Source organism: Rhineura floridana, chromosome 9, assembly GCF_030035675.1.
Source record: "Rhineura floridana isolate rRhiFlo1 chromosome 9, rRhiFlo1.hap2, whole genome shotgun sequence".
Classification (NCBI taxonomy): domain Eukaryota; kingdom Metazoa; phylum Chordata; class Lepidosauria; order Squamata; family Rhineuridae; genus Rhineura; species Rhineura floridana.
The window spans coordinates 92907370-93195727 of record NC_084488.1 but is presented as its reverse complement, the minus strand read 5'-3'; the positions used below and the strand labels follow the sequence as shown (position 1 = coordinate 93195727).

The 288358-nt window shown below is 42.9% G+C and overlaps 1 protein-coding gene across 1 annotated transcript; it reads right to left on the bottom strand.

The window, feature by feature from the left end:
- Positions 1 to 118532: 118532 nt before the first annotated feature.
- DKK2 (dickkopf WNT signaling pathway inhibitor 2) lies at positions 118533 to 212544 on the bottom strand. Its single transcript, XM_061584523.1, has 4 exons — positions 211633 to 212544; positions 127620 to 127770; positions 126326 to 126475; positions 118533 to 122067 (listed from the first exon to the last, which is right to left on the bottom strand). Exons 1-4 carry the CDS (start codon positions 211894 to 211896, stop codon positions 121817 to 121819), a joined length of 816 nt encoding a protein of 271 aa, XP_061440507.1. The 5' UTR covers positions 211897 to 212544; the 3' UTR covers positions 118533 to 121816.
- Positions 212545 to 288358: the final 75814 nt, after the last annotated feature.

Here is a 288358-nt window from a genome sequence, read left to right as displayed (position 1 = left end):
ACAAAGCCCTATATAGGAGAGCCTGAAAACTGGGCATGTTTAGCCTGGAGAAGAGAAAACTGAGGGGAGATATGATAGCACTTGAAAGGTTACCACACAGAGGAGGGCCAGGATCTCTTCTCGATCATCCCAGAGTACAGGACATGGAATAATGGGCTCAAGTTGTAGGAAGGCATGGTATTTGACTGAACGTCCTAACTGTTAGAGTGGTACAACAATGGAACCAATTACCCAGGGAGGTGGTGGGTTCACCAACACTGGAGGCATTCAAGAGGCTGCTGTTCAGCCACCTGTTCAGTATGCTTTGATTTGGATTCCTGCATCGAGGAGGGGGTTGGACTCAATGGCCTTAAAGGCCCCTTCCAACTGGATTCTATGATTCTATGGAGAGACAAAGTTGGAGGCACTGTTGGAGATATTTTGGTTGGTTTCAGATGGCTTGTGGGCTGCTGATGGGGCAAAAGAGTTTTAGGAAAATCTGGATTTTGAGAGAAACAAGATGGGAGTTATCAGAAGATCACTTTAGTTCATTATGGAATATCAGTCAAGTGCTGAGGAATTTAAATAAACAATAGAAAGCTGCAGTTTTGGGAAAGGATTGTAGCTCAGTGGTAGAGCATTTGCTTTGCATGCAGAAAGTCCTAGGTTCAGTCCCCAGCATCTCCAGATAGGGCAGGAGAGAACTCTGCCTGAAACCTTGGAGAGCCACTGTCAGTCAGTGTAGGCTTATTGAGCTAGATTGACCAATGGCTGGACTCAGTATAAGGCAGCTTCCTATGTTCCTATGTTTTTTACCTTTGGCCCTTCTAGCTCGGTACTGTCTATGCTGACTGACAGTGACTCTCCAGTGTTTTATTCATGTCCCACCCTCCCAGTAGGAGCCCAGGGTGGCAAACAAAAGCACTAAAAACACTCCAAAATTAAAGACAGATTTTAAAACATATTACAACAAAACATCTTTACAAACATATTAAAACAAAACATCTTTACAAACATCTTTTAAAAAAAGCTTTAGAAACATCTTTAACAACAATTCCAACACAGACACAGACTTGGATAAGGTCTCTACTTAAAAGGCTTGTTGAAAGAAGGTCTTCAGTAGGCACTGAAAAGACAACAGAGATGGAGCCTGTCTAATATTTAAGGGAAGGAAATTCCAAAAGGTAGGTGTCACTAAAGGTCCACTTCCTATGTTGTGCAGAACGGACCGCCTGATAAGGTGGTACCTGCAGGAGGCCCTTACCTACAGAGTGTACTCATCAAGTGTACTGAGGGTATATAAGGGGTAAGATGATCTTTCATGTTTCCTGGTCCCAAGCTGTATAGGCCTTTGTACACCAAAACTAGAACATTGAACTTAGCCCAGTAGCTAATAGGCAGCCAGTGAAATTATTTCAGCAGCGGGGTGACATGTTGGTGATACCCTGCCCCAGTGAGCAGTCGTGCTGCCGCATTTTGCAACAGTTGCAGCTTCCGGACCAGCCTCAAAGATAGCCCCACATAAAGCACATTACAGTAATCCAGCCTGGAGGTTACCTTTGCATGGACAACAGTGGTCAGGCTATCCTGGTCCAGAAACAGCTGCAGCTGCCTTACCAGCCAGCGCTGGTAAAAGACACTCCTAGTTATTGAGGTCACCTGGGCCTCTAGTGACAAAGATGGATCTAGGAGCACCCCCAGACTACAGACCTGCTCTTTTAGAGGGAGTAAGACCCCATCCAAAGCAGGCAACTGACCAGTTCTGAACTCGGGAACCACCAACCCACAGCATCTCCATCTTGCTAGGATTCTGACTCAGTTTATACTGGCCCTCATCCAGCCCACCACTGAGCCCAGGCACTGGTCCAGGGCTTGCATGGCCTCTCCGAGTTTAGATGTTACAGAGAAATAGAGCTGGGTATCTTCAGCGTACTGCTGACACCTTACCCCAAATCTGCTGATGATCGCTCCCAAGAGCTTCATATAGATGTTAAACAGCATTGGGGACAAGATGGTACCCTGTGGCACCCCACAGCACAACTGCCAGGAGGGCAAAAGACAATCACCCACTGCTATTCTCTGAAAATGACCCCGGAGATAGGATTGGAACCACTGTAAAACAATGCCTCTGATATGCATCTCACTAAGTCAGCCCAGAAGGATACCATGCTCAATAGTATCAAATGCTGTCGAGAGATCAAGTAAGAATGACAGGGTCCCACTCCCCCTATTCTTCTCCTAATAAAAGTCATTCATCAAGGAGACCAAAGCCAATGCAGTCCCAAAACCAGGCTTGAACCCAGATTGAAATAAGTCAAGATAATCTGTTTCATCCAAGAGTACTTGCAATTGCTGTGCCATAACCATCTCAATTACCTTTCCTAAAAAGGTGGTATTTGCAACCAGGCGGTAGGTGTCACAAACCAATGGCTCCAGGGTGGGCTTATTCAGGAGTGGTTGGATCACCATCTCTTTCAGGGTGGCTGGAACCACTCCCTTCTGCAATGACACCTGGACCACACCCTGGATCCACTCGGTGAAACCCCCTCGGCAAGCTTTAATAAGCCAAAAAGGGCAAGGGTCAGGGGGATACGTTGCTGGCAGGCAGTCTCTCCCAGGACTGGACCCGGCTCAGATCTTTTGCATGTAAAGCATGTTCTCTGACATTGAGCTTCCTATTGTTTCTTCCTGGAGTAGGTGGGAAAGGAATGATTATTGTATCTTGTTTGCATGCTTGGGGCCGGAGCATTAAAGGTGCGCATCTGGCTTACTATACCTCCCTCTATCCTCCCTACTTGTGACATACTATAAATCAAATTAATATGGGTTAACTCTTCTTCGGTATAGGAGTTTCAACCAGATTATCCTCAGGTTCTTTTTCAGGTCTAGAATGCTATGATTTAAATGGTTCTTTTCCCCATCCCACACCTTTTGATGGACACAGATATTAAGAGTTTGACAAAGCACTTTGAAATGAAATGAAAATCTCATGATCTCATGAGCACAATCCTCCTTCAGCAGACGTTCCTTGGCTGCAGCTGCAATCATATGCTTAACCTCAAAGGGTGAAAGGTTCGACAGAACTGGGGAAAGTTCACCTCTATCCACACAGGGGATTTCTAAGAAATTTCTTGGCAGCTGGCCACCGCCAGGTGACCAACACTGAAACGCAGCAGATCTGTGATGCTCATGCAAATATTCCCAGCTTTGCTATTGGTATATACTTCTGAACTGAACTGATTGCCTTTAAGTCTTTTCTGATTTCACATAACTCACAGAAAGTGTGATCTTTCTTCATTCAGATAAGAATACAGAAGATAGAAGAAAAAGCATTCCCTTTTGTTGTTACTAGAAACCGGACTGTTCCTACATACTCATTAGTTCTCTTGAGACATACTTCAAATTATATGACTTCCTGTGTGAAACAGTTTTGTTTGTTTATTTCTTTCTTACATTTATATCCCACCTTGCCTCCAAGGAGCTCAAGGTGGTGTACCTGGTTCTCCCTCTAGCTTCTAGCTGTCCCAAGGCCATCCAGTGAGCTCCACGTCTGAGTGGAGATTCCAGTCCTGATCTCCCAGTTCATCAATACCTTAAGCATTACATCACGCTGGCTTGTGCCACAAAGGGGGGGGGAAGCTTGCAACCCTCCAGATAATATTGGACTCCAACTCCCATCACCCATGACCATTGCCTATGTTTGCTGAGGCAGATGGGAGTTGGAATCCAACAACATCTGGAGGGCACCGCATTAGCTACCCTGGCTCTAGAACATAACCCCCCCCCAGAAGCTGCTTTAAGCTTCAGGACCACCACCACCAGAGTTCCCCCAACCTTGCTGCTGCCTCACCCCACCCCACTCCATCCCCTTTCCAGTGAGCCCTAATTGCGTGCCTTGCTGATTGTATTAAATAAGACTACATAGTTACTGCGAATGACTTGGAGGTATGTGCATGGGTACTAACATTGGAGGCTGCTCCATTAGGGCAAATGGGGCACTGCCCACCAACTTCAGCCAGCCCCCACCTGCCTTTCTACTCCCAACCAGTCTACAGGGTAGCCCTGGCTGTCAGCCTTCCTCCTCCTCAGTCTCGGTGTTGCTCTTGTCAGAACTTGGCAGGGAGGAAGCATAGAGGGACAAAACTAGAATTAGTCAACCCTGCCCATCGTTGACTCTGGCTCTGCCTGTTTTTGGACTCCCTGCCTTCTGCCCCTCCAGATCCAACAGCCACCAGCCACCACTGGATACAAACCTCTAACCTTTGGCTGGCTGGAATGTAGCCTACAGTACAAAGATAAGAGTTGCATCAGTTGTTCTGCCCGCTTTTGCCTCTGCCACCACACACCAGTGCCATGGCAGCTGGTGGCTCCATGTCAGTGGGGAAGTGAAATCCGCTCCAAGTTCTAGTCCAAGCTTTCAAGAAGCGTAAGCACCTTGGATAGCTCCTTGACAGTTTGGACTAAAACCTGGAGTGGATTCCACTGCCTCTGTGACATGGAGTCACCAGCCACCCCTGCACCAGTGACATGCAGCACCCAAAAGGTTGCCCATGAGGGAATGCAGCCCTCAGGCTGATGAAGGTTCTCCACTCCACTTCAGTCACTGTTCCCTGTAATGTCACTGACAGGGAAATGATCATGGGTGATAGAAAGCTAGTCTAAAATCTATCCTACAGAGCAGGTAGAAGGAACCTCAGGACCTGGGACCCAAATACAGGCATCCAATCCTCTCTATGAGGCCTTTGGGACTCTCCCTTGGCCACTCCCCCCTCTCCTGAGGCTACATCCCTTACCAGCCCTCCTTTGAAGCCTCCTTGGGTGTTTTTGCCTGCCAGGAATGTGCCCTTGAACTCTGATGATGCTTCTTGCTTGTTTGGACAGAGGAAAGCAAAGGGTGTGCCAGTGTGTGTAGAAATTAGCTTCCTGTGCAGCGACAAAATCCATGCTTGTTGCTCTGCTTGCTTTAACCTCTAGCCCCACCCCGCCACTGGCATGTCCCCTCCCCCTCCCCAGAAGATTGCTCAGAAGGAAATGCAGCCCTTGGGCTGAAAAGGTTCCCCTACCCCTGCTAAAGAGCCTACATCGGTTATGGAGGCCATTCACAATGACGGTTTCTATAGATTCAATCTGTCTTTGTCAGGCTAAGCAAAAGATTAGGATGACCTCAGAGAAACTGGAGTTAACCTTAAATGAAGGGCTAATGAACTGGGATCGTTTATTGTACTTCTTGATTGCTGACATGAGTGAGTTGCAGAGAGCGACAGCAGACTTTTTCCCCAGAGCAAACGCAATGCCCATCTTACTCACAACTTGGCAAGAAAAAAGGATTTTTAAATGGCGGAAAGGAGTGCAATACACTTCCTTCGGTTTCATTTACAGATGGCTGTGTGCGGTCTTAGGGCTGCATGCCGCAATTATGCGGTCAGTGATACTCTGTGTTTCCACCACAACAGACCCCATGAAACTATCCAGGTACTCTGGCTCTGAGGTCAAGGGTGAGTCTGCTCACCCTTGCTCTATTTGATTTCTGCAGCATTCCAAACGTGAAAGGCCCTTGCTGTCACTAAGAGATCAAGCTTGCTGCACACAATCCTTGCAGTTGTTTTCCCTCTTTGCGGCTGGGAAATTATTTACATGAAAATTATGTTTCGCATGGGTTATAGCTTTGGGACATTGGAAAAATCTTTTAGTATCACTCAGCGCAAGAAACCAAACCATCTGTTATGAAGCTTCAGATCATTCAGACTAATGAATTATCTATGGATTCCAACCATCCCCAGTTAATTAAAATTACCACTTTTAGCTTTAAAAAACCCATTCTCCCCCTCCTACCCATTTACATTATTTTACTTCCAATCATTTTCAGCCACAGTTGTCTGGGGGAAAACTACATTGGCTACATTAAACACACAGCACTGACTGAAACAAAATCACCAAGGAATCACTCTTCCAAGTGAATTTAAACAACCTATCAATACATCTTCAGCAGAATTTAAATTAACTTCTTGTTTCTTTGATGATTATCAGTTAGCACAATATGGTTTGTTGGGGAACTAAACACAGAGCGGATGATGTGTGGGCGTATATGTATACCTACTGCGGCATTCAACCCCTAGGTTAGGAGTAGCTACCCCAATATGGCACCCTCCAGACGTTGTTGGACCCCAACTCCCATTTTTTTGTACACCGCCCAGAGAGCTATTCGCTATGGGCGGTTTAAAAATGAAACAAATAAATAAATAAAATCAACCCCAGTTAACATGGCCAATGGTCAGGGATGATGGGAGTTGTACTTCAACAACTGGAGGGCACCACATTGACTATTGCTGCAGAGAGCGGGGCCATACTCTCTGCCCCTGCCCTCTCGGTCACATCCCCGATGGCCCAGTCATGTTGCCTTCTATGTGTTGCTCATTGCTTCCATGGCCCAGAAATTTGCCAAGTCTTCTGGTGTTTACATTTGTTAATTAATCTGTACTTGTCTGTTTGTACATGCAGGGTAAAATGGTACCATAGAAAGCAGAATTTGTCAAACAATCAATCATTCTTAAGCGTCGTTATGAATTCTCTTTTTTCATATATTTATGGAAACCATCATCTGTTTCTTTGAATGTGTTCATCATCCATGTTTATTAGCCAAATAGCCAGTGAAATTAAGTTTCAGAACATATTTGTGTGTGCAGAACGTTTATTCATTTTGTCCAGTGCTATTGTTTCTGGTCCTTTTGAGGGTGATTGGCATATTTTAAACAGAAGACTAATGAATAGGAAAGACTTCTTACGTTAATTCTTAGGCAAATAGTTTTAATAATATTTATAAAGCATAAGGATTAGATGTTTCATGCACAGCTAGCAGCTTTCCAAATACTTACCAAGGCCACAGCCCTGCATCCAATTATACATTATTAGTTCAATGGACTGAATAACGGACAACAGAGTTTCAGCCTACGAATAAAGATGCCACCGGATTTCAGAAATAATCAGAATTCAGAAACGTGTTTGGTGGTTCTCTCCATGTAGATCTGAGGGTCGGGGAGGGGGAATCGCTGTGGTCTATAGAAGTTCCATCCCTCTTGTTAGGCACCCTATCCAGGTGGCTAATGGTCTAGAGTGTCTGCACATAACATTGGGTCAGCGAGACAGACTGGGAATACTGTTGGTGTACCGTCCACCCTGCTGCCCAACAGCCTCCCTAACTGAGCTGACAGAGGTGGTCTCGGATTTATTGTTGCGTTCCCCCAAACTTTTGGTATTGGGGGATCTCAACATTCATGCTGAGGCCGCTTTATCTGGAGCAGCTCAGGACTTCATGACCTCCATGACAGCCATGGGGCTGTCTCAATTTGCTACTGGCCCTATGCATGTGTTGGGGCACACTCTGGACTTGATTTTCGCCACTGGATTAGGGGATGGTGATCTGAGAGTGAGGAATTTTACATCTATTCCTTTGTCATGGTCAGATCACCGCCTATTAAGGTTTAGACTCACATTGTTTTCTCCCCTCTGCAAGGGTGGAGGACCAATTAAGATGGTCCGTCCCCGGAGACTAATGAATCCTGAGGGTTTTCAGAAGGCTCTAGGGAATTTTCCAGCTGATAGAATTGACGGTCCTGTCGAAACCCTGGCTACGCTGTGGAATACGGAAATGACCCGGGCAGTTGACACGATCGCCCCGGTGCGCCCTCTCCGTTGCAGAGCTCAGTTGGCTCCCTGGTTTACCCCGGAGCTAAGAGTGATGAAGCAAGAAAGGAGACGGCTTGAGTGCAAATGGAGGCGAACTCCCGACGGCTTTAATCATGCACTTGTGAGGGTCTCTACCAAACTCTATGTGAAGGCGGTGAGAGCAGCAAAGAAGCAATACTTTGCTGTCTCTATTCAGTCATCCCTTAACCGCCCAGCGGAACTTTATAAAGTTGTTCGGGGACTTTTACACTCTGGTCCCCAGGACGCAATAACACCATCAATTGCCCGCTGTAATGAGTTTGCACGACACTTTTGTGATAAGATCATGAACATCCGCCGGGACCTTGACTCCACTATTGTAGCAGTTGATCCTAATGAAGTGTCCAGAGCACAGTCTTGTCCTGTTTTATTGGATGAGTTTCAGTTGGTACAGCTCGAGGATGTGGACAAGGTGCTTGGACAGGTGCGGGCGACCACTTCTGCTCTGGATCCTTGCCCCTCATGGCTAATAAAAGCTAGCAGGAATGGAACAGCCGGCTGGGCCAAGGAGGTGATTAATGCCTCTTTACGAGAGGGAGTGGTCCCACCCTGCCTGAAACAGGCGGTGGTGAGACCGCTCCTAAAAAAACCCTCCTTGGACCCTGATAATTTGGACAACTATAGGCCGGTAGCAAATGTTCCATTCCTGGGCAAGGTCCTAGAGCGTGTGGTCGCTCACCAACTCCAGGCTCTCTTGGATGAAACTGATTATCTGGACCCATTTCAATCGGGCTTTCGGCCGGGGTTTGGTACAGAAACGGCCTTGGTATGATGACCTCTGTCGGGAGAAAGACAGAGGGAGTGTAACTCTGTTGGTTCTCCTTGATCTCTCAGCGGCGTTTGATACCATCGACCATGGTATCCTTCTGGAGCGACTTACGGATTTAGGAGTGGGAGGCACTGCTTGGCGGTGGCTCTGCTCCTATCTCGGGAATCGTCTCCAGAAGGTGATGCTGGGGGAACATTACTCGAGTCCCTGGGTACTCCAATATGGGATCCCGCAGGGTTCAGTTCTGTCCCCCATGCTTTTTAATATCTATATGAAGCCGCTGGGTGAGGTCATCAGGAGTTTTGGAGTGCGTTTCCAGCAATATGCTGATGATACGCAGCTCTACTACTCCTTTTCATCTTCGTCAGGTGAGGCTGTTGATGTACTAGACCGCTGCCTGGCCGCGATAATGGGCTGGATGAGAGCTAATAAACTGAAACTCAATCCTAACAAGACTGAGATGCTGTTGTGGGAGGGCCCTCTGCCCAGATGGTTGACGTTCGACCTGCCCTAGATGGGGTTACACTCCCCCTAAAGGAGCAGGTACGTAGTTTGGGGGTCTTATTAGATCCGCTCCTGTCACTTGAGGCTCAGGTAGCCTCGGTGGCATGGAATGTGTTCTACCAGCTTCGGCTGGTAGCCCAACTACGACCCTATCTGGACAGGGAGAATCTCACCTCAGTTATCCATGCTATGGTAACCTCTAGATTGGACTACTGTAATGCACTCTACGTGGGGCTACCTGTGAAGACGGTTCGGAAACTTCAGCTAGTGCAAAATGCTGCGGCCAGAGTTCTCACTGGGACAAAGAAATTTGACCATATAACACCTGTCCTGGCGCAGCTGCACTGGCTACCGATATGTTTCCGGGCCAGATTCAAAGTGTTGGTTCTTACCTATAAAGCCCTAAACGGCATCGGACCGCAATACCTGGTGGAACGCCTCTCTCGCTATGTACCTACCCGTTCACTACGCTCGACGTCGAAGGCCCTTCTCCGGGTCCCAACTCATAAAGAGGCCCGGAGATCAACAACTAGATCTAGGGCCTTCTCAGTGGTGGCCCCCGAACTATGGAATGCCCTCCCAGACGAGATACGCCTGGCGCCTTCTCTGTTATCTTTTCGGCGCCAGGTAAAAACCTACCTTTTCGCCCAGTCATTTTAAACATTTTAAATTTAATATTTTAAACCTAATATGGATCTTAATTATAAACTCAGTGGCAACTCTATTTCAGATTTTTATCATGTTTAATGTTTTTATAATTGTACTATATTTTCACACTTGCTCATATTTTAATTGTGATTTTATTTGTTGTACACCGCCCTGAGAGCTTCCTGCTATAGGGCGGTCTAAAAATGTAATTAATTAATTAAATAAATAAATAAATGCAGAACTATTCCAGAAAAGACCTGTGGAATTGTCAGAATCTGGTGAGTTCTGTCATGGTTCTTGAAGCTTCACTATCACAGTAGGCCTCATCATGCATGAAGCAATAAAGCAGCCTGGTAACATTATTGTGGCATACTACATGGGCAAAGTCAAATTCTTATAAAGCCTACAATGGATCAAGAATCTGAACTGGATTCCAGCATGCATTCCAAAATTTCAGCAAAATGTGGGTGGGGAAATCTAGGCCAGCCTTTGCCAACCTGGTGCCCTCCAGATGTTTTGGACTACGACTGCCATCAGCCCCAGTCAGTGCAGGGCTTGTACTGATGCAGGTGGACACACCTTCAGTGCTTTCCTTTCCTTGAATTAGCTTTTTCAGAAGTGAACCAGTGTGGTATAGTGGGTAGTGCTAGACCTTTACTAGGAAGAGTGGGGTTCATAAAGACATGAAGTCCACTAGGGACTGGTGGAAAATCTCTAGCTCTTAGCCTAATCTATTTTACGAGTTTGCTTTGAGGCTAAAAACAAAATAACCACCATGTATGCTACCCTGAGCTCCTGCAAGCAAGGGCAGAATACAAATGGGATAAATAAATGGGAACCCTAAATTTCTCTTTAAGCTGTCCTAAGTTTGACAATTCTATACACTCCAAATACTGCAAGTTTTTCATCTCTCTCTCTCTCTCTCTCTCTCTCTCTCTCTCTCTCTCTCTGAGACTTTTTAGAATCTAGAATAATTACTGGTTTTAGTAAGTGGATGGCTTGATTAAGTGCATTTTAAGACATGTTTATTCCTTCTGCTCCTTTTCATGTTTTATACATTATATATTCTTGTGGTATTATTTTCCTGTGATGTTCTGCTGAAAGAATACCATGGAATCTAGCTGTGCGCCTTCAAATTCATTTTCTCCCCAGACAGGCATAGTGTCTGACAAACAATTCTGGGGGGTTTTTTTGAGGGGGGGATAAATCTCATAATGTCTTGGATTTCTCCTGCCACATGCACAGGTGGCCAACACATTTGATGAAAAGTGTCCAGCCACAAGGCTGGGTTCAATTAAGAATTTCAGAAAGCCAAGGGCTCTCATGCTGTAGATCAAGTCACCCACCAGACTGCTTGCCAAGCTGAGTGCTGATATGTGCACTAACCACACTACCAATGGTAATAATTGACAACTACAGTGGTTATTATACCTCATTCACATTTGTGGGTATGGTGCAGAGGTAGGCTGCCCTATCCAACCTGTCAAAATCAAGGCCCTTTGCAGAGTCCTTTGCATTGCCTATGGACTGTGTAAGAATTTACCACCCAACGAGATGAAGAAAGATATGCCTGGACTTTTCTGTTGGGAGAACAAAGCAGAGATGTGTGGGGCTATGCAAAACAAAACAAAAACCCATTGAAATTTTGGCTTAGGAAACTATGGCAGCAACCCTAAACACACATATCTGGGAGTAAGCCCCTTTGAACTTATTGGGACTTGCTTCTGAGCAGACATGTACAGGATTGCGTTGTCAATTGACTATTTAATTTTTTCCAGCAGGGCAAGCCAAACAAACAAAGCTTTAAAATGACCCCTATTTGCTTCAATGCAATTTCCAAAATCAGAGTCATTATATTTTCTAAGTCATTTGCCTGTATTGTTCTTTGGAAACTCCTCACCTCATCTGGCCTAGTACTGCTGATGCTCTGCTGCCTGGTGAAAAACAGGGAATTGAGTTACTTCTCTGGATTTGCAGCCATGTTGGAAGGCTTTTTCTTACAGATGGAACCTCTTGTCATTGTGTGGATTCATCACAGCTGCTTGTGGTACAGCACAAGCCTTCATTTAAATATCGTCCTCAGATGCTTGTCCCTTGCAGCATGATACGTAGCTTCATAGTCCCTAAGTTTTTATTCCATGTTTTATCAGACCATGAGCCTGCGGGAAGGCCCTGTCAACTTTATTCATCTACCTATATATATAGAAATGTAAGCCCGCACACCATCATGACATCACCCCGTGATGGAGAGAGTGGGGTGAGTTGCTGAGCACAGCCTAAACAGAAGGTCAGGCGACAGGCTGGGCAACCAGTGGCTGCTGCAAGTGTAGCCTGGGTGGGAGGCCATGGGAGGCCAGCAGTGGAGGCTGAAGCCCAGGTGAGAGGCCAGACAGAAGAGGGTGGCGGCAGCGGCGGTAGTGGCGGTAGCAGCAGCAGCAGCAGCAGCTTGACCACACCAGCTTACTGAGTGGCCAAGGCTGACTGGGCAAAGCCAGGTGGGAGATCAACTGAGGAGGTTGCAGCCTGGGCTAAAGGCAGGGTAGGAGAGGCCAGGGATTATGGGAGTTGGTTCAGCAACATCTACAGGGCCAATGGTTCCACAAACCTGGCTTAGTAGTTGCTTGGGTGTTATTAAATATATGATGGTGAGAAAGTAAACTGCTGGACATCCCTTTGTGAAGAGAGATTGTGGCAATGTACAGAATGTTTAGTATGATGGCCGGTGGGAACTCAGCGGGGGAGGCTACCTAGGAATGTGGGAGAAATTTGGTTCAGTACACATTTTAATGTGAATCTGCCTAATTCTCACTTCCCAAAACAATCTGTGGAGTGACATGCAGTGATCCTTTGAAATTCACACTTCTCCAGATTTTGTGATGCAGTTCTGCAGCAATATAATCTATACAAAAAGTGTGTGGAAATGCATATCGTGTTACTGAAAACAACATTAAAATGCATAGGGGAAAATGCTTGCAGGAGTATGCACAGTAGGCAAAATCCTGTACAAAAAATGTGTATATTAGGAGAAATGTGCATTAAAATGCTGATGAGTTCTCACAGAGAATTTTCTTTTTTAATCGCAAGCTGAGGTGGAAATGCAGAAAATGGAACTTCACATTGGCAAAAAGAGAAGCTGAGAAAAACCATGCCTGAGACACACTATTTACCAAGGAAACTGCCAATATAGTGATGTTTTCTAGCAGTGCCCAAACTGGATTGCTATGTCTTGCAGAAACCAAGTGTTTTGTGCTTTTGATTCCTCGCAGTTAATGCTTGATGGTGGGGCTCATAGATCTCGCTGTCAATTTCATTATGCTATGTTAGACTTTCAATTATGTACTGCTTTTTGGCCCAAAGACCCCCCCCAAGCAGTGAAAAACATCTTAATACAAAAGAAAGAAATGGTAAGAAGGCAATCAATCAATCAATCACAACAATATAAAATTCCACAATCACCAAACACCCACCAATCACATTTGTGAGCTGCATTCATGCTCTCGCTACAGACACAGCTCCCCAGCATTCCACCTCTCACTTGAAAGTGAGGTTAACTCACATTTCCACAACTGCTACACTCTCTCATCGTGAAGCAAGCCCATCCACACCAATCACTCTTGGGGGAGTGCCCTTATCTTTGCTACACAGAAAGACACCAGGTAAGAACTTTCTTTCCCCATTCATCTTGACAACTCTGGCGGCCGTGGAGCTGGAGTGGGTGCCTGAGACACTCTACAACACTGCTATCTCGGCCGTGGTCAACAGCTACGGCCGGGCGCGCAACAGGGACATCCACTCCTTGCCCAAGAATATCCAGTTCGATGTCTATTACAAGTTTGCAGGTTCAGGAATGAGCAACGGCTTTCAACTTGGTCTGGTGGACCTGTGCGAGCAGCCCCCCAGGCCCCTGCCTGTCCCCCAGCCAGCCTGGACCAGCTACTCCACCGTCTCTTTCTCCTCCACCCCATCCCCCTTTCCTTTCACTGTGTCTGGCTTCAAGGTCTCCTTGTCTGAGGAGAAGGAAAAGGAACCCTCATGCAGCACCCTGCTGTCACCCCTGCCGGTACCCCCATATCGAGAGGAGCCCCGCACCCCCACTGTCTCTCCCCGCAGCGCTCCGCTGCCAGCCAAGAGAGAGGAGCCCTCGCAGCTGCCAAGAAGGGAGCCGTCTCAGGCTCACCTGGGCAGTTGGCCATTCGATGCTACTTGACACTGCTGCCTAAGGGCTCATCCAGATGATGGCAAAATGTGTGACACGCCCGCTATGTGTGTTCATTATTTTTTGGTCGTCCAAATGACGCCTTGCACTGTTACGCATTTTCGCAGGTTAAATCCGCTCCTTGCAATACTGGCAAAAATGCGATTTGCTGTTTAAAATCGGGAATCATCTGCTGTGCCTTCAGGAGTTAGGATGCAATACCGTGCACTTTACAGATGATGGGTGGTTCTTGGGCGTTTCCCCTTGCCCCTTCTCCTCATTCCAGCCAATCACGTATCTGCACTTTTGCGCATGTGCGAGAATAAGCCCAGGAAAATTGAACCAATCATCGCAATGGTGGGGTGTTGGGGGGGGTCTGCAACTACTGCGCAGATGCATTTTATTTTTTGCCAGCCTGCAAACTGGGTGACCGCTCTGGGTGAGATCTGCAATGCACAGCAAGCAAGAAAGGGGGTGGTGGTCAGTTTCAGCTTGCCTCGGGAAAGCTTTGTCAATTTCATTCCACTTGCTGGGGTTTTTGCTTCAAATCAGAAAAGCATACATTTGTTTAAGTGTATATCCAAATACAAACAAGAAAAGGGCTGCTGGTCGGTTTCACACCTGCTCCGGAAAGCTTTGTCAATTTCATTCTCTGTGGGAAGGAAAGGGAGAAGGAGGGGGGGTGACATGTTTCTTGCTTTTTTGGAGAAATAAGTGCAATTGCCAGTGTGTGTATCTCCTTAAATATCCATAAAGGCAGAAAAGCATACATTCGTTTAAGTGTAATATCACAAATACAAACAAGAAAAGGGCTGCTGGTCGGTTTCACGCCTGCTCCAAAAGCTTTGTCAATTTCATTCTTTGTGGGAAGGAAAGGGAGAAGGAGGGTGTGTGTGTGACACATTTCTTGATTTTTTGGAGAAATAAGTGCAATTGCCAGTGTGTGTATCTCCTTAAATATCAATAAAGGCAGAAAAGCATACATTCATTTAAGCATAATATCGCAAATACAAACAAGGCAGGTGTGAAACCAACCAGCAGCCTTTCCTTCCGAGGCGAGAACTTCTTTACAGCCATATTGTGCTTTGTTGCAAAGGGGGAGAGGAGCATACATAATTTTTTTGCTGACCAATTGGTTGATAGGGGGAGGTTTTAGAGGCGGAGCTTGGAAAAAGCGAAAAGAATGTAGCGGTCTTACCGCTGCATGTGCGGGTGCAAAAAAGCATTTTTTTAAACTGGGAAAGAGCGAACTAAAAAGGCAAAGTGAGGACTATCAGATGACAAACTGAATATGGAAACCGTGGATTATCCCGCTCAGTTTGGATAAGCCCTGAGATTGGGCCGCTGGGAAGAACTAGGGTGGTGGCTGATGGAGACTGGTGGAGGCTAAGTTGAAGCTGCTTTAATTCTTTTTCTACTTTTGCAGTACTAATTGAATATGTAATGTGGCCTTCTATTATATGTTATATTATATTTATAGTATGGAATTAATTCATGTATTGTCATATCTGCTATTTGTTATTTTTTTTAAATTGTCTTGCAATTGGTTGCTCTTGTTATGTTATTTCAATTACTGTGTTTTTGCTTTCTTGTTGTAAGTAGCTTTGAGTTCTACTGTTGAAAAAAAGCGACTAACAAATGCCAGTAATAAATAAATAAATAAAATAAGAAGGCATTCTCTGTGGTAGCCCCTAAGATGTGGAATTCCCTTCCCACATCCGGCACCTTCACTATACAGTTTTCAGTGAATGCTGAAATCACACCTCTTTACTCCAGCCTTTGACACCTGAGATGTGTGCTTTCAGAACCTACCCTATTCCTGTGACTGTAATTTGTTTTAACTGTTTTTAATACTGAATTTTTAATTGTTATAACCTGCCCTGATATATGCTGGTGAAGGGCAAGTATTACATTTCATCTTCATCATCAATCATCATCATCATCATCAATCAAATCATCATCTAATATTGCCACGTGCACAGAGACTCCAGAAAATCGTTGAAAGTGGCTGAGTGCTATCATTTGTCAATCTTCTAAGAAGAAAAGCATTTGGGAAAGATGCAATCAAGCATATCTGCTTCTCTATTCATATAATTCTCCCCCTCGAGAGCCAGTGTGGTGTAGTTGTTAGAGTATTGGGCTACAACCTGGGAGACCAGGGTTCGAATCCCCACACAGCCATGAAGCTCACTGGGTGACCTTGGGCCAGTCACTGCCTCTCAGCCTCAGAGGAAAGCAATAGTAAACTACCTCTGAACACCATTTACCATGAAAACCCTATTCATAGGTCGCTATGTCAGGATCGACTTGAAAGCAGTCCATTTCCATTTTTTCAATTTTCCCCTATTCTGTCCCAGAGTAGTAGTAGCAGTATATCCCACCTTTCTTCTGTGATGGAATTCAAGATGGTGCACAGAACTGCTTTGCTGGGTGGGGCAGAGCTGCTGCACTAGCTTCCCAGCAGGTGGGTCACTGTTGCTTACCAGAAGGGAGACAGGGAGGGGGAAGGCAATGGGGCAGGCAGTACAGCGCATCACATACTGACAGTAGAGCAGGATTGGTTTCACTGGTGCGTTTGCACTTGCCTTGCCTCTCTCTCTCCCAGTAAGCAACAGTGACCCCAGTGGTGGCTGGTGACCATTAGGACTGGTGGGGCAGAAGGCAGGGAGCCCTATGGTAGGTGGAGCCAGAGCTAATGACAGACAGAGCCAACTATTTCCAGGTTTACCTCCATCCTCCTCCCTGCTGATTTCTGCAACACTGAGATGAAGGAGGAGGAAGCTGGTAGGCAGGGCCATCCCCTGCTCTGGCTGTAAGTAGGAAGGCAGACAGGTGTGGGCTGGGCTGGCTGAGAGGAGACTAAGGTTGGTGGAGCAGTGCTCCATCTGCCCTAATGAGCCACCTTGCACTAAGCAACCCACCTGCCAAGAAGATGGGCCTACGCAGCAAGCCGCTTTTGGCAGTGTACATGGCAAAGACCCAACATGGCTTTGTACAGCCTGTGTCTTCGGACCATAGCGCATGGACTGGTAATCAAGTTGGAAGTATCAGAAGATATTTTATGTACACTTTTAAAGCCTGTGCCATGTCATATTAGTGGTCCAGCCAACTCTATGATATGTCACTGGATATTTTTTGACATGTATTTGTTGAATGTAATCTGAGGACAATGCAACAGCACAAGTAACCCCCCCCCCCGAAACACTGATCATCATAGGGGGAAAATCATTTAAATATATTTTAGAACTTGGTTTAGGCAAACTTTATGTGTAAAAGCCCCAAACCGCATGTCCACTACATATCCAACTCTTTATTATGTTCTGTTGCTGTAACAGGGAAAACACAGCATAACATGTCAAAAGAATCTAAGCTTTTCTCCCTCCATGTAAACACTTTCACACTATCCTGTTACATTTCTACAAGAATGTTATTCCATGAATATCAATGATTTCCCTTTTGTTTCAGAAGGTAAACACACAGCTGCCTTAGCAATTTTAAGAGCTCTCGGGAGTTATTGTGATGAGTCCTCCTGGAAAAAAAAAAGCAGAAGACCAGGATCTCAGCTGTTGAAATTTGCATCCTTAATACTGATGTCAACAGAACAATTCTGATATACACCAGCTAAGGTTTTGGACTAAGTTTCTTAACATGTAATTAACTTGTTTAATTCACGGTATTCTTTTTAGAAAACTATCTCAGATTGCCTTATGACTTGCACACCTACAACCTTGGAATGAAACGAAATTGTAAGACACTTGCAAGGGAATTTTTCAAAATGTAGGTAGGCAGAAAACATCTGAAGATGTACACCTGAGGGTGTGCATTTTTGTAATGCTGGTTCGATATAAGACCTGGCTCACTAGGAGTTTGTGTGGAGCCTTCACATATCAAAAAGCTTCTAGTGATTGTAGTAGCTATCAACTAATATACACCCCCACCCTAAAAAAAAAAAAATCATGCATGCTTCCTTTTGTGTTACCACTGGTGCCAGAAGCCAGACATTTCTAAATAGTGTGGAGCATATGGGTCAGGTAGTAGTGAGAGAGAGCTGGAAGGGTGCTGTTTGCCTGTTTATAACCATTATCAGACCTAGTAACTATTACACTCGCCCAGAGGCTTCTCATCATATGGAGGCTGTAACTAGTTAGGGCTCCTGTATTAATCAATCTTAGAGCTGTGTATGAAACTCATCTCACAAAGCTTCTAAGGCCTTCTTTCTGAATTCACTTGTCTCATATTTATCTCTGATATTTATGGCTATATATATAGCTCAGGATGCATATATATATATATATATATGCATCCTGAGCTACTTTCCTACAAGTGTTTGTAAACATAGCCAGGGAAATATAATGTCAGATGCAGCCCTGAATATCTCCATTGATTCCAATGGGATTTCTCCAGAATGAGTGATTTGAAGATAGTAGTCCAAAACGCATTGTTTGTAATGCAACTTTGCTGCTACCAAACAGAGACAAAAATGTTAATGATTTGTGCAGAGAATGTCAAACTGATGTGATAGATAGCTGGGTCTCTTAGTGTTTTCTCCTAATGTTTTTTCTGCATCGCCTTCAACAATGGAAGAAAAGAAAGTTACTGTGTATAGTTTTCAGGTGTGAAATTCTGTTTGGCTGTTTTACAAAGTTTCCTGACACTTCCTGAGATTCAGAAGCTTGACATCTGTTTTGGTTCCTCAGTGGAGTGTTGATTTAGCAGACTAACAAAAGATTAAAAAGGGGAAGGCAAGCACATGCTGAAGAATAAGTTGGTTACTGGAATTGTAGACACACTTGCTTTTGGGAGCAGAAAATATGATGATATGATTTCCAGACAAATAGGGTCATCAACCACAGGTGAGGGTTGGGCTTTGGGAAACGAGGCTGGACTTTTGAGACTGTACAGAATCTTCTGCTTGTATGTGTGTTACAGGGGAAAAATTGCTCTTCTCTGGACAGGTTCCTTAACAGATGTGCCTTCAGTACATCATCTGCACTACTGAGAAACCGAAATACATCTGGCGATTAAAACATCTTTATATTGTTGCATGATTTATTCAGAAAGTATGGCTGAAGCTATAGAAAGCTGAAAAATTCCATGCAAATAACTCGGGTAGCATCTCAGTAGAGATAATAAGCCATGAAATTGAAAATTAGACAAAAGTGCTGTTGTTTGCTGCAGAAATATTTTTAAGGTCATTACCTATAGGTAACACAGCCTCCTATTTACTTTCTGCTATTTTGGTATTTTCTTTGCAGTCAGGGGATTTGAATAAACCTGCAGTCTCTGTGGGTCATAGTTATGTACTGTTTTATACATACTGGAGAACTGTAAGCCTGCAGGCTGAGATAACTGCACAATAAACATATATTTTATGAAATAATACCTTTAACATATGTTAGTTGAGAGAGAGAGAGAGATTAGAAATCTATTCTTTGTAGCTCCCAACTTAAGCCACTACCCAGATGAATGTTGAAGGTTACCATGAAGAGTAAGACTTCTTATGAGGGTGGGATAGAGGGCTCATGTTCTCCACACTTTCGCACCCACTGCATGTGGGCTGCCTATTTGGTTCTGAGTTCAAAGTGTTGCTTTTATTTCTTTCTGTCTTATATTTATTGATTGTTTTATGCCACCCTTCCTCCAAAAGAGTCTGGGGTGGCAAACATATCAGCACTACAACAGTTAAAAACAACTTCTTAAAAGCAGTTAAAAGCAACCTACTAAAAATATTTAAAAACTCCTAATAGCAGTCACCTATTCTCAAAACAAATCATTTCAGGGTGTCCAGGGACTGATCTTTCAGACCTCAAATACCTGAGTAAACAGTAACATTTTCAATTTTTTCACAAACGTTAATAATGAGGGAGACTGATGCATCTCACTAGGGATGGCATTCCTCAAATGGGGAACCATCACCAAGAAGTCCCTGTGCCATCTGGGCAACCCCAGTGGCAGCACCAGCACCAGCACCTGCACCAGCAGCAGGGCCTCCATTGCTGATCATAGGGCCAGAGATGGTTGATTCTGGGAAAGTTGCTCTTTTAGGTCCTGGGGTCCCAAGCTGTTTACAGCTTTAAATGCAAATGGCAAGTTCTGACCACTATGCTATGGCCCTTCCCCTAAACAAGATGTATCATGTGTAGGTGTAGTTACTCTTACAGAGGTAATTAACTGATTGCATGCAATCTTTATTTTTATTACTTATTGTTCCTTCTTTGTCCAGTGTTGGTGGCTGAGTGCCACTCCTTATGCAGCCTTATCCTGTTGGGTGCAGATACTGGTTTCCTTTCATCCTAACTCATCATTGATCACGTCCCCACAGTATCTGCTGATCATAACTCACTTTAGGCAGTTCATATTTTAAATTTTGTAATAACCTGCTCGTGCCCTTGACATTTTCAACTGTGGGGACATGATCAATGATGAGTTAGGATGAAAGGAAATACTTCACCTCAGCTGTGGAGGATCCAGCATCTGTTACATTTTAGCTGTTATCTTTGGCCAGAGACCTATAACTGATCTCACAATTGAGACAGGAACCATATACATTGGAAACATATTAACCCTTGCCATTCTGGTGAACATACTCTAATGCAGTGTTCTTCAACCTTGGATCAACAGATGTTGATGGACTACAACTCCCATCATCCTTTACCATTGACCATGCTTCCAGATAGTAGAACAGTGCTATAATGTATGAGTGAGTGAGTGAGTGAGTGAGAGAGAGAGAGAGAGAGAGAGAATAAATCAATTCATATCTAGAGTGAGAAACCCCATCCAGTGTGCTGGGATTTATTCCATGTACATACCTCAGCCTGACTCTCTCCACAGCCTCATCTACTTCCCACTGAGCAGCATGATGGTGTTTGGGGGGGGGGCGACAACAGTGGTCCAATGAGGAAATTTTAGACTCTGGATTTACACAGTGTTTTTTTGTTCCAAAATGAGTGTTGGTACTTATACCCAGGGGTGTAGATGTCTGGGGTCTCAGGGGGTCTTAGACCCCTTACCTTTTTGGGAGCAAGGTCCCAGCAGGGTCTGTATGTCTCCAGCATTCTACAAGCCCATCAGTATGAAAGGGGAGTGTTTTAGCCACTGAGAAGAATCCCCTAACATGCTTCCTTTTCCTTTCCTGCTGATTAGAGCCAATCAGAGTGAAAAGAGGTGAGTTAGCTACCGAGAAGGCTCTTCTCGGTAGCTAACACTCTCCCCTTTCATGCTGATTGATTCCTAGGGATGTCCATTGTTGTGGGAGAAGGTTACTACTTACTGCCCTGAGCTCCTACTGTGAGGAAGGGTGGGATATACATTTCATAATTAAATAAAATAAAATAACAAAGTTCTCATTCTCAGCCCAGCAGCAAAAAAAAGTGGGGGAGGGGACATGGCTGTGACTATCATGAAGGGACTCTCCACTTCTGAATTTGCCACTATGCCACTGCTTATACCTTCATAAAAGTACTGTGAGTGCCAACACAAAATGGAGGTGGGGGAAGAGGTACTGTTCCTCTGTAGTGGTGAGTTCCGTCATACACAAAAAGCACTGGTCTTACATGCCTCCCCCCTTTAGATGGCCATGTGAATAACACAATTAACATTTTCTAACCCTCCTGAACCATCATTCCATGCTTTGCAACTGCTTTTGTATTCCTGATATGTTAGAGAAAGAGAAACAAAAAGCAGCTTGTCAATCCTGATGTGTAGTTTTACATTATAAACTCATATAAATCCATGATAAACTCATACAAATCCATGATGGCAGCATATCAACATGGGGTCTGCTTCTGCTGCCCTGATGATAAACACATTTACAAGAGAATAAGCACTATTTTGTTGTGGAAAATGATAATATATATTTAAAGAAAAATAATAAAATGAGCATCTGTGACGATGTACATGCCTAACCCACCACTGACTTTAAAATGCTTTTTTAGGAAAAAAAATGAGGAAGAAAGGATGGTGCAGAATTATCAAATTCTTAGAGTCTTTGTGTGTAGCTTTTTAAAACACACCTTACCCTGTCCCAAGTCATTTTTATTTACTTTATTGTGAAACCAGACTCAGCCTTATTAAAGTTGTTATCTTCATAGTGGCGGTGTGTGTGTTTGGCCTTTACAGACATACCCTAATCTGTTCCAAGTGATTTTTATTTATTTTATTGACAACTCATAGCCTACCCTATTAAGTCAGTAATGTTGTCTGATCATGAGCCACATACATGTTACTGGCAGCAAGCCACATGGTGGCTCTAGGGTCAGAGTATCAGAGCTGGGGACAATATTGAGGTGGCAACAGCACTAGCCTCTTGAGTTCTCCCCACACCTAACTCAGACACCTTCACTGTTGCAAACAGGAACAGTGATAATATGCATTAGCCATAGGTTCTTCCCTGGATTTGCAGGACACATCCATTCAGAAGTGGAAAATGTACCTGAAAATTTAATCCAAATCTGACTTTAAAAAAAAAAAAAACTACAGATGTTTCCTTTAAAAAAAAAAAGAAAAAAGTAAAGGTGTGCATCAGAAAACCACCTGGAGCTATTTGCCTGTAATTTGGCAGACTTAATACACTCTGTAGGGGCTACTATGCCCACAAATTTCATCCACATGTCAAATGAAAATAGAGAATTGTGGGAGGGAAATGAAACTTTTTTTCTGAAATGGACTTGGCTGCCAAGCCAAATTGGGCAGAATCTGAACTGCTTGGACTTTGTGGCTGGATGAACCGAGGGGAATAAAATGGGGGGAATTAATGTGTTTTTTTCTGAAATGGACTTAGACTTGGATTCTGATCCAAACTGGGCAACCTCTGAATTGTTTCAGACCAAGGTGGGCTGTTTTCCAAAGCACCAAAACATGATCCAAACCAAAATTTGTGATTGGTGCACACCTTTCATCTGGAGATAACTTCATAAAAGCTGAATTTGGCTTGTCAGGGAAATATACAAACAAAAAATAAATATTGTACAAACTAAATATTAATTTAAAAATCGTGAACTGAAATCCAGTATGAAGTAACTTTGTTGACAAACGGAGCTATCCAAAACTGTCTTTGTTAACAGTAAATGGCGAGAGGGTGTGTGTGTTGGGTGTGTATTTTAATATACAGATGAGAAGCTGCAACCGAGAAAGTGCTAAGAAGTGTTTTATGTGCAGTGGAAATTGAAATTGAAACTTGCTATATTTTCTGTTATGTGATATTATATTGAATTATATGACACTTTCCCTTATCCCACTACATATATTGGCTTAATTCTATACTCTTTACTCACATGTCTTATAATTTGCAAGGTGGATGACATTGTTTTGGCAGTACAGAGTCCTTGGATAGGAGAGCTCAAGAGGAAAAGAACCAAAAACAACGAATAGTGAGGAATGATCTTGCCTGCCTTCAGACATCAGTACTTGCCATTCCAAATCTAGTTCTAGACCATTAACCACATTTTTGGCACTGAAATTCAAGGCTCTAAGACTTCTTTCGCCTTGACTCTTTGTGGTGTCTCATATGTTTTAATGATTGCTCTCAGAAAAGAAGTATACTGCCACTGAAACAGCTAAATTATTTGTGTTAGAAGAGTTAATTGCCAGAATGTTAATTTGTTAGATGGAGATGATGAAGCCCTTTGCCATTTTGGATGCTGGCTGCTATGCATGTCACATCTCTTACTACAGATCAGCACAAGCATGGAAGCCCCTCAGTTAATCATATGGAATTGCCTCTTTGGGGGGTTGATAAGGAGTTTGTTATGTGCAGGAAAACTGATATTTAAATATTTGCTTCCTCTAATCCGGTGGTTCCCAAACTTTTTCCCCCGTGGACCACTTGAAAATTGCTGAGGGTCTTGGGTGACCACTTAATGATTTCCCCCCCTGCCTTTTGTAGCAATTTTAATGCACTGTGATAGATGCATGATTTTTAATTGTTCATATTGCTTCTTTTATTTCTGTTATTTTATTGTATCACAATTAGAATTTCATAGAATTCTACAGAGCTAAAATGGTAAGCATTCATCACAGAAGCATTCAGACAGGCCACCTGCAATGATGCTCACGGGCCACAAGTTGGGATCCTCTGCTCTAATTCATCAGAGTCTAGTTTCCTTCTATTAAAATCTTGTGGTCCAAAAAACTAGGAGAAGAGACAGCTTTCATGTTTACGTTCTGATCAAAAGAGCTGCATGGGCCTAACTTCAGTGATGCCAATAATGATGCATTTGTAAAGAAATTAAATACCAGGTGGTGTGCGTGTGGGTGGGGGCTTGATAGTCACCAGCACTGCAGGTGTGGGGAGAGGTGGTTAAAGTCCTTCTTCCTCAGCTGTGATCTCAGTAAATATTGCCCTGGAAGCCCGATCTCGTCTGATCTCGGAAGCTAAGCAGGGTCAGGCCTTGGATGGGAGACTGCCTGGGAATACTGGGTGCCATAGGCTTAGAGGAAGGCCATAGTAAACCACCTCTGAATACATCATACCATAAAAACCCTTGTTGTTGTTGTCATGTGCCTTCAAGTCGATTACAAGTTATGGCGACCCTATGAATCAGCGACCTCCAAGAGCATCTGTCATGAACCACTCTGTTCAGATCTTGTAAGTTCAGGTCTGTGGCTTCCTTTATGGAATCAATCCATCTCTTGTTTGCTCTTGTTTGGAGGCACATGACAACAACAACAGTTCAAGACCTCTGAAATAGACCTCTGCAACTGTCTGCAGTCAGGGCTGGCCCAAGGTATTTTGCTACTTGAAGTAAAAAAAAAAAAATGTTACATCCACACTCCACATTTAAAGCAAAAGGGTGCTTCCCCCATTTTACATACAAAAATAAGCAGAGTGGCAGTTAACCCTTGCTTCAACAATGGTGATGAGAAAGCATATTATTATTATTATTATTATTATTATTGCATTGATCATCCCAAGAAAGGAGAAGTCCTCTATACTACTAATAGCAAACTCAATTCTCCAAGTGCTGATTCTTAGGTAACCAAAAAGGCACTATCTGTGCCGCCCTGGGCTCCTGCTGGGAGGAAGGGTGGGATATAAATCAAATAATTAATAAATAAATAAATAAGAGGGAGGTATCAGCGGGCTTGGGGAATCCTCAAGACTTGCAGAAATACCAGAAAAATGGGGGGGACCCTTAAGGGGGAAATTTCTCAAAAATAGATCAGTGAGGACTGAATATAGTCAGTAGGCACAGACTGCTGGCTGACGGTTGACAGCATAGCAGAAAACATGGGGGTGGAATTAGGGTTGGGATCCACTTGTTGTTTCCAGTTCAATTGCATTCCATTGAATTGGAAAGTGGTTCCATCCCGTGTTCGTTTGCTTTCTGCTATCTTCTCCTTTTGCTGTTTCAATTTTTTTCTCCTGAAAAATAACAATACTTACATCATTTTTTCTAACATTGTTTTCCCTTTCAAAAGGAAAGCAGCTTTCTCTCTACCTGCCCCATGCTCACCCACCCAATCCTCCCTTCACCTGTTCCTCCTCCTCTCCTTGAATTGTATTGGATCCTTCCTCCCCAACCCCCAGCATTGGGAGAAAGCAAGAGAAGTGAAGAGACCACCTGTTTGCCTGTCTGCCTACCTGTCGATTCTGGTTGCAATCCCAGGAGTATGGAAAGGGTTGCCGCTGCTTTGCCAGGAGAACCGCAGAACCCAGAGAGCCAGGACTGTGAGTTGAGGAAAACTGCCTGCTTGCCTCCCTGTCTAATGTTTGCTTCCCACTGGCTGTGGGCTTCAGGGTGAGTTTGCGTGTGTGTGTGTGCACGCACGCACTGTTGTTGCTGCCACTGCTGAGCATGCTATTCACTCAACAAACACTTTTACATTTCCTCCTCCAACATTATCGATATCATTATCATTATATTCAACAAGGAAAAATCTGGTAAAATCTGGAGTTGGTAAAGCTCGCAAAAACTCACATCACACTTGACTGATCTGCATGGTAACAAATGTACAGGCTATAACAGCCTTTCCCAACCAGTGTACCTCCAGATGTTGTTGGACCACAACTACCATCTTTCCTGACCATTGGCAATGCTGGCTGAGGCTGATGGGAGTCGTGGTCCAACAACATCTGGAGGCACACTGGTTGGGAAAGGCTGGGCTATAGGAAGAATCATGTGCCACATTCAAAATGAGCAAATCCTTGCCCATCCCTTGGTGGAATAGGATATCCTGGAAAAAAGCATGGGGTAACTCCAAAGAGCAGCACCCCCACTATGACATTTTGTTAGAGATCCTGTTTGTTGATTTCTTCTAACACTACATTCTCTATTATGGACATTCAACATGAAGAAGATAAATTGGAAAATGACATTCACACACACACAGTTATATACATGAATACAGGTGCCATAAAAGTAAACACAACCCAGTCCCATCTCCCCACATGGAAGTCACAACATGTCTGTTTTGCATGCAGAAGGATACAAACCAGTGAGAAATAGGTGCTGAGTAAATGGAAGAACAGCAATGAGTGGGGCAGGCTAGCCCAGCTAGCTTCCTCTATGATCCAACCTCTCTCCTCCTTATTGCTCATCAGCTGTGCCTCACTTGCTTCGCCCTCACATGCGAAGCCAACCTTCACCATCTCCACATAGGGGGAATCGTATGTTAGCCTTAAACTTTGACTGAATTGCACCAATTGTCCAGTGTCTTAGATTTCCAAAAGCAGGAAACGGATTGTAATGGATAGCTTGTAAATATTCATTTGGAACATTTCTATTCCTCCTTTCCACTGTTAGGTCTTCATATGCACAGAGGAAGCTTCTTTGCATTGTCAGAAATTGGCCCATTTAGCTCAGTATTATCTGCACTGACTGACAGCAGCTCTCCAGGAGTTCAGATGGGAGACTTGCAGCTCTAGATGGAGATGCCAAGAACTGAACCTGGGACCTTCTGTGTCCTTTCGTATTTTTAGCTTTTATGGAGCAAAGATGCAGTGGTGTGCACCTGTGTGTCCATTTGGGATGTTTTCAGTTCTAGTTGCTTAACTTTACTATTCCTAAATATTCATTGAGGTGGAGAGGAGGGAAATCACAGCTGCAATTCATGATGCAAGACAATAATATTACTTAACTTTGGCTCCAGAGCAATGAACATTTGACAGCATCAGTGATGTGAATGGGAGGGGTATGTGAGAGACAGAGCTTGGCATGAAAATGTCATCATTGAGCTTAAAAAACATCATGCAGAATGGGATTTTCTGCATGTGAATTAGACTGCGAAAATGTCTAAAACTGATCAAGGCATGTGTTAAAAACTGGAAAAACCACTCCTTCGGATTTGGCATACAGAAGACTTAACATCTAATCCTAACTCTGTAATTACAGATAGTTCTCCTTGCTTGCCAGTAGGTGGCAACATCCACAGACCTCAACTTTATTATCCACTTAACCCATTCTAAATGCTGCAGTCACTTGAATGACACAGAGGTAGCTGCCATTTGCCAGTTGGTGCAATGCAATGGCTAAGAGTGAGAGCTGGGAGCCAAGAGGTCCCTGGTTCAAGTCTCACAGTGGTCACAAACTTGCTATGTCACTTTATGCCAGGGCTGGTGAACCTTTTTCAGGCTGAGGGCCACATTCCCTTCTGAGCAACCTTCCAGGGACCATATGCCAGTGGTGGACAGGGCCACAGGCAAAAATGGTGGGACAATCAATGTAAATTTTACCTTGGTACAGTAGGATAGTTTCTACCCACTCCTCTTTGTCCTCAATCCAAAAGGCATTATGAGAGTTTAAAGACCCATCTCAGCAAGGCAAAAATGCTCAACCAGGGTATGGAGAACGGTGTGTAGCTGGAAAGGGGGTATGGTTTGGGGAGTCTCCTGAGAGCCAAACAGAAAGATATGGAGGGCCACATTTGGCCCCCCAGGCCTCAGGTTCCCCACGCCTGCTTAAGCGTACCAGGAGGACCTGCCTCCATCCTATACTCAACATGAAGATAAATTATACTGCCCTTTTCTTAGTTTTTCTTGCTTCTCTTCCTTGGTAATGTGCTTGTACTTGAAAGAAAATCAACAAAATTTATTTTTTAAAAATAATGTCTTACCTTCTTGTTACGATTACTGAATATGAAATGCTGAGAACGTTCTAAATCAGTACTTCCCATAACACTAAAACCTGATGGTCATCCAATGGGATAAATTGGCAGCAGGTTCTGGACAAAAAGGAAAAGGAAAAGGAGGAAATGAATTCTTCGGGCAGCGCATCATTCTTTTCTGGAATTCCCTGCCACAAGATGTGGTGATGGCCATGGGCTCTGATGGCTTTAAAAGGGGAAGAGACAAGGTGATGGAGGAGAGGTGTTTTCCCCATCATGCCAGAGGAGAGAAGAGAGTTTTTGCCACTTGCCACCTGGGCCAGGGAATGTTTCACGCTGTTCCTGCCATCCCCTGGGACTGAGGACTGGCTCCATCTCCCTTTCTGCTTCTACCATGTCTTAAGCCAGAGGGTAGCCATATTCTGACATTCTTTCCCTCTGTGTGATTACCTTCACAGGAGGGGGAGCCTGGGGGCATGTTCCCTGGCCCCACCCCCTCCCTGGAATTGCGGTTGCCACTCCTGCAGCCCTCCAGATGTTTAGGGCTGAACCTCTGCAGCGAGGAATCTTTTCTGTCTAGTGTAGTCTCCCTCACATCATTTAGAACCCCTTTTGTACATAAAAAGTACAGAACAAAATATGCAGAATGGGACAGAATGGGATGCAATGGCATGTGACGGGAAGGAACAGACATAAATAAAAGTATGTATGTACTGCCCTCTAGGGATGGGGGAGAAATGCAATCAGTTTACATTTCAAGACAGATCTGTCAAATTCGCAGTTTCCAAAACAATATGAGGACAGCAACACAGCTATCCTTCAAAGTTCACACTTTTCCAAATGTCGCGATGATGTCCTCTAATCAAAACGTGTTAACAAAAATGCATATATTAGAGGAAAGTGTGTGTGCAAATGAATATATTAGTGAAAATTTTAAAAATACATTTTTACTACAAATCATTTTAAACTTGCTAGATTATTTAGATCCTGGCTGTTCTCACATAGATCTTATCTCACAGTGTAGCCTTCTACTGGGAGGAGGAGTGGAATATAAATCTAATCAATCAATAAATGTAATAAATAAATATGTCTCTGACTATAAAACTTCTGCCTCTATCCTATGCGCCTGATGAAAAAGGCCTTAGTCTAGTCTGTGAAAAATTCAGGCTGCAATAGATTTGTGGTCTTTGAGGTGCTGTTTGATGCTTCATTGTTTTTGCCATTTTTAAAACAATGAAGCCTCAAACAGCACCTCAAAGACTACAAACAGCAGCCACTGGAGACAGGGTCTGATTTTGTCCCTTGACAAATATTGGTCCTTTGAAGCTGCTCTTTGTGATGCAGGATTATCTCACAATGCAAACAGTAACTCTGAAGCAATGGAAGACCAGATGAAACTCCTGCTCCCTGCCTGCCCTCATCTCAATAATTATCAATCTCCCATTGTCAGGACTCAGGAAGCATCCTAGCAGATTGGAGCAACAGTCTGATCTGCTCTTAGATCAGTGGGTACCATCACAGTGCTGAGCTGGGTGAAGCAGTTTTAATTCTCTCCACCCAGCCCAATGCCATGATAGGGAAGATCACCCTCTCCACTCTTCAGATGCATCATCCATAGAAAGTGTGATTTTCTTCCCATTTGTGCTGCAGGGCTGGGTGGAGAAGTTTAAACTGTGCCACTTAGTCCAGTGCTGCAGTAATTATGAAATGAGGATGAAAACACCCTCATCCTGCTCTTTTGCTGATCTGCACAGTTCCACTGAGGACCGGGGACTCTTTTGTATGTGTATCTCCACCTACACTCTGATGTATCTGTGCTCTGGCCTGTGTGAAACTGTGCAGAGTGATACACTCACTTTTAAGTCACACCATCCCTTGCATGTTGCCCCCAAAGGGGTTCCAGTGAGGCGATGTGGCTTTCAGGCCATAAAAGGTTATTCTTCTTTCTGTAGAGACTGAATGGAAACCCACCTTTGCCAGTGATTGGTCTCAAGTCTTTGGTCATATCTGCACCATACACTTAAGGCCCTCTTGTATCGCTTTAACAGTCATGGTTTCTCCCTAAGAATCCTGGGAACTGTAATTTGTATCAGTAGAGACTGGTCCACCTGATCTACTGGGGCCTTCAAATGTCCAGCAAAAAAGACAATTAGTTAGCTGGTGTTGATCTGACTGCAATGTTTAAACTGAAGGACAGGGAGAGAAGTAGAACAGGTTGAGGCCACAAAACTTTTCTCCCAGCAGAGAAGCAACAGTGACAACAAATCAAAGTAAGACACTTTCCAATTTCGGTAGGTGCTAACTATTTATGCACCTGTAATCATAGAATCATAGAATCATAGAGTTGGAAGGGGCCTTGTAGGCCATCGAGTCCAACCCCCTGCTCACAGCAGGAAATCCACAGCTAGAGCATCTCCCGCAGATAGCTGTCCAGCCTCTGCTTGAAGACATCCAGCGAAGGGGATCCCACCACCTCCCTAGGCAGTCGGTTCCATTGCCGAACTGCCCTTACTGTCAAGAAGTTCCTTCTAATGTCCAATCTGAATCTATGCTCCTGCAACTTAAAACCATTAGACTAGTCCTACCCTCTGGGGCAGTAGAGAACAAATTTGTACCCTCCTCTATGTGACAGCCCTTCAGGTACTTAAAGAGTGTAGTCATGTCACCCCTCAGCCTTCTCTTCACCAGACTGAACATGCCAAGTTCCTTCAACCTTTCCTCATAAGACTTGTTCTCCATACCGGCTATCATCCTCGTCGCCCTCTTCTGAACCCACTCTAACTTGTCTATATCTTTCTTAAAATGAGGCGCCCAGAACTGAACGCAGTATTCCAGATGAGGCCTGACTAATGCAGAATATAGTGGGACTATTACTTCCCTCAACCTGGAAACTATAGCTCTGTTTATGCATCCCAAAACTGTGTTTGCCTTTTTTGCCGCAGCATCACACTGCTGGGTCATGTTCAACTTGCGATCCACTATAATTCCAAGATCCTTCTCATACGCACTACTGCTAAGCCGGGTATTTCCCATCCTGTACCCATGCATTTTGTTTTTGTGGCCTAAATGCAGAATCCTGCATTTGTCTTTATTGAATGTCATTTTATTAATTTCAGCCCAATTTTCTAGTCTATCCAGGTCCCTTTGGATTTTATTCCTGTCTTCCATTGTGTTAGCTATCCCTCCCAGTTTTGTATCATCTGCAAACTTCATAAGGCTTCCCTCCACCCCATCATCTAAGTCATTGATAAAAATGTTGAAGAGTGTCGGCCCCAGGACAGAACCCTGTGGCACTCCACTCGAAACCTCCTTCCAGTCCGAAGCAGAGCCACCGACGACCACTCTTTGAGTACGGTTTTCCAACCAGTTGTGAATCCACCTGACAGTATTTCCATGTAGTCCGCATTTGACCAGTTTGCTAATCAAAAGGTCGTGGGGGACTTTGTCAAACGCTTTGCTGAAATCTAGATAGATGACATCTACAGCATTTCCACCATCTACTAAGCTAGTGACCTGATCAAAAAAAGAGATGAGATTAGTTTGACAGGATTTTTTCTTGACAAACCCATGCTGGCTCCTACTAATCACAGCATTGTCATCTAGATAGTTGCCAATGGACTCTTTTATTATCCGTTCTAATATCTTTCCCGGTATTGAAGTCAGACTGACCGGCCTGTAATTCCCCAGATCTTCTTTTTTACCCTTTTTAAAGAGCGGGACGACGTTTGCCCGTCTCCAATCCTCCAGCACCTCTCCCGTTCTCCAGGATTTCTCAAAGATGATGGCAAGAGGTTCCGAGAGTACATCCGCAAGTTCCTTCAATACTCTGGGATGCAGTTCATCAGGCCCTGGAGATTTGAACTCATTTAGGTTAACTAGGTATTTCCTGACAATCTCCTTATCAATCTCGAACTGCAATCCCGACCCCTTACTGAGATTGCTACTGATGCAAGGTTGCACACTGTTCCCTTTTTGGGAGAAAACGGAGGCAAAATAGGCGTTGAGCAGTTCTGCCTTTTCCTTGTTATCTGTCAACATTTTGCCATCCTCATGGAGCAGCAGTCCCACCATTTCCTTGGTCTTTCTCTTGCTTCGAACGTATCTGAAAAACCCCTTTTTGTTGTTCCTCGCTTCCCTCGCCAGCCTCAGCTCATTCTGGGTTTTAACTTTCCTTACGCTATTCCTGCAAGCCCGAGCCACTGTCGGTACTCTTCCTTGGTGATGCGTCCTTCCTTCCATTCTTTATACATGCTCTTTTTTACTTTTACCTCCTCCACCAGTCTTCCGTGTAGCCACATTGGCTTTTTCCGATGTCTTCCATTTTTCTTCTTCTTTGGAATTGTTTGCAATTGCGCTTTTTGCAATACGTTCTTCATGAACTCCCATGCTTCTTGGGCTCCTTTTTTCTTTAGTCTATCTAGACTGAAGCATCCACAGGATTTCTGCAAGGGAGGAGGATGCGGACAAAACTATAATAATTTGGTCACCCCTCCATGATATAATTAGCCATGCCTCTATGACCTTAGCAGTCCTGCCAGATCCAGTGACCACCAGTCACCACTGTTAAGGGTGTGGGGAATGGTAGGTCTGTGGCAAAAAAATCTACAGTTCCCAGGATTCTTTGGGGGAAGGCATGCCTGTTAAAATGGTATGAGACAGCTTTAAACTTATGGTGTGGATGTGACCTTTGACTCTCTCTCTCTTTCTCTCCCTCCCTCACCCCCAACCTCATGGGCAGCCTCGTGCTCAAATGCATTCACTTATATTTTTGAGTTTAACTGAAGATCATGAATGTGGGGAGGCATCTCTGGAACATTGCCATCTGGCATTAGCAGCTATTCTGGTCCTGATTCATAGAGCAATTGGAAATTTCAAGAGACTTGAGTGGCTGGATTTTCTGTGGCCAATGCAGAGGAAAAAAATAAGTTCCATCTTCATTGTAAGCCTCACGGGTGTCAGACTCTCCAGCCAGAATGTGTGAATGAAAGGTGGATGGAGGGGAAGAAAGGGGTCCATCCACACAGTTTTTACAATCAAGGCTTATTATTTAAAATAAGGGAGGCAGTTTTATAAGGCCTGCGAGTGCACATTTCCCAGCTTGCTTCTCCTAAAATTGCCAAGAATGCAAAGAAAGAAAAGAAAAACCCAATAGTTTGACCTCTTAAATCACAAATTGGATAGGTTTACTACTAAAGTGCGTTGTAAATATGTTTCCCATTATTTAGCTCATTTAACATGTTCAGCAGTGAGCATTCGGATATTTTGTGTATTATTATTATTATTAATTATTAATTATTATTGTTATTATTGTTATTATTGTTATTATTGTTATTATTGTTATTATTATTATTATTATTTCATAGCAGGCATTTGATGATTTTCCAAGCCATGAGGATATTCAAAAGACTTGAATGCAACTGGCACAATGTGAATAGGTCATCATAAGCCATCTGGATGTGGACTGAGGAAGATGAAAGATGTAATAGGCTCAGTTCGGGGTGTTTATATTGGAGCCCTGAATGCTAAGATATTTAATATATCTAACATTATATTTATATATAAATAATTAAAAAAGAAAACCCTTGCATAATTGTTCAGACCTTGTGAAAATATTCACTAATAGGCAACAACCCTTGCAGTTTAAGAACATACCTGTAGCCAACAGATATTTCCATCAAACTTTAAAAAGCAGAGAAATTGGGCAGCTATAGCGAATGCACCAGGGAAGCAGGAGACCTGACCTCCTCTCTGAGATATTGGACTGCCCTACAAATATGTAAAAATGCAAACTCAATTTGGGTTGGTCCAATCCACTTCCTGTGTAAGAATTTGGTAACATGTGCCTCTGAGCATATGATTAGTGGTAGTATATGGTGAGTGGTGGAGAGGGGGGGAGGATAGGGGAGGTGGAAGGAGGGGGCAAGGTGAGAGGCGGGGGGGAGAAGAAAGGCAACCTTATTGAGTTCAATGGGATTTACTTCCCTGCAATCATGCTTGGGATAGGTGAAATTGACCATGGCAGAGGAGGTGAAGGGGGAGGGAGAACTGGAGTGGAGAGGGGAGATGAGGAAGGGGAGGGGGAAGGGGAGGGAGAGGGAGAGGATAGGAGGGAGGAGGAGGGGAAGACAGGTTTGATCATTTGCATGCTTATTGAATTCAGTGGAATTTGCTCCTCTGCAACTGACCAGGTAGAGGGGCAGGCAGTTTCAGATAGGTGAACCTAACCTGGGAGAGGGGCAGGGAGTGGGAAGAGGGGAGAGTGGGAGAAGGAGAGGAGGAAGGGTAGGGTTAGGGAGGAAGAGGAAAGGGAGAGGGGAGAAGGAGGAGTAGAGAGAGGGGCAGGGAGGGGAGGAGATTGGATGGGTGGGCACCAGGCCGAGACAAATCCCCTTTGTTTTCCAAAAGGAAAACATTGTTAACAGTAACATTTTTCAGGGTTTAGGAATGTGGGGAGGGTTCACAGCGAGAAGCAAGGGAGGGAACTTCTGTTGTGCTGGAGAAATTACTTGCACTAGACAAACTACTTAGTTGGATGCCACCCTATAGAATTCTGTGGTACTGTGAGCAAGATTGCAGCCTTTGGCCCAGTTCCATAGAGAAGTCTTTGTGTGTGTGTGTGTGTGCGTGCATGTGCATAAAATACAGTGGTGCTATTCAACACTTCCATGTTATCATACATTCATATAAATATTTCTTCATTATTTGTATTTCTTGTCATACTATTAACATAATATAATACATTTTTGTATGTTTTCACTAATCTGTGCATGTTTATTAACACTTTCCCTTAATACATCAATTTTTGTACACATTAGTTGCTTGGGGGAACAGCACTGTAAAATTCAGAGAAGTGTCCATTTAGAAGGCCAGCTGTGGTTTGTGCATTGTTTCAGGAAGTGTAAATTAGGCAGGCTCATATTTTAACTGAATTTCTCCTCCAATCCCTAGCAGTAGTGTAGTGGCAGATTCAGAAGTGCAAGGTCTCTTCATGATAGTCCCATCATGCCCCCTGAGGGCCACATTCCCTCATACTCATACCCTTTTCCACTTTCCCTTGTATCCCTTGCTCTCTGTGTTGTCTACGAGTCCACAGTCTGCTATAACAGACATCCCTAGTAGTCAATCAGCATGAAAGGGGAGGCTTGTGTTACCTACTGAGGAGAGTTTTCTCAGTGGCTGACTCATCTCCTTTCACTCCGATTGGCTCCAATCAGCATAAAAGGACAATGACTCTTTTCAGTAGCTAATAGGCTTCCTTTTCATGCTGATTGTCTTGTACATAGGGACCTGGTTGGGACTGTGCTCCCAAAAAGTAAAAGGTCTGCGACCCCCTGCAACCCCGGATAACTACACCCTGATCCCTAGTGCAGCAGGCAGATGATGGGAGGAACCAATGGGAGAAACATTTGCTGTCCCCTCCATTTAGAATTTCACACACATTCTCTGGGTTGTAGTCTCAAAGTAGATCCACATCGGGACAGTATCTGAAAGATGGGAGTTCATTTGGGAACTCCTTACATGCCACTCTGCGATCTTCAGAGAATGGCAGGGATTCAACAAACATACAAATGAGCTTGGCTGAAATCTTTAACAAAAAGATGAATTATTGCATAATGGAAAAGAAAAAGAAAAAAACTACTATATACTTGGAAAGAGATTTTCAAAAGTGTTTCCCCTTGTTCAAAGGGTTAAAGTAGCACCTACTGGAAACCACATCTTAAAGGCTCAGGTGTGCAGATATTTTCAGACATTAACAGTCTGATGATGCCCTCTGCTTGCTTCATCACCAGTTACACATTTGCCTGTTCTGGCAGCATTTTAAAATCTTAGAAACAAAGGCAAACTACATGTGAATTCAGTAGATGCATAATCTGACTTCTTTTTAAATGTAGAAACACTCACAGTAGGGGAGAGGTTCATCTAAACAGTAGAAGAAAGGTGCACTTAGCCCTTTCCTTGCCCCCCCCCAACTTTCCTGATGAAATTGGTGAGGGTGGCAAAAAAGGACAGGGCTTGTGCACCTTTCCTAGTTGTGTCAAATATAGAATTTCAGCAGATGTACCTTGCATGACAAGTAGGGCTAGAAGAATCTGCCAATTTCAGTTTTCTCAGTTCCTCCTTTTTTGTAAACATTGTTTGGTTGGAGAACTGCATTGCAAAATTCAGATAAGTGCAAATTTCAAAGGATGGCTGTGTTTCAGTTCTCTTACTGTTTCGGAAAGTGTGATTTTGATAGATTCAGCTTTAAAAACAGACTGCATTGAATTTTTGCCTCATCCCTAACGACAAGCTACACTTGCTGAAATTCCCTCTTTTGCACAACTACTAAAGGCACAGGAGCCCTGTCCTCTTATTCAGTCAGGCCACCATCAAATTGCCCCCAAGGTGCTATGTGCCCGTCAACATACAGGTATCAGAAGCAGCTTGCTGGGCAGGGCAGAGTTGCTATACTAGCTACCTGGCAGGTGGATCACTGTCACATACCGGGAGTCAGAGGGGGAGCAGTGATTAGATTCCTCCTCTCTGCAGCTGTTAAAAAGAGTGAACGATCTGATCTGGTATCCCACTGTCACATTCCTTTGAACCGTTACAGCATTACAGTGCGATGCTATGTATGTCAACTCAAAAGTAAATGTCGCTGAGTTTGATAAGGCTTACTTCCAGGAAAGTGAGTATAAGATTGCAGCCCAGGGCTCTTGTTACATAAGATAACACAGGAAGCCACCTTATCCTGCATCAGACCATTGGTCCATATAGCTCCATATTGTCTGCACTGGCTGGCAACAGCTCTTGAAGATTTCAGACAGGGTTATCTCCCACGTCGACCTCGGGATGCCAGAGATTGAAGCTGGGACCTTCTGCATGCAAAACAGATGTTGTACTGCTAAGCGACGGCCCTTCCTTTTGTTTTAGCAACAGACTACAGGGATACTGTAACACTAGATTCTACTGCTTTGGTTAAATGAAAATTAAACTTCCCTTTGCTTTTACTCTTAATAACTATAGTGGACCTATTTCCAGATTTTCCAGTGCATTTATTCCTTTGCATTTTAATGTACATCAGGCTTACTTTCCACTGTACTTTTTACATAGTTTTAGCTGGGGAAAAAATGTACTGGAACAATAAGGATAATGGAGCAAGGAAAAAGAAGTCCCAGATGCGGCATTAAGGGAATATGTGTGTCTTTCAATGCAAAACCCAGAAACTGCAGTCCTGCCCCATTACCATCAATGGATGTCGCCATTGATTCCTGGAAGTGCAGGACTGCACCCAGAATAAACTAGCTTAACACAACATACATACTACATAATCCTTGCAATTAAATTGACTTAGTCCCCCTGGTTTAAATGCAATGGTACCGGCATTTGTCCTTTACAGATGCCAGTCCTGGATCTCAAATGGAATGAAAAGAGCTTGCATTAATGCTCCATGGAAGTTTCCGCAGCTTACAAACTAATAGAGCATCTATGGCCAGCTGTATCCATAGCTAAATAGCGCATATGGTGAACAAGTTCATGCACTTTCCCAGTTAGGCCCAGTGCCTTAAAATTATAGACCTGTTTAATGGTTAGGCTGGGAGAAAGCTCTGTGAATACAGTAAAATGACACTCATGCTGAAAGTGAACAATGACTTAGTATAAGGGTGCATTTGTTGATCCAGTCTTCTAACTGGGCATAGCCTGGAAGAATCCATTTAAAAACTCAGTAATCATATTAGTCTTCAGATGGTGCACATGGTATTCCCCTTACTTGACAGAAATTACTTCACACACACACATACATTGTTTACCCTCATATCCCAAGTTGCTGTCCAGTGTGCAGACTAGTACAAGATGCACAAGAATTGTATAACTCAGGATGCCAACACAGTGCCCTCCAGATGTTGTTCAATTCCAGCTCCCATCAGTCCCAGCCACCATGATCAGTGGCCAGGGCAACGAAGTTGTTGGCTACTCCCTGGTAGAAATGCTGCCACAGGTATACACATTGTTGATGTTATGTGCTTTCAAGTCAATCACGACTTATGTCAACCCTATGAATCAGTGACCTCCAATACCGTCTGTCATGAACCAGCCTGTTCAGATCTTGCAAGTTCAGGTTTGTGGCTTCCTTTATGGAATCAATCCATCTCTTGTTTGGCCTTCCTCTTTTTCTACTGTTTTCTGTTTTTCCCAGCATTATTGTCTTTTCTAGTGAATCATGTCTTCTCATGATGTGTCCAAAGTATGATAACCTCAGTTTCATCATTTTAGCTTCTAGTGATAGTTCTGGTTTAATTTGTTCTAACACCCAATTATTTGTCTTTTTCACAGTCCATGGTATGTGCAAAGCTCTCCTCCAGCACCACATTTCAAATGCTTTTTTCACTGTCCAACTTTCACATTAGTGGGCAACAAATAAGAAAACGCAAGATGTCAAGGTAGAGAGAAGCAAAGAGTCATCCTTTAAGCAAGACAAAACTATGCCAAAAGACTAGGGCTGTGCAGAATATTCGCTATTGTCAGTATGTATTATTGGCTTTGAAATTAGCATCTTGATTGCAGCCAAACTAATTGCTGATAGGAAATAACAGTCACATCACTGAACACTCATGTTGCTTCAGGGCTATATGGCACCCCTTTCTTTCCTAGTTACTGCTTTGCTGAGCTTCTTTCTCCTTTACTGTCTATGGCTTCATTTGTCCATAGCATTATTTAATCTGTAATGACTCAAGTGAATCCATTTTACTGGCAGCTGTGACATCATGATATCAGAGTGTTATGATATTGTCAAGAAAATCACATTGGCCACCAAAGGAAATTTAATGGCAGTGAGGGCAAATGAGGACAAATAAGAACAACAGTACTGAGAAGGAGCAACAGGCAGGAGAACAAAAAAGGGTCAAGTAGCACTGAAACAACACAGATATTTTTTCCCCTAACAAGTGTCAAAAACCACAGACAATGTGTCAATATGGTATTTTCCACCCATAAGATGGCAGAGGCCTCCACACGCAACTTAGCGTTTGGAGCTAAGGTGCAGTGAATATTTGCCAATGTCAGTGTTCAGAGTGAAATCAGTGCTTTGGAGACCAAAATATTGTCTAGAAACCATCTAATTATTGGAATGTTCACTTTTCTTTGAACATCTTCACTGCCATTATTTCCATAAGCTGCAACTTCAGGACCATTTCTTCCCTTTAGGATTCTTTTTGGAAATAGCCACATAGGAGCAGTGAAGAGGATAATGGCACAATGATATGTGACCAACGAGGTTAGCCTCTGTGCTAACTTCACTGTGGGCAAATAAAGCAGCATTCAGGAAGCAATGGATGAAATGTGCACCTCTTTTAGACACAATGCCCCAAAAGGTCACCAAAAGCCTGTGCACCGGCAACCACATTCACAAAAATGCTTTATTTTCAGGTCAGCCCTACTTGAAATCAAGATCTTTTTTTTTTTGCTGAATCATTCATAACATTGTTACACAATCTATGAGTCCCTCTAGACTGTGGATGTATTCTATAACTTGACCAGTATAAATCCACCATAATAGTGGTGGATTTATAGTCCGTCTGCACATCATTCCACTTTATTAGTTGTTCTGTGATGCTCCCACAACCTTACAGCATCATTGCTGCCTAGAGGAGCACTCTTGTGGTACAGTGCAACAAAAGGGGGACAAAAATAAACTGGAACATTAGAGGTACAAAAGATTACAGGATTTCAGCAGGAAGTTATGGGACATACACTGATTGGAAATGAAGCAGTATGGACACCCCAAAACCTTTTGCAGGAGAAACAGTACTGAAAGCAGCATTGTGTATAACTGCCCCAATACCATCATGAGCACAAATCATCATGAATGCCCAATAAAAAGGATGACTGGAGGGGTCCTATGTTTGGGTGTTGTGTGGAGATTCACAAAGTTGGAGGATGGCCAACAGAGATATGATGCCTGGATGTTAGTGTGGGATGAGGTGCTTTGGGGCCCCACAAATTCATGGAGGACAGGGCTATCAATGGCTACTAGCCATGATGGCTGTGCTCTGCCACCCTAGTCAGAGGCAGCATGCTTCTGAAAACCAGTTGCCGGAAGCCTCAGGAGGGGAGAGTGTTCTTGCACTCGGGTCCTGCTTGCGGGCTTCCCCCAGGCACCTGGTTGGCCACTGTGAGGATGCTGGACTAGATGGGCCACTGGCCTGATCCAGCAGGCTCTTCTTATGTTCTTATGTTCAGAGATCTTGGTGGTGAATATCTTTGCTTAGACTTGGGGCCAAGTATAGCCTCTGTGTCTTTTTCATAATGGGGGGAGGGGATTAGCTCTACTTGTTTGCCCTCTGAATGGTATCCAAAGGGAATCCTAAATGAAAATGGGGGGGGGGAGAAGTCTATAAGGACCACAAGAAAACTAAAGCTGTGAGTACTCCTGAGCTTTCTAATCTAGGTCCAGAATTATTTGGAAAGGGCTGGCTTCCCTCTAGTCAACCTCTTGGCCATTACCAGAGAATGGAAGTTAAAGTGAGTGGTTGCCTGGAGGCTGGCTGCAGGTCCTTGTCTGGCCACTGCCACTGCTCAGATATGCCGTCTCTTCCTCCCAGTAGGTTTCTGAATTAGGAAGGGATGGGGGGCTGATTGACAAAATGGTGGCACGCTCCTCTCCTCCTCCAAATTTCATTCGAAGTGTCACCCACAACTCCTGCAGCTACTTCTCTGCCAAGTTCTGTGCAACTGGGGAAAGCGCATATCTTGTGTTGTTGATGGCTGAACTACTGGACGGGTGAGATGTGAAGTACTATGCCTGCCGTTGGCCCTGGGGCATGTTCTGAAGCTGGGAGTTCAAAGTAGGGAGAACCCAACTGCAAGTCTATTAGGAGTCCAGCCTTGAGGTTCTACATGGAGAAAATCAGAATGCTAAGAACCTCACGGAACATCTGTCCCTATACAAGTCCTCTTTCTGCTTATTAAGGTCATCTGGGGATACTCTGTTCCTCCAGATGACAACTGTTCCTGAAGTGACATTTTCAGACAACGGCATAGAGAGCAAATTTTCACAAGGCACAGAGAGCTAAATGCTCCAAAAAGCCTTTGGAATTTCTTTCCTAGGAAAGTATGCAACTACTTTGCCCTGCTTGTTTTTAAGGTTGGAAACAAAACCTGGAATCCTATACACACACACATACACACACTTACCTGGGAGTAAGTCCCATGGAAGTCAATGGGACTTGCTTTTGACTGGATATGCATGGGATTGCTTTTTGTTTAACAAAGATTTTGGGTCGTCACAATGATTATGCTTAGTATTTGCATAGCATTTTAGAATGTCCACAGCATATTACTTATGTTACATGTATTATTTCAGTAATCATTCCCACAATTCAATAATGTGGTTCAGTATTATTACCCCTCTCCATACCGCAGATACTAAGAGCTGAAGGGAGAAACAGTGGCTTCCCTAAGACTACCCAGTCAATTGATGGCAAACATGAAGTTTGAATTGGCACTTGTTAGTTCATAGGTCAATTGCTTAGCTATACACACTTATACATAGTTTTAATTATTTCAGGGGATGAGGTTCAGTAGATGTTTCCTATCCATTTGAATTCTGACAGTCTGGCTTTCAGTACCAATCCGCCAATTTTTTTTGTTCCCAATTGCTTGTGCAATTGCCAATTTGCAGTTTTTTTCCAACAAAAAAACCAACATAATTGCCAACAAAATTCTAATGAAAATGCTTATGCTGTAGGCACTAAGCTAAGAAAGCATCAGCTTAGAGGAAAGCCGATTACAAAGACAGTAACGTAAACTTTGGAGAGGATTTTTAAAAAACAAACAAACATGCCGATGACAGCTTTGACCTGCCTCAAGAAATCAATGCCAGTATGAAAACAATGTGGATTGTTGGATTATGTCAAAATACAGTAATACATTTGATTTAGCTAATATTATCCCCCATCCCTAGTCAGTGCACAGCCTTACTTTTTCCTCGGCCCACCTTGTTACCATTCATCCTCCTGCCTAGATAACAGGAAATAGAATGAAATAGGATACTATGGAAACCATGTTGTGCTATCCTGAGAAAGGAAAAATGTTCCAGGGCATAACTATCCATGAAAGCCGTGAACAGGATTTGATGGCCATATCTCCACTCTAATTTTAACACTGGAGGTGCAGGAGGATTTTAGCAACAGTGAATTGTCTTTAAATTCCTTAAGCTTCACACAGTTCAACAGCTACCAATATTAGCTAAAAGAGCAATGGTGTGAAATTAGTTTTGGTCACTTACAATCTATCCAGACGCTAATGCTATGTTGAAAATTAAGCCCTGATTGCAAAGGATAAGAGTTATTTCCTTTAATTTCTCATCTAGTGAGATAGAAAGTAACTTACAGTTAGTCAGAGGAAATGAAAGAGATATGAGACCAACAATTAGAAGTCCAGGTAGTTTTACTGCTTTCTTACTTTTTAGATTCCCCCCCCCATCCCCTCACTCATGTGTGTGTGTGTGGTTAAAAAAACCTTGCGATATCATGAAGGGAAGAATGTAATTTTATGTCACTGCATATAATGGCGCAATCTGTTTCAACGTGTTTAATTAAAACGCGATTTCAAATGTGTTTCAAAAATGCTTCACTGATGACTAGCCCTTTGGTGGTAGATTAAGGGAATGTATGTAGTTCTCGACAAACAGATAAAATGTTATCTGCAGTGCTTTGCCTATATTGCATCAATATGCAGGATGGTTGTTCTTTTAAGTTCTCCTGGTAAAGCATATGGGCTAACATAGTCATTGGGTTATTGTTCTAAGGGGAATTTGCTTTGAAATGAAAGACATGAAAAGAGTAAAATAAATTGAAATTATGCAAGTCTGTTTTTCAGAAATATGTGGTGAAACACAGTCAATAGAACATTTCTAAAATGTAGGTGTATGGTATAAAATGCTGTGAGAGTTGCCTGAGCACTGCCGAGCTGATCTCTGGCCTGAATCATCAGCTAGGAGGCCAAGGGCCACTGGGAGGATACACCACCTGCCGCCCAGGAAGAACATAATGACAAGAAGTAACTGCAGGATACTTGGACCCTGATATCTGCAGGAACACTTCCATCAATACTACCCTAAGATTGGCAGAGTGTGTACACTCTGCTCATGATCTTCATTAGGATTCCTGATGAGGGGACAAATAGAAAATCAATTTCTGTAGTGGGGCCTTAACTTTGGAATGACCTCCCCCTGGAGTTATATCTTTTCCTTTCATTGGTGGGATTTAGGTGGCAATTGAAGCAGGTTGTTCACCCAGGCCTTCTTTTTTGTTTGTTTGATATTGTAACGTTACCCCTAATAGCATTTTTGTGCATCTATGTTTTAATGACTGTTACTTTAATAGTAACGTTTCTGCATTTTTGCAGGGGCGGGTTTGCCACCACCCTATTCCTGGGAAGACTTGGGAAGGTTCGAGAAAAAATTGTAATTGGTCAGGTGGGGCATCCTGACCAACTGGGAAAGGGATTGAGCAGCTATATATAGCCTGCTCCTCCCTAAAAACGCACCTTTTTTGCCTTGCGGCACCCACCCACCCCTCCCTTGTCAGTATGGGCTCTGCTAGTCGCCTGCGGGGGCTGAGTAGGAATTTTTTTTTGGAGATTCTGATTTCAGAATGTCTTTGGTTTTGCCTACTCCATACTGCTTGGGTTTGATTCAATTGGCCTGCCTGGGGTGGTTGTGGTGATTCCGGTTTGGCTGGTGTCGAATTCGGGCAGGTGAGGTAATTGGGGTTAAAATTGAGGTGGATGAGGCATTTTGGTAAAGGGCACACCCTGGTAAAACATCAAGGTGTAATGTCTGGTGTGGATCTGGGGAGTGTCCACGTTGGACCGGCTTGCGCATCATGGTGAATGCCTGTACGGCGGGGCCAGGATGCGGAGGTTGGAACCACATACCTGACTCCAATTGCAAGGAGGGAGAAGTTTTCCCACATCCTTGACTGGGGAGTTGCAGTACGATGTGACTGACTTGCCTCCTGGTTTGGAGGGTCTATACCCTCATAGATAGGTTGAGCCTCACCTGCCCGAAGTATTTGATATTCATTAATTGGCTGATTTGAATTTGATTGATTATGTGTTATATTTTAATAAATATAACATTTCTCCATATATGTGTCACGAGTCTTCTTTGGTGTGGTGGCAAATATTTTAGTTTTGTATTTGTCTTATTTACTGATGTATTTTCTACTGTATATTGCCCTTCGATCATAGGCGGAAAGGTGATTCATAAATATGATAAATAAATGAGAAGACCATCGTGGTCCCATCCATCAGGTAGACCATCCAATGAGCAGGGAGCTAGCTTCTTCTCCCCCACCACCCACTTTCCTGCCAGAAGGAACACTCTGCTCCAACTGTCAGTTGACTTGGGGCTATGGAGCAGAAGAGAAGCACACTCTGACCCCATTCAAGTAGCACACACAAACACACTTAGGCTGCATAGCTCAGTAGAGGAAAGGCTGTAGCTCAGTGGAAGAGCATCGGCTTTGCATGCAGAAATGTGCATGGTCAATCCCCACCATCTCCAGGTAGGCCTGGGAAAGACTCCTGTCTGAAACCCTGGAGAACCGCTGCCAGTCAGTGTTTACAACACTTCAGCGTTCTTGAACTTTGGGTTCTTGTATTTTGTTGATCTACAATCCTCACCATCCCCAGCCACTTAGCCAACAGTCAGGGATTATGGGAGTTGTAGTCCAACAATATCTGGGGACCCAATGTGGAAGAACATTGAGCTAGATGGGCTGTTGCTCTGACTTGGTATAAGGCAGCTTCCTAGGTTCCTGTGCTGAGAACAAAATGGCAAGGTGGGCATTCTTGCCAGAAAGCCCCAGTAAAATGCTCTTTTCACTGTTCAGGGAAAGGATGCCTCTAAGATTATAACGACATTCAAACCAGAACCAGATGTGTTCTCACAAGGAGAAGGAGAACAACTCATGGAGAAATGAGCAAAATGTGGCAGGAATCCCCCAGTTTTAGGATAGTACCAGTCTAGGGAAGAAGGAAATGAGAAGAAGCCAGGAAGAGGAGGAAAGAAAGAGCCAGGGAACTGTATGAGAAAGAGAAGAGTCAGAGAGAGATGAGAATGGACAGAAGAAAGAAATACATGTAAGAATATGGGGAAGGGGAGAGAGGAGATTTGGGGAGAGAGACCAAGACAGAAAAAAGCCAGGGTAGTATTGGCATGAAGAAAGGAGAGATAGGAAGTTTGCTTGCTTGCTTGCAGAAGGTGCCCAGGGTGGCACATTGGTGGGGGTAGAAAGAAGAAGTCAGAGAATATAGTGGTAGAAGGAAAGCTGGGGAGATGTTTTATTTATTTATCAATGTTTTATGCTACTTTTCAGACTTAACAAAAGCTGCCAAAGTGGTTGACAAGAAAATACCACAAAACAGTAACAGGATTAAAAGAAAACTTAAAAACCAACAAGTGCTGGATTTGATGTAATTGTATCTATACGCATGCATGGTTATTGAAAACAAACCGACTGCAACCTACTAGAAGAGTGGTATCACCAAATTTAGGCAATAGCCCTAATGGAGAAACCAACCAAGGAAGAAGATGTGGACCAACAAAAAAGATACATCCCTAATAAAGTGGGTCTGCTTTATAAAATACGTGGCACAAATTGAAGCCCACCTCTGACCCATGTCTCATTATAGACCAATATTCTGGCATAATTCATAACACCTTTACTATATCATAAATTTATAGAAGATTTCTGTTTGTAACCATGATTACTATTACCTTGAATCATGTGAATAACTCATAAGACTGTGAACATCTTTTTATCCTTAACCAAGACAATGTGTAACTTACAAAATTAACTTGTTTAAGACTAATCCTTCTAATATTCTTTCTTTTCTTTTTCTGAACTGCATTTGTACATGTGGTTTCTTTGTTGTAAAGGTTTTAATAATTTAAAACAAAAAAACAAAACAAAACAAGTGCAGCATTGGAATCTTCAATCTAAAATCAAATCAAATACCATTAAAAGCCCAAGTGAAATAAAACAGTTTTTGCTGCCCGCCTAAAAGTCATCAAGGTTCAGCCAGTCTAGTCTTCCTAAGAAGGGAATTTCTTGGGGGGGGGGGGAGAGAAAAGAAAGAACCAGAGGTGAAAGAATGAAAGAGTGATGGGAGAGAGCTGAATAGGGAGAGATAGGACAATTCAATTGCCTGCTTGGAAGTGTTGTGAACCTTTTACTACTATAATGTAAAAATAGAGAGTTTTTATGTATACTTCACTTACTTACTGTCCCGGGATAAGATACAAGGTCAATTAAAATGCACAATGGACAGGAAAGGACCTGGGCCATTATTATGCCGCTTCATCTTCAAGATTTTTTTGCAAGATTTTCTACCTTCCACAGAAATGACACTCACTCAATAAGCAAAATCTTCTCTTAATCCTCTTTCCAGTCAGTGCTTTGTGAGTGATGACAGCTGCCTGCCCTTTCCAGGTTACTAATGGCTTCAGAATATACAGCAGGCTTTCGGGTCCTAATGATACTTACGAGCATCCTTACCAAACAAGTCTACATCAGTGCCCAAGAATCTCAGAAGGGACATGGTAACGTGAAGGATAGTTCTGTGAACCTGTACCTTTTAGTAAACTCCCCAAATGCATGTGTTCACTTTGAAAAAGAAATCACCTGCAATTGCAAGCCTGCAATTGCAAGCTCACCACCATGGTGCTCCCCCAACCTCTGCAATTTGATGAATGTTGTAAGGAGTTCTTGTAAGAAGTTCTATGCTTACACTGATATATGGGCATATATTTCCTTTGTGCAAGGAGAAACTCTGGCCCAATCAAGGATCAGAGTCCACTCCTTCCTCATTAGGAGGCACTCTATGCATGTACATCAGTGTGTGGGTGTATTTTGTGTGTGTGTAACTCTGAGGTACACTATATGCACAGATGGACACAAGGATGGGAGGGAGATGTTCCTGTGATCTACAGAACTTCCATCTCTGTCACCAGGAAACCACTCTTGTCTTGGAGCTGGCTGTGAGGGTCTATACCTGGTGACATGCCAAGGAGACAATAAACTAGGGTTGCTGCTGGTATACCATCCACCCTGATGCCTGGCAGCTTCTTTGACCAAGCCGACAGAGGCCATCTTGGCTGTGGTATTGGAGAAGCCCAGAACGATAGTCTTGGGTGATTTCAATGTCCATGTTGAGGCTGCCTCTGAGGCTGATTAATGCTTCACTGGAAGAGGGGGCGGTACGATCTGCCTTGAAGGAGGCAGTGGTGTGTCCCCTCCTTAAGAAGACCTCCCTAGACCCAGAAGTGTTAAACAACTATTTCCCAGTGGCAAATATCACCTTCTTGGGCAAGGTGCTTGAGAAGGTGGTGGTGGTCCAGCTTCGAGCACGCTTGGAGGAAATTGATTACTTGGATCCATTCCAGTCTGACTTCAGGTCTGGCCATGGCCACTCTGCCTTGGTCACTCTGGCTGATGACATCTGTCAGGAGATAGGGAGAATGTGACTCTGCTTGTTTTCCTTGATCTCTCAGAGACTTTTGATACTGTTGACCATGGTATCCTTCTGGAACATCACGAGGAGGTGGGGTTTGGAGGCACTGTGCCTCAGTTCTGCTCATACCTCTAGAGTCACTTCCAGTAGTAGTTATGGGAGCCTACTATTCAGCACCATGGGAATTGTCATGTGGTGTTTTGCAGAGTTCCATCTTGTCCCTCATGCGATCTAACATCTATATGAAGCTAATGGCAGCTGTCATCAGATTTGGAGTGAGGTGCCATCAATATGCAGATAATGGCTAGCTCTACCCTCTATTCATCTGAATTAGGAGAAGCAGTTGAAGTGTTGAACCAGTGCTTGGAGGCAGTGATGGACTGGATGTGGGCCAAAACGTTGAGGCTGAATCCTGCAAAGACAGAGGTGTTATGTGTCTGGAATGGACTGGATGTGGGTGTGAGGCGTCCTTCCCTGGCTCTCCCTGTCAGGTTCCTACCTGCTCGTGGTTACTGCCTGTCTCTAGGCACCACCAGGGACTCCACCAGTCCGGACTGTCCTTTATTTTATTTTTTCTCTCCCCGCTCTAGCACAGATCTCAACAGATCCCCCTGCTAGGCAACCACCAGTCACGTCCTAATACTAGTATTCCCAGAGACTCTGAATACTGGTATTGTTATTCTCTTCACCGCTGCCACCATTTGTTACAGTTTCCCTTCAGCCTTGGTCATTACCTTACCCTCCCTTCTGACTATCCCAGTCAAGGATCAGGCCTTTGGTAAACCAAATTAAGTATTTATTAAAGATAACAAAGCTAACAAGATTAACGAGATTTCTTCTTAAAGCACATAAGCATATGGTTTTACTCAATACTAATCCGAACTCCACCTCCCTCCTTCTCCACTCTCTCCTGTCAAACAACTCTCTAAACCCCACCAAGCAAGCCACTCAGTTCTCTTCTCCCTTCCTTTTTCACTCTCACTCTTTCTTTTATACGTTCAGCCATTTTAAACACTCAGCCAATCATCAAGCATTCTACTGCCCATTCACTCCCCCTCCTCTTTCACTACTTACCATATATCTTCTAAACAACCAACACTTACCATATATACATTAATATAGGAACATCACATTTCCCCCCCCTTAAAACAACGGCAGAGTATTATTCCTGTTCCAGGATTTATACGTCACGTTAACAAATAAAAGTCTCTATGGGGAAAATGTCTTTCTTTGTTCCTCCGTCTGGTCACGTCACTGCAGTCCCAGCCACTTGCCTGGAAAGTCCATCGGCCAGTACATTGTCCTTGCCTTTGATGAACTGGAAGTCCACTTGATAGTCCTGTAGGGCCCAGGACCACCTCTGCAACATAGTGTTATGGTTTTTCATAGACTGCAACCATAACAAGGCCCGATGATCCGTAGTCACTGTGAATCTTCGTCCCCACACGTATGGGCGCAACTTGTTCAGTCCCCACACGACCGCTAGGCACTCCTTCTGGACCGACGAATAGTTTTTCTCCCTCAGCGTCAGCTTGCGACTCAGGTATGCCACTGGATGTCTGGTGCCTTCTCTCTCCTGTAGCAAGACGACTCCCAGCGCCAGGTCCGACGCATCTGTAGCCACGATGAATGGTTTCTCATAGTCTGGTGCTATTAATATGGGCCCTTGGCACAAGGCTTGCTTCAGTAGATCAAAAGCCTTCTGACATTCATCCGTCCATACCACACGCTCAGAACACTTCTTCTTTGTTAATTCATGCAAGGGGGTTGCTATTTCCCCAAAATTTCTCACAAACTTCCTATAAAATCCAGCCACACCCAGAAATGCCCTTACTTGTTTTTTGGTTAAGGGGATCGGCCACACTTGTATTGCCTCCACCTTGCTCCATAAGGGGGTGATTTTCCCACTCCCCACCTTATGTCCTAAATAGATTACTTCCTTTAGTCCAAACTGGCATTTCTTAGCTTTTATTGTGAGGCCTGCTTTTCTTAAGGCCTCCAATACTGTTGTCAGGTGTTGGACATGCTCAGGCACCGACTTGCTAAAAATGGCCACGTCATTGATATAGGCCACTGCAAAATCTGACATGCCTCGCAACACAGTATTGATTAGCCTCTGAAATGAACTTGGTGAGTTCCTTAGTCCCATGGGTAAGGTCACAAACTCATATAACCCATCTGGTGTACTGAAGGCAGTTTTGGCTCTGGATTGCTCGTCTAGTTCCATTTGCCAAAATCTTTTACAGAGATCTAGTGTAGAGATAATGGTTGCTGCCCCCAATAACTCTAACATTGCGTCTACCCTAGGCATAGGATACACATCTGGGACAGTAATTTTATTGATTAGCCAATAATCAATGCAAAACCTGGTCGTTACATCTTTTTTCGGAACCAGGACAATACTTGAGGCCCAGGGACTGATGGATTCCCTGATCACTCCTAATTCCAGCATATCTTCCACCTCCTTTTTGATCTCATTCAAAACTTTCCCATTCACACGGTACGGAACAGATCTGATTGGGGCATGATCTCCAGTATCAATGGAATGTATAACTATACTGGTTTGGCCAGGTTTGTTGCTAAAGAGATTCCTATAGGTTTTCAAAACTCTCAGAATCTCTTCTTTTACTTCCTCCTTCACCTCCTCTGACCATTCCACTTGATCTACCCCTCCTTTGTCTTTGCTTTCCTGTACCAAATCTGGAAGTTCAGGCCCACTTCCCTCAGGGAATAAGGTAACTTGCAACACCTGTACATCCCTGGTATGGTAAGGCTTCAACATATTTACATGAACCACTTTGCTTTTGTTTAATTGGTCTGTGGTGATTACATACGTCACTGTGTCAAGCCTTTCTCTGATGGTATATGGTCCTTCCCAGTTAGCCTGTAATTTGTCATGTTTCCTGGGTATGAATGCCATAACCCTATCTCCCACATCATACACACGTTCCCTGGCTGTTCTGTCATACCAGTAACGTTGCTTCTCCTGTGCTTGACTCAAATTCTTTTTCACCATCTCCATCATTGATGTTAATTTATTGCGGAATTCCAATACAAAATCTACTACAGATGTTTTGTACTCTCCCAGGGTTCCTTCCCATGAATTTTTTAATAGTTCCAAAGGTCCCCTCACTTTTCTAGTGAACATGAGTTCAAAGGGTGAGAAGCCTGTTGACTCCTGAGGGACTTCTCTGTATGCAAACAAGAAGCATCCCAACCATTCATCCCAGTCTTGTGGGTGATCTTGAACATAGCTTCTGATCATGCCCTTCAAAACCCCATTGAATCTCTCTGTTAACCCATTAGTGGCGGGATGGTAAGTAGTGGTCTTTAGATGTTTTAGACCACAACATTTCCACATACATTGCATCACTTCTCCCATGAATACACTGCCTTGATCTGTCAGCACTTCATGAGGGAAACCCAGCCTCATAAAGATTTTTAATAAAGCCTCTGCCACTACAGGGGCTTCCACGGATCTTAGTGCTTCTGCGTCTGGGTACCTGGTGGCAAAATCCACCACCACCACTAGATATTTCTTGCCATGCCTTGTGGGTTTGGAAAAAGGGCCCACCAAATATATCCCCACTCTATAAAAGGGTTGTCCAATTATAGGAAGGGGCTTTAAGGGTGCCTTAGTCTTTACTCCACTTTTTCCCACCTTTTGGCATATTCCACAAGATAGACAATGTTGTTTTACATCTTTGGAGATGTTTGGCCAATAATAGTGTGCTGCCAATCTCCTCTTGGTCTTTTTTATTCCCAGATGTCCTGCACATGGGACATCGTGGGCTACCTCTAGCAATCTGGTTCTGTATTTGCTAGGTACTATCAATTGCTTCACTGGTTCACATTCATCCTTTCTCTCAGCAGGCATCCACAGTCTATATAAAATCCCATTCTCACACACAACTTGATTCCTCAGTTTGTCAGTGAAAGGAATCTGTTGGGTCAGAGCTTGTTCCTTTATCTGCTTCAAACTTATATCTTTTTGCAGCTCTTCCCTGAATTGATCTGCCTCATCATTATCAGAGACCACTTGATACAGTTTGTCTCCTTCAGCAGGCCTGCTAGTGGTTGCTATGGTGACCTGAGGCTGGTTAACAGATTCCACCCTGTTTGTTTCAGCCCCCCTTAATATGGCTTCTTTTTCTCTGCCAATTTGCTGTCTGGTCACTACATAGATCTTTCCTTGGGCGCCCATTACATCTCTTCCCAGTATTACTGGTTCTTGTTGCTGGGCATTAATGCCTACTTTATATCGGCCCTCTTGGCCTCTCCAAGTCATTTCCACCAGGGCCACAGGCAAACTTTCTGGTTGACCCCTCACTCCTTGGATAGTCACAGTTTCCTGAGGTAATATTACCTCAGATTTTATTAAATCTGGCCTCAGTAATGTCTGAGCGGCACCAGTATCAAGCAATGCCCAATAAGTTGCCCCTTGTACACTCACTTCCTCTCTCAGACTTGAATCAAGGTCTGTTACTTCTGTCCAGTTTGTCTGGCAGAACTGAACCTTTTTCGCTGTTTCTAAAGCCTTGGGCTCTGTTTTCACTGCCCTTGTCTGAGCAGGATTACTAATGGGGTTGGCAACCTCACATTGAAAATTGAAGATGCACCTCTTTACCCTGGCCTTTGACACCAGAGATATATATTTTTAGGACCCTATTTTCTGTGATGTTGTTTAGCTTGTTTTTAACTCTGTTAATTATGAGTTTAAGAATTATTGTAACCAGCACTGGGACCTCAGGGTGAAGGGTGGGTAATAATAATAATAATAATAATAATAATAATAATAATAATAATAATAATAATATGTTCCGGCTTGGGACCACCATGGAGTTGTCTCAAGTTGTCACTGGTCCTACACATAGGGCACAGCACACTCTCGACTTGGTTTTTGCTTCAGGTAGAGGAAGGGGTGGTCTGGATATGGGGGGATGGATGTCACCCCATTGTCATGGTCAGACCACTTCCTGGTGAAGTTTAGAGTTACAACTCCAATCCTCCCCTGCAGGGGTGGTGGACAGATTAAGATGGTCCACCCCTGGAGACTAGTGGAATCCACTGGATTCCTGAATTCCCTAGGGGAGTTTCCAGTAGATAGAGCGGATGACCCTGTTGAAGTCTTTGTCACACTGTGGAACATCAAGAAGCATTGGGCTCTTAACACGGTTGGCCCTGAGTGCCCTCTCCAGCATTGTGGAGTGCTGTTTGCACCTTAGAACACCAGTAAACTAAGGGCAATGAAACAGGCTGGACGATGAGTAGAGCACAAGTGGTGAAAGACGTGCTATGAGGCTGATCAGGCACGAGCAAAACATCATAACCATGCCTACTGTGTGGCAGTGAGGGTGGTGAAGAGGGTCCACTTCTTTGCCTCCGTTGTGGAGCTTTTCCGTATTGTCAGGGATCTATTGACATCAACTCCAGGAAATGGAGCTTTAGATCCTTTGGAGGCCCACTGTGAATTGTTTGCAAGGCACTTTGAGGGTAAAGTTGCTTGCCTCTGTAGCAATCTTGATGCCCCGTCCACACCTACTGTAGTTCCCTGTAGGGATGGGTGAGAATTCTGATTCAGTTCGCATTTCAAGCAGAATTTATCAAATCCACAATTTCTAAAACAATATGAGAACCAAAACACAGCCATCCTTCGAAATTCGCATTTATTAGAATGTTGGGATGCAGTTCGCCAACTAAACAACATTTACAAAAATGCATGTATTAGGGGAAAGTGTGCATAAAAATAAATACATGAATGAAAATAACATGCAAAAAGGCATGAAATGATGAGAAATGGCTTGCAGAAATGTATACCTTTGTCAAAACTGCCTACAAAAATGTGTTTATTTGGAGAAATTCAGATTAAAATGGTGGAGAATTTTCATGAGTATTTTTTTTAAAAAAAATTCACAGATTGCTGCAGAAATGTAGAGAACTGAATTTAACATTGGAAAAATGAGAAACTGAGAGAACTGGGATCTGGGATCTGGATGAGTATCATGGTACAGATGCAAATCCAGATTTCCAACTGTGCCTGAATGGCCTATAGACACCGAAAGCTGTGTCCCACACCTTTTCTGTTAGAATTGAGACTTGATTATATTTATTCATTAAGGTTTCTTTCCCCCCCCTTCCTTTTTTGCAAGAAAGCCAATAAAATAACAAATTACACATTGCATGTGACCCCCAGAAATGTCCTCTGGCACAATTGCAGAAGGAAGCCCCTGGAACTACAGAGATGAAAACCCCACACCTGTTTCTGCTCACTGGGGAAGTAACATAAAGTATAAAGAGATCACAAGCAAAATCTGAAAAGAGTAAATGGTCAAAAAGTACCAAGCATGCTGAAAAGTGGAAATATTGAATTTCCACAGATGGCTTTTAAAACTGAATGTTTCTAGTTTTTTTTTAAAAAGGCCATGAATGAATAGATTGTATGCAACTCAACTGGACTTCCTTCAGTAAAACAGCCTTGCATTGGGGCAAAGCTGGCCTGTGGAAGTCATACCTCTGTCAACAAAACAGAATCTAGGTGAAGCTTTGTTGACATTAATATCAGTTGATTTGCTGATTCTTATGGGTAAGAGCTAATAATGGCTCTTCATATATTCAAGGAATGCATTTGGATTTTAAAGAGAAACTCTTCAGCAATTCCCTTTATAGCCCACTAGCACATTAATGCGTAGGGTAATAGTGTAATCAAATCTTGCTACGAGACAAAGGAAAATCATTTTTCTTTTCTTTCCTTTTTTAACCATAGGAATTTAGCAGCCTCCAGTAATCACAATGATATACTCTAGGTTCATGCTTACTCCCAGAGAGAGAAGTCAAGGGAATAATAACAGATGCGAGGCTGGGTATCCGTCTCATGTGAAATTAAAAACAACATTGACAATTTTGAGTGGGGAAGGTTTAAATTCAGAAAGTGTTGGAAGATCTAGTCGAAGATTAGTATTAAACCTCATGTGGGGGAAAGGGAGGTGAAGTCTTTTCCATAAATCATCCGGATACTTAATTTGATATCAGACATGAACCTTAACATGTGTCATATAATCTGGCTTAATACACCAGGGGCTTATTAAAATGGTGTGAGCCAAAGACTACAGTTATTTAGACAAGTCTGAACAACTCCAATGCAAGGTAGAAAATTTACCTTAATTTGAAATTGTCTTGGAATTGTCGTATGTATGAAAACAGAGAGAGAGAGAGAGAGAGAGAGAGAGAGAGAGGAAATGTTTACCAGTTCTGCTGCTATGAATTTTGATCCAAGCAGAAACAATTTTGAGACCAGCAAAGAATAGATAATGGAAGAAGTTTTCAGGTGTAGAAAACATGTTGAGGTTGTATTGAGTATTGATACTGGAGAAAACAGATGAGGACTGAGATCGAAGCCACCATTTGGTAAATCATTTTAGTGGTGTAGTGGTACATTTTGAAATATAGGAGCTCACCATGACACCCCCCATGCCAAACTCTACCTACCTACCTACCTACCTACCTATCTACCTACCATATACCTACAGCCAGTGCTTTTTTGTGATGGAATGGAGTACTGGCACCTAGTATGGAGTACTGAAACCCCCCTCTCTTTTTTTGCTGCCCATGGCAACAATTTTGGGTTGGCATTCATAGCACTTTTACCAAGGTATGACTACTAGAACATCTTTTTTACAAAAGAAAAAAAGACTGTATGTGCTGTATCTGACATAGAGCTAAATCATGGTCCTGTCTCCTCCCCTGCATGCCCATCCTCCCTTGCTCCCCTCTAAATTTGTTATAGGGGTTCCCCAACCCTCCAAAGCAAATTTCGGGAGGGCTACTCCCTGAGCTCCTGGGAGGGAAGGTGAAATATTAATGTAATAATAAATAAATAATAGTTTAGCAGACTTTCAAATTTTATAAAGTTAGAAGACAAGGAAGGAAAGAAAGAAAGAAAGAAAGAAAGAGCTCTGCCTATGAATTACATTCTGCCATTATTAAAAAAAATGGGTGGGGACATATTAATCACATGACTAAACTTTTGGAAGATTCAGTCTCACACAGGCTTTTCAAGAGGCAACATCTCAGCTGAGCCAAAAGTCAGGGCTGGTGCCAGGCATGGGGGCCCTTGGGCACCAATACTCCCCATGCAGCCAGTGTAGGCTTCAATAGGCCCGGCCACTCTAACTCCCACGTCATCATGTCAGTGCACTAGCGCACCACGTGCACACACCTTTGTACACACTGATGTGCCAATGTGGGAGGAAGGGCAGCCGGGCCTATTTAATCTCATGCTAGCTGGATCCGGGGGGGTATTGTCTGAGAGGATGGAGTTCTGTGATCCTCAGATTAGCAGCCTGGGGTAAGGGGTTCATGTGTGCTGCAAATCACACCCTGCGATCCAACACTGGCAGGGATTGCAGAGCCGGAGCTCTACCATTCCAGGGGCCCTTCTGAGTCCAGGGACCCTCAGGACTGTGCCCTTCCTGACCGTCCACTGGCACTGGGCCTGCACAAAAGACTTGAAGGATTTACAGGGTGAACTAGGTAGGCCAAGACAAATTGAAATACAGTCAGGTATTTTGATATTATTAAGTATGTGCCCAGGACCTTATTGTTGTAAAATAATGCATTATAGGGAACAACTATGCAATTTCTGAGTTGTCATTATAGTAATCTCTAATATACCATAACTGTAAATATAAACAGAACTCTGTTTGGGACTACCCTCACGCCTGGTATGGAAGCTCCAGCCCCAAAGATCTCAGTGATCAGGCCAGGATATAAGGGATCAGGATCAGATATCCTGGCTCCAAGTTGTTAAAAGCCTTGTAAATCAATACAACAACCTTGAACCTAGCCTGGTGACATATGGGCGGCCAGTGCAAGCTTTTAAGCACTGGAGTTATACGCTAGCAGTAGTCTGTCCCTATCCCTGCTGAGGTTTCTAACCACATTCAGCTGAACATAGTCAGAAGCCCTCGAGACCATTAGGCTGAATCTGTAAAGGGTGGAGAAGGAGGGTGCACAGCACAGCCACTGCACAGGAGATGATGGGGATGGGGCAATGAGTGTACACCTGACCCTCTACAAATGTTTAGTGCTCCTGTGAACAGACTGAATGCCTGAAAAGGACTTACAGCATACTTGTCCTAATGATCAGTAATAGCACATACGTCTTGCATGCAGGAGGTCCCAAGTCCAGTTAAAATTATGCAAGATAGCGGATGATATAAAATCTTCTGCCCATGATTCTTGAGAACCCTTGTGCATTTGAATTACTGTTGTGCTGGAGATTTCGTCTGCATTTTTAAACCATTCTCTATCAATTAATGGGAAAAGAAATGGCAACAGAAAAATTATGAAATGAGGGGGGGGGGGACCGGCAACATTTTCATAGGTGCAGGTGCAGAGTTTTTGTTGTGCTTGCATTATTTTTAAGGTGGCCAAGGGATGTACAGTAATACCTCAGTTAACAAAGTAGATGCGTTCCTGGACATTACTTCTTTAACAGAAGCTTTGGTACCAGAGGAAGGAGTGACATGAAAAGAATAGAGATAGATTCCTACATCCGCTCATAGATGGTAGGGCAGCTTCAACAGGGGCTCTAAAGGGTGCCAGCCCAGCACCCACCCAGCATCCACCCCCCTCCTTCTTCCCCCCATCCAATACACACTTACCTGGGAGTAAGTCCCATTGAATCCAATGGAGCTTACGTCTGAGTAAATATGTATTGGATTATAGCCTAAATGTCACAAAGTGTGTTTACTGCTATGGTTTTCAAATTGGGCTACCAGGAACCTTGAGGATTCCTTGAAAAATCCATTAAGGCATCCTTTGCCAACCTGGGGCCCTCCAGATGTTTTGGACCACTATGGCCAGGTATGATGGGAGTTGTAGCCCAGACCTAGCAGGTTACTGTACGTTTAAATTCTGTCCTTAGTTACCAGATACTATTTTCTTTTGTGGTTTTAATGTTTGATACATTTTTTTTTAAAAAAAATCTGTATACTGCCTTGAGACTGATGTGAGAAGCAGTACAGAAATGTTTTAAGAAATAAAGCAAAGCATTCTTACTATGTAGCCCTAAGCTGATCAAGACATGATTAAGAAGAGCATTGTGGTGAAATTATGTCTTATTTGAGTGGAACAAGTGGAATTTCAAATTGCATTCAGTATTCACTAAACAGAAAGAAGGCAATAAAGTTCAATCACATTTCCAGAGACTCACTTTTTAGAAGCCAAATTCAGTCACCATTGCATGTTCTCAGTATAATGAGTTTCAAAACTCTGTGAGGCTGCACATACCCTTACTTGTTTGTAGCCCCAAAAATAGTTATTCTCATATGGAATCTTTCATGCTCATCCTCAACATTCTGCTTTCAATCTAGGTTGATTGTAGACCCTGCTGTATAGAATGGTGAGTGTGGTTTGAAAACCCTCACTTGATTAGATTATGCATTTGAACACCCTCCCCTTGCAATCTTGGTATATGCCCACCACAGTGTCATTGAGCAGGTGTGGATACACCCCCTATTGCTGGGACTGCCTACATCTGTTTTCAAATGGACACACTGTGGGGTAGCACAGAATCAATCTGCAATGAGTTTTTATATTTGGAATGAAACTAGTTAATCAAGAAGCACTTTTCAGGGGCAAAAAACATGCGATAGGTCTAGATTGTAGGTGGACTAGGTATAACGAACAAGAACTCAGTTTCCATTGATTTTAGAATAAAATGTTTGTTCACAGCCTGAGACTGTTCTTAGGGTAGAGACACATTTACTGTTGTGCCGGTTTCAGTGCATCTCCACCCAGAGCTGCCCCTAGGCACTGGGAAGCGGGGCAGTTGCCCCAGGCCCCCTGCTTTGCCCCCCCCGCGCTTGGCGATCTGCTCACCAGCCAGCTCCTCCCTCCCTGCCTGCTCACCTTCACCATGCCAGGCAGGGTGCAGCACTTGTTCACTCACCTGCCCGCCCACCCACCCTCCCGCCATGCTGAAGCCACCACTGCCACTGCCGCTCCTGCTACAGTCAGCGACTGTAGCCACCCCGGAGACAGCGAGCTGGGCCGGCAGTTCCAGCACTGGTACCTGCGCACCTATGGCAACTAGGCCAAGACCAAGATGGTGACCCGGAGCAGATGTGGGGGGCCCCCAACTATGCTTTTGCCCTGGGCCACGCACATGCTAAGGGAGGGCCTGTCTCCACCCCTTTGTGAAAATGGGAGCACACTATGCTAGTCACACTCCACCCCTTTTTACTCTAATACCAGGTTGGATCAGCTCAAGTGTGTGTGTGTGTTTTAATTCATCTTCAGACAGATTTTGCAACTGCTTGGTAGATCAACACGTTGTCCTTCCAGGTGTGCCCAATGGAAATGCTTTGTTGTAGGTTTAGGTAGAGACTGTGGGTGGTCCTGAAAGATCTGAAGTCAGCAGTGGGGAAGGTAGGTGTGTCCAGCCAAGGGCAGAGTCGCTTCAAAATGCAGCCAGAAAAACCATACTCGCTGCTTTTGAAGCAACGAGTATGTCCACTGCCTTAGACACTAGGAGTTTTACAGTTTCAGCGTTGCATTTTCCAAAATGATAGCAGCAGACTTTCAACATAAACTTTGTAATGACAGAGGGGGATGCATCTTTAGTGCATGTGGAGAGGGCAAAGTGAAGAATGAACAACTATTGTAAAGTCTACTATGACTGGGCATAACAAAGAAACATAGAAATTGGAACCAAAGATGAATTTTATTTTCACCAAAAAAAATCCAACATCTCCATAAATGATTATGCAGTACACATTTTTAGAAGTGGTTGACGTTACATTTGTTCCAAGAGAAAGTGCACTAGATATGAACTGTGATTCTTAGTTTTGTCATGTCGTTCAAGCCATTTTAAAAAAAATTCATGCACAGTGAATATAGTTTGCATTATGACATAATACGTTTATGTTGCTATGGAAGCACATAGAAATGTTGTCCTAGTTGTCCTAGGAAACACAGAAACAGTTTCTGATAATGGCTATCACACTGTAGCTCAATCCAGACCTTTTATTTCTCTGTTCTTCTAAAAATTAGGTTGTTATGCTGAACATTTAGTTGCAGTAATAATTCTAGTACTGAAGCCTTCGTAATGGAGCACACCGCACACAGCATCTCCATATCACTCTTAATTAGAGAACTGGATGCATTGTTTCCATGAATGCAGTTCTTGCAGCCTACTTTTCTCCCATCTTCTCCATGCATTGAGGAGATTGTCAGAGGACCAATATGTACTGTGCCACTTTCATGGCTGGCTTCTTACTTTGAGCATGGAGGAAAGGTATACTAATGGTGTATTCATATTTTCAATTGCTTCCCACCCCATTAGTCTTGTTGATCTGCTTGGCTTGGCTTGGCTTGGCTATGTCCCAGTGTTGGGAAGGTTCAACATGTTCTAACATTGCTTTGTGCATGAGGTGGAACCGCAGCCTTGTCTAACTCTTGTGGCTCTTCTGGGTGAAGTACCTATTCCTGGCCAAAGTTTCCAATGGATTCAGCATTGGGAGTCAAGAGCGCAGAGCCCTGCACATCTGTGTTTTCTGGCATGGGATAGGACTTCATCAGTGGTAGTTTACTACATCTATTTGGGGAGAATAGGGAATCTGCTCATTAGAGGAGGAAATCCAATGAAGTGATTGTGCCAAACTGAATCATCCAATTAACTGTGCAAGTCTTAACAGTCTCAGTGGAACCAGTTCATTTTCATACTAGGCAGCAACTAAGGATGGAATACTATGCACTTACTTGGGAGTAGGAACTATCCCATTGAATTCAGTGGGGCTAAATTCTGCATATACATGAATTCATTCATACTGCATATTTATTTCTGTAACATAAATAACAAAAATGTATAACATAAAGTTATTTCTATAACATTTCTATAACACATTTTTGTCAACCTGGTTGGGCTGCAATTTTTTAAAAAACATAATAAAGAACATTAAAGAAATAGTTCAATAGAATGAGTAACAACTACAGTGACCTCTTGCACATAATCCAAAATGAGGAAATGCATGCCCCCAAAACAGGGCACAGATTGGCATAAAATTTGCACATATTAATTTATATGTATAGATGCAAATTTAGAAATAATTACTATTAATTTAAATAGAAATACAATACATCTCTCCATAATGGGGAAGACTGTGACCAAGTGACCTATGTGCCTGCTCAGGCAGCTATCCAAGTGCTAATTAAATTCAAATTCAAGGGCCCGGCCCTCCTTTCTTACAGTTGTTTCAGGGCTGAGGAGAGGGGGGACCTCTGGAGGGTCCTGGCCTCTGCGGGCCTGGACCATGAAAAAAATAATACATTACAAAACATATTTTGGTATCTCAATAGGCCAGAGAGTAGCTTTAATGTCTGCTGCAAAATCTCAATATATCTAAATCTTCTGTAAGCATCAACATTTATTAATATGATTCAAGAAAAAGCACAACATACACTTTGAGAGTCTCAAGTTCAGACCAGAACTACTAAGCCCCATTAGTAGGCCCTAGTTCACATATGAATATGATAAAACAAAAAAGGTCAGGCAAGTTTATTCAGCCTAGACTTTGTTTCAAAACGGAGATAGTGAAAGCCAGTCGTAGGATGCTCAAACATTATTATTAGAAGAAAAAGCTATTGAAGCACTAGCACTACTCAGGGTAAGGACAGATTGGTTTTCTATCTCATTAATTCATTGTTAATTAATTTGCCTGTAAACGTGTATGTATAGATGCAAATTTAGAAATAATTACTATTAATTTAAAAAGAAATACAATAGGGAAGAGCAGAAGAAATTTGCATGTTTTACCTTTTCTTTCATTTTTGTGAGTAAAACCAAATATGAAACACTTGTTCTTCAAACATCAAATCAATATTGGTGTACAGTACTAGCGTACAGTACTTGCAGAACATTTAAAACTACCATGAATTTTTCTGCAGTAATTAAAAAAAATTTGAAACATTTACACCATTGGAAACATTGAACTAATGTAAAGTATATGCCTCAAAATAACTTTGAATATATGCAGTGTAAAAAATAATGCATTTTCAAGGTTTTTATTTTTAAGGCATAGTAGCTTAATGACTCAGGCCAGGATCCAATAATAAATACAGCATCCACCCATTAAGAGCCCTGTCCTCAGTAGCCAGTCAGTTAAGTTGCTGAAAGTCCACATAAACAGAAAGGCTTTTGTTTGGCGGGGAAGAACAACACAGAGGTGGCCAGCCTAGCCTCCCTTGGAAGGAAGTTCCACAGCCTGGAAGCATCCATGAGAAGGCCCTCTCTTGCATTCCAGGGGCTGTTGTATTTCCAACTCATGTTTGCTTTTTGATCTGTTGTTAGCCATCATGCACCTTTGGGATTGTATGTTTATAGCCTGTTTTTCTCTTCAAAAACAATGTTTAATAGCATCCAAAGCATCTCCCAACAGATCAAAATGTAGCATAAAAACAATCACAATAAAAAATAATAAAAAAACACAACCAAATCAGCAGAAAGAGTAAAGGAAACAAAAGCTAGGCGAGAACAAAGCAAACCCCAAAAGCTCTCCAAAATGAAGTCTTAACATAACGTTGGGAGACCAGGAGTGAAGGGGTTGCAATGCCCGCACAATCCCAGAAGGCAAGAGTTGGCTGGAGTTGCAAGAAGGAAGGAAGGAATCTTGACAGGCTTTGAGCCCCAGAATGAAGCCAGGCAACAAGGGGTTAAGTACAGATGCAGGGCCTAGTATGGGAGGGGGGTTCAGATGAACAGAAGATAAAAGGAGAAACCATGCCAAGGGGCAGCTTTGAGGCACAGAGGAGGCACTTTTACTGGACCTGTTGGCCAGCCAGCAGTAGCATCTGCCAGCTTCCTTTTACAGGGGTTGCTGTTGCTGGGAGGCCAGAGGCATAGAAAGCAGAAAAGCTTAAACGGGCTCAGGTAAGCTTGCATTCCAAGGCAGGGTGCAGCTGAGAAGCTATTGGGGGGCACAGATAAATGCTTTAAACATCTTTACATGAAGCTTCTTGATAGAGTGTAGGGATTTCAGATGTTTTTGATTACTCACTCAATAAACGTCAACTTCGTTGTGAAGTCTTTCACAAAGAAAATTTGTTTCATGCCTGGCCACTGGCCATGCTTGCTGGGGCTGATGGGAGTTGTAGTTGAGCAACATCTGGAGAGCCAAAGGTTTCCCACACCTGGACTAATACAAAGCCAACGCACTATTGGCTACACTTTAGCACGCGTTTAAGCAATGGGCAAACTTCCCTACATTGATGACTTGGTTGTCTGTGTTCACTCATGGGGTGGGCAAACAAAACCTGGATTTATGATGGAGAAGAAGCAGCTAATTTCTTTTTTCTATAGTGATATATTTCTTGACCTCATTGTTGTTCAGAAAAGGCCCTCTGGCTACTGAGCCTTTAAGTTCCTTTTAAAAAATCAACAAGAGATTACAGAAATTAATTTTCTGAGTAGGAGCTGCAGAATAGATTTAAATTTGATAGCTTACTATATTTCTTTAGAATAATATAATGGCAATAGCTAAAATGAAACAAAACGTGTGCCCCCTAATGGCCTTATGCTATTAAATTCTCATAACATTTAATCAAAGATAAAAATTGGCCAGCGGTAGGGTTATGCTAGAATTCCACCCAATTTCAATTTGGTGTTGAATTTTCTGTTAATTCACTTATTCTCTGTTGTTGTGAATCAGATTTTTATGTAGTGATTTTCTGTGGCTATTTTCAAAAACAGATTTTTATAAAATAAAAATAAAATATTAAGAACAATAATTATATTGATATTTCATTTCATTTATCAATATTTCCTTTCAAAATATCAATGTTTCTTTTCAAATTATCGATATTAATATCCTTGTTTTGTAAGGGAAAAATGGATGGATAACAGCAGCAGCTAGTAGACAAGAAGATCAATCAGATCAATACTGGCCTGTTAGGTCAGTGCAATGTTTTCAAACTGCAACCGGCCAACAGATCCCATCCCTAGCTGGTGGAATATAAAAAAATTACTCAATAAATTGCCAAGTAACACTGTTTCACACAAAATAACGTTTCAAATGGATTTCATCCTTCTTGATCTTTTCCTTCCACACTGTCTGCTTTTAGCTTTGATTGTTCCTTCTTGATTATCTGACATGGTGCTCAATTGTTCTCATCCTTTCAATTGCTTATTTTCATCACTTCCACCCCATGCAAAGAAGAGAGGAGTGTATGTGTCTCTGGGGGGGGGGAGGGAGGGAGAGAGGTGTTGGTAACCTTCCCTGATGTGCTTAATTAAATGACCTTCCTACAACCAATTATCCGGTGGCATTTGTTTTCCTTTTACAGCACAGGTGGGGAACCTGTGGACCTCCAGATGCTGTTTAACGCCAGCCTCCTCCCCGCAGCCCCAGCAAGCACAGCCAATGAATGATGGGAGCTGGAGTCCAAACCACAGTTGCAAGGCTACATATTTTGCAGATTGTTACAGGGTGAAACAGGGCAAAATGGTTTGAGACACCAGATCTCCTTATACAATATGTTACACCAACAGGCACAGAAGAGCGTGAAAACTAGAATCAGACTCTCCTTGGCCATTTTCCTGTTGTAGATCATTTCCCTACACTGCTATTTGCCCTACTGGTCCTGATCCAATCCCCTCACCTTCTTTGAAAAGAAATCAAAAGAGATAGGAAATTCAATCACGTTGGAGGGCCCTCATTAAGGGCAGGTGGGGCACTGCCCACCCTAACCACCCTAAACCTCTAAACCAGTGATTCCCAATGTGGGCGGTAGCACCCCCCTGGGGGGCATTACAGCCTTTCAGGGGGGCGTTGGCGTGACTACAAACTTTAGGGGAGCGTTTGGGTTCATTAGGGGAGTGTTGGCATTTGGCGGTCTCATGCGACTGTTGAAGCATTTAATTTTAATTTTATTTAATACACAAATCATTATTTTTTAAACTGTTTTGTCCCCAGTTAGAATGTATTTAATAGTCTCAATTCATGGAAATAACACTATAAATAGTGTGTGCTCTTTAGTAAAGAAATTCTGAATAGCGGCCGGTGTCATATCAAGGAATGGGGATATTAGCCACGCCCCAGCACTAGGTAATGTTCCGATGCTGTCTTGAGGGATGTTGGAACCAATCACGAGAGAGTGTTTGATAAGCTTGGTGTATTGGTGGAGGGAGCATTCTTCCAACAGATGAGTGCCGTGTGCAAACGGGTGATGGAGACAGTCAGTTATTCGCTGGTTTTCTTCAGGAATGGGACACACTCGCTACCCGTTGTTTCTGTGATGTTTAAATGAACTTGTTTAACGAAACAATGTGGGTAAACTGAATGAGTTTGTTGTTAAGTATATTAAGTATAATAGGAAGCATTGGCGTATACTTAATCTGAGGGGGGCATTGGGCACAAAAAGATTTTGCAAAGGGGCGTTGGGTCGAAAAAGGTTGGGTAATGCTGCTCTAAACCTATAGCCCAGTCCTTTCTCTGTTCCTTACATTCATATTCAATACAGCACCTCACATTTAGAGACTCTCTGGACTTGTTTCTGTCCATCTTCAGTTGTGCCAATCATCTCTGGATAGCACAGCCAATCACAATCATTGCTGTGGTCCCTCCCGTCTCCAGGGGTAAAATTCTAGTAGAAGTAGCTTGGGGAGGGCAGGGGTCCCCTCAGGACCTCCATTTTGATTTTATTTCCCATAGAGTAAGCTCTAACCAGTCAGGAGTCCCTCAGAAATTCATTGGAAGTTCCATAGCATTAGGACAGGACTATAAAGAGCCTCCCCGATGCATTTCAATCTGAGCCAATCAGATGCATGCATTTGCAATCTGGACTGGCTCCTCTCTGAGTTTGCATTACTATTCCCTTGCTTCTGCAAGCAGCAGGCTAAAGCAGTAGGAAGTATGATTCTTTCTCTACAGCCAGCCTTTGAAAGCAGCAGCAAAATTTCTGTGTGAGTTCAGTTCAGTATTTGATTGTGCAGAGTAGGTGGGTGGATGTATGCTGCTGCATGGGGAGCAAGGGAAAAACCCAGAGTGGCATGGAGGGGTATGCTTTGGTCCTGATGGGCCTTTTGCTGACTGGGGGAGGGAGAGGTGGCAGTTGGGGGGTAGGCCTTGGGCCTTTTGCTGATTGTTGGAGAGGGAAGGAGAGGAGAAGGAGGAAAAAGCAGGACCCAAATGGATCGCTGTGTGTGTGTGGGGGGGTGATTCAGGTTTTGCATTCTTTTTTCTGACTCCTAAGAGAGCAGAGCAGAGGGAGCTGTGTCAGCTGGCCCAGAGAATATACAAGCAAGCCAGCTTTCAGAGAGTGAGCAAACAGAGCGAGAGAGGAGTTCGGCAGGGGAGGTCCCTAAAATTTTTATTTTTCTTGTACGGTGCACCACATGCCAGTGGGACTCTCCTATTTACCCTGAAGGAGGGCAGGACAAAGCACAGGCCATTCCAATACAAGTAGAAAGAAAGAAACAAAAGGCAGTAGAGACTATGGATGGGAAGAACACTCCAGCGGTGGTGACTTGCAAGGTGTGTGCAATGTTTGTTTTCTTGCCTGAGAACAACATGGTGTACATGTGCAACAAGTGAAGCCAGTGGCGCTGTTGGGAAAAAAAACGAGAGGCCTAGGATGGCAAGTGGCCACACTGAAGAGTATAAGAAAAGATGAAGAGTTCTTAGATAGAACTAGAGGCACCAATCGTGTGGAGCAGAGGGTAGCCTGGGAGAGGGAACGTTTCAAGAATGTGAAAATTTGCACTATGAAAATATTGTAAAACTGGTTTGTGGTAATCCTTTGAACTTCCAAGAGTAAGGTCTATATTGTTTGGTCTGGGTAAGGGTTAATGACCTGATGATCCAAAAGGGTGAGGGTATATAGCCTGAGGCTTTGACTAGGAATCTGGGTTTTGCTTTGAAGTTACGGGTATGCCCTATGTTAATTTATTTGGCCTTAATCTAATAAAAACTACTTTCATCTTGGGTTATATAAGTTTCAATACAAATTTAAAGGTCAACAGTTTCACCAATGCTTATGAAAGTGCTTTGCTTTTTGGTTTCTTCTTTACTGTATCTAAATATGCTGCTTAAAGGGAATATGAGTAAGTTGCATGATAAGCAGGAAGAAGGTTGTAACACTGGAAGTAATAAGACCTGCTAATGTTCAGAAATAATAAACAAAGATGGGTTACACCTTTATGTGGGAAAGTTCAGTATTTAAAGTTCAGTTTAGTGAGACTGTCCGGCTCCTTGAGATGGAAGTCTCAAAGGGGGGATAATGTGGAAGGGAATGCTGAACTTTAACCTTTACTGATAAGAGGGGTTCTATAATCAATATGCCTACATCTGCTTATAAAAGCAAAGAGGCTTCTGATCACATCCTAAGGTATAATTATTTCTTGTCAATTGTATGCTGAGGTGCTCTCCTGGCTTCAGCCTTGAAGCCCAGACAACCAGAGAGAGTAAATATGTAAAATTAGAGGGTGTGGCCACAAGGAAACAGCAACACTCATCCTTCCCAGAAGATCCTACTTGCATCCTACTTGTGTGAATGGAAAACAGTGGATTGGAAGCTACCATTGAGCAAGAAGTGTGGACCTTGAAAATCTATTACTAAAATCTATTACTAAAAAGCGCCTCCCAAGCTTCCAGTTGGGCGGGCCCAAGAAGAAGGGCTCCCTCTTGGGAGGCCCCTGCTTTGAAGAGAGGACTTTTTGCTGCTAAAAGGAGTGAGACTGCGAGTAACATCATGGGTGGGGTGTTTCTGGGAGCCAAGCTGAAGCTGTCTTAATTTTCTTTTCTTTTTGCCATATTGCCAAGTGGTGTAATGTGACCTGTTTAAGATTGTAATGTTATATTTAAAGTATTGAAATGGTTTTTGTGTTGCTGTGACATTTGTTGTTTTATTACTGCTGTTGTATTATTTTATTATGAAATTGTTTTTGTAATTGTTGTTTGCTTTTGTTGTAAGCCACTTCGAGTACAGTTTTTTTTTTCCTTTGGTAAGTCGCTTTGAGTTCCTTTTTGGGGAAAAAGCGAGTAATAAATATTATTAATAAATAATAAATAAATAATATATTTTGCGGTCACAAGGGAAATGGGGTGCTGTGCTCTGCCCGCTAGCTGGTGGAAAGGGAAGTTGTGGGCAGCAAAGGTATGTAAAATCGTTCTGCTTTAGAGGTTTTGGTCCAGTTCTGGCTGGGTACAAAGAATGAGTACATATAGTCGGCACGAGGGATACATGCACTCAGCATATGCTCTGAAAACCCCTCCTTGCTCCTGTGTCAATTTCCACACATGACAATCTTGCTGTTGCTTGCCATGCCTATATAACTGTGTGTGTCCATGTCACAGGCAGGGAGACTCTCTGACTCTCTCTCCTGATGTACATCAGTGTATGTTTTTCTTGCCTTGAAATAAACTGTCTTCTGGCAGTCTGAAGACAATCAGCTTTTCTTTTCCTTCAGCAACAGCCTGCAGGGGAAGAATTATAGGAGACCCCATGCAACCATGAGCAAGAGGCTGAAGCTCAGTCAAGCAGAGGCAATGACACCATGCCCCACGACAAGAAGAAGAGAAGAGTAGTAATAGTGGGAGACTCCCTACTGTGTGGAATTGAAACCCAAGTATGCCGAGAAGATCCATGGACTCACTAGGTATGCTGCCTCCCTGGAGGAGAGATTAGAGATGTGATGGAAGAGTTGCCTTCGTTCATAAAGCCCACTGACAGATATCCCTTTCTTCTCATCCATGTGGGAATGAATGATACTGCCAAGCAGAGCTACGAAAAAATCATGTCACACTTTGAAGCTCTGGGAAGGAAACTCAAGGACTTTTGAGGCCCAGATAGTTTTCTCATTCATCCTTCCAGTACTTAGAAGAGGAGTGGAAAGGGAAAGAAAAATACTCTGGGTGAATGACTGGCTATGAAGGTGGTGCTGACATGAGAGATTTGGATTCTGGGACCATGGGCTACGGACTGCTGGCAAGTGTTGCGTTGCACCTCACAAGGACTGGGAAGAATGTGCTTGGCCACAGCATGAAGAACTTCATCAAGAGAGCTTTAAACTTAATCCTAAGGGGGAGGGAGATGTAAACCTGGCGGTAATGACTAACAAAGGCTTACGCACAGTAAGACGAACTGAGGGAACGGCTCTAATGGGGCCCAGCAATAGTCTTCATAAAAATGTAGGAAGGAAGCCAGGCCATAAATCACATGGTCTTCAGTGTCGGTAATGCCCAGAGTATGGGAAACAAACAGGATGAACTGGAACTCTGAATTCAAGAGAGTAAATACAACTTGATAGTTGTAACTGAAACTTGGTGAGATGACTCCCATGACTGGAATACAGTGATTGAAGGATATAACTTGTTCAAAAAGAACAGAAGGAAAAGAAAGGGAGGCAGAGTCACGCTATATGTTAAAAGTATATATCCCTGCACAGAAATACAGGAGGATTGGTAGCTCCACCGAGAATATCTGGATTAAAATAAATGGGACAAGGAATAAAAGGAACATGGTAGTTGGAGTCTACTACCAACAATCCAATCAAGGAGAAGACGAGGATGAAACTTTTGCAAAGCAAATTGCCAGTGTTTCAAGGAGCATGATGTAGTAGTAATGGGGGGGGGTTCAATTACCCTGATATCTGTTGCTAGACAAATTCTGCTAAATATGGCCCCTCCAAGAAATTCCTGACTTGTGTTGGAGAAAACTTTTCTCCTACAGAAAGTGGAGGAAGCAACTAGAGGATCAGCTATCCTTGACTTGATTCTAACCAACAGAGATGACTTGGTGGATGAAATAGCAGTTACGGGAACTCCAGGGAAAAGTGATCACGCTATACTACAGCTCTTGATTTTAAAGGAAGCAAAAGCTGACAGTAGCCATGCATGTGCCATGGAGTTCAGGAAAGCTGATTTTAATAAACTCAGAACAATGGTAAGTAAGGTTCCATGGCAAGCGATCCTGATGAGAAAAGGAGTCCAAAATGTGTGGGAGTTTCTAAAAAAGGAAATTCTCAAGGCAAAATGGCAAACAATCCCATCAAGGAAAAAAAGGGGGAAGACAGCAGAAGAAGCCAATGTGTCTTCACAAAAAGCTTAGAAATGACCTGAAAACAAAAAAGGACACATACGAGAAGTGGAAGGAAGGTCAGGTCACAAAGGAAGAGTACAGACAAGTAGCATGGAATTGCAGGGATGGTGTCAGGAAGGCTAAAGCTGAGAATGAGCTGAGGTTAGCGAGAGATACCAAAAGCAACAAAAAAGGTTTCTTCAGGTACATCCACAGTAAAAAACAGAGAGAAGAAATAGTGGTACAGCTACTCAATGAGGATGTCAAAATGATAACAGATGACAAAGAAAAGGCAGAAGTGCTCAATTGCTACTCTGGCTCAATCTTCTCCCAATAGACCCTCCTGGGAACATGGAGTTGAAGGGGCAGGATTGCAGCTTGAGTTTGATAGACAGATGGTCAGGGAATACCTAATCACTTTGAACGAGTTCAAATCTGCAGGGCCCGATGAGCTGCATCCTAGAGTATTCAAGGAACTCTTGGAACCACTGTCCATAATCTTTGCAAAAGCAGGAGGGGTGAAGTGTCAGATGACTAATGTTGTCCCTATCTTCAAAAGGGGAAAAAGGAGGAACCGGGGAACTACAGACCAGTCAGCCTGACACCAATCCCTGGGAAAATTCTGGAGCATATTATAAAGTGGTCAGTCTGTAAGCAGTGCCATGATTATTAGAAGCCAACATGGATTTATCAAGAACAAATCCTGCCAGACTAATCTTATCTCATTTTTCTATCAGGTAACCTCCCTGTTAGACTGTGGGAATGCTGTAGACATAATATATCTCAACTTCAGCAAAGCTTTTGACAAAGTGTCCCATGATTAGCAAGCTAGGTAAATGTGGGCTGGATGGAACAACTATCAGGTGGATCCACAGCTAGCTAGAGAATTGTACTCAAAGAGTGCTTATAAATCATTCTTTCTCAAACCGGGGGGAGGTAATGAGCGGGGTACCGCAGAGCTCGTTCCTGTGCTCAGTGTTCTTCAACATTTTTATTAATGACTTGGATGAGGAGATGCAGGGAATGCTTATCAAATTAGCAGATGATACAAAATTGGGAGGAATAGCTAATACCTTGGAAGATGAAACAAAATTTAAAGTGATGTTGATAGGCTGTAGCATTGGATTGAAAACAACGGGATTAAATTTTACAGAGATAAGTGCAAAGTTCTACACCTAGGAAAAAGAAACCAAATGCACAGTTATAAGATGGGGATACTTGGTTCAGCAATATACATGTGAGAAGGATCTTGGGATTGCTGTTGATCACAAGCTGAATATGAGCCAACAGTGCAATGTGGCGGCGAGTGCTATTTTAGGCTTCATTAACAGAAGTATAGTTTCCAAATCGCATGAAGTATTGGTTGCCCTCTATTTGGCACTGGTTAGGCCTCATCTTGACAGTTCTGGACACCGCACTTTAGGAAAGATGCAGACAAACTGGAATGGGTTCAGAGGAGGGCAACAAGGATGATCAGGGAACTGGAAACAAAGACCTATACAGTAGAGACTGAAAGAACTGGGCATGTTTAGCCTGGAGAAGACTGAGGGGAGATATGATAGTATTCTTCAAGTATGTGAAAGGTTGCCACACAGAGGAGGGCCAGGATCTCTTCTTTATCGTCCCAGAGTGCAGGACATGGAATAATGGGCTCAAGTTGCAGGAAGCCAGGGTATTTGACTGAACCTCCTAACTGTTAGAGTGGTACAACAATGGAACCAATTACCTAGGGAGGTGGTGGGCTCTCCATCACTGGAGGCCTTCAAGAGGCAGCTCGACAGCCACCTGTTGGGTATGCTTTAATGTAACCAGATGTAGCTTGAAAGAAAAGTGTGGCCACTGTGTTGTGTGTGTGTCTGTGTAGGCAGGCAGAAGGAGAGAGTTGTTTAAAAGAATTTCTTCTGTTGTTCATGGCTGAGTGGGGATCTTCCAGATCCTAGTCCAATGCTCTAACCATTACATTTATACATATATAAATGCTCATTTCCCCCCAATAATTTTACTGTCTTTTGTGAGCCTCTTCTAAACCAAAATAAGGCACTTTTATGTTTATTTAGGTTCTATTTGTAAAGGTTTAAGCATTCACAAAATCTTTCAATGCAGGATGATGGGAAGAAAACCAGACCTTGGGCAAGCCCCTGTGACCTCGTTTGCCATGCCCCTGTGACCTCATAGCAGCCCCAGTAGTTTTAGAGGGTACCAGCCGCCACTGTCAAATCTTGAATGTTCCTCATGTTATTTGACATTAGTTGAAAGGGACTAAAGACTGGCACATTTTTCTTTCATCTCAGGGTAAGTTATTACATAAAAGATGGCTGTGTTGTTTGCTATGATTGGTGAAGAGCTCAGTTCTGTAGAGAAACATAGGGGAGTTTCAGGCGTTTACCTGCACCAAAATTCCTGTGTTGGAACATTTGGTAGTTATTTCTGCCTCCACTTTGCTCTTAATGTCACCTGTAGTAAGGGTGCTTCATGTCGAAATCATATGTTCTTCTCCCCTTTCTTTATGGAAAGAGATTTGTGTGATTCAGGCCTTCATACATTTGAGTGTGTGCATGGAGTGCCCATGTCACACATTGTTAAAAGAGGCATCCTTTCCACCAACAACATGGGAACAGTTTCTTCAGCTCAGGTTACAGTCATCTGAACAAAAATCTCAAAATTCCAACTTCATGTAGACAACGACTTGTTTTTTCCTGATAACAAGGTCCTATTGTATTGGACTAGCCCTGAACAATCCCATTGATTTCAATGGGTGACTTTGATTTAAATGGGAATACTCAGATTTAGGGTTTTTTTTGGGGGGGAATCAATTCAGCTTGCATGTAAAGCTGACTCTATCCAGAATAATATGAGTACCAAAACATAGCTATCCTTCAAAATTCACACTCATCTGAATTTTGTGATGCAGTTCTCCAACAAACAATATTTACAAACATGCATGTATTGGGGGAAGTGTGCATAAAAAGGAATATACTGGTTAAAATAAAATAACATACAAAAATGTTAGGAGAAATTCACACTTTTGCGGCTATAACCATGAAATAAAGAGGCAAGGCTCAGGTGAGGTTTGGGTGAAACATGGGGCCATGTTTATTTAGACTTTTAAGCCAATTATCTGCAGTGTGATTATGCAGGAAACTGTTTGCTAACTCAGGCAATGCCAACCCTGCCCAGTGAAAGTGGGCAGATTTAATCCTGCCCCATCCCTCAGCCTCATCCCCAAGGGGAGGTTTAGGAAGCCATCCTGATCACCCCCTCTGAGTGGGTGTTACAGGTTAGCCCCAAAGGTGGGCCGTACCCAGGCAACAGACCTCACAAACCTGGAAGGCAAGTCTCAGGTCTCACCATTCACCTTAAAGGTGCCAAAAAATGCTCACCAAAACTCTAACCTATCCAATTCCCACATATACATCCCACAGAAGAGGAGAAGCCTCTGCTTGCTCCCTCCCCCCACCTGTGGTGAATGATGTCCTGCAGGGCACACTGCAGATCAGATAAGAACAAATTATTGCCCACATCAGATAAGTGGACACCATTAGGCCTATAAAGATCCACCAAGGAACACCTCACCTCTGGATGGTGAGTGACATCACCGTGAAGCCCAGCCAGGGTGAGATGGGCTTCCTTATTTATTTTTACTTGTTAAGTCACCTGGGGTCACCATCACCCCTCCACACCTGCCAAGGATGTATATCAGACCATACAATGCGACTGCTGGGCCACCTCTGGTGAATGACCCCAAACGGATGATAAAATGTGAGAAGGGTGCCGCATCAGCACTGGGTCAAACAATGTTGGCAACAGGCAGTCCCATAGCATACCACACCTACCCAGCCACTGGACTGATCCACACTGGCTGAGCCCCAACTGGGTTCTGTGAGTAGCTTTCAGTGCACCGTGACTGGCCCAGAACACCATGCTGAGGCTGCCATGAATACTCTGACACACACTGACACCCTCCAACCTGGGGGGTACTCTGCCCAGGTGGTTGATGTCAGACCTGCTCTGGATGGGGTTACACTCCCCCTAAAGGAGCAGGTCCGTAGTTTAGGGGTCTTATTAGATCCGCTCCTGTCACTTGAGGCTCAGGTAGCCTCGGTGGCACGGATTGCGTTCTACCAGCTTCGGCTGGTAGCCCAACTACGACCCTATCTGGACAGGGAGAACCTCGCCTCAGTTATTCACGCTCTGGTAACCTCTAGCTTGGATTACTGTAATGCACTCTATGTAGGGTTACCTTTGAAGACGATTCGGAAACTTCAGCTAGTGCAGAATGCTGCGGCCAGAGTTCTTACTGGGACAAAGAAATTCGACCATATAACACCTATTCTGGCTCAACTGCACTGGCTACCTATATGTTTCCAGGTCAGATTCAAAGTGTTGGTTCTTACCTATAAAGCCCTTAACGGCATCGGACCGCAATATCTGATGGAACGCCTCTCTCGCTATGTACCTACCCGTTCACTGCGCTCGACATCTAAGGCCCTTCTCCGGGTCCCAACTCATAGGGAGGCCCGGAGAACAACAATTAGATCTAGGGCCTTTTCAGTGGCGGCCCCCGAATTATGGAATGCCCTCCCAGATGAGATACGTCTGGCGCCTTCTTTGTTATCTTTTCGGCGCCAGGTAAAAACCTACCTCTTCGCCCAGGCATTTTAAGTTTAAATTTAATTTTATTTTAAATTTAACTGTAATTGTATTTTTATTTTAATTTGTATTCTAATTTTGTTTTTAAATATGTTTTATATTGTATGCTGTACTCCACACTTGTTCGTTTTTAAATGTGGTTTTATCTTGCTGTACACCGCCCTGAGAGCTCGTTGCTATAGGGCGGTTTAAAAGCGTAATTAAATAAATAAATAAAATAAATAAACAAATGCCTCCAGAGCAGCAACCATCAGTGAGGACCCTCAAATGGCCATATATAATACCTGAATGCCCTAGATTTCCACCAACCCAGAGCCTGAATGCCATTGTCCCCCAAAATCTAAAATAGCTGCAGCAAAGGTGGCGCCAGTTTGAAAGGCATGCATGCCAAACTTAGAGGCATTAACCCCCATCCTGCCCAGGGCCTTCTTGGTAAGAACAAGAAAAATAAGAGGGTAGGTTTGGGTGGAGGAAAGCATGTCTATAAGAGGACACAAAGGATGTGCAGTCAGAAATGAGCATCTCTTAAACAAGATTTCAGTTTCTTACGCAACTTGTGGCCTGAAAGTGGAGTTGCTTTACATCTCATCACAAGACAAATTTCACTGATGGAAAGACAAACATCTTTGAGCAAGTCCTTTAAAATGAAAGAACACATGTTATGATTTGTACATATATGGCAATCCTGCATGATAGACTGCCTGAGAATGTGAAAGAAGCTTTCGGAAAGGTCTGCTGCTGAGAGAATGTTAAACAAACACTTAGACCAAGACAACAATATCTCAAGTCTGCTACTGACAGGATGAGAAGCCTGAAGTTTTCACTAGCTGTCTTCATTCCTTTTACAAGCTCTGGTCTTCTACGGTCCTCCCTAGAAACAGGGAGTTAGAGATGTAAGTGTTATGTCTCTCTTGGGGAAAGAAACTTGAGATAATCTGAAATGAAGAAGAGATGGACTCCGGTGAATGAACAGTGATGAGTTGAAGGCACAGTGCACCTACAGATGAGTTTAACAGTTGAGCTCCTCAGGAGTGCAAGCAACTTATTTATGGCAATGCAGCTGGAGGCTAAAAAACCTAGGGATTTAATAGGCTTTAGTAATGGAAGTTTGCACTGACAAAAAGTTGGCTAGCAATTATTGTACAGGTAATTCAGACTGTCACAACACTGACTTATTAGACTGGAAATGGCCAAAGCTATTAATTGTAAAGGAAAGCCAAGGTATGGTTAAGGGCTTGACAACACAACTCTACTATTTGACCAGTCTCAGGATATGCCACCCAGAAGCCATTTTGTGGTCACTTAACATGTCTCAAGGCTCTCTGTGGTTAAGTGCCCCACAATGAGTCAATGAATCCCATTCAGCTTTCCTCAAGTCACTAGCCAGCAATACGCTATTAGCTTAACATCATAACTGAAATTAATATAGAATAAGGGGAATCAAGACTCTGGAGGAGTTATTATCTGTCTTCCAGATGCGAAGGGTGAGGAAAATATGGGAGGAATTGTACATTTTGGGGGGGGGGGAAATCATATTCCAATGGCCACGATCCAGGACCTGACTAATGACTTTGAAATGTTGCAGACAGAAGTTAAACAGGCATCTAGATCCACAAGGGAGCTCTTGATCAAGGACTGGAGAAGGCCACAAGCAAGGGAACCTCTGCAATTTGAAGCCAGGCCAAAAATATAAAAACCCACTAGATCTGTGGCTGTTGCAGGTACTAACGAAGGGAATGCATCCCTATGAGAGTAGGAGATACAGTTCGATAACAGAGAAATCGAGAAACTAGAGGAATGGGAAAGGACCAAATGGTCTTATATTGATGAAAGATCAACAGTATGCTTTACTTGTGGTGTCAAACACTTTCATACATCAAAGCTTCGTTGTTGGTCAAAATACTCTAAGGAGACTAACCATATATGTTTCCTTCTAACACAAGTACACTATTCTCAGTGGGAGTGGTTTAGGTTGTCTGATCTGAGAGGAATGTAGATCAGCAACTGCAGATGGAAGTAGTGTGGTAATGTCTTGAGAGAGGTCCAGTGTCTTCCCAGCATTTACTGAGGGATACTACAAAATTCATGATGCAGTGTGACTATGATGCAGTGTGAGTGCAAGCAGAACACTAAATTGTGAATACATCTGGGGCCTTTGCATGAACAGCTGTCAAAATTAGAACTGGCTGAACTATTGCTGCTTATTATATATATCCGGCCTTGTTGCCAAAAGTGTGTTACTCAAGATAGCTTATAGAACTCATAAAAACAACATATAAAATGATTACAAAATTGAAGAAATATTAAACATTGGGGAGGAGGGTCACACTCCCACAGACATCATCATGGATTTAACATGGTCCAGCTTGGCCTTACTTAACAGATATTTCATTGTTATTATTATTATTAGTTAGCAAAATTCCAAGCCTGACTGGAGAAGTTCATTTTATGAGAGTCACATTCATCAATATAAATGAATTTTCAAGGATGTACCTTAACATTTTCAACCTAAATTGCTTAATGTGCATTATAAAAATACTTCTACATTCATATATCTAGTACAAAATTATTTAGACGTGTTAATAGCCAATATGACAAAAAAGTTGTTAGTTTTAGCAAATTAGCATTACCAGGTCATTTTTTTACATTTTGATCACTCCATTTCTTAGTCAAAACACTGAATTGGGGAACAACTAGAAATGACATTAGGAGATTGGTATGGCACCTGTTGATTTTCACCATAGCAACTGGGGGGGATCTTTAATTGGGAAAATGACATAATGGGAAAGCATTAAGCTGTACTCACAGTACCAAAGTTCATTTAGATGACCCTCAGACTCAGATAACAATTGTTGTTGTTGTTGTTATGTGCCTTCAGGTTGATTACGATTTATGGTGACCCTATGAATCAGTGACCTCCAAGAGCATCTGTCATGAACCACCCTGTTCAGATCTTGTAAGTTCAGGTCTGTGGCTTCCTTTACGGAATCAATGCATCTCTTGTTTGGCCTTCCTCTTTTTCTACTCCCTGCTGTTTTTCCCACCGTTATTTTTCTTTTCTAGTGAATCATGTCTTCTCATGATGTCTCAAAAGTATGATAACCTCAGTTTCATCATTTCAGCTTCTAGTGACAATTCTGGTTTAATTTGTTCTAACACCCAATTATTTGTCTTTTTCACAGTCCATGGTATGTGCAAAACTCTCCTCAACACCACAATTCAAATGAGTTGATTTTTCTCTTACCTGCTTTTTTTACTGTCCAACTTTCACATCCGTACATAGAGATCGGGAATACCATGGTCTGAATGATCCTGACTTTAGTGTTCAGTGATACCTCTTTGCATTTGAGGACCTTTTCTAGTTCTCTCATAGCTGCCCTCCCCAGTCCTAGCCTTCTTCTGATTTCTTGACTATTGTCTCCATTTTGGTTAATGACTGTACGATAATCCTTGACAAGTTCAATGTCCTCATTGTCAACTTTAAAGTTACATAAATCTTCTGTTGTCATTACTTTAGTCTTTTTGATGTTCAGCTGTAGTCCTGCTTTTGTTCATCAGCATTCGTTTCAAATCATTATTGGTTTCTGCTAGTAGTATGGTATCGTCTGCACATCTTAAATTATTGATATTTCTCCCTCCAGTTTTCATACCTCCTTCATCTTGGTCCAATCCCGCTTTCCATATGAATGGTTTGCTGTAATCTATAAAGCACAGGGTGATTTTCTTCTGAAATTCCTTGCTCCGTTCCATTATCCAAAGTATGTTTGCGATATGATCTCTGGTGCCTCTTCCCTTTCTAAATCCAGCTTGGACATCTGGCATTTCTCGCTCCATATATGGTAAGAGCTTGTGTTGTAAAATCTTGAGCATTACTTTACTTGCATGGGATATTAAGGCAATAGTTCGATAATTACTGCATTCCCTCGGATCCCCTTTCTTTGGAACTGGGATGTATATTGAACATTTCCAGTCTGTGGGTTGTTGTTTAGTTTTCCATATTTCTTGAAAATTTTTTGTCAAAATTTGGACAGATTCAGCCTCAGTAGCTTGCAGCAAATCTATGGGTATGCCATCTGTTCCTGGTGATTTGTTTCTTCCAAGTATTTTATGAGCTGCTTTTACCTCACATTCTAAAATTTCTGGTTCTTCATCATACGGTTCCTCCGTGAATGAATCTGTCATCCTGGCATCTCTTTTATAGAGTTCTTCAGTGTATTGCTTCCATCTTCCTTTTATTTCATCTTGGTCATTCAGTGTGTTCCCCTGTTGATTATTCAACATCCCTACTCTTGGTTTGAATTTCCCTTTCATTTCTCTAATCTTTTGGAATAGGGCTCTTGTTCTTCCCATTTTGTTGTCCTCTTCTATTTCTATACGATAATGATTGTAATAGTTCTCTTTGTCCCTATGTACTAGTTGCTGTATTGTTACATTTAGGGTTCTGACCGTGTTTCTATCTCTTCTTGCTGTTGCTTTCCTTTTCTCTTTAACCATTTTAAGAATTTCTCCGGTCATCCATTGAGGTATTTCTCTCTTTTTAACTAGAGGTATACCAATAAGCTTTTAGAAAGGCAGAAAATCTGGTTGTGGATCTCCTTATTTACTATTTTGTTTTGTCCTTGGATGATGCAATAAAAGATGAATTTTAAATTAACCATTAATTAAAAGATGTTTTAAAAAGAAAAGAAATGGCATTCTGTGGAATCTTATATTGCAAAGAAATGTTATCATGCAAAGAAAATACATGTTCGCTGGTAAATCATGGGTATCATGACAATTACAAACCAAACCAACATTCTCAGAAAATGGCGTAACCGAAGAGTTAAAAGTCACAGAATTTCCCTGTCTGACTAAGAATGTGCAGGTGTGCAATTTCTAATAGGCATTGCAACTAGCTCAATGTTCCTCACAATGTAAAGTCAACAGGTCTGTGAAACAGAATGTCTCAGCTTATTCATCACATTTCCTTGCGGACTGTGTTGTAGGGGCCATAAATGAAATCATTCTGTTCTACCGAGTGATAAATGTTCTGTTTGTGAGAGCCTGTTTTTCAACTTTGATAAGCCTAGGAAGTTAGGAGTTGCATTTTTCTCCATTTGCAGGTCAACCTACAAACAGTGCCTTGAATGCTGCTTCATATTGGGGCACCAGTTTCCCCATGTCAGTACCTTCAAGTTTCCATGGGGCTTATCCTATGGAAGGATTACTGTCTGTCTGTCTGTATATATGTATACATCTTTCTCTATACCTACATCTGTATCTATATTAGGGTTGCCAGGTTCCTGGCCTGAGACTGATCCTGTATCTTTAGGAGAAGAGAAAGTCAGTCAAGTGCAGGTGTTCTTGCAACCCTGTAATGGGAAAAACCACAAGGTGGAATTCTCCCTTCCCCCTACACTACTTTTAAAGATACAGAAAATTTGATCCTTTCAACCAAAATATAGTGACCCAAATCCAAAGAAAGTTAGGAGTTCTTAAATCTTTCTGGAATCTGAAGGACAAGTTGCAACTACTTTGTGCCCCCTACATTTTGATAGGACCTTTATAACTAATTGTGTTTGAATTTAAGCCACTATATTCCAGAGTCTAGGTCCTAGGAAATCATGTCCATAAAGTGGGAGAGGGGGGGATGTGTGTTCTTCTGGTGCTTGTTTCTATTTTTGACCTCCTCAACCCTCTCCAATAAAACAAAAGTCTGCCATTTGGACCAAAGCTAACTTGTGCTGGAAACTTTATTTTGTCTGGCAATAGAGCGCTGGCCACTGAGCATTGTAAATGCTGAATATTTTACCATCACATCATCAGATTAAGTTCTAGTCCCTTTGACTGAGGCTGGATTCAAACCAGAATGATTTGAGTGAAAAGCCACCCATCCTCTTTATAAAGCACTCCATTACTTTTCCATTTCTTAATGGAAGATAATATGGTCTGGGCTGCTTCTTCACAACTGTTGCTCTTAGTTCTTCTGCAGCTGGCAAGTCAAGATTGCACCTGTCTTCACCCTTTCACAACTGACAGTATTTTAATTCACAACCTCTTGGTCTTCATTCAACAAGGGTTGCAGTGGATTGCTTACATTTTCCAGACAATGGCTTTAAAAGTGATATTCCCAACCATCTTCACCATATGACTGTCATGCATCATTTCTTTTGAAATATGTGGACTGGAAGTCCCATCTACAGCATATCCACCTTTCCTGGTCCAGCGAATGTAATTTAAATTACGGCAGCACTTTGGGAGTGTTTTGGAATCCCAGCTATATTAAACGCATGAATTAAATTCATGTGGTGAGAATGGATGGTGTTAAGGACTGGGCACAAATTCATCTTGATTCTCAAAGTTCTCCATTGGTGCCAGGCCTTTTCAACTGAGCACGGCCAGTATATAGAAAAATGACCACAAATAGCACCTTTGGGACAGTGTAATCTGTAGCTGTGGCCAACAACAACTTGTGGGTTTTGCTGAAAGCTCAATAGACTGACTAAAGCTGTGAGAAGGTGGAGATCCACAATGGATAACTTAGTAGATTAACCTTCTAATGACACAGTCATATTTACACTGGAGGCATTCAAGAGGCAGCTGGACAACCTCCTGTCGGGTATGGCTTAAGCTGGATTTCTGTATTGAGTAGAGGGTTGGACTCAATGGTCTTATAAGCCCCTTCCAACTCTACCATTCTATGATTTTAAGATTCTATGAACAGCCATTCAGCCCCGTTTGTCATGCTTCTTTTCCAGTGTGTTGCACTATCTTGTCCTTTAGAGGGCAGGCATTCAGCCCAGTTTGACCAAGAAACAGAGACCATTGCCTTCTTCCTACTATGTGATAAATGTAGAGAGGTGGGGGGCACACCACACCCACTGTCTTTGTCCCTGCCTCCTAGTGCATTCAACATAACTTTTGAATGCAGTTTATTTTATCTGGGTGCAACCTGTATACTCACAGGATCAGTCCATGCAATGGGTAAACCCTGAAAAAGGTATGTTCTTAGGGTTGCCAGGCTCAGGGCCTAAGACTGTATCTTTCGGAGAAAAGACAGTCAGCCAAGTGTAGATGTTTTTGCAACCCTGTAATGGGAAAAACCACCAGGTGGAATTCTCCCTCCCCCCTGCGCAACTTTTAAAGATACAGAAGACCTCTTGGTTGCCAGGCCCAGCCTCCAATTTGAAAAAGAACCAGCTTGAAAGGATTAACAGGATATCTTTTTCAAGTTTTTTAACAAACTAGGAAAGACATGTCCCGCCAGAGCCCAGACACACACACATACAATATTCCAGCTCCCCATTGCCTGAGCTAAGTTAGTAAGGTCATTAGGCTTCCTGGGCCTTGGAGAGCCAAGTCACTCACCTCTTTGCTTCTTCTCAGGTCCTGCCCTGGACTAGGCTAGGCTGCTGCACAGTCTAGCCCCCAAGGTCTAGGCACACGCATCAGATGCACTAATAGCACCCACCACCTACAGAGGCTGTGTGAGCACTACAAGGGAGGGGGGATATCAATGTTGCCAACAAGAAAAAAAATTCCCACCAGACCCATGCCCCAAATCCACCAAAATCTGGCCTAAACTCACTACACATGGTGTTTGATAACATTTTTGTGTTATTGTGAAACACTGTAATGAGGAATTGCTTACCAAGGTGGATAATAGAATTCAAACATACTAGCAACCGTTGGTGTGTTGTATTTCAGTCTGGAACTGCAGATCTAAATATGTGTATGTGTGTCTTTTAGATCTGAGAGAAGTATGCAGGTTTTGCATTCCTGGTTTTCTTAGGTTTAAAAAATGCTCTATGTATGTTTGGTTGGCTACTCTGAGAACAGGATACTGGACTAGATGGGCATTTGCCTGATCCAGCAGGCTGTTCCTGTAATGATTATAAAATGTACTCTTTGTAGAAAGAATACCTGCTGTGGAATTGCCTTATTAAATACAAACAGAGATTCCTCATTGGTGCTCAGGCCATTTATTTCTAAGGCTTAAAGTTCCTAATCATCATGTCTTCTTTGGTGGTGCTTAGGCTGCATCACACTTTGATTAGATAGAACATTGCCTACAAATTTTCCTTCTCAGTAAGCCAATTGGCAAGTGTCGTGGAAATTCCCTTTTCTGTTCCACAACTAAATGGTTCGGACCCAGGAATAAGTGCACACGAGACCTTGAGTCAGAAAGCTAGCTTTTATTACTTATGTAAGGAGACAGCGGTCACACAAGCATGTCTGCTGAACACAGGCTGATGCTGCTTTATATACCCTGGCAGCACTCTAAGGCACATGATCCTACATAGCGAGTAGATGAATTTGTAACTGCGATGTGCGCCAGAAAGGCTGCGCAGTAACTCCGTTAGCTGTTAAACACGGCGGGAGATTTGAAAACTCACATAAACATTTCAAACGCTCCACCCTCCTTTATACATGCAAATGCCCTCGCCTATCATGGCTGTGGAAGTTTTCCACATCAGCAAGGACCTCCTTGTCTTTATACCTTTAAAAAACAAACACACCCAAGGATCTGGGCACTCATCTTAAAAATCCTCCTCTCTGTCACTGGTTCGTTTTGTTGGGTAAATTACTCTGGTATCTTTCAATCAAAGGGGTAGCCAACTAGCCATGGCTTACAGCAGAAATGAAACAACAGTCAAGTAGCACTTTAGAGACTGTACACAGGAACAGAAATGCAAACTGAACAATACGAGAAAATATATGAAAGTAGATTTTTTTTGAAAAAGGCTAGATTTGGGCTGGATAGTTTCATGAAATACATAATGGGGGGGGGAGAATGAAATTGAAATATTTGTAAAAACCACCAGATTCTGACCATAAAATGGTTGACATCCACTAAATTTCCCACTACCCAGGAAAATTCACCACCAGACATGCACCTAAAAACGCTAGATTTTAGTGGGAAAATCATTACATTGGCAACAATGGCGGAGATGCTCTGCAGTGCATCACAATACTCCTTCCTGCCTTGCTTTCCTCCAACTGCAAGCTTAGGTTTGCCAACTCCCTCTCCCATCCATCAAGATTTGTGTTTACTTCATTCACACTTCCAACTCTTTTATTTGCTGTGTTTGGTATCTACCCCCTTTTATCCATGAGACAAAATTACTGTGGATTCTTGAGGGGAACTTTATTGATCACATCCACAGTCACATTCATGGCCTAATCCCTCCTGCCCCTTTTCCCTCTCCTCCCAGCTCCTCCCCTCAACTACTGAGCCCTGCTCAAGACTAACTTCTTAAACTCAAACTTATTATTAACAGAATACAACACTGCTGTTTGCATTCCCTTGGTAACTTTGCCCTGCTCCTCTCTTTGGAGTCCAAAAGCTCAAGTGAAGTTTTAAGTTACTGCGGTGCTAGAAATTTAGGGACTGAATGAAAATTTCATTTGGGGGGGCAGAATTATCATTTTGGGGTCAATGCCCTCATTCCTCCCGCCCATCCTTGCACCCCTGGGTATACTCCCTCTTCATCCCTGTCCTCTCCCTCCCAACTGTAGAAGGTGAAGAGGCTGGCAATGCTCAGCTAGGGGGCATCAAACTTTTTGGGGGGCCATGGATTTTTGAATGAGTGCCACTTCCAGGAGAATAAACTTGAGACTTGAAAAGTACATAGAGGAAGGGGGACAGTGTGCCTCTTCTATCTTCCTCCTTCACCTCTATGTAACATTCAAGTGAAAAAATGGTAACCACCCTCACCATCTTAGGGCCAAGGTAGCCATGTGGGGGAGAAACCAAAACCTTTGTGGGCACCAGGGGAAGATCTCAAGGGCACCATTGCACCCAAGGGTGCCACCCTGGCAGTCCCTGTGCTAAGCTGTCAGGAACAACAGCCCTGCCCTGAACCCACAGTCACCAAGGTAGTTGCAAGGCAGATTCTTGCCTATGCGGAACACAGAGAGTAGAGAAGTTGCTGCTGAAAGAACCACCTCTCTATGGATGGACCAGGAATACAGAAGGAACAAGCCTGTAGTCTAGCTGACTGCCGCTTGCTAACATTAACAGCACATCACACATTACTACCAGCAGTGATGCCAGATTCAAAGAGGGCGGGGGTAGAGAGAAATGTTCAACACAGATCATTTGAACACTCTGAAGTGCAATATAAATGATAAGCATTATTATGATAGATGTAGTCAATTTATTTTCATTCCTGCAGTAGTCTCTTGCATGTGTTCTAAGAGAGATCCATGCACAGAAGCCTATTTCCAGGCACTGATCTCTTCTCTTTGGACCAGGGCCATGTGTTTAGGCCTGGGAATGTTAGAAATTTAGCCCAAGCTGTCTGTATTTAGTAATCCAAGAATGCATCTAACAAACAGTGCTCTGTTGGCCCGTTTTTTGTTTCAATGTCTTCAATACAGCTCTCACAGGTTTTTGGTCAGAGAGATTGTGTTGCTGTTGTGCCATGGCTAGGAGTGTCTCATGAAACAATAAACCAGAAAAAGAAACCTGAATTGGGACTGAGAAAATGTGGATTAGATTTGAAGCACTGGATGGAAGCCTCTTCCTTGTGTTGCTTCTCTGCCATTTAATATTATGATAATGATATTTAAATTGTCCAGCCCAGGAGGTCAGAAAACCTAAATTAGCTGTATGCGAACCAAGATTTCAAGCCACTGCAAAGAAGAATGAAAGAGCTTCCTGAATGCCAGATTTTTTTTAAAAAAAAAATGACTCCAAGACAACTTCCATTTTGTACAGAGGAGACACAGAAGATCATGTTACACACTGTTGCCTTTGCTCAGAATGAGCAAAGTTCTTCCCACTCTGGCCTTCCCCTAATTTTGCCCAATGTAAATTGCTAGGTCACGCCCTTAGGAAAAATGATAGGGAGTTTAGATGTAGTAGTGGACTTGAGTCATGATGGAATCAGATAAACTAATGGGGAGAAATAGCACTTGCTGACGACGTCTACACTAACAAGTCAGCGAACTTGTCTATTTCCACCACATGCTCTGCGGATACAGTCTAGCCACAGTTTTCTGGTTCAGCTAACTTTCCTACTCTAGTGACTTCCCCAAAGCCAGATAAAATGGTATCCAATGTATCTAATACTTCCCAATTAGATACTCCCAGGGAGGATACGACTGAGACTACAATCCCGTCGCACCCCATAGGGGGAGCTAATATCCTCACTAATGAAGAGTCAAATGGGGACACAAAAAGCCAGTCACTGACTGATATTCATTACACAGACCCACCCAGGAATGATCCAGTATTACTGAGATGGCTCTATACGTTGACCTTGGACACTGAACGTGTGAAAGTCTTTTTAACAGAGTGCAACCATCTATTAACGGTCCTAGTGGAACTGCACCGCAAGTACACCCAATTTCATACGGTTAAGGAGCCACCTAGAACTCAAAAGGACAAAGAGTCATCTACATTTATATTGTATTTTATCAATTTCAATGTGTACGTCGCCTAGAGTGGCTTCGGCCAGATAGGCGACACAAAAATTAAATTTTACTTACTTACTTACTTACTTACCCCAAAAGAGATAGCAATCAGATCGCGGGCATCCAAGAAAAGTAAAAGGATACCTAATAATCCAAAGAAGAAAAGTAAAAACCTGAAAAATCAAAAACAATTTAAAATCTTGTGTCTCCAAGAAACCTGGATTGTCCCTGCAAAGTCCCCGTATCTGCATGGTTTTAGTGCCTTCTCCTCACCTGCGATGAAACTCAGCTTAAAAGGAAGGGGCAGTGGTGGCCTTACAACCTTTATCACGGCAGATCTAGCAGCAGATGTCCAGCAAATAGACAATAAGTGTCCACAGCACGTGCCGATTCTGATGATTAAGAGCAGCATTATAGGTCTCCTTATATGTGTCAATATCTACTTTCCACCATTGCTGGCTAAGAACTTGGGTCCTAACAGTGTTTGGGACAACCTGTCAGGTCTTGTCTCAATTAGAGCTTCAATTTCCAGGATCCAGATTGTTGCTATGTGGTGATTTTAACGCCAGGTTGGGGGTTCTATGGTCCAGCACCGAGGTCTCTACAAACCATGGACCCTCCTTTCAATCACCTTTACTAGGCAGAGTCTCTCAAGACATGACATCTAATAAACAAGGTGCGAGACTGGCGGAGTTACTATACCTTCATCAACTGGATTGCCTTCATGGCTCTAACATCGACATATCTAACGACCCTTTCACCTATCTGACCAATCGAGGTGCCAGCACAATTGGTTACATATTAACATCTACTGCATTGCGCTCTGAAACACTTAAGTTCGAGGTTGGCAGCAGAGTGGAAAGTGACCATTTCCCTCTTCTGTTATACCTACGACTCCAACAGCCTCTCTCCCCTCAACCAATATTAATTCTCGAAGGGACACAAGCTGGAGAACGGAGAAAGTGTTGGTCAAGCGAGTTACAAACAACTATCTCACATTTTTCAACTAATAACACCTTGCAAATACTCCGGCAAGGAATGATCGAATCAGCACTGGATCCTATACACGCATTTCAGTCAATTCTAAGTCATCTAAGGCCATTGCTAGTCCAGAAAACCCAACACCTGGCCAACAGACAGCTGGGCAAAATATGGTTTGACCTCGAGTGCAGATCGGCTAGGAGACTGACGATGAACTATTCAAGACAGGCCATTAGGAATCCAGTGAAGTTTTCCCATGATCACTTAAAATATCTTAGATTTGCATACAAGTGCCTCTTGAGGTTAAAGAAAGAGGCATATGCTAAATCCTTATGGCAGCAATTGGGCTTAGCAGTAACAACGAAAAGGGAGAACCAGTTTTGGGAACTTGTCACTAGAGGTATGGGACAGGTTAGACCTTTTGTCACTGACCAAATAGCACCATCTACCTGGCACTCCCACTTCAGTAACCTATATATGTCCCCCCTGCTGCATGATGAGATTTTGCCCCAGATAGAGCTAACAAGCTTACCCCAATGGCTGTTAGTCACGGCCTCACAAATAAAATCGCTTATTGCAGCTCTTAGAGTGGGCAAAGCTCCAGGGGAAGACATGCTGCCCTCAGAAATCTATAAAAATTTTCCCAACTGGTGGGCACCTATGTTGGCCAAGGTATTCAACCATATAAACAACACTAGCATCTTTCCGGAGGGCTGGAAGTTGAGCATAGTGGCCCCCATTTACAAAAAAGGGGACAAACAGGACCCAAATAATTACAGACCAATTAGTCTTTTAGACATTGGCTCTAAACTGTATGGCAAATATCTCCTCCACAAACTTGAGGATTGGGAAGCCACCAATTGTATTATTTACCCAGAACAGGCGGGCTTTATGAAAGGCCTAAGTACTATTGACCATTGCCTGACACTTTATGCTCTTGCCAAACTGAGTATTGCCGGCCCTACTAAAAATCTTTATGTGGCCTATGTAGACCTGGCCGCAGCCTTTGATTCAATAGACAGACATCGCCTGTGGACTAAATTGGCCAACACGAACATTGATAGACAGCTGTTATTTCTAATCAAAGAGTTATATACTAACACCCTGGCATGTGTAAGGGTCGGGACTTCAGGCTCCCTAACTGACCCTTAGGTCAGGGTGTCAAACAAGGGTGCCTTCTGGCCCCGAAACTCTTTAATCTCTGCTTAAATGATATAGTCCCAGAATTATCTGGTCCAGCCTTTTTCCCACCTTCATGCAGTAATAAGAAAATATCAATCCTGCTTTACGCGGATGATATGGTATTACTATCTATTACCCGTATTGGCCTAAGGAGGCTTCTTTCAAAGCTTAATGACTACTGTCTAAAAGAAGGGCTACAAATTAACTACGCTAAAACAAAGGTGATGACGTTTGGCAAAAAGCATGTAAAGTCTAATTGGTCAATCCACAGACATCGCATCGAGCAATGCCGAGAATTTAAATATCTGGGAGAATAAATGTCAAGACACTGATTTTACAGAGTTTTTAAATAGCTTTACAATCATTTGCTTACAAGAAACGTGGGCTACTTCCCCGGATAGGATGACTCTTTCAGGCTACCTTTCCTTTTCTAGCCCTGCAGTCAAGCACTCTGTGAAGGGTCGCCCTAGTGGGGGGTCTTACCACGTTTATTTCAAACACATGGGCTGTATCAATTGAACATCTCTCCTCAACTCTTTCTAATCTCAGTCTGGTACTTAGGATAAGAGGCCTTTGGGTCGAACCCATGATATGCTTTAATGTTTATTTTCCTCCTTTTTATGATACACCCTCTGGTTATACTATTTTATGGGACAAGTTGGAAGAGGCCCTCTCTCAACTTGAGGCCCAGTTCCCGAATGACAGAATTCTCCTGTGCGGAGACTTCAACGCAAGAATAGGCAACTCTTGGCCCTATAACACCAACTCCTCTAATCAGGATCCCCTCTCTCAAAATGTTTCTCATCATAAGTGCCTGCAAGACCTAAAGTCAAATAAACAGGGCCCTTTGTTGATCGAACTTGCCCTATTACATTCACTGGAAATTTTGAATGGCTCCTCATTTGACCTTTCTTTTGGCTCTTATACCTATTGGTCAACTCACGGAGTAAGCCTAATCGACTACATGTTAGTGTCCCAAACACTGTTATTGGATATCACTGATTTTAAGGTCGAACTCAGGACAGAGAGTGATCATCTTCCTCTCCTTCTAAGACTTAAGATCTCCAAGAGTAATATTCCCCTCTTGCCCCTAGCGGGGCCTTTTGTGGTAGAGAGAAGAGTTTATTGGTCAGAGAAGTTAAGTCCTTCTCTTGCATCTTTATTCGGGAGCAACACCCTTCAATCAATCTGCCAGGAAGTCCTCGACGAATCCTTGGACCCCTTATTAGCCTTCCAAACAGTTCTTTCTATACTTAGGCCTTATCTTACCTATAAAAACAACGGTCCCCCTAGAAAAAACTACGTACGCGCTTGGTTTGACCAAGAGTGCAGAAGAGCAAAAAGAAAGTTTAAGGCCTCTCTCTCCCTGTGCCTTAAATTTCCGACTCAACAATCTCTCTCTTTCTTTAAATTAAAGAAGGCCTCTTATAGAAGCCTTCTAAGACAAAAAAAAAATAGATTTCGCAGAATCCCGCTGGCAGCGATTAATCAACGCTATTTCCGAAAACCAAGAGCGCCAATTTTGGCAATTGGTAAAGGCTGGGTCTCACTTTATTACTTCCTCTAAGGTGGAGCACATTCCGTCCTCAACTTGGTATGCCCATTATCTTGGACTTTACTCTCCACCCACGACCCCGCATAACATCCCATTTGACCTGGACATTACGAACACGCCGCCGTGGCCCCCTGTTACAGCTCAAGAAATCAGACTCCTCATTGATTCATTGAAAAACGGAAAATCTCCGGGAGAAGATTTTCTTCCCCCTGAAGTTTTCAAACAATTTCCTGAATGGTGGGCCCCCTTTTTGGCAAGTTTATTTACAAGAATAAATGACTCTGGTATAATACCTGAAGGGTGGAGATGCAATATTATTATCCCTATTTATAAAAAAGGTGATCCCTCCATACCTTCAAATTTCCGTCCGATCAGTTTGTTGAATGTTGCCTCCAAACTTTACAGTAAATTTCTCCTCAATAAGCTAGGAGACTGGGTGGAATTCCATCAGATTATCCACCCTGAACAAGTCGGCTTTCAAAAAGGTTCTTCCCCAATTGACCACTGCCTAACTCTCCATTTCTTGGCAAAACAAAGCATCGCCGGTCCCACAAAACATCTATATGCTGCTTTCGTTGACTTGGCCGCAGCTTTTGACTCGGTAGACAGGAACGCCCTATGGCTCAAATTGTTCAACTTGAATATTGACTCTCGTCTTTTATTCCTTATTAGAGCTTTATATAATAACACCTATGCCTTAGTTAGAACAAACCAATCTGGAGCTCTGTCTGAACCGATAGCGGTAGAGAGGGGTGTTAAGCAAGGTTGTCTTTTAGCTCCTTTGCTTTTCAATCTGTTCTTAAATAACATCATCCACTCTCTATCTGGCCCTCAATATTTTCCACCTTCCATTGGGCAAAGGAAAGTGTCGGTGTTGTTGTACGCCGACAATATGGTCCTTCTTTCCTTAGTTCCCATTGGACTAAGAAAGCTGCTGAGAAGCCTACAGTCCTTTTGTATTGGGGAAAAGCTGAAAATAAATTACGATAAAACAAAAGTCTTAGTCTTTGGGAAGAGATTCGAAGGCCACCATTGGCATATGGCAGATCATCAGATAGAGCAGTCTCGAGAGTATAAATATCTGGGAGTATACTTCTCGGATACTCGTGGAAATGCCATCTCCAATATATTAAATCATTAGCGGCAAAAACAGTGGGTGCTATTCTAAAATTTTATCGGTCTACAGGCGGTAATCAGATCCACCCAGCCTTAAAAATCTTTAAAGCTAAGGTGGTCCCACAGATAATGTACGGAGTCTCCGTTTGGGGATGGGACAATAGGAATATAACCTTCCTAGAGTCTATCCAAAACAACTTTCTTAGGCACTTATTGTCCCTTCCTCTGGGTACATCAGCAGCAATGCTACGTGCAGAGACAGGCCTCCCTCCGCTGTGTGCACATTTACATCTTACTCTCATGAAATTCTTGAGATCTACCTATGCATTCCAAGGTAGGGAAATCCTAAAACTCTGTCTCAATCACCCCTTCGCCTTCAATTTATGGGGTTGTAAATTAGATGATCTGATACATAGATATCATCTCTCACCACAGGAATTTACTTTAATTCCAAATAACAATTGGCTCCGTGAGGTTGTCTTTCTCCACTCTATGAATTTAGACAGACTAGCTTTAATCAATTCTAAGGTAGCCCTTTGGTTTTGGAGGTTTAAGTTTGACTACCAATGTTCCTTATACCTCACACATCCCCTCCCTCTCGCACTTAGACAGGCTTTCACAGCTCTACGTTTTTTCTCTGTCCCTAACGCCGATAGAGAGGGCCGGATCTCTGGAATCCCCAAGGATCAAAGGTTCTGTATTTGTGGTTCTAATATGGCGGAGGACCTCCCTCACGTAATGCTTTACTGTCCAATCTATAAAAACCCTAGATCCAGATTCCTTTGGAAATGGATAGATACCTACCTGCTTAATTCAGTAGAGGACAAAATAATCTTCCTATTGTCTGACTCCAATTTGGAGGTGACCTACAATGTATCCTTGTTCGCAATTGCTGCGCGAAAACTTCGAGCTAATTATAATATGTCATATGAAGTAGATGGGTTGTATTCCTGTAACAGTTAGGGAAATGTCGTTGTCTGTTTTAACATTTTGTTTTAAATTTAGATAAATTTTACAGTACCTGATTTATGCACTTGTGTTGGCCAATGGCCCTGCAATTTTTAATAAAGCAAAGTAAAGCAAACAAATATCTGGGTGTTTACTTTTCTTAGAACCTCTCCTGGAAAAGGCACATTCATATGACCAAAATTATTGCCTTGAGAACTAGCAGAGCTATACTTAAATTTTGTCGCTCGGTGGGCGGTAATTTAATTGACCCCGCCTTAAAAATTTATCGGAGCAAAGTCCTTCCCCAGATCTTATATGGGGCGACAGTCTGGGGTTGGGAGGACACCCATTTGGCAAGCTTAGAAGTAATCCAAAACAACTTTATGAAAAGACTCTTGTCCCTGCCCTCTGGTACTCCTGCCGCCTTGCTCCGCGCAGAAACTGGCTTGCCTTCAATCAAAGCACAAGTACACGTTGCCATAATAAGCTTTTGGAAAATTCTGAGAGACTCTCCATCTAAGACAATACTTAGGGCATGTTTGGAACCGGTCTCAGGTGATAACTACTGGACCTCCAGAATAAATAGTGTCTACCACCTGTACCATATTGTTCCACATGTGCCTCAGCCTTCAATTACAAGAGTGAAGCTACACAACGCCTTTTTCCAGCATAGTGCCAACTTAGATAGGCTAACTATTAACAACTCCAGATTTTCTGTATGGTATAGGTTATATAAGGTTGACAACTACAAAGCGCCCTATTTGGCCCGCCCTCTTCCATGAAAACGTAGGCGGGCCTTTACGGCGCTCCGATTCCAAACCATGCCAAATGCAGTGTTAGATGGTCGCCATTCTCAGATCTCCTGGTCAGACCGTTTTTGCATATGTGGTTCTATGGAAGTTGAAGACTTGCCCCATTACCTCCTGGCCTGCTCTTTGTGTTCCCATTCCCGGGATAAGTTCCTGAAGAGCCTGTTGGCAAATCTGTACTTGGTCACTGTTGATCAAAAAATTTTCCATCTCATGTCCGACATAGATTCCTCGATAACATACAAGGTTTCCCTTTTTGCACTGGCAGCACAAAAAATCCGGGCTAAAATTGTTTCAGATCAGGGGATCGACTGCCGAGGAGACAATCTCTGCTAATAACCAACCTATAGTTAATCTTGGTTATGCAATTTACTGGGTTTATGTAGGACTATATAGGGTCCATATAGGAGTATCCCCTTCCTGGTTTCTAGATTTATTTGAAATATATAGTACATGTATATGTACACGCATTACAGTTTTATGTAATTTTATTGTGCTTTTTAATCTTTTTAATCTTATTTGTTATGCGATGGCCTATGGCCAAGCAATAAAGCGATGATGATGATGATGAGATAAACTAATGGGGAGAGAGGTTTTGGAGACTGCCAGAAAACCAATAACACTGGATTTTGGCTTTCAGTTTTGGCCACAAACTCCACAGTATCATTTTAGATCTTTGTCTGTTTGACAGATATGCTGTGATTTTGCCTCCAGCTGTCCACTAAGCACTAGAGGCAATCTGAGGTTACCTCTTAGCATGCTTTATTCATCTTTTATGAATTTTATCTACCTGTTGCTTAAAAGCAGCTATCCAGAAGCACACGTATCAGTATCTTGGTACTGTGATAAAGGAGTTAAATTCAAGCTAGATGTGATGTTAATTGTATAAATGCAATTAACATGGTTCTAGGGAAATCCCCCTTGGTGCCAGTGAAAGCTTCCCTTGAAATGCTGCTTCAGAGAGGAGATTGTTGTCAGGCCTGTAAGAGAGAGAGAAGTGTCAATGAAAGCTTCCCTTGAAATGCTGATTTAGACAAGAGATTGTTGTCAGGACTGTAAGAGAGAGAAAGAGTGAAATTCCCCCTCTCCATTTCCCATGGTAACTTACCCATGGCTGCTATTTACAGAACAAAAAAAATAATCCAATAACATTGGGCCTGTTTACATGGGACCCCAGATCCACATTAAACATGCTGCTTTCTCCATCGCAATTGATTTTGACAGTTCAGATACTTCCGCCCTCGCTATGAATAAAGTGGCTGTTTTTCTTTGTAGCATTCACACGCATGTGCGTTTATTGCTACCAGCGTTTCCTTGTTGCCGTGGCCGCACATTTGCATGTTAACTGTGGAGGCAGGGAAGGGGCGGTGTTTCCTTAAACGAAGAAATAGGTACTTGAAAGAAAGGGAATCGCTCCCACCCGTGGCTGTTAGGCTGTCCCTGCGTGAGATCAGTGTCCCTTTGGCACCCCGGGACAAGCCTCAGCCTGTGTTCTGGGAAACATAAAAAAACCCCAAACAATTATCTTTAGAGAGACATTAAAAGCAGCTACTAAAGGAAGCATTGACCATTATTGCTCTCTGTGAGTGGAGCAGATGCTGGGATGAGACGCCAAGGCAGCTCCTCTTACCCCTTATCCCAGCGGCGCCTTCTCCAGCCTCCTCTCGCCGTGGCTGCGAGAAGGGCGCATGCATCAGCCCGAGGGGGGGAGAGGTCCAGCTTTGGGGGGGGAGTGAAGGCAGAAGAGGTACTCCACACACACATTTTCTTGCACTCTCTCTCGCACACACACATGCTAGACGTAAACAACAGCGCCAAAACCACAGCTCCAAGGAAGGAATTTTATGAGCTCCAGCCCTGCTACCCTCGATGAAGGGGTGGGGGATGTGATTTTGTTTAAAGGAGCGGGAGAGGAAATGTATTGGGGGGGAAGTGGGAGTAAATGGGAGAAAGGAAGGCGAGAGCAACCGGAAGTTGCTTCGTCAACCGCAGGAAACAAAATGATGCCCCGCAACAGTGAAAGGGGCAGAGAAAAGGGAGGATCTAATCGCAAAGAAACTGTGCAGCCAGAAAAGGTGCTTAAAAGGTAATACACGGTAGAAGCAGGTGCGGATTTTAAAAGCAAATCCTGGTTTTTATAGCATCCATTTAATCCAGAGTTAAAGGCAAAAGCAGTAGCATGCATGCGGGTTGGGTAAAACGTCAAGTAAATGGTCCAAATTAAAAGGATTTGCAAAAAGCAGCGGATGCACATTTTTTGGGCATGTAAACAAGCCCATCATGTCTAGTTTGGCCTTCAAACATAATGAATGCAAAAGCCCTGGGGTTCATCTGTGTGTCAATCTATTTGTAGAATCAGTGACATTGACAGGTGAGTTCCCAGAAGGTGATAAGCTCCACTGTTTAATCAAAGCACTTGAACATAAGCATAAGAACATAGGAAGAGCCTGCTGGACCATTGGCCTTCAAGTCCAGCATCCTGTTCTCACAGTGACCTAACAGTTGTCTGTGGGAAGCCTGCAAGCAGGACCTGAGTGCAAGAGCACTCTCCCCGCCTGTGGTTTCTAGCAACTGATATTCGGAAGCATACTGCCTCGGACTATAGAGGCAGAGCACAACCACCATGGTTAATAGGCACTGATAGCCTTATCCTCCATTAATTTGTCTAATCCTCTTTTAAAGCCGTCTAAGTTGGTGGCCATCTGTGCCTCTTGTGGGAGTGAATTCCAAAGTTTAATTATGCACTGTGTGAAGATGTACTTTCTTTTATCTATCCTGAATCTTCCAACATTCAGTTTCATTGGATGTCCACAGGTTCTAGTGCAGCGTTTCCCAACTAGTGGGCCACCAGATGTTGTTGGACCACAATTCCCATCTTTCCTGACCATTGGCAATGCTGGCTGAGGCTGATGGGAGGTGTGGTCCCAACATCTGGTGGCCCACTAGTTGGGAAAGGCTGTTCTGGTGTTATGAAAGAGGGAGAAAAACTATTCTCTATCCACTTTCTCCATGCCATGGATACTTTTATACACTTCTGTCATGTCTCCTCTTACATGTTTTTCTCTAAAGAGGCCCAAACGCTGTAACCTTTCCTCATAGGAGAGTTGCTCCATCCCCTTGATCATTTTGGTTGCCCTTTTTTGAACTTTTCCAACTCTACAATATATTTTTTGAGGTGAAGTGACCAGAACTGTTCACAGTATTCCAAATGCAATTAGTTTGTATAATGACATTATGATACTGGCAGTTTTAGTTTCAATTCCTTTCCAAATGATCCCCAGCATGGAGTCTGCATTTTTCACAGCTGCCACACATTAAGTTGACACCTTCCATGACCTATCCACAATGACCCCAAGGTCTCATTCCTGGTCAGGCACCACCAGTTCAGACCCCATGATCATACATATGAAATTATGACTTATTGTACAAATATTTGCACAAGAGATGTGATACTTAGAGCTGATCCCTAGTTTTCATGGCACCATTGATACCTTGGTCTTTGCCAAGGAGGATGCATAAAGGGTGAAGAATAAATGTATGTTTCCAAACCTGCAGTGGGTATGCCGCAGGCATCTGTAGCCAATCACAGCTTTCCACAGACACATGGCCACTGTGCAGTGATGGCTAGTGGCTCCATGTCAGTTGGACAGTGGAATCCTTTCTGGTATTTAGTCTGGAGTGCACCTTGGACAACTCCTTGAAAGTTTGGACTAAAACCTGGAGCAGATTCCACTGCCCAACTGGCATGGATCCACCAGCCGCCACTGCCACTGTGTACCCACAACAAAGGACAGAAGGGGGAACATAGCCCTCTCCACACTTTGCTATGATAAGTACCATCAAACACTACTGTGGCTGTACTTGAGGTGCTAAAAGCCCTATGAAATTGTTTCACCTGCATATTGTTCCAGTACATGAGTGGGGATCAGGGCCATGCTAAGTATTCACACCTTCACTGCCATGTACATAACACAAACATCTGCAGGGAGGGAGACCTCATATGGGCTGCTGCATGTGTGAAGGCTTCTACGTGATCATAGAATCATACAATAGTAGGGGCCTATAAGGCCATCAAGTCCAACCCCGTGCTCAATGCAGGAATCCAAATCAAAACATTCCCAACAGATGGCTGTCCAGCTGCCTCTTGAATGCCTCCAGTGCCGGGGAGCCCACTACCTCTCTAGGTAATTGATTCCATTGTCTTATGGCTCTAACAGTTAGGAGGTTTTTCCTGATGTTCAGTCAAAATCTGGCTTCCTGCAACTTGAGCCCATATTCCGTGTCCTGAACTCTGGGACGATCGAGAAGAGATCCTGGCCCTCCTGTGCGTGGCAACCTTTCATGTACTTGAAGAGTACTATAATATCACCCCTCAGTCTTCTCTTCTCCAGGCTAAACATGCCCAGTTCTTTCAGTCTCTCCTCAGAGGACTTTGTTTCACGTCCCCTGATCATCCTTGTTGCCCTCCTCTGAACCTGTTCCAGTTTGTCTGCATCCTTCTTGAAGTGCGGTGACCAGAACTGGATGCAGTATTTAAGAGGCCTAACCAGTGCTGAATAGAGGGGAACTAATACTTCATGCACTTTGGAAACTATACTTCTGTTAATGCAGCCTAATATAGCATTTGCCTTTTTTGCAGCCACATCGCACTGTTGGCTCATATTCAGCTTGTGTTCAATGACAACTCCAAGATCCTTCTCACATGTCATATTGCTGAGCCAAGTATCCCCCATCTTATAACTGTGCATTTGGCTTCTTTTTCCTAAGTGTAGAACTTTGCATTTATCCCTGTTGAATTTCATTCTGTTGTTTTCAGTCTAGTGCTCCAGCCTGTCAAGGTCCCTTTGAATTTTGTTTCTGTCTTCCATGGTATTAGCTGTGCCCCCCAATTTTGTATCATCTTCAAATTTAATAAGCATGCTCTGTACCTCCTCATCAAAGTCATTAATAAAAATGTTGAAGAGCACTGGGCCCAGGACTGAGCCCTGTGGTATCCCACCCATTACTTTTGCCCAGTGTGAGAAGGAACCATTAATAAGCACTACGATTCTGAAGCCAACTATGGATCCACTGGATCGTTGTTCCATCCAGCCCACATTTAGCTAGCTTGCTAATCAGAATATCATGGGGCACTTTGTCTAAAGCTTTGCTGAAGTTGAGATATATTATGTCCACAGCATTCCCACAGTCTACAAGGGAGGTTACCTGATCAAAAAATGAGATAAGATTAGTTTGGCAGGATTTGTTTTTCATAAATCCAGGTTGGCTCCTAGTAATCACTGCATTGTTTTCAAGGTGCTTACAGACTGACTGCTTTATAATCTGCTCCAGAGTTTTTCCAGGGGTTGACGTTTGGCTGACTGGTCTGCAGTTCCCTAGTTTCTCCTTTTTGCCCTTTTTGAAAATAGGAACAACATTAGCTCTCCTCCAGTCATCCGGCACTTCATCAGTCCTCCACGATTTTATAAAGATAATAGACAGCGGTTCTGAGAGTTCTTCAGCCAGTTCCTTCTATACTCTAGGATGCAGTTCATCGGGCCCTGCCGATTTGAACTCGTTCAAAGTGATTAGCTATTCTTTGACCATTTGTCTCAAGCTCCAATCCTGTCCCTTCTACTTCATGTTTCCTGGGAGGGTCATAGACCCTTTTTTGGGAGAAGACTGAGCCAAAGTAGGAATTGAGCACTTCTGCCTTTTCTTTGTCATCTGTTATCATTTTGCCATCCTCACTGAGTAGCTGTGCCACCATTTCCTTTCTCTGTGATCTCTGTGATCTGTAACCCCAGTTCCTCAGTGCTTCCGGTCATGTGGAAGCCTTGTGATGTACAGTTGTACACGTGAAGGCTCTCTCTGTGCACATATGGCAACCGTATGTATGTGTAGACAGACACCAGGGGATGTGTCTAGTCAGTGCAATGACATTGGAGGTGTGACTATCCAGCTCAAGGTGTGAATAAATCATCTGCATAGGAATAAAGCAGGGAAAGGAAAAATTTCCTTCCTGCAGTTGGACTCCCTGCAGTTGGACTCCCAGCTCCCACCAGCCCAAGCCAGCACAGCCAGTGGTTAGGGATGATGGTAGCTGTTATCCAGCAACATCTGGAGGGCCACAGGTTCTCCGTCCCTGGGCTAAGTCATCTCATATGAAACCTTCTAAGATTCATCTTCAGGTTGGAATATTTTTATCTTTCTATCTGACTGGAAATACTATGAAGAGACAACATTCCCCGAGCTGTCTTGGCACGCCTACAGCCTTGGCTTGAACTGGAAAGTCCAGAGGTGCAGTGAAATGAAAACAATGTGGTAAAGAATATATCATAACTGTCAGTGTTATGCACACAATATCCCATCAATACTTCATGGTAGCAGCAGGACCGAATGAAGACTTCCCTGTTATGTTTGTAAAAAGACAGGTCTGTTTTTTAACCACTGATCATTAATACATGCATGCATACTGACTGAGAAATACATATGTTTGAGCAATTTCTAAAAAATGCAGCTTCAGGGGTTGGGGAGACAATGTTCATTGGGACTATGATGCAGGGAACAGGGCTCCCCATGGCTATTTAAGAAATTAAAACACAGAGACACACACACAAGACACATGGATATAATAATCACACAGTTCACATGTCATCTAGTTCATTGTTCCTCAACTTTGGGTCCCCAGATGTTGCTGGATTGCAACTCCCATCATCTCTGAGCACTGGCTAAACTCGCAGTGGACAATGGAAACTATAATCCAACAGCACCTGGGAACCCAAGGTTGAAGAACACTGATCTAGTTAATATATCCTAGAGCAGAGATGAGGAACCTGTGGCCCTCCAGATGATGTTCATCTCCCATCAACATGTCCAGCCAACATGACCAATGGTCAGGAATGATGGGAGTTGTAGTCCAGCAATATCTGGAGGGCCACAGGTTCCCCATTACTACTCTACTGAATTCTTCCTCTGGTCTTTTCTGCAGAGGTATGGAGCTGTTATCAGACCCTCCCTTTTTATCCAAAAGGACAATTTAGTAAGCTGGATTTTGTTCTAGGAGTCTTAGCCAATCAAGGATGAGGCATGAAGCTTAATGACACTTCCAAATTTGAGTTCAGTCAATGAAGAAATTAGCTTTGAAGTTGGTTATACCAGGTATGAGTGTTAATTGCCAAAGTCAGCTAGGCAGGACAAAATATTACAACCCATTAGGGGTGAAGATGTTCTTTAACAACCCCCACTTAACCAATGAGAGCTAGAATGCATTTTGGAAAGATTATGGACATGAGATAGCCCATCTGTTGCAATGATAACATCCATTTTAATTTCCAGATAGTGGATGCATAGACCTTAGGGGTGCCGATCAGATACAGATGAATCCCAAATCACAGGCCAAAGAGGGCCTCTTTGGAAAGATTCAGGGCTTGTCTGAGCCAAGTGGGGTCTTTTCAAGGTGTCCTGAACTGAAGCAGAGAACTCAGAGATTGGAATGTCGGGGGGGGGGTTTCAGAAAGTTCTGAAATTTTGCAAGTTTCTGATATAAGCTCTTTTCACACTAATTGCTCACAAAACAATAAGAGAGATTAAACTAAAATCCTTTTTTATCACCTCAAAACTGTAAAGGCTACCCTTGCAGGAGAACCACTGTGGCCATCCTTCTGAAATTTGGCAGTATTCATTCCCATATTGTTGTTGTTGTTGTTATGTGCCTTCAAGTCAATTACAACTTATGGCGACCCTATGAATCAGTGACCTCCAAGAGCATCTGTCATGAACGACCCTGTTCAGATCTTGTAAGTTCAGGTCTGTGGCTTCCTTTACGGAATCAATGCATCTCTTGTTTGGCCTTCCTCTTTTTCTACTCCCTGCTGTTTTTCCCACCATTATTGTCTTTTCTAGTGAATTATGTCTTCTCATGATGTGTCTAAAGTAGGATCACCTCAGTTTCATCATTTTAGCTTCTAGTGATAGTTCTGGTTTAATTTGTTCTAACACCCAATCATTTGTCTTTTCTGCAGTCCATGGTATCCGCAAAGCTCTTCTCCAACACCACATTTCAAATGCGTTGATTTTTCTCTTATCAGCTTTTTTTACTGTCCAACTTTCACATCCATACATAGAGATCGGAAATACCATGGTCTGAATGATCCTGACTTTAGCGTTCAGTGATACATCTTTACATTTGAGGACATTTTCTGGTTCTCTCACAGCTGCCCTCCCCAGTCCTAGCCTTCTTCTGATTTCTTGACTATTCTCTCCATTTTGGTTAATGATTGTGCCAAGATATTGATAATCCTTGACAAGTTCAGTGTCCTCATTGTCAACTGTAAAGTTACATAAATCTTCTGTTGTCATTACTTTAGTCTTTTTGACATTCAGCTGTAGTCCTGCTTTTGTGCTTTCCTCTTTAACTTTCATCAGCATTCGTTTCAAATCATTACTGGTTTCTGCTAGTAGTATGGTATCATCTGCATATCTTAAATTATTGATATTTCTCCCTCCAATATTCACACCTCCTTCTTGGTCCAATCCTGCTTTCCGTATGATATGTACTGTGTATAGTTTAAATAAATAGGGGATAAAATACACCCCTGTCTCGCACCCTTTCCGATGGGGAACCAATCGGTTTCTCCATATTCTGTCCTTACAGCAGCCTCTTGTGCAGAGTATAGGTTGCGCATCAGGACAATCACATGCTGTGGCACCCCCATTTCTTTTAAAGCATTCCATAGTTTTTCATGATTTACAGAATCAAAGGCTTGGCTATAATCTATAAAGCACAGGGTGATTTTCTTCTGAAATTCCTTGCTCCGTTCCATTATCCAATGTATGTTTGCGATATGATTTCTGTTGCCTCTTCCCTTTCTAAATCCAGCTTGGACGTCTGGAATTTCTCGCTCCATATATGGCAAGAACCTTTGTTGTAGAAACTTGAGCATTACTTTACTTGCATGGGATATTAAGGCAATAGTTCAATAATTCCTGCATTCCCTCGGATCCCCTTTCTTTGGAATTGGGATGTATATGGAACGCTTCTAGTCTGTGGGCCATTGTTTAGTTTTCCATATTTCTTGACAGATTTTAGTCAAAATTTGGACAGATTCAGTCTCAGTAGCTTGTAGCAACTCTATTGGTATGCCATCTGTTCCTGGTGATTTGTTTCTTCCAAGTATTTTAAGAGCAGCTTCCACCTCACATTCTAAAATTTCTGGTTCTTCATCATACGGTTCCTCTGTGAATGAATCTCTCATCCTGGCATCTCTTTTATAGAGTTCTTCAGTGTATTGCTTCCATCTTCCTTTTATTTCATCTTGGTCATTCAGTGTGTTCCCCTGTTGATTATTCAACATCCCTACTCTTGGTTTAAATTTCCCTTTCATTTCTCTAATTTTTTGGAATAGGGCTCTTGTTCTACCCTTTTTGTTGTCCTCTTCTATTTCTATACAGTAACTATTGTAATTTGTCCCTACGTACTAGTCGCTGTATTATTGCATTTAGGGTTCTGACTGTGTTTCTATCTCCCATATATTTTATCTCCCATATATTCCCATATATTGGATGCAAATGTCATCCCATTCTGTCCAAAAATAAAAAAGTTGGTTACTTTTAAAACAATATTCCAAGACCTATTTGCCTGGACTTTTAGCAGGCTTTATCTACCCTGAAGGGGCTAAAATACCTGTAAATTTCATCCAATACTGTCAGACTAAGAGAAAGTTGTAGTTATTTTTAAATTCCCTCAAAATAGTAACTTGGGAGACACACAGCTTTGAATTTTCTGAATTGGGATTCGATTTTGGATCCAAGCCTCCAAATTAGCCTGAACCAAATCAAACTGTTTTTCAAAGTGCCAAATTGGGTTGCAAACCAAATATTGTGGTTTGTGCACATCCCTAATAGAAATGGTTTCAAAAAGGGAGTTATCCATCAAAACAACTCATGTCCTCCTCCCCTTGACTACAAAATTTTGAAGCTCAGTTGTGGTGTTTTATATTACTCTGCTAGCCAGTTTGAGTTCCCATGTTGTTACTAAGATCTGCAAAAACTTAGTAATAAAGTTGTTGCCTTCTCTAGCTGTTCCAGCAACTATCCCGTTTTTGGACAACATCTTTCTTTGTTCCATAACACTTTTAAAGTTAATGGGAAATGTGTAGAGCTACACATTAAAACCATTACTGTTCCTGCCATTTGTTTATCCATTGTGGCTTAAAAATATGATCCCTTTGTACTGAGATTGCTTTCTCTTTCTGGAGAATCTGCATGCAGCCCGCAGTTCTATACAATGGAACAGTGAGCTTGTATTTGGTAACAGAAATGTTTGTTTCCAGATGGCCTTTGTAAATAAGTAATTGAGAGTCATGCAGTGGAGTTAAACTCTCCGAACAACAGTGAAACGTCAGAACAGGATGAATAAGCTGTAATGAATCTGTAATGAGAAAGTGTACTCTCCACATGCTCAGAGGAGCTTTTTCTCACATATTCCAGGACTCAGCCTTAGTACTGGAAGCTGATTCCACAGTTTATCCCTGGGGAGCCCCAACACAAATAAAGCCATGGAAAGGGCATTGTTTCCACCCTCCCCCACCCTGCTATTTGGTGTGTTTTTCTTTCTTTTTGTTCATGGGAGATATGTGTGTGCCTATGAATCCCATAGTTTGTAGCTGAAAGGAAACAACGCATGGGCACCTTTCTCCTGAGCGGGGCCCAAACCGCATATAACATGGAAGATGTTGCTCTGTGTTTTTTAAAGATTGAAAGCAGCTATGCAGCACGGAGGGGAAGATAAATGAGTCAAGGGCAGTGGTGCTGGAAAAGGTCTATTTACTCTTTTCCACTCTGACATTTTCCCAGCCACCCCTGCCAAGCTGCTTAAGAAAAATAACTCAAATAATACAAGTAACTGTCTTTTTTTTATGTTGAGGGCCACTTCTCCTTTGGAGTAATCTGTTAGGGGGGCACATGCCAGTGGTGGGAGGGGCCAGAGAGACCCCAAACTCTTTCTTAAGATCATCACCACCCCATCCTCTTCCTCAGGCAGTAGAAGGGTTGGCCACTAGCCAGGTATGTGAAAGACTGCAACCATAGGTCATACACCTGTGACTTCTGCTCCCCCCCTTTCTTCAAGGGTGCCCGGAGCCCCCAACCAGAAATCACCCATAAAATTCAAAAGTGTTTTCGTCACCCAGCAGGGGAAGGACCAGCTGCAGAAGCGAAATGAACCAACGGTGTGCATGCAGCTAACAGCCATTGTGCACTCTGAGCAACTTGCCCCTCCTCTGGCAGACCTTTTCTCCCTGGCCAGCATGGACATTATTTTATTTTAAAACATTTTTATGCTGTCTTTCATGAGTAATACCAGGGTGGTTCACAACAACACAAAACAATCCCAATACAACCAGTGTGTTAAAATACAATGAAATACATCACGGCCGATGCTACCAAGACTCAGTGCCGGCAACCTATGAATGCAGTGAACAGCCAATGAAGGGGCAGAATGACCAGTCCCCCCTCCAACAGCTGGCTCAGTTTCTGTGCTGTCTTGTGGAGGGAGGTTCTTCCCTTCCTTCCCAGCCAGCACAGAAACACAATGAGCCGGCAGAGGAGAAAGAGAGAGAATGATCCACTCCTCATAATACAGCTAATACCATGGAAGACAGAAAAAAAATTCAAAGGGACCTTGATAGGCTGGAGCACTGGACTGAAAACAACAGAATGAAATTGAACAGGGATAAATGCAAAGTTCTACTCCAAGGATAAAGAAACCAAATGCACAGTTATAAGATGGGAGATACTTGGCTCAGCAATACGACATGTGAGAAGGATCTTGGAATTGTCGTTGATCACAAGCTGAATGTGAGCCAACAGTGCGATGTGGCTGCAAAAAAGGCAAATGCTATATTAGGCTGCATTAACAGAAGTATAGTTTCCAAATCACATGAAGTATTAGTTCCCCTCTATTCGGCACTGGGGCCTCATCTTGAGTACTGTGTCCAGTTCTGGTCTCCGCACTTCAAGAAGAATGCAGACAAACTGGAACAGGTTCAGAGGAGGGCGACAAGGATGATCAGGGGACTGGAAACAAAGTCCTCTGAGGAGAGACTGAAAGAACTGGGCATGTTTAGCCTGGAGAAGAGAAGACTGAGGGGAGATATGATAGCACTCTTCAAGTACATGAAAGGTTGCTACACAGAGGAGGGCCAGGATCTCTTCGTGATCATCCCAGAGTGTAGGACACGGAATAATGGGCTCAAGTTGCAGGAAGCCAGATTTTGACTGAACATCAGGAAAATCTTCCTCTGTTAGAGCCATGTGACAATGGAATCAATTACCTAGAGAGGTAGAGGGCTCTCCGCCACTGGAGGCATTCAAGAGGCAGCTGGACAGCCATCTGTTGGGAATGCTTTGATTTGGATTCCTGCATTGAGCAGGGGGTTGGACCAACTCTACTATTCTATGATTCTATGGTTCCTCTGTCAGCCTGCTGAATTTCTATGCTGCTTGCACAGGAGGCAAATCTGTGCAACCAGCATTAGAAAACAGAGGGCTGGTGGCAAAAGATACTGTGGGCTGCATAAAATGAGGTCATGGGTCCTAACTTCCTTATCCTTGCACTAGACTTAGAAAGTACTGTGCTGGCTGGCGAGAAAATTAATCTTGTCAGGAAAAGTCATTTGTGCATTAAACCTGGGGGGTGGCCAACCTTTTTGGCCCTTCATTAACCCTCTAGGGCAGCCTTTCCCAACTAGTGGGCCACCAGATATTGTTGGACCACAACTCCCATCAGCCTCAGCCAGCATTGCCAATGGTCAGGAAAGATGGGAATTGTGGTCCAACAACATCTGGTGGCCCACTAGTTGGGAAAGGCTGCTCTAGGGGCTGCATGCCAGTGATGGGTGTCCCCAAAAGTGGCCATGGACACCCCACATTCTCACATTCACATACACAGGATGCAAAACATGCAGATCAGCTAAGGAGGAAGGTTATTGCCTCTTCCTTCTCATGAAATGGTTGATCTGATGACCAGTGATTTGCACCCTCCATTAGGAAACAGAGCTAGGTAGAGATGTTTAAATTGCTCTGTCCATCTCAGTGCTTTGTCCACTAACAAATGCATATTTTTACTTGTTGTTGTTATGTTACTTGTTGGGTGTACCGCCCACCTTGCTGCCCAACGGCTTCCCTAGCTGAGCTGGCTGAGATAGTCTCGGAGGTATTGTTGAGGTCCCCCAGACTTGTAGTACTGGGGGATTTCAACATCCATGCCGAGGCTGTCTTGCTCGGGGCGGCTCAGGACTTCATGGCCTCCATGACAACCATGGGGCTGTCTCAAATTGTTACTGGCCCGACACATGTATCAGGACATACTCTTGATTTGATCTTCGCCACTGGTCATGGAGATGGTGATCTGAGGGTGGGGTATTTTTCATCTACTCCATTGTCATGGACAGATCACCGCTTGCTGAGTTTTAGACTCACAACAGCCCTTTCCCTCTGCAGAGGTGGGGGACCTATTAAGTTGGTCCGCTCCCGGAGGCTTATGGATCCTGTAGCTTTCCAGAGGGCTCTGGGAGTTTTTCTGGCTGATAGCACTGGTGCTCTGTCGAGGCCATGGTTGACCTGTGGAATACGGAGATGACCTGGGCCATCGACATGATCGCTCCCGCGCGCCCCCTTCGGTGCAGAACTCATACAGCACTGTGGTATACCCCGGAGCTGAGAGTGATGAAGCAAGAGAGAAGGAGGCTAGAGTGCAGATGGAGGTGAACTCCTGATGGATGTAATCATTCCTTGGTAAGTGCTTCCACTAAGTTGTACATAAAAGCGGTTAGGGCGGCGAAAAAGTCTTATTTTGCTACCACCATTAGATCATCTCTTTGCCGCCCAGCGGAGCTTTTTAGGGTGGTACGAGGGCTTCTACATTCTGGCCCTCATGATACTAAGGAAACATCGGAAGCCCGCTGCAACGAATTTGCAGAGCACTTCCAGGACAAGATTGTATGCATCCATTGGGACTTAGACTCTGATGTTATGACAGATGAATCCATTGAAGTGTCCAGAGCGCGGCCTTGTCCTTTATTATTGGATGAATTTCAGTTGGTGCAGCTCGAGGAAGTGGACAAGGTGCTTGGAATGGTGCGGGCGACCACGTCTGCTCTGGACCCCTGCCCATCTTGGCTGGTGAAGACTGGCAGGGCTGTAACCACCGGCTGGGCCAAGGAGGTAATAAATGCCTCCTTGAGAGAGGGCGTAGTCCCTGGTAGTCTCAAGGAGGCAGTAGTAAGACCTCTTTTAAAGAAACCTTCTTTGGACCCAGATGTGTTGAACAACTATAGACCGGTGGCGAATGTCCCTTTTTTGGGCAAGGTTTTGGAGCGGGTGGTCGCTGGCCAGCTCCAGGCGCTCTTGGATGAAACCGATTATCTGGATCCATTTCAATCCGGTTTTAGGTCCGGTTTTGGCACTGAAACAGCCTTGGTCGCCCTGTATGATGACCTTTGTCGGGAGAGGGACAGGGGGAGTGTGACTCTGTTGATTCTCCTTGATCTCTCAGCGGCGTTTGATACCATCCACCATGGTATCCTTCTGGGGAGGCTCGCGGAGTTGGGAGTTGGGGGCACTGCTTGGCAGTGGCTCCGCTCCTACTTAGCGGATCGTCGCCAGAAGGTAGTGCTTGGGGAACATTGCTCGACACCCTGGACTCTCCATTGTGGAGTCCCTCAGGGGTCGGTTTTGTCCCCTATGCTCTTTAACATCTACATGCAGCCTCTGGGTGCGGTCATGAGGAGTTTTGGAGTGCGTTGCCATCAGTACGCTGATGACACGCAGCTCTACTTCTCCTTTTCACCTTCTTCAGGTGAGGCTGTTGATGTGCTGAACCGTTGCCTGACCGCGATAATGGACTGGATGAGAGCTAATAAACTGAAACTCAATCCAGACAAGACTGAGAGACACTGTTTGTGAGCTCTTTCCCTGCCCAGATGGTGGATGTTTCTCCTGTTCTCGATGGGGTTACACTCCCCTTGAAGGAACAGGTTCGTAGTTTGGGGGTCCTTTTTGACCCTTCCTTGTCGCTTGAGGCTCAAGTGGCCTCGGTGGCACGGAATGCGTTCTACCATCTTCGCTTAGTAGCCCAACTACGCCCCTATCTGGACAGTGATGATCTCGCCTCAGTTGTTCACGCTCTGGTAACTTCTAGACTGGATTACTGTAATGCGCTCTACGTTGGGCTGCCCTTGAAGACTGTTCGGAAACTTCAGCTAGTGCAAAATGCGGCAGCCAGGTTGTTGACGAGGACCAATTGGTCCGCGCATATAACACCTGTCCTGGCTCGCTTGCACTGGCTACCTATTTGTTTCCAAGCCAGATTCAAGGTGCTGGTTTTGACCTATAAAGCCTTACACGGTGTGGGACCGCAATACCTTGTGGAACGCCTCTCCCGCTATGAACCTACCCGTTCACTTCGTTCAGTATCTAAGGCCCTCCTCCGGGTACCAACTCACCAGGATGCCCGGAGGATTGTTACTAGATCTAGGGCCTTTTCTGTGGTGGCCCCCGAACTGTGGAACAGCTTACCGGAGGAGATACACCTGGCGCCTACGGTTCTTTCTTTTAGGTGCCAGGTTAAGACCTGGCTATACTCCCAGGCATTTTAATGTTCAATGTTTTTATGTTTAATGTTTTAGTTTAATTTTGTTGCTTTTGTTACTGATTTTATTCTAATATTGTATTTTAATTGTGTTTTGTACACCGCCCAGAGAGCTATTAGCTATGGGCGGTTTAGAAATGAAATAAATAAATAAATAAATAAATGTGCCTTCTAGTTGATCACAACTTATGGCGACCCTATGAATCAGCAACCTCCAAGAGCATCTGTCATGAACCACCCTGTTCAGATCTTGTAAGTTCAGATCTGTGGCTTCCTTTCTGGAATCAATCCATCTCTTGTATGGCCTTCCTCTTTTTCTACTCCCCTTCTGTTTTCCCCAGCATTATTATCTTTTCTAATGAATCATGTCTTCTCATTATGTGTCCAAAGTATGATAACCTCAGTTTCATCATTTTAGTTTCTTGTGACAGTTCTGGTTTAATTTGTTCTAAAGGTAAAGGTGTCCCCGCACTTATAGTGTGAGTTGTTTTTTATTTATTTATTTATTTTATTTTTATTAATTATATTTCTATACCGCCCAATAGCCGTAGCTCTCTGGGCGGTGCACAACATAAAAACATCCAATATACAAGTAAAAACATATATCAACAACTTAAAAACAATATACCAAAAGTAGTAGAACATAAATTAAACATATAAACAACTACAACACAAGCCTAAAAATATTAAAAACGTATTAAATCAGTTAAAAGTATTAAGATGTTAAGATGTTAAGTAATTAAGATTACTAAAATATTAAGAGCGTAAGTGCAAATGTAGGTGTTACAATAGATGTTAAAAATGTTGTTAAAATGTTGTTAAAAAGCCTGGGAGAACAAAAAGGTTTTTACCTGGCGCCGGAAGGACAGCAATGTTGGCGCCAGGCGTACCTCATCAGGGAGAGAATTCCATAGTTCGGGGGCCACCACAGAGAAAGCCCGTTTTCTTGTTGTCACCTTCCGGGCTTCTCTCTGGGTGGGCCCCCGAAGGAGGCCCTTCGATGTTGAACGCAGAGTACGAGTAGGTTCATATCGGGAGAGGCGTTCCACCAGGTATTGTGGTCCCAAGCCGTGTAAGGCTTTATAAGTCAAAACCAGCACTTTGGATTGAGCCCGGAAGCATATAGGCAGCCAGTGCAAGCGAGCCAGAATCGGAGTTTCCGACTCTTAGGGTTACGTCTTGCGACATTTACAAGGCAAATCGTATATATGGGGTGGGTTTGCCAGTTCCTTCCCCGGCCTTTCTTTACCCTCCAGCGTATGCCGGGTACTCATTTTACCGACCACGGACAGATGGAAGGCTGAGTGGACCTCGACCCCTTTTACTGGAGATTCGACTTCCTCCTTCCGTTGGAATCGAACTCTGGCCGTGAGCAGAGCTTCAGCTGCATTACTGCCACTTAGTCAATTATTCGTCTTTTTCGCAGTCCATGGTATGCGCAAAGCTCTCCTCCAACACCACATTTCAAATGAGTTGATTTTTCTCTTATCCACTTTTTTCTCTGTCCAACTTTCACATCCATACATAGAAATCGGGAATGCTGTCGTCTGAATGATCCTAACTTTAGTGTTCACTGATAATCTTTGGATTAGAGGTCCTTTTCTAGTTCTCTCATAGCTGCCCTCCCCAGTCCTAGCCTTCTTCTGATTTCTTGACTATTGTCTCCAGTTTGGTTAATGACTGTGCCAAGGTATGTCCTCGTTGTCAACTGTAAAGTTACATAAATCTTCTGTTGTCATTACTTTATTTATTTATTATTTTTACTACCACGGCCAAATTTAGCGGGTTCTTGGGAGGGGGGCAGAAAAAATTAATTGGAGGGCTGCAACAGGCTCCCAAAGAAGAAGTTAACGCTCCCCCCCCACTTGAAATCAATGTCTGCTGGATACAAGGAAACAAATTGAGGGTGGGGTAGGAGAGATCACCCTGGAGAGTTGGGACACAGAGGCATGAAGAATGAAGGGCAGGGGTCATAGAATGAGGGAGAAGAAAAGAACTTGAGAGCAGAAACTGTCAGGGGTCTTTGATATTCAAAGTGCCTCTCCTGTGAAATACAATTCATTACAATTTTGCTTTAGCAGCAGCAGACTTTGATCAGCAAGCTCTTCTTCCTTTGAAGAGTGAGAAGGAACAACAGTGAGAATTAAAAATGGAAGTTGTGTGTAGTGTGTTGGGTGTTTTCAAAAAAAACCAAAGTTTCTTTGGTTCTCTGTATGTTTCTGATGATCTTCTGGGCATATTACTTACATGGTGCAACAAGGGCATTTGTAAAGCCTCAATAGCTCTCTGTTTGTCAATGAACAAAACGAACTCATAATGGGTCTTCCATGTGAGTAGCCTTTAAGTAGCTTAGAAAGTTGAATTCCTTCATATGCATAATAAAGTTGTGAAGGAGGAAAATGGGCTTAAAGCCTGGGAGCTGAGACGTTACAATAAATATACTAAGGTATGCACCAACCATAAGATTCAGTTTGGACCCCAATTTGGTCCATTGGCTGCTTTTGTCTGTTGTTTCTGAGGTTCCCTAATTTGGTTCGGGTTCCAAGTCTACTATGGAAAAAAGGAGGTTTCATTTCCACCTGTCACTTCACAGTTGAAAAATAAAATACTGTCCACTGCCCGGGTCACCTCCGTATTCCAGAGATTGACCAGGGCTTCGGCAGTATTGCCAGCCATGCTGGGAATATCCCCCAGAGCATTCAGGAAGCCTTCTGGATCCATGAGTCTCCGAGGGCAGACCATCTTAATTGGCCCTTCACCCCTGCGAAGGTTACTGGGGGCACAAAGTCTAAACCTTGTCAGGTGGTGATCTGTTCATGACAATGGAGACACTAAGAACCCCTCCACCCTCAGATCACCTTCTTCCTGTCCCGAACAGAACACAAGGTCAAGTGTGTGTCCTGCCACATGCATTGGTCCAGATGATATTAGAGACAGCCCCATGGTTGTCATGGCAGTCATGAAGTCCTGAGCTGGACCTGTGAGTCTAACCTTGGCATGTATGTTGAAATCACCCAGGACCATCAACCTGGGGAACTGCAACACCAACGCGGAGACCAGCTCCACCAGTTCAGGGAGGGAGACTGTCGGGCAGCAGGGTGGATGGTAGACCAACAGATACCAACTCTGTCTCCCTGACCCAATGCCAGGCACACACACTCACAGCTGGAGGTATTAGGGACAGGGTACCTGACCAAATTTCAGAAGCACAGCTGCAGTGGTTTTCAAGCAGTTTTCAGGTGGATAAAACAGGAACCACTTAAATTCTTCTGGTGGTTTGTGGCAATTGGCCTGAAAACAGCAGACATGAGAGTGGTGCCCTTAAGAAACATGCAAAAGAGACAAATAGGTCTAGGGGTTTTTGTGCTGCTCACCTTCGAAGAGGTCACAAGAGGCACAAGAGGTCACAAGAGGCAGTGATGGCTACTGACTTGGATAGCTTTAAAAATTAGACAAATCCTAATCTTCTTCAAATTCTAAGGCTATCAGTGGCTACTGGCCATGATGGCTGTGCTTTGCCACGAAAGTCTGATACAATATGCTTCTGAAAACCAGTTGCCAGTAGCCACATGAAGGGAGAGTGCTCTTGCACTCAGATACTTCTTGAGGGCTTCCCATGGGCATCTGGTTGGCTACTGTGAGAACAGGATGCTGGACTAGATGGACCATTGGCCAGATCCAGCAGGCTCTTCTTATGTCTTATGGGGGCAGGGGCAGAACTAAAAGGTGTAGTTTTGTTTCTAAGCACCAATTCAATGCCATTAGGCAGGTGCCCCTAGAACCGGTGTGGGGAACCTTTGGCCTATGTTGCTGAAATAAAATTCCCATCTGCCCCAGTAAGCATGGCCAATGCCAGGGAAAATGGGGATTGTAGTTCAGCAAAATCTGTAAGGCCATGCCTGCCCTAGATGTTACAGTACACAAAGCACAGTGTATTGATTTGAGAAGTAGGCTGGTGTGGGCATTGGAAACTTCCATCTCATGGGCCCATACTTTCCTCATTCCAAATCCTCCATATTCACCTGTTTGAGCTGCTTCTTGGAGTGGGGAGCCTACTTGCATATTTATTTATTTATTTGAGGTATTTTTAATCTGCCCTTAAAAGCTGAGAGTGCGGGGACTCCTTATTCCCACTCCGCCCTGCATGTGGCTTGCTCTTCCTGACTGACTTTTCTGACTGTGACTCTTCCCCAAGCAGAAAGGGCACAACGAGGATGTTGACCCTTCCCCATCAGCTGCTTCCTGCAATGCAGGCAGATGGCATAGCTGGTGTCTGCTGCCAACTTAAAGTGATCCCAGACATATAATCAATCAGCTTTGTGGGTTCTTGAGTATGGGGTCCCACAGGGATTGGTTCTGACTCCCATGTTTAACATCCACATGAAACCACTGGGGAGTTTGGAGTGTATTGTCATCAGTATGCTGATGACATGCAGCTCTAGTTTTCCTTTTCGTCTTTTGCAGGTGAGGTAGTGGATGTGCTGGATCAGAGCTTGATTGCAATCATGGACTGATGAGGCCAATAAACCAAAGCATATCCACACAAGACTGAGATGCTCTTAGTGGGTGGTTCCTCTGACCGGCTGAGTGATGTGCAGCCTTCTCTAGGTGGGGTCAAACCCTCTTTGAAAGAGTGGGTTCATAATTTGGGAGTTCTTCTGCATCTATTGCTGTCACTTGAGGCACGGGTGACAGTGACATGAGTGCCTTCCATCAGCTTAGGCTGGTGGCCCAAGTACGACACTATCTGGACAGGGATAACTTGGCTACAGTAACCTATGCTCTGGTAACCTATGCTCTGGTTGGGCCATTGCAGTGAGCTTTACTTAGGGCTGCTTTTGATAATGACACTAATAGGCAAAAAGCTTTGCGGTTTAAGAATGTACCTATAGCCCACAGATATTTCTATCAAGCTTTAAAAAGCAGGGAATTGGGCAGCTATAGTGAATGCATCAGGGGAGCAGGAGACCTGACCTCCTGTCTGAGATATTGTACTGCCCTACCAATTGATCAAAATGCAAACACAATTTGGGTTGGTCTTTCACAGTCTAATCCACTTGCTGTGTAGCTTGGAAGAATTTGGTAACATGTGCCTCTCAGCATATGGTGAGAACACCTGCACTTGGCTGACTTGCTCTTCTCCTAAAGATACAGGATCAGTCTCAGGCCCTGAACCTGGCAACCCTACCTCCCACCCAAATTTAAAACAAAGCTGTCCCTGGCCACATCCACACTAGGCCTCTATTACACTTTGGACAATCATTTATGTATGTATGTATGTATGTATGTATTGTATTGTATTGTATTTATATACCGCCCCATAGCCGAAGCTCTCTGGGCAGTTTACAATAACTAAAAACATTAAAAACAAATATACAAATTTAAAAACACATATTTTAAAAACAATTTAAAACACAATTTAAAACAATTTATCATGGCTTCTCTCAAAGCCATGGCTCAAAGCCAATCATGGCTTCTCTCAAAGAATGCTGGGAAATGTAGTTAGTGGAGGGTGCTGAGAGTTGCTAGGAGACGCCCTGTCCCTCTCACAGACCTTCAATCAGAGTGGCTGACTGTGAAACCATTCTCTCAGGGGAATAGGAATCTCCTCTCAGCACCCTTCACAAACTACACTTCCCAGGATTCTTTGAGGGAAGCCATGGCATTTTTTTAACTTTTAAACTGCAGAAGATGAAGGTCAGAGTATGGGGCAAGGTCAGTATTAGGATTACAGGTACTCTGGGAATATGGCTGATTTTTAATGAATTTCAACAGATTATGAGAACTCTCAGGAAAAAAAGTCCAAAAGGGCTCTGGAGGTTTTTTTTCTCTCTTTTTAGATTGTGAACTTTCGATTCTCTCTGACTGTTTTGTGTATCGCCATTAAAATTGAGAGGGTTGTTAAGCAAGCGTTTCTGAGTTAAGGACTATAAGTTTGGTAAGGTTTTATTTTGAAATGGGCTATGGGAAGGATCAGAATGGCATAGGGGTATTTTCAATTTAACATTGCGGAATGTGAAAAATCCCCGCTGGCTATAGTACACTGCCTGCTTATAGACTTCCAGGTCCAGTTCAAAGTGCTGGATTTTATAGAACTTTATAGGTCATAACCCAATATCTTCTGGAATACCTCTCCCAATATGAACATACCAGGGCCCTTCAATCTTCTTCTGAGGCCCTTTTCCAGGTCCCTCCTCTGAGGGAGCCTTGGAGGGTGATGACTAAGGGAGAGGGCCTATTCAGTTGTAGCTCTCTGTCTGTGGAATGTTCTCCCCAGCAAGTTCTGCCTGGCGCCTTCATTGACATCTTTTCAGTATCAGGTAAAGACTTTCCTCCCAGGCTTTTGATAGACTATGATGACGTTGTTTTGTTACTAGTGTACTGCCAAAGCTTCCTACTTCTGTTTTTACATAAAAGAGTGTTGTAAATATGCTGTAAATCACTTGGAGACCTTTGGGTAACAAGCGACTAATACATCTAATAAATCATCGTTATCATCATTATCTTTTATAGCAGGCATGGCGGCCCATTGTACTCTAACTCCTTTCATCACTAACTATTCACCATGCTGGCTGGGGCTGATGGCAGTTAACAATAGCCTGTAGGACACAGATTCTCTATCTTGCTTTATAGATCATGCACTGGATCCTCACTCCTGGAAATGGAAGAAAACTGCAAGTTCGTGGCTGTTTCAGAAGTCAATTTGTATTAACTTTTAATTATTTCTTGTCAGTTTGATGCCATTTTCTCAGCCTTCTCCAGAGGACAAGCCACAGGAAATTGACACAGAGCATTCAGAGGGAGTGAAAGCAACAGAACGGGGCTGTGCAACCCAGCCCCATTCATGCTTACTTAAAATAAAACCCAGTTATACTAAGTTACATTATTTGCTACTTACACCAAATATATGTGCATAGAATTGAAGCCTTTCTGTGCAATCTTATACATGCTTATACATCAAAAGGAAGCCCTAGCAGTTCAATGGGACTTATGTCCAACTAAGTGTATATAGGATTTCAAGTTCAGTCACGGTTGTATTAGTATTGGTTCTGCAATCCTGTTATAACTGTAGTCCCACTGACCATAGAAGGACTTACTTCAGAGTAAATATGCATATAATCTGCCTGTAAATTTTAGATTTACAGAGAGAACAAGACTGGCTGCCTGAAGTAATTTAAACAAGCCCTGGGCTCCTACTAGGAGAAAGGGAGGGATATATATCTAATAAATAAATAAAATAAATAAAGGATACTTTTCAGACAGTGGTTTAGGATCAGTTCTCACATTACAAAAATAATCTAGGAAGGTGTACAAATCCCCATATATACATCACCAGGTTTTACATGTTTATAAAGAGCTGTGCACACATGTAGTAATTAACGTGTGTATGATTGTCACATGTGATAATCTACATATGGGATTTGTGCAATTTCCTGCACAGAAATAACTTTTCACATAACATTTTCATAATGTTTGGGAGAGTTATTATTCACAACATACTTTGTGTTTGGATAGAAAATATATTAACCACTTGAGGGCTAATAGTCTGTTGTAATGATTACAGGAACCCAAGACTTCTGTTTTCTCTGCAAAAGGGTATAAGTTCAAATGTTTAAGTTAAATATTTTCATTTAAAATTGTGTTTTATGGACTATATTTCAGGGCAAGAGCCAAAATATCAAAGTGGAGGGGGGGACTTGATATCTCTTCTAAATGTTCTGTGCAGTTAATCTGATTCCAACTGAAACAAAATACATCAGGTCTGTGACAAAATTTGAACTGTGGCCCTCCTAATCTGAAAATGAGTGGAGGCTGGAGACATATTGCTGAAAACATATTTATTTATGAAAATATTTCTATACGGCCTTTCAGCCTTTCCCCAAGATGGCTCACAAAAGTCAGTTTAAAAAGTATATGAGTAAAGCAACTGGAACAAAGAACCCAGATAAAAATCAACAACCAGAAAAATCAACAAAAAGGGAGAAAGAAATGAAGAACACTGATTTTGTCACCACACCCAAATGCCAATAAAGAGTGGGTTAACGGGGACTCTCCTAGAACACAGTTTCACAGTCTGGGTGCCACAACTGAAAAGGTCCTGTCCCACATCCCAGCCAGCTAACCTCCCAGTCTCAATAGGATACAGAGTACTGCCTCTAATAATGTTGTGTTGGGTGATCATAGTCATGTTGGAGAAGACAATTCTTCAAACAGCCTGGTCCCAAACAGTTTCGGGCATTATACAGGTAAGGACTCACACGTTCAGTTGTGGCTGGAAATGAACTGGTAGCCAAGCAGATTGAACAGTATCAGGGTAACATACTCTGAAAAACAGGCCCCAGACAAACCCTATCCTGACTTCTATATTTGATATACATTGGTTGCACTGCAGAGTTCATTGCTCAACATGCAGCTGCCTTGTAATAACTTATACCTCATCTCCATCATGTAGTTGCTGGAAAATAAAAATCAGTTTTTATTGGGTGGGGGGACAACCTTTTCTGTGTCAAATTATATTTGTTTTTAATGTTTTGGAGTGTTTTTATGAATACACAGGTTTTAACAAACGTGGGGTTCAGTATGAGGGAGGTTGGATGGTTACTGACATAAACCAAAGGTAAGGTTTAATGATCTGATTGTGAGTTGTTGGAAGAGTGCAGTCTGTGGTCTAAATCCTGAACTCCTCCCACTGGGTCTTCCCCTTGTGGCATCAAGCTGGAAACAAACAAGGCCTCTTGTCCCAGAATCAGATGCATTCTATATGGCAATACTGGGAGGTGTAGAGATAAGAATGATTGTTTGTACACATATTTTGCACATATATTTTGCACATACCGCTTAGAGTTTTATTACACTGCTTAGAGTTTCATTTAAATATGAGCGGTATATAAATGGTCTAAATAAAATAAATAAATAAATAATATTTCCCTGACCTTGATGTTAAAACATGCTTAAAATCCATAAATGGAGCCCAAGGGCACACTAAGAAAGAAATGGTAAACAATATGTGATGCTTGCTTTTTTGCAATGGAAGTGGTTTTATCTGAAAAGAAGGCAATGTTGGGGAATTAACAACAGCAATAGGAAGGGTATTTGTCCAATCTACTGACAGGAATAATATACAAGCAGTGCAAGCGTCACATTTTTAACAGCTTTTGGCCTACATGGAAAAAGCTCAGCTTGTTCACCATCTGGGTCTTCAGGTGCCTTTAGATGTATATATAATTCGAATAGTGAGCCTGCTATGGGAATGTGCTCACCCTATTTTGATCACCCTTTTGATCAAAAGGACTATTTGGTCCTCAAATGCAAAGATTTATCACTGAACACTAATGTCAGGATCATTCAGACCATGGTATTCCCGATCTCTGTGTATGGATGTGAAAGTTGGACAGTGAAAAAAGCGGATAAGAGAAAAATCAACTCATTTGAAATGTGGTGCTGGAGGAGAGCTTTGCGGATACCATGGACTGCGAAAAAGACAAATAATTGTGTGTTAGAACAAACTAAACCAGAACTATCACTAGAAGCTAAAATGATGAAACTGAGGTGATCATACTTTGGACACATGAGAAGACATCATTCATTAGAAAAGATAATAATACTAGGAAAAACAGAAGGGAGTAGAAAAAGAGGAAGGCCAAACAAGAGATGGATTGATTCCAAAAAGGAAGCCACAGACCTGAATGTACAAGATCTGAACAGGGTGGTTCATGACAGATGCTCTTGGAGGTCACTGATTCATAGGGTCGCCATAAGTCGTAGTCGACTTGGAGGCACATAACAACAACATTTTGATCAGACATCCAGATTTCTTCCATGGATCAAGCTCATTGTTGTTTCTGTTTGCATATGAGTAGGGATGAAAGGATCTGTCCATTGTGGTTCTCTCTGTTTCTCATTTTCCCAATCTTTAATTCAGTTCTCCACACTGCTGCAGCAATTTGTGATTTTTTTTAAAAAAAATTCTCATGAAAATTCTTCAGCATTTTAGTATGCATTTCTCCTAATAAACTTATTTTTGTATGCAGTTTTGACTAACGTTCACACTTTTGCAAGCAATTTCACCAAATAATGCATTTTATGTCATTTTCACTATATATGTATTTTTATGCGCACTTTCCCCTAATAGATGCATTTTTGTAAACATTGGTTTGCAAATTGCTAAGGATGGCTGTATTTCTCACATTGTTTCAGAAAGTGTGAATTTAATAGATTTGGCTCTAAATGCGAACTGAATCAAATTTATCCCCAATCCCAACATATAAGAGGGACTCACATTGTGTGATGATTTACCTATATACTCACAAAGCAGTTTCAGCTAACAGAGTGGGGGATGTCAGAGACAGAGCTTTTAAAAATAAGTGTATATGATTGACTTGGGGCATTTCCAAGTCTCCCCCCACCTCCTTTAAGTTCCCGATTGTGGAAAATTAAAAGGGAAATGTGAAAAAACTTGGAAAATGCTTTTGCAAGTCTCCCCCTCCTTTAAGTCCCCAATCATGGAGACTTCAGCATAGTGCAAGGGATTTTGACAGGTGCAGTGCAACATATCCGAATGAATGCAACAGAATGCTTCTTTCAAGCCTAATTTCAACATGGGAAGAAGACCCTGTGGGCACCAGGGAGGCCTCAGGTGCTACACTGGTGACCCCTGCTAGAAGGAAATGGGCAAAGAATACAAAGACAAAAAGTGGAAAAGGAACATTTTAATATATTTCATCTTATAATACATTTCTTTCTAAATTACAAAGTCAACAAGTTGCAAGTATAGTTTGCTACAAAGCTTTCTGTACGAAATATCTTCTATAAGAAAATACATCTCATTAAACGTTTCCTGTAAATAAATTACTTCAAATGCTAGATCTTGCAGGAAAATAATGGGAAGGGCATGCAGAAGCCATCAGATAACGCTTAAATGAGTGGGAGATTTACTTTGTATGTCTTAGCTGTGCTGTGGGACATGGAGTCCTTCCTGTAGTCTCACAGAGGCAAAAGGATTTCAGATATGTACTTTCATCCCTAAAGGGTGGTCAGAAATGAAAATGTCCTATTGAAACGATGCACTTTTCCAGCTTTAGTCCTGTTTTCATTGCACTAGAGCAGTGGTTCCCAAACCTTTTCTTCCTAATGGACCACTTAAATATTTCTGAGGGGCTTGGTAGACCAGTTGATAATATTTCTGTCTGTTGTAGCAATTGCAATGTGCTGTGCGAAGTGCTGTGATTTTTATTTTAATTTTTTTACAGAGATGCCGTGGACAACCTGATTGAAGCTCACAGACCACTGGTGGTCCATGAACCACAGTTTGGGAACCCCTGCATTAGGTCAGTGGTAGGGAAACTGTGGTCATAGCATAGAATAGTAGAGTTGGAAGGGGCCTATAAGGCCATCAAGTCCAACCCCCTGCTCAATGCAGTTCCAGATGTTGTAGTTGGAAGGAGTGGGGAGGAAACTGGGGCCCTCCAGCCCAAGCCATCATGGCCAATGGTCAGAACTAATCCATGCTATAGTCCAACAACATCTGGAGGATCACAGGTTTTCCACTCCTGCACTAAAGTAAACTAATTACAGCTTCCTGTACTTAATCTCTTAAGATCCAGTGAGATCCAGAATCAAGCCTTTGCTTTTTAAAGTTTAAACAGGTCCTCTGTATAATACTGTTATTTAGAAAAATGTGATTATCATAGACAATGCATCAGACCTAATATTGAAATCAGTTTGCTTTTGCTCTCAGGTTCTGATATGTTGTTATCAATGGGCAAACTACATTTTGCATACTAATGCTAGATATGAAGACTTGTTTTTCATTGAAAAACACAACTAGGAAGCTGAAATTTTGAATGAAGTTATGTCTGTGTGTGTATAGAGAGAAGTCAGTTAATCATTTCCTCACTACTGTTTTCTCACTCAAAAGTTGCCCCGAGTTGCTGGCCCTCTAAACATTGTTGGATTTAACTTCCATCAGTCCCAGCCAGCATGACCAATGGTCAGGGATGAGGAGAGTTATAGTCCAACAGCATCAAGAGGGTCATAGATTCCCCAACCCTGCGCAAGATCATGTATATTGTCCTAAAGTTGTTGAACATTGTGTATTGGTGTTGATACTGAGGCCTGAGATCAAAGGGCTGGAATGAGAAAATATATGCACTATGCTCTTAAACTATTTCATTGTCATAGCTTTCTCTGAATTCCATCAAAGACTACTGAAGTGGAGACTAAATAATTCTCAGCATCCTCACTAAATTACACTTAGTGAAGAGGCCATGACAATTGGATTGGATCAAAGCCAGTTTCCATTTGTAGTGCAGGCAAATGCCCCTAGATAGATTTTAGGCACCTTCCAACCCTGTGGTTTGATAATAACATGATAAACCATTCTCCTTATTTTCAGATATATGTGAATTACTTTTTTTAAAAAATAGAGATAGAGAAAATGTAGCACAAGGCTTGTGTTTACTGAGAGATTTTGATTTACAGATATTAGTTACAAATAGACCATAATTTTCATGACACACTGTCATAAGGCGGCTTCAGAAAGCCAGGAAAATATGGCTTGTGGAAAGCATGTTAGCCACAGAACCCATTTTTGTTAGACCGCTTCAGATGCTTCATGTCCACATGGATATGATCACACTGTGGTTGCAAATGGCACATTGTAGCAGGAAAAACGCAGTCTGAATTCGCCCATAGAGTAGCATTTTGTTAAAGGAACTCTATTCTCTCCTCCAGTCAACCACATTGCCCGTAGAGTGTTCCTACCCCTTTATTTCTTCAAGGCTTAGACTTACACAAATACCACATTTGAAAAATAAGTGAGTATAGTAAGAGAAAATGCAAGAGTGCTAGGAGGGGGATGGGAAACGATCGAACAGAAGTCATCATTCATTTCTTGTCAGTCCATTAATACTGCTGTGGTGATAGCGAACACTGTTATCCACTACAGTTGATAGGAATCCAGTAGCAGGTGATACTATCCACATTCCAAACATTTGCCAGTCAGAGTTGTTATATTTTATTGTGTGATATCATTTCTTAATCACAGATCATGTCTCCATGTCCACCTTGTTTTCTTTTCATTTTTTTCCTCTTGCTGCTGGCATATGACACTTCCGTTTTAGTGTCTCCAAACCGCAGAACATCTGCATTGAATATCCTGTTGATGCTGTTATCTAGTAGTCAATGGATACTGGAGACCTCCTCTAGAGGCAAGGCTGAAAAAGAGTTCACAATACAACCCTCAATTCCCCAATATTTATAACTAGCAGCTCAGCATACCATTCTATTCAGGATGCATTCATGGACAGTTTGCTTTTATCTGTTAGCCTCATGTGTGCTAGCCGTAAACGGAGACAAACAGAAGCCAGTGGGTATGGTAAATTAAGATGAAATCACTAGAGTATTGTAGTCCAAAAGCTTATCGATACAGGAAACGAGACCATCATCCCTGCTTCATTGCCTCTGTTCAAGGCAACTTCTGGTGTGGGTGTGTGAAATCACTATACAAGTGAGATTTTCTCATTTGCTCTGCAGCCCACCAGATATAAAACGTGTTTGGCAGGAGAACATTTCTTATTCCAGTGAAAGCCTTGAATTGTTAAAGGGTAATGTTAAAAGGCAAAGACATACACAGTAACTTTTCCCTTGGCCTCTCATAGCTTCAATTTAGTAAGATTTGTTGTTGTTGTTGTTCAGTATCCAAGAAGATGTTGATAGAAATGTCTTTTGGCAAAGCACTGCTTTGTGTTGTAAATATGTCATATAGCACTACTGTACAATCATGTTTGTGTGGGGATCCTAACCACAACTAATGTGGAGAAGTCACAAGGCCATACACAGAGCATGGGTTAAATGTCAAATGTCATTGGTAGTGTGCTTTTCCACACGTTTGGCAGCATTGGCAGAATGACACCAAGACACAAATGAAAAGGCCAGCTGCCATCATATTCACCTCCAGGGCAGAAATATAATTTTAAGATGAGATGATGCCTCTTCCCACCACAATGGACACGTGGACCATTTGGTTCTTATTTACAGTCCTTGCAACCATGTTGCAATGTGTACAGTATGCTGGATCTTCACCCCCTGTTAACGACAGTCTCCCAGTCCATCAGATTTTCTGGCACACATGAAGCCTTGCTTTTGAAGAGTAGGTGGCATCTTTCCAGATTTTGCAGGACAGCCCTTTGGCACAGTCGCACCTCTGGAAAATCTCCAAGCCATGGGATCCTTTCTTGCGCTGTTTGGTGCACACTTCCCCCTGGTGCAAGACCGGCTTACAAATTTTGGTCCAGAAATGGCGAGCACAACAAAAGCCCTCGGTGCAGTCAGAGGACCTTAAGCAGGAGTCTCCTTCGTGGCCTATAGGAAACAACTACAATAGTTAATACACAGAGAAGAGCACAGAGAGGAATTAAGCATCAGCTTTCTAAATAAATTGCAATAAATATAATCTGGTGGCATAATACCGTTGAGAGAGGGAAGGAATCTGCGGCACAAATGGGACGTGCTGCAAAATGTTGCATTGTATCCTCACCCACTAATAGGAATATATTATCAACATGCATGTTTGTTTGCATCTTTCAGCCACATTCTTTCCCTGTAGACCAGCAGTGCATATTTTTAGCAATTTCATATTGTTGGGTGCTAAGTGATTTTTTGCCCATATTCCACAGCCATCTGTCTCTCTTCATTTTGTATTTTTGTACACCTATGAGCAGCGGCGTCACTAGCGGGAGTGCGGGGGGGTGCGGACCTCCGGTGCGTGCCCTCCCAGGGGCATGGACGAGGTGGCTGGGCTTGAGGCCAGCCACCCCATCCATGCCCCTGGGAGGGCGTGCGCTGGAGGGGCACCCAGCCAGAGAAGGCCTGGGAACGCCAGCGTGCCCCGCCGACACTGCTCCCGGTCTCGCCTGCCACTCTCCTGCCTCCGAGGAGTTGGAGCAGCCTTGCCGGGCAATGGCATGGGGTGGGGCGGCTCTGGCTGTCACCCCACTCATGGTGACACCCGGGTGCGGGCCGCACCCTCCGCACCCCAGTAGTGACGCCTCTGCCTATGAGACAGTTATATGGCATTTGCACCATTTTTGCTGAATCTTTTTTCATTTGTTGGTGCATTTGCAGTAGAGATAGCCATGTACAAAAAATCTTTTTGGCTGCTGGTCTATTTTAAAGAATTTTTCATCAATTTATTTCCCCATTTTTATAAATTTTTCTTTCTCTAAGCTAGTGTTATTTTATATATTAAGCTTTTGATATGGTTTTGACATTAATGTGTATAGTGGAATAGATATTTTACCTTCACTTTAATTTTTCCTTCTTACGTATTTTAGATTCTGGAAAAGATGTGCCAGTATCTTGTATATTCATTTCTATTCATTTTCATTTTTGTTGTATGCATCTCTATGTGCAGTTTTAGTTTCACTTTGTAGTGTATTCTGTCCCAGTTGTCCCTCTCCCTTCCCCCCCATTTATTAGAATTTTGAGCCAGTGTCTAGTACAGTGTCTAGCACAGAGCATGGCTGGTGAGGGGGTCTGGACTGGTGAGAGTCCTGAAGGCAAGATAAGCAGCAGAGACTGGTGGCTTCAGGGCAGTGAATCTGCTTTTGATTTTAGTCTAGAATTTCAAGGAGCTGTCTAAGGTGCTGAAAGCTGAAACCAGCTTGGATAGCTCCTTGAAAGTTCAGACTAAAACCCGGAATGGATTCACTGCCTCACTGACATCAGGGCCACCAATCTCCACTACAGACAGAAATGCCTAGAGGGCTGCATGTGTTCCCTGTTCCTGAGGCCCTGGGCTAGACTAATCCATTAAAACATTTAATTTACTAAAAAAAAAGTGGGCAGAAAAAAAGTATTTATTCAAGCTGCCCTCTTACAGGAGGCAGTTCACCCATCCGCTCACATAGGATGGAAACCCACTTCTAAAATAATCCTTGCTACGATGCATGTGTGTATTCTCTAAAAACAAAATACACATGCATCTTGCTATGCTTATTAGCCATATTGAGGTTTAAATTGATGGAGTTATAGACACACATGATTAATTAACTAAAATGTTGAAGCCCTAGTGCCTTGTAAATCTTGTGTATATGATATCTTGGAAATGCAGGTGCGCCTTATAGAAGTAGAAGGGACAAGATTTTACACTCTATCAGATCTTATGCGTGATACCAAGATTTGATCGCATGTAGATGTGTGCAGGACTTAGAGCAGAAACCCAGACAGGTATACTCAAAATCACAGTCTTCAGTGGGCCTTACTCTCTAGGCAGTGTTTTTAAGATTGCAACCGAGTAGCATAATCTTATTTATCTTTACTAATAAGTAGGTCACACTATCTTCAGTCGGGCCTATCCAGGTAAGAGTGCCTAGGATTGCAGCTTTTGACCATTGAAAAAAGACCTATCAGCTACTGCTTTAATTCTTTCCACTCATTCTTTGAAACTCATGTATGAATGTATTTAGTACTTTCACTATATATGGCCCTCTGGTTAATTTGGTATGTTAGATGCTACTGCTGTTTATTTTTATTTATTTATTTATTATTACATTTATATCCCACTTTTCCTCCAAGTTGGTCAAGGCTGTGTACATGGTTCTCTTCCCTCTCCAACAACCCTGTGAGGTAGGTTAGGCTGAGAGACTGTGACTGGCCCAAGGTCACCCAGCGAGCTTCATGGCTGAGTCGGGATTTGAACCCTGGTCTCCCAGGTCCTAGCCCCAACACTCTAATCACTGCATCACACTGGCTCTCCATAAACATGAATCCAAGAGACATTGAATGTACACCACAACACCCAGATGTCTTTTCAGTTAATTTTAATATGTTATAACCCACCCTGAGCATTGTTTTTACAATGGAAAGGTGGAATATGAAGAGTCTAACTGGGGTCTGCTAATATCAATAGGTTTACTGTGAACGGACTACCTCTGAAAACAACCAAAATACTCTTAAATAAAAACCCATTGCCTTGAAAAGAGACTCCCTAAATGTGGGGAGAGTCCTTCTTTCAAATCTGGTGACCACACACAGTTAGGATATATGTCTGCAGCAACACTACTTGGGCTGTTCCCAAGTTGTCACTATGTTGCTTGGTGTGGGTTTCTCTTTATGCACCCAAGAGGCACATGACAACTGTGTCATTTGATCCTTTCAAGCAATGTGCTGCATGACTTTTCCATAATAAATACATTTACTGAAAAGGAGGAGTGGGAGCATGCTGTTTTAACTCTACAAAGGACACAGAGAAACAGAATGAAAACGGGGAAATGGGAAGAGGAGGAACAATTTCTGAATACAGTGATTAGTAATCCTGGTAATCTCAGTACAAAGATGACCATTCCCTAAATCTCAATCTAACAATTTAAAACCATCCTAGAATAAAAAGACCTTTGTGGTTTCAATCCAGAGAAAGTTACTTGTGCATAGGTTCATTGAAATCAGTGTGAAAAGTTGAGTCATTACTAACCTGAGTCCCATTAATTTCAGTGGGGCCTAAACTTGACAAATTTGTTTGGGATCCAACCCAAATAGGTATTACTTATTAGTGTTCATTATTAAGGCATTGCGTATATATAACATGCACCCCAACCCTATGCATGTTTCCTAGGAAATAAGTCTTACTGAACTAAATGGGAATTATTCCTAATGAAGTGTACATACAGTTGCAGCCTTAGGCTCAATGCTAAGCACATGTATTAGGGACTACAACTTCTCAGTAAACATTTTATTTTTTAAAGTATTTGTACACCACCTTTCAGGCATGAACAGCTGGTGGGGAGGGGTGGCATTGCAAACATGGCCTCCCAGCACCAGCGTAGCTGCTACTTATTGGGACAGTGCAGGGTAATGCAGGGCACACTGACAGAGCCAATCTGGTGCCCCAGTCTTGTTGCTGCCCTGCCCCCACACCATCCTGATATAAAACTCTGCTGCTGGGAGGCAAGGTCAGTGAGACCAACTCTCCCTACTAGCCATTCCAGCTTTCAGGGCTATACAGCCCTCTTGTTCTTAATGACTCAGAGGATATTGTTAATTAGATGGCATACAAAAGATAGAACTATCTAAATAATATTGTTGACAGCATAACATTGCACCTTGTTACTGGAAGTTCACATGACTTCAGTGGCACAGAGTGTCTTTTTCCAGCCTCAGTTGATTTGCCAGCTATGGCCATTCCTGGACAGGAGCTGCCCAGCCACAGTGATCCATGTTCTAGTAAATGTCTGTTTAGACTACAAGTGGGCCGCGCTTATATGGCAGGTTCCATTCCAGACCCCCGCCATAAAGCGGAAATCGCCGTAAAGCGGAATCCCATTGAGTATAATGGGGCGCGTCGTGCAAAAATGATGCCAAAATGCTGCAAAAGCACAAAAGCGGCTTTAAAATGGGGAATGAAAGCCCCCGCATTAGCAGAACGCCGGGAAGTGAAGCGCTGGTAAACGGGGCCCTACAGTACTGCAATGTGCTCTGTGTGGGGCTACCCTTGAAGACAGTCCAGAGGCTGCAGCCTCTAGGATTTGTTGGGTTTGACATCAAATGACTGCATAGATCATCATCCTTATGCCTTTCCAGAAGGCTATCTCATCCAGACAGTATATGGACAGTATGATCCTACCTTTTATGTGTGTCAGCTTGGACTGTCCTTTCCCTAGATTCTGCCAGCCCAAGTCCTTGGTAGGATAGTGATTATTTTTCTTGTTGCGAGGAACCTCTAGGGCTGGGATGTGGGGTGTGAGAATGCTCTCAGTCACTGGTATACAAATACCTAGATCGATGAATAGAATGAGTTAGAATGGAGACCAATATGACAGAGGATAGTTGTCATAGGATGACACCAGAGAGTCTATTTGTTGAAAGACAGCAAGTATTTTGTATTAGTGGTAGCCATCATGGTGCCTTCCAGAAGTCGTGAACTACATATCCTATCAGTCCTGACCATTGGCCATGCTGGCTAGAGCTGTTGGGAGTTGTAGTCTGAAACATCTGGAGGGCACCATGTTGGCAACCCCTGGTTTAGTAGTTCATTTTGTATTGATATCCCAGCAGTGCTTCACCCAACCTTGTAAAGTTGGCCCAGTCTTATTTTTATTTATTTATTTAACAAAATGTATATACTGCTTGAATGTAAAGATCTCTATGCAGTTTACAAAAAACACTGAAATTATCAACAAAACAGTTAAAAACAAATAATTAAAACATATCTGAAACAAAACAGCTACTAACTAAAGAGAGTAATTAATTAATTAATATCCTCATATTGCAGTTGGGGGTGTTGAGAGGCTTGCCTAAGGCAACCTCATGAGTTGAGGTTAGGCTGAGATGAGATTTTAATTGTTTGTACTTGGTATTTCAAATTTAATGAGCTCCTCGTTCTTTCTCCCCCCTTTTTTAAAATATCAGTTCTACTATGTTTGCCTATTGGTGAATCAACTGGGCCCTTGCCAGATCACTGGATAGCTCCTATCTGAGAGAATGTGTTGACAATCCTCATTGCAAATGGGAACCCTGCCTTATCAGGGTTTCCAACAAGGAGGTCATTTATAAGTCCACTGCATGCATACAAACGCACTTACAAGCCCTTTGAGACCTTCATGTTAAGCAAGTGAAGGTCGGGGTAAAGGGGACCCACCTGGCAATGTTGGGGGCAGGCTGATGCATGTGCCCCATCCCATACCCTCTGTAACCCAGGATACCTGAAGGGGACTTACTTCTATTATACTGATCATTTGACCAATATATCAATAGACAGATCCTATGGATGTCCTCAAACCTTTTTGGTCTGGAGTCCCCTTCTTATTGATTGTGTGATTCCAGAATAACCCATTTGAGAAGTAACAGGAATATAACTGGAATAATTTAGCCATTCATTTTTTTAAAAAAAAATTCAAAGCAGTGCTGATGGTAGATACCATTGTTGCAGCGGTTCCCAGGACAGCACATGCCATCTCTGTGGCAACGTCTCTTTTTCCTCCTACAAATCATGCAGGCAGATGTTGCTTGATGGGGACTATGGCAGTATTTGCCAACTTCACACTCCTTGTCATTGGTGCAAGGGTAAGCCTGGGTGGGAGGGCAGAAAAGAATGCAGTCATTGGTTAATACCTTGCCAAAGATAAAATGGGAACAAAAGGCGAAACAAGTTAAAGCACAGCCAAGGGTAATTCCAGATGTTAAACTTGAATGGCATTCAGCTTGTGAAAGTTTAATGACACTCAGAGTCCTGGATTTATTGCCCTGTAATCTTTATTGGTCCTAAGTGATGGCGCCAAACCTTCCAGCCCCAAACTACTCCATGTATTAGAAGAATATCAGAGAAACAGAAGTTGTATTAGATGAGGAAGCAATGCAGAGCCAGACAAATCATTGTGTTGCTGATTATATGTACCCACTAGGGATGGGTGAGAATTTCGATTCAGTTCACATTTCAAGCAGAATTTATCAAATTTGCACTCTCCGAAACAATATGAGAACCGAAACACAGCCATCCTTTGAAATTCGCATTTATTAGAATTTTGGGATGCAGTTTGCCAACTAAACAATATTTACAAAAATGCATATATTAGGGGAAAGTGTGCATAAAAATGAATATATGAGCGAAAATAACATGCAGAAAGGCATGATATGATGAGAAATGGCTTGCAAAAATGTGTACCTTTGTCAAAACTGCCTACAAAATGTGTTTATTTGGAGAAATATGCACTAATATGGTGGAGAATTTTCATGACTCTTTTTTAAAAAAAGCAAATGCTGCAGAAATGTAGAGGACTGAATTTAACATTAGAAAAGTAAGAAACTGAAAGAACCGAAACTGAGAGATATTTCCATCCCTAGTACCCACAAAGGTTTTTTGTGTTTCTCAATGCTCCACCAATTAATGGAAGATAGACAGCTTGGTAGCTGCTGGGCTGAAAGCATCTTGTCAAGTGACAAGTCTCATTTGCTTTCAAAATGATTCATCAATTAATAAATCCATACAAACTAAAATGTTACAGCAGGGAATCTAGAATTCTGTCCTTTAAAAGCCTACCCTATGCTCTTCAAAGGAAATAAATTGTGCAAATTTCACACATTGGTAACTATTTGCTTCACACTCAAATTTCATTCCTTGTTCTGATCATTTGTACAGAGGGTAACACAGAGAGTGCCAAGTGGATCCCAGAGAATGAGATATATTAATAAGATCATTCATCATTATATACATGGATAGGTGTTGCAAATGTGAATTGTTTTTGTCATTACATATAGGTTATGATCCAAAGATAAAACACTGCAGGGTCAGATGTTGTGTATATTTGACCCAGTTCTTTGTGTGCATGATGGCATCGGATGCATACAAAGCACAGCAAAATCATGGTGATTCTCAAAACTCTGGCCCTAAAAGCATTGGCCCAAGTCCAGAAAAAGTTAGTTGCACAGGTCCCACTGAAATTAAATTGTGACATGAGATGTAAGCATGATATTCAGCACTGTCCTAGAAATTATGAAGCATGATATGTAGTCCTCAGGAGCAAGTCCTAATGTATTCAAGGAAAGAATTGCTGCCTTTCTTTCAATTCTGGAGCATCTGGCTGACAACAATAATTTTATCCCAGGCACTCCCGGCCACTTTTGCTACCTAGTTTTTGAGGAGCACAGTACGATCAAGGAGAACCCCAGGGTTTGAACCTACTATGTGAGAGGGAGCACCCCCACCCAAAGCAAGCACAACGACAATATATTCAAGGACACTGGCATTTCCCATCAGCCTCACTTGGGTCTTTTCTTGATTCAGCTTCAGTTTGTTCACCTTCAACTACTCATCATTGCTTCCAGACACAGGGCTGAGCATCATCGGCGTATGGTTCTAGATCAGCCTTTCCCAACCGGTGTGCCTCCAGATGTTGTTGGACCACAACTCCCATCAGCCTCAGCCATTGGCAATGCTGGCTGAGGCTGATGGGAGTTGTGGTCCAACAACATCTGGAGGCACACTGGTTGGGAAAGGCTGGTCTAGACCAACCCAGAAGTAACCAATGAGGCAGTGTGGGTGGGACACCATTGCTCTCCCAGCTTCTGAACACAGCAGGTTGCTACCACTGATCGAGAAGAGGAGGGGTGAGGCGCGGGGAACTCGGCATGCAGCAGCGCATGGCAGTACAGCTAGTCTGACTCTCCTGCTGCTGTGCACCACACCGCTGGTAGAGCCTCACTGGCCGCTACTGGACCACCCTCCTTCAGTCCAAGGACCACGTTCCCTTCTGGGCAACCTTCTGGGAGCCACATGCCAGTGGTGGGTGGGGTCAGAGGTCAAACTGGCAGCAATGCATGCAAATTTTACTTTTGTACAGTAGGCGAGTTCCGCACACCCTCTTACACATCCCTCTCTATCCTCCCCTCAGGCAAGCATTACAGAGTTCACAGACACAGTCCAGCCAGGCAAAAGCACTTAAGAAGGGCGCAAAGCAAGGCCAGTGAGAGGATTAAGGTGAGATACGGGTCTGGCTGGGGAGGGGGTGTAGCTAGGGAAGAGTCTCAAGGGCCAGACAGAACGTCCGGGAGGGTCATGTTTGGCATCCCAGCCTACGGTTCTCTACCTCTGCACCAGACCGTCTCACCCCACAGCCTCATATAAACTGCCCTTTTAATAGAATTGACCTCTGAGGGGCTGGGGCTGTGGTCTGAAGGCACATAAGGCCAGCTCCCTGCTGAAGCTAAGCAGGGTCAGGTCTGGTCAGTGCCTATATGGGAGACCGCCTGGGAACCATATGTAAGCCGCCTTGGGTTTCAATCATGGAAAGAAAGGCAGGGTATAAATGTAATAAATAAAGAAATAAATTTGAGGCCAGCCTTACAATCAGACAAAGTGAGGCAACTACCTCAATCAGCAGATGCCAGGGGCAGCAGTGACATTGCCCGGGCTGTTCCTAAGCCCCCAGGCTACTCACCTCTGTTTGAGGACAGAGCTGTGTATGCTCTATGACCTGTCTTGACCCCTGGAATTAGCCTGCTGCCTCAGATGAAGTACAGAATGCTGTCCCACCTTGTCCCTCACCTCAGGCAGCAAAATATCTTGGACCGGCCCTGAGGACATCACAAGTCTGTTACCATTGTGCTGAACTTGTATCCCCAGTGATCACATTCTGAACACAATCAGGAAGAAATGTCTTCATCTGTTACAGTGAAAGGCCAGACACCCCGACCTGACACTCAAGCTGATCTGAAAGTCTGATGGGACTGACTGTGTCTAAGACCACTAAGAGATCAAGCATAATTAGCACGGATTTGTTTCCCCTGTCTAAACATGCAGGAATGTGTTTAGATTGTGTCCCAAAGCCACTAATGATTGTGTCCCAAATCCACTAATGATTGTGTCCCAAAGCCACTAATGTCTTCTCAGGCCCTTGCCCAGGTTGAAACCCAGACTGAAATGCACCAAGTAACGATACTTCATTCAGAAACTATTGAAGCTGGTCTGTGTGACATCCCCTGCCTTCCTGCAGCAGATGAGGGAGATGTCTGTCTCTACACACTGTATAATATATCCTTTGCACATGCACAGAAGCTATTCAACACTTCCTAACCTTATGTACAATATGTCCACTCACAGCCTGGGCACTCTACCGTATCAGACCCTCATCTCTGGGTGATCCTGGATACCCCAGTCCACTGTGCTAATATTTATTGCTAGGTTGTACATGTAGCAAACCTTTCCTTCAAGGGATACCCATCTGGAAAAATGTTGCCACCAGTTTCAGAATGAAACACCTATTTAGCATTTGCCAAGAGACACTGTAGATTGTACTAGATTCAGTACCATTTGTTTATTCAACACCCCCCTGACTAATATTTATTTATGGTAAACAGTAACCAAGCATGAGTATGCAATGATAAAAAACACAATGATACCTTCATAGGAGTATTTTTAAACCTTACAGACAGAAATTTATTTATTATTTATTTATTTTATTAGATTTATATACCGCCCGACTAGCATTAGCTCTCTGGGCGGTGAACAACAGAATATAAAAATACAAAACATCTCAGATCTCATAATAAATACAGCATAAACATATATAAAACAAGAAATCAAAAACAATTACAACAAAATTTAAAACTAAAACAAGTTACATATTAAAACACCATAGCAAAGAGGCAAGTCTTAACCTGGCGCCGAAAGGAGAGCAATGTCGGCGCCATACGCACCTCTTCGGGGAGACTGTTCCACAGTTCGGGGGCCACCACTGAGAAGGCCCTAGATCTTGTCACTGTCCTCCGAGCCTCCCTATGAGATGGAACTCGGAGGAGGGCCTTCGATGTGGAGCGTAGTGTACGAGCAGGTTCGTATCGGGAGAGGCGTTCCGATAGGTATTGTGGTCCCGTGCCGTATAGGGCTTTATAGGTCAAAACCAACACTTTGAATCTAGCCCGGAAGCATATTGGCAGCCAGTGCAAGCGAGCCAGAACAGGTGTTATGTGTTCCGACCGCCTGGTCCCCGTTATTAATCTGGCCGCCGCATTTTGGACAAGCTGTAGTTTCCGAACTGTCTTCAAAGGCAGCCCTACGTAGAGCGCATTGCAGTAGTCCAGTCGTGAGATTACCAGAGCATGTACGACTGATGTTAGGTCCTCCCTGCTCAGATAGGGACGTAGCTGGGCTACCAGCCGAAGCTGGTAGAAAGCATTCCGTGCCACCGATGCCACTTGGGCCTCAAGTGACAGGGAAGGATCTAAAAGAACCCCCAGACTACAAACCCGGTCCTTTAGGGGGAGTGTAACCCCATCCAGGACAGGGTGTATATCCACCATCCAATCCGGGAAACCGTTCACCAGCAGCATCTCAGTCTTGTCTGGATTGAGCCTCAGTTTGTTAGCTCTCATCCAGTCCATTATCGCAGTCAGGCAACGGTTCAGCACATCGACAGCCTCACCTGAGGAGGATGAAAAGGAGAAATAGAGCTGTGTGTCATCAGCGTACTGGTGGCAATGCACTCCATAGCTCCTGATGACCGCACTCAACGGCTTCATATAGATGTTGAAAAGCATGGGAGACAGAACCGAACCCTGCGGGACTCCACATTGCAGAGCCCACGGTGTCGAGCAATGTTCCCCAAGCACAACCCTCTGGAGACGACCCGCTAAGTAGGAGCGGAACCACTGCCAAACAGTACCCCCGACTCCCAACTCCGCAAGCCTCTCCAGAAGGATACCATGGTCGATGGTATCAAAAGCCGCCGAGAGATCAAGGAGGATCAACAGAGTTACACTCCCTCCATCCCTCTCCCGACATAGGTCATCATACAGGGTGACCAAGGCTGTCTCAGTGCCGAAACCGGGCCTAAACCCCGATTGAAACAGATCTAGATAATCAGTTTCATCCAATAGCGCCTGGAGCTGGCCAGCAACCACTCGTTCCAAGATCTTGTCCAGGAATGGACATTTGCTACTGGTCTGTAGCTGTTGAAATTTTCCGGGTCCAAGGAAGGTTTTTTCAGGAGTGGTCTTACTGCTGCCTCCTTCAGACAGCCCGGGACCACTCCCTCTCATAAAGAGGCATTTATCACTTCCCTGGCCCAACCAGATGTTCCATCCCTGCTAGCTTTTATTAGCCAAGAGGGGCAAGGATCTAGTACTGATGTGGGTGCACGTACCTGTCCAAGCACCTTGTCCACGTCCTCGAGCTGAACCAACTGAAACTCATTTCAGTTTATGTATGTATGTATATATGTATATATTTATTTATTTATTGAATTTGTATACTGCCCCATAGCCGAAGCTCTCTGGGCAGCTTACAACAATTACAAACATTAAAAATAAATATATAAATTTAAAAACATATTTTTTAAAAGCAATTTAAAAACACATGCTAAAATGCCTGGGACAAGAGGAAAGTCTTGACCTGGCACCGAAAAGATAACAGTGTTGGCGCCAGGCGCACCTCGTCTACCATATCTCATATATATAGCTCTGATATATCACTAAGCAACACTATCTAACTAAATCTCTTCCTTTCCCAGACCAACCAGCACCGTCTAACACAATTCCTAATCTAACTATCTATCCAAACCCCAGAATAAAACCAGCTGACAACTTAACTGAAAAAACCTCCCAGTATATTTTAAGCAAAACCTCACTCATTCCCTCTTCCCAACCAGAGAATCCAGCATCTAATCAAAAACATTCACACCAAACACTCACACCCTAGCATTCCATTTTACCTCTCCCCTCTCTACTTACCAAATAACGACATAAGTTAGCAAATAAAAATCAATAAAACCAGGATTACATATAGTCTTATGATGTCACAGTCTGCTACTACATGGTCATCTTCCCTTAAAAGGAGAGGTTAAATGGCACCCTAAATTTGACTGGGCCATCTTGCATAAGCATGATTTTCTGAGGAATGGGTGGATAGCTGTTTTCATTATCTCTGGTGGCAGCCAGCCCTTCTCCAAATAGTTATACCACAGCCAATGGCCAAAATAACTCTGCTGTCCCTGATCAGCCTTAATAGGCATGTATCTAATACTTGTGCGGCAACTCCCACAATCCCAAGCCCTCTATCATTATGTTTGAGGGAAACAAAACTGAGCCAGTTCAGAAATTGCAACAAGTGGCCATTTCCCTGGCATCGGCCCAGTTTGTATAATCTAATCTGGATCAGATCTGAGCAGCTTCTTCAAGAACAAATCATGCAGACATATCACAGCAAGCAGAGGGTTGCTCCCTCTTAGGTTCCAGAAGTAGACCATGTACCATTCACAACAGCTCCATTGATGGTGGAGAGAGAAAAAATGTCTTTGCTGCTGCAACCACCACCACCACTTCATACACCTGCAAATGAGCTTTGTGGTGTGTTTGGTAAGCTATCTCTCAACCCACTTCGGCTATGCGAGTGTTTCAGTAAACCAAGGAGCTGGAATTCCATGAGACTAAGAGAGAAATGGTGGGGAGTGACCGTCAACAGCCCCAGTCTACCACCTATTCTAGGAGCAGAGCTATCTCCAACATCTTCTTGTTAATCTCCCAGAGCATTCCAGAATCCCCACAAGCATCACAAATCTCTGGAAGCAAAATATTTTCCCTCTTCCCTTGCGGAGATATACAGCAGACGTGGGAAACCAGCTGTTGCTGAACTACAACTCCCATCATCCCTGGCCATTGGCCATGCTTGCTGAGGCTGATGGGAGTTGTAGTTCAGCAACATCTGGAGGGCCAACAACTCCCCACACGTGGTATACAGTCATATGCATGTGTCTCTTAATCAGGTTAGGGTCTTACCGTTCCAAAGGCCTTCATTCAATGCAACTCTACTCCTTCTGTTACAACGTACTGTATGTTCGTGCATACACATACACACACTCTCACAGCACACCTGTTAAAGACAAAAGTTCCTGGACACACATTATGTGGGGCTGTTTTTTAGAGACACTTCAGAAACTTCGGTTACTACAGAATGTGGCAGCAAAAATATTTGTGGGGTGCAGGTGGTTGGAACATATTGCACCAATTCTGTACTGGTTGCATTGGTTGCCTGTTTCCAGGCCCAATTTAAAGAGCTGGGTTTGGCCTTTAAAGCTGTAAATGGATTAGGAACAACAGGAGGGGTAGGGAGCCTTTTTCAGTCAGAGGACTGCATTCCCTTTTGGGCAATCTTCCGGGGGCCACATCCCAGTGGTAGAATTTCCCATCAGCTCCACTTGTGTCTTTTCTTGATTCACATTCCGTTTGTTCAACCTCAATGGCAAACCATCACTTCCAGATTCAGGGCTGAAAGAGCCATTCCTAGGTACTTAAACAGTGTAACTCAGAGCTGAGCATCATCAGCATATGGTGCTGGACCATGGGTAGGGAACCTTCTTGTTCATTTATTGAAATATTTATAATCCACACTTTCCTCAGCTTGAGGGCCATGTTCTCCTGTGGACAACCTTCTGGGGGCCACATGCCAGTGGTGGGCGGGGCTAGAGGCAAAGGTGGGAGGAGCAATGAATGTAAATGTCACCTTTGTTCACCAGCCTAGTTCCCACGTGCATTCACACAACACACACACACCTCTCTGCCCTCCATCCAGGCAAGCAAGAGGCATCATCAGACCTCAACCACACATTCCAGCCAGGCCAAAATGCTGGGGGTGTGAAGCAGAGCCAGTGAGGGGTGTGGCCTTTGAAGAGGGTGTGTGGCTAGAGAGGGAGGGAAATCTGGAGGCCCGCATTCAGCCCCTGTGCCTACGTGTCTCCACCCCTGGACTCCAGGATCTGAAGAACTGCAAACACCGTTATGAGCCTTCCAGAGCTTTTAGGTCATTTTTTAAAAAAATATTTCAGTACACATGTGGATAATTTCTGTGCTTTAATCAATTGTTGCTACTTATTTTGAGGGGATGTACTGTGGTTTTAGCTTGCTGCTTCATATAATATTCTGCTTTGCCACAGAATTTTCCTCATACAAGCTTGTGAGGGCAATGTGCTGTGAAAGGCAGTCTTAAAACTCTTTTAATAAATAAATTAAAATTCCCTTCTACAAACCCTACTACTGGTTGCCAGGCAGTTGCAATCTGCGATATAGCGCTTATTAAATTATCCTTCCAGTTGCATAATTCAGGACTGTTACCGTACGTGTTTCTAAGGTGTTAGTTAATCTTTGCAATTTAAACCCAAGATGTTAGCAGAGAAGATGTTGGATAAAAAAAAAGGGGGAAATCTTGAGATTGCGTCAAGCTATTTTCCCCAAAAGACCATGCTTCTTTGCTATTTAATGTTTGCTTTTCAGCAGATTGGATTCAAAATCATTACACAAGTGCTGGTGTTCTGTTTATCAATAACTGGAGTTTCAATAAATACAAAAAGACAGCACTGGCAACAATCCTGAGAATTGTTCCATGTTTTTTGCAAGTTACCTTCATGAGATCTTCAGGTTATATACAGCTTATGCAAGAATTTGGTGTGAAAAAAAATCACACTTTTCCAAAGAATTTGTTCTTTAAATGCAAGCTAGTTTGTATAGCTAAGTGTTTCTGCTTGTACTTCAAGCTGCGCAATCACTTTCTGAATCATGGTCAAGCAGTGGCTTTCATAATGGACATTCTCAACAATATTTTTAGACAATGTAAATACAACTTTAAGCAAAAGCTTTTTTACTACTACTACTATATAATGATAATGATAATAATGATAATAATAATAATAATAGTAATAGTAATAATAGTAATAATTCTCAAACTCTGGAGACATGTTCTCTTGAAAAACCATTATTTAAAGCATCTATGTTTGCCTGTTTAGGGCAGGGGTGGAGAAACTTTTTTGAACCGATGGCCACTTTATTCCAGTGGAAAGCTGTTAAGGGCCCCATTCTAGTAGTGAATGTGGTCAGAGTGACCCACACAGAATCACACATCCATAACTAGGGATGGAATCCATTGGCCAGTGCTGGTTCGAAAGCTTTCCATCAACCTAACAGGCTGGTATAGATTCAAGATTATTCTTTGTCTGCTAGCTGCTGTTTTTAACAATCCGTTTTTTTCCCCTCACAAAACATATTGATATTAAGATTGATATTTTGAAAGGTAGTATCAACAAATGAAAGGAATTGTGGATAAAAATATCCTTCTTAATATCAATATTTTAGAGATGGATTTTTTTTTAAAAAAAGTCTGTTATTGAAAATAGCCACAAAAAATTGCTATATAAAAATCCAATGCAAAATGATAGAGAATAAGCAACTTAATGGAAAATTGGGAACCAAATCTGAATTGGGCATAATTCTAACACATACCTATCCATAACACATGCCCAGACACATACTTTAACATACATAGTCACAATGATTTCCCATGGAAACTGGTATATAATTAATTCCAAGGAACTCTCCTCAAGCATCACCTTCCATTTTCTCCATAAGCATTTAACAGATTTGTTTGTGAGTGTGTTTCTTAGAAAAGGAGCTCTCCACCATCATTTATCTGTCCTGATAGTGCAAAAAGAATTGAGTAATCCCAGCTGAAGCATACAAATAATGTAAATACACACTGAACTGCAAGCACGGACTTAACAGCTATTCAATGCCTTGCATATTCAAATCTGCTCTAGAGGGTTGGGGGAAAGCCCAAAAATAATTTAGGGGGTGCACAGGGGGAGAGGAAGGGAGAGTTCAATTACGCAAGTGGAAGTGCTTGCTCAAACTGGCCAATTTCATTGGATACAACCCGGAAACTGCAACCCTAGATACATTTTCCTCAAAGCAACCTTCATTGAGTATACTGGGACTTACATCTGAGAAATCATGCATAAGATCAGGATGCACTGCTATTAGTGAACTTACCACACAGTGCTACAGAGATCTAGTTGCAATGGCTGATGCTGCTTTGAGTGGGTAAGGTTGCAGTCTTAAGCTCACTAGGGAGGAAACCCCACTGAATGCACTGAGATTTCCTGAGTAAAGATGCATTGGATTGTGTTGTCAATGTGGGATGAGATGTCACTAATTTCAACCTACTCACCAAAATAGCATTTCTCTCTCAAAAAATATTTTACTCTATGATTTGCGTTTGACACTATTCATAGTCAAGAACATGATTTCTTTTTTAAAAAAGCAACAACTCAGACTCTATGCATTCTCAACTCACAGGAGTGGCTGGCATGGGCAGGGGGCAGTGCTACAGATCTGGCCTCCAGGCAGCAGTGTAGACACTATACATTCCAGAGCTGTGAGGGGCTGCGGCAGAGCGGCAGTGAGGCTGGGGTGGTTTGGTCACACTGGTGAATGTGCTAGATTGGCTTTGCCGGTGCAGACAAACTGCACTGTCCTCACCACTGACCTGACCCACTCCATTGTCCACTCCTGGCCTCTCAGGATTGTCAGTGTCCAATTAACTGTGTCTAATCACTATTGCATTACATGACATCACGGAGGGGGAGGATACACCAATCACAGCTAAAGGAAAGGAGGATAACTCAGTGGTAAAGTCTGTGCTGTGCATTTGGAAGGTCCCAGGTTCAGTCCTCAGCATTTATTTTATTTATTTATTTGTTTCATTTATAGACCGCCCATAGCGAGTGGCTCTCTGGGCGGTGTACAAAAAGGTTAAAATACAAAATATCAACAATAAAATCAGACAACAAACAATAAACACAAGCAGCAACTAAAGAAAAAATAAAAAATAAAAAATTAAATTATAACATAAACGCTTAAAATGCCTGGGAGCATAGCCAGGTCTTAACCTGGCGCCGAAAAGATAGAAGCGTAGGCGCCAGGCGTACTTCTTCGGGGAGGCTGTTCCACAGTTCGGGGGCCACTACAGAAAAGGCCCTAGATCGAGTAACTGTCCTCCGGGCTTCTCGATGGGTTGGTACCCGGAGGAGGGCCTTAGATGCTGAGCGAAGTGACCGGGTAGGTTCATAGCGGGAGAGGCATTCCACAAGATATTGCGGTCCCACGCCGTGTAAGGCTTTATAGGTCAAAACCAGCACCTTGAATCTGGCTCGGAAACAAATAGGTAGCCAGTGCAAACGGGCCAGAACAGGTGTTATATGTGCTGACCGGCTGGTCCTCGTCAGCAGTCTGGCTGCTGCGTTTTGCACTAGCTGAAGCTTCCGAACTGTCTTCAAGGGCAGCCCTATGTAGAGCGCATTACAGTAATCCAGCCTAGAAGTTACCAGAGCATGAACAACTGAGGCGAGGTCATCCCTGTCCAGATAGGGGCGTAGCTGGGCTACCAACCGAAGGTGGTAGAACGCATTCCTTGCCACCGAGGCCACTTGCGCCTCAAGAGACAAGGAAGGATCGAAAAGAACTCCCAAACTACGAACCTGTTCCTTCAAGGGGAGTGTGACCCCATCTAGAACAGGGTGAACATCCACCATCTGGGCAGGGGAGGCACTCACCAACAGTGTCTCAGTCTTGTCTGGATTGAGTCTCAGTTTATTAGCTCTCATCCAGTCCATTATCGCGGTCAGGCAATGATTCAGCACATCCACAGACTCACCTGTAGAAGATGAAAAGGAGAAATAGAGCTGCGTGTCATCAGCGTACTGGTGGCAACGTACTCCAAAACTCCTGATGACGGCACCCAGACGCTGCATGTAGATGTTAAAAAGCATGGGGGACAAAATCGACCCCTGAGGGACTCCACAATGGAGAGTCCAAGGTGTCGAGCAATGTTCCCCAAGTACTACCTTCTGGCGACGATCCGCCAAGTAGGAGCGGAACCACTGCCAAGCAGTGCCTCCAACTCCCAACTCCGCGAGTCTCCCCAGAAGGATACCATGGTCGATGGTATCAAATGCCGCTGAGAGATCAAGGAGAATCAACAGAGTCGCATCTCCAGGTGTGGACTGGAAAAAGACTGTCTTAGAGAGCTGCTGCCAGTTAGTATAGACAATGCTAAGTTAGATGGACCTGTGGTCTGGCTCAGTATAAGGTAGCTTCCTATGGTCTTAAACTAGACAAGAACTTCTTTTGTCTCTTTCAGACAAGAACAAAACACAGGAAACTCATGACTCCACCAGATACAATTAAGTCCAGTGACCGCTAGTGACTAAACTATGTAATGACACTATCCACACTCATGGAATTGTATTTATTTATCAGTAGGAAGTCATCAAAAACCAGTTACTGTATTTCCCCCCACAAATCTTTAATCTCTGGACAAATTAATGGAACTCCCATTACATGGCATGACTATCATTTAAAAGACCATAATTCATCAATTTCCTCTCTGAAAATTGTATTTTACATGGTTAGTCCTAATTGGCCTCAATCTACTTTGAGGAATGTCCTAGTCCTTGGGCCTGATTCTTGCTCAGTCCAGATCGCTTCCCACATTAGAACTTTTAACCTCTCATATCAGAATTCTACTACAGAAAGTACCCAGGCATAAACATCAGATGCAACAGAGATATATCTCAGCTTTCTGGGTGTATATATACTTTAAGATATGTTTATCTTGTATACATGTTACAGTTTTGTAGTGAGTGGGGGATAAGCATGATGTAGAGTAGACTTCATAAATGCTTGTGGGAGACTTCCTGTGGGGGGGGGAATCATAAAAGGGGAACAAACTTTTCCCATGACAAAGTGAAAGAGCTTTGTATTCATAGCTGAGTACTTAAAAGCTATTAACATTGCATAGAACTGAGCTTCTTTGTCAATAATCAATTAAGTGCCAGCACTTTTCCCTCTTCCGTATCTGTACATGGAAATGCCTCTTAATATTTTCACATAAATCTTTTCCTCTACCAAGGAGCCCCATTTTGGCACAACATTACAAACTTGAAACACTTTTCTGAATTTATTGCAGCAACTTTGATCTAGAAAACTTGGCAATGAGAATGATCATGCTTGTAAGAATCCCAGTGGGGCACTTCTTAATTTGAGACAAGCAGGAAGCACTACGATGCTCAAAATAATCCTTTTTAAATAAACAAAATGGAGTGTTTTAAAAACAATCTAATTATTGCAGCTTCTTGAGTTGTTGGCAAAGCATTATATACTATATATGTTCAGTTGCAGTGTCTCTTAAAAATATCTCTGTGTGAGAGACAGAAAAAAATGGGGCAGGGCTGTCAGGCTTAACTTTCCAGTTCAGGATTTCATTGGTTTGTGTCACTTTATGGCCCTTATCCTTTTTCTTTTTCATTTCTTTTTAACAGGGTGGAGTTTGGTCCAGCAATCTGCCTGTAGATGCTGAAATTTGAGAGAACCAGCTGTTCTTTGGTGGTGCCTCAAACTACTGGGAATATATTAATTTCTTTGAAACAGTTTTTCTGTATCTTATGAAGTGTCTTGATATTAGCTTGCAGCGGAAGAAATTGGTTCATAAATAAGAGTTCAGCCATCAAAAGCTATAAATCATGAACAAGTGTTCCCGTCCCCGCCCTCCATAACCATAAATTAGCAAGTACTGCCCTGTTATCTTCTGCTGAGTTCACATAACTAACTTAATGGCTGTAAACCTACCCAGGAGAAAGTCCCACTGAATTCAGTAGTGTTTACTTCTGAGTAGACATGGATAGGATTGCACTGTAAATTGTGTTGGAATACTGGGAAGGGACTCTTATCTTTGCGATTTCATAAACGTAATTCTTGGACTCTCAAATATTTAACATCGCCCCTTGTTGTTGTTCTTGTGATCTTTAAGCCCTGTTCATGCATTACTGACATGCAGGGCATCTCCGTGGTGGCTATGGAGCAGATGGCTATCTTCTTTTAACCCTGCCCCCAACACAGCAAGTTCTTTATGCCCATTAAATGTGGTTGTCTGCTGAGAAATCTACACATGAGCTGCTCAGAACTTTCCTGGTACCACTCCCCACTGCTGCCCTCTGTGCTTCCCAAAAAACTTCCTGAGGGCTGAGGGACCCTCTGGAATGGCATGGGATTAGGCATGGTGACAGCAGTGAAAGGGGAGTCATTGAAATTTGGGGGTGCTGCCTTGTATGAGCAGAAGTGCTTTTCAGCTCATGCAAGATACCTTTGGATCCATGCCACTGTGTTTATGCTGTCTGAAGTCTAGAAACCCGTAATTGCTTTATAAATGAAAAATATATGCATGAAAATAGTTGGGGCAACAAATTAACATGAGCCATTGAAGACTAATGAAGCAATGGAAGTGCACTTGAAACTGGTCAAAAACCTCTCAGTGTTAGAAAACTGTATTTGAAACTGGCAGTGTGGGTGATATTTCTTCACCCACTTCATACTGACCCAACTGCAATTTTCTTCTGTCTCCTCCTCTCGCCATACATTTCTGATGACACACAGCCCAATCACTGTTATACAGCACATCAGCACAGAAGATGTCATCACAGGAAATTACGAAGTCCAAAGTTACAGCATTGGGTACTGTCTTGAGAATATGGGCACATTGCTTGAATATTAGGCAGAGGCCATCTCTGCTATTTTTTCAGCACCTTTTGAAGATTTTCCTCTTTCAACAAGCCTTTTAAGTTGAGACCTATCCCAGTCTGCGTCTGTATTAGAATTGCTTGTTAATATGTTTTTTTAATAATGTTTTTAACCATTTTTAAATGATGTTTTCAAACCTTTTTTTTAAAAAATGTTTTTAACGTTGTTTTGTTTTAATGTATTTTAAGGTCTGCTTTTATGAGGTTTTAAAGTGTTTTTGGCACTTCTGTTTGCCGCCCTGGGCTCCTGCTGGGAGGAAGGATGGGATATAAATAAATAAATAAATAAATACATTGCTTGAAGCTGTGAGGCCTACCGTGTGCTTGCTTGATCCTTGCCCTTCTTGGCAAGTGAGTGCATTGATATCAGGACCAGGTATGTGAACATTAGAAGCAGTAAATGCTTTCCAAAGGGAGGTGCTGGTCCCTGGCTGCCTCAAGGAGATGGTAGTGAGGTTGCTTCTTAAAAAAAAGTCCAATTTAGACCCTATTCTGGACAGTTACCACCCAATCTCAACTCTGCCTTTTTTGGGCAAGGTTGACTTACAGGGTCCTGCAGGGTTATTCAACATCCTCATGAAATTACTGGGAAAAGTCATCCAAGGGTTTCAGCTGCAGTGTCACCAATATGCGAACGACACTCAGTGCTTTCTTTTATTTCCATCTTCTGATGGAAATGCCTACTCTGGCAAAGAGTGAAGAGTGGTTGCAACAGAGTGGACCTTTGCAATGGTGGCTCCCTGAGTATGGATTGCTGTCCCCAGGGAGACCTGCAAGGCATCAACATTACATATTTTTTTGGCACACAACCAAGACTTTCCTCTACTCCTAGGCAATTGATTGCTACTTTTCACTCCTGCTGTTTGATGGCTTTTATTAGTTCATTATTTTAAGGGTGATCATAGTGATGTGTTTGGGGAATTCATTGTTTGGAATTAGTGTATGATAACTTATTACATTCTAATGTAGCCTTCTTCAACTGATGCCCTCCAGGTGCTTTGGACTTCAATTCCAATCAACTCAGGACAGCTTGGCCAATGGTGAGAGTTGATGGGGGATGTGGTCCAAAACATCTGGATGCACTTCTGAATTTGCCACTACACTACTGTACAGGACAGAAAAGAAATTGCCGTGGTTCCTGCCCTACAGCTCGTATTGGGTCCCTGATAAAGTGATACCTTGTCAGAAGTGGAAATTGACAGCTGCAGCAGAAGGGTAATAAGTGAAGTTGTAAAACAGGGACAGGAAGCCAAACTGAGCAGGGGGTTAGACTTGATGACCTTATCTCTTCCAACTCTACTATTCTGTGATTCTAATGCCCTCCATGCCCCTCTGTCTGGTACTTGGAACACTCCCCAAGCCACATTTAAATATTTATTTAAAATATTTCTATCCCGCCCTTCTACCCTATAACAGGGCACTCAGGGCGGCTTACAAAAATAAAATCAAACACGTACATAATAAAATTATAAACAGTAAAATCACAAAAACATTAAAATAAATTAAAATACATAAAATACAATTAAAATACATAAAATACTATACACACACACACACACACACACATATACATATATATAGGGGGTGGTACTAAAGGGACCACAAAGGTAAAATTTAATGTAGAAGGCATAAAATCAGTGTCAGGCTCTACCTTCAGTCCCTCCCAAAGGCTCTCTGGAACAAGATCGTTTTCAGAAGTCTCCGGAAAACCAACAAAAAGGGAGCAGAGCAGACTTCTTGGGGTAGGGTATTCCAGAGCTTGGGGGCCACAGCTGAAAAAGCTCTCTTCCATGTGCCTGTTGGTCTAACATCTTTTATTCCAGGCATCCAGAGGAGACCAGAAGCAGATGATCTTAAATCCCGGGCAGGTATATATGGGCATAAGCGGTCCCTCAGGTATATTGGTCAAAGGCCGTTAAGGGCTTTAAAGGTCAAAACCAGCACTTTGAATTGGTCCTGGAAACAAATTGGGAGCCAGTGGAGTCAATAAAGCACAGGGGTGATATGCTCCCTGCGCCGTGCTCCAGTTAACATTCTGGCTGCTGCATTTTGAACCAACTGCAATTTCCAAACCGTTTTCAAAGGCAGCCCCACATAGAGTGTGTTACAGTAATCAAGCCTCAATGTCACCAATGCATGTGTCACTGTGGCCAAGTCAACTGCCTCCAGGAACAGACACAGCTGGTAGACCAGTTTGAGTTGGCCAAAAGCACTCCTGGCTACCACAGCCACCTGATATTCAAGCAGCAGGGCAGGATCCAGGAGGACTCCCAGACTGCGGACCTGCTCCTTCAAGGGGAGTGCAACCCCATCCAAAATAGGTTCCAACCCTGTCCCTGGTGCAGTTTTTCCCTTGACCAGCAGTACTTCCATCTTGTCTGGATTAAGTTTCAGTTTGTTAGCCCACATCCAGCCCTTCACAGCCTCCAGGCACCAGTTTAGGATGTGCACTCCCTCCCTGCAGTCAGGTGCAATCATCCCTTACTGGTCCTGCTTTGCACATACCTTGAATGTTTTTGCCTGGCTGAAAAGCATCCCTGAGCTCTGACAATAGCTCTTGATTCCCTGAATGGAGCATAGAGATGGTGTATGTGAGTGTGTGTAGAAACTAGCCTTTTACAGAAGGGTAAAATTCACATTTATTGCTCCACCCACTTTTGCCCCTGCCCCCCACTATCATGTGGCCCCCAGAAGACTGCCCTGAAGGGAATGTGGCCCTTTGGCTAGAAGATGTTTTTCACTCCAGCTGTACAATCAGAGTTAGAAAGTTGTCAGACCTGTTCTCACCATTGCAAGGATATTCATGGAGGCAAACCTCATGTAGCGTTTGGGGGTAAACCTTTGGGGGTGCTCCAGTATTCATATTTAGCTTGCACATCAAAGCCATCCTTTATTCTGTCTCCCTCTCTTTAGGATAATCTGAATACTATTTTGATGGATACAGCTTAATAAGGAATAAAGGAATAAAATGTAATAATGAAATAGTGTTTTATTAAAAGAAAGAGATGACAAGGTGCTCTGGAGACTGGAGGTAAAATGTTGATGAAGTAACAAATGAAAATTACTCTGATGATCTCATTTTTGCCTGTAGTTGACATTCATTCCTCACAAGACTACATTGCTTCTGATAAAGTGCAGTTATTTCCTGGTTTCCATGCAGAGAAATAATATAGTTACTGACCCCCAAAACACTGAATGGAAACTATTGTGGTTTTTCTAACTCTTATTAGTACAATGTGATAATTACTTGAATGGCTATTATGGTAACCTAATTCCAAAGGACAATCAAGACAGAAACAAGAGAAAAAAGCAAACTTGAGGTGAATTTATGCAATGGGTTGCAGGAAATTAATAAGTTAGAACACAAAAAGCTTGCATTATGCACACAATGACACAGTGTGCACACCACAGTAAACCATATATTTATATTGCTGCAGTTGTTAAATATGTACTATGTTTTATAGTTGCACCTGAGATCAGCAGATAATTACATATTAGGGGTTGTGTTGTGGAATGCATTGCTGAGTTGACATTGTGATTAATTTGACCCTGCTGCTTATTGTGTGTTGCTTATTATGTATAATGGACTATTACAAATTGTTACATATTGCATTTATATAAATGTTTTAAAGGTTTATGGCAATTATACATGTACATTATGTTGTTTATTATGTTACTCCCACTTCACTCATTCCTTAGCATAGGCAGGAACAGCAAACCCTGATCTCTGGTTTAACATTACACAACTGAACCAGGGATTGTGGTTTGTTTGAAGCAAACCCTGTGATGCCCCTGTATTTATAATACTGTAAATATGGTAAGTGCGGGTTTATTAGAGTATATATGGTAAATAGACTGAGTGAGAGGGGGGAGTACATGGGCTGGAAGGCTGGAGAATGTTGTATTATGATTGGCTGAGCGTTTGAGGGTTTGTAGGTATAAATGAGAGGATGACAGCTGAGAGAGGGAGAGTTCGGTTGGTGGGAGTTCTGAGGGAGGTTGGAGTTGGTTTTGTGGGTTGGATTGGATTAGGTGGGTAGTGAGGCAGGTTATTGACGGCTAGAAACATAAAGAGTAATGCATCTTATGAAACCACACGCTTGTTGACAATAACTTAAAGTAATCTTGTTATTCCCTGTATATATAAATAAATATTTCTTGGTTTACCTAACGCCTGATCCTTGGCTGGGTTTACACAGACCAGAAGGGTGGGGAGGGCATATACCAAGGTTGGGAAACAGTATCAATGGTGGCAGCAGTGAAGAGATAGTGTAACATCATCAGGTATCCAGAGCAATCCAGGGCTGTATTCTTTATAGGCACAAAGATACAGGGGGGTTGTGGCCTCCAAGTGCACCCAGACACAAAGTAGCAATAAGCCAGGAGGAGAGTAAGGCACAGTCTCAAGGCAATATTGTTTTACAGGGAGTGACTGGTGGTGCTGCCTAGCAGTGGGATCTTGAGAGATCTTTGCTAGAGCCGGTGAGAGAACTGTTTAAAGACCAGGACCCTGAGGTGGGACAGTGACAAGGCGGTGACCACAGGTGGGATCCTAGCAGGTGGCACCTGAGGTGGAATCCTGACAGGAAGGGTCCTGACAACCCCCCCCACAATCCCCCCTTCAGATGCAGTGCTAAGACAGGGGCTGTCATTTGTTGTTGCCGTTGCTTGCACTAGGAAATGAGCAAAGTGGGATCTGTCTGTGCATTCAAAGTAAACCATTCACTATGGTTTACCATGACATGTGGATACAGATTAACACTCAGTTTTACTTTTCAGTCTTCAAGGAGAGAATAAAATTTTAGTTATAAACATGGAGAATCTCAACAGTCTTATGCACGATGCAGTTCAGTTGAGATATGTGCTTTGAGTCATTCTATTCTCACTGAAACCATGCATGAGCAATACCCCTATATCCAGTTGCTATTGGCCACTAACTTATATTATAAGAAAGACTAGAGCTAAAGGTATAGAGCTAAAGTCCGTACTTGCGCAACACATGTTGTTAGAAGCATTACTACCACCAACTTTGTCACTGACAGCCACTTTAAACCATGTTCTAGAAGTCATAAAAAACCCCACTGTGACAAGAAGACTTCATCACTTGATTTTATGTCATCTTTGAGTGCTTCTCCAAAGACTCCGTGAAAGATGACACTTGTTCATACACTTTGTTCCCCATCCAGCTTTTTTTTTAATTATAATTAAAGAATCTTGCTGGTCTTTCATCTCTGCTTTCTCCTTCCCACCCCTGTCTGCTAGTTAGCTTTTTAGTTTAATCTCTGACTGGTTATTTATCATCTGGCCTAGAGTTAGATCTGGCTTTTTGAACAGTCACTTTGCTGCTGTGGGATAACATAAGAATGTAAGAAGACTCCTGCTGGATCAGGCCAAATGCCAATCTAGTTCAGTAATCTTATTTTATTTCCCACAGTGGCCAACCAGATGCCTCTGGGAAGCCCACAAGCAGCGCTCAAAGTCAATAGCCCCACCCCACTGCTATTTCATAGAATCATAGAGTTGGAAGGGGCCTTGTAGGCCATCGAGTCCAACCCCCTGCTCACAGCAGGAAATCCACAGCTAGAGCATCTCCCGCAGATAGCTGTCCAGCCTCTGCTTGAAGACATCCAGCGAAGGGGATCCCACCACCTCCCTAGGCAGTCGGTTCCATTGCCGAACTGCCCTTACTGTCAAGAAGTTCCTTCTAATGTCCAATCTGAATCTACGCTCCTGCAACTTAAAACCATTAGACCTAGTCCTACCCTCTGGGGCAGCAGTGAACAAATTTCCCAAGAACTGACATACTGCCTCTGATCCAAGAGGAAGTATACAGAATCAGGACTAAGGCTGCGTGCAGACCATGCATTTCTTCAAAAGAATCCTGTGAACTGAAATTTACTCCTCACAGAGCTGATATTCCCAGCACCCTTAACAAACTACCGTTTCCAGGATTCTTCAGGGGCAAGGATGTGCTTTATATGTATGGCCGGTACACAGCCTAACAGTCATTCAACAGTAGATCTTCCCACAAAATATCAGATCAAACTAGATCAGATCAGTGTCAGGCCCCACATGCAGTATCATACCACTTTAAGCAGTCATTGCTTTCCTCAAAGATTCCTGGGAACAGCAGTTTGTTAAGGGCACCGAGAGTCATTTGGAGGCAGAGCCACAATTCTCAGAGTTCCCTAGGAACAGGAATTGATTAAACACCTCTGAGAACTGTAGCTCTGTGGGGAGAACATGTGTTTCCAGCAGTTCTCCACATCTTCATTATAGGGTTGTGAGGTCAGAAGCATCCTAAACCTTCATTTCAGGAGTGGGCCCTAGTGATATCATGGGGTGGGTCCTAGTGAGGTCACAGGGGTGGGCCCAAGTGATGTCATTAAGCATAATACATTAAGCACCAACCACAGTTGCTTGGAGCATACAATTCAAACAAAACCACTTCTCTGATTGGAAATTCAGAAATCTTAGCTATAAAATGGAGTCTGGGTAGGGAACATTTAATCTAGCCTACTTGCTTCTGGCAAGAAGGAGGGTTTAAGTGTCCTCAGGCCAGGCCAGTCACCAGAAGGCCATTGTAGGAAGAAAGGAGCCTAGTGTTGTGGAGGTGCTAGATGGGAGCACTCAAGAGTAAAGATGGATGCTCCTGAAGGCTGCAATTCTAAACATACTTACTAACTCCCATAGAACTCAATAGGACTTACTTCTGAGTAGATATGGTTTGGATTGTGCTGTTGGTAAAGCTTGACTAGGGATCCTCTGCAAAGACATCCCTATCCAAGCAGGGTTGGCACCCCCCTGCCTGGAATGCCATGCCTGTACCTTTCAACATGGCTGCTCCAAACTTCTTTACAGATTTGATCCTTCACTTCAGAAAGAGGTCTGAGAAATGAGTAAGAGTAAGAAGATTTTCTTCCCTTTTCTGTCTACTCTGTGGGCTGCTATAAACTCACTTTGACAGCCAACCCAATTCTAGTAATAACTGACAGAGAGAAAACACACATGGTTTGGTCTACCTTCACAGGCAGCAGCTTGGAAACAACAACAATTGCACTTGAATTATATGTGCCTTCTCTTTTACCACTATTGGTCAAGAAACAAACCATTATGAAACCAACAAGATACATCAGCAGTGGGTTTAAAGGAGTTGAGCTGAGCACATGGAACCACTGTTGTTCCTTCTGTGAATGTAAGGGAGTGAGGTTAAAGGTAAATGAAATGCAAATAGAAAAACAAAAGACTGTGATGATTTCCTAAATGCAATACCATACCAACCACAACAAGATTCCTATGAGTTAGGCAGAACACTCAGCATCCCACAACCAGTCAGGATTCCTTCCAAAAACCAAAACTAAAAAAATCCTGGCAGCCAAGGTCACAGAAATCCCCATGCAGCACAACCTGACTTGGGGGCTGCAGTTAGTACAGAATGCTGTGGTACAATTGCTGACATGAGTGAGACCATGTCAGCACATAATATCTCTGCCCTGAAATCTGCATTGATTGCCAATTTGCAACCAGGCCAAATTCAAGGTGTGCTTTCCATGTTATGGGCACCACGCAGAACTTGTTCTGCTCTTCTACGAAATCAGTCCTTTAGTGTGGCAACACCTACGCTTTGGAACTCCCTGCCTATTGACATCAGGCAGACACCTTCATTGTACTCTTTTCAGCACCTACTCAAAACATTTTTGTTTAGGCAAATCTACCCAGGCATGTAGAAGCTATTGTGTTTTTTATCTGTTTTTAACTCATTGTTGGTTTTATTATTTTGAATGTTTTTAAATACCTGTCTTTAACTGTTTTTGCCAATAACTTTATTGTTTTAATTCCTTCTGTAAACTGCTTTGAGATTTTTTACAACAAAGCGGTATATAAATGTTGTAAATAAAATACATATTCACTGTGGCCCTTGGGTCTCTTTCCACTTTTAGGAACAAGGGAATCTGCCTTATACTGACTCAGGCCATTTGGTATCATCTAGCTCAGTACTGATGACATGGACTAGCATTGGTTCTCCATGATTCCAGGCAATGGTCTTATCTAGAAATTGAATTTTGGACCTTTGCATGCAAAGCATATGCCCTACCACTGAGCTACAGCCCTTCCTCTGTTTTAAAAAAGTATCTTTTAAAATCGTTCTTTTCAATTCAGTAATGAATGCACACCATACCTAGGACACATACACATCATTCATTTAAAGCACATTCAACACACATTTGAAGCACATGGAACACACCACAGAATCATGGGAACTGTAGTTTGTTAAAGGTGGTGGGAACTTTAACTGTGAGGGGGAAACTACACTTCCTAGGATTCTTTAGGGGAAGGCATGTGCTTTAAATGAAGAAATATTTATATAAGCATGACTGTCAAAGATGTTTATTATTTATACAACCTGTAAAGATATTTGTAGTGCAATCTTATGTTTGTTTACTTAGAAGCAAGTCCCAATGTATTCAATGGGGCTTACTCAAGCAGGAAAGCATGCACTGAACTGCAATCTCAGGTAATAAGAAACTTCACACACCCAACCCAGAATTCAGAATCATGCCACCTTACGCTGTTTTGCAACTGTTTATATTTGTTTTTACGGTTATTGGATTTTAAAGGGATTTATTTCTTGTTGTGAGCTGCCTTGGTTTCCAATCACCAACCCTACCTCACAGGGTTTTTAGGAAGACTCCATACACACACACTGGAGATGTAAAAATACATACACCCATATAATAGTTTATTAACAAAACCAGTTGGTCATTGCAGAACATTTAAAAAATAAAATAAAATCAGTATTAGTTTCCTACATAATAAAAGCAGTGATATCTATGTAAACCCTGGCTAATTGCTTTAAAAATAGGATTGGAGCGGGAGAGACAGATTTACAACACATAGACAATTCTTTGCTGTGTTCACTCAAAAGTCCCATTAATTTACAGCACAACCCTAACCATGTCTACTCAAAAGTAATTCCTAGTGAATTCATTGGGGTTTACTCCACGTATGTGGGATTAGCATTGCTCCTGAAAAATGAATATTGGATTAAAGCTTCATATTGGGAAGGTTTTCAAAACCCTGCCCTCTTCAACAGCCCAGGAAAATTTAACTTGTTTGACTCCTGCACGCAAAATAGACTGAAAGCTGTATACTTACTCAATTTATGAAACAACAGTTTTTAAGCTTTGCAATGTGGGCTTGGTACTGCCTGGAGATCAACACATTGGCTACAAACCTGAAAGGGTGGGGTTAGAGCAGCCAGCTACGAGTTCATTTTACAGAAGTTGCAGGGGAGGCTGTCGTTTTGGTATATATCTCAAGAAGACAACCTAGAAACTTATTTATTTATTTTTAAATTAAAGCGGCTGTCATCTTCATTAAGGGCAATGGTAAAGACTAGACAGGTAGGGGGGCCATGGGGGTGTGGGGGGCTGTGCACACGTGCACATATGCACATGCGCACACACACACACACCGACTGGGGGCCCAGGGCAAGCTGATGCCCAAGGGCCCCCGCATGCCTGGAGCCAGACCTGTGTAGGATGCTGCCTTGCACCAAGTTAGACCATTGGTCTATCTATGGTCTGCAGTAACAGTGGCTCTCCAGGGTTTCAGACAGGAGTCTTTCCCAGACCTACTTGGGATGCTGGGGATTGAACCTAGGACCTTTTGCATTCAAAGCATGTGCTCTACCATTGAGTTAACAGCTCTCCCACTTCTCAGCCTAAGGGTCACCCACATGGGATATGAATGCAATAATTAAGAGCAGATATGGGATCATTTTAATTTTTTGTAATATTTTATTATTACATTTTAACTGCCATTTTCATGACTTTATTGGATGTTGTTTTGTTTTATTAGTGACTATTGCAAAATTTTATTGTATTGTTTCATGACTTCCTGCTCATCCTTAAGTCTCAAGTTGTTTTGTTGTAGGCATTTCAAATACATACAATAAATTAGCAGTGCACAAATGCAGGAATATTTGAATATTTGAAATGAATGTCCCATTCTGACCTGTACTGCAAGGGCTTGCTTTCCATATACTTCAGTTTCTGCCCTGCTGTTTTGCAATAGGCTTTTGATCTTTTTCAGCATCCTGGATTTCTTGAAACAATATTCTTTGAAAGTTTCATTTAGGAACGTAGTCTTTCTTCATGGATGTCTTGGAAACTAGTCAACTTTAAGTCATTTCTTTTTTAAAAAAGCACCAAATATTCTAGGGTTGGCACAACATCAGACCAAGAGTTGTTTCTTTGTAGAATAAATATCCTTTAAAGTTTGATTCTTTTTTTCACACTGGTCACTCTTATTGTCAAGTGGGTGGCCCAATTGTCCATTCAACCTTTTGTGCACGTTTACCAGCCCCCTAAACAAAGCTGCCTGCAAAGATTCAACTGCTGCATTATTTTTTTAGCCAAGGAAAGGTTATTGTGATGTAATTCAGTAAGCATCACACTTCGTTCAAATGTGATGCTTGCTAAGTCCCCAGGGAAACAACAACTAAAGATGGACAGCTTAGCCTCTTTTCATTCCATGTCAGTTTTGCATGCAGTTAATCATGTCTGTTCTGTTCTCGTTTTTGCAGATTGTTAAAAAAAAACCCTTAAAACTCTGCATTTAAATTATACGTACTTTCCCCTAAATTCTGCATTTTGTATGCAATCTTTCCCTAAATGCAATCAGGGCATTTCCCCATAAAATGCATTTTTCTTTGTATGCATTTTTCTGTAAAATATACATTTTTGTGTACATTTCTTTAAATTGCAAATGCATTGCAAAGTTTGGAGATTTGTATAAGCTATTTGACAGCTGCATTCTTATCCACATAACAATCCAGGACCTGTGAATTTGGTCACTTACTTTCAAATACTGACAAGACAAATTTCTCCTCCATTCCTTCCAGTTCCATTCCTGCCCTCACACCAAACCATCTTCTTGACAACCTTTTTTGTAACAAGCAACATTTCGAGGAGAACACAAACCATACCTGGCATTATAGCCAGCCATCTGCAATGCTAAAAAGTAGCCAAATGCTTTGGGGGTTTTATACCCTAACACCTAAATCTATTATAAATTTAGCAATATATTCCCGTAATGGACTTGCTTTTTTAAGCTAAAATTTGTTTATATTGTAGGATACTATACCCAAAATATACAAATGCATGATCCACACTGGGAGTTTTGCCAACAGAGATGAGCTATGAAATGACTGCCTCGTCACATTATGTTCTCCCATCATCCTTTGCTGATTCTGAATGGTTGAAGCATATGCACCAATATGATTTTCCAAAGAGAAAGTTCCTTCAACCTTTTTCTGCAGCAAAATTGTTCTTTGATAGGAATGGGAAGAGTTGGGAAAGCAGCCTTCACCACAGCAAAATGGGAAGAATTTCCTTGTTCCCACTGACAACAAAAAGCAAGGTCCTGCTGAGTGGGAGAGTGGGCATTGGAGACAATGACTTAGTGTCATTCCGTGAACAAAAGGAGTCCTTAAATTCATGAAAGGAGCTTGAATCCAGCAGCGGCTTTGGTACAGAGAAACAATTTCAGCTGTTTTCCCTTGCTCCTGAGCCTACACACACACACACACACACACACACACAACCTGTTTTAGAGAATTCCTCAACACCCCAGAGCAGATTTTCAGAGGGTGCAGGGAACTGCAGGGGCATTGGGAGAACAAGACCCAGAGCTCTGGATCCCACCTAATATCCTTTCATTTGAACCCCCAGGTCCCACAAATTGTACTTTTTCATACTGTAGACAGCATATTCTATAAAGGATCACATAGTTGTGTTGCAGTGTCTGCACCAACAATAGATATTTAATAAAGGTAAGTGTTGAAAGGGAAGGTTAAGTTACTGTACATCTGTGATAGCATATATAAAATGTACATCTATATTCTTTCTTTTTTTTTACAATAATTTTTATTCAAATTTTCATAAAACATAGAAAACAAAATCATAAAACATTCAAAGACAAAAAACAAACAAAACAAAAATGATTAAACAAAAAAAAATAAAATGTTGACTTCCCATTTGTCACATATCAAATCAGTTATAGGTCTACAATATATAACAATCCTGTCTCTTAAATCATATTATAAAATCACTTTCCTCCAGTAGTTATCTTAATTAATCATCAAATCTCATAAACATTACTTTATTCTTTCCACAAAAAGTCAAAGAGAGGTTTCAATTCTTTAAGAAATATATCTATCAATTTTTCTCCAAATAAACATGTCAATTAATCCATCTCGTTAATAATTATAATAATCTTATTGTCATAATCATAGTCCAAATAAACATTTCGATTAATCCATCTCATCAGAATCTGTTAGGTCCAATAATTTCAATAGCCATTATTCCATTATCCCTATTAGTTCCATCTTCCATCTTCAATAGTCCTGTTAAGTCCAGTAATTTCAGTGTCCAATCTTCCATTATCAGTATTCCATAATAATCTTGCTGTTGTAGCCATAGTCATATAATAAGAGTCTGATGGGAATTTCCTCTATCCCAAATATTTTCTTGCCATCCATTCTGAATAAGTTGCTGAAACATTGTTGTAAATTCATATCTGTGTTCTTCTTTTTTAGAAAATGCACTGGCTCATCTCTTAAGAGTTTTTCCATTGTCACATGACTGCAGTTAATTCCATAGATTTTCTCTATATCAAGCTCCATCACATCATTCCAGTCCAGAAGATTATCCAAGCCATTGATAACTTTATCTCTAATATCTTCATTAATTTCTTCAGAGATAACGTTAAATTCCAAACAGTAGATTTTATTTCTAAAATCCATAAACTCCAGATCTTTTTCCAATTCCACATTTGTTCCAATCTCCAGGGCTTGTATCTTCCCTTTATTTTTTCTTTTCTCATCTCTGATCTCATTCTCCTCTCTCACAGGATCCCCTATTTCTTTAAACTCCTGCGTCATTTTGCTCAGTTCAATTTTCAGCTCCTTACTACCCTGTCGCAGGGTTTGTTTCGTTATCTCAATCTCATCCATTATTTTCTGAAACATAATTACTTCCAGATTCTCAGCCACTTTCTTGATTGCCATTTTTAAAACCATGAAAACAAAGCAAAACAAAAATAAAGAAGAACCACTTCTTATTTCAGCAACAATTGGGTTAATATTCCAGGCTTGATGACATCACAGTATAAACAGAGCAACCTGCCTTATCTCTCTATGTTCAAGAATGCAAAATAAATTTAGTTCCCAGCATCAAAACAGTTAGTGGCGTCGTGAAGAAGCAGATTCGTCAAAATAAAATAGAAAATGTACATCTATATTCTTCATGCAAATATCATGGTCTGAAAATCGATTGAAGACAAAAATGATAATTATCATATAGTAAATGAATGGGAACAACAGAACTGCTGAGCTGAAACCCACAAGGTTTATTTAAAATTGCAGTAAGAAGAGAATGTAAGATATTCAGTTATTTTTATTATTTTATTTTTGTAATCCTGACCCATATTGAGGGAGAAGTCAGAGACCAAATTCCAGTCTCCTTCAAACCCTTCCTTCACAGACAATTAAATCTGCATTACAAAAAAGGGCAAAAGGTCATAAAAGTTGATGCAACTGATTATGAACTCTCTTGCCAGTTCTGAAAATTGTCAAGGACCTTAAACCCCAGAGAAACATTGACTTCTCACTTTCAGTGCCCAAGGCATAAGTGCAACCGATAGCTTCCTTCCAAACTCTGCTAATTCCACATTTAACACCCTTGGGATAGTTGAATGGACAGGAATGACTGCTACAAAGTCAGACTTCCTAATACAGGAAACGGCTGCTGATGAGAGGCACGTCTGTAAATCCTTCTTCGGCACTGAGTGTCAGATATCCCGATTCATTAGTAATGATTTGTTATATTGTAAGACATCTGTCTCACTTTGTATGTGTAACACACTGAGTGAAACATAGATTGCTTTGGAGGCAGGGACAGAACTCACATTTGCTTCATTGATAAACTGCCTGAAGGTCCTCGCGTCTTTGATATTCAGGAAAGGTCCTCAAACCTCAATGGGCAACAAACAGTAGAAAGGCTTGTGTCACTTTCCTATCCTATATGGATACAGTGGAGAAAGTTTGAACGTCTTGCAGGGGAGGTGGTGGGATTCATTTAAACCCTGCCATGTGTCTCCTGATGATACTAAGAAAACAACCAAGTCCAAATGTCATAACTTGTTTCAAGGAAACATGGAATATTTTCTGATTTTGCAGGGAAGTTGTTCCATTTTTGTTGATCTTGGTTCTGCATTAAAGTGAGGGAAATTTCCTCACCGCATCGCTAAATCCAAACCCTATATTGTGGATCTGGGTGGTGGGATAATTCTCTCTCACAGGAGCAGAGGAAGCTGCCAAATATTGAATCAGATCATGGGTCAATCTACCTCAGTACTGTGTGGCATCAGCTTGTCCAGAACGGGCGGGAAAGTCATTTTAGGAGATTTCCACCTCCTCTCTGCAGCGCACCATGCAGGGACTCCCTGGAACAGATTAGGGGCGTGCAGGGGGTTCCAGGGAGAGATGGAAAAACTGAAAATGGCTTCTCCCCCAATTCCACTGATGGAAGCCTTCCTGTCAGAGTGACACTATTGGAATACAGCTCATTGACAACAACTTAAATAGAAATACAATACAGATCTCACCATAGCAGGGAATTCTGACTGTGACTAGGTGACTTGTGTACTTGCTCAGTCTGCTCTCCAGATGCTAACTAGTGATGGGTAACTTCAAAACCCCTCCTGCTCTCCCTGCTAATGGTCTCTTATCTTTAAACCAGATCTAAGACCATAAGAACACAAGAAAACTCTGCTGGATAAGGCCAATGGCACCCTGTTCTCACAGTGGCCAACCAGATGCCTCTGGAAAGCTCGCAATCAGGACCTGAGCCAACTGCAATCTCCTCTCCTAAGCAACTTTTATTTGGACCAGACAGCCCTCCAGACAGAAGGCACCTTCAGAACGAGGACTGTAAAGCAGAACATATGGTGCTGTGAAGGCACACCCCACATATCATTCCCTGATGCAGGACTGGAGCCCGGTGTTTAGATCTAGATCCATTACAACAAGCTAGCTGGTGTAAAGAACATTCCTTTTTGATATTTCCACTTTGGCCTCGTATTTTATGCACATGCAGACACTGAAATGCTTGTTGGTTACACATTCATTGAGGAATGCACAGTAGTATCCTTATCTGTAATATCACATATACTTTAAGAACAGCTTTGGAAAAGCTCAAAAGAAAAACAACAAACAATTGCTTTAATGAGAATCCATTAGACTCCAATGGCTTTCCAAATAATGGTGAAGCCATTCACAGCTGTTGGGTACTTGCAGAAACTCTGGGAAATGATTTGTTCTGCATAGTCAGGCCAGCACTTACATTGTGTATTCTGGTGGGAGGAAAATGATGCAAATGAATGGAAATGTTGTAGTGGACCAACAAAAGGACCTCCCCTTGCCAACATCCAAACTATGTTATTAACTTACATAGGACTGGAAAAAGCTATGGAGTCACAGTTCATACCTAATGAATGCATTGGCTTACATAGGGGCAATTATATGATGTATGCCAGTGTCACACAAAATGTGTTTTAGTGTGGAAGAAAGTAAATTCCTTTTAGTTCTCCTATATGTGTGTGTGTGTATATATACACACACACAAATGTAAAGGCACCTATCCTGAAATTTGGCTGGTTTCTGACCTCTCTAATATAAGCTAGTTTCATACAAACTGCTCACAAAAGCAATAGGGGAGATTAAATGAATCCTTCTTTAACCACCACAAAAGTGTAAAGGGGGAAAACTCCCACTGTGCTAGTGCTAATCCTTGCACTAGTGCAATCATTTAGTCAAATACCGTCCTATTCATCCAATTCTGTCAAACAGAAACAATAATATTGCCATATTTTGATTTCCCCATAAAAGTTAATGGGGAGACGCAAAGCTTAGAACTGGGATTCAAACCCAGATCAGACTATTTTTCAAAGAGCCAAACCAGGATCTGAACTAAATCTTGTGGGCTGTGCATCCCCCTGTTGCTCAACACATATCCCAAAAGAGCTTGTGAGAAATGGAGGTGGGGAAGTTGAGGGGAGCAGGCTCTCATCCTTATGTATACAATAGAAAATGGGCAATGCATTCTTCCATTAGTGCCTTGCATATTCAGTACAAATTTGATTTGATTTCATCATTGCTCCAAACACATGTGCTTGGAAGTAATTCATATTGACTTCCATGGGATTTATTTCCAAGTCAGTGGGATGAGGATCACAGCCATAGGATTTTTTTCTTTTCATTTCCTTTCCTCTGTTCGAAGCCATTTTCTATGTCTTTTTTTCTTTCATGAGCTACCAAATTGCATATGACCAAATGTACCTATTTAGTGAAAATGGGTTCCATTAGTTTGTAACTTTAGCCAAACATTGTTTTCTTTTGAAGGAAGATAATGGAGAACAGGTGGGGATGTTTAGCATCAGGCTGCTGTTTCTAGTATTTCATATCTTCTGGGAGTCACCGGCAATCTCTGAAAGCTGTCAGAACTGCTCGAGAAGAAGTATGATCTAGAGCACATTCCATACATAAAAAGCCTTTTTGAAAATTTAAGTAGGTGAGACAGGAGGAAACTAGCTGGTTGGCAAAAGGATTGTAAAGTGTCCTTGGTCAGGGTCAGGGCTTCCTTCTGTGCTGCACATTAACTGGCCTCCAGTTCTGTAGAAAAAGCATGCCATTCTCAACGCCCTTTCAGACACATAAATGCAGCTTTTACAGCTTTGAATTTAGAAATGTTAGCAAAGTTCACACACCCAATGTGAATGCAGCTAGACTGATGGTCTCCAAGAGGAATGTCATTCAGTAAATGTAGCTGCATACAAAAACATCTTCCTGTGTACTTTAAAAAGACTAATATGTCAAATGCAAGAACAGTGCATGTGCCAGTTCAGCAGCCAATGGCATCTTCTTGTTCACTATCATGCTAGCAGCCCTTGGCGTCAGCACTTGGCAGTTTGGGGTAACTGCTGGACCCCAGTGCCCAACATCACCCACCAGTGCTGACACCTGCCCTAGCACCCCCCCCACTCATCGTGTGGCTGGGTCTTTGAGCCATACTTTTAAATTTTCCACAAGGCCTCCAATATAGCACAACTCAAAGGCATTGTGGGGAATTTAAGATGGTGACTTGTAGCCATATTCTGCCAACTCCAGGTGCATCCACAGTTGGGGGTCTACCAATATAGGAATGAATGCCAAGCCCCCCCCCTCAAAAAGGTTGGAGGTGGCCCTCTGTGCAAGCAAGAATTTTTGACAAGGGCCACATTCACACTGTACGTTTGTTCCACTATTATTCCACTTTAAACAGTGATGGTTTTCCCCAAAGAATCCTGGGAAGGGTAGTTTGTGAAGGATGCTGAGAGTTGTTAAGAGACCCCTGTTGCCCTCAGATACCTGCAATTCCCAGAGTTCTCTAGGAAGAGGGAATGATTGTTAAACCACTCAGAGGATTGTAGATTTGTGAGAATAGGGATCTCCTAAAAACTCTCAGAACCCTTCATGAACTACACTTCCAAGAATTCCTTGAAGGAAGCCATGACTGTTTAAAGTGGAATAAGAGTGGAATAAATGTATGGTGTGAATGTGGTCAAGATCTAACCAATCATGTCATCACAATCAAATATTTTACCTGGTTGTTATAGCGAAATGCATGCAAATAGTACTGTGATAAGTGGTTAATATGTGGATGAGGACTATATGCCTTCCAAAGGCGGTGTAGGAAGAAAAAAACATTGTTGTTGCTGCTCCTTCCGTTGTGGCTGTTAAGATGCTATGAATGCCATTAAGATGTGATAAATCCAGAGCTTGGAAGTAACTAGTTACAAGTAACGAATTACTTGTAATTCATTATTTTTTTGAGTAACGAGTGGGTAATTCCTTTACATTTTGATTGTAATAGAACTAGGAGTAATTTTACTACTTTTGTGGAGTAATTGTAACGTTTCCAGCATTACTTTTGGGCATTACTTGGGGGGGAGCAGGGGAAGTTTTCTGCTCCTCTGATTTGTGGATGAAAATCATGTGCCTCAAACTGGGCTTCTGTGCAGTGTCGCCCTTTCCTCATGCTCTGTGGATGGGTAGGAGGTGACAAGTGAGGAGGCGGAGAGTGAGACGGGGTGGAGTGGAGAAAACAATTATTTTAAAAAATGGATAGTGGTGGTGAAGAATGGAGTGGAGGGAAAAAGGATCCGGAGGTCAAGAACATGGATAAAGGAGGAGAAGGAGGCAGCAGCAGAATGGAGATAAAGAACTGTGGAGGTAAAAGATGACAACGTGTGTGTGTGCGTGTGCATGTGTGTGTGCGTGTGCATGTGCGTGTGCGTGTGCGTGTGCGTGTGCATGTGCATGTGCATGTGCGTGTGCATGTGCGTGTGCGTGTGCGTGTGTGAGTGAGTGAGTGAGTGAGAGAGAGAGAGAGAGAGAGAGAGAGAGAATACTGTGCTTTCACTTGGCACACAAAATGGCCTCCACCATCCTCTCTGGCTACTGTGCTTGTTTGCATCTCTGGGGAAAATATTTGCTTGAGTGAATGTCCCTTAGTTGGTGGAAGGGCAGGGTCTGGGAGGTGGTTAAGTGAGAGAGATTATGCTGGCTGGCTGAGTGGGGGGGTTGCACTTGGTTTGACGTGCAAAGATCTGAGTAGTGGCCTCAGCCTCCCTCCCCACCACTCTTACCAGCAGAGAGACCACTATTGCTATCTCATGAATAAAAATAATTATTCTACTACCTCTGTGTGTGTTTGCTTATTTTTAATGTTGTTTTAGGCTACTTGGATGTGCAGCAGCCAAGGCCAGCACCTTGTAGGCTTTTTTTAAAAAAAGTAACTGAAATGTAACTGTAGTGATTACTTTTGAGAAAAAGTAAAGTAATCAGTTACTTTCAGAGCAATTGTAATTGTAACGGTAATTACTACTTCTGGGGGGCCATGTAACTGTAACTGTAATTTATTACTTTTTAAAAGTAATCTTCCAAACTATGGATAAATCAAGCTACAGTTTTTATTGGTTTAAGAGCCAGAAAATACCTCTGAATCTCTGTTACAACAGTTATAAAACCATTACTACTTCAGTTTAGCATGCAGCTTAGCCAACAAAGAGAAAGCATGTTGCCTAAAAAGAGGACAAAAGAAAACACAGATCTGTATAAAAAATCATTTGCTGATTTATATGTATAGATACACATTTAGAAATTGTTATAATTTAATAGAAATACAATACAGATCTCACCATCGTGAAGAAGACTGGCCAGTGTGTCTGCCCAGATTATTCTCCAGATGCTGTTGATGGGCAGCTTCAAGGCCTCTGCTCTACTTTCTGAGGGTTCTTTATTTTTCAGTAAGACTTGGACTGGACAGCCCTTCAAACAGAGGTTGTTTTTAAATATAGGAGTGCCCCTGTAAAGCAGGATGCATGACCACCCTACTTCAGTTGCTGGCCCTGTGTACTTTTTCTGCCCGTTGTCTCTCCTGGTTGTCGTTCCTCCCTCTGGCTCCCTCTTCTCATTGTTTCTGTGTGGACCATCCCATTCTTCTTATCATATTCTTAGCCTTTTTCAGGTCCTTTAACTATGTTGCTTTTGTTTGATTTTAACCGATAAATCCTCCTGCATTTTCTGCTCATTCAGAAGATCTGAGCAACTCAGCACATAAGATCCAACAACCCTTCTGCTTGTCCAGTTCCTCAATGACATTAGGACATATCAGCACTATTTTATGTTTAATCACCACCACTCCAGCAACTTCTTGAGGGCCCCATGTTGGGGAAGGCTAATACACATTTTCGTATATAGGATTGTGCTAATATAGTGGGGCTTGAGCTCTTTGGAATGTTTTGAGGGTGCCATATTGATCAATTGTTCTCAGTTTTATTTCCCAGTCTTGCACAATCACAACCATATCATGCTCAGTTCTGTGTCATAATGATCACATCTGGCAATGGCTGCTGTTGCAAATATATTAGTCAGTGTGCAGAACCAGCACAATTCCATATATTAAAATGTGCTGGTGCTTCAATTGTTGCATCCAATCCGAAATGCTTACATACTGGGTCAGCACTGGGTAGTGTTTAAGCTGTTTGCCTAAAAATGCATAGGTTAAGAACATCAGAAACCGCCTTATACCAGAGCAGCCTATTTGTTCATGAAGCCCAGTATTGCTTACACTGACTGGCAGTGGCTGTACAGAGTCTCAGGCAGAAGTCTTCTGCATCAACTGCTACTTGATCTTTTTCACTGAAGATGCCAAGGATTGAACCTAGGATTATATCCAGGCAACACACATTTTTTTACCACTGTCCCTCCCCAAAGCAGTCCTGAATCTAATCAGGCTACGGCAAAAAGACTTAAAAGTCCCAGTGACTTTCTTAGTTTCTAGGAGATAGTTCTGGAAAACAATAACAACTTTAGGACCCTTATTTTTCATTTTATAGTACCATATCTTTTTAAAAGGACATGTTTCTATGTCAGTGTTGTAAACTGCAAAACCACAGTTCCAACAAATACTTTGAATGTTGGTAGAACAAGAGGTTATGGTAAATTACAACCCTGATGTTTAATCTACAGACCATCCATCACAAAAAGTGGTTCATCAATATATACAATGTATGGCTTGATTACAGCTCTTTGGCCTCAATACTTTGTAAAGATTTGGTTCAGCTGGTTTTGTTCAACATGTCATATGATTAATCATAAAAAATAAGACTTGCACAGATATGACTTTCCTTTGCTTATGGTGTTTAGCACGTAAGAATCCTACCAAGAGCTGGAAAAATATTTCAAGTTCTTGAGTGCTAGCATTAATTGCTTTAAAATCAGCATGAAAATGTAGCTACTAGTTAAATATTAGGTAACACATTTTGCAAAAACTATAAATCAGTGATTCCTAGGGCACTCTATTATGCCACAAGAGTGACTGCACTGTGTTTGGGGCACATTTCATCATCATGTTAGATGCACCCATCACTTTATCCTCTGTTTCCAAAAATGCTTTTTCTTGTGATCAAGCCTGAAAATCATGAAAATTAAGGTGCTGATGATGCAGCCCTGATCCTCTGGTGCTATAACTGACAAGTTCTTGTTAGCACAGCTCAAGAAGGATATTGTAGAGCTGAAAAGAGTCAGAAAAGGTCAACCAAAATTATCAAGAGATTGTCCCAGGGGTTTTTTAGTTTAGAAAAAAGGTGAATAGAAGCGGACCATAATAGAAGTGTATATAACATTATGTATGGTGTTGCGATAAAGAGAGATGTTTAGTTCCCTCTCTCATAATACTAGAGCCCAAGGCCTTCAATGAAGCTGAATGGTGGGAAATTCAAGAGGAACATGGGGAAGTTCCTTTTTTCCTCATAATGCATAGTTAACCTGTAGAATTTGCTACCCTGAGATATGATGATGGCCATCAGCTTGGACGGCATTTGAAGAGGATTAGGCATAGTCATGGAGGATAAGGCTATAAATGGCTACTTGTCACTTTGGCTACATACTACCTCAAGGATCAGGGGCAGCACATCTCTGAATACCAGTTGCTGGAAAGCAAGAACAGGACATTGCTGTTGTCCTCGCATTTTGTTCATGGGCTTCCTAGAGGCATCTTGTTAGCTTATACCACCCAAACCTCAATACTCCCTGGCTTTAATTCAAAGATTCCTCCACAAACAAGCATGCTGTGTGCGTTAGTACACATGAAGATCTATGAAATGTTTGGTGCTATCAGCTTTGCTTGAGCCTATATCACTTCCTAGATGGAGAAGAAAGGGGCTGGGTTCAGTCTTCCTGCTCCTCAAACATGCTATTGATGTTATCAAAGCTGACAGCACTGACCATCAGTTCTACAGGATGCTGCCCGTGTTGTAAGATTCCACTACCCACCTGGTTGGCTTCTTATGTGGAAGGACACCATCTTCAGGGAGTAAAATGTCTTGTGCCAGCCCTGAGAATCAAGGGACTACATAAACAATATCCAGATGTTGGAGGCAAGCAACTGAATCACGTGAAACATATGCAGAACACCGTTCTGTTTGAACAGTTACCAACCCAGTATGGAAGTCGCATGCAAAAGCTTGCTTAACTTATTCAGGGTGATCAACTATTGCAGTTGCTTCCACCAGTGTTTTCACAGAGGCAATGTCAGAATAATGCTAGTCTAGCCTAATCAAGCATAATGGCAAATCGCAAAAAATGTCAGTAGTTATTAGGCAGGCCCCTGATATTAAAAGCTAAGATCTCAATCCAGTCAATATGAATCTCTTACACTGCAACTCTGTACATATCTACTCAGGAGTAAGTCCCACTGAGTTCAATGGGGCTTACACCCAGGTAATGGATATAGGATTGTGCTGTTGATTACCTTCGGGGTATTTTCCCCCTTTGCTTGAAAACTGCCAGAGACTCAGCATCCATCTGTTGGAGGAAGCTCTAGCTCTAGGTTTCCTGCAGTGAGCAGGATAGATGGTCTACAAGGCCCCTTCCAACTCCAGCAATGATTGTAAGTCCCATGAACTTCAATGTGCATGCTTTACTCTCCCATTAATATCACTGGTACTTGAAATTGCCTAGTTCTGGTGCGATCACACCCATTATCATCAGTGGCCTGTACTTTTACAGCTGAAAGCAGATAGACTGCATTCTCTCTCCTAGCAGTAGCAGGAAAATGAATAGGAGGAAAATGGAGAACGACATATGCAATTTTAAGAAGATTGCATTGTGTGCTTAGTTTTATTGTTTATATATTTATTTTGCAATCAGAGCATGAGTGCTGGGGTGATGTATTTACCCCAGTCTGTTTTCTGCATTTCATGGGAGTGGGGTGAATGCATCCCTTGAAGATCAAATCAATCTTTGGGAGCAACGTTCAGTTACATTTTGTGTGGTGGCAATGTGTGGGGTTCTTCTTACTTTAATACAATGTGGCTGGGGTTTTTCAATAATAAATATAAATATAAATATAAATATAAATATAAATATAAATATAAATATAAATATAAATATAAATAATAATAATAATAATAATCCTCACTGCCACTTGAAGCAGTGACTCAGCTGCCTGCAGCAGCTCAGCAGCATTCCTGTAACAGAATGCCCCATGGTGATATTACTACATCAATGAGTAATGTCATTTTTGCCAAGGCAAAATAGAGTTCTTGTGTTAACTTAGTCACAAATCATGGGATAAAGCCATGGCCAGAAAAGGGTAGATGCCACAAAGCTGACAGTAGCAGCTACCGCTACAAAACTGTTTCTGGGAATAGTGAACTATTTACGTTAGGGATGGTGAACCTCAAGCCCAGGGGCCAAATGTGGCCCTCCAGGCCTCTATGACTAGCCCTTGGGGTTCTTTCCAGGCCATGCACCCTTCCCAGCCACACTCTTTCTCCCCAGGCCATGCAGCTCACCCGATTTGCTTCACACTCTCCTTGAGAGTTTTTGCCTGGCTGGAATGTGACTTTGAACCCTGATTGTAGCTTGGCTAGGTGGAAGCTAGAGGGACGTGTGTGAGTATGTATAGAAATTAGCTTACTGTACAAAGGAAAAATACATTAATTGTTCTGCTCACCTTTGCCTCTGCCCCCACCTATCACTGGTATGTGGCACCTGGAAGGTTGTCCAGAAGAGAATGTGGCCCTTGGGCTGAAAGGGGTCCCCCATTCCTGATCTGTGTCAATATTTGCAAGACATCTCCACAGAGCTGTACCTATTCTAGGTATATTAAGATATTGGCATTACCTTTCCCTGGCATTGCCTGCTGCAGTGTGGTTGCACAACTGAGGAATATAACTTTGGCATTCTCGATGAATTCATGACCGACAATGCAAACAAATTTACGGCAGCAGAATTCCACTAATTCCAAACATCTTACAACTTTTCCCATATTACTCCATTCACCACCCTGCAGTGGGAACAGCACTGCAAATAAAATCCTGAGTCAGAATGAGCCATATTGTGCTCTTTTACCACTCTTTTACACCACTGATTAATGGCTGAATGTAGCCCAGCAGAATTGCCAGAAGGAAGACAAATCAGAACCTTATTCCAAAGTGACTTGATCTGGAAGAAATTGCTACTTCAACTTACCAAGTTAAGAGAGATAATGAACATTTCTATAAACCGTTGCAATTCATTGTGAGAGCTAACACGTTTAGAGCCAGGAGACAGTTTATATGGAGGTGATGGAGAAAGGACATGGCCAAAAAGACATGGAACACCCAGATCATATTCTTTTGAGTCTCAGCATGGAATACCTAACAGAAACTGATGATGTCTTCTTGTTTTCAAGAAGGTACAATCACCAAATTTAGAAACAGTACCTGAAAACCCAAGTTCATCACCTGAGACTCTACCTCCACCATCTTTAAGGACTGACAGCAATGATACTACTCAGTTTGATACTCCCTTCAGCTGAGTGATTTGCAAGTCTTTGAGATGAGTAACTGCCTCATTTCAAGCATTGCTGATTAACTTAAGTGCTGTTTTTAAGGTACTGGTGGGGGGGGGAGAGATGTGTGTCTAATATCATGATATAATTTAGTCCCTGGACTTAATTGTGTCTTGGAGGAGTCAGGAGCTGTCCCAGAGAGAAAATAAAGCTCTTACCCAACTTCCTGTCTGTTGTTTCCTCTAAGGCATGGGTAAAGAAATTGTGGTTCTCCGGATGCTGTTGGATTACAATTCCCATGATCTCTGACCATTTGCCATGGTGGCTGGACTGATGGAAGTCAGAGACCATCGACATTTGAAGAGCCACAGCTTCCTCGCCTCTGATCTTTCATGACACCAAATAAATCTATGTTGAATCAGATAATTCTGAATTGGCTGGAAGAGATTCAAGTCCCCACTCCCCTTTGCCTCACACCATAATCTTGTTGAGGTTGCAATAGACACTCGCAAACTGTTTTATTTTTTTAATTATTTTCAGGGCCATATTTTTGCCTGTGCATCACACTAATTATTATTTTATTATTATTAGACTGATTCATTGCCTTCTATGAGTCATCTCAAGGCAACGTACAATATAAAAATAACACACCTCAAAACATAGGAGTTAAAATTTAAAACACAGTAAGCAGTACCACCTTGAAGTTATTGATCTTTGCAAAGGCCGTCCCTGAATTTGACATGGCACTTCTAATCTTCTCAGCAAGCAAAAATTTGGATCCAATTTTCAAATGAAAGATCACTTCATTAAGATTCATTTTTTTAAACAACAACAACTATGCAATGGCTTTACTGATGATAGTGATAGCTTTTTTTTCAGCGTTGGCAATTATTTATTTTGATGTTTTAGTTCAAAACTGTTGGTGGAAAATGTTTGGGGCAGTTCTGGCCCCATAGGCTCACTTATTTCTAAGGCAAAGAAAGCAGCTGAGTCAGAAGTATGAACCTTCCATTAACACAGTTCCACTGCAACATTAGTTCCTTGTGATACTGATAAAATCTTAAATAGAGAAGATACCAAATGATGGGGAATGCTATCTTTTGCAGTATCTTTTGCCCATAACACCCGGGCATAACTAGTAAGCATTATCTAGAGAGTGGAATTTGCTGTAGTTATGTATGTCTGACATCTAAACTACTTTAACACACTCTAGACTACTGTAAGGCTACGTGCACGCTAGTTCCTTACAAAGCAGCGAGACCATTTTGTTTGGATGCAATTTGAAACAAATCTGCCCCCAGCTGTACACATCTTTGATTGGAATACACCCAACTCCACTGCTGATGTCAAACCTTTGAGGACCACCCACAGCAAAGCGTTTCCATTGGATACATCTCCGAGTCACAACGGGTTGATTGACCAAATAGTTTTGAAATCAATGTGAAGCTGGCTTGAAGGGGAAATGCATCCAATCTCAAAATCCCAGATTTTGGGTTAAAAGAGGAAGAATTTGACTGACATCGTATGCCCTCGGATTCACAACACAGAGGCTGAGATTCACTAAAACCTGTATAAATGCACTTATGTCCATAGCCTAAGCAATGTGCTCGATGTGGGGCTATCTTACAGATGGTTTGGAGATTTCAACTTGTAAAAAGTGTAGGTGGTAATACAACCACTTCTTCAAAAACCCACTCTGGATCCAGAGTTGTGTGATAACTACTGCCCAGTTGCCACTATTCCCTTTTTGCAGAACGTTTGCAAGAGGGTGGTGGCTGTTCAGCTGCAGGTGCTCTTGGATGAAACTGATTATCAGGATGCATTCCTGTCTGTTGTGGGTTCAGGCCTGGTTTTGGGACCAAATCAATGTTGGTCACTGTGGTGGGTGGCCTTGATTGGGAGAGGGAGAAAGGGAGGGTGACCCGGTTGCTTTTTCTTGATCTCTCTGTGGCTTTTGATATCATCATCCATGGTGTCCTGCTGGATTGGTTCCATTGGTTGTTACATGATTCAGCTTCTATCTATGAGGCACGTTCCAGAAAGTGGCATTGGGAGATGGAACCTTGGTCCCCTGGCAGTTTTGCAATAGGGTGCTACATGGGTCTTGCTCCCAGTGTTAACAGCTGTATGAAGCCATTGAGAGCAGTTGTTAGGGGACTTCAAGTGAGGTGTCACCAATATATGGATGACATCCGACTCTATTTTGCTGTAATATCTGAGTCAGGTGTGGCTTGTGCAGGTCTGGACTGGTGCTTGGATGCATTGGTGAGCTGGATGAGGGCTAATAAACTGAAACTGAATCCAAACAAGACAGGGGTCTTGTGGTAGGTGGTTCCTGAATCTGGGAGTTAAGGCAAGGTGTCTGCTCTGGATGGTGTTACACATCCTCTGAAGGAGCAGGTACAAACTCTGCAGGTGCTCCTGGATTCATAATTGTTGCTGGACGCACAAGTGTCCACAACAGCTAGAAGAACTTTTTGCCACAAGTGTGGGGAATCTTTGGCCCTCCAGATGGCACTGAACAACAATTCTCATCATTCCTGGCCATTGGCCATGCTTGCTGAGGCTGATGGGAGCTGTAGTTCAGCACCATCTGGAGGGCCAAAGGTTCCCCTCGCCTGTTTAACCAGCTACAGCTAGTATGCCAGAAATAGCCATTCCTGAACAGGGATAGTCTGGCTACAGTCACCCATCTGTTGGTAGCCTCAAAACTGGATTACTGTAATGGATTCTGTGTGGGGCTGCCCTTAAAGCTGGTTTGGAAACTGCAGCTGGTGGCTAGACTGCTGAGTGGGGCAGCCTACCCACAACCATATTTCACCAGTTCTGAAGGAGCAGCAAGTGGTGCCAATTTGCTACCAAGTAGTTTTGTTTATTGTAAAGCCCTCTACAGTTCATGACCTAGGGGACACCCGCTCCCACATAGACCTGCCTATTTGCTAAGATCGTCAGAGGAGGTTGTCTTTACAGTTGTATTGGCCCGTGGGCAAACTTAGCACGTATGGCATACAACAGTGCTGCTGTTAGCCAATACACGGTATGCGGCAATCTGAGGGAGGGTCTTTTCTGTGGCCTGCTCCCTCCCCTCTGAAATAAGGCATTCACTGACTGACTGTGACAAGCTTTCAATGCCTGTATATTTCAGCTTGGAATAAGACATATTGATAGCTACCAGTGTGTGGAATTTTGCAGTGGTTTAATGTTTCAATATGCAATTTATCTTGTTTTGTTTGTCTTTTGTGAACCATTGTGGTATTATTCAGATGCAGAGTGCTATATAAATATTTTAAAATAATTAAAAAACAAAGCAGGTTAGATTCACCAGCATTGTTAGATTGTGGGGTTATATTGGTTTAGGATCAAACTATATATACACTGCATCCACTTGTAAAAGCTGTATATACACAAGACATTTAAAGCACATTATCCCCCTACCCAAGAATCCCAGGAACTGTAGTTTGTTAAGAGTGCTAGGAATGGTAGGTCTTTGAGAAGTAATCTACAGTTCCCAGGATACTGTGGAAAAACAATGGACTTTAAATCTATGGTGTGTATGCAGGCATAGTCCAAAAGCCTTTTCTTTCTTCTGAATCTGGGCCCTGAAGCCCACAAATGGAAAACTGAGCCCTCATTCTTCCATCCCTTCTACACTACAAAGCATCTCTCCCCAAGGGCGCATTCCAAAGGAGAAAGAGCGGTCAGGCTAATGTTTATTTATTTACTTATTGAAATGTTTACAATAAGCACTTTCATACAATATATCAAGGCCATATACAACCTACAAGATATAATAAAATCAGTCAAAGTATCCGCAATTAAAAACAGAATTTAAAACATCAGTTATCTGTGCATCCTTCCATGCAGCAGTTTGTTAGCAGATGTGATTTAAATTTGGAAAGATAGGACTACTGTGCTTGCTTTGAATAGGACACTATCAAAACCCCAAAAAAGCATTTAATGTTTTTACGTTTAATTTTGTTAGTTAACTTGCTTCTATGTGTTATTGATTTTATTATATTATTGTATTTTAATCCAGTTTTGTACACCGCCCAGAGAGCTACTAGCTATGGGCGGTCTAGAAATGAAACGAAATAAATAAATAAAATAATTGTTAACACATTTTTAGCAGCTACAATGTAATGTGTAGCTTGACCCACAAAGTTCCTTCCTAAGGCATAATAGCCAGCAACTATGTGTGTTCATCGTGTACATAGATTCAGATGTTCCAATCAAAGAAATTGCCAGAAACTCCAATACACAGTCTGTTCTGGTCACAGAGAAAAGGCCATGTCTCAGGAAATATTTTGGATAGGTATCAGTAATATAAAATAAAATAAAACTGTGCTGTCTGAATGCTGCAGTTCTACAGAATTCTTAGGGACAGAAGCCTTAACTCTTTTGCTTACTGTGTTTCTTCTAGCTGGTGTTTCCTCCGCTAGTTTCAGCATGTGTGCCCCCTAGTGACACACTGAAAATGTGCAAGTGCTAGAAAAGAATTTTAAATCTCACAAGGATTCCCAGAACCAAGGTGGTCACTGTGACTTAAAAACAAGACGAAGAAGAAGAAGAAGAAGAAGAAGAAGAAGAAGAAGAAGAAGAAGAAGAAGAAAGGGGATATTTGAAAGCTTTTCCCTTCCTTGTAGCAATTTGTTAGTAAGATAGGGCTGATCTGCTTGCTTTTTAATAGGGCACTGTTAAAATCCACAAAAAGCATTGCTAGCATTTTCACTGACCCACCTGTTTAATGGAGCACATTTGCCACCAGGGGTGTCACTACTGGGGTGCGGAGGGTGCGGCCCGCACCCGGGTGTCACCATGAGGGGGGTGACACCCAGAGCCACCCCGCCCTGCTCCACGCTGTTTCCCTGCAAGGCTGCTCCAACTCCTCCTCGGAGGCGGGCGGGCGAGACCGGGAGCAGCGTTGGTGGGGCGAGGGAGGCGCACCGGTGTTCCCAGGCCTTCTCTGGCTGGGTGCCCCTCCGGCGTGCACCCTCCCAGGGGCATGGATGGGGTGGCTGGCCTCGAGTGCGCACGCACGCATGCCCAGCCACCTCGTCCATGCCCCTGGGAGGGCGCACACCAGAGGTCCGCACCCCCCGCACTCCTGCTAGTGATGCCGCTGTTTGCCACTACTGGTTTCCCTTGGTTTTAAATAAGCCAAGTGACACGAGTGCATTCTTTGATGTTCTCAGTCCTGAAATGAGCTCATCTTCTTTCCAGTGCTCTGCTAATATTTTCCTAACACTAGGTCTAGGTTAGGGGTAGACAGCCTGTGGCCTTAGGGCTGTTTGCTTGTGGCCCTTGACCTAATTTGAATAGCCCATTGCAAGTGATTGGTTCAGACCTGTAGCATGAGTAATCTGTCCCTTCCTAGCAGCCTGCTGGATGGGAAGGGAGGGGGAGAAAGAAGGAGGTGGCAGAAAGAAAGCAAAAAGGGGAGGAATTGTCCACTTATGGCCCTGACCCACTGCTGGATCTGGCCCTCAGGAGTCTCTCCCCAGCTATGACCATCAACAGGGGGAAAAAAGAGTTGTCTGCCCATGATCTACATCAAGGATAGGTAATGGGAAAGAAATTCAATTCAGTTTGCATTTAAAGCCAAATCTATCAAATCTGCACTTTTACTTAATATGAGAACACAGCCATCCTTTGAAATTCACACTTACCCAAATTTTGTGATGCAGTTCTCCAACCAAAGGTTTTAAAAAATGATTTAAAACCTTGACTCCATTATTGTAGCAGTTGATCCTAATGAGGTGTCCAGAGCACAGTCTTGTCCTGTTTTACTGGATGAGTTTCAGTTGGTACAGCTCGAGGATGTGGACAAGGTGCTTGGACAGGTGCGGGCGACCACTTCTGCTCTGGATCCTTGCCCCTCATGGCTAATAAAAGCTAGCAGGAATGGAACAGCCGGCTGGGCCAAGGAGGTGATTAATGCCTCTTTACGAGAGGGAGTGGTCCCACCCTGCCTGAAACAGGCGGTGGTGAGACCGCTCCTAAAAAAACCCTCCTTGGACCCTAATAACTTGGACAACTATAGGCTGGTAGCAAATGTTCCATTCCTGGGCAAGGTCCTAGAGCGTGTGGTCGCTCGCCAACTCCAGGCTCTCTTGGATGAAACTGATTATCTGGACCCATTTCAATCGGGCTTTCGGCCGGGGTTTGGTACAGAAACGGCCTTGGTCGCCCTGTATGATGACCTCTGTCGGGAGAAAGACAGAGGGAGTGTAACACTGTTGGTTCTCCTTGATCTCTCAGCGGCGTTTGATACCATCGACCATGGTATCCTTCTGGAGCGACTTACGGATTTAGGAGTGGGAGGCACTGCTTGGCGGTGGCTCTGCTCCTATCTCGGGAATCGTCTCCAGAAGGTGATGCTGGGGGAACATTACTCGAGTCCCTGGGTACTCCAATATGGGGTCCCGCAGGGTTCAGTTCTGTCATCAGGAGTTTTGGAGTGCGTTTCCAGCAATATGCTGATGATACGCAGCTCTACTACTCCTTTTCATCTTCGTCAGGTGAGGCTGTTGATGTACTAGACCGCTGCCTGGCCGCGATAATGGGCTGGATGAGAGCTAATAAACTGAAACTCAATCCTAACAAGACTGAGATGCTGTTGGTGGGAGGGCCCTCTGCCCAGATGGTTGACGTTCGACCTGCCCTAGATGAGGTTACACTCCCCCTAAAGGAGCAGGTACGTAGTTTGGGGGTCTTATTAGATCCGCTCCTGTCACTTGAGGCTCAGGTAGCCTCGGTGGCACGGAATGCATTCTACCAGCTTCGGCTGGTAGCCCAACTACGACCCTATCTGAACAGGGAGAATCTCGCCTCAGTTATCCATGCTATGGTAACCTCTAGATTGGACTACTGTAATGCACTCTACGTGGGGCTACCTGTGAAGACGGTTCGGAAACTTCAGCTAGTGCAAAATGCTGCGGCCAGAGTTCTCACTAGGACAAAGAAATTTGACCATATAACACCTGTCCTGGCGCAGCTGCACTGGCTACCGATATGTTTCCGGGCCAGATTCAAAGTGTTGGTTCTTACCTATAAAGCCCTAAACGGCATCGGACCGCAATACCTGGTGGAACGCCTCTCTCGCTATGTACCTACCCGTTCATTACGCTCGACGTCGAAGGCCCTTCTCCGGGTCCCAACTCATAAAGAGGCCCGGAGATCAACAACTAGATCTACGGCCTTCTCGGTGGTGGCCCCCAAACTATGGAATGCCCTCCCAGACGAGATACGCCTGGCGCCTTCTCTGTTATCTTTTCGGCGCCAGGTAAAAACCTACCTTTTCGCCCAGGCATTTTAAACATTTTAAATTTAATATTTTAAACCTAATATGGATCTTAATTTATAAACTCAATGACGATTCTATTTCAGATTTTTATCATGTTTAATGTTTTATAATTGTACTATATTTTTCACACTTGCTCATATTTTAATTGTGATTTTATTTGTTGTACACCGCCCTGAGAGCTTTCTGCTATAGGGCGGTCTAGAAATGTAATTAAATAAATAAATTATATTAGGCCAAAATATGCATAAAAATGAATAGATTAGTGAAAATGACATGCAAAATTGCATTATATTAGGAGAAAATGGTTGCCAACATGTGTACATTAGTCAAAACTGCATACAGAAAAATGTATTTATTAGGAGAAATTCACAGTAAAATGCTGGAGAATTTTCATGAGGATTAAAAACAACAACACCAAACCAAACAAAGTATTGAAGAAATGTGGAGAACTGAATTTAAATTGGAAAAATGAGAAACAGAGAGTACCAAAATTGGCAGATCCCTCCATCCCTAATTGAGGAAGGGCAGATAGTTGATTTTGCACACCTTTGCAATCATCCATGAATATGAACTGGGTTGTAGGATGCCTGGAGGGTATTTATAACGTGTACCAAAGTGCAACATTGTACCCACAAAACTTAAGTCAGCTGCCCGTCACTTTCACTCTCTTGTTCCTGTCTGGGTCTTCTCATCCATGACAGCAGTGGCAAGGAGGAGCCAGCTTCCCACTGTGGAATGGTGAGGCTTGTGGTGATGGAAAACAGAGGAAAGCACCTCGGTGGGTGGCACATTGAGCCTTGGGACAGCTGGGGTTGTGACAGTGGGTATGACGGTAGCAAAAGGGTACAAAATCCAATGTGCATAGGCCCAGATCATGAGGTCAGTTCACAGATAAGCATGTCCGGTTTTATATCCATAGGTCCCATCAGGACCGGCCCCAGACATGCCGGGGCCCTTGGGCACAAGCCTGCCCCAGGCCCCAACACTCCCCTTCCACAATTCGTGGCAAGATCGCTGCCACAGATTGCATGGCAAGAGCTTCAGAGCCCCCGCCATTCCCTTGCTTCAACCTACCTTTCTCGGCTATTGTGCGATTGCACATGCAGCGTTGTCCTTAACCAAGATGGTGGCCGAGGTTTCCATAAGGGGCTGAAGCCTCTGCCGCCATCTTGGCTCATGGTAGGGATGTGCGCACATAGCATAGGGGAGCAACTCCCCTATGGGTAAAGGTTGTAGCATATGAGGCTTTTTAATTTAGCGAAAAGGCGAGTACGAGGCAACATGATACAAGCTTATAAAATTAAGACAGAAGAATCATAGAATAGTAGGGTTGGAAGGGTCCTATAAGGCCATCAAGTCCAACCCCCTGCTCCATGCAGGAATCCAAACCAGCTTATAAAATTAAGGTTTTTCTCCCTCTCTCATAACATTAGAACTAGTGAACATCCAATGAATCTAAATGATTCAGGACAGGCAAAAGAAAGTACATCTCCACACGGTGCATAGTTAAACTATGGAATTCCCTCTCACAGGAAGCAGTGATGGCCACCAATTTGGAGGGCTTTAAAAGAGAATTAGCAAAATCCATGAAGGATTAGGCTATCAATGGCTATGCTCTCCCTCCATGGTCAGAGCCAATATGCTTCTGAATGTCAGTGGCTGGGAAGCACAAGTGGGAAGAGTGCTGTTGTGATCAGGTCCTGCTTGTGGGCTTCCCATGGGCATCTTGTTGGCCACTGTGAGAACAGGATGCTGGATTAGATGGGCCACTGGCCTGATCCAGCAGGTTCTTCTTATCTTCTTAGTAGTGGTCACCCTAATGGAACTGCTCCTTTGTGGAAGAAGCCTTATCACATACATTTTTATTTGGGTGTCTATGGGTAGAACCAGTCCAGGTTATTGAGGAAACTAGACATCCCAATGGAGTCTGTCCCTGGTGGTTAGAACAAAATAATAATTTTAAATAATTATCAACGGTGCCACCATGTAACGGTGTCTTGGCCTGTCTTTGGGAAGTTAGTAAAGCCAGTAGATGATGGATTTTAACATTTGCTATGGTTTAAGGTATTTAACTAAGAGCCAGTGTGGCGTAATGGTTAGAGTGTTGGGCTATGACCTGGGAGACCAGGGTTGGAGATGATCTGAAAACAAAAAAGGACCCATACAGGAAGTAGAAGATAGGTCAGACCAAAAAGGAAGAGTACAGACAGGTAGCAAGGAATTGCAGGAATGGTGTCAGGAAGGCTAAAGCTGAGAATGAGCTAAGGTTAGTGAGAGATGCCAAAAGCAACAAAAAAGCTTTCTTCAGGTACATCCACAGTAAAAGACAGAGAAAATATATAGTGGTACAGCTACTCAATGAGGATGGCAAAATGATAACAGATGACAAATGAACTGGCCCGATGAACTGCATCCTAGTATTGAAGGAAGTGGCTGAAGAACTCTCGGAACCACTGTCTATTATCTTTGTGAAATTGTGAAGGATGGGTGAAGTGCCCGATGACAGGAGGACAACTAATGTTGTCCCTATCTTCAAAAAAGGCAAAAAGGAGGAATATGGGAACTACAGACCAGTCAGATTGACATCAATCCCTAGGAAAATTCTGGAGCAGATTATAAAGTGGTCAATATGTGGAAATGGATTATAAAGCAGTCAATCTGTAAGCACCTTGAAAACAATGCAGTGATTACTAGAAGCCAACAATCAAGAACAAATCCTGCCAGCCTAATCTTATCTCATTTTTTGATCGGGTAACCTAGCTGGTAGACTGTGGGAATTCTGTGGACATAATATATCTCGACTTCAGCAAAGCTTTTGACAAAGTGCCCCATGATATTCTGATTAGCAAACCAGCTAAATGTGGGCTGGATGGAACAACGATCAGGTGGATCCACAGTTGGCTACAGAATCATACTCAAAAAGTGCTTATTAATGGTTCCTTCACTGAGGGGAGGTAACAAGCGGGATACCACAGGGCTCGGTCCTGGGCCCACTGCTCTTCAACATTTTTATTAATGACTTGGATGAGGTGCAGGAACTGCTTATCAAATTTGCCAGTGATACAAAATTGGGAGGGACAGCTAATACCTTGGAAGACAGAAACAAAATTCAAACTGATCTTGATAGGCTGGAGCATTGGGCTGAAAACAACAGAATGAAATTTAACAGGGATACGTGCAAAGTTCTACACCTAGGAAAAAGAAACCAAATGCACAGTTATAAGATGTAGGATACTTGGCTCAGCAATACTACATGCAAGAAGGATCTTGGAATTGTTGTTGATCACAAGGTGAATATGAGCCAACAGTGTGAGGTGGCTTCAAATGCTTTTTTAGGCTTCATTAACAGAAATTGTTTCCCAATTGCATGAAGTATTGGTTCCCCTCTAGGCATTGGTTAGGCCTCATCTTGAGTACTGCATCCAGTTCTGGACACCACACTTTAGGAAAGATGCAGACAAACTGGAATGGGTTCTGAGGAGGGCAACAAAGATGATTAGGGGACAGGAAACAAAGCCCTATGAAGAGAGACTGAAAGAACTGGGCATGTTTAGACTTGAGAAGAGAAGACTGAGGGGAGATATGATAGCACTCTTCAAGTACTTGAAAGGTTGTCACATAGAGGAGGGCCAGGATCTCTTCTCAATCGTCCCAGAGTGCAGGACATGGAATAATGGGCTCAAGTTGCAGGAAGCCAGATTTCAACTGGACATCAGGAAAAACTTCCCAACTAGTAGACTGGTACGACAGTGGAACCAATGACCTTGGGAGGTGGTGGGCTCTCCAGCACTGGAGACCTTCAAGAGACCTTCAAGAGGCTACCTGCTGGGTTTGCTTTAATTTGGATTCCTGCATTAAGCAGGGGGTGGACTCAATGGCCTTATAGGCCCCTTCCAACTCTACAATTCTGTGATTCTGTGGTTTGAATCTCCACTCAACCATGACTTTGGGCCAGTCATTGCCTCTCAGCCTAACCTACCTCACAGGGTCATTGTGAGGATAACATGAGGAGGGGAAAACTATATACACCGCCTTGAGTTCCTTGGAGAAAAAAGATGGTATATAAATGGAATAAATGGAATAAATAAAATAACTGAATAGCAATGGTATTTTATATTTGTTTGTTACCATAAACCCTTGGGTTATGAATTCAAAAATTTTCCATAATACAATTCCTTTGGATCAGAAAAAAGTAGTTATGAAACAGCCTTCAGAGATTAGCCTTTGAACACATTTTAATAGGCAGAACACTAGCCATCAGATCCTTGGATATACCCGAGGAAGTGTAGCAGAACGCCCTGCTCCTACAAGACACACACAGAGGTCAACCAATGCCCTGAGATGAGATGTACTTCTTTGTACTCTGGGAAAGAGGAACCCAAAGCCCAATGTCTTCAAAGCAACGTAGGAGGCATGTGTATATATGCGTGTGTGAGATAGAAACCACGAGTTATGATCATCAGAAGCAGTCAGAGATGTGGGTTTTGCCACATTTGTTACAATTTGCAACCCTATTATTGTCTCTCTCACCAGGGGATTGCTTCTAAAACTCCTACCCATTCGAGAAGACTCCCTCGGGGGATTCTTTTTCAAGAGAGCGTGACTCCCCAACTGTTTAGAGTCCACCCCTTTTGGAAGCAGTTACAAGCAGAGTAAAGAGGCAACGGCAGTTGCCTTGGAAGAGATGCTTGGAGAGTTTGGTTTTTTTCAATGAAGTATTTCTGTAAATAAAAGCTGGAAGGAAAAATGCCATGGGGCTGGAAATCTGCAGCTGGGTTTTGGAGGGGGAGGGATTCTAGGTGGAATGGTGATTATTAGTTTTGGGGGGAGGGAGAAGAAGAAGAAGAAGAAGAAGAAGAAGAAGAAATTAACATGCATTTACTGTGGATCCAGCTGGAAGGGAAGGGCATTGGAGAAAATTGTTTTCTATTATTATTATTAAATATATTTATTAAATCACAACTTGTAACAGGAAACTGCAGCTGTGGGAGGGAATGAAGAGAATGGTTTTTTCTTGAGGCCATATGCAAGCATTTGCTTTCACCCAGCATAGGATGCCAGACCTTTCTGATTCAACATCAAAGTGGACAAAAGGTCTACTTCAAATCCATAGTAACCTTTTATTAGCATTCTTAAACTTCCTGCATGCTTGCTCTAGCAGCCTTAAGTAGAAAAACCTGGAATAATAGGCCTGAAAGAGAACTCAGAACACTTAGACCTGGCTCAAGGCAGGAACACCCCCTCCTCAAAAAAATCCCCCATCTCAACCCATGTATGCCAGACCATAACGAACCTAAAGCAGAAAACAGGGATAAATGTGGCGCACATAACAAAGAGGACCACGGCTGAATCGGACCAAACATCCATCAGTTCCACCATCCTTCTTCCCACAGATGCATGTGGGAAGCCTACAAGTAGGACTTATATAAGAACGTAGAAAGCTGCCTTATACAAAGGCAGACCATTAATCCATCAAGCTCAGTACTGTCTACATTGACTGGCAGTGTCTCTTCAGAGGACATTCCCAGAGGACATTGTATTTTTATACTATTTTATGTTCACCGCCCAGAGAGCTATCGCTAGTCGGGCGGTATATAAATTTAATAAATAATAAAAATAATAATAATAATTCCGGAGGACATACCCAGCCCTACCTGGAGATGCCGGGGACTGAACTGGGGCCATTCTGCATGCTACGCATGTGCTCTCCCCACTGAACTACAGCTTTCAGGATATCTCCAAAGCCACCTCTCCCCCTAGATGCCACCCCAGTCAGTTAATTCTGTGGCTGGAGATCTGTTGATAGTGCCACACTTTGAGCATTGAGCAGGGGGTTGGACTCAATGGCCTTATAGGCCCCTTCCAACTCTACTATTCTATGATTCTATGACTTCCTTGTGGTAAAGCATGCTGTGACTCAAGCATGTGCTTCTAGCGCTGTGGCACAGCTCTCTGGAATTTCTTCCTTTAGCAGTGAAGCAAGCCCCAGCCCTGTGAGGTTTTCAAGGATTGTTGAAAACAGTCCAAATCTCCCAAGCATTCCTAAATTATTTATTTTGTTTGATTTTATTTAGACCATTTCAGTACTGCTTCATATATAAAAAATCACTAAGTGGTTTACAGAAAACTAAAAAAAGACAACTGAAACAACAAATGTTGCAAAATAAACAATGTTACATATATATATATATGTATGTTACATTAATACAAATTAATAATAAACAGTGGAGGCTGGTGGTTCCAACACTGGTGGGACAGTGAATCTACTCTGAGTTTTAGTATGAACTTTGAAGGAGTTGTCCAAGGTCAGCACCTTGGCCAGCTCCTTGAAATTTCAGACTAAAATCCAGAGTGGATTCACTGCCCCACTGACATTGGAGCCAGTCTCCACGGTTAACAAATATGAACTGATATCAATTCCTTTTTCTTCTGACACACCTCCCCTCTCTGCCTCCTGGCAGGCACCCAGGCGGACTCAGCGCATTCACCCTGGCTCTCATCCAGGGTCCAAACACAGCTGCCCTTCCCTCCCAAATTTCACAGCAAAGAGAGATCCTGGAAACTGCTGACATCATCCTAGTCTCTCACTCTAGAGGGGTGTTTTTTATGAGCAGGCACCAAGGTAGATGGTGCTGCCAGATGCTGCCCACAGCTGTGGTCCCATGCAGGAGTCAATCAAATGCACTGCACACACCCAGTTCCAGGCTACAGCAGGTTTCTTGAATTTCCCAAGGGGTCCCAAGCATGGCAAATAGGGCACCCCTGAACTTACAGTTCTTTCTCTGGCCTCTGCACACCTCTCCTCCTCCAGCTGCTATTAGCCTATTTTCTCATTGCAGTTTTTAATTCTTGCTGGTGTTTATGTGTTCAAGTTTTGTTTTTGTTTTTTAATCAGTTTTATATTTTACTAGCAGCCACGTACCCAGCATTGCTTGGGAATTAGAAGAAACCAAAACATCAGTGCAGTTTTGAAATCTGTGGTTAAAATCAGAGCAGTTTTGAAAGGTTTGGTCCACCATCTTGATTCAAAATAGTGCCCAATTCTATCTAAACACAGACGGAAACTTTCTCCTTGATCTCAGCAACCAGCATGCAAAATTTGGTTGCAGTATCGTAAAGAAGTGTTCAAATGTAGGTTGGAGATCACTCGTGACCGAGTAAGATTGTCTTCCAAGATAATTTGGTTGGAAGACGCCTGTGCGTGAATTTGTTTTATGTGGGGAGATCGGTGCACGACAATCAACACACAATCTTGACAGAGAAAGGTGTTGATCCAATGGCATGGGTACCCCGACGACTGGACGTCTTTTATCTGCTGCAGCCTTCATCCACCTTCACAGACATTGTAACATACACATTGTTATCCTCTGCCTGTTCTGCCATCGAGGACATTCTTGGATCGTTCTTTGTCTGGTTCCTCTCCCTCGACCTTACCACCATGGGTGACCCTGCTGGGAGTACATGTCTCCCGACGGCATCGTTCACAGGGCTCATTGGAACAAGCAAGCCCACTCACCACTACAAGGTGACGATCCTAACTGGCCTTGGGCCCTTTAAACAGAGGAGTTAGCCTATATAAAGAAGGGCATGGCCTACAATGTTCTGGGATAGGACGCACCATAGCCATTTGAATGTGCAGCCAGATGAGTGATGCTAGCTCATGAACACAGGAACATAAGAGACTTGCTGGATCTAGGGCTGTCTAGTCCAGCATCCTATTTCCTGCAGTGGGCAACAGGACATCTGTGAGAAGTCCACAAGCAGTAGCCCTCTCGTACTGCTGCTTCCAAATGACTCGTATTCAGAAGCATGCTATCTTGGAGGTGGCATGTAGCCATTGATAGCCTTATCCTCTATGAATGTGTTTAATCCCCCTTTTAAAGCCATCCAAGTTGGTCCCATCACCTCATCTTGTGGTACCAGTTTCAACAGTTTAACTAGGCACGGTGTGAAGAAATACTTCTTTTTGTGTGCCCTGAATCTCTCATCATTGGATAACCTCAGATTGTAGTATTGGGAGTGGTGGTATTAGAATGCAGGGTCATTCAATGAAGCTGAGTCCAGAGACTACTCTCGAGGTAGCAGCGATGATGTCAACTATGCCTTTCTGTTTTGGAGTGTGTGACATTGGTGTGGGTGAAATCACTGCATCCCCATCAAGAGTCTCTTTAAACAAAGAACTTGGCCCCAGCACAAGAATAAATGTTTTAATCAGGTTCTAATCCTTTTGTGTGAAGCAGTGCATATCTTCAAGTCTCCCCAAGAATATATCAAAATATAGCAGAGGACCATCCCCCTTAATTTTCTGGCTCTGGGGATCTGTTTGGACAATATTCCCCATGAAACAGACACAACTCATGTAGACTTGAGATCAGAAACAGTCCAGAAGCTTGCATGCTTCTTTCAGATCCCTCCCCTCCTACGTTTCCCTCATAACTACCAAAATGTGAATTGTCCTAATGCATTGAAACCACAATAGTCCCATTTACATAGAGGGCCAGTGCTACCGAGAGGCAAACTGCTGAAATTGCTTCAGGCAATGGAGGAAGAAGGCAGTAGATTAGCAACCTGCAAGCCCCTACTCACTTGCCTCATCTGCTGCTGCCTTTGCCAGCCATTTGCCATCCCCACCCCACAAGGCCTTGGTAGGACTCTCCAACTCCCCTTCTCCCTGCCCCTTTCTGAGGAAGAGAGCCTTGAGTAACTTTAAACTTTTTAATAAATGTAAAACAGAATTTCTGGCTACAGGCCCTCTCCCTGCCACCTCACTCAGAATGCCTTGCTCTGATTAAGGACCCTCTTCCTCAGAGTGAGGCAGAGAGGAGGCAAAGGCAGAGAGTCTGCCAGCACTTTCCATTGCTAGCACAGTGAATCAAAAAGTAAGCAGGATGAGGAGGCAGAAAGCGAGGGGTGCAGGGGGCAGAGAGAGAAGGGGCAGCTTCAGGCAATGCAATATTTTGCACTTGCCTTTGTATACAGGAGCAGTTTGCCCAGTGGAGCAGAGCCACAGCAATAGCCTTCCAGCAGCAGCGTCACTGCAAAGGGTATGGCCGCGGCGAGTTTAGGGCTATGCAGGCACACCACTGGAAGTGCTGGATTGGCTACACCAGTGCATTCGCACAGCTCTGATCTCACTATCTCAACCCTCCCAGTAAGTGGTAGTGACCTGTTCCCAGAAGGCTATTGCTGCGGTTCCATCCCAGCAGGTGAGCCACTCCTGTTGGTCTATGCAATCATGTATGGCAGGATTGTACCTGCTGGCCACACACACCAATTTGAATATGTTCTTCAAAAGCTCTGGAGAGAGCCTAGATCAGGGGTGGGCAACCTACACCTTAATTTCATGTGGATGGGGATGACGAGGGGGAGACAAGGAGGGAAAGGGGTGGGGAAATGGGGGAAAGCTAAATTGGATGGAGTAGGAATGGAAAGATCTTTCTGTTTTTGTTCTCTCCATTTCCCGTTTTTTCAATCTGAAATTCAGTTTTTCAATCTGAAATTCAGTTCTCCACATTTCCACAGCAATCTGCAAACTTTTTTTAAAATCCTCATGCAAATTCTTCTGCATTTCAGTGCGAGTTTCTCTTAATAAACAAATTCTAACTCATGTACACATATTTGCTAGCGATTTATCTTAACATAATGCATTTTTTTATGTCGTTGTCATTAATATATGCATTTTTATGCACCCTTTCCCCTAATATATGCATTTTTGAAAACATTGGTTGGTTGGAGAAGTGCATCGCAAAATTTGGATAGGTGCAGATTTTGAAGGATGCTGTGTTTTGGTTCCTGTGTTGCTTTGGAAAGTGCACGTTTGATAGATTTAGCTTTAAACGCTAACTGAATCAAATATATCCTGCAACTCTAGGATGAAGTGATGGAAGCTGGAAATGAGTACAGACTTTTGCTAGTGGGCAGTTCAGGCCTAAGAGAAGAGTAGTCTGTCCCATCCTCCAATGATCCACATGGTGGGGAAGAAAAGAGAGGAAGACGGGACTGGCACAAAGAGAGACAGAAAAGGGGTTGGCCCTGCCTGCTTTTGATTCTGGTGCTGCCCACAGCTGGCTTTGGCCAACCCGCTACTGACCCCCAGGAAATTATCCCTGGGTGGGGGCGATGCAGCCTTTGACAGAGAAAAGGTTCCCCACCCCTGGTCTGATGCACATAAGTTGTATATGTTTGAACATAACATTTTGCAGGAACAAAGAGGGGGGGAAAGCACTGAGTGGTGATCCAAAAAAGAAGAGGTGGGATCTGGTGTTATGTTGTGGTATGGTTTATTTCTATGCTGCCTTTTGGCCAAAAAGGCCCACAAGGCGGCTCACAAAAAATAAACACAAATACAAAATACATATCAGAAAAGAACAATACAGTTTACAAAAATGTAAATAACAGAACATTAACATTGTTTAAAAAGCAACAGCAACATCTTTCAATAACAATACAATAACAATTCCTAATGTGAGATGGATTGATTCCATAAAGGAAGCCACAGACCTCAGCTTACAAAATCTGAACAGGGTGGTTCATGACAGATGCTCTTGGAGGTTGCTGATTCATAGGGTCGCCATCGACTTGAAGGCACAAGACAGCAAAACTACTAGTTCTTACATCAGTGCATTGATATCCAAGCATGGTGCCACTGGGGTGTCCTGCTGGTACTGCACCTGCCAGTCCTGGTGTAGGAAAGGAAACAGGAGCAACCCCAGCTTTTTGCCAACATAGATGATGTCCACAGCAAAATAGTACTTCAGCTTGGTCACGGGGATGAAGCGATTGATGTTCCGGCCCACAATCTCCTTGCCCTGGCTGGCCAGGCTGCTCCTGTAGGCCACTGCAAAGGTGGAGACGATGGGCTCAGAAAGGAAGAAGGCGGAGGTCCACTCAGCGGCGGTGGGTCTGCCCACAGGGAAGGCCCCGATGCTGGAGCTCATGTCGTCACAGCTGGTCTGGACAATGAGAGGCCCAGTGGGGAGAGCAGCAACGCAAAAGATGTGGAAGATGTGATGGCGGAGGCAGGCGGGTGGCGCTTGGGGTCTTTGGGGCTTTCAAAAGTAAGGGTGGCACAGCTGCCCCTCTGCTGGTAGCTCTGCACAGGTCCGCCGCCCAAGCGGTGATGGTTCTCGACATAAAGCACCAGCAGCACATCCGCTGCCTTCTGGCTCCCTTGCAGGAACCCACTCAAGCTGCCATGATTTTAGCCACCATGTACTGGCTAGCATTCTTCAGAATAGATTAATATTCCACCATATGGTGCTGTGTATATGATTTATTTGAATGCTTTATGCATTCCAGAGAATATATATCTCCTTCTTCATTTGTTATTAATGTTATTTAACGTCATGGGATTATGGGTGCAACCACTTATAATCAAAGTAAAAGTGTTTTTTTTTAAGTTCAGTTTTAACATTGAATGTAGTCTGTAAAATGTTACATTTAAATTATTGTTGTTGTTGTTGTTGTTATTATTTGATTTATATCCTGCCCTTCCTCCCAGCAGGGGCCCAGGACAAGAGATATTTTGTCTATTTGAATGTTTGTGTTTTTAGCTCCTGGGAAAGGAAATTTATTCCCCCAAATGCATAGAGTACTCAAATAAATCAAATACACAGCACCAGAGCCCATCTCTTCTCTTTTGAACATAACATTTGCCCAGCTGGAGACCATACCAAAGACGTCTACAACATGTACACACATAGACTCTGTTCTGCAGTTCCAATCAATCTGTGGAGGGTGGGGATAAAGCCAGTGGATAAACTCTGCTGAGAGATTCAGCAGGTGCCTTCTGTTTAAATTTTTAAGCACCTGTGCAAATCTTTCTGTTCCCTCAGGCTTATGCGGGCAATTAAGAAGATTTTTTTCACAACAGTTGACCTTTGTTTTTATTGTATTTTTGTATTGTATTTTTAATGTTTTTATTCTATGGTTGTCTTTTAATGTAAACCGCTTTGGTATTTTTAACGAAATAGCGGTATACAAATATTTTTTATAAATAAATAAAATAAATAAAGATAGATCCCTCTTTCCCTAATCCAAGCATTCATATCCATGTAGATGTTAAATGAACAGGTTTTTCTCTAGGTAGGTGCTGTGTATGGATAATATGGGTCTCCTGGATCAAGTGTTATCATGAGCACACACAGTGAATGACAACTTTGAAAAGGAGTATGTACAGACTGCCTTCAAGTTGATCCTGACTTATGGTGACCCTATGAACAGGGTTTTCATGAGGCTGAGAGGTAGTGACTGGCCCAAGGTCACCCAGTGAGCGTCATGGCTGTGTGGGGATTCGAACCCTGGTCTCCCAGGTCATAGTCCAACACCTTAACCACTACATCACACTGGCTCTCGAAAAGGAGACAAAGAGAGAAATCATAGGTCTCAAGACTAGCGGAGATAATTGGAAATATCTGATCAGATCTTAGGGTGTGTAAATTTCCCTGAAAAATCCTGCTCATCTTACCAAGTTACTTATTTATTTACTTACTTACTCAGTCAGCTTCCTGTCCTCAGGAGGAGCCTCAGAGTTCACCCTAGGTGAAATCTTTGTGATGAACTCCAACCAGATCTTGTTTGTGGAAAGTGACTTAAATATTTATTCTGATGTCCATTCCACTCAACAGTCAGGTCTGCTTTAGAGCCTGATTATTCAGCTATTATGCATTCAAAACAAAGAGCAACTTCAAAGAGACTTGTGCATACACACACACACACACAAAGAGCAGAAAAAAGGAATGCGTATTGATTTGGTTTGCATTTAAAGCTGAATTTATCAAATCCACACTTTCTGGAAAAATAGGAGAACCGAAACATAGTCATCCTTCAAAATTAGCACTTCTTTGAATTGTGTGATGCAGTTCTCCAACCAGTGTTTATAAAAATGCATATATTTGGGGGAAATGTGTATAAAATGAATATATTACTGAGAATAACATACAAAAATGCACTCTTGGGAGAAATTGCTTGCAAAAATTTGTACCTTAGTCAAAACTTCATACAAAAAAGTTATGTAGCAAAAGTAAGTGTCTTTATGTTTAATGGGGCTTACTTTCAGGTAAGTGGGTACATGATTGCAGTCTAGGCTTTAGTTTAGGGTTGACATTGGGGGAAAGCATGGTTCTTGTGCCTTTTAACAACTGTGTGGCAGGCAGAAATTTAACATGTTAAGTTTTTTCTAGTATGGAAATACTATTATGGGGAAAGCTTCACCAGTTTTGTCTGTCAGACTTTTTATTATGTGTGTGGTCACTGATTTGTTTTTGGGTGCTCTAGTCCACCTGCAAAATAGGACAAAATGTGCATATAACACAAAGCACATGCAAATTTTATGCAAATCTGTGCCCCCTTTGTGAGTGGTCTGAGGGCCCAACCCACATACAGTGTTCTGGGCCCAGAAAAATCTGTGTGTCCCGTCCAGTGCTGGGTAAAGTCTATCCTGTTTAATCAGACTTGGAATAGTTAATTGTTGGTGTTTTTGATTGATTTTTCCAAGGTATTTACTGTGCAGTCTAAACACACCAACAGTATGAGTCTTCCATTTGATTGTGGGTTGGTGGGGGAATCCCAAGTAAATTCATGCCAATTCATGAGGATCCATTTTTTATTCACTTGACTCAACCTTTACCCTATACCTTTTCCATGCAGTGGGTTCCCCTAGTTTGCCATGACCAGCCATGCCCCACAAAAACAGCAGCCATTTGTCATGATGTCCATGACACTCAGAATTCAAAATGTGCCCAGAGGCACGAAAAGGTTGGGAAGCCTTGATGTATTGTATCGTGTGTCTGGTTTGGCATATCATTTTGGTTCACTGCTTGGTGAATTGCTTAAGTCCTGCTTTCTGTCTTGTATGTTTTGTTTCTGGGTGCCATTCACCACGAAAGCTGGAATCTATACATTTAAAATGACAGAATGAATGAAATGTATTGAAATTGATGGTTTTCTGCAGCATAAAGCAAGATTTTGATTTCACCCACCCCTCAATATTAATGATGTCATGCGTCAGGCAGGAACAAGGGGGAGCCTTGAAGTACACTCCTGATTGTTCCTCCGTAAGTGGGGCTTACATTTGGCACCAAATGCAAACACACTGCACTTGGTTCCATTTGGGAGCTTCTGAACGGAGCCCCTGAGTATAGTCAATCCCTGCCAAAAGTGGAGTTGCAGTTAAATTCATTGCTGACTGCAGACCCCACTTGGGGCAGGGATCTTTGCATCTGTGGCATGAATTCAATCTGCAGCTGCAAAGATTCTTCCTTAAAAGCCCTGGCTTAAATTAAAGCTGAGGCTGTAAAGAAAGAAAGAAAGAAAGAAAGAAAGAAAGAAAGAAAGAAAGAAAGAAAGAAAGAAAGAAAGAAAGAAAGAAAGAAAGAAAGAAAGAAAGAAAGAAAGAAAGAAAGAAAGAAAGAATCGGGAATGCATTTAGAATTTTGCCCATTATTATGTAGGAAACCTCCTGTTACATGTTTTACATGTTCCATTTTTACACTTTTGCAACAAAGCACAGTATCTTGGAACCCATACACACCAAATTTCTGTCTGCTGGGGAAGTATTCTAACAATCGCGATACCCTCTGAGTAGAGTTACCAGGTCTCTGGTTTTCGGCTGGAGTCACTGGTTTTGGGGGGACCCCTCCGGCTCTCCGGCTAGCACCCCTTAATCTCCGGACTCTGAGCTTCAATTTTTAAAAAAAGTAAGTTTCTAAGTGGTCTGGTTCCCGAGATATACACCAAAACGTCAGCCGCCGCCCCCACGACTGTTTAATCTATTTAACTGATACGACGCTGAAGTTGGTTCCTAGTTCCCAGTTCCCAGTTCCTTATTTGCTTGAAACTTCAAAACAATAAAAAAGAAGAGTTGACAACTACAGCAACTTCAAACCAAACTTAACATGTCTCTGAACCCCAAAATATATGTTGGGATACCCTGTATGATATATCACTGTGATCGGGGGACTATCCCCGTCAAGAATAACAATACATATATGCAATCAAGATCATCAGGCTTCAGTTATTTTCATAAATACATAATGATGTCATAAAATCATAAAAAATAAGTAACTGGGGGTGCCCACCCCAAACTCTGCTCTGGGACAGGACAAATCATATACCCCAGGAAAGGGGAGGGTGTCCTCTATGAGATGCCACTGCGTCCCTCCTGGCCCAGAGCTTCTGCTGGGTGCAGGGCACGGAGGAGGGCATCTAAGCAAAATCAAAGCAGACCAAAACATACAGGAAAAAATAAGTAACTGGGGGTGCCCACCCCAAAATCTGCTCTGGCCAGGACAAATCATATACCCCATGAAAGGGGAGGGTGTCCTCTATGAGATGCCAGTGCATCCCATCCAGCCCAGAGCTTCTGCTGGGCTCCGGGCACACACGGGTGCATCAATGCAATATCAAAATGGACAAAAACACATAGAAAAAAATAAGTAACTGGGGGTACCCACCCCAAAATCTGCTCTGGAACAGCACAAATCATATACCCCAGGAAAGGAGAGAGTGTCCTCTACGAGATGCCACTGTGTCCCTCCTGGCCCAGAGCTTCTGCTGGGAACAGGGCAGAGAAGAGGGCATCTATACAAAATCAAAGCAGAAAAAGACATACAGGAAAAACAAGTAATTGGGGGTGCCCACCCCAAAATCTGCTCTGGGCCAGGACAAATCATACACCCCATGAAAGGGGAGGGTGTCCTCTATGAGATGCCACTGCGTCCCGCCTGGCCCAGAGCTTCTGCTGGGCGCAGGGGAAGGATGAGGGCATCCATGCAGACAGAAAGGGTAGAGAATCTTCTTACTCTTACTCATTTCTCAGACCTCTTTCTGAAGTGAAGGGTCAAAACTGTAAAGCAGTTTGGAGCAGCCACATTAAAATATAAGGGCAGGGGATTCCAGGCAGGGGGTTGCCAACCCTGCTTGGATATGGATGTCTTTGCAGAGGATCCCTAGTCAAGCTTTACCAACAGAACAATCCAAACTATATCTACTCAGAAGTAAGTCCTGTTGAGTTCTATGGGGGCTTAGTCCCTTAGTATGTGTGTTTAGAATTGCAGCCTTCAGGGGCATCCATCTTTACTCCCGAATGCTCCCATCTAACATCTCCAAAACACTAGGCTCCTTTCTTCCTACAGTGACCTTCTGGTGACTGGCCTGGCCTGAAGGCACTTAAACCCTTCTTGCCGAAAGCAAGTAGGCTAGATTAAATGTTCCCTACCCAGGCTCCATCTTTTAGCTAAGATGTCTAGCTTAATTTCCAGTCAGATATTTTTTCTAATTGAATGCTCCAAGCAACTGTGATTGATGCTTAATGTATCATGCTTAATGACATCACTTGGGCCCGCCCTGTGACATCACTCAGGCCCACCCCGTGACAGCACTCGGGCCTGCCCCGTGACATCACTTGGGCCCGCCCCTAAAATCTCAGGTTTTGGGATGCTTCTGACCTGGCAACCCTACCTCTGAGTCAGTAAATGAGGCTCAAATGTCTTTATAATATATGATATACCAGGTTCATCTGACAGTAGTTGTTTTCTATAGAAATGATACCTCTGCATTTTATTGCTGACTTTCTGCCCTTCCTATTGTGCAGCCAAAATACTGATTGCTGAAAGGTGAGCAACATAAATATTACCCAACAAAAGAGAAAAAATCAAAACCAGAAACTTGTAAGTCTGCATTTTATACTCAAAAGGGCTTTCCTTGTCCTGAATTAGGGAGTTCCACCTCACACATGGCTTCCACGACTAGCACCATATTCCTGGTCAACGGGAAACCACTCAGATGCTTTTCTGGAGAACAACACGGTGCCAGAGCTTCTGGAAGGCTAAAATCAAACCAGACACACAGAACTGCTGGTCTGAACTGGCACTGCTCTTCCAGCTGCAGAACACATGGGGCACCAGTTGTCTTTTTAACATCAGCAAGGCCAGGAAGGGATTCATTAAAGGGAAGAAAAAGCCACAATTCTGCTTGTAACATCCTTGCATCCCTGTCCAGTTTTATATAGAAAGCATTAGATCAGTGTAGGAATAAAGGATCATGGGTTGCTGGTGAAAGGGTTGTTTCATGCAGATGAAATGCATCCTACACAGCAGTTGTCTTTCACATCATCAGTGCAGTGCTGATCTCATTGCTACCGAACTGTGGCTATAGGCCTCAGACTGGCAATTGTCTGGAAAACGTAGATAGAAGCAGTGCAGTTTCTATATAAAGCTTTCTGGGACTATTTGAATAATTCTGCAAGGAGTTACACAAAGGGGAGAGAGAGATGCCACACACATTCTCCTTCCATTGAATAGTTTAAACCACAAGGAAAACACTACACACACACGCTATGGCTGTAAGTAGCACCCAGTTCTCATAGCGCTGCAGTGAAACAGCACGTAACATCAAATCACAATGGGGTCAAAAGATTTTGTGAAAGCACCCCAAGTCGCAAGGTTGTGAGTCAGAAGGCAGCATTTATTTGTGATTTTATTCCTTGAATTAGGTTGCCTTGAGCTTTCTTATGAGAAGGGCAAGGGTGAGGAAAGAGAGTGAGAGAGAGAATGCATTGGGTTACTCTTGAATGCTACATAATACGCACCAAAAGGGTGGGCAAGAATTCTTTTTATTTTATAATACCATTTGTTTTCATGTTTAAAGATCACATTTCTTTTGCAATCTGTTCACTACATCCATTGCATGGTTCATTCATTAAGCCTGCATTCATTTCACTACTCATGCTGATACTCAGGGAGGGGATTTCAGAAAGGCCTCTTCTCCTTCAGGGACAGGATATTTGTCACCACTGGGAATCAGGGGTTGAATTACAAGCCTCATGATTCCCAGCAAAGAATGCTGTCAACATTAGGAGGACCGCTGGATCACTGTCTTTATATACGGTAGCGGATGACATTGTAGGGCATTGCTGCTCATATGACCTCATGTTGGTTGTGTTGCTGCTGCTTACTGGGAGGTAGAGGGGGAGAGGTGGCATGGTGAGGCGGCTGCTGTCACTACTCTCCAAGTACTCTGACACTTTGCAACTTTTTTGTTTTACAAAACCCCTGACCAGCAACAGATGGCATGTGGCTTCATGGTGCCCTCCCCACACTGACTTTGCTGCCACTTACTAGGATGATCCAGGAGTATGGCAAAGGAGTGGCGAGGTTGGGAGTGCTGTGTTGTCTCCACTGATGCATGCACAATGCCCTGCCTCGTCCTCACTTCTGCCCTGACCTGTGCTTGCACTGTCCCAATAAGTGGCAGAGAGGGAGGTTCTGCACCACCACACCAACCACTCCTGCGGCTGCCTCTGATGAAAACCTTCATCTAAATGTGCATGGCTTAATCAATTATAGCTTGATCAAGTGTAGTCTTGTTTGCAGGGGCATCATTTAGGGAAGGCAGTCCATGTGCCACCTTCCCACTTCCTTTCAGATCACATATGATTGTCTCTTAGGGTGGCCATGTATCCTGCTTTACGGAGGACTGTCCTCTATTTGAAGGACTGTCAGAAGTCAGTCCTCTATTTAAAGGCATCCCCTGTTTGAACAGATGTCCTGTCCAAGTCTGATTAAAAATTAAAGAATCCTTAGAGAACAGTAGCCTTGAAGCTGCCCATTCACAGTGAACACCTGAACAGTGGAATGAGCTGGCACACAGGTCACCTGGTCATAGTCTTCCCTGCTATGGTGAGGTGTAGCTATACATATGAATTAGCATATTTATTTATTTATTATTTGATTTATATCCCACCCTTCCTCCCGTCAGGAGCCCAAGGTGGCAAACAAGCACTAAAAACACTTTAAAACATCATAAAAACGAACTTTAAAACACATTAAAACAAAACATCTTTAAAAATGTTTCTTTAAAAAAGCTTTCAAAACATCTTCTAAGATTAAAAACATTTTAAGAACATATTAAAAAGCAATTCCAACACAGATGCAGACTGGGATAGCTCTCAACTTAAAAGGCTTGTTGAAAGTGGAAGGTCTGCAATAGGCACCAAAAAGATAACAGAGATGGTGCCTGTCTAATATTTCATAGAATCATAGAATAGTAGAGTTGGAAGGGGCCTATACGGCCATCCAGTCCATTTAAGGGTAGGGAATTCCACAGGGTAGGTGCTGCCACACGAAAGGTCCACTTCCTATGTTGTGCAGAATGGACCTTCTGATAAGATGGTATCTGCAGGAGGCCCTCACCTGCAGAGTGTAGTGATCTGCTGGGTATATAAGGGATAAGACAGTCTTTCAGGTATCCTGGTCCCAAGCTATATAGGTATCCTGTATATGTAAATGCTATATAGATCTGTATCCTCTTTTGTCCCCTTTTTGGGGAATACATTTCCTCTCAGGTTCTGCACAATGCGTGATTATTACCATAAACATTTAAATGGGCTTGTGTAGGCAAGGTATGTATGCCAATGGCACAAATCCTTTTATTTCAAAAAAGCAAGTTAAATGATTCTGAAGTATAAAAAAGTAACTCCCAAAACTTATTTTTTATGTTTTTTTTAAAAAAAAACTGCCATGGTGTAATGTATTAGTATTCTTTTATTTCTATTCAATAAAACAAAATTTTATTGTCTTTCTGTACAAGACCAGAGAAATTATTCAACATCACGCAAAATACTTAAAAAAAAAAATTAAAACTACATCTCTAAAAATAATTAAATAAATAAAAATAAATATGTTGATGTGTTTGTTTTGATTTGACTACTGTCATATAACTTTATGTATTACTTGTGATGTGAAAAACAATAAATACACTTATTAAAATAAAAAATAAATCTTAAAAAGCAAGACGTTGAGTGGAAACTTGGAATAGAGGAAGCAGCTAATTCCCTCCCTCCCCCTTTTCAGTCTCACTGGCACTCGATCATAGATCCATTCCATCTTGTTTTGTGCAGATTTTTAAAAGAATGCATGAAAAGCTTGTGTTTAAATGATATGCATATTGTACACACTTTTTACATAAAATTGCATTCATCTGTAAAATTCACATTTTATATGCTCCCCTTATGCAAATTATGTATTGCTGTGGGCACTTTTTGCACACTGAAATTGCATCACAAAATCTGGATAAGTCCAGTTCTGTTCTAACCCACAAGGAAGTTTGAGAGTGTCGCATCAGGTCAGTCCATTGTAAAAAGTGGACCAAGCAAATTCCTCCACCACCCCTGGTTTAAATCGTGCTGAAAATCTCCCCTTGCACACACATACTCACACTACACACGCTGCTGTTGAAATCTGAAATGGCAGCATTGCTTTCTTGTTCTTCACATTTTGTTCTAGATCAGAAAGGGAGAACCTGTGGTCCCCCGGACTCCAACTGCCATCAGCCCCAGCAGGCATGGCCAATAGTCAGGGATGATGGTAGTCCAGCAACATCTGGAGGTCCCCAGGCTCCCCAGGCCTGTTCTAGAAGGACTGAGAGCATTTGAAAAGAAAGCAAAACGTTATTTGAAATTTAACTGCATGAACATCTCACAGAAGGTGAGGTTCAAAACAGGGGTAAATAACCCTGAATTCAAACTGAGAGTCATTTCCCCACCAAGGATTGTTGTTCTGTTTTGCTGTTCCATTTTGATGGTAAGGCCTGTTGTTCTGTTTTGATGGTAAATTCCATAGCAAAAGATCCAGTTCCCAATAAATTGTCTTGTAAGTTATAATAACCATATTTATTTGGTCACCCATCCTTTTAAATCTAAAACTCCAATTGAGACTAAAGTTCATTTTCAATTTGTTACAGCTGCTGTGGCGAGGACCACCTTTGAAAAAAAATATTATAATTTCAAGTGGAATCTTCTGGTTAAAAAGCCATTTCCTTACAAGGGAAGTTCTGGAAGATAGGAAAGGTGAGGGGGGGAAAGCCCAGAATTTTACAAGCGGTCCTAAAAAGCGTTTTGGAAGCACTGTATTAATTCAAACAATTGCAAAAACATTTTTACTGAGTCAAGAAGCATTGTCCTTGCAATGAATTTTTTAACTTAACGTTTGACAGACAGCTGTTCTGCTTTAGTGAACACATTACCCTTAACAAAACACACACGAGGTAAAATGTATCACTAGGATTTGCTCTGGGAACTGTAGAAAGGAAAGCTGTTGGCCAGTTTTGCTTTGTTGCTCTTTTTCTGGAAGCCACTTCAGGAAAAAACAAAGTTTTCCTACAAACACACACCCTAAATATAGCTCAGCACAAGCTCTCAGAACAGCACTAGGCTAATTCAGCTATTTCTCTGTAAATATTTGTTACAAATGGAGTCCCTAGATCCTTCATGACCGGATCCTGATCTCTACTGTTTTATTTGTTATTGGCACACATCCCGCAAAAGCCTTGGATGAAAAGTGTTCAGCCTACGACTGAATAGTAAACTGTTGTATGTCATTTATTTGTGACTCAACAACTGGGGGTTTCCTACTGGTCACCACAGTCATGTGAAGTAGCCTCTGCTTCTTGACTGGCTGAAGAATTTCCAGCACACTAAATAAATACAGTATTTGTGCCAAAAAGGGGGGGAGGTCTTCTTCTTTTTGCAAGACATCTGGGATTTCTGTACACCTGAAGGCCTCCTTCCATATGTTCACACATAACTAATAATATTATCCTACAACAGCAGTACAGTGAAATCAGCTAGTTTACTAGTGCATATATTTATGAATAAATTTTTCAGTTCTTGCAGGGTTGCTTTGTTTCCTAGGAGAGTCATCTGCCTGCCATGTCTGCTTAATGTCCCATACCAAATCCTCATCTCGGTTACACATTTCCCCCCCCCCCAAGACATACGTTTTCCCTCTTTTTGCAAGATCTCTTTATTCAATATGATTTTCTTCCTCTCCATGAACTCTTTCCCCCTCAGCGGAATACATTGGTAGATCTCTTTATTCTCAAAAAAAAAAAAAAAAAATTATGGGAGGTGAAGAATTTCTCAAACATACTGCATCCTTCTCAGGTGTGGCTTCTCTTCTCAAAGTGGTCATACCAATTTCCTAGAGAACCTTTAGCAAAAACCGAGTCTTTTCTGGTTTAAGAGATCTAGAGACAGGACAATGGAGCCATTATTGCCTGTGGTGCATGCACTATTGTCTCTATGGCTGCTTTCACACATGGGGCTGATTGCGCTAGTTTAATGGTTTATATTTTTATAAACCTGATTTCTAAAATCCCTTCCACACTGCAGTACCTGTTGCATTAAGGAAGAGCAGCTTTTTCAGCTTATATACTGGCATTTTGCACAACTGCCTTTCACATGGCTTGTTTTCTTCCCTCACCCATTATACACTTGTGCACTGTTCCCCACTGTGTAGGAGGTCTAAGATCTTGTCCCATCACCATGCAAACCCTCTCCCTTTAGGATCTGATTATTTTAAAATTATTTTAGTTGTATCGACACAGGGGTAGGTGTGAGAAATGCTGCTGCTATCTATGCCAATGCCAGAATACCAGTACAATTTTCATCTGGCAAAAAAAAGCCATGCGACTAAAGGGAAAGCCCTGCATGCTGGGATGCCTGTTATGTGAGTGGCTGCAGCTAGCGAAAAACTCCCATGATTTTCTGGGTTTTCAGCCATGCTAACAGGTTATTTCTGGTATCATTTATCACAGAAATTTGCACTAAACTTGCACTACATTCCACTAGAATTCCAGAGCTAGCTTGTACATTGTGTGAAAGACCACCTATAATGCGCAAATTACCAGGTAAGAAATCATCAGTATAACAGAATAAAGTGCAGTGTGAAAGCAGCCTATGTCTCTGTTCGAACAGGTATTGCACGTTTTAAGACACTATGGACAATGCAAAGGAGTGTTTACCCCAGGAATTATGAACCTTTTTCAAACCAAGGGCCACATTCTCTTCTGAGCAACTTTCCATGGGCCACATGCCAGTGGTGGGTGGGGTCAGAAGCAAAAGTGGGTGGAGCACCATATATTAATTTACTCACACGGGTCTCCCTATCCGCCATCCAGACAAGCAAGAGGCATTATCAGAATTCAAGGGCACATTCCAGCCAGGTTAAATCACTTGAGCAGAATGCAAAGCAGGGTCAGGGAGGGGCATGGCGGGGAGGGAGTGTGGCCTGGCCAGAGTCCCAAAGGCATGTGAGAGAGGCCTGGAGGGCCACATTATGCCCAGGATCCTGAGGTTCCTCACTGTGGAAAAAACAGTGGGTTGTATTCAAGTAAGTCCTGCTCAGAGTAGACCCATTGGAATTAATGAGCCCCTCTAACTGCAGGCCATAGTCCTGATCTCCCAATGCATGACTGTTATTTAGAGGGAGGTAAAACCAGATACATTAAATGCATTCATACAATTAACATTGCTTCTAGTTTGCTCCTTAAGTATCCCTTCATGGCTGATTTGAATGGAAATCCAAAATATGAAAAGTAATATGTTTTTGGGAACTGTTGCAAAACTTATCACCCTCTATCTGTGCAATCCAAGCTGGAAGGCTGTTGTGTGTGTCTGTCCCGTCCTCCCACCCACCCCCACCTCCATTGTGGGATTGCATTCTAAATCTGGAGTGCCATTTTAAAGGGAAGATCATTATCATACCACTCCTTCCATTGTTTGACTGCATTACTGGTTTGAATTACAAGATCATCCAATCAAGGATTATTTTATCCTAGTGGGTTTTTGTACGTGGCTTAGCCAAGCAGGACTCTGATCTTTACTACAGGCTGGGGGTTATTATAGCAGAGATAATAAAATACCTTATGGTATTTTCCCCCTTTCAAGTTAATGTATTAAGAATGCATTAAATCAAAGGAGTCTCCATATGACAAGATGAAATCATTGGGGAGAAAGAGCCAATAAGAACACCAACAGTAAGCAAGAAAGTTTCATGATAAACAACTAAGGCTTTATAAAGCATAATAGCATGGCAAACAGTACTTACTACCCATCTAAAACTGCAGTTCCTTCTGGTTTACATAGTTAAATTTTGCTGAGGTCCCATGGTTGAGGATTTGGGATTCTCTGGGTTGCTAATGATTTAAAATTATGTGGTTACATATTTGGTGTTCAAGAAGGCCTATTATAGCTGTGCCCTCAGTACACTGTGGTCAATTATTCAGTGTTGTACAATTTTATTTGCCTGCTGGTATGAAACCCCATCTAGCGATTCCACTGGAGATGTGACAAGCTCTGTTTTAATGGTATCCTCCAGCTCAGGAAAAATTTGTACACAAAGGACCCAAAGGACCTTTCAAAATGGAAATATTCTGGTTTGGATTTAAATTCTCCACCCACAGAGCTTTCTTAGAACTCTTAAGTTTTAGTGAATAAATAATAACAGCAAAGACAATAAGTGATTGATAAACATAAAAGATCTCGGATTACATCTCATCAAAAATGTGCATCACATTTTTTCTTGTTTTCCCCTAAACATGTTCATTTTTCCATAGTTATCTTCTGTTTTCCTGCAATTAATCATTTTTTGGCTATTCCACTGCTTATGCATCCTCATTAACCTGTTTCAATATGCATCTTACTTTGAGCCAGTTCAGCCATGGCGTTCTATATACTGAGGATAGGGCCTGAAGTATTTCTCGTGTGTTAAAATATCTGCCCACAAGAAAATTAAAAAGGCAGGTTCTTTATGCATTGCAGCTGATTTGGAAGAGACAGAATCTGGTACTTCCCATGACATTTTGAGAATGTCAGAAGCAGGATGCACCACCCATTGGAACAACCTAGAGAGCCAGTGTGGTGCAGTGGTTAGAGGAGATGTTGCACTCTGTCTCCCATCATCTCAAGCTAATATGGCCAATGGTCAGGAACCAGTCCAAGTCCAGTTTAAAGATAACGCACCCTAAGAGCAGAAGGGGCCTTGAAGTTGCCCATCTACAGTTAGCACCTGGACAGCAGACTGAGCTGGTAACACAGGTCACCTGATCACAGAATTCCCCACTGTGATGAGATGTATTTACATTTCTTTTTAAATTACAGTATTTATTTCTAAATTCTACATATAAATCATATATGCAAGTTTTATGCAAACATCCTCCCCTTTTGGGAGGCATTACATTTCCTCTTTTCTTGGCCACCCTACAGAGAGGGGATATGAAACCACATTTCCTACCCTTTGTCACTATTTCTCACTTGCAAGGAGGCTTCTAATGCCTAAACTACCACCTAAACTACACACCACAGAGGCAAATTTAGAAGCAATTATTATAATTTAAATAGAAATCCATATAATCCTAGTGGAGAATAATCGGTGGTATTAAATGCTAGTCCTACTCAGAGTAAACCCATTTATGTTAATGGTCATGACCAACTTAGGTTCATTAATTTCAGTGGGTGTACTATGAGTAGGACTTAACTGAATTCACTAATAGGCAAAAAACCTTGCAGTTTAAGAATGTACCTATAGCCCACAGATATTTCTATCAAACTTTAAAAAGCAGGGAAATTGGGTAGCTATAGTGAATGCACCAGGGGAGCAGGAGACCTGAACTCCTCTCTGAGATATTGGACTGCCCTACAAATTGGTCAAAATGCAAACACCATTTGGGTTGGTCTTTCACAATCCACTTTCTTTGTAGCTTGGAAGAATTTGGTAACCCTCACCATATGCTCAGAGGCACATGTTACCCAATTCTTCCAAGCTACACAGCAAGTGGATTGGACTGCGAAAGACCAACCCAAATTGTGTTTGCATTTTGACAAATTTGTAGGGCAGTACAATATTTCAGAGAGGAGGTCAGGTCTCCTGCTCCCCTGGTGCATTCATTATAGCTGCCCAATTTCCCTACTTTTTAAAGTTTGATAGAAATATCTGTGGGCTATAGGTACGTGCTTAAAATGTAAGTTTTTTTGCCTATTAGTGAATTTCCCTGCTTTTTAATCCGGGAGGTAAGAAATGGGATTCTGTCCAAGTTTGCTGAGAATGGATTGATCATTTGCATGCTTATTGAGTTCAATGGGATTTACTCCTCTGCAATCATGCTTAGGATAGGTAAAACTGGCCACAGAGGATGGGGAGGGGAGGAGGAGGGAGGGGAGAAAACATAGAGGGGAGGACTGGAATGCGAGCAGGCAGGAGGGAGAGGGGAGGAAAAGGACAGGTTTGATCATTTGCATGTTTATTGAGTTCAGTGGGATTTACTCCCATGCAATCATGCTTAGGATAGGAAAAACTGACCATGGGAGAGGAGGAGTGGGAGTGGGAAGGGGAAGGAGTGTATTGGAGGGGGGCAAAGGAAGGGGGAGGGGAGGGCAGGTTTGATCATTTGCTTGCTTATAGAGTTCAATCATATTTACTTCCATGCAGTCATGCTTAAGACAGGTAAAACTGACCATGGGGAGGAGGAAGGGGAGGGGGAGGAGAGGGAAGGGGAAGGAGGGGATTGGAAGGGGATGGGGATGGGGAGGGAGGGGCAAAGGAAGGGGGAGGGAAGGGCCAAGAGGGAGGGGATAGGAGGGAGGAGAAGAGAGGGTGCGTTTGATCATTTGCATACTTTTTGAGTTCAATGGGATTTATTTCTGTGCGATCATGTTTGAAAATGAAAATGGACTGCCTTCAAGTCGATCCCGACTTATGTTGACCCTATGAATAGGGTTTTCATGGTAAATGGTTTTCAGAGGTGGTTTTACAATTGCTTTCCTCTGAGGCTGAGAGGCAGTGACTGGCCCAAGGCCACCCAGTGAGCTTCATGGCTGTGTGGGGATTTGAAACCCTGGTTTCCCAGGTTGTAGTCCAAAACTGACCCGGGGGAGGGGCAGGGAGGGGAGGGGGAGGAGATTGGGTGGGTGGGCACTGGGCAGAAGGGAAGCTCCTTTCCTTTCCAAAAGGAAAACATTGTGAACAGTATAATTGATTTTAGCATTTCTCCCACCTTTTTATTATACAGCAGGCACATGTAGCCTCCCACCCAAATTTAAACCAAAGTTGTCCCTGGCCACATCCACACCAGGCCTTTATTTCACTTTGGAGAGTCATGGCTTCTCTCAAAGAATCCTGGGAAATGTAGTTAGTGAATGATGCTGAGAGTTGCTAGGAGATGCCCTGTTCCCCTCACAGACCTTCAATCAGAGTGGCCGACTGTTAAATCATTCTCTCAGGGGAATAGGAGTCTCCTCTCAGCACCCTTCACAAACTACACTTCCCAGGATGCTCTGGGGGAAGCCATGACTGTCTCAAGTGAAATCAAAGTCTGGTGTGGGTGTGGCCCCCTGATTAGGCAAGCCCAGCAGCTGTGAGTCTGGCTTTTAGAACTCTGACAGTTGGTTCTTATTGAGCATGCCCGCGTTATCAAAGGCTTCCAGCCAAAAGTTATTAAATTAATTAAAAATCAGCCAGACATTTTTTTAACTTTTAAACTGCAGAAGATGAAGGTCAAAGTATGGGGCAAGGTCAGTATTAGGATTACAGGTACTCTGTGAACATGGCTGATTTTAAATGAATTTCAACAGATTATGAGAACTCTGAGAGAAAAAAGTCCGCAAGGGCTCTGGGGTTTTTTTTCTCTCTTTTTAGACTTTGAACTCTCAATTCTCTCTGACTGTTTTGTGTATCACCATGAAAATTGAGAGTGTTGTTAAGCAAGCGTTTCTGAGTTCAGGACTCTAAGTTTTGTAAGGTTTTGTTTTGAAATGAGCTTATGGGAAGCATCAGAATGGCATGGGGCTATTTTCAATTAACATGAAGGAATGTGAAAAATCCACGCTGGCTGTGGTATACAGCCACTCTCATGGCTGTATAATACAACCTACTGTGACCAGGTGACCTGTGTGCTTGCTCAGTCTGCTGTCCAGGTGCTGATTTCAAGACCTCTGCTCTGCCCACAAGCAGGACCCGAGTGCAAGAACACTCTCCCCTCCTGAGGCTTCCGGCAACTGGTTTTCAGAAGCATGCTGCCTCTGACTAGGGTGGCAGAGCACAGCCATCATGGCTAGTAGCCATTGATAGCCCTGTCCTCCATGAATTTGTCTAATCTTCTTTTAAAGCCATCCAAGCTGGTGGCCATTACTGCATCTTGTGGGAGCAAATTCCATAGTTTAACTATGCGCTGAGTAAAGAATTACTTCCATTTGTCTGTCCTGAATCTTCCAACATTCAGCTTTTTTGAATGTCCACAAGTTCTAGTATTATAAGAGAGGGAGAAAAACTTTTCTCTATCCACTTAATGCCATGCATAATTTTATACACTTCTATCATGTCTCCTCTGACCCGCCTTTTCTCTAAACTAAAAAGCCCCAAATGCTGCAACCTTTCCTCGTAAGGGAGTCGCTCCATCCCCTTGATCATTCTGGTTGCCCTCTTCTGAACCTTTTCCAACTCTATAATATCCTTTTTGAGATGAGGCGACCAGAACTGTACACAGTATTCCAAATGCGGCTGCACCATAGATTTATACAACAGCATTATGATATCGGCTGTTTTATTTTCAATACCTTTCCTAATTATCCCTAGCATGGAATTTGCCTTTTTCACAGCTGCTGCACACTGGGTCGACATTTTCATCGTGCTGTCCACTACAACCCCGAGGTCTCTCTCCTGGTCGGTCACCGCCAGTTCAGACCCCATGAGCGTATATGTGAAATTAAGATTTTTTGCTCCAATATTTATTTAAGAAGCATTTTGAAGGCAGACTGATTAATCATCCTAAGCCAAGGCACATTGAACACTATTCCTAGATTCATTTTTAATGTGGACAGTGGAATCATTTCAGTTGTACTCCATTAATCTACAATGGGATCACTTTTTGTAACTTTCTAATAGCTACAAGTAGCAAAACAAAGCCATTTATTCCATTTGTTTTGTGCATTTGGGCTCTAACATTTTCCAAAGTCATTATCTCACTATAAACAGAGGCAACTATCTTACAACTGTGATTCTGGCCCACATGCATTGGCTGCCTGTATGTTTCTGAGCTCAATTCAAGGTGCTGGTTTTGACCTATAAAGCCTTACATGGCTTGGGACCACAATACCTGATGGAACGCCTCTCCCGATATGAACCCACCTGTACACTACGTTCAAGATCAAAGGCCCTCCTCTGGGTGCCTACTCCAAGGGAAGCTTGGAGGGTGGCAACAAGGGAGAGGGCCTTTTCAGTGGTGGCCCCCAAATTATGGAATGATTTTCCTGATGAGGTGTGCCTGGCACCAACACTGTTATCTTTTCGGTGCCAGGTCAAGACTTCCCTCTTCTCCCAGGCATTTTAGCTTGTGTTTTAAATTGTTTTTATATTGTTTTAAATTTTAAAATTGTGTTTTAAATTGTTTTTAAAATATGTGTTTTAAATTGTATATTTGTTTTAATGTTTTTGATTGCTGTAAACTGCCCAGAGAGCTTCGGCTATGGGGAAGTATACAAGTGCAATAAATAAATAAATAAATTGTATCAAAGAAATAAAGCAGTGGTTCCCAGCCTCGGGACTGTGATCCCCAGGTGGCCCGTGAACTAATCTGGAGGGAGCTGCAAACAGTAAAGAAGTGAATTATTTATTAATTTTTTTTTAAAAAAAAGTCTTCTCTCCCTGGATGCTCCCCACTGCAAAGCAGATGACACCTCTCTCTTGCTCCATTTTTCAGGCACGCCGAGGGCAGGCATCTACCTATAACACATATGGCAGATGCCCAAGGAGGCTGAGGGTGGAGCTACCAGGAAGAAGAAGAGATTACTATCCCGACTGCCGACTCCTCGCACTTCTGCTGCTGATGATGCCCTTACTCAGAATGAGAGGAGAGGGCTTTTTGTGAAGCAAAAAGAAGCAAGGCTGCAAGGAAAAGCTGCTTTCCCCCTTCCTTCCTGGCAGCCAGATTGCCTGCTTTTCTTGACTCCTGCTTCGTTGCCACCTCCTTTCAAAAATTATTCCTATTTGCAAAGCTGCCCAGATCTCGTCTTCGGCCCAGATGGAGCCAAGGAGCAGTGAGGAAACTCAGGACTTGCTCACCCCCCATTTCTGAGGCTAGGTGTGTGTGCCAGTGTCCCTCATTTCTTCCACCTACATTCTGCACCCTCAATCTCTTTCTCCAAGATGCTGCAGCAGTTGAGGGTTTTCCCCCTCCCACGTGCCCAAATGCATGCAGGCCTGCAGATGCTTGCAGGAGGGGCAGGTGTGTTTGGGTGTGTGCATGCGCTGATCTGCCTTCTGCTCCACTCTCATTCCTCAAGTGCATGCTAACCAAGTCATCAGTTCTGATGATCATCCCAAGGCCTAAAAGCACTAAACACCCCCTCCTCAATCTATCCACCCTTTTGCCTTCACAATCTAACATCCCCATCACTACCACATTGCTGCTTCTTGATGATGATTTTTAAAAAGCTCAGCAGGTTGGCTGAGGCTGGTGTCCACATACCGCAGCTGAAATATATTTATTTATTTATTTATTATTGCATTTATATCCCACCTTTCCTCCAAGTTGCTCAAGGTGGTGTACATGTCCCCCCCCCTTTCCATTTTATCCTTATACCAATTCTGTGAGATAGGTCAAGCTGAGAGACTGTGTCTGGCCCAAGGTCACCCAGTGGACTTCATGGCCGGGTGGGGATTTGAACCTGGATCTTAGTCCAACACTGTAATCCATTGGTGTTGAGAGACAGGACTGTTCATCTTCAGACAGTGGGGGCAGGGATACCAATTAGATTGGAACTTTGCTTTAAGAAAAGAAAGCAACTGCAAGGAGCTTTTTATGGAAAGGGATGTTTGGAGATGTGAGTTTTGCCATGCACCATTTTTTCAATTAACAGAGACTAAAATTACAATTAGAGTGGGGGGGGGTCACAAAACTTTTTGAGCTTACAAAGGGGATCCTGTACTCATACAGGTTGAGAACCACTGAAATAAAGTGCCATAAGGGCAAAGGAAAACAAAGGAAAAATACAAAGCCTTGTTCTTTCAACACATAAGTTCTTGTGTTCCTCAAAATAATATTTTATTAATATCTAAACAAATCAGGTAGAACTACTAATCTATATTAAAATATTAAAATGTGTGCTAATTGTTCTGCATATATGAAACCATTCTTCTTAGAGGCAGCAGACTTCTAGCTTTGAAACCATGAATGTCATCAAAGTAAATTATTGGCAGAAGAGTGCTTTCTGTAGAATCACAGTCAAAATCATTTTCATTTTTAAAAGGTTAATGACTGACGATACTTGTAGAGTTAAACATATTGGCCACAATTACCAGGAATGTCAGCCATATAGGGACGGCCCCCAGGAATTATTTAGGGTAACATACTACCCCAAAACCCATTCACTCCCCACCCCAGTTTTCCATCAAAGTATACAGTATTATGGCCTGGCCTACATACCATGGATTAAATTGTTGCTAATTTATGGCTTTTGCCACCTCTCTGTTCTTTCAAACTAGTTTTTTCTGGAGATGCAATTATAGAACGTACTTCTCATTATTCTATAGGTGACAATGAGTTTCCTGTGCTCCACCACAGGATCTCCCCCTTGACATGAGCAACTCTGGGAACATCCTTTGCTTCCAAGTCCTTAGAAGGATAGCTTCCTGGAAATAAGTCCTACTGATGTTAATAGAACTTATTTTCCAGTTAAGTGGTCTATGTGCAGCTCATGATAACAAGATGTAATAAAACTGATGTATTGTCTAACTACTTTTCCCACACTGCTATAAGTTGCCTCAGACCAGTGATAAGGGATAGTTTATACACTTAGCATAAAACAAATGATGGTGTTCTTTCTGGACTTTATGGCTTCAGGCTGCAGATTAATGTTTAAATGCCTGCCCCGCACATAGAAAAACAGGAAATCAAGGGGAAGGTGAAACAACATTTTCTACTGACATGCTAGGTTTTGTTGTACAAGGATGGTCTGTGGAGAAGCCTTTGAGCTTTGCCTTTGTGTCTTCTCTCTGTGAAATGCCTTGCCAAGTGAGGCTCATCAGTCCCCATGACTATACAGTAGTTCAGGTGCTGGTGACTTCAAGACTAGATTACTGAAATGAATTCTATGTTGAGCTTCCCTTGCACTTGACCCAGAAACTGTAATTAGTGCCCGATTATTGATGGGAGTGAGACCCTGTCAGCATATAACACCCCCGATCAGAGATCTACACTGGTTGTGAATTTGTTACCAGGACAAGTTCAAAGTGTCGCTACTGGTATATAAAGCCTTATCTGATATGTGCCCACTTGAACACTTTGTTCTGCAGAACAGGAAATTACGGGCACCACATAATACTTGTTCTGCACTTGCAAGAAGTAATTCTTTTAGTGTGGCTGCACCTATTCTTTGGAAACCGCTGCCTATTAACATTAGGCAGGCACCTTTGTTGTTTTCCTTTCGGTGCCTGCTTAAAACTTTTTTGTTTAGGCAAGATTATCATAGATGTTGATGTATTTTTAAAAATGTAGTTAGTTGCTGTTTTAATTGTTTTAGAAATATTTTAATTACTTGTTCTATTGATAATTTAAAATGTTCTTTGTAAACTGCTTAGAGGGGTTTTTTTACATTCAAGCAGTATATCCATTTTGTTCAATCAAATAAGTAAAAATATATTGCCTCTAGCAGCTGGTAAAGAGCTGGCTTTTTAGAAAATGCTTTTGGTTAGAATCAGAATCATAGAATCATAGAGTTGGAAGGGACCTTGTAGGCCATCGAGTCCAACCCCCTGCTTACAGCAGGAAATCCACAGCTAGAGCATCTCCCGCAGATAGCTGTCCAGCCTCTGCTTGAAGACATCCAGCGAAGGGGATCCCACCACCTCCCTAGGCAGTTGGTTCCATTGCCGAACTGCCCTTACTGTCAAGAAGTTCCTTCTAATGTCCAATCTGAATCTACGCTCCTGCAACTTAAAACCATTAGACCTAGTCCTACCCTCTGGGGCAGCAGAGAACAAATCTGTACCCTCCTCTATGTGACAGCCCTTCAGGTACTTAAAGAGTGCAATCATGTCACCCCTCAGCCTTCTCTTCACCAGACTGAACATGCCAAGTTCCTTCGACCTTTCCTCATAAGACTTGTTCTCCATACCGGCTATCATCCTTGTCGCCCTCTTCTGAACCCACTCTAACTTGTCTATATCTTTATCTAATTCGGCTGGGTCACTTCTGTTACTTTTGTGCTGTGCTGGAATTTGTTTAACATGTTGGTTACTATTAATTTGTTAATTTGAACATATTCTGCACTTTTTAAAAGGGATTTTATCTTTTGCTAGCTGCCTTAAGTCTCCCTGATGAAATAGGCAGAATAGTTTTTAAAATTATTACTATTCCTATTATTATGTAATGAATAAATAGAACAATACCCCACCTGAAGCCTGTAGTGGTACAGACCAACAGCTTTGCCACTCACTTTTGCTGGATGTATAAACTGACCCTACTTTATATCAACAATGGGGAGATCCATTACCGGCTTGCTAAGATCTTTATTCACTGAGTGAAGTCCCAGCTCCAAAACAGCATTTCCTTTGTCAGACCTACTTATTCAATAGTGAGGAGCTGAATGTCTTCATCATAGCATAAGGCATCAAACTTAATAATTTTATATGCTAGAGTTTACTTACGTGTCATTATTTTAAACCTAATGACCCTGGATGTTATGCATTAAATATTGACTTTCTCATCATTGTTTTAAACCTAAAGACCCAGAGTTCCTGCATAAGGACCTTCGTAAGCAATTGTACACAGCAATGGAGCTGTGGGTTGATAAAAATATGAGCAAGTGCAAGCAAGGAATCCCAACTTTAATAAAACGTTTCTTCGGTACCATGGTTTTCACTGCTCTCCCAAGTGGAAGTCCTTTAAGTTTATGATCATATTTTAATCAAGTACAGATACGTATCCCCTGCCGCCGCCCCCCCCCATGATTCAGCTACTTAACTTACACATTCAAATTCTCCTGATAGTGAGTTTCTCTTAGGCTGTTTTACTCTCACTGTCCCAAAAGCTTACCCATAATAGACTAAGGAGTGTAAATAGTGAGTTTCCTTTTTCCCTCAGTTTAGCAATTTCCCCTCAATCTTGCTGTATGGTTTTATTTTCATGTTTTCAGCATTTTAAACTTCATTTCAAAATAAAATTTCACACTGTATCAAAAATGCTTATTGATTATTCCTTGGAGGCAAAACTTTTGTCTCCATTCTCATTTTTAGTAGCAAACAAGTTTTCCACGACTGTTGCAGAACTTCAACAGATTGCTCATAGCATATCAAGTAGTTCTGGGTCTTATTGACCAATTGTGTTCAACGGCACTCCAGCCATTGTGTACAGTGCATATAAGTGATTGTGTCCTTCATGCCCAGGAGACTTAACCATCTACATTACATAGACAAGTCAGGGATGTATAATGGGCATCAAATATATCAGAGCTTTAGGGAGTGGTGGAGGAGGAAGTGAGGGTAAGGGTAGAAGGAGACATTAGAGAGGGCTTTGCTCAGAAGTAATTCTTGATGGAGAACTTCAAGGAAAAGAGATATTGTGGGTAGACCTTGAATGTTTTGGTAGCAAGGGTAGGATTTTCAGGTAGCAAGGCTGGAAAATATTTCTGTCTGGCCCTGGAGATTCACTGAAAATGAAAGGAGACAATACTGGGCGGACAGACTGACACATGCTGGACCAACGGACTGACTCAGTATAATGCAGCTTCCTATATTCCTAAGTCATTTGCTGAACATAAAGGAGATCTAGCCAACCACATGGGGCAGCATGGGGCAAGGAATGGATATGGAAATGGAAGAAGAAAGCAAAGGGAGGGGGATAGCCAATGGCTTTGTGATGGGATAAGCAAGTCCCCCCTTTATTATACTAGATTTTTTTAAAAGCTTTCTAGGACACCATGAAGGGGGATCCCCATCAATATATCACATATGATTAGAGAAATTCAATATGTGAGTGAACAGTCAACGTCTTCTGCGTTACCTGTTTTGCTACCTGGCCCATCCCTGCAAACCAAGTCATCACAAATAAATGGTGCCAATGTCATTTACTGATCTAGGGTGTGTTCTGGGCTGAATTCTGGCATTGTTTTCTGCCATTCTTAATGGGTAAAAGCAAAGCCAGAATATTCACCGACTCCCCCATTAGCTATCATTACAATCCGCCATGGCAGCGTTGTCTGTCTCCACTTAGTGTCCATCTGAAATCCAAGGCTTGTGAAAGTTTTCTTCCTTGAAGTGTCACTGTGTCATTTACGATGTCGATGGGGCTGAGTGTTGAATGACAGTCTTTCATGCCCTCCCATTGAAGTACACATCTGCTATTATATCTTTGCTGAAATTCAAGGGGGTGTCCCTTTGTTTCAGTGTTCATAATTAACTGAATGGGGGAAAGGTTCAAAAGTCAAACAACAAACCTATGTATTGCCCTTTCCCCAAATATTACACATTTTCCTCCTTGAGAAGTATGTGCTTCATTATAAATGGTTGCGCACATCCTCTTATTATGAAGGTACTTTAGAAATGTTGGGAGATCCAATCGCTTGGTCACCAAATGGAGTGACTTAGCAGACACCATTTATTTATTTATTTATATTTATTTATTTATTAAATTTATATACCGCCCGACTAGCAATAGCTCTCTGGGCGGTGAACACAAAAACCATCTCCCTTTTGAAAGACGTCGGTTAAGGATAAAGAGAAACTGCACCCAGTGGCCCTTTCCTTGTTGATTGGAACTTAGTAATTCAGTTGTTACACAGTCTGTCTTCTTGTGGCTCATAGCAAGCTGCTGTATCTTAGCAGCCTAAGGCTGTCTGAGTGCACAATCAGGAGAGATTTGTCCCCTGTCCCCTCTCCCCACTTAGGAAAAACAATGCATAACTTTCTATGTGCTTCACGGTTTGTGGAATGCAGAGCACCTAAGTCATTCAAGAACACACACCCCATGCTTAAATAAAGATGCAATGTCTCCAAACATCTCTTCAGCAGCCGAGGAAAGAAAACATTAATGTCCAGCAACCCGGATGGGTGACCATCCCCCAGTGACCAGCCAGTTACTCTTCTCTGTCCTTACCAGACCAGGTGTGAGCAAAGAAAAGGCCAGCATTCCTTGCGAGCATCTAAATGTCAAAGCAGAGGTGTTGCAGTTCTCCTTACTGGTTAAAACTGGATCAGGTCTCCTCACTTCTTAAAACTTAAAAATAACTTTGGGGGGGTTGCATGCACAAACTGCACCAGGGCAGTTATACTTGGGGAGGTAGAACTAAAAACAGCTATAGTGGAGGGAAAGGATGAAAGGCTCCCTCACCCAGATCCATTGTGCCACGCCAGTTTTCCACAGCTGCTTTTAAGATTTAAATGTTTTGGGGAGATCTGGTCACAAATCTCTGGAGTCACATCTGTTTTGGCACTAAAATCCAACTAATTTGATGGGGGAGGCACTGTGGGGATGGAATGGAGGGTAGTGGAGCAGTTCCGGGCTTCACATCCCCACAAATTGATTTGACACAGGTCCTGTTTCTACAGCCACTCACGTCTTCCTTGGTGTGTGTATGTGTGTGTGTGGTGTGGTAGTGGTGGTCCTGGGACTGAGAGAGCAGGATTTGATTCCTGGGCTCTCCTGTTACTGACCTGTAATGTGAAATTTAGCATTGCCACGCTGATCCTGTACTAGGCTAAGTACTTGGAAATCAGCCCCATTAATTTCATTTAAGTGTGTTTAGTGCAACTCTCCAAAGTGGCTGCACTACTGCTACACAACAAACAGCAAAATGATGCAAAAGGATCATTCTGCCTATTATAATAGTAACATTGCTGCTGTTGGCTACTGCTCTGTAAAATGCATCCCAGTTCTTCCATGGAGCTCAAGGCAGCAAACACGATTCTCCTTGCCATGCATTTTATCTCCCCATTAATCCTGTGAAGTGTGTACTACGTTTGTGCCAGGGGCTGTATAGACTAGACTCGGGTGTGTGGGTGTGTTTGTGGGTGTTTTACCATTCATGTCTTTTTGTTGTTGTTGTTATTGTTGGGTTGTCTCCGATGCTTGTTCCACCCAGAGTAGGTCCATTGAGATCAATGGGCACAAGTGCCTTGGATCCATTGATGTCAATGGGTTTGCTCTGAGCAGGAGTGGCAGCAGATACAGCCACCCATTGTCAGTTTGGGATTCCAGAACAAGAGAGCCTCCATATTCAGGGGCAGTCTATCTCTGAATGCTTGAGGACACCTAACGGGGATGAACAGAACCCTAATCCTTGGAAGCCAGTCCTGATGTTTCCAAAAGGAAGGTTGGCTTTTTGAAGAATCTGCACACATCTGCCGAGGAGTTTGGTCAGCAAGCGGAAGGGCAGAACCAGGATGAGGAAGGAAGGGCTTTATTCCTTATTTATTAGTTTCACTAGAAAGGAAGGAAGGAAAGAAGGAAGGAAAGAAGGAAGACCTCTTACCTCGCCTTGCCGGTGATAATGCTTCAGCCCTTTGCCCGCCTGGCCCAAGACTTTGCCCTTCTTGCTGCTCCCGAGAGCCAGTCCTTGGTGGAAGGTGGTCGACCTGTTGGTCGTCGCCTGCGTCGGCGTCTCGCCCATCAGGGTGGACTTGATGGAGTTGACCTTAGTGCCGTCTAGCTGCGAGCTCTCGACTACTAGGACCGCGGCTAGGAAGAGGAGAGGGCGGGAAGAGGAGGAGAACGTGTTCCAGCTCCGCATGATCATCTCCCCTCGCCCCAGAAAGGAAGGCTTCTTCGTTTCCGGGGATGGGATATATTAGCTGAGCTAATCTTCTAGGTAGGCAGGTAGCCCCTTCTGCTTCTTCTAGTTCCTGCTTGGTTTTCCTCCACGCTCGGGAAGCGCAGGGATGCGCCTCAAAGGCCCCAGAGGGTCATTTTGGAAGGCGACTTCGCTCCGTGGGGGATCTTGGCAGGAGAGGCAGCCCCGGGAGAAAAAGGACTGGCGGGCCAGCTGGTCCGTGCGGGCGGCGGCGGCAGCGGCGGCCCCCGGGGAGCTTCTCCACCCGCGGAGCGGTGCTGGCGCTTCCGAAAAGAGGGAGCGAGGCCGGCGGTCCCGGGTCGCCCCCCCCTACTCCGCCTGGAGCTGCTTCCGCGGGAGCAGCCTGCGGGGCAAACTCAAACCAGACGCGCTCCCAGCAAAGGCTGGCCTGGCGAACTTCAAGCGCTTGATCGCTCGCCCGCTCGGTCTCCCTCCTTCGCTTCTCTTCTGTCTGGAAAGAGACAGGATCGCCGCCCCCTTCAGTTAGCTGGTCCCGGACATCCCGATGGGAGGCGAGCGAGAGACCGGTTGGACGGAAGACCAACCAGCGCCCAGCCAGGCAGACGCTGAAGCAGCCGCCTCGTCCCTCCGTCGGCCGTCGGGCCGTTCCCCTTCAGTAGCCTCGCTCTCCCCGGCTCTCCTTCTGCCCCTTTCGCTTTTATAGCTTTCCCCGGCGGAGTTCGCTTTTTCCTCCGCCCCCCAAAGCCGCGGAGCGACAGGGAGGGAAGCTGACTCATCCCCTCCTCGCCCACTCCCCACCTCTCCTCCCAGTCCCACCCGGCGCCTTCCTCCTTCCCCACACCTCCTGCTCCTCCCTCGATCCCTTGGAGGAGAGAAGGGGAATAACAAAAAATATCAGCCCTGGAAGGGCGTGTCCCTGCACATGTACAGAGTGCCATCCCGCATTCACAGACCTTCTTTGACGTCTGAAGGGTTCGCCCAGCTCTCCCAAGCCCTTTTATTTTCATATGAAGAGGCCAGGTGGCTTCCAGAAAGGTTGAGGGCCTCTCTTTTTAGAAATGAAGTCCGGTCAAGATTGCTAAATTTAAGGGAGGCACAGAACGCTTTCCCACTCTGCGCCCAGAGCTCTGTGCAAGACCAAAAAGCTATCAACCTTTGACACCAAATTTAGTTCAATTGAAAATAATGTATCATAACTGCTCTCGCTCGCTCGCTCGCTAGTTCTGTCACACACACGCACAGGGCCGCTGAAGTTCGCTCCGGAATAGGAACCACAGATCAGTTGTGGGTGGGTAATTCTTCTAAGTTACTCTGAAACAGAGGTGTAGTCGTCCAGGTCTCAGAGGGTCTTAGACCCTTTCCCTTTTTTGGGAGCAGGGTCCAGCAGGGTCCCTCTGTCTTCCTCATCCTATGGCACAATCAGCATGAAAGGGGAGTGTGTTAGCCACTGAGAAGAGTCTTCTAACATTCTTCCTTGTTCTTTCCTGCTGGTTGGAGCCAATCAGAGTGAAAGGAGGTGAGTGAGCCATTGAAAAGACTCTTCTCAGCAGCTAACACTCTCCCCTTTCCTCTTATTGGCTCCTAGGGATATCTGTTGTTGTGGGAGAAAGCATTAACAAGGATGTTATTCTCAACCCAGCAGCAAAAAAAGGGGGGGGCCGTCGTGGCTGTGACTAACATGAAGGGACCCTGCACTTCTGAATGTACCACTATACTACTGCTCTGAAATTAGAAACAATAAAGCGTCTTGTAGCACCTGAAAACTAATAGAAGCCAGTCCAGACCTCCATGAAACGCAAGTGATGAAGTTTGCGCCATTTCTCTGCAACCCTCAAAACTTAAATAGGTGAAGCGCCGGGACGGTTTACAGGAGGAGCACTTGGCGGTTACGCAATTCTTGCTAGCATTTCCCCTGATACTGCATTTGGTATATTTCTATATCCGCTGAGGCTCACCCTTCATGTGCCTGGCGAAGGGTGCTCTGGCCCACGGTCAAATCTGTTGGTCTCTGTGGAGCCACCCGACTCGTGTTGCTGCTGCTGCAACAGAGCGACCGGGCTGGAACTGGTCACTGACGTCAGCGGAGAGTCTGGATTTATATTGTAGAGTGCAGCCAAATTGAGCCCCAGGTACCTGAACGGAATCCATCATCAGTTATTTTAAATCCTCTATATTCCCCTTCCTTGGCTGAGCTGAAGTTCCACCATACGCCCCAATTCTACTGGCTTGAAAGGCTCAAACTGAGGAGCATTTGTGTGAAACGGTGATCTCAAGGTCCTTAGCAGGACCTGGTTTTCAATATATCTGGGGGCGAACCCCCTCCCTCGACCCAGCTGTCCCTACCAAGCGGGAAGACAGGGCCATCTGCATGTGCTCAGAGAAACTCTCTTATTTCTCGGAACAACCAGGGAATGAATCTACGAGCTGACCTCGTGGCTACAGCATCGCTCTAATTTTTGAACTTCAAAACTATTAATAATAATAAATCCTAGTCTCTTTTATTATTTTATTGTTACATTTATATCCTGCCTTTCTTTCACCATGGCGGTCTCTCATCCAGTCACTGACCAGACGCAGACCTGTTTAGCTTCAGTAAGAGACTGGCCTCACGTGTCTTCAGACCATAGCCTTTGCCTCTCATTTTGTGAAACCTCTTGCCTGCTCAAGGTTTTCTGGAGAAAGCTTGCCACATTTGCGTGACATTTTTGGCTAGTCCCCAATAATGGTGTTGCTCGACCTGTTGGACCCAAGGACTGCAAACGACTAGACCTCTTGGTTCAAAGTCACCTTGCTCTGTAAAAAGTTGCCCGGAGCTGAAGCTAAAAAACTGCGATCCTCTCCCCTAGGTAAACTCCAGAGTAGTCCCGATAAATATGATGGGTTTCGCAGTGTAAGTGGGTTACGGTAAGAGGACCACCCTTGGGCCGACCCAATGCATGGTGTTATTGTAGGTTGTTTCCTCTCCCCGGTATTTTTTATGTTTTATCGTTGTCCTTGCGCTAAGGGGGGGGATAAAGTGCGGAGGAAGCCAGCACTGAAATGCCTTGCATGCTTTCTACCCCAGGGGAGAGCAGACTTCAGGCTCCCGTCTCCATTTTTTACTAGAACCCTGAGATTCCACCCACAGGAGCCAGGTGCAAAAGACATACACTTGAAATCAAAGAATTCTGAGCCCAGAAATTTGAATACCAGAAATGAACTGAGCGCAAATCCTTCTGCACAGAAATGCGCTCCTGCTTAGTGACTGCCCCTCCAGCTTTCTTCATTTCAGCAGCTTTATGCCAAGGGTACGTGCCCATTCTGCGGTTGCCATTGTTGAACAGTTGTTGGGCTCAGAAATCCTCGCCGATCTACTTCAAATCACACAGAGATCTAGTAGATGCCAGTCTGCCTGTTTCCAGCCAGTTCCTCCTTTGCGTGGGTGAGGAAGGAGGGGTGCGGAGACCGCTTTTGAACGTGTGTGTCAATTTCTTGACATTTTTTTTATCAATGTCTTGACTTGTTTTTTCTCGTCAATTTCTTTCCTGCCGGTGTAAAGAGGCGAACAGCGCAACCCTATAGGTGTCTTAGAAGCGAGCGGGTATAGGAGTTAGCCCCGCTGGATTCAATAGGGTTTACTTCTTATTCCACTGCGCTGTAAATAAGCCACCGTCTCTGCAGGACTTCGGAGCCGCCTGGTTGAGGATGTTAATGGCACAAGCATCTTTCCTCGAGTCCCTTTCGTCGGGCCCGGATTTTCTCCTCGTTGCAAAGAAGATAAACCATTTCCCTCCATTGCTCGGCCATAGTGGGTGAGCGTCAGCCTTGCCAAAGGAAGCCGGGGATGGAAAAGGCCAGAGGACCCACCTAGTCCCCTAGGACTCTAGCCTAGCCCCCCCCCAAACCAAGCTTGGTGGCGGGCTGGTGGGGCACACCACCTGCAGTAGCCACCGTGCATAGGGGGACCTCCTTTGACTGCGTGCCCACATCCAGGGGGGTTGATTGGAAGGACGGGCACGAACCGAAACGGAGGGAAGAAAAGACCAGGGCAGGTGCGAGGTGGCCCCCGCGTACTAGAGGACTGCGGTTTTCAGAGGGCTCCGTGTCCCTGAAAATGAGCCCCCCCCCTTCCGTGGATTGTGCTCCTTGGCGAGCGGAAGAAATCGCCTTCGATCCCGGCGGGAAGCAGCAGCGAGTTGGAATCCAGCATTCCTACTCTGGGATAATGATCTGAGCAGGATTTGTTTCTGAGGAAACATGCCTGGGATCGGGTTACAAACCCTTGTCGAGATGAGGAGGGGGAGGGCCCCGGCGCAACCCAAGAGACGCCTCTGCTGAAGAGAGCTTCCTTGAGTTCAACGGGGCATACTTCCAGGAAAGTGGGTATAGAACCGCAGCCCGAAAGCATTATTTTGAAAAGAATCCCACTGAATTTCCAGGGACTTAAGGTCATACGTTTAGGACTCCAGGCGTCAATCACCATTTTTGGAGGAGGGCTGTGATGTTTGCACGCCTCAACCCCTGGAGGAAATCCCATGCTCTTCAGCAGAGTTGTTGATCTACACGTGTCCGCCAAAGCAGGCTGAAATATCTGTATGATACTGATTTTATTTCCAAGAATAATGAGAAGTCCTTATGCACAGGCTAAAGAGCCCCCCTTAATTGTCTATTTCTTTGTTTGTTCATATGAGCCAAAGAGAAACAGGACAGGCTCCCCCCCCCAAGAGATTTACAATCTGGGAATCTCTGTCTCTCAAATCTAGGTTCTCTTGAAGACAAAGGGGAAATGTTTCCTCCTCTTGAAGAAAGGCTGCTAATTTGACAGGTTCTCTTTCCAGCAGAGGCAAGAAGGAGGGAAGTTGGGGAGGCCAAGAATGGAGCACTGACGTAGAAACAAAGGACACCCCAACCTTCAGTGGTGGCTGGTGCCCAACAGGACTGATGGAGTGGCAAGCAGGGAGGCTGATGCTAGGTACAGCCAGAGCCCACATCAGTCTGAGCTGGCTAATTCTAGTTTTGTCCCCAGCCTTCTCCCTGCAGAATTCTATAATGACAAACTGAGACTAAGGCTGCAGGCAATACTTCAAAAGCAGCAAGAATGTTTTTTTCTGGCTGTGTTTTGAAGCGACTCTGCCCTCCACTGGACACATCACCCTTTCCCACTGCTGACTTCAGGCCTTTCTGGACCACCCACAGCAGAGTGCCAGGCCAATCACTGTCTCTGCCTGAGTATACAACAAGGCATTTCCATTGGCCACACCTGGAGCTGCAACGGGTTGATCTACCAATCAGTTGTGAAATCTGTCTGAAGCTGAATTTTTTTTAAAAAAAAACATGCCCTTGAGCTGATCTGACCAAGTTTTAGAGTAAAAAGGGGGTGGAGTTTGACTAGCGTTGTGTGCCCCCATTTTCAGAAATCAGAGGTGGAGATGCACTGGAACCAGCACAACAATGTGTCTCTACCCTAAGAAGGAGGAAATTGAAAGGCATTGCCCCCCTGACTGGCCGTAAAATAAGAAGGCAGACAAATGGGGGTTGGCTGAGGGCAGACTGAGGTTGGTGGGGCAGTGAACCATTCGCCCTAATGGACCAGTCTCCACTGCCTGTCTTTGAGGGGGGTTGGAAGTAAGTTCCGTTGAAGTCTCTGAGATTTACTTCCAAGCAGAGGTATAGTCATCTGGGGTCTCAGGAACCCCTTACTTTTTTGGGAGCAGGGTCCCATTAGGGTCCCTATGTCTCCAACATCCTATGAGCCAATCAGCATGAAAGGGGAGGGTGTTAGCCACTGAGAAGTGTCTTCTAACATGCTTCCTTATCCTTTCCAGCTGGTTGCAGCCAGTCAGAGTGACAGGAGGTGAGTGAGCCACTGAGAAGACTCTTCTCAGTAGCTTACACTCTCTTTCATGCTTATTGGCTCTTAGAGATGTCTGTTGTTGTGGGAGAAGGCATTAACAAGGATCTCATTCTCAACCCCACAGCCAAAAAAGGAGGGGCATGGCTGTGACTAACATGAAGGTACCCTGAGCTTCTGAATTGGCCACTATGCTACTGCTTCCAAATCCTCCTGCTGCAATTGAGTGGGAAAATTCTGAGCAGAAAACATTCACACTGAAGGTTAGGGAAACGTGATCTAGAACAGCCTCCCCCAACCTGGCACCCTCTAAATGTTTTGGACTACAACTTCAATTAGCCCCAACCGGCAGAGCTGGGGAGTATTTTTTAAAGGTGTGATTCCCCCTCCTGCAGTCTGAAGTGATACAAACCCATTGTTGCCCTGTGTGTAGTTGTGTTGCTTAATTTCGTTTAAAAGCAGCACCACAGCAGCAGAGAGTGACAGCAGATGTTGAAATGCGAGTGTGCCAGCGTGTGCGTGTGTTTGCCTAAGAAAGCAGGCTTTTACCCTGCATCAGCATCACTGAGACTTGAGACTTAGTAAAATAAGAAAAGCTACTTTATTTATAGAAATACATAGTAGATAGTAAAGGCAAACCTAGTTCTAACTAACTAGCTAAGTTGGAGGCATAACTCCCAAGTGTAGGAGTCAGCCCCATGCTCGGAGAGAGAGCAGAGACAAAGGGAGTCTCCTCTCTCCTGGTCAGCCGGAGGACAAAGGAATGGAAAGGGCAGGAGGAGGAGGGGCAGGTAAGCTTCCCTAAAGGCATCACAGTCTAGAGACAGAAGGAAGTCAGTCAGAGCATCACAGGTAAAAGGTAAACAAAGCCTATCCATCTGGAGGACCCTAGCTCTATCTTCCCTCTGGAGCTTAAACAAAAGAACAAAACAGGAGCTGCTCTTGCCCCACTTCCAACATCCATTTCCCCTTCCAACTCTACTACCCACATTCCCATGTTATTCTGCTACTTGTGTAAACCAGGACGTAGAATTATGCCCCCCCACACAAAGTTTCACTAAAGCATTGCTATGAAAACGTGTACTATGTTTTTTAAAAAAAGGTTTTATGGAATTGGAAGCAGTATCAATCCTTTCAGCCACTGGCTTTCAAATTGTGTTCCAGGAAATGATGGATTCCTCAGAAGCTGATCAATGGCTGCTTAATGTGAAGGTCAATATTGACAGACAAGCTTTCCCTACAGAAGGTGGGGGAACCCTTTGGCCCTCCAGATGTTGCAGAACTACAACTGTCATCATCCCAGGCCATTGGGCATGCATGCTTGCTGGGGCTGATCAAGTCATGGATATCTAAGAATGGACACCTGTGCATTTTCAGTGCACAATCCAATAATAATAAGGGCAGGAAGAAAAGACATGTTTTAGTAGCAAAGCACATAAGAACATAAAAACATAAGAAGAGCCTGCTGGATCAGGCCAGTGGCCCATCTAGTCCAGCATCCTGTTCTCACAGTGGCCAACCAGGTGCCTGGGGGAAGCCTGCAAGCAGGACCCGAGTGCAAGAACACTCTCCCCTCCTGAGGCTTCCGGCAACTGGTTTTCAGAAGCATGCTGCCTCTGACTAGGGTGGCACAGCACAGCCATCACGGCTAGTAGCCATTGATAGCCCTGTCCTCCATGAATTTGTCTAATCTTCTTTTAAAGCCATCCAAGCTGGTGGCCATTACTGCATCTTGTGGGAGCAAATTCCATAGTTTAACTATGCGCTGAGTAAAGAAGTACTTCCTTTTGTCTGTCCTGAATCTTCCAACATTCAGCTTCCTTGAATGTCCACGAGTTCTAGTATTATGAGAGAGGGAGAAGAACTTTTCTCTATCCACTTTCTCAATGCCATGCATAATTTTATACACTTCTATCATGTCTCCTCTGACCCGCCTTTTCTCTAAACTAAAAAGCCCCAAATGCTGCAACCTTTCCTCATAAGGGAGTCGCTCCATCCCCTTGATCATTCTGGTTGCCCTCTTCTGAATCTTTTCCAACTCTATAATATCCTTTCTGAGATGAGGCGACCAGAACTGTACACAGTATTCCAAATGCGGTCGCACCATAGATTTATACAACGGCATTATGATATCGGCTGTTTTATTTTCAATACCTTTCCTAATTATTGCTAGCATGGAATTTGCCTTTTTCACAGCTGCAGCACACTGGGTCGACATTTTCATCGTGCTGTCCACCACAACCCCGAGGTCTCTCTCCTGGTCGGTCACCGCCAGTTCAGACCCCATGAGCGTATATGTGAAATTAAGATTTTTTGCTCCACATGTTTGCATGCGGAAGGTCAACAGGTCCGATTTCTGGCATCTCCCGAAAGGGCTAGGAAAAGCTCCACTCTGAAACTCTGGAGAACCTCTGCTATAGGAGCGGGGAATCTCCAGGCCTCAGACCAATCTTGGCCCACCAAGGGGTCCAATTTAGCTTATGAGGCCATTTTACCCAAACCACATACACCTGCCGATCAGCCAATGTCAATGGTGACATCAGTTCATGGGCAGGAGGACACCTTTTAATCTTGCTTGGCTCTGCGCCCTGTTCCCATGAGGGAACAGGACTGTGCAGACAAGGCAACAGGATTTAATCCTTGCACATCAGCTGATGAGTGGGTGTTAAATCCTTCTTAGTTTAAGTAGCCAGCCTCCTACATCAGGGGTTTAAAGGGGGAATGAGGGGAGACTTGCAAAGTCCTTAGCAAGTCACTCCACATTGCCCTTTTAAAACTTGACAATGGGGACTTAAAGGGGGAGTGCAGGGAGACTTGCAACCCCCCTTTAAACCTCTGAGACTGGAGGTTTAAAGGGGGAGTGAGGGGAGACTTGCAAAGTCACACAAGGGATTTTAACAGATGGGTGCCTCCCTGCCAAATTTGGCCTGTGAGGCCGATCCTGATAAGGATCTGGCCCATGAAGCCAAAAGGTTCCCCACTCTGTTCTGCTAGATTGTGTCCAATAGTTTAAGTTAGCACAAAGCAGCTTCCTGTGTTCCTATGTTCCCAGTAGTGTTTTTGATTCATTACTTTGTCCATGTGGAAACTGATGTGCAGCTCTGCTCTACCAAACGACATGTGCTCCCTTCATATGGTTTCCAAGCACAGAAGGCAGAGCATAGATGTGCTCTTGTCTTCTGTGTCAGGCAGCATTCCCTTGAGAGGGGGCGTGTTTCAAGTGCATGATTTCCCTTCTGAACAGAGGATCATGGTACTACAAGATCTATTCTGCATTATACTGTAAGTGCACTTTATTTGCCCAAAGAAGAAAGGCACATGGAGATTCAGGAATTAAGTCCATTGGATGTTGCTTTCACATTTCTTCCATTGCCAGTACTCCACAAGGGTCTTGCAGGGTGTGATCTCTTGCGTCATCAGTAATGGAATCATAGCATTCAACCTTATGAGCTTGTGCTCATGTATCAGTACATCACATTGGATCATACATTGCAGCTACTGATGCTGAGGAGGTTCAGAATTAACTGGGTCATAATAGGAAAGATCCCTGCTCAGGTTACATGTGTGGGGGGTTTTTTTTACTGCAAGTTGAGATACTTCTCCCTGAAATTATACTGATCACAATGAAAAACAGGGCTGTTTTTGAGATAATGTGTTGCTACTTTGGCATTCATTGGAGCATGAGACCATTTTTGGTGCATACTCAAAAGATAAATACTTTACTTTAGCTTACTAGTCTCAATGGAACTATCCTGTTTAGTGTAATTGACTGGAGCCGAATGTAATTTGCAGAAGAACAGAAATGCTTTGGCTCTGAGACTGGGAAAGTCAAGTACTGTACACCTGAAGTGCAGGGCATGAATCACATAAATGTGACTTTACAAAAACAAATGCATGAGGACACGGAAAAACAAAAGGCAGCTGTTTGGGTGGGTGGAGGCATCCTTTCTTCCAGAACAACAAAGCAACCAACCAGTCTAAAAAAAAAAAAGCTAAACAAACTAATCAGTGTGAGGATTAAGAACATAAACAGGCTGATCTAGTTAAACTAAAGACCCATCTAGTCCAGCATCCTGTTCTCACAGTGGCCAATCAGATACCTATGGGAAGCTTGCAAGCAGAACATGAGTGCAACAGCATTCTCCTCTCCTGCGGTTTTCAGCAACTGGCAGTCTTTAGAGCCTGATAGGTGCTACCCAAGCCAACATCTAATCTGAGAAATAGGAAAAATGTAGAAGAAACACCCTGGCAACTTTTACAGCCCAACCTTTATGATTTTTGTCCATTTGCATATTGTCTGGACTGTTCCAAACCAGAGTTTGGAGTCACCGTTGCGCTTGGATCTCTCTGATTTGGATATACAGTACTTTGTAGTCTTCTAGACAGGAGTGTATTGTGCAATCCATGCTGCTCATGCACACACTTTTTTTTTTCAGAATTCACTCATCATAGTGCCTGTCCATACTTTTTTTTTTTACTTTTTAATGTGCATTTCCCCTTACTGTGGGGAATTCAATACAGAAAAACAATTCATTATATATCAGTAGTCGCTGCTGGTGTGGAAGCTCATTAATGCATTTGTATGGGGTTTTTGGAGGGGGTTGTCATTTGTGTGGTGACATTTCAGTAGACGATCCCTACCACCACATGCCTACTTCCATTTCCCCCTCACCTGAGCACAACCTCTACATTTTGTTTCAATCAGCTCCAGTATCAAAACCAGGAAGCCTGTTTCCACTCATTCCCACATGCCCAGTTCAGAGCAGATATTCGCTCAGGATCTCTGCACAATAAATGTGGGGGATTACCTGGGAGACTGTAATTGTAATATATACTTAGGACTTACTAACAACAGATGTCTTGCACATGGTATCTTTATCACTTGCACAAGACCTTATTATTTTTTTAAAAAATAACACCAAATTGAAAAGGGGGAAAAAGCACGTCTCCAATTTTCCTATTGTGATGTATGATAATTGGTGGGATAAGGCTGGTAACATTTGGTCTTGTGCAACTCCTGGGATTTTCTTTTTAAGGTGCATGCACAGAAATTTGTGTGCACATGCCCAGAATGGAAAAAAGTAGGGGAGGGCAAGGGAGGAGTGACTGAGTGGGAGAACAGAAAAATACAGCACAGTTACATCCCATCAGACTCCACACACTAGTGTGGGAGGCATGCAGTGGAATAGCAATGGATAAGTGATAAAAATGGGATTATGTCACATAGACAGCACAGAAAAAATTGGATCTGAATGGCCTGTTTATGATATAAAATCCCTGTCTGGAAGCACCCTTCTTCTTCAGCTCTACACTATATTTATTCCAAGAGCAAACCAAAATTTTGGTAAGGATATTTTCTTAGGATCTGTTGGGGCCAGGGTAGTGTTTGCATTTTACTCAATGTAGGGATTTCTTTGTGTACAAGGAAAATTATCATATGTTGCATGGTTGCTTCCTCTCACTTTACAGTGTGCTTTTAATCAGTTGGGAGATTACATAGGAAGCAGCCTCATAGTGAGTCCAACTGTTAGTTCATCTCAATCAGTATTGCCTACACTGACTGGCAGTGGCTCTCCGGGAATTCAAGCAGGGGTCTCTCCCAGCACTAGCTGGAGATGCCGGGAACCTGGGACCTTCTGCATGCAAAGCAGATGCTCTGCCACTGAGCTACAGCCCTTCCCTGTGCCTATGGATTCCCACTATGATTTTAGGCTGTCACAGGAAGAGGGCAGCAAGCCTTGTGGCTTGGAGTTTAGGGATTACATTGAGGAGTTATGGTCTTAAATGGATTTTTACCAATCATCCCGCTTGCACACGAATCCTGCAGTGTAGACCGGTGTTGCTATTATCACTTATTGATGTGGGTGGGACGCTTTGTCTTTGTTATCTAAAACAATTTTAGAAAGTAAAACCTTTTAAAAATTAAAATACTATAAAACACAGTAAAACAAGCAGAGAATGAGTATCTTTCTTCAGATCATATGGCAATGCAAGTCACAACTGGTGACTCAGTCACAATTTGAAACCCCAGAGGTTTGCACATCGCTAATTACAGCAGAAAGAAGGGCTGTAGCTCAGTGGTCAGAGCACCTGGTTTGCATGCAGAAGGTTCCCGGTTCAATCCCCAGCATCTCCAGGTCAGGCTGGGAGAGACTCCTGTCTGAAAGCTTGGAAAGCTGCTGCCGGTCAGTGTAGACTGACTGGTATAAGGCAGCTTCCTATGTTCCTAATAGAATTACTCAAAGTTCTGCGGCTTCACAGTTCAGGACAGAGCTGGTTGACAGATGTATTTATTTACAGCAAGGGAAGTATCAGCGGAACGTTTGCTTAGTTAGTAGTAAACAGTATACTTGGCCTAGGAAGATCTAGAAACATTTTTGTAACAACTTGGCTTGGACACAGGCACATCAATTCAATTGTTTCAGGCTTTTGTGAGATCTTAAACTGGAATGTGTATTCTAAACCAAAATGTTAATGATAGCTTCAAGAACAATATACATTCTATGTAGAGATTTTGAATTGTGTGTGTGTGGGGGGGGGAGATCCTGGGAGAAATCACAAAAACCTTTTAGCATCACAGAATCACAGGGGACCTACAAAAGTTATATATATATAAGCCGAAACATTTTGGTATTACAATAAAAACCTCTGTTTTGTTAATCACTATTACGTGCATATATTTTTAGGTAATTAACGGAATCCTTATAGGGATCCAGAGCAAGCTTGGGTGAAGTTCTGTTTGTTGCTTTCAAATCTATCTATCTATCTATCTATCTATCTATCTATCTATCTATCTGAGAAATTTGTGAGGGTGGCCATCCCCTTCTTTTGACATCACAGTGTTAGACAAACTGTTCCTGGCTGGCATCATTTTAAGACTTTTAGCACCCATACACTGTCAAGAAGATAGGAATTGCAGTCTTGGTTTCATGCTAATTTTCAAGCCCAACTCAAGCATAAGAGGTGATGCTAGGAATCTTTGGATACCCAAGAGACCTCATCTCTCTTTGCCCAGGAGCTTTCTGTGGACTCCCTGCTCCTTCTCCTTTCCCCTTCTATATTACTTTGTCCTGCTGAAGAGGTGTTCTCATCTCCACCACAGAACCCCAGCCTCACAGAGCAAGGAAAGGTATTAAATTCTCTCTCAAGCCCATCAGCTGGAAAACCCCTCCTTCCCTTATCTGCAATTTCCATTCCATCAGGACTCTCTTTCTTCCCCTTGCTATGCTCATTTTCTTCTGACTTGTTTGTTTTGTCTGCAGATCTCAAATCCCCCTTTCCGAACCATCCATAGCCATCCATTGCAAAAACAGAACTTTTACTCAGGAAATCCTCCAAAGTCTTCCTCCTGCTTTCTTCTGATTTTCTTTTGTGGGGGGGGAAGGGGGAAGGGAAGTAAATCAGGGGAAGAGCCATAGTTCAATAGAAGAACATCTGATTTGCATGCAGAGGGTCCCAGATTCAATCCCCAGCATCTCCAGGTAGGACTGGGAGAATTCCTTGCCTGAAACCCTGGAGAGCCTCTGCCAGTTAGTGTAGGCAATACTGAGCTAGATGGACCAATGGTCTGACTCGGTATAAGGCAGCTTCCTATGTTCCTAAAAATTTTTTCCAAAGCCCCAATAACTTCCCTTATTCATCTGACAACTTCTTTTTTTCCCCTAAAACAAGCAGCTCATTTTCTTATGTGTTCCCAGGAATGCTTCTAAGAAGAACATTTGTATTGATTTTAAACTCTTCTAAACTCAGTCTAGTATTTGTGTCCTCTTTGTTTATTGATTTTGTTTAAATGTGCTAAGTCCCTTTTGAAACCACCATCTGATTCTCTTTCTGAAATAATAAATTTACTTTTGTTTTATCTCTGTTGTCTGTGTTAATTCTTGGGGTGCCAAATTTAGGAGTGCATCCAGGTCTCAATTTCCAAAGTTCCCCCAAAGAGGTGTCTAGATTGCATGTGAGAACTGCAGGCTTGAATGCAAATGGCACACTTCATAATGGTTTGTTTTCTCCATTTTTCTGTTCTTGAATAGAAGGAAGTGAAATGACTTCCCTACTGGACAAATAGTGGCCATGGACACCGGCTAAGAACTGAGCATGTAGGACCTGGGTTGGATGTTAAGTAAAGGTGAAAGCTGGCTGTCAGCAGTGACGTGCACCCCATATCTATGCATAATATCATCTAGTAGTCTCATACATGCTGAGTGGGAGGGAGTGGGGTTGGAATGGAGCCCCTGAAAACAAAAAGCAAGGCTGAACCACTTACCATCAACTACTAGAGACGGACAAGAATTTCAATTCAGTTTGCATTTCAGGCTGAACCCATAAAATCTGCACTTTCCAAAATAACATGAGAACTGAAACACAGCCATCCTTCAAAATTTGCACTTATTCAAATTTTGTGATGCAGTTTGCCAGTGTTTACAAATATGCATATGTTAGGGGAAATTGTGCACAAAAATGAATATATGAGTAAAAATAACATGCAAAAATGCATTAGGAGAAAGTGCTGGCAAAAATGTGTACATTAGTCAAAACTGCCTACAAAAATGTGTTTATTAGGAGAAATTTGCACTAGAATGCTGGAGAATTTTCATGAGGATTCTGGTTTTTTTTAAAAAAATCACAAATTGCTACAGAAATGTGGAGAACTCAATTTAAGATTGGAAACATGAGAAACTGGGAGAACCAAAAGACAGATCTTTCCATCCCTGCCATCAACAGGAACCTTCTTATCAGAACTAAGCAAAGCCACTGAAAAGATGCTTTGCAAATATCTGCCAGAAGAGGTTGCCCATAAATCAGTGCTAGAAATCGGCTATCCCATTTGATGTAAAGGATTTGGACTTAAAGCAGGGCTGGAGAACTCTTTTAAGCTTAAGGGCCACAACCATCTGGAGGCCGTATATGCCAGTGTTGCTGGGGCCTAAGGCAAGAAAGAAGGCTAATTAACAAATATGAAATTTTCTTTTATACAGTAGGCTAGTTTCCACACACTTGTAGACTGCTCTGTATCCTCTACCCAGCCAAGCAAGAACCATTATGTGTTCAAGGACACAAATAAAAACATTCAAGGAGGGCGCAAAGCATGACTGGTAAGGAGTGTAACCTATGGAGAGGAGTGGCTGGGAAGGGGTGTGACCTGGGGAGAATCCCAAAGGCAAGACAGAGAGATGTGGAGGGCCGCATTTGGCCCTGGCCCTGAGGTTTTCAATCCCTGGCTTAAAGATTGTGGGTTCCTTTTCTGTCACTGCTTCTGCTCTTTAAAGACAAACACTGTTGCCTCCGAGAAGCTGGAGAAGTGGGATCCCAATAACGATATTTAATCACCTGCCCTGATGCCCTCCATGCATCTTCCTGCATTGCACAGGGGATTGGACTTGATGGCCTTATAGGCCCCTTCCAGCTCTACTATTCTATGATTCCATAGGCACCTACATCCTCCTGCCTCGGGATCCAAATGATGCAGTGGATTAAGTAGCTTAGCTTGAGTCCTTGAGCCTTAAAATTCCTTTTCCTCTCAAAAGGATTTCCTGCCCTGGAGGGTGAATTCTCTGAATAATGCTGGACCATCTGTAAGAAATGTCTTTTCAAAGTATTGCTTTCTAAGTATTCCTGAAGGCAGGGATGGCATTCTAAATTTCCAGGACAGTATGACAGATTAGATCAGAACTAACACTGACAATATTGCCTGCTACACAGAAAGAGCTGAACATTTTACCAGCAAATCCTAGCCAGATGCAAGCTAGCCTGAGAAGTAGAGAAGATGGGAGAAAGGAAAGCTCTCAGAGCTGAGCACTGGAAATTGGTGTGGTGGTCACACATGGCAAACAAAGGCCAGGGTCATATAGTGGAGTGAGAGAGTTGGACTGAGACCTGCAAGATCTTGGTTTTAAATCCGTGTGCAACCATCTCATTCTCCTGCATGTGGCCCAGGTTAGACTGAAGTGGTTGGATTCTGGACTGTGCTACTTGTTATTTATTAAATGTATATCCCACCCTTCCTTCCAGTAGGAGCTCAGGGCGGCAAACAAAAACACTAAAAACACTCTAAAACATCCTAAAACCAGAATTTAAAATATATGAAAACAAAACATCTTTAAAAACATCTTTTTAAAAAGCTTAAAAAATATCTTAGAAAGCAATTCCAACACAGACGCAGGCTGGGATAAGGTCTCTACTTAAAGGGCTTGTTGAAAAAAGGTCTTCAGTAGGTGCCAAAAAGATAACAGAGATGGCGCTTGTCTAATATTTAAAGGACATGAATTCCAAAGGATAGGTGCCACAATGCTAAAGGTCTGCTTCCTGTGTTGTGCAGAACACACTTCCTGATAAGATGGTATCTACAGGAGGCCCTAACCTGCAGAGAACAGTTATCAACTGGGTATATAAGGAGTAAGACAATCTTTCAGGTATCCTGGTCCCAAGCTGTATAGCGCATTGTACACTTCAGGCTAGAGATGGGGAATACCATTTCTGAATTCTCTTCCAAGCAAACAACTTTCCATGTAGAAAACAAGCATGACAGGAAGAAGAATCCAACATAGTCTTCTTCTCGACATACTAGATCTCTGCCCATAAAGAGTTGTGCTTATTTTTTTGCTTGTTTTTACATGGGGGAACATTCAAAAATGATATGCCTCATTTGCAGTCTGACATGGAGTGCTCGACTACAGGGATGAGAAACCTTCAGCCTAAGGGTCACATGTCCTTGTAGGGAACGTTCCACGGGCCACATGTTAGTGGTGGGTGGGGCCACAGATATGACGTATCCTTTTACAATAGGCTTCATTTCAGCCTCACAAAAGTCAGAGACTTCTGTACATACAGCACAACACTATCATCTCTTGATCTTCTCTCCAGGCAACCAAAAGGCAATATTCACAGTTCCAGGACTCATTTCAGCTAGGGATGGGCAAATATGTCAATTTTGGTTTGTCTCAGTTTCTCATTTTTCTTATCTTAAATGCAGTTGTTTACATTTCCATATCAGTTTGCTAGTTATTTATTACATTTTTGTATGCAATTTTGTTCAATATATATATAGGCAAAGCAATTTCCCCTAACATATGGTCTTTTTATGTTACTTTCATGAATATATGCACTGATATGCACACATTGGCTGGAGAACTGCCCTGCAAAATTCATAGAAGTATGAATTCCAAAGGATGACTGTGTTTCATTTTGTGTATTGTTTCAAAAAGAATGAATTAATTCAGTTAGCTGTATCAAATTTCTCCCCCATCCCTAATTCTAGCCAGGCAAAAACTTTGAGGAGGAAGTGGAGCAGGGCTGATGAAGAGTATGGCCTGGACAGAGGGTATGTGCTCCAGAGAGAGCCTTGAGGGCCAGACAGAATGGCCTAGAGGGCCACATTTGGCCCCCAGGCCTAAGGTTGCCCACCCCTGTCCAATGTAGCACCTCAGGACTTTACCACCTCACTCGTCTTCATTGACGGTTGTGACGCCACATCACATTTCCCCCCCACCTTAAAACAACGGCAGAGTATTATTCCTGTTCCAGGATTTATACGTCGCGTTAACAAATAAAAGTCTCTATGGGGAAAATGTCTTTCTTTGTTCCTCCGTCTGGTCACATCACTGCAGTCCCAGCCACTTGCCTGAAAAGTCCATCGGCCAGTACATTGTCCTTGCCTTTGATGAACTGGAAGTCCACTTGATAGTCCTGTAGGGCCCAGGACCACCTCTGCAGCATAGTGTTATGGTTTTTCATAGTCTGCAACCATAACAAGGCCCGATGATCCGTTGTTACCATGAATCTTCGTCCCCACACGTATGAGTGCAACTTATTCAGTCCCCACACGACCGCTAGGCACTCCTTTTGGACCGACGAATAGTTTTTCTCCCTCGGCGTCAGCTTGCGACTCAGATACGCCACTGGATGTCTGGTGCCTTCTCTCTCCTGCAGCAAGATGACTCCCAGCACGAGGTCCGACGCATCTGTAGCCACGATGAATGGTTGCTCATAGTCTGGTGCTATTAATATGGGCCCTTGGCACAAGGCTTGCTTCAGCAGATCAAAAGCCTTCTGACCTTCATCCGTCCATACCACACGCTCAGAACACTTTTTCTTTATCAATTCATGCAAGGGGATAGGCCACGATTGCACTGCCTCTACCTTGCTCCATAAGGGGGTTACTTTCCCACTCCCCACCTTATGTCCTACACAGATTACTTCACTCACAACTTTCCCATTCACACGGTATGGCATAGATCTGATTGGGGCATGATCTCCAGTATTAATGGAATGTTTGGCTATACTGGTTCGGCCAGGTTTATTGCTGAAGAGATTCCCATAGTTTTTCAAAACTCTCAGAATCTCTTCCTTTACTTCCTCCTCCACCTCCTCTGACCATTCCACTTGATCTACCCCTCCTTTGTCTTTGCTTTCCTGTACCAAATCTGGAAGTTCAGGCCCATTTCCCTCAGGGAATAAGGTAACTTGCAACACCGGTGCATCCCTGGTATGGTAAGGCTTCAACATATTTACATGAACTACTTTGTTTTTGTTTAATTGGTCTGTGGTGATTACATACATCACTGTGTCAAGCCTTTCTCTGATGGTATATGGTCCTTCCCAGTTAGCCTGTAATTTGTCATGTTTCCTGGGTATGAACGCCATAACCCTATCTCCCACATCATACACACGTTCCCTGGCTGTTCTGTCATACCAGTAACTTTGCTTCTGCTGTGCTTGACTCAAATTCTTTTTCACCACCTCCATCATTGATGTTAATTTATTGCGGAATTCCAATACAAAATCTACTACAGATGTTTTGTACTCTCCCAGGGTTCCTTCCCATGAATTTTTTAATAGTTCCAAAGGTCCCCTCACTTTTCTAGTGAACATTAGTTCAAAGGGTGAGAAGCCTGTTGACTCTTGAGGGACTTCTCTGTATGCAAATAAGAAGCATCCCAAACGTTCATCCCAGTCTTGTGGGTGATCTTGAACATAGCTTCTGATCATGCCCTTCAAAACGCCATTGAATCTCTCTGTTAGCCCATTAGTGGCGGGATGGTAAGTAGTGGTCTTTAGATGTTTTAGACCACAACATTTCCACATACATTGCATCACTTCTCCCATGAATACACTGCCTTGATCCGTCAGCACTTCATGAGGGAAACCCAGCCTCATAAAGATTTTTAATAAAGCCTCTGCCACTACAGGGGCTTCTACAGATCTTAGTGCTTCTGCGTCTGGGTACCTGGTGGCAAAATCCACCACCACCACTAGATATTTCTTGCCATGCCTTGTGGGTCTGGAAAAAGGGCCCACCAAATCTATTCCCACTCTATAAAAGGGTTGTCCAATTATAGGAAGGGGCTTTAAGGGTGCCTTAGTCCTTACTCCACTCTTTCCCACCTTTTGGCATATACCACAAGATAGACAATGTTGTTTTACATCTTTGGAGATGTTTGGCCAATAATAGTGTGCAGCCAATCTCCTCTTGGTCTTTTTTATTCCCAGATGTCCTGCACATGGGACATCGTGGGCTACCTCTAGCAATCTGGTTCTGTATTTGCTAGGTACTATCAATTGCTTCACTGGTTCACATTCATCCTTTCTCTCAGCAGGCATCCACAGTCTATATAAAATCCCATTCTCACACACAACTTGATTCCTCAGTTTGTCAGTGAAAGGAATCTGTTGGGTCAGGGCTTGCTCCTTTATTTGATTCAAACTGGTATCCTTATTCAGTTCTTCTCTGAAATGCTCTGTCTCTTCCCCAGAGACCAGCTGATACAGTTTGTCTCCTTCAGCAGGCCTGCTAGTGGTTGTCATGGCAACCTGAGGCTCGCTAACAGTTTCCACCCTGTTTGCTTCAGCCCCCCTTAACATGGCTTCTTTTTCTCTGCCAAGTTGCTGTCTGGTCACCACATATATTTTCCCTTAGGCTCCCATAACATCTCTTCCCAGTATTACTGGTTCTTGTTGCTGGGCATTAATGCCTACTTTATATCTGCCCTCTCGGCCTCTCCACGCCATTTTCACCAGGGCCACAGGCAAGCTTTCTGGTTGACCTCTCATTCCTTGGATAGTCACAGTTTCCTGAGGTAATATTTCCTCAGATTTTATTAAATCTGGGCTCAGTAACGTCTGAGCGGCACCAGTGTCAAGCAATGCCCAATAATTTGCCCCTTGTACACTCACTTCCTCTCTCAGACTTGAATCAAGGTCTGTTACTTCTGTCCAGTTTATCTGGCAGAACTGAACCTTTTTCGCTGTTTCTAAAGCCTTGGGCTCTGTTTTCACTGCCCTTGTCTGAGCAGGATTACTAATGGGGTTGGCAACCTCACATTGAAAACGTAGGTGCCCCGGTCTACCACATTTGTAGCATAATTTCTCCTCACTTTTAGGGTACACAGATCCACTCTGGGGTGTCCTGTGCCCTTCAGATTTTACTGGAGGACTCACTCTCTGTGGTACCACATCCCTTCTGCCAGCATTATATGGTCTGGGTTTAAAATCTCTTGATGTTTTCCCCACCCAGCCAGTTCTGTTGGAGGCAAAGTGATCTGCCATCTCTGCGGCCTCCTGCACCGATGTAGGGGAACGGTCTTTGACCAGGAGCCTTATTTCTGGTGGTAACTGATGGTATAATTGATCCAATATCATGAGGTTTTTCACCTCCTCCACAGACTGAGCTTTTGCACTTGTCAGCCATTTCCCAAATATGTCCATCAGTTTTGCCCCCAGCTCCACGAAAGACCTCCCTGTCTGTATCTGGCAGTTTCTGAAAAGCTTTCTAAAATAATCAGGTCCCAGTCTGAATCTTTTGTAGACTGCCTCTTTAAACTCAGCATAGGTGACGGGCCTGTCTGAGGGGAAATATTGGTATACCTCAGCCAATTCCCCTTTGATCAGGTTTGATAAATACTGCATGTATTTATCTTCAGGTAGCCCCCACAACTGAGCTGCCTTTTCAAAGGTTGTGAGATAAATTTGAGGATCTTGACCAGGCTCATAGACAGCAAAGTCCTTTGGAGTAATTTTTATTTTTGCTCCATCTCTGTCTTTCCTTGTTTCATCAGAATGAAACTTCTCTCTTTCAAATTTTAACTTTTCTGTCTGTAATTCCGCATCCACTCTCATTCTCTCAAATTCCAACTCCCTCTGTTTTTCCTTCTCTGCACCTTCCATCCTCAATCTCTCAGTTTCCATCTTCAACTTCTCAATTTCCAGAAGGATCTCTTCCCTGACAGTTTGTTTTTGCTGGGCAGTTGCAAATCCTATAAGTGCTACCCTCAATTCATCTACCCCTTTACCCTCGTGAGGTAAATTGAATGTTATGCACTTCTCCACCAGCTCCTCTCTCTTCATTTTTATGTATTCAGCCATGGTGTTTGAGTTCACTCACTCTTTGCCAGTCACTCTCACAAGTAATCTTGTTTTGTTATTTCTGTTTGCCACACCACTGGTAGGGATTCTCTAGTATTCGTATCTCACTGCTACAGCCAACACCTGTGACGTAGTCTCCTTTGTCACCACGTGTCTTTGGGACTCTCTTTGGTTCGTATCTGGATTCTCTGTTGTTCGTATCCCACCGCTACTGCCACCACCTGTGAGGCCTCCTTCCCTGGCTCTCCCTGTCAGGTTCCTACCTGCTCGTGGTTACTGCCTGTCTCTAGGCACCACCAGGGATTCCACCAGTCCGGACTGTCCTTTATATGGTTTCTCTCCCCACTCTAGCACAGATCTCAACAGATCCCCCTGCTAGGCAGCACCACCAGTCATGTCCTATAACCAGTAGTCCCAGAGACTCGGCCTGAGTCTCCCTCAATTAGGTTACCTCTGTGACTGCGTGCTTAAGCTGTCCCAATCCCTTTGATTTACTCAGACTGCTTGTGGTGTTATTCTACCCTTCCCCGCTGCCACCATTTGTTATCCTTCAGCCTTGGTATTTTACCTCACCCTCCCTTCTGGTCTGTGGAACCCCAGCCAAGGATCAGGCCTTTGGTAAACCAAATAAGTATTTTATTATATAACACAGAGAACAAGATTAACAAGATTTCTTCATAAGGCACATAAGCATATGGTTTTATCTAATACTAATCTGAACTCCACCCCCCTCACATCCACCAACTCTCCACACAATCTCCTCTCAAAACCCACCAAAACAACCCTCTCAAGTCCACCAACGTCCACCTCACATCCACACCACATCCACCCAGATTTACCTGACATCCTTTCATTTATACTGTCAGCCATTTTAAACATTCAGCCAATCATCCAGCATTCTACTGCCCATTCACTCCCCCTCCTCTTTCACTCCACTTACCATGTATCTTCTAAACAACCAACACTTACCATATATACATTAATATAGGAACATCACAACGGTATCCAACTAAGTCGTACTCAGAATAGATCCATTGAAATCAATGGAGTTACTTAAGTCCATTGATTTCAATGGGCCTACTCTGAGTATGACTACTGTTGGCTATCAGCCCATGTGTAGATTCAGTCTAGTTTCAGCTGCCTTATACCATTAGTAACTCATATCCTTTAAATGCAACCATACCTGATTTACACAGGCATGAGGTCATTTTTGAGATCCTGTATATTTCCTCAATTTAAACAAACAACATTACCTTCTCTTAACGTGAAATCTGTTTTTAATTCTCTGTGAAGTTTTGCAGACAATGACTGAATGAAAGATGTTATACAAAAATAAAGGTGTATTGTTCGGTAATGCTGAAGCTTTTTACAATTTTCCTTTCCAGCTGCAATGAATTTCTGCCATCCCATTCAGCAACTCTTATATAAGCCATATATAGTAAGAGTTTGTCCCTTTAAGTATTTCCCCCAAAGGGCTTCCTTGGCAGTTTATTTAATTACCAATTGAAAAATATATTAGGGGTCATAAAGACACTCCCTAGTTGTCCATAATAACAATTGACCAAGCAAAGTGTGTGAAGAGAGAATGAAGTCCTGGTTACTTTTATGAAAAAGGAAGGGTACTTTTACATGACTAGCAAAGCTGAAAGAAAATCTGGTGGGGAGGCGGGGATCAGCACCCATCATCTGTGATCTGCTAACCAGTACTGTGCCTCTATGCCTTTGGAGTCAAGACAAGTCTACCATAAGGTCTGACACTGCTTAACTTTACAGGGATGCTGAGATGCAGAGGTACTAGCAGCCCTAGAACAGGCTTCATTTGGTTTGATCCTTCCAAAAGGTAGCAATGCAAAAATGATAATCAGCTACTTTTGTATCTGTTGCTCCTCAACCCCTCCATTTTCCCTGCTGCACTGATTATAGCAGCTTCTCTATAAAGGACATGTCAGATATGCTGCAGTGTGTCACCATGTGAAATGACTTCCTTAATTAACAGTGCTCTGAGTCAACCAATTAGTATTCAATATTTATGCAACATTTCAAATGAAGGCCATGTTACTCATATTGCAGTCTATGAATCTGCTATGAAGATGGTTCATTTCTTGGCTCTTCCTGATGTGTGTTACTCAGTAATGGGCATGGATATTGATGAGTCATCAGAAACTTCCATTTCCACATCTTCTACAAAAAGGGGACATTAGGACAATTTAGGCAGCACTGGACTCTCACCATCGTTCCTGGTCAGAAGCCAAGAATTAATGACAAATATGCGATAGAATACAATCAATTACACTCGTCCCACACATAAAAGCAATTATGTGCATGAAAGATGTTTTGCCTAATAAAACAGTAACACTACTTCAAACATTTAAAGACAAGACTTCATAATGTTATTCTACTAACACGAGTTATACATGGACTGAGTATGGATCACAGTTGTCAATGCAATCCATGAGCAATGTAAACTGATGTATTTGCACTGTTCAGTCTACAAACCAGCTAAACAACTCAGTTCTAAATATTAACTTGGAAGCATTTGTTTTGATAGAATTCACTTAGGATCATGGTGTTTTCAAGGACTGACATTTTTTGGGCTGAGGGCTGTAACAGGAAGCTGCCTTATACTGAGTCAGACCATTGGTCCATCTACCTCAATATTGTCTACAGTGACTGGCAGCGACTCTCCAGGATTTCAGACAGGATTCTCTCTTAGCCCTATCTGGAGATGCCGAGGATTGAACTTGAGCCCTTCTGCATGCAAGGCAGATGCTCTACCACTGAGCTATGGCCCTTCACCATATCCTCAAGGGAAAGTGGTCAAGGGCCACATACGGGTGCTGGACGTGGCAAAAGCCAAAAGTGAGTGAAGCATCTCTCTCTTTCTCCTTCATTCATCCATAATCCATTCATTATCTTGCCTTCTCTGTCTTTCTTTCAGTTTCATTCCTTCCTTCGCTCTCATCCATTCATCCATATCCATTCACACAAACACAGAGACATATACACAAACTCCCCAGTTCATTATCACCATCAAAGAAAAAGAAAACAATAAAAAGGGACATACCTTGCTCCTTTTTCTGCCACCCCCTTTCCTCCCCCCTCTCTCTTTCACACACACACACACACCACACACACACACACACACACACACAGAGAGAGAGAGAGAGAGAGAGAGAGAGAGAGAGAGAGAGAGAGATTAATCCATTTCCAATCCACACTTTTTTTTTGTTCGCATCCTTATGATGTGGGGGTGGATTTCCTTCTGTGATGGCTGGGGGGGGGGGAAGAGTAGGCTTCTCTTTTCCCTAGCCCAGCAGGGAAAGAAAGTGAGCAAGAACCCAGCAATCTGTTTATTCACTGGCACCTCACTTTTCCTTCCATGCTGGGTGGCATTTGATCAAAGTGTAGCTTGGGAGATGCTGAGGGCTCAGTGCAGCTCACATGGTACTCCAACGTTAATCCTATTGAAGGGAATGGACTGAACTGGCTGACATTCAAGTAACTGAAAGGCTTGTGGATTTTGGTCACTGCACACTTACCTGACATAGTGGGATTCAATGCCAACATAGCATCATGTCATTAGCCCCCTCTGACTTCAGTGCAACTAGTAGGCTCTGATGCAAGTATGTTGTCTTTGGGAGTAGCTCCTCTTCAGTTGCTACCCATCCTCCCTTTTTTTCCCAGGGTAGATGGATGGCATTAGTAGGGCCTTTGCACATAACATGCAATTCACATTAAAGGTTTGGGGTGATGGGGAAAGACTGGTGAGCCCAAGGAATTCTTCAGAGCCCAACACATGTAAAACCAACATGTTGTGCCTATGTGTGACCCAGAGCTGGATCATGACCCAGCCAAGGGAGAAGATGGGCATGGTCTCCTAACATCATTGAGCCAATAGCCTGAGTAATGAACATTAGGTCTCCTGCCCAGAGCTTTAGGCAGTGAGTTGCGTCCTGAGAGGACAATATTAATGCAATATCTCACTTCCATTCTCCCTTAACACTTTCTTTGCCTTTTCTGCATTTCTGAGTGCTTTTTCTAATACATATTTCCATGTTTTATTGCTTATTGTTCTTCATAGTCTTCTCAAAGAATAAAATGAATGAGACGTCAGGGAAGGCTGTCTGAATTGCCTGTTTGGGGAAATGGCCCATATGAGTGGGGAGAAAGGGACCAATTTACGTCAGTTTAGAATGATGTGGTTTATGAGCACACTGAAGTGTTACTAGAAGTTTTAGAGGAAATTATATATGTATATATATTAAAGACAAACAAGCCTGGAAGTCCAAATGAGGAAAACAGAAGAGAGCATAAACTCTGGCAAGTTAAATGAAAAAAAGCTATAATAAAGCTGGTCAAGAGGGATTTTTTCATGTAACCAGCTAAAAAAAGACATACAAATGAACAATAAGAATTTTTTGTAAAAAGCGAGTTGGAAGTGGGACACTTGCCAGAGAGTAAATGAGACTAGTAGACCACTCAGATGTTGAAGAAAAGTAAATAAGTTGTTTGTGTTGTTTATATGCAGGATATTTATATCATATTATTTACTCATATTTACAGAAACTGATCATTTCAGTGTGTGTGCTAATTGCTCTGCTAATTAGACTTGTCGCTGAAATGAAAAATAAACAGAAATAGTTAAATATTATGCATGGCATCCAAGGCTGTGCCGGCGATAACCTTGTGCTTGCACAAGCTGCCTTCACAAGATTTTCTCCAATTCTCTTTCCCCACTGCACCTCCCACCCTCCCTACATCCCAGTTCATTCTTTGGGTCCCCTGACCCTCAGGAGACACAGGGGCTGCAGAGTGAAGGAGGGATGGGAATTCTGAGCATCATTGTGCTAGCATAGCACTGGATATCACCCAATTTCCACTCATTACAAATTTTGATTCTAGCAAGCATAGTGGGATTGTGATTTTCAATGATCCATTGCACCACAAGTCTGGACCGAAGCTCAGCTCAGGAAAGCTGATGTTGTTGGAGCTGTCCAAGTCTGGCTTGGAAACTCATGTTTCACCTAAATGTCTTAAGTCCAGTCTTGCACACAGGACATATACCATTCATTTATATCTAATCTCCATGGATATTTGAAGAGGAATATAGCAATTAAAAGCATAAATATATATTACTGAAAACAATTCAAATCAATTTAAAGATATGTGCTCAGGAAACAAGTATTTCCATAGTAACAAGTGTCCCAAATATGAACAACTTCATGAAAAAGGAGTCCAACATTTACCATGATTTTGTGTAGCAGTCTGTGTCGTGATAGCTGGCCATAGTCGACTTCAATTTTGTACCATTTCCTGGTATTTCTTGGTCCTTCCACCAATACCATATAACCCTCTGGGATTTCTTGTCCTTACAGTATCTTCTCCCTTTCCTCATACCCCACTACTAGCCAAACAGCTGCTATCTGGTCTCCTGTTTGCATCATTGCCCTGCGTCTCAATGACTGCTCTGCCAAAATCTTTCCCCCGGTTCTGCCTCATTCTGAGGACTCTATAGAATTTCTGTGGCTGTGGGACTTGGGGCTTTCCTCATTATTGTGAGGTGGCCAATGGTGGGGTGTGTTTTTCTTTCCAGTAAACACTTCTTCAGTTTCCCTGGCTGCTTGCACTTCCTGATCTGAAAAGCCCCATGGGAGGAGTTAGCTCAAGATGTCTTCCCTGAGCTTTTATTGAAACGCAGGCATGTGGGAAGGCTGTAGAATGTATACCACTGAGGAGATTATTTGTCAAATGAAAGAAAGAATGCTCACAAACAGCCCGTGGCTGCCTCAAAAGTAAGGTAAACATTTCAAAACCCTGCAATCAGTACTGCAGTGGCACATTCAGAAGTGCAGGGTCCCTTCAGGATAGTCACACCATGCCTCCTTACAGTCATGGCCCCTTTTCCACTTTCCCTTGTCTGCCTTGCTCTCCATGTCATCTCAGAGTCCACACTCCACTATAACAGACATCCCTGGGAACAACATGAAAAGGGATGCTGTGTGTTAGCTACTGAGAAGAGACACCTCCTTTCACTCTGGCTAGCACCAATCTGCACAAAAGGACAGGGACTCTTCTCAGTGGCTAACATGCCCCCCTTTCATGCTGACTGGCTCATACATAGGGATCTAGCTGGGACCCTGCTCCCAAAAAAGTAAGGGGACTACAACCTCCCATGACCCCAGACAACTATATCCCTGCCTACAACCCGTCCACAAGAAGCTCACTGGAATTTTCTCTCTCCTTTGATAATTTTCAAATGTATTTTCCTGCCTTACAGTTGATAAAATAATGGTTTAAAATTGTAGGAGAAATTTTTGGCACAGTGATAGACTCAACAGTATAAGGTGGAGGTATGACCAGATGGTCACTCACCCATGTTTCATACACCAGGCCACTAGAATCTTCTTCCACAGTCACTTGTCTGGTGCCCAGCTCTCCCCTGCCCTCTTAGAGGAGCAAATAATCAGACATACCTTCAACCCCTGCTATCCCGGTAGTTGAAGCATAAATACCAAGTTTGCACTTGGCAGAGAATGTTCACTTCATTCTCTGCAACATTATATTGATATGCTACACTTCTGTCACCTTCTACCATAGGCAACCTCAAACCGTTGTGGATTTTGGGAAATAAAACAGCAAAGACAGCCAAGGAGCTGCAGAGCAACATCCCTGAAATATACCTGACATGGTTTCCATAGTGCTACATAACCAGTTAAATCAGCCTTCCCCAACCTGGTACCCTCCAGATGTTTTGGACTACAACTCCCATAATTCCTGACCATTTTCTAGGATGGTTGGGACTGATGGGACCTAGAGTTCAAAACATCTGGAAGGCGCCAAGTTGGTGAAGGCTAAGTTGAACTCTTACATCTCTAAAAAGTCAGACCCACAAAGAGAATAAGAAAGAGTTTTCCTTTTGATGTCAACCTTTTTAGGAAGAAGAAATAACCCAACGAAATCCCATGGCATCCAACCTGGCCAAGTGGGATTTTGTCCACAAAATCTTATGCCTCAATGAATTTGTTAGTCTTTAAGGTGCCAAAGGACTTGATTGTTTTTGCTACAATAGATGAACATAGCTATGATTCTGTAAATCATTTTAAGGCTGTTTTCATAGAAGTCAAATTTGCTATAGCAAACAAAGCCATTCAGTAATGCAGACGTGGGGGAGGGAAGCATGTAAGTAAGATGTTATACCTTCATATACGTCAACATTAAAAAATGTGAATGAGGAAATATGCTCTTTTTCCCCCCATCCCACCAATTTTCCTCAGCACTATTGCCTTTCGTTCCTAAACCGTGCAAAGCAGATGTTTATGAGCTCTAAGGTCCCACCAACATTACAGTATTATGAAAACACAAATTCTAGAAAGGAGAATTGTCATACCAGTAGTCTCTAACTCAAAGCAGAAAATTTGGTAAATTTTCATATGTCCTCCTTGGGAGATGCTGGTTGGTTATGATCTTTAATTATGATAGCTTCCCCTCAAACCGCAGGAAAGTCCTCTTCTGATGTTCAGGAGAAACTAAATATTCAGCAACAGGTCTGAGATCAGTGAACAAAGAGAGGAGCTTCTCAGCAAATGTCGCAAATGGAAGAAACATCTGAATCATTCTGAAAAACATTCTTTTCAACAGTGGGTACAATTTTGGTTTATAAAGGGAATGTATTGCAGAACAAGACAAGAGGCACCAGGTTGGGATGACTTTTTGATGTCTGGAAAGTGGGTGGTACTACTACTACTACTACTACTACTACTACTAATAATAATAATAATAATAATAATAATAAATCATCCTGTGAGATGCAGGTTTGCAAGGCTCTTTCCTGCAGGATTGCTCTGTGGGCTCAACAGCCAACAAGTCAAGGGAGCAAACCTGTGTGATGCTGGACAGTGCCTTGCAAACTAGCACCTGCAGCAATTCTGTGAAGTGGCAGCCATGCTATGGCAGGAAAGGGATCTGCAGCGACCTCTTCTTCCTGCCTGATGCCCCACCTCCTGACAGCTCTGGGTCAATCTGGGTCATCCAATCTGACCCATAGCTATCTGTGGCTGTCAGGACCTTACTCGGCTGAGTCCCAAATATGTCCACATGGCTTGGGCCAAATGGCTCGGCAATTTGGCTCAGGCCTCGGCTGAATATGGAGCACAGGTCTATTTTAAATGTGTGTCAAGGTGATTTACAAACAATATAAATAACTGAAAATAGATTTACAAACAATATAAAATGCACATCTAAAACAAAGACCTTTTCATCCAGCTGGAAAAGCTTCTTGGGGAAAAAAAAAGTCTTTTTCCAGGAGATATATATATAGAAAACAGCAATTGTCTTCATCTTTCTACGTTGACATTTGAAAGAAAATCCTCTGTTAATCCAATCTGCTGTGCTCTTAATTCCATTTCAGAATTTCAAAAATCTAAATTTACTTTCAAAGATTTAATTAGCTAGTTCCTCTATACTGCATGCATATATCAACTCAAAAAGTCTGGGAAACAAAAATGAAGAGTGCATGGGTTTTGGCTTCAAGATTAGCCATGCTTTAGTAATCTAGTGTGCCAAACTGTTTCTTATTAATGGATCATGCAAGCACTCCCCATCACCCCCCATCCCACAAGTCTGCCACTTTCCCAACATATCAATAGCAAATGTTCTGTGAAATGCAACTTTTTTCTGATGGAGCCCACCCTGACTTTTCTTGAGTGATCTTAAGCTGCCATCAGTCGTTAATATCAGATGGAGTGGAGGCTTTCTGCTGTTGTTAAACAATTCTCATTCTTTAAAAGAAGAAACACCCACCAAACTTAAAATATACCATTTATTTTGTAGTTGGATTTGTTGGGAAAGAAAACAGAATGATACTGTGAGAAGCCTGGGGACAAGCCCCTCATTATTGCAGCTCTTTGCCATGGAAGGTTGTTGCCTTCACTGGAAACACAGATGTTGTCTTTTTTCAGTACAAGCACATTGTGTCTGAATCCAAGCCTCCCCACAGAAATGTTTGGAGGTAGTGTGTAGAAGTAGCATGTAGTGGGTTATTTGCAAAAATTATTTGCAAAAGGCTATGAGGCAGAGTTAATTTAGGGATTTGTGGTTTTTTAAAGTGTGTATAAGTGGTTACCCTGAAAACAACTTGGAAAATTCAGATGGTGGTCAGATTACAGACAAATACTGGCTGCTCAGAACATATTTCATCAGTACTGAAAAACCTTCAACAGCTTCCATTTCATTTCCGAGTACAATCCAGGAGGCTAGTTTTGACTTCTAAAGCCCTGTGGCTTGGGGCCAAGGGATATGAAGGACTGCCTATTCGCACAATAACTGTCCACCCTTTAAGATGTGTGTCAGACACCTTGTTCTAGGTGCTGCAGCCTTCCAAGGTAAAGTGGGGGATGACTAGAAATAGGGCCTTTCCAGTGGTGACGCCCCAGTTGTGAAGTACTCTCCCTAGGGGACGTTCAGCTAGTGGTGAATGTCTAGAGTGAAGAGAATTTCATTCTCCTGAGGTTTTGGTGGAGGACTGATTTTATTCTTTCTGTTTCTCTTCTTTCATTCTTGCTTTTGTTGCTGCTTTGCTGTTTCGTGATTAAAAAAAAAACATTTTACCGCTTTAATGTAATGTTAATGGCTCGATTTTAAATGTTTATCATTAGCTGCCTGAAAAACCTTTGCTGAAAGGATGACATAGAAATCTTTGAAGTAGATAGACAGGCAGACAGGCAGAAACAGATGAATGGCTGTGTGATAAAATGTTGCCTTCTTTTTAGTATTAAAGAATAATAGCAGTAGTCTTGATGAGGTCATGCTTATAGATAAAGTGAATTAGGTTGCAATCCTACAGTCTCTGGGAGTTTATCCCAGGGGTTATAGGATCCATTGGCTGTCCCTCTCTGAGGATGAAGAGAGATGTTGGTCTTTGGAGAGAGAGATCTAATGCTGGCTGGATGCCTCCTCTGTGATCCTGCAAAAGATTCATACCCAGGTCTCTGATGTCGGAGAGTGTAGATTATTAGCGGAGGCACTTGAATAATGCAGACAGAGTCCAGAAATAAAATCCTGGTAAAACTTTACTGAACAAACTCAATATGCAAACTCAATATGCCTTGTTGAGAGCAGAGTTACATTCAATTAACAACATCCAGAAGAAAACAGCCTATCAGAGCACATACAACCTCACTAAAGATCATGCTACCTTCTCTGGTTGCTATGCAACACCTCCACCTTCCCCTTCTTAGCTAGCTGACTTAGTAACAACAGAATTAACCTTTAAGTTACACACTGAATGATCTCTGCTATTGTACTTCCAATAAAGAGGAGGGTATTACAGAGGCATTTGAGGGCTTGCCAGGAGAAACTAGATTCACAGCACTACCATTCTCCTAATACACCTTTGGAACTGGGGCCAAATACACCAGGCCCAGTGTAGTTATTTTCCTCCTACTGAAATCAATGGGAGGGAAACATTCTCCAAAAAGAAAAAAAAGAGAAAGAAAAGGCACAGGAAATGAAAAAGGAGACAGACAGACAGACAGATGACAGACTTGCTTCCCTGGCAATGCAAGGTCAGCAGGGCATAGGGAAAGGTAGTTTGTCTGCCTTTGGTTCTCCCTCCCATGCCCTTTTGAACTGCTCTGGCCATTGATTTATTTGTTCCCCAAGGAAACCCCAGGAACCCTGATTAGGTATCAGGACATAACCTATTAGCATTAATTCTCTGAGTGTCCCTCCTTATGCAGCCAAAACAGCTCCACCCATAAACAACATGGAAGCCCTAAAAGATCAAAACACACACAAAAGAAGCCCAGTGCATATGAAGCCATGGGTGGAGTACACGCCAGACACCATCATGCCTGCATATTGGGGCAAATGTAAGATGAGATCTGCTGTAGGAAGAATTTTGCACTTGTTACAATGGCATATCATTATGGAGAAGAGTATAGCTAATGGAGGCGTAAAGTGTTAATGAATAATAATTCAAAACACAGCAAAAAGTTAGCAATATATTTGTACATTTATTCATTGAAACATAATGCGGTGTACTACAGAAAGTAAGAGTAAACTGTGGGAGAAAAAGGGCCTGGTTTACTTCAGCAGTCCAGTCACGTCCCCCAAAAGGAAAAGTGTAAGACCTGAAATCAAATGAAACGTTAGGGAAAAATACAAGCATAAATTTTCAAAATTCATGTAATATTAATCATTGTAACTTATTGTAGATTTCAGAAATTGGAGAGCAGAGCTACATGGTTAATTATTATAAATGGTCAATTATTATAACAGAACCTCTCATGTGTGCACACAGTTTTAATTTCACCTTCAGAAAGTGTCAGGCTACAAAAGTCCCACTGTGGGACTTTAAAAAGGCACTATATCTACTAGGAGAGCAGTGTGGTGAGTGGTTAGAGTGTTGGGCTACAACCTGGGAGACCAGGGTTCGAATCCCTACACAGCCATGAAGCTCACTGGGTGACTTTGGGGCCTCAGAGGAAGGCAATGGTAAACCACCTCCGAATATCACTTACCATGAAAACCCTTATTCATAGGATCACCATAAGTCAGGATCAACTCGACAGCAGTCCATTTCATTTTTCAAGACAGTGATTCCCAACCTGGGGCCCGCAAATAATCCAGAGGGGGCCACAAACAGTAAAGAAATGAATAGTTTATTAATTTTTTAAAAAGTCTTCATTCCCTGGACACTGGCTGTTCCCTGCTGCCACTGCAGACACCTCCCTTTGATCCAAATGAGAGGGGAGGACTTTTGCTGAAGCAGCAGAGCGTCTTTCTGGTGCGCCAAGGGCAGGCATCTACCTATAAAACAACTGGCAGGTGCCAAAGGAGGCTGAGGGTGGAGCTACCACGAAGAAGAGGGGATTACTATCGCTGACTCCCACCTACTCGCACTGATGCCGCTGCTGATGCCCTTACTCAGAACGAGAGGAGAGGGCTTTTCATGAAGCAAAAAGAAGCTAGGCCACAAGAAAAGGCTGTTTTCCCCCTTTCTTCTGGCAGCCAGCCTGCTTGCCTTTTTTGGCTCCTGCTTCGCTGCCACCCCCTTTCAAAAATTATTCTTATTTGTGAGGCTGCATAGATCTTGCCTTTGGCCCCAACGGAGCCAAGGAGCAGTGAGGAAGGTCAGGACTTGCTCGCCCCCCATTTCTGAGGCTAAGCGTGTGTGCCAGCATCCCCCCTTTCTTCCACCTATACTCTGCCCCCCCCAATCTCTCTCTCCAAGACGCTGCAGCAGTTGAGGGCTTCCCCCTTCCCATGTGCCCAAATGCATGCATGCCTGCAGATGCTTGCAGAAGGGGCAGGTGTGTTTGGATGTGTTTGGGTGCTGATCTGCCTTCTGCTCCGCTCTCATTCCCAAGTGCACGCTAATCAAGTCATCAGTTCTGATGATCATCCCAAGGCCTAAAAGCACTAATCTCCCTCTTCAATCTATACACCCTTTTGTCTTCACAATCTAGCATTCCCACATTGCTGCTTCTTTATTATTATTATTATTATTATTATTATTATTATTATTATTATTATTATTTAAAAGCTTAGCGGGTTGACTGAGGCTGGGGTCCACATACTAAAATGTATTTACCTTTAATTATTGCATTTTTATCCCACCTTTCCTCCAAGTTGCTCAAGTGATGCACATGTTCCCCCCTCTTTCCATTTTATCCTTACACCAACCCTGTGAGATAGTCAGGCTGAGAGACTGCATCTGGCCCAAGGTCACCCAGTGGGCTTCATGGCTGGGTAGGGATTTGAACCTGGATCTTAGTCCAACACTCTAACCCACTGGTGTTGGGAGACAGGACTGTACATCTTCAGACTGTGTGTGTCCAATTTGACTGGAACTTTTCATTAAGAAAGCAACTGCAAGGAGCTTTTAATGGAAAGGGATATTTGGAGATGTGATTTTGCCACGCAACATTTTTTCAGTTAACCGAGACTAAAATTACAATTAGTTGGGGGGGTCACGAAATTTTTTGAGCTTACAAAGGGGGTCTCATACTCATAAAGTCTGAGAACTACTGGTCTAAGGTATTGGTTTAAATGAATTTGCATTTTAGTGGGCTAAATATTCAGTCTTAATATTCTTGTGTGTGTGTGTGTGTCACATATTGCTTTTACAATGCAATGAAGATGAATAGAAAATGTGCAAATTTTACCCATTTCCTTTCTTTTACTCAGATGACTGGTAATACATCAGCCAGGAATTAGCTGCTGACATATAACTGAAAAAGAAATTAGGAATGTCTGCCTGCTGTGAAAAATACAAACCGCTTTCCTGAAAAATAATAGTTGAAATGTTTGTGACAAGTGAGGGAAAATAGATTCCAAGATATAGTATCCAAGTGACTGTCAAATACCATGGTTAATCAGACTGGCAACTTTAAAGTAAAAGAGTACAATCAAAAAAAGATTTGCTTAGGAGAGGCTAATGGGTTTTTTATAGAAATAATCTGAATTTGCCATATGGCTGCATATACACTATATCTTTAAAGGACATTCAAAGCACATTTCCTCTCCCTAAAGAATCCTAGGAATTGTAGTTTACCCCTCATAGAGGTACAGTTCCCAGTTCTCTTAACAAACTACAGTTCCCAGGAATTTTTTGGTGGAGGAATGTGTTTTGAACGTGCTTTAAAGGTATGGTGTGTATGTACTGAATCAGTGGAGGCTAGTCCATTAGGGCCAATGGGGCACTTTTGACACTCCAAGCCCACCTGCTGTCTTATTTTCAACCAGTCCAGAGGGTGGCCCTGGCTGTCTGCTTCCTCCTTAGTCTCTGTGTTGCCTTTGTAGAACTCTGCAGGGAGGAAGAGGGGGACAAAAATAGAACGAATTGGTTCCACCAATCATTGGCTCTGGCTCTACCTACTGCTGGCCTCCCTGCCTCCTACTCTGCCAGTCCCAATGGGCATCATCCACCAAGGCACACTTGATGGCCCCATTCCCTTCACTGCGTCCCCATCCGCTCAGCTCTACTGTCATCCATACAGTAAACCTGAAGGTCTGATGCAGGGAGATGGGCTACATGCACAGGCCCGTGATTTAGAGCCCTGTTCACGTGGCCACCCTCCCATGATTGTAATAGTGTGAGGTGTGAACTCTGAAGTAGAGCTAATGAGATGGTGATAATTGGCTAAGCAGCAGTGTCTCTTTTGTGTCATTTTATTATTAACATTATTTGTTAGTGTGCCTGCTATAGTGTGCATACCATCAGTGTGTGATGTGCTTTCATAAACAGTTTTGCAGCTCTTTTGTCAGTCATAATTATGGCCCTTTTCACACATGGCAATGAAGATGTGGTGAGGTGAAATGAGATTGTTCCTACTCCCCCTGGTTCCAGACTCAGCAGATAGTGTGAATGGAGAACAGGTGTCCCTTCAAATTTTGTTGGCCTCTCATTCCCATTAGCCTGCGCTGGTGCTGTGCTGAAATTTTATCCTCCATTTTTTCCAATCGTTCTCCACCAAGGAATGAGAAAAGGTATTGCATTCAAAAATGATCAAAGGGGAGAGAATATTTTCATGGAATTCTCTTTTTTTCCCTTGCACTTACCTTATTTTTGAGATGGCTGAGGGCTGTTCGTGAGTGCTCTGTCTTTCATGCTACAAACCTGCACTCTGCAGCCTTCCTGGGTGCCCACATTTCCATCAAAGCCCTAGGGAAGACAACATGACATAACTCCTCCCATGGGGCTTTCTTTTCAGGTCAGGAAGTGCAGGCAGCCAGGGAGGCTGGAGAAATGCTTACTGGAAGAAAACACACACAGAGAGACAGACACACACACACACACACGTACAACCATTTGTGGCCGCCTTGTAATACTAAGGTAAGCTCAAAATCCTGCACCCAGTTAATATTTAAAGACATTCTCAAGTGTCCTGGGTATGAGGCAGAAAAATGGAAGCCTCTTTCGCAGGGGGAAAAAACTTGAAAACTGGAAGGATAGATTTCGGCACAGCAATAGCCACAGCTAGTTCGGCCCATGATCAGGGATGATGGGAGCTGTAGTCCAATAACATTTGAAGGCTCAAAGGCTCCCCAGTCCTGGGATAGTGCCTACATTTATGCAACTGTACACGCTTAATTCTTTCTCCTGAAATCAGGAAGTTCCTGACTACAGGGGGCAAAATCTGTATACAAACAGTTGTATATATGTAGGCTGTACAAACACGAACAGGCTGGAACATTTTGGAAATTGGGGACAGCGTTTCCAATCCTATGCTGCTATCTACACACACACATTCAACATAAGGACCAAGCTAGGTGTCACTATTTATATCATATATAGAAAACAAAGTTGTTCTTTATTATTATTGTATTTATATCCCACCTTTCCTCCAAGGAGCTCAAGGTGGCGTACATGGTTCTCCTCCCTCTCCTCATTTTATCCTCATAACAACTCTGCGAGGTAAGTTAGCCCAAAAGACAGTGACTGGCCCAAAGTGACCCAGCAAGCTTCATGGATGAGTAGGGATTTCAACCCTGGTTTCTCAGGTTCTAATCCAACACTCTAACCACTATACTACACAACAAAATTTCCTAAAATATACCTATCAACAACATATGTTTAGACTGCTAGCAAAAGGTTTTAGCCAGAGCCTACATTCCAAACACCCCTTATAAACATTAGGAAGAAGAAGCAATCTACTAGTTTAGATCTTGTTCATGCCACTCATCCATTGCTGCTGGCTGCCTTACAAATGCATTGCAGCTCAGAACGCCATATTCCATGCATACATAATTAACATGGACTTTCAGACAAATGAGCTAAAGTCTACCTGCTTGACAGTGGCCATCCATCACTGATGGAAGCACATTATCTCCCATTTTCAGTCCATCTCATAAATATCGAGGTACTGTTGAACGATTTTGAACATCTGAGCAGAGCAACTGCTCAGTCGTTCCTTGAGTTTAAACAGGAAACTGCCCTGATTGTATAGACAAGGGAAGAGGGGGTCCAATTTTAATGGCAGAAAAGATAAGAAGGTGAAGTGGTGCTATCAGGTAGTCAGTGTAAAAAAACTCCAAAATGGAATGTGGAGAGAGGGCAGAGCTAGTCTGGGCATGGTTCCGCTGCATCCGTTGCCTTTTTTCTGCGCCATCTTTGAGCTAGCACAGAAAGAATTAGGGGGGGAACACTTAAGAACATAACATAAGAACATAAGAAGAGCCTGCTGGATCAGGCCAGTGGCCCATCTAGTCCAGCATACTGTTCTCACAGTGGCCAACCAGGTGCCTGGGGGAAGCCCGCAAGCAGGATCCGAGTGCAAGAACACTCTCCCCTCCTGAGGCTTCCAGCAACTGGTTTTCAGAAGCATGCTGCCTCTGACTAGGGTGGCACAGCACAGCCATCACGGCTAGTAGCCATTGATAGCCCTGTCCTCCATGAATTTGTCTAATCTTCTTTTAAAGCCATCCAAGCTGGTGGCCATTACTGCATCTTGTGGGAGCAAATTCCATAGTTTAACTATGCGCTGAGTAAAGAAGTACTTCCTTTTGTCTGTCCTGAATCTTCCAACATTCAGCTTCTTTGAATGTCCACGAGTTCTAGTATTATGAGAGAGGGAGAAGAACTTTTCTCTATCCACTTTCTCAATGCCATGCATAATTTTATACACTTCTATCATGTCTCCTCTGACCCGCCTTTTCTCTAAACTAAAAAGCCCCAAATGCTGCAACCTTTCCTCGTAAGGGAGTCGCTCCATCCCCTTGATCATTCTGGTTGCCCTCTTCTGAACCTTTTCCAACTCTATAATATCCTTTTTGAGATGAGGCGACCAGAACTGTACACAGTATTCCAAATGCGGCCGCACCATAGATTTATACAACGGCATTATGATATCGGCTGTTTTATTTTCAATACCTTTCCTAATTATCGCTAGCATGGAATTTGCCTTTTTCACAGCTGCCGCACACTGGGTCGACATTTTCATCGTGCTGTCCACTACAACCCCGAGGTCTCTCTCCTGGTCGGTCACCGCCAGTTCAGACCCCATGAGCGTATATGTGAAATTAAGATTTTTTGCTCCAATATGCATAATTTTACACTTGTTTATATTGAATTGCATTTGCCATTTTTCCGCCCATTCACTCAGTTTGGAGAGGTCTTTTTGGAGCTCTTCGCAATCCCTTTTTGTTTTAACAACCCTGAACAATTTAGTGTCGTCAGCAAACTTGGCCACTTCACTGCTCACTCCTAATTCTAGGTCATTAATGAACAAGTTGAAAAGTACAGGTCCCAATACCGATCCTTGAGGGACTCCACTTTCTACAGCCCTCCATTGGGAGAACTGTCCATTGATTCCTACTCTCTGCTTTCTGCTTCTTAACCAATTCCTTATCCACAAGAGGACCTCTCCTCTTATTCCATGACTGCTAAGCTTCCTCAGAAGCCTTTGGTGAGGTACCTTGTCAAACGCTTTTTGAAAGTCTAAGTACACTATGTCCACTGGATCACCTCTATCTATATGCTTGTTGACACTCTCAAAGAATTCTAATAGGTTACTGAGACAGGACTTTCCCTTGCAGAAGCCATGCTGGCTCTGCTTCAGCAAGGCTTGTTCTTCTATGTGCTTAGTTAATCTAGATTTAATCATACTTTCTACCAGTTTTCCAGGGACAGAAGTTAAGCTAACTGGCCTGTACTTTCCGGGATCCTCTCTGGATCCCTTTTTGAAGATTGGCGTTACATTTGCCACTTTCCAGTCCTCAGGCACGGAGGAGGACCCGAGGGACAAGTTACATATTTTAGTTAGCAGATCAGCAATTTCACCTTTGAGTTCTTTGAGAACTCTTGGGTGGATGCCATCCGGGCCCGGTGATTTGTCAGTTTTTATATTGTCCATTAAGCTTAGAACATCCTCTCTCGTTACCACTATTTGTCTCAGTTCCTCAGAATCCCTTCCTGTAAATGTTAGTTCAGGTTCAGGGATCTGCCCTATATCTTCCACTGTGAAGACAGATGCAAAGAATTCATTTAGCTTCTCTGCAATCTCCTTATCGTTCTTTAGTACACCTTTGACTCCCTTATCATCCAAGAGTCCAATCGTCTCCCTAGATGGTCTCCTGCTTTGAATGTATTTATAGAATTTTTTGTTGTTGGTTTTTATGTTCTTAGCAATGTGCTCCTCAAATTCTTTTTTAGCATCCCTTATTGTCTTCTTGCATTTCTTTTGCCAGAGTTTGTGTTCTTTTTTATTTTCTTCATTCGGACAAGACTTCCATTTTCTGAAGGAAGACTTTTTGCCTCTAAGAGCTTCCTTGACTTTGCTCGTTAACCATGCTGGCATCTTCTTGGCCCTGGCGGTACCTTTTCTGATCTGCGGTATGCACTCCAGTTGAGCTTCTAATATAGTGTTTTTAAACAACTTCCAAGCATTTTCGAGTGATGTGACCCTCTGGACTTTGTTTTTCAGCTTTCTTTTTACCAATCCCCTCATTTTTGTGAAGTTTCCTCTTTTGAAGTCAAATGTGACCGTGTTGGATTTTCTTGGCAATTGGCCAGTTACATGTATGTTTAATTTAATAGCACTGTGGTCACTGCTCCCAATCGGTTCAACAACACTTACATCTCGCACCAGGTCCTGGTCCCCACTGAGGATTAAGTCCAGGGTTGCTGTCCCTCTGGTCGGTTCCATGACCAACTGGTCTAGGGAATAGTCATTTAGAATATCTAGAAACTTTGCTTCTTTGTCATGACTGGAACACATATGCAGCCAGTCTATGTCCGGGTAGTTGAAGTCACCCATTACTACCACATTTCCTAGTTTGGATGTTTCCTCAATTTCATATCTCATCTCACTTCTCCACCTTCTGCCCTGGCTGGCGCAAGTGGCAAGGCTTCAGATGTAGTGGTGACTCTGCCACTCCATTAAGCCCCGCTCCTCCCACTGGCCGGTAGGAATGTTCTCTAAAATCATCTAACTGCACCATTATGAAAGGTGAGACAAAAGGAACAATGGGACTATGAAAGATTACCGTGCACACACCCTTTTTGGGGTGATTGGGGCAGTTCTGTGATTAAACATAGGGAACTGACATCCTCAGGTCTGCAGCATCATTTGTATGACATAGACAGCACCTACCCTGTGGAATTCCCTCCCTTTGAATATTAGGCAGGCACCATCTCTACTATCTTTTCAGCACCTTTTGAAGACTTTCCTCTTTCAACAAGCCTTTTAGGCTGAGACCTATCCCAGTCTACGTCTGTGTTAGAATTGCTTAATATGTTTTTTAATAATGTTTTTAACCCTTTTTAAAAGTTGTTTTCTAATGTTTTTAACGCTGTTTTTAAATGTTTTTAACAGTTTTGTTTTAATGTATTTTAAGTTCTGTTCTTATGATGTTTTAAAGTGTTTTTAGCGCTTTGTTTGCCGCCCTGGGCTCCTGCTGGGAGGAAGGGCAGGATACAAATTAAATAATAAATAAATAAATAAATTTGTTTTCTGCAAAAAAAAATTGTTTCTGGCTAGGGATGGGTGAGAATTTTCAATTCAGTTCACATTTCAAGATGAATCTATTGAATTCACACTTTCTAAAACAACATGAACACCAAAACAGAGCCATCCTTCAAAAGTCACACCTATTTTAATTTTGCAATGCAGTTTGCCAGCCAAACAGTGTTTACAAAAAATGCATATGTTAGGGGAAAGTGTGCATAAAAATAAATATATGAGTGAAAATAACATACAAAATTGCATTAAATGATGAGCAATTGCTTGCAAAAATGTGTACGTTAGTCAAAACTGCCTACAAAAATGTGTCTATTAGGAGAAATTTGTGCTAAAATGCTGGGGGATTTTCATGAGAATTTTTTTAAATTGCAAATTGCTGCAGAAGTGTGGAGAACTGAATTTAAGATTGGAAAAATGAGAAACTGTGAGAACTGAAACTGACAGATCCTATCATTCCTATATCTGGCCCATTGTTGCATAACATGTGCCATTTTCAAGAGGTGTGGGGAGATGACAATAATCTGCCTGTACTAGGCTGGATCCTTATCTCCTCCATCTCCTGGAGGCCAAGTTTGACAGCTGGGCAGCATTGCCCACCTGTCAATCACCTAATGTCACAGTAGCATCAGGTGACTTGTGTTTGCCCACATGGTTTTAAACCAAATTGTCAGAAAAAGGAACAGCTGGCAAAACAAAGTGCTGTACATGGAGCTTTGCAAACTCCTTTGATTAGTTGAACATTGGGTCTTATGAGCTCCGTTCATAGTGCTCCATAATACCTGATGATCATAGAGCTATAAAAGCTGCCAGAACTCAGACAGGCAATTTAAAAATAGTCTTCATACTTAAACAATGATACTCCATATCAAATGCTATATAGCAATTCAGTCGTCTGCTGTCGAAAATATGCCTGTCACTTGAGATCCATTTTGACCCCAAACTACAAAATCACCATTCAGGCCCCTCCACAAGACAGTTGGTTCCACCGTTCTGCTGGTCCAGATCAGTTCTAATTCTTTTCTGCTGTTGCTGTCGGCCACTGTGGTTTTCACTCAATTTTAGACACATTGAATTTATTCTGCTCTGGCTTCAATGTGTAACAATAACATGTGACTGAATCTCTGTACCTTCCCCCTAAAATAAACAAACTGTAGATGACTAGTCCAATATGATAATAATCAGCATGGCGTGTGTCTGGGTTTTGAACATTTGTTTCCCATGTGCATTTCCTTTAAATGTCAAATATCACATTTCTAGAATAAAATGTTATTTCCCAGACCTGGGATTCCCATGGTACTGTGGGCTAATTTCTCATCAAGGAAGACACCAAAAGGTATTGTTTCAGTAAGCAGCAACATTTAAACATATCTCCTTTTAATGCTCAGCAATCACTCATGTGTTGAGACTGATAACTCATTTGTTGCTTTCACCTATTCCTCCATTCCATGGGATCACTCATTTCAGGTAGGATATTGTCTAGAACAGAGATGTTCAAGTCATGGCCCAAGAATTACATCTAGCCTATGTGCTGGATGCTCTATGGTTCTATGGAAGAGCATGCACCTTACTTGCAGACAGTCCTTTTGCTAGCACATCCAGTTATCTCAGATAACTGGGCTTTGAAATACAACTCTATCTGCTGCCAGTAAGAGTAGCCAATATGGAGCTAGGTCAGGGTTAGGGGGACTTGTGGCCCTCCAGATGGTGTTGGATTCCCATGAACCCAAGCCAATGGATTCAATGTTCAAGGATGTTGGGAGCTGTAATCCAACAACATCTGGAGGCAGTAGCAGCTGGTGTTCCACATCAGTGTGGAATCTGCTCCGGTTTTAGTCTGAACTTTCAAGGAGCTGTTCCAGTGAAGGTGGCTTGAGCTCCTTGAAAGTTCAGTCTAAAACCCAGAGTGGATTCCACAACCCCACTGACATAGAGCCACCAGCTGTTACTGTCTGGAGGGAGACAGCTTCCCCAACTCTAGGCTAGATGGACCAATGGTCTGACTCAGTATATGGCTGCTTCATCTGCTCACTCCATATGTTCATTCAGAAGGCCCTGCTACCAGTCTGATCAGGACAATTCCGGCTGGGATATGAGGCTGCTTCAGAGATCTTGTACAATAACAGCTAAGAAGGTTGCTGTCTGAATGACAATAACTCTATTACCTTACACTTGAAAATGTTCCTGCTACATTTCAAGTCAGATGGCCCCCTTTTCAAGGAAAGCCTCTAAAAATTAAGAACACTTCTACGATTCTATCTTATTCACTGCACATCCGTGCGGGTGACATCTCTTTTCCCTATAGGAAGGGCTCCTGCAAGGGCAATCATGTTGAGCATGAGACCCTTCAGGGACGAAGGAAGAGAGAGAGAGAGAGATGGAGGGAATTCTTTTTCTGCTTCCCTCCTATAAGTATATGGGAACTGATATCTAAATATACTAAATCCCTTATGTCATATAACTCATTTGTACATGGGCTCTAAGCCACAGGCCATTTTAAAGGGAAATGGCTCTCTTAATGGTTCAACACTCTCCATTTCTCCCATGTTTTGTCCTGCTTGTCTCCATAGTAAATGCAATCAGAGAGATATTCATCGGTGTGGGGAGAGGCAACGATCCATTACATAGAAGATTAAGTCCTCTCCTCCCCATTGACCACTGCCTCTGTGGATCATGGCCAAGGGATAAAGCCACAGGAATCTCTGTTTGTTTGTTTACCAGAAGCCAGATTAATTGTACTTATATACATACAGCCTCCCTTTATGGGCCAATATCCACACACGTGTGAAATTAAGAGCCATAAATATGTCAGCAGTGTGGGGCTCCCAGCCCCTCTTTTTAAGTAGAATGTCTCTAGAAACATCCAGAAGTTTCCCATTCTTCCTTCTTCCTTACCGGAGAAACCATGATAGTGTAGCCTTCATGTCGAAATCCATTACAGTCATTTGCTTTGCTGACTGTGTGATTTTGGCACTATCTCCTTATGCTTGTAAGAACATCTTTTTGTAATTTCCTTACTTACGCTTGCTTGAAGATTTGCTCTGAATAACATTGGCAGAGTCATTGTCTTAGACTTGAAGAACTCCCATCTTCCCCCTTTGGCCCTACTTCCGACTACTTAGAAATTGGACTCATGGACAGCAGGAAGAAGGAGAAGCAGGAGCGATTTGTTCACCTAGTAGCGTAGGACAGCTGACGGCCTGCTCCTGCAAACCCTGAAAGACTGGTGCATGGGATCTGGTGGAAGAGTCCTTATTTATTAATTTATTAATTATTTTATTTATATCCTGCCCTTCCTTCCAGCAGGAAGAGGACAAAGGGGACAAAGGGGACAAAGGGGACAACGGGGACAATGTTGCATAAGGGGACAACAGATCCAAAAATACATCCCCAAACTAGTACAGTAGGACCCTGCTTTTCGGCGTTCCACTAATACAGCAGCTTTCAATTAGAGTAAAGCCTCACTCATACAGTGCTTGTTCTGCTTTTATGGTGTTTTTCGGGCATTGAGCGCCGTTTTATTGATGGAGTTCCGCTTTTTGGTGGGTTTCGCTTTTAGGCGGGGGTCTGGAACGTAACCCGCCGTATGAGTGGGGCCCTACTGTATCTGATCCAGTTCATACTGGCATTGCTGAGTCAGTGCTTCCTCACCCTCACCCTCTGGAACTCTCTCCCTTTCCATCTCAGACATGCTCCCTCCCTGTCCAGCTATCGCCGAGCCTTGAAGACCTGGCTGTTCAGGCAGGCCTACAAGATTGGGACAGATTAACTTATGTTACAATTGAATTAATGAATGGTTTTTTAGCTTAAAATTTGATTATGTTGATCTATATGTATTGTTTTTATTCTTGTTGTTCGTCGCCTAGAGTGTCCCTAACCCGGACAGATAGGTGGCTGAAAAATAAAATTTATTATTATTTATTATTATTTATTATTATCCTCCTCGATTATCATGTGAAACAATTCTTGGACTAGTCCAGATTCCACACCCTGCTTCCCTTTTGTGTGTTATACAGAGAAAGGTGGTGGGATAGCTTGACTGCTTCCTAAACACCTGTCTGTATTGGAGATGACAAAGGATGGGCACACAACATTCCCGCCCCCCTCCACCAGGAAGATACTGTCATGCACAATATGGGTGTTCCTTATAGACAGCCAATCATGTGGATAGCCACCTTCACTGGAACAGAGTAGTACTTGAATTATGAGACAGAGGTGTCACACCCCCTTACCTTTTAGACTTCCTCCATAAACTCCTTTTTTTAGAAAGCTACATGGGTGTATATTTAGCTAACATTGGAGGGCAGGAGAGAGTAGGGATATGCTAGAATTCCGTCCAATTTGGATTTAGTACCAAATTTTCCATTAACTCACCTATTCTCTATTGTTGAAGATCAGATTTTTATGTAGTGATTTTCTACTGCAATTTAGAAAATGGATTTTAAATCTTCCTCTAAAGTATTAAGAACAACAATTTCATTGTTCTGTCCTGTCATTTATTGATATTTCCTTTCAAAATATTGATATTTCATTTTAAAATATTGATATTTCCTTTCAAAATATTAATATTAATGTTTTTTGCAAGGGAACAAAAACAGATTGGTAAAAGCAGCAACTAGCAGACAAGGAAGAAACTCGAATCAATGCCAGCCTGTTAGGTTGACAGAATGCTTTCAAACTGACACTGGCCAATAGATCCCATCCATAGGTTTCTAGATTTCATTACGGACTCTCTTACCTCTTGGCTCACAAATCAAGCACTGGACCAGACCAGCAATACTAAGAGCCTAGCTAAATGAGACACTTGGGCAGTTGTAGTTTTGCCCGGATGCATTCTTTTCTTTTTAACAAAAGAATAGGAAACTGTGGCGACTGCAATCTGCAGTGGAAAACCAGCTGAAACTCACTGACACCCCCCCCCAAAGCTATTGTCTCTCTATAGGAACAGCTTGGGATTCTTAGCAAAAGATGGGGTTGAACGGAAAGGATTAAAAGAAGCGCCTCCTGCCTCCACACCAATCTTCCACTAAAGATTGCAGTTTTTACAAATGTGTTTAGCAAAGAAAAAAGAGAAAGAGAAAATAGTAGTGGGTGGTAGTGGTGTGAGACTACATGCAACTGAGCATCACATGTAGTTTGACCCTGACATGTCTGGGTTTCTTCAGAGTGAACTTCATGTGATTGTCTTCCTCAGTAAAAGGACTGTTTGGAAAAAGTCCTCTGTTTTTCTTAAAAGCTTTAACCGCACTCCGCCACACATGTTCAAGTTCTGAAAAGAGAGCACAAACTCCTGATGCTTGTGCAATGGATACATTTCTTCAGCTTTGATCTCTATGCGTGTAGATTTTCTGGAGTTGTTTTCAAAAGCGCTTGTCCTTTGTCTCTCCTTATTCATTTGTCAAACATAATTTCAGCTCAGGGAGCAAGCAATGCCTCCTGGGCAACTATATTTGGGCAATGCTCTTTTCCCCCCCTTTCTTTTTCTTTCTTTCTTTCTTTCTTTCTTTCTTTCTTTCTTTCTTTCTTTCTTTCTTTCTTTCTTTCTTTCTTTCTTTCTTTCTTTCTTTCAAAAAGCCTGCTTGGAATGCTAGTTGTTATGAGTTTGGTAGTAAGTGAGACTGTTCTCCATTGTCCCACATATGGGACACCAAATAGCCACTCTGCAATAGGAGACATTCTGTCTAGCTCTTTGAGCAGTTTAGATCTTTTAAAAAATTGCTTCAAAAACATATTGTAAATAATATTTCAGACCTCAGAGTGTCTAGCTACACTGAACAACAGAAATTGGGCTAAAACAGGGCCTTTTCTGGTGCCTCGATTATGGAATTCCTTTCCTAGCCCCAACTGTATTAGGGATGGAAAGATCTGTCCAATTCAGTTCTCTCAATTTCTCCTTTTTCCAGTTTTAAATTCACTTCTACAGCAATTTGCATTTTAAAAAACACCTAATTCTTAACATTTTAGTGCGAATTATCCTAGTAAACACATTTTTGTATGTAGTTCTGACTAATGTACACATTTTTGCAAGCAATTTCTTCTAATATAATGCATTTTTGAATGTTATTTTTGTAATATATGCATTGTTATGCATATTTTCCCCTAATACATGCATTTTTGTTAACATTGGCTGGTAAGAGAACTGCATCACAAAATTAGGATAAAGATGAATTTGAAGGATGGCTGGGTTTTGTGTCATATTGTTTCAGAAAGTGTTTGATAAATTCAGCATTAAACGCAAACCAAATGGAATCTCTCCCCCATTGCTAATCTGCAGTATATATTTAAAGCTGTAATATAGGATTTTAAAGAGACATGGCTTCCCCCCCAGAATCTTGAGAACTGTAATGTGTTAAGGATGCTGAATGTTGTTAGGAGACTCCCTATTCCCCTCACAGAGCTACAATTCCCAGGGTTCCCTGGGAACAGGGATTAATTGTGTTCATTTTATCTTGTCAAGTTGCTTTGAGACTTTTTATTCCATGAAGTGACTGATAAATGTAAATCATCACCACCACCAGCACTCTGTAGCTCTGTGGTAGAAATAGGGGTCTCCTATCAGCTATCAGCACCCTTAACAAGCCTTTTTTTAATTAAAAAATTAAAACAACGAATTCTTCAGTCACAGCGATGCATGATTTGTGGTGGCCCAGGGACTCATTTTAAGATGCAAACCCCTAAAATTGATAAGTTTTTGCAGTTCAAAATAAGCCCCTGGGCCACCACAAACCACACACTGCTTTTAAATTATTTTTCTTATTTTTAAAAAAATAACAAAATCCAAACCAACAACAGCAACAGTAAACTGACATAAAAAGCAGCAGAAGTATCACACAAAGCCCTCCCAGAGCAGCCATTTTGTCTGCCACAGCCTCAGCCTCCACAAGCCCCTCAGTGAGATCTCAGTACTATTTTCTAATAATGCTTTTGTGGGTTGGGAACAGATTGTTATCTTTGAAGTCTCACAAAGGATGGCATTTTAATTGCCACCACACCGACCCACAATGTAGTATGCATGTTTCTCATTTGCCTGCTGTCTTAAATCAGGCTCCTATTGATAACTGAAACATAAGGGACAAGTTGTAAAAGGAGGCTGCAGTGTAATTTTAGGTTGTCAGTTTTCTTCAGTCAACAGTCCTCAGGTCAGTTCCACTTTGAAGAAAATGAATACTTCATGATGGGTCACCCCAAAGTGATTAGGTGAGAAATTCTGTTTTTTCTTTTCTTGGGCAGGAAGCAGGAGTTTCTGAAACAAACCTTCCTGGATTTGATGGGGAAAGAATTAGACAAACTGAAGAAAGTTGAGAGCTTTCGAAAGAGCTGAAAACTGCTCCCATCTCACAGTGTTAGGGATGGAGGAGAATTTTGTCCGATCCACATTTTAAGTGAACCAACCTAATTTGCACTTCCAGACTAATGCATGGAGCAGGACCATCACTCAGTGGTAGAGCACCTGCTTTGCATGCAGAAGATCTCAGGTGCAATCCTTGGCATCTCCAGGTAAGGCTGGGACAGAGAGTATGTTGACAATACTGAGCTACATGGACCAATGGCCTAACCTGGTATAAGGCAACTTCCTAAGGGCTAAAATATGATTATCTGTACAGATATTTTCAAACACCTCCCCCTCCAAATATTAATACACAAATGGAATGGAACAGATTTACAAATGAGCACATTTGAAATTGACACAGACTAGAAATAAGACTGATCCATCTATCCCTGAACAGTCTGTTTACACACACATTTCTTTTGTCCCATAGTTATCTCCGATCAGATAGGGTTTTTGAATTACCTGTTTATCACAAACAAAAGCAGATGAACGTACCTACTATGAGCAGCAGCTCCTGCCATGAACCATTCTCTGCATCCAGCCTAATGCCTTTATTGAGCATTTGTTCTGATTGGTTTACAGGGCAGTTACACAATCAGCAGCAGCCGGCGGCTCCATTGCTCTCCTGGCTTCTGGGCAGCACAGGTCAGTCCTGCTGACCAACAGGGGGAGGGGGGAGGCATAGGGAGCTGACAGTGGGGCAGTATAAAGGATCATCTGATTGGCTGTGCCATGTGCCATTATCACCCTAAGATCCCCACCCCTCGTTTCCTCCCTCCCTCTCTCGCTTGGTCTGCGGCAGCCAAGTGCCGTGTTGGGAAGCAAGGGGATCAATGGATCCTCAGCTGTACTACCCCATCAGCTGCTGCTATATACAGCAACAAGCATTCATCCTGCTTTCATCCTGATTTTCCTCGTGTGGTGCTTATACAACCTCCTGTTAGTCAAGGGTTGGGAAAGCTCAGGTCCAGGGGGCAAATGCAGCTTTTGACCCCCCCTTTTTCTGGCCCTTGGGACTTTTCTCAGACCACCCCCCTCTTCAGCCACCCTACCTAGGCCCTCCTTTGCATCCTCCTTGAGTGTTTTTGCCTGGCTGGAATTTACCCTTGAACTCCGATAATGCCTCTTGCTATCCTGGCTGGATGATAGAGAGGGTGTGTGCGTGCATGTAAAGGTAAAAGTCGCATTTGTTGCATCCATGCACTTTTGCCTCTGGCCCCAACCGCCCCTGACATGCAGCCCTCGGAAGGTTACCCAGAAGGAAACACAGCCCTCAGGCCAAAAACGGTCCCCCTCCCCTGCGCCAGTCACTCGTTCATTCCACATGTTTTGATGCATTGGCTCATCAGTTTCCAAACTGCGAAGAAGTCCAATTTTGTTCAAAGTGGATTTGTTGCACTAGGGTGACTTTGATCCACTTTAATTGTACACCATCTGATGTTCTGGTATGCGCTTGAATCCCTTCCACAAAATAGTGACAGCCTGGAGGCATCCACAGTAGAGTTCTTGCCTCACTTCCTGCCTGGTGGGTCCTCTAAGCCTTCTGTGACACTTGGGCATTGTCAGTCCAGAGGGAAGGAATTAAAAGCAGGAACATTTTAGAAGGTCTTCCAGGAGATTACAAAGAGAGAGAACAGGAAAAAGCTAAAACCAGAGTCCATAGGAACCCTGAACTGGAAAATCTTTGTGGGTAATGGAGTGCAGGAGAAAGAGGAACCATAAGTGCCTCCACTTCCTGTTCCATGTCATCCAAACATAGAACTGTGTCTCTTCTTTCAGGGAAGAAGATCCAAGCTCAGGCAGAATAGGGAGATGCAAAAGTACTATTCTGTACAATACGCACAGTCTGGAAACATTGAGTTTCCTATTGCCTTTTTGTCCCATAACAGGTAAAGCCACTTTTTGAGTAATTTGCCCACCATCATGCGGAACGAGATGTCCAACTCAGGCATATGATTAGGTGTGTCATGAGGTGATATCAAAGTGATACCAATTATACAGAGTGGTGCAGCTAGCGTTGAACCTTAGGGCTGGAGTCCAGAGTCCCACAGTGCAGGGGATCCCCAAATGACCACCCAGAGAGCAGCAGAGGATGGGGTCAATGGCAAACAGGCCTGGCGACAGCATTTGGGACAGAACAGGCAGTCAGTGCCCACAAGGACTAACACTGGTCACCTCAGCATCCTTTTGAGGAACATCCATGGCTCAGTGGAAGAGCACATGCTTTGCTGGCAAAAGGTTCCAGGTTCCATCCCTGGCATCTTCAGGAAGCCTGGGAACATCCTGTGTCTCAACTCTACTGAGCCATTGCTATTCAGTGTAAACTACTGAGTTAGATAGACCAATGGCCTCACTCAGTGTAAGGCAACTTGCTATGTTCTCGTGATCTTTTTACCTATTTTAAAGATATTTTATAGGCAAGGGTGGCCAGCCAGGCAAGTATATGGCTACAGATTCTCATTTTATTCTCATTACTTTATCCTTTTCAATAACAAAACGGTCCTTATTCTCAAGTCAATGTGTATTCTCAAGTCAAGGGTGGCATTCTGAAACAAATCAGGACAGCAGAAACACCCTCCATTTTATCCCTGTATGGCATTATGGCTTATGGGACCTGAACATGCTCAGTCTCTTTCTTTCTTTCTTTCTTTCTTTCTTTCTTTCTTTCTTTCTTTCTTTCTTTCTTTCTTTCTTTCTTTCTTTCTTTCTTTCTTTCTTTCTTTCTTTCTTTCTTTCTTTCTTTCTTTCTTTCTTTCTTGTATTACCTGTGCAAAGGGTATGATCAAAGCAGCAATGCCTTCCTGAACCTGCAGAAAGTCAAATTCTGGTCTAAATGAGAAAGATGGCCATTTTAATAATGGTAATAATAATATTGACCCCTCCCTCTCCCCTGCTGCAATCATTTTAATTTAATGGGAAAGATTTAACCTGCTTGCACATTCCACATTCCAAGCTGCCTCTCATGTTTCTCAGAGTGGCAAAAGCTTTAGTGGCTCCTGTCAAAACCCTCCCCTTTGAACTGACCTTTTGCATAGTGTCAGCGCAGGTGGTAAAATGTGCATAATGTCAGTGCAGGCGGTAAAACAAAAGATCACCCCCTCCTTAATGTGGGAAGATCAGATAATGAATGAAAGTAACTTCTCTGATAGTACATTTAATTTGATGCACTTGGGCCACAAGTTCAGCTTTATCGTTTAACTGAAGGTAGTTCCTACTGCCTCCTCCAACAGAAACAGGAATCTTACCATAAGGATTTATAACTAACTTGAAGTACAGTAATTGGATAAACTGAGTATGGAACACATTTCTTCAGGAGCTGACAATGGCCAAGGATTTTTACCATCCATTAAAATTTAACTACTCCAAATAAAAGTTAAAAATATCCACAGTCCCAAATCTCTAACACATGATTTGCAAGTGAAGAAGAAAAAGCATGTATTTGCTTATTTTCTGCAATACCTTTGAAGCTCCTAAGACATCATGGTGATAAGTGTGGGCAAACTGCTAAGACAAAACCATAGATCTTTCTGTGTTATCATGCCAAAACAGAAGACCAAATCACCAAATGATAAGGCTTTCCGCCGTGGGTTTCCTTGGCTGTCTTTATTGCTAAAAGCATGGTGAGATTCCTCTGTGACTTGACCCATGCTCACCGAATCCATAGGATCCTGGTCAGTATCACATCCATGGCCTCCTCTTGCAAACATGCTTCATTTGAAAGTTTGAACAGAGCCTATACACATCCAGTTCTACATACAAATTAGTACTGAACACACAATCAAAACTCTGCCTGCTGCAAGATTCCTAACTGTGTAGACTCTACACTGTAGAGCAGGGGTGGGAAAAGTTTTTCAGCCTGAGGGCCACATTCCCTTCTGGGCAACCTTATGGGGGCCACATGCCAGTGGTGGGTGGGGCCAGCAATGAATAGAAAAGGAAACAAAAGTCATTATGAGAGTTCAAGGACAAATTCCAGCCTAGCAAAGACACTAAAGGAGGCTCCTAAACAGGGCCAGTAGAAGTGTGGCTGGAAAGAGGTGTGTGGACTGGGGAGAGCTCCAAGGGCCAGATAGAATGGCTTGAAAGGCCACATTCAGCCCCCAGATCTGAGGTTTCCTGCCTGTTGTAGAGAGAACCTATGTATGCACAATGTACCTATCTGTAGGTCCTATGAATGTCCACAAGTTGGAAGACGGGGCAGCATATGCAATCCCTATCCTGCCACTTTCCAGATATCCACTGAACTAAAAAGAGCCATTTGTGGGACCAATCAGGATTTCCCCTTGTATGCCCTTAGGTACATCAGGACTAGATTCCATTCCCTTGTAAATCCCTCACATGTTCTTTGAACACGTGAGGATGTTTGTCTTAACTGCCCTATTGGATCCAAGAACACCAGGCCTCACCTAATTAGATTACCTTCAGCCAGAAAGGGGGATGATCCCAGTCAATGAAATGACCAAAAGTCAAAAGCAGCAGGTACAAGACAGGTTTGTTGACAAGCTGGTTTCCCAATGGGACTCAAGCATAAATGTTAGATTAGTGAAAGCTCAGCCTACCCTATATTAGTGCCTCGTATATGAAATTTTGGGGGTTATAGCCAAATAAATTCTACTCAGAGTAGACCCATTGAAAATATTGAACCTAAGTTAGTCATGTTTGTTAACTTCAGTGGGTCTGCTCTGAGTAGAGATGGGGGGAAATTTGGTTCCATTTGCATTTAAAGCTGAATCTATCAAATTTGCACTTTCTGAAACAATACAAGAATTGAAACACAGCCATCCTTCAAAATTTGCACCTAATTGAATTTTGCAATGCAGTTCAACCAATGTTTACAAAAATACATATATTAGGGAAAAGTGTGCGTAAAAATGAATATATTAGTGGAAATATATAGACTGATGACTCCAGAGGGGCTTATTCGTGAGCTTGGGGACGCACTGATCGGCAGTGCCGAGTCCTCTGTGGTGTCACTTGTGGATGGCTGGAACGTAGAGATTATGAAAGCTCTGGATCGCTTAGCTCCTAGACGCCCGCTTCCACTAAATCGTACCCGGTCCTCTCCTTGGTTTAATGCACCTCTGCAGAGTCTTCGCCAGTCGGCAAGGCAACTAGAACGTTCTTGGCGGAAGTCGCACGACCCCCTATTGCGTTTACAACTGAAGGAAGTTTTGCTGATCTATCGTAAGGAGCTAAGAGCTGCTAAAAGGGCCTTTTTACGGACTCAATTATGGCGGCTAAAGACTGCTCCAGAAAATTGTTCCAAGTGGTTCGAAGCTTAGCGGCACCCGTAGGAACTGGTCCAGTGACATCGATAAAGGCCAGTTGTAATGACCTGGTGAAGCATTTTGCGGACAAAGTCAGCAAGATAAAAGACTCCATCCCCACTTGTATACCATCGGCCGCGGATCCTGAACCACTTTTACATTCGGATGCGGCCGTTATTTGGGACCATTTTCAACCTCTATCTCTTGTAGATATCCACAGTGTTCTTGGTTCTCTTAACCCTTCTTCCTGCCTATCAGATCCTTGTCCATCTTGGCTGGTGATGGATGCCAAGCTCGAACTGGGGGACAGGATTAAGGACATAGTTAATGCCTCCTTGGAAGAGGATTTGTTGCCAACTGTACTTAAAGATGCTGTGGTAACTCCTATCTTAAAAAAAACCGGCCCTGGACCCTCTGGTCTTGAATAACTACCGACCAATCTCAAATCTTCCTTTTCTGGGGAAGGCGATTGACCGTGCGGTGGCTATTCAATTACAATCACATCTGGATGAAGGTAGATACTTAGACATCCTTCAGTCAGGGTTTAGACCAAAACATGGGGTTGAATCGGCCCTGGTCGCACTGGTTGATGATCTGAGAAGAGCCTTAGATAGAGGAGAATATACCTTCCTCGCTCTTCTCGATCTGTCAGCAGCCTTTGATACGGTCGATCACAACATTCTTCTAGATCGTTTAATGACCATGGGCATTCAAAGAGATGTCCTGCGTTGGTTCCGCTCTTATCTCAGCAGGAGAACCCAAAGAGTAGCATTGGGGGATGAGATCTCGGAACCGTGGCCGCTAGATTGTGGCGTGCCACAAGGCTCGATTCTTGCCCCAATGCTTTTTAACATTTACATCAAACCGTTGGGTGACTTTATTCGTAGTATGGGTCTGCAATTTCATCAGTATGCAGATGATACCCAAATCTACTTGTCTTTTAAATCTTCCCCACAGGCTGCTGCAACACAACTGATTAAAGGGCTGGAACTAATAGGGGAATGGATGTTTAAAAACAAACTGCGGCTAAATTCTGATAAAACTGAGATCCCCTTGGTAGGTGATCAGTCCAAACTAGGAATAACTCAAGTGACTTTCAACCAAGTTTCTGTTCCCTTGAGTGATCAGGTTCGTAGTTTGGGTGTCATCTTGGACTCCCAACTGACGATGGAGGCTCAGATAGCGGCAGTTTGTCGGACTGCACTCTATCACCTGTCCCTCATTCGCAAAATCTGCCACTATCTCCCAAAGCATCTTTTACCAACTGTAGTCAGTGCCTTGGTTCTTTCCCATCTGGACTACTGTAATGCTCTATATGCTGGTCTCCCTTTGGGAACTTTGCATAAGCTTCAACTTGTCTAGAATGCGGCGGCACGACTCATTAAGGGCTGCCATAGGAGAGAACACATCACCCCAATTCTTCGGGAACTTCATTGGCTCCCGATAGTGTTGCGGGTGAAGTTTAAAATACTAGCTTTAACTTATAAGTCCTTTTTTTATGCTGGTCCAATCTATTTGAAGAACAAACTCTGTCTTCTTGAAGCAGATGGGCGTACGAGGTCCTCAGCCGCTAGACTTTTTGTGGTTCCATCTATCAGAGCAGCCAGATTAAGTGGTACTAGATCTAAAGCCTTCTCCATTGCAGCTCCCACACTATGTAACCCTTTACCAGTTGATACTCGCTTAGCCCCTTCACTTTTGTGTTTTTGGAGGCAGTTGAAGACATGGCTTTTTGTACAGTCAGATGAATGAACATGCCACAGTTAGCTGGCAAAGGGGGTGGTCTGATTTTTGGGGTCTTATGTGAACAGTATTTTTATTATGTACCTGTTGATTTATATTTTGATATGTTGTTTTGTATTTTTATTCCTTTGTATGTCGCCTAGAGTGACAGGTTGTCCTGCCAGATAGGCGTCGAATAAATTTTAGATAATAATAAGAATAATAAATAGCATACAAAAATTCATTATATTAAGACAAACCACTTGCAAAAATGTGTATATTAGCCAAAAGTGCATATAAAATGTGTTTATATGTGTGTTTAGGAGAAATTCAAGCTAAAATACTGAAGAATTTTCACAAGGAGTTTCTATATAAATAAAAATGTAAGCCCTGAATCCGTTGTGCTGCAGTTTGCAGTCCAACAGACAGGCGGTGCAGCAAACTATTTTGAGTATTGGAGGAGTGAGGAGGCTGTGGGAGGGGCTCAGGCAAGCCACAGAGGAACATTCTTGACAGGCTGGTCTAAAAGAGGAGGAGGAAACTGGGAGGCTTATCCAGCTCTAAAGGGAAGGGGAGAAAGCAGAGGGGGACCCTTATCCAGCTCTAAATGGAAGTGGGGGGAGGCTTAGACAGGTCTAAACCCCCCACTCATTAGACCAGCAGTGGGGATCCTTTTCTGCTCCCACCCTGTAAGGCAACTTTGACAGGTGTCAATCATGTGTCATTACCATTTCATCATGTGATTGACACCGGGGTTGCCCCACCCACCCATTAAAGTTGGTCCACAGAGTGGGAGCAAAAAAGTTTCAACACCCTGGTTTAATGAGCTCATTTGGGGGGTTGGCGAGGTCTAAGGGCACAGGGATCGGTCAAGGATTGGTGAGGGGTTGGGGTTGTAGGCAGGTTTGGTGAGCAACACCCAGGAATCAAATACAGCCCTCTGGTCTCTCTGTCTGGCCCTCAGAACTCTCTCCAGGCCACACCCCTCATTGGTCCTGGTTTGCACCCCAAGTATTTTTGCCTGGCTGCAATGTATTCTTGGACTCTGATAATGCTGGTCTGGATGGAGAGAGAAGTATGTAAGTGTGTATATACAGTAGCCTACTGAACAAAGGTCAAATTTACATTAGTTGCTCTACCCACTTTTGTCTCTGGCCCCACCCACCCCTAGCATGTGGCCCTCAGATGGTTGCCCAGAAGCGGATGTGACTCTCAGGCTGAAAAAGATCCCCACATCTGGCTTAGGAAAACCTTGTTCCTCAGCGAGGATCTGTTGGAACAGGAAGCCTTCTTATAATTCTTCCTGCCCAAGAGGATCCAATGGTCAGTCAATCCAGGGTCTGATGGTACTTCAGACAAAAGCTGACACCTGCAGTTCAGTGATACACCACATGGGGCAGGTGCCCAACTTATTCTAGCACCAGTGGGACCTTTCCTGCTGGCCACAGAAAATACAACTGGAAGATGGTATACACGTACATCTGTCTCTTTAACAAACAATATGTGTGGTATTTTGCTTTCTGTATATTTTTTTTTCTGGGCTGTATTCAACTAAGTTCTGCCCAGAGTAGGCCCATTGAAATTAATAAACCTGTTAGTTAAGTCTATTAACTTCAATGGATCTGCTCTGAGTAGGACTATTACTAATTTATCTACTTATGTAATTTATAACCAGCCCTTCCTCCCAGTAGCAGTCTAGGGCAGCAAACAAAAACACGAAAAACACTCTAAAATATAATAAAAACAGACTTTACAATATATTAAAACAAAACATCTTTAAAAACATCTTAAAAAGCAATTCCAACACAGATGCAGACTGGAATAAAGTCTTTATTTAAAAGGCTTATTGAAAGAGGAAGGTCTTCAGTCGGTACCGAAAAGATAACAAAGATGGTGCCTGTCTAGTGCTCTTTCAGAGGGAGTATGACCCCATATAAAGCAGGCAACTGACCAATTATCCAAACTTGAGAACCACCAACCTACAGTGTCCCCATCTTGCTAGGACTCAGACTCAGTTTACTGGCTGTCATCCAGCCCACCACCGAGTCCACAGCTTGCACGGCCTAATTCAGATGTTACAGAGAAATAGAACTGGGTATTGTCAGTGTACTGCTGACACCTCACCCCAAATCTCCTGATGACCACTCCCAAGGCCTTCATATAGATGTTAAACAGCATGGGGGACAAGATGGTCCCTGTGGCGCCCCACAGCACAACTGCCAGGGGGGCAAAAGACAATCACCCAATGCTACTCTCTGAAACAACCCTGGAGGTAGGATCGCAACCACTGTAAAACAGTGTCTCCGATACCCATCTCACCAAGTCGGCCCAGAAGGATACCATGTTCGATAGTATCAAAAACCACTGAGAGATCAAGTAAAAATAACAGGGTCACAATCCCCCTGTCCTTCTCCTGATAAAGGTCATCCATCAGGGTGACCAAGGCTGATTAAGTCCCATAATCAGGCCTGAACCCAGATTAGAATGGGTCAAGATAATCTGTTTCATCCAAGAGTACTTGCAATTGCTGTGCCACCACCCTCTCAATCACCTTCCCTAAAAGGGAGTATTTGTGACCAGGCAGTAGTTCTCACAAACCAATGGGTCCAGGCTTTTACAGGAGCAGTCACATCAAGGCCTGGAACCACTCAGCTGGAACCACTCCCTCCCACAATGACACGTTGACCACACCCTGGGTCCACTCAAGCCACCTCCCTTGGCAAGCTTTAATAAGCCAAGAAGCACAAGGATCAAGAGGACACGTTGCTGGCTGCATTGTCGCAAGCACCTTGTTCATGTCATCGGGTCACATCAACTGAAACCTATCCCAAGAAGCTGCAGTAGACGTTGCAGTGAACACCTCAGTGGGGACTACAATAGATATGGATGGGGCATCAAGATTGCAACAGAAGTGAACAACTTTACCCACAAAGTGCCTTGCAAACAATTTACAGTGGGCCTCCGAAGGGTCTAAAACTCCATTTCCTGGAGTTGATATCAACAAACCCCTGATAGTAGGGCTCCTACTTGGAGAAAAGGTGGGATATATATATAATAATTTATTATTATTATTAACAACAACTAACTAATTAAAAACTAAGTTGAGGGTGTGCCCTGCCTTATACACCTGGCCAGTGACAACTTGAGGCAGCCCCATGGTCCTCATGGAGGCCATGAAGTCCTGAGCCAGAATATTAGAGGTAGACTCAGCATGGACATTGACATCACCCAGGACTGTCGTTCTCAGCTGCTCCAATACCACACCAGGTGTGGGCCCTCACAGCCAAGACAGAGTAGCTTCCTGTTGACAGAGATGGAAGTTCTGTAGACCACAGCAAACCCTCCCCCCCCATCCCTGCAGTCTGTGCTGGTGTTGCACCAAGTATCCAGGTGGGCAAAGCTGGGTCAGATCAATTCCTCCCAGCTCACCCACCCAGGTCTCAGTAATGCACACCAAATTGGTACCGTCATCCATGATCAAATCATGAATGAGTGTGGTTTTATTGTGTACCAGTGGACACAGCAAATGAGCAACAAGGTACCCATCCATGGGAAGAATTTGAGCGAGGAACAAAGTGTAGATAGCCTTGCTGTCATCTTCTGTGGTAGCTCACCACCTTCCCATGGCTATACCTTCCTCTAGCCATGATCACTGAAATTGGGGTGGCATCACCCATGCCCTTACTAAGACTCCTCCTAAACACCTGATATGGACACAAAAAGAGCCCACCAACAAAACCTACCTGAACCATTTATCCCAATAGGCCTCTGAGAGAATTGGGAACAGTCAGACCCACTCATAATCTTTCACACAGGGTTCATCTACTCACCCCCATTCCACACCCAGGGAGAGCCAGACTTCTGCCAGTTGCAGACTCTCACTCTGAAGGCATCTGGCTACTGTCTCCTATCATTCAGTTCACTGCACAGGCTCTCACCCTGTGCAGGAAGTACACATGTGTCTTACACCCTCCCCACTACCAATCTCCTCTAGATTGGTTTAAAACAAAAATAGAAGGGGGTAACACCCTCATCATCAGGGCTCCTTAAGGGGCTCCACAAAGGACAACACCCTGTGGTTGTCCTGCCTTTGGTGAGCAGTTGGGCTTTTATGTCCCCTGACTCATCCAGGAGCTGATACAAGAGGCTGCAAGATTGACTGTAACCTCTCTCTGGATTCAGAGTCAGGCAGGGGTCCCAGTCCTTGCAGCACTTACCAGGGACCTCAGCTATCTCAAGAGACAGCAACCCAGAGGAGCAAGCAAGCACCCAGATGCTCAAGTGCTCACTCCCAGGGAAGGTCTTCTCCAGTCCCCAGTGCTGCAGCAGTTCCCAAGGACCCAAAGGGCAACCTTGCTTTTATGCCCCCTGACCCAGCCAGGAGCTGATGCAAGAGGCTGCGAGATTGACTGCAGTCTTTCTCTGGATTCAGGATTAGGCAGGGAGTCCCAGTCCCAGTAGGGTTAACACTGAATCAGGGTGGTTTATAACAGATGCTATTGGAGGTCACTGATTCATAGGATCGCCATAAGTCGTAATCGACTTGAAGGCACATACTACCCAGTATATATATATTTTTAAATGTTGTAAGCTACCTCAGGATTTGTAATAGTGAGTTGCATAGAAATGTTTTTAAATAAAATCTATTTCTGCTGTTCCCACTGCTAATCCTCCTTTTCCTCCCAGTTGATGATTACAAACAAATGTACTCTTTAATGGTAAAGTCACTACAGGGAGAATTTATCACATGAAGCACATGTACTAAAAAATGCTTCTTTTTAATATGAGTGGCATTAAAAAAATAATGAGATATAATATCTTACCCTGTGAAGGTGCATTCAAATGAAAAATGTTCCATGGTTTAAAACTGACATGTTAAAATTAGCTTGTGGTGACTTTGGGCTGGTTTACATGTGATGTTTACCATATAGAAGTTGCTTTAAATCGCTTCATGTGGCCACATAGTAAGCCACACTTGCTTGCTTTATTATATTTAGTTAGATAAGATATCTTAATCATTATATAGAATCAGAACCCATCAGTGAGAATGAGCCTCACATATGAGGATATTCAGTCACCCAAGTGCCTATCCAGCAATTGGTTTAGGTACATGGAAAGGACATTGCATGGGTGGAAGAGATTTTCCACGTTGATTAGCTGTAGAGGATTCCATTGTACAAGGGGAATTTTGGGGTCCATAGGTCCACCCTCCACAGGCTAAAGGCAGCACCAAATGCCGTTGCACAGAGATAGTCTGATAAAGCTGTGTACACACCATACATTTAAAGGATGCGGCTTCCCCCAAAGAACCCTGGGAACTGTAGTTTGTTAAGGGTGTTGGGAATTGTAGCTCTGTGCAGGGGAGAACTACAGATCCCAAAATTCTTTGGGGGGAAGTCATGTGCTTTAAATGTGCTTTAAATGTATGGTGTGTATGCAGCCTAATACACACATAGATGTGTGTTCAAATCAGTGGGACAGGGTGCATAAGCAATCCATCCAGTGTGATATCCAGTGTAAATGAAGGCATACATTCCTATCCACCTTTCAGTGTCAATGACAATGACAATGAATAGTCTATTAGGCTACTTCAGCCACTGTATGCAAATGTTCCTAGATCAGGCCTCAAGATTAATAAATAAAATAAAAATCATTTAATTTATATCTCACAATTCCTCCAAAAGGATCCTAGGGTGGCAGAAATAATCAATGTAGTTGTTTGATTATGCACATTATTTAATATAAATAATAGTTCTACCAAGCTGCCCTATTTCTCAGCAATCCAAAGAGAAACTCAAAACAACATCCCAACAATTATCATACGTCTTCCAGCACTTCAAATTTGATTTGGTATTTCATTCTGGCTCCTAATAAAACCTTTCTGCAAATGCACCTTGTGGTTTAGCATTGTACATGTTGACTGTTCCTTTTAGTACTTTGGTTTTTTTTAAAAAATATAGATATTTCTGTAAATCTGGTCCCAAAGAGCAAAACATTTGTAGAGCTGTTTTTAATTATAACGTTCAACGCAATCATTTAAAGCCAACGCTTCTAATTTATGACAGTGCTTGTTAATTTGCAACACTGGAGTTGTAGTGTTTAAGTAAACATTGCACTTCGGGATGACAGATAGCTAAACACTCAAATAAAACTTCAGAAAACAACACTGCTTCTAGAGCTTTCAAAGAGCTTCCAGAGCTTCAAAACCAAACCATTTTCAGATGGTCAGTTATGTGCCCTTCCACTGATAACACGAGAGGAAACACTTTATAATTGTCATATACAGTAGAAGATTCTTTTAGACCTCTAAATGCTAGAACCAAAACATCCTGAGAATTAGAGAGGACTGAAAATAAATTCAAATTGTCTGTTTCAGATCTTAGGTTTGTGACATACAGAACCCTGCAGAGGAGATGCATCATCAGCTTTGCAATCCATTTCTTGCAAATTTGTAGGTCTATCACAATTTTGAATCTGTGAAAAATGTTACCGTGAAAGAAAGAGCCTCAAAGTTGTGTTTAATTTAGTAAATGAGGAGGGGGAAGGTTTTCCAGTGTTAAGTGCCTGGTTGTTATCCCCAAGAAATTACTCAAAATCTCAACTTTTTTTTCAGCCGAAACCAAATGCTGATTCTCTTGGATTATATGATTAGGGAAATTTTGCATAATATTCCATGTTCTTGTGAATTCTAAAGATATTATGAATCCCTTTTTCTTTTCAAACAAGCCATCTACAGAAAAGAGGAGGCACCAGAGGTCTGTGTAGTGAAATGTGTCTTTAAGTTAGATGCATAGCAAAGAAAGAATTAAATTTCTCTAGAAGGTATTACACACCCTAGGGGGAGCCAGACTGATTTAGTTACTGGAGTTAGTTAGTCAGTGTTGTGTGTGCTGGGTGAGGCCTGGCGCAGAACAAGCTCAGATGTTCAACTGTTTAAGAATTATTAAATAAAGAAGCTCTTATTTTATCCTTGGTCTCATCCTGATCAATATAACAGTCTGAATGGTTGGAACACAGGAGGGCACTTTATTCTAGATCAAACTTTTTGTGCATTTAAGGGTGCCCTCCAAACTGGTGTTTTATTGCGGGTGTATTCTGCAACATGTTCTTGACACAGTAATATTGAATTGGTGGTGGATTTATTCTGCTTTATTAGATGTTCTGCTATGCTTCCCCACTGTCACATTACTGCTGTCTTATTGCACAGGAAAAGTGGCACAAAAATAAGCTCCAGAATATTTGTGCTATAAAAAGTTATGGAATTTCAGCAGGAAGTTACAGTATATGCACTGATGGAAATGAAGTAGTATAACCACCCCAAAACTTTTGCAGGCACAAACAGTATGGAAAGCAGGACTACATGTGACCATCCTAATAGCATCAAGAGCACAAGTCATCATGAATGCACAGTAAAAAGGACATCTGGAGGGACTCCTCCATAGTATTGTCCTCTCTGACTGGCCACAACTCCCACCAGGGCTCACTTGCCATGAATCAGTTGTGTTACCATCTTGGTTCTCACTGGCCTGATCAGACACAACAAGCTCTGTCTCTGAGCTTGCATTTCATATGAGAAGTTTCTTGTATGGAATAGGCAAAGGCCTCTGGATTATACTGTTCTCTCTTCTACACCTCTCCCAACTAATCATGCAGTTTCAGACAGCTTTCAGAAGCCACTGAAGAATCTAGCAAGAAAGATAAATAGAATACAGATGGGTTTGTCAGTTTCAGAGTATAATTGGTTAATAGCTGGGGTCATAGCCAAATGAACATAACGTAAGAACATATGAAGAGCCTGCTGGATCAGGCCAGTGGCCCATCTAGTCCAGCATCCTGTTCTCACAGTGGCCATCCAGGTGCCTGGGGGAAGCCCGCAAGCAGAACCCGAGTGCAAGAACACTCTCCCCTCCTGAGGCTTCCGGCAACTGGTTTTCAGAAGCATGCTGCCTCTGACTAGGGTTGCAGAGCACAGCCATCACGGCTAGTAGCCATTGATAGCCCTGTCCTCCATGAATTTGTCTAATCTTCTTTTAAAGCCATCCAAGCTGGTGGCCATTACTGCATCTTGTGGGAGCAAATTCCATAGTTTAACTATGCGCTGAGTAAAGAAGTACTTCCTTTTGTCTGTCCTGAATCTTCCAACATTCAGCTTCTGGCTTGTGGCAGGGGAGGTGGTGGCTGCCTGCACTTCAGGGATATCATGGACCCCCTCTGTGGATGTCCAGCTCTTTTCTGGTGGAGATATAAGGAAAAGTGTGCAGGATGTATTCTATCACTCTGCTCGCTATGAAGTGATACAATTAAACAACTTTAAAAACCTATCAGGCTACCTGTATTTTACCTTCTGGCTATTTTGTAGTAACTCATCCCCTGAGGCCCTCACCCTTTCTGGCTCTGGGCTTGCCAATGCCATTATCAGGCTGCAATGGCACCCAGAATCAAATGACATCCGGGTATACCTAGAGGTGACAGGCAACCACCCATTCCATAATTAAAGAAGATACTGAAAATGGAGTGTTGTGCCTGAGGCATCAAAATCAAGAATGATTTCAAGAAGGAGTCAGACAATTACAGATTTAAATCTGTCAGACAGTCAGCCATACTGAAGCTGGCTTCATCAGTTCTGATTAGCCAGGAGCTCAATTTCTCCTATCTAGCTTTATCCAGCCATTAAAAGCTTAGATCTAATTCATGATCGCTCACTTATATGTATCCAAAACCACTCTCCCTTGTCAGTGAATATCCCCAACTGGAGCTGATCCACAACACAAGGACAAGGCTTGGGTCTCTCATGCCTTGAGTTTAGAGTCAGTTAACAAACCAAAGAGCTGCCAAGTCATGTCTCAAATGCATAGCTATGCACAAGTATTAACAGCAGATCTCAGGATTATGCATTTCGTTCCATGACTGATAAAAAAAGGCATACAAATTTCAGTGAGATACAATTACTACTGGTTAACACAGAAAGTGACAACAGCTATCCCTGATCATTGTTCATTTTGGAGTCTAATGAAAAATATCTTATTGACGTCAGTGGCTGTTTGCCTCAGGAAGAACTCTGAAAAGGAGTTTAAAATCTGGTTTATTATAACTGGGAAAGGTGCCACTAACATTCACAAAGGAATGGGGACTTGCTCCAGCAAATAAAACACAGCCTCTGGTGCTCTGAATCTGTTTTGTTTTATTCATGCTTTGAAACTATGATTCCCCCTGCTACAGAGATGCACTGCAGCAAATTCCCAGATCTGTGTTGCCTTGATTTAACAAGGAGCATATGTATATATTGTGGTGGCATTGTGACTACCACTAAGAACTGGGATAGGAATCTTGTAGTCCAATACATTCTGGGCAGGAACTACCTTTAAAACACTTATGTGATTTTGTTGTTGTTACTCAGATCATTTGGAGAGAAAACCACTGTATTGCAGCAGCAACAGTAGTAGTAGCAGAAGAAGAAGATGAAGATGGAGATGGAGGAGGAGGAAGAGGAGGAGGAGGAGGAGGAGGAAGAGGAGGAGGAGGAGGAGGAGGAGGAGAAGAAGAAGAAGAAGAAGAAGAAATAGGCTCCTAGACAAGGGTAAAATTTTACTTGCTAAATCCTCTGCATGAAGGCTCTTGTAATGCTTCTTCTAAAGCCCAACAATTACACATTGTAAATTTTTCTGCATATTGTTTTCTGTGGCCAGTGCGGAAAGGACATTTAGTGTGTTCCAAGCTGTCAAGAGCTATTAGAGTACAACAATGGAACAGACAGATAATCAAAGTAACTTTAATATGCTTTTGAATAATATTAGTTTCATAATATTGTGATGTAAAGCAGAGAGAAGAGAGGAAGAAAAGGCTAGGAGTGCTTTTTACTAACTTTGTTTGGTAAGACAGCTACAGCCATTTCTGGATTGGGATAACCTGACCACTGTCAAGTAAAGTCCAGACTGGATTACTACAATGTGCAATATTATCTTTATTATTAATATTTATTACATTTGTATACCGCCCCATAGCCGAAGCTCTCTGGGCAGTTTACAACAATATGTGTGGCTGCCCTTGAGACAGACCTGGGAGCTGCACATAGTGCAAAATGTGGTAGCTCAACTGCTCCCTGGGATAGAATAGCACCATCATATTATGCTGGTGCTGAAAGAATTGCTCTGGATGCCAATTACCTACCAGGCTAGGTTCAAGATGCTGGTATTGGCCTACACAGCCCTATATAGCTTGGGGCCAGGATACTTAAAAGATCACCTCAGCATCTACATACCCAGTTGATCAATGTATCATGCAGATACCATCCTATCAGGGGGTCCATTCCACATGATTTTGGAATCGGGACTTTAGTGTGGTGGCACCTACCCTTTGGAACTCCCTCCCAATGCATATCAAAGAGATACCTTCTCTCAGGGCCGGCATGAATCCTAACTGCACCCTTGGGCACCATCCTGCCCCAAGCCTGCAGCGCCTGCCTGCACACCACACCTACCTATCCCATCGCTGCATATGAATGCCATGTGCACTGCATGCAAATGCCTACCATCAATCAAGATGGTAGCAGGGGCATCAGCCCCTTAGGGAAGCTTGGCTGATGGCAGGTATGCATGTGCAGCCACACAGCATTCGCCGCAACAGGAGAGGTAGTTGGGGCGTGTGGACAGGCAGGCATTACAGGCCTGCGTGGTCTGTATGGGGGAGTGCCTGGGAACTCCCTTTCTGCGATCTGGAGCAGGGTCAGGAGCTGACACTACTGCAGATCGCAGAATGGGAGTACTACCTTCCCACCCTAAGGAGGGGCCCTTTAGGGCCCCCTCTGGGCTCCAGGGGCCATCGGCCAGGAACCAACCTGGCCACTCTCTGGAGCCAGCCCTGCCTTATCTATTGTCTTTCTGGTGCCTGTTAAAGATGTTCCTCTTTCAATAAACCATCTAAAATATTTATCTTACTCAGTATCTGTCTTGGAATTGAATTGATTTGATGTTTGTGCTGTTGTTTTAAACTGTTTTTAATATTTATAACTGCGTGTGTATGTGTGTGTGTGTGCACAATTATTTTAATGGTTTTTATACGTTAATGTTATGTTAATTTTTATTTATACCCTGCCTTTCGGCCCTCAAGGTGGCTTACAGAAAAAGTAAACACAAATATAAAAATACATCAACAAAGCAATATATCAATAAAGCAATACATTGTACAAAAAATTAAATTAAAAAAGTTTCTAATTTCTGTCTAAAATACTAAAGCTGAATAACTTGTAGTGCAGCTCTACTTTTGCATGACAATAGGCTTAGGATGAATTCCTAAACACACTTTATATGGAGCAAGCCCAATTAAACCCAGTGGAACTTTCTTCCAAGAAAGTATGCATAAAATTGCACTGTGAATATCACAAAGTAATTTGTAAGGGCTAGGTAGTTTCATGTATTCTACAATTCCTGAATTTCCTTAGAAAAATGGCTGAAGACCCATCACATCTCATTTTCATTGATCTGTTTTATAGGACAAAACATATTTAAAAAGGGAAGAATCACATAGATCCTCTTTATTTATTAAATTAAGGTATAAATGTATAGAATCAATACAGCCAGGTTTTTTTCCCTAGGAAAATTGACAAAAAACACATTCATATAATTATTGAACATCATTGGTACAAACACTTAAAATACCTCTTGCCATTTTGTTTGATATGTTGCATCTCCAAAAACTATCATGCCGTCTGGTGAGAGCAGCAGCTTTTTGTTTTTTGTTTTAAAAAGTGATGAGCCATCATCACATCTGTAGTTTAAAATGATTGCTCATGACCAGACCAAAAACAGCAAGATATTATATTTGGGTCATATTAAAACCTTTTGTATCATTAGCTTTTGTAACACAATATAGATTTCAAAAAACACATTCCTTCAAACAGTAAAGATGGGTGAATAATAGATACTAGTGCAAAAAATATATATAGGTAACTATATAGGTAACATCCCTTTGGAATGCCTCATGGGAAGTGATTAGTAAATGAAAGAATAAGAATGATAATCCTTTGATGTAAGGGAAAGAGGAAATGGGGAGGGAAATGGGGTAATTGCCAGTCTATTCCCAAAGTCAAAACTGGGATGGGGAACCTGTGGCTGTCCAGATGTTGAACTACAGTCTCCATCTTCTCTGACCTTGTCATGCTAGTTGGGGCTGATGGGAGTTTGAGTCCAGCAACATCTGGACTGACATAGGTTCCCCATCCCTAGTCTAAACTCTTCTTCAGATTGGCTGCTCTGAGGGAGTTGTCAGATACTGGAGTAAACAAACTCCCTTTCCTGTCACTGGGCTAAGGCTGGGAGTAGTGGTGGCTGGTGCTTCAGCACCTTGGATAACTCCTTGAAAGTTCAGACCAAACCCCAGGGCAGATCGCACTGCCTCCCTGACATGGAGCCACCAGCTGACACCAGCTGGGTGCCTTTCTTCTTGAGCTTCCCTCAGACTTGCTGTCCAGGGACTTCCTTTCAAGTTCTTTCATTCCTATCTCTCAGGAAAGCTACTTTCCCTTTTACCAGCTTCTTTCCCTATTATAACAGTTGTTCTCCTCAATTAGCATTTCACTTCTCTTCTTCTTTTCCCTTCTACTGTAGGAACCTTGGGTTTGTTCAAGGTCTTCTACTTCCAATGTCAGAAAACAGCATGAACAATACCTAGAAAAGTCTTCCCCTGCCTGCAGTGGAGGCTGGTGGCTCCATGTCAGTGGGGCAGTGGAATGTTCTGAGGTTTTGTCTGAACCTTCAAGGAGCTGTCTGAGGTGCTGAAACCTATTGCCACAATATGCTCAGCACCTTGGATAGGTCCTTGAAAGTTCAGACTAAAACCCAGAGTGCATTCCACTGCCCCACTGACAAGGAGCCACCAGTTGCCACTGCCTGCCTGGAGCCCTGCATATGTTGATGGACACCAAATCACATCAACTCCAGCATGGCCAGTGGTGAGGCATGATGGGGAGTTGCAGTCCAACATTTAGAAGGCACCAAGTTGGGAAAGGCATTAAAAGATGTAAGTCAGTGCCAATTGCCTAAAACTAGCACTAACTAAAGGGCTCCCCTGCCCCCCCCAAAAAACTAGATTGCTAAAACAAAGGATGCTGGTAAGAAAACCAGGAGTTTATTTTTGTCCTGTGCTGAGCATATGCTGAGGGATGCCCTATCCTTGATTCTCAGCATCTGTGTGTCTCCCCTGACTCACACACTATTTTGCACCTGGCTCTGGTTGGTGGACCTCACAGTTTCTATTATAAAACGAAAGCACAACCTGCAAGTCTAAAGCCTGCCAATCCCAGATGTAAGCGGTACCCAGAGTTATACTTTTCAATCACATCATCTATTTAATCTCCTTCTCTGGTATTCCAGTTTGAATTAGAGTGCAAGATGATCCAGGGATGAAGACCAGGGATGGATATAGGTTGAAGGGGCACCCAGCAAATATGGCCTCTGTGGGACCTCATGACCTCAGTGGGCCCCTCCTCCTCTTCCCATCTACTCACTCACCTAATCCACTACTGAGAGGGGGATAGGCTGAAATTTCCTGCCGTACCATGTCCACTTGCTCACCACCTTGAATAAACAAGGGAACATAAGAATGGTACAACAGAGAGCAGCAGCCTGCTATCTCCCTCCCTCTCTCACTTGCAGTGAGAGAGCAGGTATGGAGAAGAAGCCATGACCTACAGATTCATCTGCCCTCTCCATCCTTAGCTGTCAATCCTGCCCCTCCACCATGCCTCAGATATAGTCTGTCTGTTCTTTCATTCTTTCCAAAAGAGTTGCATGAATGTTCATGGGTCTTATCTATCTATCTGTCTATTATAACAAATAAAAGGGTGGGTTTTTTAAAGTGCAAGATTGCTCTTGGGGCGCGGAAATGTTCTTTGGTGATATCACAGAGCCCAGCCAATTGGCACCACACACAGCTTACTACCATTTCAGACATTTGGTTGGAGTGCAATGAGACACTTTCAGACTGGACCCCACTGCAAAATTGACCAAGTCACTTCAGTTTAGCCTCATCTGCAGCTTTAACAATAATGTTTTAATAAGGATTTAGTAAATAATAATAATCTACAAAAAAAATTCTTGAAAAGGAAAATGAACCAAATTTATGTAATACATGCACTAGCTATAAATAGCTAGGGTTGTATCCCGTGTTAGTTATATAGTCATACCTCAGTTAAGAAAGTAGATGCGTTCCTGGACATTACTTCTTTAACAGAAACTTTGGTAGGAATAACATGGAGAGAATAGGGATAGGTTCCTACACACGCTCAAAGATAGTGAGAGCAGCTTCAACAGGGGCTTTAAAGGGTGCCTATCTGGCACCCTCCCCTCCCCCTCTGAATCATATTGGATCCTTCCCTCCCCAGCTCTGGGACAAAGCAGGAGATCTCTTTAATGCAAAGCCAAGGCACAGGCTTGTCAGTTTTGCCCTAGCAAAGCAAAGGCACGGGCTTATCAGTTTATTGATAGCAAAGCAAAGACACAGACTGGTCAGTTTTACCTTAAAGCAAAGGGACAGCCTTAGAAGTTTATCCATAGCAAAGTCAGTTTCACCTTTAAAAAACCTTCCTTAAAAGGAGCTTCCTTCCTGGAGGATTGGTTAACTGAGGTATTACTGTACTCAGAGTAGACTCAATGAAATTAATGAACCTGTTAGTCATATTTATTACCTTTATGGGACTACTCTGAGTAGGACTAACATTGGATACAACCCATTGAAATTAATGGACATTAATCCATTAATTTCAATGAATTTACTCTAAGTAGACATTTATTGGATACAAGCCTTAATACCCATTAAGAAAATAAGTGTCTCTGCTATTGCATTTCACTTGCAATTGCTCTGAATATAACAGCAAATATTTAAGTAGTAGACAATATTTCAGTAGACAGTTTCAAACAATTCATTTGAATGACCATATTCATCCCCCCTCCCCTTTTCTAGTTCCCAGGAAGAAACTAAAGCTATATGGCTGATTTTATTTTTTTCCCCACTCTCCACCTCCTCCCGCCCACCCATTGTCCCAAGGTCATTCAGAAGACATTCACATTGGCCTGTGGTTAGGAACAAATGATTTAATATTGGGCTACAATACTCTGGCAGAAGTGGTAGGAATTGCAGAATGAAAGTGTGGTACAAATTAAATTCCATCCCTGCCTCCTGGAGGGAGCAAAGATTCCATCAACCTGGAGTCTGCTCCCATTTATACTCTCCCCACTGAGTTCAGAAAATCCCATTAGAAGCCACATTCCACATTCCACAAAGATATCAAAGTGATATTAATACATTCTTTACATGACTGGGGGGGGGGGAGAAAGTCGAGAAAGGAGCAGTCCTATTGCCTTTCAAAAAGGAGACATGAGATAAAACCAGATAAAAAGTTATCTAAAAATATGGAGTGGTTCTAGAACATCTTGCCTGCTTGGTTTTCCCTGGTTCTTTCAACAACAAAAATCAAGCCCCACTGAGGACATAGCTGAGGAAGAGCATTACTTGCCCTGCCATTGTACCATGCTAGCCCCTTCCCAACACTGCCTATGCCCTTGGGAGCATGTCTGCAGTGGATCAGCCTGCCATCATGCATAAGCTCTTCCCATAAGTTGGAACCCTGAACACTCCCAAACACATGGACAGTATTGGGGAGGGTCCAGCATTAGGTGTGGGGATGGGCCAGAGCTTGGAAAAGTTACTTTTTTGAACTACAACTCCCATCAGCCCCAGCCAGCATGGCCACTGGATTGGGCTGATGGGCGTTGTAGTTCAAAAAAGTAACTTTTCCAAGCTCTGGGATGGGCACAGGATGAACATGCACGGCCCCACTCTCCAGCCTCATGTGACTATCATGGGATGTCTTGAACACCCAAATAGGGCTATATTCTGTTTGTAGAATAACTATAAAAAGAAGCCTTATATCAGGCACATAATTACTTCTAAAGGCAGAGTTAGAATTTCTGAAAATCTCCATATCAAGCTTATCCACATGGATATTTTTTTCTAATTCCTATCTTGCTCCTTAATCTCAACGAGAAGTGAATCCCCTGCCCCATTCCACTAAAGATATGAACAAACAATTATTGAATATTATATGCATTATTATGCACATTATTAAGTTTGTACTCATCAGGTTTCTAGCACTCAATATGGGCATATGGGCACTTGATACAAAAGTAACCAGCAGGTGAACAGGTACATATAATAATGCATATAACTGTATGCATAATACATGCAGGCATATGAATTAATATACTTATAAAATTATGCTGTAGATATACAGTACAGCATGGGGCTGTATGCACGATGTGTATAACCCAACAATGCACAAGCAGCTCAGAGTCACATGGGTGCCATCTGCTTGATTTGGGGAGATAAGTGCATAAGACATTCCACTGACCAAATGTTATATTATCAGGTTCTTTAAAGAGTTATTTAGAATGGATCATAGATGTTTGGTGAATTTGCTTGTTTCTGATTCTACTAACAAAATACGTAAGGGGGAAATTGTTCTCAACAGTCCTTATGAACTGTTCTTATGAAGCAGCTGACTTATTTCAAATGCTTATGAAATGACATTTCTATCAAGCAATGGCAATAAATAATTCTGTTCTGGAGTAGTAATAAACCAGAGGAAAAATATTGGCCTAGTTTTAAACGTTAAAATATTGCCCTAGTTTTAAACATTAATTATGTGGGTGTTACACCAGGGCCTTTTTGTTTTGTGTAACATCAGTTTTGTATTATTTTATCTTTCTTTGTTAAAAATCCAATAAATATATAAATTGAAAACATAACCCTAGCTAGATAGAGCCAATATCATCTGAGTTATATCTCCAGAGGCAGCACAATATTTAAATGACATGACCACATGACAAGATAGGTCACATAGGTCCCAACCGCAAAATTGGCACCTTGGGTGTGGATTCAGTGGGGGGAAACCAATACCATTGCTCCCCCACTCATGTGGCTTGGTTATTTAAATATTATCCCAGCTGTGTGGGAGTCACTCATAGAAAAGCAGCTCCCATGTGGCTAGGGTAGTGCTTAAAGGGCCCCATGGTTACTCACAATTAAGTGATGAGAAATGTATAATAGTTCTTCCTCTATTCATTAGTTTTCATCAAGTGACTTAAAACAACTCAAACCAAATGTTGGCATGATTCATAGGCTAAGTAATTCAAGGGACTTTCAAAGACCTCCTTCCCATAAGGTTCTTTTTTAGTTAATTAAGATAGATACAACATGGCATTTAAGGATGGAAAGTGATTGCATTTGTATATACATATATAGTTTGTGTTGTCTGTGGACAGACAGACAGACAGAGATACTAGATAATGGCTTGTCAACTTGAAGGGCAGGGTAGAAGTCATATCCTTCCTCGTCATATCCCATCCCATTCACTTTTGAGCTCCTCATTCCCCGTCTAGTTTTCCCTGCACTGAATACAAAGTCTTTGAGCCCAGTGGAGCTTCACTCCCTCTGCTTCCCATCTGCTCTTTCTTTAGTGCTCTGAGGCCAAGGAAGAGTGTTGTAAAAGGGAAGGTGTGGATAAATAGCTTGCTCCTTCCAGTTCATCATATCTATCACACTGAAGCATGATGTAGGACCACACAAATGAAAGAATGCACTTTCATGTAGGTTAGGTAATAAATAATGTTGCACCAAATATGAAAAATATAGTCAACGCTGATTTTCACGTGAGTGGAGAGGATACCAGATTGATTTCTAAATATGAGTGCATGGTAAGGATGGGGGAGAAACTCGATTTAGTTCACATTTAAAACCAAATCTATCAAATTTGTACTTTCCAAAACAATATGAGAAGTGAAACAGACATCCTTAAAAAAAATTGCACTTATCCAAATATTGCGATGAAGTTCTCCAAACAACCGATGTTCACAAAAATAGGGGGAAATGTGCATAAAAATGAATATATTCATGAAAATAACACACAAAAATGCATTATATTAGGAGAAATTGCTTGCAAAAATGTGTACATTAATCAATGTATACACTGCATACAAAATGGATTTATTAGGAGAAATTCACACTGGAATGCTTATGAATTTCCATGATTTTTTTTTTTTTTTAAACGCAAATTGCTGCAGAAGTAAGAACTGAATTTAAGACTGGAAAAATGAGGAACTGAAAGGATTGAAACTGACAGATCCTTCCATTCCTAGCATATGCACCCACACTGTTGCTCAGTGGCAGAGCACATGCTTTGCATGCAAAAGGTCCTAGGTTCAATCCTGAGCATCTCCAGATAGGACTGGGAAAGACCCTCTGCCTGAAACCCTTGAAAGCCACTCCCAGCCCATAGAGCTAGACAGAACAATGGGTTTAGTATAAGCACCTTCTTCAATACACACATACACTGATATTTTCGAACATATCCACCAGCTAATCCCTGATCGTATTGAACACTTGGCATTCACTGGATTGTTAATCTTCATGAAATGTATCCAGGATTGTTATTGACATTAATCAAATTTTAAACATTCACTGTAAGATAGATAGCTGGAGTTGTAATCATGCTTCTAGGAAGGTTCCAAATCAGATAAGGCCAATTCATACAAATTTGAAACTTGGACTCCAAAGCGAAATTAATCATGATTTTAATTTATTGAAACATATTGCATTTGGCAGGTCAGTTTCATATTGAATTGCATTTTTACATCCATTGGATAAGCTGATGCTTTCCCCCTTGCATTTATTTCTTGTTTACTGGATGAAATAAAATGAGGATATTACTGGATAGCGGATACCTTTTCACTTGCTTTTAGTTCATTTGAATATGGATGTTTATTATTTATTTATTTATTTATTTAATAAATTTATATCCTACCCTTCCTCCCAGAAAGCATGCAGGGCGGCAATCAAAAATACTAGAAACACATCTTAAAAACAGGCTTTAAAATATTTAAAAACAAAACATCTTTAAAAACAAATTAAAACAAAACATCTTTTAAAAAATATTTTTTTAAAAGCTTTAAAAATATCTTAAAAAGCAATTCTAACACAGATGCAGACTGGGATAAGGTCTCTACTTAAAAGGCTTGTTGAAAGAGAAAGATCAGTAGGTGGTAAAAAGATAACAGACATAGTGCATGTCTAATATGTAAGGGGAAGGATCTAGAAGAGTTAGGTGAACATCATCTGTTTTGACTATGGCAAAAGCACTGATATTGCAATTCTCAGAAAGGAAACAGGTCACAGACTTGCAGCTATGGCTGGTTAATGTATATGGCAGACACACTTAGTGCAGGTGGGGAAAATCTTCATGTATAGAGGGGCTTCCATCAAATTCCTTAATGATATGAACAATTATATAGGAGGAATTATATGAATGAAATATATTTTGCACATATACATACATATTTTTATTTATTTATTTATTATTTAATTTGTATCCCACCCTTCCTCCCTTCCTCCCAGCAGGCGCCCTAAAAGGTGCTAAAAACACTTTAAAACATCATAAAAACAGATCTTAAAATACATTAAAACAAAACAGTGTTAAAAACATTTTAAAAAACAACTTTAAAACAGGGTTAAAACATTATTAAAAACATATACTTATGTACTGTACAGAAAAATATATATAGCAAGGAAAACTTTTATTAGATGGTTTGTATTTATTACTATTAATGTATTACGAGAAAATAAAAGAGGAAGGGGAATAGCTCAGTAGCAGAGTATCTGTTTTGCATGCAGAAGGTCCCAGGTTCAATCCCTGGCATCTCAGCCTCACAGGCTGTTGTGAGGATAAATCCTGTGTAGGCAATCAATATGACCAAAATGCTTTGTCATTTACAAAGAGGTGTATTTTAAAAAGTAAAATGAAATTGATCGTTAGAATTATTTACAAGTGAAAACAAAAACATAATTAATGAAATAAAAAAAGTTTGAAAACAAAAACGTAAAAAAACACGCATTTTTCTAATGCCATTTGTCAGCCTTTCAAAAGTGTGTGGGCTTTTCTTTGCTTTTTTACAAGTTTGTCTCAAAGCAGTTAAAAAATTAAATCACACATACCATCAGCCTGATACAAGCTGTAGGCTTTCATGCCTAGGACATCTGCTTTAAGTGCTGTGTTGTTGTTTTTCTAGTCTTGCCTATTTATGTTACTGACACAAGCATTATGTTGGTGAAGCAACACGCAGCGCATATAGGAGCGCTGTGATTTTGCTACTTTTAGAGCGGCAAAGTGAGTACAGCTGGGAGAGCGTCAGCTGGGTTCTATTCTGCCTTTTACTTCAAAAACAAAATTTGTCAGTTAAGTGCAGGACTCAGGAGGGTACGTGTTCAGAAAAAAAAAACCCATCCTAGACACAAATATTTGTGCAACTTCACACCTCAGTTGGCATCCTTCTTTACAAGGGCTGCAGCTGCAAAGTTGGCTCTGACAAACCATTTTCAGCTGACATTAATTCTGTAGGAGTCTATAGCAATGCAACAACACAAAGTTTGCAGAATGGCATGTAAACTCCTGGCATGTTTTTATATATATACAACAATCTGCAACACACTTATTAGGGAGTAAGCATCGTTGAACATCATGATGTTCTCAGCAAACATGCCTAGGGTTGCACTGTTAATTGTGGCCGCGGGTTGAAATAATACACAGGCACAGCAAGCTGGGTTGAACAAAGGGCCACTTTATTAAACTTCAAACAAACCCCTTAAACTAAATCTGTGGAGGTGAAACATAGGTGTGGGAACTGTCTATAAGCAAGCAGTTGCAATAAAGTGATCGGGTGACCAGCCCCTGCTGGGGCAAAGGCAAGCCATTCTGCTTACCCCTTAGGCCCACCGCATCCTGTAGGTGAGCAGGGTTTTTTTCCCACATTACCACCCCCAGGGCCCTACAACTCTGGGCAGATGAGGTAAGTTGACCCAAAAGCAGCCCTTATCCTGCCCCCAGGCCCTAAAGCCGTGACTTGCAGCCACCAATCACCTCCAAAGATGCCGAAGGGGGCCACCTAGCTGTCCTTACCTACTTCCCTTCCCGCACCTTGCTGCCACAGAAGGGGGACAAATCTCTATTTAGTCCACCTTTCCCCCACTGTTGAGAACCATCTCTCATGGACATCTCTGCCGATCAGCTAGTAAAGCAATAGCACTCTGATTAGTGCTCTTTCCGCTACTCGGTGATCTAGCCTTAGCTTCCTTAGGCCTCGCCGATGGCCCTGCTGGTGACACGGGCTGAAACTGGTCCTGTCTGCCAGCATGGGCCCGTTGCTCCTCCCACACATCCAGGCAGGCTAAAATAGCCACCCATGGTGGCGCCTCCTCCTCATCCGATGACATAGCCACTGGGGGTGGCTACTTCGGAGGGGGCCTAGAGGTCTTACCCTTGATCTTCATCCCCCCCATATAACCTAATGTAATGCAATAAAATAATAGCCTAGGCCTAACTAAACCCTAGCTAAATAAGCCCTGATGCCCGCCCCCATGCAGCATGCCACGCATGCAC

Bases quoted from the DNA above. Each gene is read 5' to 3' on its own strand.
- DKK2 (XM_061584523.1), bottom strand. From the start codon at position 211,896: ATGATCATGCGGAGCTGGAACACGTTCTCCTCCTCTTCCCGCCCTCTC. The intron at 126,476-127,619 runs GTATCTACCATC...TCATCGATCTAG, and splicing joins TGGGAACCGCTGCAACAATG to GTATTTGTATACCAGTGACT. The intron at 122,068-126,325 runs GTAGGATCATAC...TGTTTCCTATAG, and splicing joins CAAGCTGACACACATAAAAG to GCCACGAAGGAGACTCCTGC.